This window comes from Sarcophilus harrisii, chromosome 3 (genome assembly GCF_902635505.1).
Source record: "Sarcophilus harrisii chromosome 3, mSarHar1.11, whole genome shotgun sequence".
Classification (NCBI taxonomy): domain Eukaryota; kingdom Metazoa; phylum Chordata; class Mammalia; order Dasyuromorphia; family Dasyuridae; genus Sarcophilus; species Sarcophilus harrisii.
The window spans coordinates 171,618,640-171,906,997 of record NC_045428.1 but is presented as its reverse complement, the minus strand read 5'-3'; the positions used below and the strand labels follow the sequence as shown (position 1 = coordinate 171,906,997).

The window sequence follows — 288,358 nt, the reverse complement described above, 5'->3', positions numbered from 1 at the left end:
ACTATAAACTCCATGAGATCTGGTAATGGTTTTCATTTTGTCTTTGTGTCTTCAGAATCTAGCCCAATACTTTGCACATAGTAAGTGTCAAATGCATTTTTGAGATATTGAATTGAAGTACATATTCAGCTTAATCTCCTATGCTATCTATATCTACAAATGCATTATATAGGATTATATAATTCACTAATCAAAAAATGTTATTAAGCTTTTACTCTATTTTAGGTACCATGACATATACTAAGGTGACTAGAAAGAAGACCTTAACAATCTTACAACCCAATAATGAAATTGTTCAGAAATTCAGAAAAATTCAGAAAAATTACCTTAAAAGGTAAGGTGCTAAGGCAGGAAAATGGGAAATAAATTTTATCTATTTTTTCTTCAAAAATTACAGAAGTAAAATTAAAGGTTTATAGTAAAATTTGAGTTAACTGAAAAATTAAACCAAACTGCATGGTATATATATATATATATATATATATATATATATATATATAATGTTATAGGGAATTGATATCTTTGTGCAGCAATGTTAGATTGGTTAGAATTCAGACAAATCCATTTTTTATATTTTCCCAAATAACAATGAGCTAGCAAGCAAAGGAATCTGAATAGTTCAGCCTTTTACCCAAATAAATTTTCAGCAACCTGTGGGATCAATTACCACACTAATTATAAGTTAAACATGAGCAAATTTCTTTACAATTAATACAGTATGATGGCTCCCAATGACCATTCATTCACTTTCTAGGCTCATGTTTGCAGGCTTCTGTGTATCACTAGAGAAAGTTCTAACATCAAACTGACTTCTTCCACTAGAAATGTATGGTGCTTGACCTCAGTTCAATGCTTACTGTTGCTTGCCAATCCTAATCAACTTTTACTGACTTATCTCATTGATAGCCAATTTTGTAAACCTTTTCCTCTTATCTCAAGCCTCTCAATTCTCTTCCCAATTTCTCCTCCCACACTATTGTGGCCATCCAAAGGAGACTTCTTCAGCTTCCTTTCTACACTCCTCAAAACTCTTTAGCTTCATCACATTTCTGTCTTCCTTTCTGTCTCTAAGGAAGAATTATTTTTACAACATGCAGAAACTAATCTTTCTATCTAATCTCTTCAGCCTATCCCCTCCCACCAAATCTCTCTATTCTCTCCCCATTCTAACCCATTCTTTAAATTTCCACTTCATAGAATAGCATAATTATCCTAGATCCCTTAATTTTGCAAAAGAGGAAATGGGGTCCCGAAGAGGTTATCAAGGATCAGGTAGTAATCTGAGATAGGATTTGAACTATTATCTTTCTAACTTCAAGTCTGGCAGTCAATATGTTGCCATTCTGCCTCATTTCTGCAATCTAGTGCTGCTTTTAAAACAAAGGGGAAAAAAATACTTTATGGGGCTAATTTTCTACCTCAAACCCATTTTTGCTAGTTTTTTTCCTTTGCTAGTTACACTTTTAGATATACCAATCCAAGAAGAAGAGTTAGCATCCTCTTTGTTCCTGTTGCCATTCGTCACCATTGCTTAATAATATTCTTATCTCCTTTGGGGTGCCTCCATTTCTTCATATTATCTCATTTAAATCCTTGTTTCTGGCAACAATCAGCTTCTAAGTAATTCTTTCTCCCTTTTCAAAAATCTCAGTATTTGACTCATAGTCTTTACCTTAACTCCCCTCCTCATACTTAGGGGCTTATTATCTACCTTGATGCTCCCTCAAACACCTTAGCCTTCCAACTTTGAAGACTGACATCTTTATTCCAAATTGTCTATCCACAAGGTAGTCATTCTTTGGAACTCACTATCACCCATAACTATACTATTTCTACAATTTTGAACTCTAAAATTCACCTGTTTTTAATAATAATCTCCTTTCTGTCCACTTCCCTTTCTATATCTCTCATTCTAAGTCTATAATTCATCAGAGCCTTTGTCATTTAAAGTTCTTCCAGTTCAATACCTTTGCTCCAATCTTTTTTAAAAAAATTTTTTTGCGCACGCACACACACACACACACACACACACACACTCTCACACACACAAATACTTGAGGAATAGGAGAGCTGGGAATACATGGGGAAAGTTCATGCAAAAAAATGATCCTTTTAAGAGAATTCTGAGAATTGAAAGAAGACAAATGTTCTAAAATGTATAAACGAGAAAGAAGTATATTGCAGACACGTGGGATGGTTCATATGAATGCCTGAACTAAGAAAAGACAATGTGAGATTTGGAGAATAAATAGCGAGTAATCCAGTTTACTGGAATAAAGAGTACATGAAGGTGAATATAAAATAAGATTGGAAAGGTAGGTTGGAGACAAACTACATATAATTCTAAATGCTATCTTTGATGGTTTTCATCTTACCCTGAAGGCAAGAGAGCCATTGAAGTTTTTTTTTAATGAGCAAGAGAATTATATGATCAGACCCTTGCCTTAGAAAGCTTGTCCTGGGAGCTCTGTAGAGACTAGAGAAAGGTCACCTCTTCCTCAGAGACTACAGCAAAATAAGACAGAGTGAAAAAAATATCTAAAGAAATCTGAGAGAAATGAAAAACTTTACTTTTTTCCTGGTAAAAATAAGATATAAAATCATCTTCTGAGAAAGAATCTAAGAGGAAATGGAAGGGTTGGAATAGAAGAGATTAATAAGAAAAGTCAAATAGAAGAGAAGAAAAAGAATGTCATGTAACAAATGAGACTGGATAATAAGAATTTGTAGCAATCCCTGTCAGTTGCATAACTTCCCACAGAAAAATTTAGTAGTCTAAGAGTAGAAACAAGAAAATAGATGCTAAAAGTGAATGGTTGTAGTACAAGAATTGAGAGAGTGTCAACAGCAACAAATAAGAAACTCAAGTGTGGAATACATTTAACTAAAGTATTTAACCATAAGGTTAAAATTTTGATGAGGAAGAGGATGGAATAAGATTGGAGCAAAGGTATTGAACTGGAAGAACTTTAAATGACAAAGGGTCATGAAGTCATGGAGAGGATGAATTATAGCTTTAGAATGAGAGAGATAGAAAGGGAAGTGGACAGAAAGGAGATTATTATTAAAAACAGGTGAATTTTAGAGTTCAAAATTGTAGAAATAGTATAGTTATGGGTGATAGTGAGTTCCAAAAAAAGTGCTACTTTAACTATTTTAACATTTATGAGGATTTTCATTTTATCAATAGCTTCTTTGGGTTATAAGACAGAATAGTAAAACCTCAAGGTCACTTCATTTGCATAATTTCAAATTATTTTCCCAAATGTCCAACCACTCTTTCTAGCATTACCTTTGATTTGTCCTATTTGTAAATCAAATTGAACAATTCTAAATCTTCCATTCATTCCTTTTTTTCTTCTGTATATTTTTTCATGTGATTCCCTCATCTATTAAAATAATTCAAATTCTCTAAATATAAACAAAAAATATCTTCTCCATGAAGCATTTCCTGATTCTCTTGCGTGGTAATGACTTTTATTCTTTTACACCTTCCTTAACATTTTCTTGGTGGCTCTTTTATTCACATGTATATCATGTTTGCAAGTTCTTGTTTTGCAAATAATTCCTAGATGTATATATCCAGGCCCACTTTCACTTTTAAGTTATGGTCTTACATCTTTTGCTTATTGAACACCTCAAAGTAGATATTCTATAAGTATCTTAAATTCAATATGTTCAAAATAAAACTCATTATAATTCCCTCTCCTTATCCAATCTTTTTCCTTTCCCTCAATTTTTTTTGTTACTATATTCCTATTCCCCTACACTTTCAATTTCATTTTTGTCTTTGACTTCACTCTCCCTCCATATATCTAAACTGTCATCAAATTTTGTCATTTTTACCTTCACAGAATCTTTCTTTTATAAGTCTGATTCTCTCTATTCACCTAGTCACCACTTTAGTTCAGACCCTCTTCATTTTTGTATTGGTCTCTTATAGTAGATATCTGACTTGTTTCAAGTCTCTCCTTATTCCAAGTTTTCCTTTGCTAACTGACAAAGGCTTAGCACCAAAGTTTAAACATTAGCCTTCCCTTTCCCCAATCCAGTAAACACAAGTGGCTTCTTATTACCTCCATGATTAAATATGAAGTCTTTTTTTGGCATTTAATACCCGTCACAACCTGCCACTTTCCTATCTTTTCAGTCTTCTTATACTTTTCTCCATGCCATCATACTCTATGATCAAATTCTCCTGAGTAATTCATCAGATAATTCATCTACTTTCATATTACTTGAAGTAGATTAGTAATAATAGAGAAATACAGACTGTTCAATTTGACAGGAATATTAGAAATCTAACACTAATTCCTTATTTTGTTAGTGAAGAAAATTATTCAAGGAAGTTAAGTAATTTCTGTAAACTCATAAAATTAATTACTGGCAGGTAGAAAAAAGAGAAAAAGTTTGAATGTGAACTTGCTATATTGTAGAGAAAGAGAGAGAGCAGAATACAAAAATAGTATTATTAAAAATACAGCCGGATCAGATTGGGGGCTGGGATTAGATGAAATTGGATCTAAATATGAACAGAATTTTTGTTATCTTGCTCAACATATCTATATTTATGTACTTGTTTCTATGCTTATATTTATCTACATAAGTATATGTATATACTTATACCTATATAATCTATATTTTTGTTATTGTTCAGTTTCACTTATATCTCAATTTTTATGACTCTATTTGGAGTTTTCTTGAGAAAGATATTGGATTACTTTGTTCTGAATTCAGGTTTGGTCTATAGTTAGATTTACACCTATAACTCACAAATTGTTGTGTCTCCTTCATTCTTGAAGAGGACTAATGGCATCATGAGAGTGACTTGCTTGTCAATTGGATTTGAGGTAGAATTGCACAGTTATTAGACTCAGTCTTTCTTCCAGATTTAATTTTCTGTGATTCTTATTCAAATACAGTTGCAAGTTCGATATATATATTTATATGTATGCTTATTGTATATATGCAAAAATTTAAAAATAAAAATCACCCAAAATAACCATACAGATCAAAATATATTTTTTGGAAGAGATAGCTGCTTTGCCAAGAGAAGAGATGTTTCATGGCAAACATGTAAGAATGAATGTTAATTCCATTTGTTTTGTCCTGAGAATTTTTTTCACTTAAGAATTCACACAATCAATTTGAGTCAGGCATTTGAACACAAGTCATTCTGACTTTGAGGCCAATTCTATCTACAATGTCACATTGTCTCTGATTTGGGGAGTAATAGAAAAAAATCTTGACAATTTTCTTCTAATGAGAGATTTCAAGATTTCTTATTCTTTTTCAATCTTTTCACTTTGTTTTGTTTCTTTATGTCTCATGTAGTCTTTAGTTTCCATTTAATTCTAATTTTTGAGAAGTTATTTTCATTAGTATTCTTTTGTGCTTCTTTTACTAAACAATTAATTTTCTTTCCATAATTTTCTTGGATTACTTTATTCCCCCCATTTTCTTCTACTCTTATTTGAGTCTTAATATCAGTTTTGCTCTTAAAAAAAAAAAAAAAAAAAGCTTTTTCTAGAAATTCTTGTTGGACTTGCACCCAATCTACATTTTTCTTTGAAGATTTGCTTGTAGAGATTTTTAAATAATTGTTTTCTTCTGAGTTTGTGTTCTGAACTTCCCAGATATCATAATAGTTTTTATGGGTCATATTCTTTTGTTGTTGTTTGCTAATTTTTCCGGACTTATTTTTGATTGTTGGATATTATATTTGAGTTGGGTTTAGTCCCTTAACTTTCCATAAGTGCTGGCAATTGCTGCTTGTTGCTAGCATCTGCAATGCCTATAGATCATATTACTTTTGCCCCGCCAAAATGCTTTCAGACAAGTTCCACAATAATCTGTGCAACTTCTCTGTCTATCCTCCTATGCTGAACTGCATTGTAAAAAAATTAACCCCTATGACTTTTTGTGGGTTTTATTATTCAAAATTTAGTTTCACATGCTTTTTAAAGTTGTTTAGAGATGTATACTGGGAAAATTTGGCAGAAATGATCACTTTATCACCTTGGCTCTTCCCTCATCCTCAAATTTCTCAATTATTTTGCTACAGCCCCTGAAATTCTTGGCATTGTTGATAATTAATTTCTTTGGTATACAGTTTTGTATCCCATGAATTACATCTTGAAAATATTTCTGCTGGAGTAACAAAATAAAGTGAAATCACTCATTAAATATACTAGCTATAATTAGTTTATTAGCCAATGAAATTCATGTGAAAGCTAAACAGAGAGTCAAGAGGTAAGTGTTAGTTGAAATATTCCTGTGTTAAAACTGGATTGGGAATAAGGTAGAATCACAGCATAAACAAGCTGAAAATAATAACCTACAGTATAGTTCTTGGTTTAAACTGATTTAAACTGCTACAATAGTGGTAGTTGAATTAAAAGCCATTACTAGTATATCACAGATTGAAATTATCAGATTTAGCATTGATATCCAATGAAACTCAAGCCAAGTCAAAACTAGAATCATAATAAAATTCAAGGGATAAAGCAGAAGGTTTTAGGGAACAAGTGTTTGCTATTAGTTATGGGGCATGGATCTAGAGTGCAATAATTTATTGAAGATACATTTCTATAGACTTATACATGTTTTTAAGATTACCCATATTCCTAACTCTGCTCTCTAACAAAATCCCCTAAATTCCTTCCAGCAGGACACCTATCCTTGATCCTGTAATAACCCATTATCTCCCATAGTAACTGTGGACTCTGAAGTGAAGATAGAAAGTAGGCTTATGAGAAAATAGCTATTTTTTCCTACTTCTTTTTCTTCTTCTACTCCTTTGTCTTCTTCTTTTTTTTTTTTTTTAAAGTCTCTTCCTCCTCCTCTTTCTCCTTTTTTCTTTCAAAAATAATTAAATAAAGGCTTTCCTCTGTGGGTTTTTTTTTTTCCTTCCATGAACTTGTTTTTCCTGGCACTTGCTCCTTTTGAGTGAGAAGCTAGATTCCTCAAACAATGCTTGCTCAGGATTAATACATCCTTTCCTTTAATGAGTCTCTTGATATCAATGCATCTCTGTCACTGTAGGAATAATGAGACAATACACCATTTATTACTTTTCTAAAAGAGACCCTTTTAGTTACTTGCAATGAAGATGGGTTCCTCCATGTATATTTTCAAAATGTCATAGTTTATTTATCACCATGGATTTAGCTTTTTGGCCTCAGTGGTGATTCCAGTAGTTTTATTTTTCCTGGCAGTAGGAGTGCTTATTTGAAGTACAGAACATCAGAGGAAGATTTGACCAGTTTTTAGATCAATAGTTGCCTTTCAATGCTTAACTGAAGAAATGTTTGCTGACTGATAAATGGAGTGAGTTTGATCAAGAAGACTCAAGAAGAAAATAAAAAATTCAACAAGTTGAGTACCTATCATAATAAGTAAGGTACTGGTCTAGTGTCACAGCCGATTCAGTTGGATCAAGCTCAAGCTCCTTTTCTCAGGAACAGATTGATGGGATGGAAGGCAGTGATGGTAAGAAAAAGACTTCACTTTATTGAGCATTACAGGCTTTGTTTTATTTGATTCAGCAAGCGTGATCAGTGAGCATTCTTCAATCACTATGCAGAAAACCTGCATGAGCATCTTGTGGACAGTAAAGGAACACCAAGTGGAGGAGAGTCTACCTAGCACATCAGCTGCTGACTGCCAAGCGAGCAGTTCTGTGGGAACATACTTGCACAGTCAGCATCCAGCTGTGACCCTCTGCTATTTTCCTGTTCACATGTATATGTGGCAACTTCTTGTCACATCCTGAGAACAAGGAATGCCTTTCACTCCCATGGATTTGCCTCACAATTCCCCCTTTTTATTTTTTAGGTGCATTAGGTTTATTTCAATAGAGGTCTCCTGCACATTGTTGAACAATGCTCTAAAGAGGCAACCAAAACATATGGATCCATACAATAAAATGAGTAAAATAACGATTATGACAATCCATTGTTTAATACCCCACCACCAATTGGAGGAATTATCAAACCAATGTATAATTTTTTCTGCTGTCTTATTCAGGTTCAAATCAGCAGGAGAAGTCTTTTCAATGTCTGAAGCCAATTTGTATACATGTTCTATATCATCTGCTATGGTATTATTGAGTAACAGACTATTTAAATGTTTTCTGATCTCATCCTAAAAGTAATCTGACCCAGATTATTTATATTAGAGATTTGTTACACATAGATTTGTGTATTTGTAATTGCATTTCAAGGTCCTCTGTAATTTAAACAATTCAACTTCCATTCCTATTTCTAAAGTAGCTTCTTTTAGGTTCTTTATTATCAGATAAAACTGACTGTCAATTCTGGCTTCTTTGGCAAATCCTGCTGACAGATTTCTAGCTAGTTCCTCCACATATTGTGCCTGCACTATGCTATTCTGTAGTTCAGAAATAGATATTGCTAATGAACTAGATGATGTAATCAAGGTCATCAACAGTGTGATACCTAAAATGACACAACAGATATATCGTTTAGTCTGTGAGTTACTGAGTACTCTTTTTTTCTTATAATGGTGTCAAATATGTGATCTGTTTTGCCAGCCATTACTGGCATCATAGCTACATGGGTCCTAGTAATAACAAACTCAGTCTGATTGCCCACTTCTGGGCCTAAATAAATATTCACTAACAGTATAATTTTTACAGGTAACATTAAAATATTCACCTTAATTATTAACATTAATGTCATTTCCCCACATAAATGCATATTTTCCTCCTAAACATGCCCTAGCTCCCATCATGTATCCTATCTTTGTTACCGTTATCCATGAATGAGTTCCAAAGATATTCTTCCATGTCCTATATTGAGTCCCCAATTCTTGTGTGATCCATGGCAAGAGTACCTTCCATATATCATTCCAGGGATTCCCTATTGCTTATATCCATACAAGCACAGGAATTTCCTCATAAGAATGTCCCTCAGTCACATGCCAAGATAGAACAACATTCCTGGTCAAGCTCATACAAATATGAAAATGTCCAACACATGGTTCCAGAAGGGGCCACATGGAGTCATTAGTCAGTTTGCACCTGCCCAAGCCCCCTGGGTGCAAGAGAGTGGTATTTGGGCACAACATCCTTTGCCTTCCTTGCAGGTAGACCTGGTGGAGCCCCATTCCTGGAACAGTCATTTTTAGTAGTTTAGTACATGTTGCACTTGTACAATAAGAGAGATGTTTTTTCCTTGACCAACATAATGGTGGATGCAAGATGAGGTCTATAAAGTTATACTTTACTGACAGTACCATTTTGTTCCCTATTCCTTGAAACATGAATTCTCCATGTATCAAACATTTCCTAAGAGTACCATATTAGGTAATTTATCATCTCATGTAGTTATTGTTGGTCACAGAGGGTCCATCATGATGGCCATCAGTGATTCTCTCCTTTGGCTGCCAATGGCATCATTGTTAACACTGCAAGAGTGATCACTATCTGCTAAATGGGTCTGTTCATCTTTCTCCACCTCCTTTGTCTCTTCAATGGACATTGCCTTCTCCTGTGTCTTCTCGGTGTTAGCAACAACTTGAGATGTCCTGAAGAAAGCCATTGTTCAGATGTCCCTATTAAGATATAAGCATACCCTGGTCCCCAGATTAATACCCTCTGGGGGCCTTGCCATCCATTTGGTCCTTTCCACATGGCTTTTGTGTCTTTGAGGAGGGATTTGTGTATAGTGGCTTGATTAAGCCTGTTGTGCTTTCTGAAGTATAAAATTTCATAGCCAGACTCAGTTCTTGGGAGTCAAATTTTAAACAATTTATAGTATATATGACTTTGTCTATATCTTCTTGTGTCACTTGGGGCACCTTGACTCCCCCTTTTTGTTTTTGAAGAAACCTTTTTATAGTCTGATTTGTATATTCCACAATGGCTTGACCTGTGGGGTTATATGGTATTCCAAATATATGACATATGCCATGATTGAGAAGAAACTGCTGAACAGTCTTGAACGTGTAGGACAGTTTGTTGTCAGTTTTTATGTTTCTTGGCATTGAAAACTACTATCGAAAAGCTATGATACCAGATGATGGATAACATGAGAGGCAGCCTCTCCTCTCTGTAAAGTGGCCATAGTAAATCCTGAATAAGTACCCACTGTAACATATATTTTGGACTTTTTGTAATGTGAAATGTCCATTTGTCAAATATTATTAGGTTTATCCCCTCATGGGTTAACTCTTCTCTGAAGGGGTGAGGGTTGATAAGGGACATAAGCAGTGCATCTTTTTCACTATTTGTCTTGTTTCTTCCTTCTTTATATGATATAACTTTTTAAGAGATTTAATAGAAATATAATCAGCATGGGCCTTTCTTGCTTTTTCTAATGGGGTGATGACTGTATATGCTTCTAGGGATGCATCAACTCCCCTGTTACCATCAAATATGTGTCCTTGTCCATCAGTGAGATCAGAGATCTCACATGTGTAATAAAAAGGGCATTAATACATTGTTGGATTGTGTTTTGAGCCAGTTTAAAAAAGCTAATGATTTCTGACAGTCCTTCTTTTATGCTTGCTGTTTCTATTCTTTGTATAACCCTCATGGCTATCAGATATAGTATTTATAGGGAGTTCTAGCATAAGAGTCTGCATAATAGCATACAACTCGTTCTTTTGAGTGGAAGCATAAGGAGTAAAATATACATTCTTAATATGCATGGCAGAGCATAAAATAGCTGCTTTATGATCCCTCGTAGCATCTGTGAAAATATTGGGGCCAGCTACAGGGATAAATTTGGTAAATTTGGGAATAATCCAAAGCCAGCTTTCATAGAACTTCACATAGGTGAGGATTCTCTCTTTTAATCTCACCTACTTTCAGCAGTTTGGTCCATAACTCATTCTGAGCCAATAAGAACTCCAATCAGCTCTTATCTAGGTTGATCCAAACTCCGCCCTTTCTGCCACTTATTTATAAAATGCAGTCTAGGACTTTCCTAATAATCTCATTTATACTGTTCAAGTAAGGTTCTATCACCTTAATTTTTGACATATATATCCACTCAATAATACTATCTCCTTGATGTATTACTCCTAACGGTTGTTCTAGAGTGAGCCACACAGAAGCTTTAATGGATTTATGAATATCTCGCCTTCCAATTTGGGTGCCATGTAACCTTATAATCCCCTGAATGTTAGCTATGGCCTCTCAGGACCATTCCCTAGATGAGGACAAGCAAGGGTTGCCTTTCAGTATTTCACATAAGGGCTGCATGAGTATTAGGAATAGTGGTTCATGGCCTCAACCATTGCATATCCCCTATCATCTTCTGAAAGGCATTTAATGTATTTATGTGATTTAGTCTTATCTTTGATACCCTTTGCAAGATTGTGTCTTGACTCTCTTCAAATCCTGGATATTGATATGGGGAAGCTTTTTGAACTTTATCTGGGGCTACTCTAAGCCTCAAGGTAATGCCTTTGTCATAACCTTCAATATTTGTTCTAATATATTGGAGCCAGGACAGCTGCAAAGAATTTCATCCATATAATTCAGAAAATAAGCATTAGGGTATCAGTTCCTTTAGGGCCTTATCGACATATCACTTACAAATCGAGCATTCTTCATTCCTTGGGACAGCACCTTCCACTAATATCTATGCATTGGTCCTTGTAAGTTCACAGTTGGGAACAGACAAAGCAAAATATTTCTGATCCCCAGGGGGCAAGTGTATGGAGTAAAAACAGTCTTTGATATCTATGATTCCTAAAGGCTAGTGTCTGGGAATCATTTTAGGGGAAGGTAAGCCCAATTATAAAGGGCTCTTATCTTCCAACACATTGCTAACTTGCCTTAGATCAGTTAACATTTCCCAAATTCTTTTTCATAACAAAGACTGGATTGTTCCATGGGCTCTGGGTCTCTTCTATATAACCCAATTTCAATTGTTCTTCTACTGTTTCTTTTAAGGTGGCTATCTTTTCAATAGAGAGGGGACATTGTTCCACTCATACAGGATTGTTGGATTTCCATGACATTTTTGGGGTGGTGATAGCCATGACTTGTGCAATCTAAAAAATCCATTGTGAGAACAACCCCCCAAATCCTGAATAAATTCACATATAACCCTAAACTATAAATGGCCTAATATGTCCTATATTCCCTCCTTTTTTCCAGTTTAGGGGGTGCAATGATACCTTGGTATCCTGTGTACACTTATCCCTGTTATCTTGACTTCTGTATCTGTGATGGGCCACCATGGAGGCCATTGATCAGCAGATATAATAGTCCGGTCAGCACTTGTATCAATAAGTCCCTACAAGACTATATTTCCTATTTGTATTGTAGTAATGGGTCTATTCACTTGTATGGTTGAGTAAAGTAGGTGCCAACAATGGTCTCTGTGTTAGAGGAAGTCAGTGGGGGTTGTTGTACACCTTTATCCTTCATTTTAACTTGCAGCTCATTGGGAAGGATTATACCCTGAGCAATGCATTGTCCTTTTTCAATATATGTATCATCATTATCAGTATTATATAGGTGGGATATGGGTGTAAAGCCAGATAGCTGGGATGGCTAAGGAACTCGGTTGGGTAAGGGGCAAGATAGTCAAAATTCTTAGGTTATCTCCATTTGGATATCTCTGGATCAGGACTTCACATACTCCATGGAAAGGTAATCTTCAGAATCCATTATTACAAAAGAGAATTATAGTGAAGGTTGAGTGTGATTCTAAAAACAAAGAAATAGTGATTTCTTGAATAATTTATTGAAATAAACAATAATGCTGATTTCATTACTGCTTCTGAGGTTAGTCTAAGGATGATACATTTTTCAATCGCAGAAACTCTTAAAGATTAAGGCATCTACAAATTGTGGTATCCATGTGTGTTAGAATTATGCATGCCAATAAAATCGAGAGCCCTTAAAGTATAGGAGTATCATTTTGAAATATCATTTTGTTTCTAAAGATATCACTCTTTGTTGATTAATCTTTGTTGATTAAAAATTGATTTTGACTTTAAAATCTTTTTAACCTTTCTTCAACCTATTCTTTTATTTTAAAGAATCTTGTATTTTTGTATATAAGACACAGATATAGCTAGAATTGAAGAGAGAGATGAGAGAGATTAAAAGAAATAAAAGAGACAGAAATTAAGAGAAAAGGAGAGAGAGAAAAAGAGATTGAGAAAGAGAGAGATTAAAAGAGAGGCAGAAGAAGGGGGAGACAGTGAGAGAAGGTGCAGATTAAGAAAAGTCATAAAATCTGTGTTACTTTCAAAGTTGTCATGCTTATTTATGTTTAGTTCTGAACTTCCAGTTTTTCTTTCTTTCTTTCCCTGTAGGACTATCATTTTGAACTACAAGAAAACAGTACAAGGATGGCTGATCTAAGTATGATGCTATCCATCACAGTTCAAAAACAGCTCTTTTCTAAATAAGAAACAGAGGCAGCAAAAGTTTATTTATTTATTTATTTTTAGAATTAGTTTATTTAATTTCAAAATTTTTTTTTAAATTAGAGCTTTTTATTTACAAGATATATGCATGGGTAATTTTTCAGCATTGACAATTGCAACACCTTTTGTTCCAACTTTTCCCCTCTTTCCCCCTATCCCTTCCCCCAGATGGCAGGTTGATCAATACAGGTTAAATATGTTAAAATATAAGTTAAATGCAATATATGTATACATGTCCATACAGTTATTAGCAAAAGCTTATTTGGAGGAACCAGGAAGACCGGATTTGAAGGTGTTCAAATCTACTCATCTCTCAGTGTAGTAAATTGTATATGATTTCTCTTTGCTAATGCACAGACCTTAGTAGATCCCTTTCTTTGAATTGTCTTTTGATGTTGAAGTGTGGTTCTATTCTCCCTCTTTGACTTTGTCAACATCTCACTAAATAGTCCTCTTGCCTTGAGTTTTTGTTTTTTAATTTTTTAAATTTGTTTTTTCCAACAACTAATTCTTTTACTCTTGCTTGTTTTTTTTTTTTTTTTTTTTTTAAATACACTAAGACTTTATTTGGATCCACTGGGTACCACACTCCTAAGACTTTGTCAGGGCCTATGGAGGACATTTGATTCTTGTCCTCAGAGAGGGCCAGGTAAAACTGCAGAAGTAAAGAGTCTTGTATTTTAAAATACTGGAAAAACAATTAGTGTCCTGCTTCCCTTGGTTCTGTCCCCAAGCAATAATTTTTCACAATTTGTCATAGTAAGTGAGTTTAATTTCCCTCGGGAGTTTTAATCTAAGTGTGTAGATTTCCCTCATCCCTAACCTTGTTCTTCCTGATAGGCCTCATTTGTGGAGCACACCCATTTTTTCTTTTCTTTCTTATTTGTTTTATTGTTTAAGTTTATTGTTATACAATCTGTTTTGCTTTCATTTTTAAAATTAAAAAAATTTTATTTTTAGTGATACATTTTCTATTTATACCATCTTCATTTACAAATATATCACACTCCTCTCTTCCCTATCAAGCAAACTGTCTCTACACCAAAGATTTAAAAAGAAAGAGAAAAACAGAATTCATTTTAATTGAAGAAAAAGAATTACCACTATTCTTTTCCTCATTTTTTCTTGTTGACTGAATGGGAAATAACTGTGTTAGATTCTTGATGAGTATCTAGAAACACTAGAAACTGGAATAAACATATATTGATCAGATTTTCTTTTTTTTAGTCTGTATACTTTTTCAGTTGCAAAATCATCTTTTAACAAGCATCTCAACATCATTTTATTATAACATTCACTGTGTCTGTGTAATTTCTCTTTTTACCACCTGGTAGTCACACTGCCACATTTCTTTGGAGAGGTGTATTTCAAGGCCATTTTAGTCCCACTAAATAAACCAGCTTCTAATTTAAAGTGGGAGAATGCTCAGGGAGTCTTAAATCCAAACACAAAAAGAGTGTCAGGAGCAAACATCTTTTAAGGCTAAAATGGACTGGAAGAGAGATTAAATATAGTTCAAGTCTACTTCTTATTATTATCTATTGGTCATAAATTGGTGTAGTCTTACTTTTAATTGGGTTAATAACATAACTTAAAAGGTTAAGGAAGGGGCATGTATTTTTTTTAAAGGAAGGGTTATTTAAACTTTCTTCATTTCTTACCTAAGTCAAAGTATTTTCTAATTTCAATGATTTGTCCACAACTAAATATCCTTGATAAAACAAAAAGCAGACTTTTCCTTGCAAAAAAGTAATTTGATTTTCAATGGTACAGGATTGTTCAGAACTATAAATATATCAATCTGAGGATTTTTTTCTAATAGACCGGAAGGCTTTTTTCTCCCCCTTAATAAAACATACAAGTTGGACTTTTTTCTTCAAGCAGACTAAAAATCTGCACTCTCCTCCAGAGACTGAACATAAAGAAATGCTGGTGCATTATATATACCCTCTTTCACTTCAATTTCTCAGTCTGCTTAAAAGATTGCTTTTAAATTTAGCAGCTGATGATTCTGGAGGTGCTCCATTTGCTCTAAAAATACCTGTATCTTTCAATCTTTACAGAATGCCTGAGGTAATGATAAGAAAAGGTTGTTGTCTGTGTTGAAGGGATAGCAGACTAGAGAAGATTTCCAAATTGTCTTGGTAGATAATTTGCGTTGTACATGGAGCACTGGAAATGTATACTATGTTTAATTAATACTGCTGGGATTAGAGTTAATAGACTTAAAAATAAGTAATTGCTGTGTAAAGGCTGCACAAGGGAAAAACAAAGCACATTGACAGAGCAGCATTCACAGCGTCAGCTATAGTGTAATGCCTCAGTTTCCCTGAATTATTATGCCCTGAATAAAATTATTTTAGCCCTACTCCTTTGTTCCTTGCCATTAGAACTGAAGGCCCTGAAATACCATTGAGTCATAAAATTCTCATAAACTCATAAAATGAGTTATGAGATAATTCCCCCTCTGCTTGAGTATTGCCCCTTCCCTCGACTTTCTTATATTGACTTTCATCCTGTCAGGACTAAATTATGAACCATTTCTGGAACTATGGCTTGTCTACTCAAAGTAGACAAAGTCTCCTGCATTAGTTGCTCGCTGCTGAATTCTTTTAGACAAGAGTCCCATGCAACCAGCTGGCCTTGGCTAGTCTAAATTGTCCACGTTAAAATATTAAAAACAAATCTCTGTCTTGCCTCAATTTCTCTGGCATTACAACAGGGCTCTCATTATTTCTGTAAGTTGCTTATCCAGCTTCCAGTACTGTGATTTTGAAAGCACCTGGATAAAGTGATGGAAAAATAAATTAGAAATTTCCATTCTGTACTTTATAAGATTCCTCTTGATTTCTTCACTGAATACCTGATATGGATGATGATAGCCACAGTGAAGAGGGTTAGATTTTTAGTAACTGTAGAAATTAAGAAATCTGAAGTGAAACATTCAATTCAAAAAAAAAAACATCAAAGTTTCTGGCTGGCCTAATCAACATCTCCTGACCTAGTCATGTTCATAGAAAGTAGAGAATGTCTCAGTAGATGTTCTTAAACACTTAGCTATAGCTAACCTGACAGTGTCATATTTCCAAACTCTTTAAGATCTCACACAGTTCACTGCATGACCCAGTACATAAAATTTTCCTAGGATCACATACAATACAAGATAATTAAAAAAAAAAATACTGTAAAAGTCACTTCTATAACCAGCATTCACCTACAAAGAAACATTATCTGGACTATTCTCTCCCTGGGATTCTTGGTGGGTTGGACAGACCTCATGAACACCAATGTGAGCAATTGATTTCAGCTTGCTTTTTTTTTTTCTATTGCCCATGGGCAATTGTAGAGTAGAAGTATGGGTATGGACTTCAGGGCTACTCTCTGAAGCTACTGGTTTCTGTTCCTGTCACTCAGCTATCTTAGCTTTCCTAATGTGGTCACTGCATTGTTTTTTTTTAAGTGTCTTAGATTTCAGGTCCTTTCTAATATTCTAACTATGGGGCTCAATGAAAACTAAAACAAGAAAACCGTGAGAGAAATATAAAGCAGAATATAATGAAAGAGAAATGTGGGGTTGCAGACAATGAGTTCTGTACTTAGTCAAGAAATAATGAAGATCAGTTTGAGTTAGAATTACCTGGAAAGAGTTCATAGAAGATTTGAGACTAGCTGGGTCTTGAAGGATACAACTGCTTACTTCCTTTAATTGCATTTATCATTTTAAAAATTGCTTTCTCATGTCCTTAATATTACTTATACAGTGAGAGATTGCATTTTTGTAAGCAACTGAAGATTCAGATCTAGTTATTTCCTTTTCACTTATTACTCATAAATGTCAGATCTGATGTCAAAACTCTTTATGGTTTCCTTTTGCTTGCCTAATAAAGAATAAACTCCTTAGCTGGGATTCAAGAAACTCCTCAATCTGACACCAACCTACTTTTTTAGTCTTCCCTTCTCCCTTCTTCTCTTGGTCCCCTACTTTACTCACTCTACTACTACTACTCTACTACTACTACTACTACTGCTCCTGTCAAACTGGATTATTCATCAATTCCTGAGCCTCTCCACACCCATGTTTTCCTATTATCACATCTTTATTCTTGCTGTGCCTTACAATTGGAAAGCCTCCTTAGCCTCAGGCAGATAAGGCAATAACAATGAGAAATGTTAGAGGAGCAGGAATTCCTTAGAGGTCTTCTCCCTCCTCCTCATTTTTTCTAATAGCATACTTAAAACAAAATCAATGACCACAACCTTGGGGACACTGCCTATCACTGCTTCTTGTTGGAAATGAAAAGCTTGTCCTTGACTGACATAGAGAGATATGAGCCTTCTTGAAAATGTTCCCCTCTCCACCTCATCAATAAAGTTCTGTCTGAAGTTCTAGGAAACATTTTTGGAATCATCAAGGATATTTCAAAGAAACTATGAGATTTTTTTAAAAAGTTAGCTACTCCCGATAATTCAGCATTTCTCCCCTTTTATATTTTCTACATTATTTTGTATTCCTGATCAGTAATTTACCTAAAGAGAACTTAGTTCTATTTTGTTCTCTATAATGCTTTCATTCTATAGAATCAGTAAAAAGGAAGCAAATTTTGTTTTGTTATTTCATTGTTTACAATGAAAAACCATTTGGTGTAAAGTCATATGCTTAATGAAATGTAAATAAATTTAAACTGAAAGTTATATTCAACAATTTTTTATTTCAATGTCTTTTTAATGAATTAAGAAGTAAATTATTTTAATTGTCTAAAAGACTTAAAAGCAGTCTTTACAATACTGTCAGTTTGAATATCCAAAAATTAGAATTGCTTAGCTATCTGCATGGGCAGCTAATTAATAACTGATTTCAAGCTTCTGCACTCACTAGGTATGCTGGTTCTTTCTTGTCCAGGACAGTATCTCTGCAGGACAGTATCTCTGCAACACAGCTGGGTCAGGAATTTCTCATCACCACAGATTCTCTCAATCTTCCTCGACTCAGACCCCTCATTCCTCAAGTGTCCAGGTGGTGAAAGTTTCTCTGATTTCCAACATAGCTCCAGGCAAACCCATCCAGTCCTAGGGTTCTCTAGTTCTTTGGTGCTAGCCTGGAGGTGTTTGCACTGATTCACACTGATTAATCCCTGGCCTGGGGTTTTTCTTCTGGTCTTTTGGGGTTGTCCCAGGAGGACCCCTATTTTGACCATTTTTATTTTTCATCCATCTATGTTTACCCTGAGGAGCAAATTTGTTCTGTTTGTGGGAGAAGTCTGGAGAGCTTGAAATTTACTGATCTACTCCACAATTTTCCCCAAATCCTCTCCTTTTTCTTTATTTCTTGCAAATATTCTAGAACATGTCATTAGAGAGATGATTAGTGAACATTTAGAAAAGGAAGCAATGACTGCAAAGAGACAAGATAGCTTCATAAAAACAGGATAAACCAAACTAATTTTATTTAAATTTTTTTGGAGAAGCTTACTAAACTTGTAGAATAGAGGAATTCTATTTTTCTAAAAACATAGCATGTATTTCATTATCAATCCAAAAGTTTCACTAAATGTACCATTAAGTATTTCATGTTATATTATTATCAATAAATGAACATGTATAGATAAATAATTTTAATATAAATTTTATTTGCCCAGAATACATAAATGTATATAAATATATAAAAATAAAATAGTATTTTCAAGATGAATAAATTTGTTCCATTAAATACATATATTTATATGTTATGTACTAAATTCACAACATGTCAAACAAAGAACTCAACAGAAATAGCTGTTCTTATTAAAAGGAAATTATATATTCATAGGTCAGCTGACCCTACTGTAATGTTGTCAATTGTGGCATGAGCAAAGAAAACCTAAGAACCACTTAGATGGCATGTATTTTGATTTTAGCAGAATATTTAATAAAACATTTTTAATAAAGCAATATTGTAATTAAATGGACTTGAAATTGACTAGCCAAAGAGAAATTATAAAAGGTTTATGTGATATTGGAAGGAGATCTACCCTTTGCTGTTTAAAATCTTTATTAATGTCTTGAATGAAGGCATAGATATCCTTATCAAGTCTGTAGATAGCACACTGTTGATTAAGATAGTTAATATGTTAGATGACATATTACAATCCAAATTTATCTAGATCACTTCCTAGATTATTGAATCACCTAAGCTTAAATGCAATGGGACAAAAGTAAAATCTTAGACTAAATTTAAATCATTTAAAGTCATTTAAAATCATTAAACATTAAAAAAAAATCTTGTGAAAAATTTATTTCACAAGATGGAACTGACAAGATTAGAGAATAGTTTCTTTGAAAAATATAAGAGGAATTTTGGTGAAATGCAGGCTCCAAGTGTGTCAACTGTGTTATGATATCCCAAAAAGATAAGTTCTAAATCTGCCTTACTTTGCCCTGATCAGATCACATCTAGCGTACTGTGTTCAGTTCTGTGTATGTTGTGATACATGAGCCACTTGCCAGTGGCTGCTGGAGGTCTTACTCAGACCTGTAGAATGGATCTCTTCATGTGAGAGGATGATGGTGATACAAGGAGACTGAGAGGCAGTTGCTATTCTCTGACCTCTCCACTGAGAGGCAATTGCATTGTCTGACCTTTCTCCTTTTCCCTCTTGCCTCCAATTTATTTCATTCCCAGTCCAAAAGCAACACCTGTGTCAGCAAAGGCTGTCCCACAACTCCTTCAAGTGTCACAATCCACAGCTGTGGAGGCTCTCAGAGAATTGATCTGCCTCTTCACCCAGGTATGGTCCTTAACATGTGTACTACATTTTAGGAAGAATACTGTGAGCTTGGAATTAGTTCGAAAAACATAGTCAGGCTGGTGAAGATTCTTGAGTTCATTATACATAAGGATTAGTTGAAGAAATTGAGAATGTTTAGGCTAGAGGAGAAAAGACTTAGGGAAAGAGTTAGGGGGTACAGTTAGCTATCTTCAGTTTTTTTGTTTTTTTTGAAGAGCTTTCCTGGGAAGGAGGGATTATGTTTGTTCTGTTTGATCTTTAAAAAAAATTAAAGTTTGATTTAAGGAAAAAACTTCCTAATAGTTAGAACTATTCAAAAGTGTAATAATCTATTCTTGAAGGATGCAGATTCACCAGAGATTTTAAAATAAAGTCTAAAAGATTACTTGTTAGGTATGTTATATGGGGGAATTATTTGTGAGTTATATATTGGACTAATTAGCCACTGTTCCTTCCAAGTCCCCCTTCCAAGCCCCAAAAAGTAATTTTGCAATTACTATTTTGGAATGCATCATTGACATTTTTCTCTAGGTATAGTAAGAGTGATGACAAGCTTTCTTGAACATCATCACTGAAATGATACTCTTCTTATGTAGTTTGAAAAAAAGAATGCTACTAGATTCCACTGCCACTGTGTGTCAAAGTAAAAAACTGCAGATAAGGCATGAAACAGACCATTAAACATATAAAGTCTAAGAGATACAAAATAGTGTTTCTCATTAAGTTCCCAATGGACCAGCAACAAGTCATAATTGGAACCCTTCTCAGTAAACTCAGCTGAGGTTTTGGGGAGCTAACAACTCTTAAGTTAATAGAAAGACCTATTTCCTATCAAGGTTGAAGAAACAATGAGGAGGAACATGAGGTAGTGGAAAAAGACTGGATTAAGAACCAGACAAATTTAGTTTAAACTTCAGGGCTTAGACTTCCTAATTCTGTATCTTCCTTTACAGAAATCGGTTTCCTCATCTGACAAATGAGGGAAGCAATGTTTATAGTCCCTGCAACTCTAAAATTCTATAATCAGGAAAAGAAATGTAAAAAGCTGCTGTTGAAAATGTTTTTCCACTAAAAGTATTAATTTCTTGAATTAACAGAAAGTTCATTACCAGGATGAATTCAGCATCCAGAGTACCACATTTAAATTTTGAAACAAAAAAATTCAAACTACTTTAATGAGACATTTAAACTCTGAATTAGAGGTTATTGGTACTTTTGGTATGTCATATGTAAAAGTTCTCAATCTTATCAAGTGGAAAAAGCTTCTCAGAAAAATTAAATCCAATGTTATGAAGCATCACATCTTCTGTATCTTTCCTGAGTTATATTTGAATCCCAAAGTCAACATAATAGCTAACCAGTTCACAAAAAAAACAAATAGTAACCCAACAAGGGACACACTACACATGCACAGATGAATATATTGTACACATATGCACAAGGAACTCATACCTACATTAGAAATCTAATTGGAGTGTATTCATGCAAAGACTCCTGGACTTTATAGAGATTCTAGAAGGGGTCCTTTATTGGTATGATGGGCAGAAATCTTTGATTTTTCACATTTTTAATAGATCCAGGAGATTCCATGGTGACTTACACTGGATTTGTGACAGTTGCTCCTTTAATGTCACCATCTTTTTGTTTCTATTGTTCAGTGTTTGATTTCAGCAATTGGACAGCACCCAAATACAAAGAATAACAGTGAAAAGGGAACACTGCAATTCACAAGATAAAAAAAATACAAAAGAGAGAGGACCTCTGTGATAGAAAAGAAATCATGTTTATAACTTTAAACATCTACATTACCATGTTCATAACATGTGTGATTTAAAAAAAAAAGCTAAGTTGAGGGGCAGCTAGTTGGTGCCGTGGATAGAGCACCAGCCCTGAAGTCAGGAGGACCTGTGTTCAAATCTAGCCTCAGAAACTTAGCATTTCTTAGGTATGTGATTCTGGGCAAGTCACTTAACCCTCAATTGCCTCAGGGAAAAAAAAAAAAGCTAAATTGAAAATTTTAACTTAAGGATGCAAAAACAAAGAGGATGGAATTGACAATTGAAATATAATGTTTAAAGGATAAAATTTAAAAAAAATTTAAAGAGACAATTAGTATTATATGCTAAGAAGATATGTTGTTGTGGTTTAGTTGTTCAGCAATATCGTACTCTTTGAGACTCTGTAGACCAACTGTCCAAGAGATTTTCTTGCCAACAGCTTAATGTTAAGTGACTTGGCCAGGGTCACATGGCTAATAAATTTCTGAGGAATTATTTGAACTCTGATCTTTCTGATTTCTTATCGACTGTTACTTTACTGCCTCAGAAGATATACTTATGTGTAAATCCATGAACTCAAAGGAAATTAAAGGGCATTTGGATTAGGACAAAATGAGAAAGAAACAAGAATTATGTTTTTTGGGAGTGCACTGATGAATGATTGATTAAATGAAAAAAATAGTAATGACTTCATGAGTAATAATAAAAATGCTGTTACTTTTATATACCATTTTAAAGTTTACAAAGCATTTTACTCGTAATATTCCTGTAAGTTAGGTAATACAATTATTTTAGCCCCATTTTGCTGAATCAGCAAAATAACTTGTTCAATTTCACAAAGTAGTAACCTAAGAAAATGGGATTGACTCCAGGTCTTTTGATTATAAATCTAGCATTCTTTGCATCATATCACACTTCCCCTCAAAAAACTCCCTCAAAATACACATATAATACTTTCTAAAAACACAAAATAAGGAAGGAAGACTACTTAAAGTAGGAAACTCCAATCACATAAGACTTCCTTATAGTAGAAAACTCCAATCACTCCAATGAAAGTCTCATTCCAATAAAGGACATCTAGCTAATTGTTGACTTGTTTTCCTGATAAATCAATCTCTCAAAAGGTAGACATGGTGACTTAAACTGTAATTATACTTAATTCCTATCAACAATAGGGAGTATATGGAAATAGAGGTGATAAGAAGAAAAAGGGAGGGGGAGAAAAAGATGATGCCATTTTAGAGTTTGTGATAGACAAAATGGAAAGGATAGCTGTAGACATAGTAATGAAGAAATTCAATATAGCTGCCAAAAGGGTGTGAGTCAGGATTCAGATAAGTCATGAATCTACATATATATAATCAAGAAGCATATACATTTACATATGTGCAATTGTGGGTGGGACTGGTTACCAAACAAAAGTGAATTACTCCAGGACTCTTAAATTTGGCTGGAGTTTGCTTGAATTATATGCATTCAAAGTCTTTTATAAGACAATATTTCAAAACAAGTTTTAATGACTTTTTTCCCATTCCATTCATTTATAGACAAACCCTTCTACCACCATCCTCATATTTCCTGGCAAAGATTTGTTAGTTGTAGAACAAGAAAATCAGTTGAGCAAAAAGAGTAAACTTAGTGACCACAACTAACATAATATAAAAATAATTGTATATATAGTCCACCCAGAAATACCATATTAAAAAAGGGAAGTAAATTTCATTATATCTTCTTTATAATCCATCCTAGCCATTACACTTACTCAGAGTTTGGCACTTTTTAAAATTTTAATTTAATTTATATCATGAAAATTATTATGTTTATATTATGCTTTTTACGAAAAAGCATTGCAGCCAAGTAGGAAGAAGTCTAGTATCAAATGACAAGTGTCTGAGACTGATATGGCTTCACATGGAGCTCTCTCATGAACTCAGATTTTAAAAGGTTGCTTAAGTATAGACCCAAGGATAAATCCAAAAAAATGACACAGACCTATAAGAATAATTTATATATCCTAGCTCAGGTGGATTATATACCATTATTCTAAGAAAACTTGCAAATGTAGTGACTGATTCATTTTTAGTGATTTTTAAGGAATCTTAGAGAATAGTTCTAGAATATTGGTTTAGAACTAAGTAAATATCACCATTTTTAAATAAATGGGAGTAAGGTGAGTTCTATAAAATATTGAGTCATGAGCTGAATTTATTTTCAACAAAAGTCTAAAACTGTTTATTAGAAATTTTGTGAATGACAAAGAGAAATCATGACAAATAGGAATCAGTATTTATTTACTAATTAAAAAAAACCACACCAGACTAACGCCTTTAACACTTTTCAAAGAATAACTATGATGTTAGATCAAAGGAATGAAATTATCATGGATTTAAATAATTTATCTGTATTTTCCAGTTTTGTAGGTAAAATGCAATATCAGAATAGCTTTATTTTATAAGTGAGCTATTGATCAAAGCTTTATCATCATCTCTCTCCTTGGCATATTGCTTCCATTAATGAGATAATAAAATAGGATGAACATCTACCCATAATAATCATATAGAGATAAGAGATATCTACCCTTTTGACCTTCTTGACTTTTGAACCACAAAAATTTTAGCAGAATTTTGGAATGGACCTCTCATAAATCTAGGTAGAATATAGCAGGATTTCATTATCTTGTGATATTCTTCTTATTCTATATTCTTATATATAAGAAATGCTTATCTTATATGATAGCACAGTTAAATGGAATCAAAATTAGCTGAATGATCATAATCCAAAATATATTAATCATTAAATAATTATTAATATGAAGAGAGAGAGTTCTGCCTTTGGCCTGACTCAGTACTCAATTTTTAATTATACATTTAACAAATGTTAATTAAGTGCCTACCATATTGAGGCACTGGGACACTTTTATTAGTGATATCAATGAAGACATCTAAAGATTGATAAATATATGAATAGCATGAAACTGGATCGGTTTGATAATATATTATGTTATTAAGTCTTTTAGGTCATCTTCTTCAATAAATCCTATGGTTTTAGTTGACCTCAAACTTAATGAGAGTCATCTCTATGATAGGGAAATTGAACAATGAATATAATTTCAAAAAAGGGAAACAGTTATCCTTAGGAACTTGTGTTGCTTCACTAATAAAATGCAGGCATGTATCTAATAATACAAATATAATATCTAGAATAACAATAAAAGTTGCAATATATTTTGTATTGATCAGATCACATCAAAAATATTATGTATGATCTTGGACACTGAGTAATTTTGATTAACTAGAGGGTATTTGGTGGAAGATGGCCAGTAGATTGAGTCTCTAAACCATGATTGATTAAAAGAAGTAGGAATACTTGGCCTAAAGAAGAGTAGATATAGAGAGCCTATAATAACTGTTTTCAGATATCTGAAGAGTGATCACCTATAGGAAAATTATATTTATTTTGAATGGCTTCACTGTAAGAGTTGTCAGTTTGAGGTCTGTGAACTTGTATTAAATTTTAATAATTGTATTTCAATATCATTGGATTTTTTGTTGATCATATGTATTTCATTTTATACATTTACTCTGAGAAGGGGTCTATAGATTTCTAAAGGGGTAATCAACACAAAAAAGACTAGGGATTTTTGCTCTGGAAGGCAAAATGAGGACAAATGTGTAGTATATGGAATTTCAATATTAAGAAGAAGCTGTCTTAGAATGTAAAAGGCTGCCTTATAAGGTCATGAATTTTTTGTCCCTGTAGGTATTCAAACTGAGGCTGGATATCTACTTGGCAGAAATATTAAATAAGAAATTCATGCATAGGGTAAGGAGTTTATATTTACAATGTTTTAAATTCCAAAGTGTCATGGACTATAGATATATAAAGGGGGAGATAATTAACTGCAAAATGAATTGATACTTCTATTTCAACTACAATTCCATCTGCCCACTTTTCTATTCTATTGTAGACAAAATCCTATGATCTTGATTAGATTTGAAATTCTCCAATAGTAAATATATCAAGTTATACTTTGAATTGTGATTCATAGTAGTGACACATAGTAGTAACCAATAAAAGTTGTAAAAAAAATTAATAGAATTCAGTAAAATTATTCTGGGGCAGAGGTTACAGAAATAAATGTCTTACAAGGAAAAATAGTACAGGATTTTTATCTATTTTTTAAAGTTGAGTTTATAATTTTCATATGCATGTCTTTTTACTGGCTGGAAGTTATTTTCTCTTAAGTATATCAACTCTTAAGTCACGTCACCCACATTACCAGCTGTGCTTCATTAATTTGGACACTATAAATATAGAAGGAGCCATCTAGGAATAGAATGTTGCTAGCAAAAAAGAGAAAACTCTTTACAAGGTAAGGATAGAAGAAGCAAATGAACTTTGGAAATAATTACAGCTTGAAGGAACCCCAAAGGGAAAAGGAAAATGTTCATTGATTAATTATTTAGAGTACCTGACACTAGAATAGGAGAAAAGCTTCAAGCATATTTTTACTTTTAAAATCACATTCTATGACTCCAAATCCAATGTGTTTTCCATCATACTGTGCTGTCTCTGATATTTTAATCCCTGGAAATATGCCCCAGTCCCAGAGGTTTCCTATTTATCTCTTTCTATTAACTTTAGTCACTTTTTGCCTTTCCACTAGCCTAACTATCCTGATCTTTGATTTTCTCATGTACTTCTGTTGTTACCACTCAGCTTTTTTACATGATTTCTTCCTCATAGTCTTCTGTGGAAGAGAATGCAGTTTCAGAGGTTTTGCCCTTACCTTGCTATCTCTCAATCAAGTATGCTTTTCTGGGGATTTTTGAGCTTTAGTTTTAGGAGTATGAACTCACAATATAGTGAACTACTCCCTGAAATTTTACTTGCAGATAGGTTCTCCCAGTGGACAACTCTCATTAGTTTATTTTACTCTTATAAGCTACATTTTGCAAGGTATCTCTAATTAATGTGTTTTCCTTCAATGGTCAGAGAACACAATTAACTTAAAAAAAAAATCATTGACTGACATGGAACAGCATAGACAATAATGACAGAACATTACTCTTTTTTTAAAACTTTTTTTAAAATAACTTTTTATTGACAGAACCCATGCCAGGGTAATTTTTTACAACATTATCCCTTGCACTCACTTCTGTTCCAATTTTCCCCCTCCCTCCCTCCACCCTCTGCCCCAGATGGCAAGCAGTCCTATACATGTTAAATAGATTACAGTAGATCTTGGATACAATATATGTGTGCAGAACCAAACAGTTTTCTTGTTGCTCAGGGAGAATTGGATTTAGAAGGTATAAATAACCCGGGAAGGAGAACAAAAATGCAAGCAGTTTACATTCATTTCCTAGTGTTCTTTCTTTGGGTGTAGCTGCTTCTGTCCATCCTTGATCAATTGAAACTAAGTTAGATCTTGTCTTTGTTGAAGAAATCCACTTCCATCAGAATACATCCTCATACAATATCGTTGTTGAGGTATATAATGATTTCCTGGCAGAACATTACTCTTGGCAGAGCCAAAATGGCAGAGTAAACATAGGGACTCACCTGAGCTCTCTCCAAATCTCTCCAATTACCTTTAAGTAATAAGTCTAAACAAATTTTAGAGCATCAGAACCCATGAAAGGTGTAGTGAAACAATTTTTGAGCTGAAGATAAGTTAGAAGGTTAGCTGGAAAGGTCTGTTGCATTAAGGTGTGAATGGAACGCAATCCCAGTGCAGTTTGAGTCAGCATGGCACTAGCCTTATCAAATCAGGAGAAATCCTTAAAAGATGTTGAATCAGCACCAGTGGCTTCCAGAGATCTCCATATAGCAAGAGGATTGAATAGCTAGTCAGAAGGAAATCTCTTTGCTAGCAATGAGGCAGGATTCTGTTGCTTTGCCCATAATCAAATGCAGTCCTGGTTCATAGTCCCAGAGCTAGAAGGAACACTACCATATTAGAATTTACAGCAACTGTGAGGAGCAGGGACTCTCCTTACAGTTCCAGGACATAAAAGTATGCTTATGGTCTCTCATAAACCAGAGTTACAGGTCAAGAGAATAACATACTTCTCCTTGAATCTCACCCCCTTGAAAGAACTGAATATTTAAGGTCCCTGAAATGATCTCTGAAAATAGTTGCACAAAACTCCCATTCTAGAAATAGAACTCAACTTTAACAAAAATTTAGAAGTCAAGTCATAGGCTGGAAAATGAACAAGTAACAGAAAAAAATTCTGACCATAGAAAATTATTATAGTGACAAGGAAGAACAAAACACACTCAGAAGAAGGAAACAAAAATCCAAGTTCCTATATCCAAAGCCTCCAAGAAAGATATGAATTATTCCTGGACCTTGGAAAGGCTCAAAAGAAATTTTGAAAATAAATTAAGGGGCAGCTAGGTGGCGCAGTAGATAGAGCACCAGTCCTGAAGTCAAGAGGACTTGAGTTCAAATTTAACCTCAGACACTTGACACTTCCTAGCTGTGTGACCCTGGGCAAGTCATTTAACCTCAATTGCCTCAGCAAACAAACAAACAAACAAATAAATACAGAGAGGTTGAGGAAACAATGGGAAGAGAAATGAGAGTGATGCAAAAGGAATTGCAAAAAGCTAGTGAGAAGACTGTCTTAAAAAGCAAAATTGGCCAAATGGAAAAGGACATATAAAAGTTCATTGAAGAAAATAATTCCTTAAAAAATTAGATTTGAAATCAAGAAACAACAAAACCAAACCAAAAGAATGAACAAAAAAAGATCATTTAAAAGTTATCAGAGTACTTGAAAGCCATGATCAAGTAAAGAGCCTATACATCATATTTCAAGAACTTATCAAGAAAAATTGTCCTGATATTCTAGAACCAGAGGGCAGAATAGAAATTGAAAAAATCCACTGATCACCTCTTGAAAGAGATCCTAAGATGAAAACTCCAGGAATATTGTAGCCAAATTCCTGAACTTCCAGGTCAAGGAAAAAATTGCAAGAATCCAAGAAGAAAAAAATTCAGGTATGGTAGAGCCATAATCTGGATAACATGAAAATTGGCAGCTTTTACATTGAAGGATTGGAGGGCTTGGAAAATGATATTCCAGAGAGCAAAGGAGCTCTAATCACAACTAAGAGTCACCTACCAGCAAAGCTTAGTATAATCCTTCAGGAGGAAAATGGACATTCAATGAAATATAAGAGTTTCAAGCATACCTGATGAAAAAAGCAGAGCTGAATAGAAAATCTGATTTTCAAATACAAGATTCAAGGGAATCACAAAAAGCCAATTAGGAAAGGGAAATCATAAAGTACTTGATAAAGTTAATCTATTTATGTTCTTACATTGAAGGATGGTCCTAAGAACACTTAGGAACTTTCTCATTATTATGGCAGCTAATACAGTTAGAAGGAGTATATAAAGGAGTATAAAAAAATAAATTTAAAATACAAATGTATTGGGAGAAAGAAAAAGGAGAAGGTGGAACGGTGTAAATTGTCTGCCATAAAAGAGATAAGATATAGCTTTTACAATGGAAAGGAAGAAAGAGAGAGAAGGGAGGAAGAGTAAGTAAAGCTTATTTCATCACTTTCATTAGTATTGGCTCAAAGAGAGAATAATAAACACACTCAATTGGATATATTAATCTATCTTATTATGTAGGAAAGTAGGAGAGGAAAGAGATATGAAAAAGGAGTGGTGGTGGTGATAGAAGAGAGGTCAGATTGGAGGAGAGATTAGTTAGAAGCAAATATATTTCAGGAGCAACAGGGTGAAAGGAAAGAGAATAGAATAAATGTTGTGAAATACAATTAGCAATTATTGTAAAAATAATTTTGAAGCAAGTTTCATAAATAAAAGTCTCCTTTCTCAAACATATAGATAACTGAGTCAAATTTATAAAAAAAAAAAATGAGTCATTCCCCAGCTGATAAATGATGAAAAGGTAAAACAGTTTTCAGATGAAGTAATCAAGCTATTTATAGTGACATGAAAAAAATACTCTCATTATTTATTGGAAATTAAAACAATTAAAACAATTATGAGGTACTACCTCATACCCTATTAGATTGGCCAACAGGAGAGAAAAGAAAAATGACAAATGTTGGAGGGAATGTGGGAAAGGTGATTGGTGCATGTTGGTGGAGTTGTAAACTACTCTGTGGGACAATTTGGAACTGTGCCCAAAGGACTATAGAACCATACATGTCTTTTGGCCTAACAATACTAAGCATGGATCCCCAAAGAGATTTTTAAAAAGAAGAGGAGGGGGAACCTATGTATATTTATTTATAGCAAAAATATTTATAGCAGATCTTTTCTCAGATCTTTTGCAATTTTCTCAATGATAATATGGAATGATAAGTTGTTAATGACTTTGATTTTTCTCAGTAATCCAGTGATACAGGGCAGCTCTGAGAGACTTAATGCTTTCCATACCTAGAAAAGGAACTGATTGTATCTAAATGTAGATTAAAGCATACTTTAAAACAAACAGCAAACCTTACTGTCATAATATATGGCGTAATCTCCTACCAATATAGATTTGTAGCAACTCACTTGGCATATCATTTTGCAGGTCATCCTCTGGCATGGGTTTTCTTAGTTCTTTCATCTATAAAATATTTTTGAGAGTGACTGTCTTCTTTAATAGTTGTGGAGATCACTGCTCATTGGGCAAAAAACATCTAGACTTAGGAGCTTGCAAATCAATTGAATGTATAAAGTTGCTGCTAAGGTTAGAAGTATATACTTCAAATATCTGCATAAAAATACAATCTCTAGTCTCAGACAAATAAATGCCCAAATTTCCATTTGTGAGCAACCACTGGAACTATGCATGGAGGTTTTGAAGAAGAGATTCGCCTCCTTCTTTCAATGGAAGTCCAAAGGAAAGGCTAACACTAAAAAGAGTTGAAAAAATTGAATAAGCAGGAAGCTATCTTTTCTTCTTCACTGACCTAGCACCATGCTGGCTTGCCACTTTCATAAAGTGAAGGAGAGGACAAGGACCACTTAGGGTTTGCTGCCTCATGCCATGGTGACAATTCCTTCAGAGGTGGCTAGGGTAAGCCAGCAAAGTAGTCATGTGAAATTCCCCATAAGGTCCATTTAACAAAAATTTAAAAGCCAAGTCATGGACTGGGAAAATAAACAAGTAACAGAAAAAAATTCCAACACATGTTCCCTGAGTTTGTATTCCAATTCAACCAAAAAATAAAAACAGCCCCTATCCTTAAAAAGTTTATTTTATAAAGTATTTTATATATATACTTATATATTTATAAATTAAAAAATATATATTTATAAAGTATTCTCTATTCTAATGGAGAAAAAAACAAATGCAAAAGATACATAGAGAGTGATGGAAGAGAACTTCAAAAGGGAAGTCAGTAGAAGCTAATAGGAGTAGGAAAGACCTCCCTCAAAAAGTGTCAGTATTAAAGGAAGCCAGAGATTTTAAGAGGCAGATGTGACAAAAGATTTCATTACAAGCATAAAGGAGAACCCGTGCAGTCAATCAGCTAGCACTAATTAACAAACATAGAGAATATATTTTAAAAAATCAGTATTTGTCCTCAAGTAGTTTACATTCCAGCAGGAAAAAATAAATATACAAACAAAGACATACGAGACAAATACAGAATAGATGGACGATAATCTTAGAGAGCATAATTCCTAGCCACAGGAGGTCCTGCAGAAGATGATACTTGACCTGAATCTTAAAGAATGAGTAGATGAGAATGATGTGTTCCAGTGGTCATGAAGGTGGCTGAAGCAGGTGCTATGGAGAGCTTAGAGATTGATAAGACATCAAAGATGCCTTGGTCATCCACTGAACCCCAGGCCAGTCATCATGATTTTTTTCTTGCCAGGGAAATTTGATGCCTGGAAAAGAGAGGGAGGCTGATGACTTTGCTCAGCTCTGCCTCACTTAAATTGAATTCAGGTACAAGTTAAGGCATTACCTTGTTTTAGGTAATTTAAAGGACTGATAATAATACCAAAGTAAGTAAGAGGTTACAAAATTTGGAAGTTTGGAGGAAGAACATTCCAGACATGAAAAAAAAGAAAAAGTAAATGTGCAGAAATAGAAGAAAGAAAGTTGTATGTGAGGAACAGCAAGGACAATAGAATGGCTAGAATATAGAGTGCATGAAGGCAATTAATGTGTTTATTACATGTATGGAAAGATGGGCTATGGGAAAGTTTTGGAGCGTTTTAAAGTTCAAATAGAGAAGATTTATATTTTATCCTAAGGACAATTGGAAACCACTGTAATTTATGGAGTTGGGGAGTAACTTAGTTAAAACTATGCTTTATGAATATTACTATGGCAACTTTGAGGAGACTGAAATGAAAAAGGAACAGACTTGGGGCAAAGAGATTTAATTAGGATATTTTAATAGTGCAGATGAAAGATGATAAGACAATGAACTTGGATGGTAGTTATGGCATTATATGGAGGCTGAAATGAAAAAAAGAACTCGGGGCAAGAAGATCTAATTAGTTTATTTTAATAGTGCAAATGAAAGGTGATAAGGTAATGAACTTGGGGAGTAGTTATGTGAATAAAAAGAAGAGGGCAGATGCAAAAATATTACTAAGATATAACTGACAAGATTTGGCAACTTAATGAATATAGTGGAATGAAGAAGAATGAAGAATCTAAGACATTTGAGAACCTGAGTGACTAGAAGGATGGTAGTGGTCTTCATAGTGTTGGAAATACACTCTTGACACTGAAAATCAGATATTGAGGAAAAATTTTTAAAGAAGAATTTTAAGGAATTATCTTAAAGTTTTTGGCTAGCAGGGCTCTGTTCCTCTTTGGGAAGAGGGAGCCCTGAGCACAGAAGCAGGAGAAGCTGTTAGTTTGGCACAGTCCCTCCCTTCAGAGACCAAGATTGGTCCATTCCCTTCTCGGTTACAATCTTTCTGATACACCCACTATATATTTCCCCCTAAATCTATATAAGCATGTTCTCACTCCCTCATCATATATTCCATGTTCAAAAAGGGAGGAAAACTTGTTTAATATTCAATTAGCCTATTAAGCAGGTGCAATAGTGACTTGCTCAAGTCAGATCATTGACCCCAACTGGTTTGGGTTGGATCAGCTATTATTTTAAATTTGTGGTTTTCTCAAAACCATCAGACTCATTCTGATTGATAGAATCTACCTGTGTCTTCCTAGCTCCCCAATTCCTTGTTTGCTCAAGTCTATTGATCACCAAATTGTTCTGTGGAATCTTAATCTTCATTAACCTCCCACATTCTGAAAACCTCTTGATTAGTACTATCCACTCTCCTATACTACCTCTAAGCTTATAACACTCTCTGGAAACCCAGCTTTTCGGTATTTCTCAAAATAGGAATAAGGAAGTTAGATGGGATGTGTGGGGAAACATAATGTATTCCGTTCTGGGCGTGTTGAAAATACATTCCTAAAGTTCAAATTTAAAACTTGATTTTAAAAATCAAATAGATTGGAGATTTTATTAATTCCAATGATTCAGATCACAATGCTTCTATGCATGGCCCTCTTGTGAGATTGTTGTCCATGCCCTTCTGTAAGTTCATTACAGAAGATACACCTAACATTCTGCCTTTTTTTTTTTTTAATTTCTTTTGTTATTAGAAAGATATCAGTAAAGCACTTGTGTTGTTGTTTTTATGTGATTTCTTGGCTTGTCCAACTTAGCTTCATTTTCTCTCATACATTTCTTTGACAGCAACTTTTTCTGACCCCCCTTTTTTTTGAAGTTCCTTAATTTCTGTATGTTTAAATCTCCCATGTGCTTCTTAATAATGCTTACATTTATGATTCAATATGGCAAGGGTTCCTAATTGCCCAATGCAGTCATTTGCAATACACTGGCAAGAAAGAAAAAACAAGATAGACTGAAAATTGTTGTCTGTTGCATGAGGCTACAGTGGGTGTGGTGGTTGAGTTGTTCCATCAGAAAATTAAAAAAACAATTCTCTGGTCATCTTTCTAAGACAAAGTCAATAAACTTTTGAGAGAGAGAGAGAGAGAGAGAGAGAGAGAGAGAGAGAGAGAGAGAGAGCACTTCATATAAGTGAATTAAGTAGAATTGGGGGCTTGAGATTGATTACCTTAGATTCATTCACTAGGCAGTGATAGAAGTGAGATGAGAAGCAAGTGATAGACAAACCAAAGTTATTATAAAGAAGAAAAAATCTAAATCAAATCAGAACCAGATTTATGATTGACAGAGATACTAACTGGCAGTAAGCCTATATACCCTTAAGTAAAACATCCTTTTTGTGGAAAAACTGCATCTGTCAACCACAGCCACTTAATAATATTTGACTTTTTATTTTTTGAGATAAATCTTTTTATTCATGTTTCTCCATTTCATTTAAAAAAATTTCTTCAATATATAACAGAGATGTGAGAGGTAGATACTGGAGAAATGTCTCACAATGGGCAAGGTTGAACACAATTGGCTCACCTCTCAAAAGGAAGTGATGGATTCAAAACACCCGCCAAAGGAAGGGGATCACTTGTACTGTGTCATCTGGGCAATTGCTAATGACTTTGTCTCTCTTTCCTGTCCCAACCCAGCTCCCTAGTGAGAGAGAATCTGTGCTAGGTCCTGGCCTGGAACCACGAATTAGTTGCTATCAGATGACAGAATCTGTATTGTAAGATTGCTGTTAATAAGTCAAGGTCAGGATATGTTTAGAAATTGATTTTTTTTTAAATATGGCTTTTTATCTTTTGGCATAATAGCCACTACTTCCACTTAAAAAAATGGACATTTTAAAAAACTGAATTGCTGAAGATAGGGAGAGTAACTATAGCAGAGTTTCAGAGTTCAGGAAACCTAAAGGAATATGTCACTTTCCCACTAAGAGTGGTACTTGCTAAGTGACCTTGGGCAGGTCAATTAACCTCTGATACACTACATTTATAAGGTAAGGGGATTGGATATGAAGATTTTAAAGTCTATTATTAAAAATATTTATATATACATGAGAGGCATCAGGGTATGGTAGATAGTTAGGGAAGACCAGATTTCAAATCCTATTTCTGATACATGCTGAGAATGGAAATAGGAGTGAAGTGCTTAATCCTTCAGTGTTCATCTACAATACAAAGTCCACTAGCTATGTCAGTAGCAACATTCCCCAGTGCAATTAAAACAAATTAAAATGTAATTGGGAAATATTTAATGAAATAAATAAAAATGCAATTATGTTATGTGCCAGAACTCTGTACTTGACACAAGGATTCTTACAAGATGTTAACTCAGTGGAATTGATGAGACAATGGTTATCTAGTTTAGCATGGTGATTAATAGCTCTCTAGTTCAGTACATGTACTTAGAACTTAATATAGTTCCACAAGATTAACACCTATGATAATGTAATAAGAGAGCATATAAGCTGGGACAAACTCAGCTAGACAGATTCATTCCATGGTCCACCTTGGTGGTGGCTGAAGGCTGGAGCACAAGCCCTCAGACTCAGAGATTCATTCCATCTCTTATCACAGTGGTGACTGGCCTGTCCTCCTGCTCCCCTCACTGAGACCAAGGCCTGTCTGAAGGGCCTCAAGAAAGGTAGCTGAGCCCCAGACAAGGAGACAATAAAGAATTTGGACTTTATCCCTGGCTTTTCTCGTGGTAATTAATCTACTGAAACGAAGGCTGGTCCAGAGACTTCCAGAAAACTAACAAAGAACACTAAACAATAAAACAGATAATACTGAATTTTAAAATTATATTGAAATATAGCACCAAGGATCCTTATGTATGGTTTAATAGCCTCTTAAGATTATAAATTGTATAGCAAGTACTAATCTGTTATAATGAGGGAGTTACCTTGACTGAGAGCTCCATATACCAATGAAAATTAAAAGTGAAAATCAATAGCTCCTCCACTAGTATAGCCCTTCCGACTTTTCAAAAGACTTTTACATACATTTTACATACATACTATAGTTATTAGAGGGGTAGAAATCAGAATGACAAATGAAAGAAATTTTAAGGCAAATGGTGTATTTTTAAATTTTTTTTTATTAAAGCTTTTTATTTTCAAAACATATGCATGGATAACTTTTCAACATTAACCTTTGCAAAACCTTGTGTTCCAATTTTCCCTTCACTTATCCCACTCCCTGCCCTAGATGGCAAATAATACAATATAGTGGAAATATATGCTAAATTTAATATATGGATACATATTTTTACGATAGCTGCACAAGAAAAATCAAATCAAACCGGAAAAAAATGAGAAAGTAAAATGCAAGCAAACAACAACATAAAAGTAAAAATGCTATGTTGTAAACTATACTTAGTTCCTACACTTCTCTCTCTGGGTGTAGATGGTTTTCTTCATCACAAGATCACAAGAACTGGTCTGAATCCTCTCATTGTTGAAGAGAGCAAATGGAGTATTCTTACAAGGGTTGTTGAGAGCCTTTGTTTTTAAATTATTTAAATTATTATTCAATAAAAACTACAGTACTCTTGAGAATTAAGAGAGCAGAAAAATGGAGGAAAAAACCCACAAGACTATCTGGCTGTACATTAAATTTCAGGCTTTTAACAAGCTCCACAAAAAGAAAGAGTTTATTCTCTGTACAGACTGTGAGTCATAGATTTAGAGGTGGAAGACTTCTTAGAGAACATCTAATCCAAGATTCTTGGACTCAGGCTTAGAAAGATTAAATGCCTTATCCAAGATTACGTACATAATAATTGTCAGAATTGGATGTGAACCCAGGCTTACTAGTTTCCAGTTCAATGTTCTTTCCATTGTACCACAATGGTATTAGATGAAGGCTATCCTTTGACTTCAGAACTGTATTCCTACCAGACCTAGAATCTCCTTTACAAAGAGGAGTCCAAGAAAAAGCACAACAACCCCTCCTTCCCACAAAGTCATACAGGAAACTGACATAGAGAAAGTCATGTAAAGCTAAAAAGCCAAAGTATTAAAAATAATATAAGTAATTTACATTTATATCATACTTAAAGGCTTCTAAAGGACTTTCCTGAGAAGTTATAGGAATTTATTTCATTAAATAATATAAAACCTTCTGTTTTTCTTGTGCTTTTTCTTTCATTCCTTGTCAACAAAGATGATATGGGTATCCATGATGCAATATGTCCTAAAATGCCTTTCCTATTGCAAATTTCTTTGACTTCAAAGAAATGTTTCATTTCCATTGATGAATATATCACTCTAAAGGCCTTGCCATAGACCCATATCAGTAATAGTTTTTGTTCATATCCTCATAAATAATGCCCACAAATTGGATTGAATTGACAATTAGTTTGCCATTTAGGAAAGACTCTTTGTATTTATTTTTATTTTTTACAAGAGAAGATCAATTACATTAAATAAATTCCCTCTGAAGACACGAACCCATGCATTTTTTGTTGATCTTAGTGACTCTTTCATCTAGTTTCATGTCTATTTTTGATTCTGAGAGTTTAGGAGGATGCTTGGGATAGATTCTGGTCAGGTGCCAGCTCCCTGTAATTTGCCACGGGGATTGTTCAGTTGGAAAGCAGAACTGGAAGAATTCATATACAATAAAATAACTCTGCTAATATTGGACTTTTGCCAAAGAAGATTTCTAAGACCTAATGTGAACTTCCCAAAACTCTCAAGAGAAGTCAGAAGTATTGGAGCCCCAACTTCAAATGGAGATCTTATCACTTTATTAAATGCATATTGATTGACTGATTGATCTCCTTAATTGATTATAGCAAAAAACATAGCATCATAGAAGGTGAGAACTGAAAAAGACCATGGGCATCATCTACTTCACGGGTTCTTGGCTTTCTTTGTGTCTGTGGCTTCTTTGGGCAACTTGGTAAAGAAACCTCATTCCATTAAGAATTAATTATGCTTGATTGTTGGAAATCTATGTTTCATGGATGTCTATAGGCAGAAAGACTGTAAAGAAATCTTATTCCATTAAGAATTGATTGTGCTTGATTGTTGGAAATCTATGTCTCATGGATGTCTGTAGGCAGAAAGACTGAGATTATGCACAATGTAGTGACAGATCTTCTTACTAAAGTAATTTTGAAATAGTGGTGAGTGCAAGTGATATAAAAATATCTGTAATTTCTTTTAGTAGTAAACTACTTATGCCTCTGTAATTTACTGACTACAGTCATTATTAAAGGGAATGCTAAATTTCAGTGGGAGGTGAATGAAAATAAGCATGTAATTTTTCCTATATTCATGGACTCTCTCTCCCCCCCCAAAACCTATCCCTGAATCTTTTAGGGTTTGTGGAATCAGGTAAAGAAACTTCATCTAGTTCAATGCTTCCTTTTTATAGATGAGGAACTGAGGCCAAATGACTTATCCAAAGTCAAACATTTTATTGGCAGACCTCTCCTTCCCGATTCTTCTTTTTGCTGTTCTATGCTATCATAGAAACTTTTAATTTGGTAACACGTTCTTTTTATTTTTTATTTTTATTTAATAGCCTTTTATTTACAGGTTATATGTATGGGTAACTTTACAGCATTAACAATTGCCAAACCTCTTGGGTAACACGTTCTTAAGGATATGTTGCCATGGTTTTATTGGTTAATGCCTTCAATGGGAATTCAGGATGAAGAATGAGAAGTTGCTTCTGCAAACATTATCACTTCACAGAGATCTTCCATCTCCTCTCCTTGAATTCCTGGAATATTTTGAAATATTTTAGAATAAATTTTAAAGAAAAATTAGGCAAAAATGTACCATTCTAAAATATGGTTAAGACCCTTGAAATAATATTCTAGATATATTTGTATGAAGAAAAGGAATACTTATACAAAGCTAAAATCTATCAGAAAATTCCATAAATTCAAGGATCTTTATCTAAAACATTATTTCAGGAAAGACTCAGAGATGCTACCCTTTACTCTTTACTCTTTGACAACATCCTGTGTAGTTTCCTCACCAAGTGATCATTCTTTTCAAGAATCCCCTTCAGTGCAGAACAATGAACTAAAGTTCAAAGATTAAGAAATTAAAAAGCAATCAAAAAGGAAGCTCCTTGAGGTTTTAGAAGTTCCTTGCAAAAATCCTAAAAACTTACTTTATATTCTTCTTGCCCAAAAGGCTCAATGATGCATCCCAGATAAGCTCACTTTTTGACAAATGTACTCAAGTCACCCTAGTTATGTAACTTCCTTGCTTAAAGGTGTTGGCCAGTGTTATGAGAATTTGCCAGGTTAACTCAAGCTTCCCTAGTTCCACCAGTATCCTGGCCCACAACACAAAGAAATCAAGTTTGATGTTAAAGGTTGTTTCTAGGTCTTTTGGCCTCCTCATTATGGCAACTGATTGATATCAATTAAATTTTTGCAGAAAAAGATAATCATTGAACTTAATTATTCTTATTTTGCTTTTTTTTTTTTAAGATCATAAGATCACTTATGACTAGGGAATATTAGGAAATACTTCATGGAAGAGATAGAATTTTGAGCAGACGTCAAAGTGTATTTTATGTGTCAGAAATTATATATATATATATATATATATATATATATATATATATATATACAGAGAGAGAGAGAGAGAGAGAGAGAGAGAGAGAGAGAGAGAGAGAGAAAGAGAGAGAAGAGAGAGTGTACCCCATGATGAAGTCCTGTATCTGGCAATGGGAAATGATGACATAGCTACCCCAAGTCCCTTCATTAAATGGAAGATCTTGGCAGAGCTTTCCAACATCTACCCTCTACTGACTCCAGTCAGAGGTCCTAGAGCCAGGGGGGTTGAAGAAGTATGAGTTTCAGAATTAATATGATTCTGAAGCATAGGAGACCATGATAAAGTTAAGTGAGCAGCCAGGTGTAGGGGAATACAAGTTCAATAGTTGAAAGACTTCAGTTCTGGTTATGGCTCATACCCTTCAAATAATATTACTAAATGATACTGCTACTACTATATGATTATGTGAAACTTGCTTCTGTGTTTCAGTCACCTTATCTGTGAAATGGGTATAGTAATACCTACCTCATATCACAGGTTTATTAGATAACTGCTATTCTCTTTTAACACCCTTATCTTCTATAATTGATAATTATTTCTATTGTCAATTAGGATGATTGGTCTGCATACAATGTGATATCTGTTTTTCTGCCTGACTTTAAAGAAAAGCTCTTAAGGGACAGACTGCTCAATTGAAATCCTCTCTATTCTCTTAGGATTTGGTATACTATATCTTAAATATCCCTCAATGGCAATATGAGCTCTGAAATAAATATATGTTCTCCTTGCTTTATTATCATTTTGGCAACTTGCTCTTTAAATACTTGTAGTTAAGAATGGAAAGTTAAATCTACATTTGATTTATTCCCTTTCCAAAATCATTCCTTTAGATATGAACAGACAATTCTCAGATGAAGAAATTGAAACTATTTCTAGTCATATGAAAAGATGCTCCAAGTCATTATTAATCAGAGAAATGCAAATTAAGACAACTCTAAGATACCACTACACACCTGTCAGATTGGCTAAGATGACAGGAAAAAATAATGATGATTGTTGGAGGGGATGCGGGAAAACTGGGACATTGATGCACTGTTGGTGGAGTTGTGAACGAATCCAACCATTTTGGAGAGTAGTTTGGAACTATGCTCAAAAAGTTATCAAACTGTGCATACCCTTTGATCCAGCAGTGTTACTACTGGGATCATATCCCAAAGAGATTATAAAGAAGGGAAAAGGACCTGTATGTTCATGAATGTTTATGGAAGCCCTTTTTGTAGTGGCTAAAAACTGGAAACTGAATGGATGTCCATCAGTTGGAGAATGGCTGAATAAATTGTGGTATATGAATATTATGGAATATTACTGTTCTGTAAGAAATGACCAACAGGATGATTTCAGAAAGGCCTGGAGAGACTTACACGAACTGATGCTGAGTGAAATGAGCAGGACCAGGAGATCATTATATACTTCAACAACAATACTATATGATGACCAGTTCTGATGGATCAGGCCATCCTCGGCAACGAGATCAACCAAATCATTTCCAATGGAGCAGTAATGACCTGAACCAGCTATGCCCATAAAAAGAACTCTGGGAGATGACTGAAAACCATTACATTGAATTTTCCCAATCCCTATATTTATGCACACCTGCATTTTTGATTTCCTTCACAAGCTAATTGTACAATATTTCAGAGTCTGATTCTTTTTGTACAGCAAAATAACGTTTTGGTCATGTATACTTATTGTGTATCTAATTTATATTTTAATATATTTAACATCTACTGGCCATCCTGCTATCTAGGGAAGGGGGTGGGGGGGTAAGAGGCAAAAAATTGGAACAAGAGGTTTGGCAATTGTTAATGCTGTAAAGTTACCCATGCATATATCCTGTAAATAAAAGGCTATTAAATAATAAAAAAAAAATCATTACTTTATCTCTTTTCAATTCTTAATTCCTGATCAGAAGGCATAGTCCAAACACTCCCATGTGCATTGGACAGCTGTTGCCATGAGTGATTTGATGGGTGTTATAAAGCCCTGAACTGAAATTCTCATTATTAGAATTATCCACTGAGATTAACTGAAATACCAGGAGATTCTTCCCTTAGAAGTGAAAGGGAGCAAGGTACCTATTGATATCTCATTAAGACATAAGCTTTGAGATTTGGGTCAAGTCCTTTCCCTCTTGGGGATTCAGGGTCTAGACTTGTCCTGAGAGGTTTGATCCAGATGATCTCTAAGATTCCTTTTAGCTTTCAAATTTCTGATTTACATCAAGTGTTCTGTTATTTTGTTTCACTGAAAAACAATGAAACCTACTACCAGATAAGTACAGTATCTTTCTTTTACAAAATGGCGAATTATGTCATTTTAGCAACAAGTGAATTTGACAATGGACTTGTTGATTATCTCTCATCCTGATGTTTTGTTGTAATTGTATTTCTATTTTGCCTTGTGTACTTTAAAAGCAACAAAAGTCTTTAATTTAATTTAATTTATTATACTTTCCCCCAGTTATAGTATAATACTATGGAACTCTCTCATCTCGTCAACCATCAGTATAGCTGTCTAAAGAAACCATCTGTCATTGCAACTTAAAGCAGGCAGTCTCAATCCTCCTTAAGATGATTTTAGATTTGTTGAAATCCTCTTGGGATCCTATTAACCTCTTTTTTAGGTCTCTTATTCAGAAAAAAAAATCATTTCTGATATATTCTTATCTTGCTATACATGGCTCCAATTTCATTCGAGTATTATCTTTTATTTGTTTTCTAAAACTTAGAACTCTAACTGATGCCAGAGGGATGATAAAGAAAGGGAGGAATAAGCAAAAGAGAATTAACAATTTAGGTTAATTTTGACTGTGACTTTCAGTTCTAGGTGATGAAGTATTAACAGTTGAATTTCAATGTTAGTTCCCAGACAAAGACTATGAATCTGTACTGAGTTTATTAGCAAAATCTCTGGATCTATTTTCTTGATGCTCTGAGATCTTTTAGGAGGTGAATTAAGCTGGAAACTACATAAAGAATATGAGTTTGTATCTGAGTCAAAACAGAGAGAGAATAATTCTTTTCTAGTATGATCTGATTTCATGCCAACCTCCTCCACCCCCAAGCTTCCAGGTAAACTTTTCTACTTACTGTTTCCCATGCTCTATAGTATATCTCCTAAATCTAAGCTTTTGAGTTCTGAAAAGATACCATTAAAGACATGGATTAGAGTGCTCTCTTTTATTAACTATATGACCTTGTTCAAGCCACTTAGTTTTATTGTTGTTTCAGCTGTAAATTTAGATTCTTTTTAAAAAATGTGACTGATCCCTAAGAGTAAGTTTTGATAAAGGGAGAAAAGAGTGAGAGCAAAGGAGAGCTCTAATTCAAACTATATTACTTTTGTAAATGTTCTGAATTTGGAATTAAATCAAAGTGGTGTCAAATAGAATCATAATTTTATCTTCTCTGTCTTGTCCAAACTTCCTTTTGTCTTGAGAATAAACAAACCAAAGGAAACAAAGCTAGTAGGCTAAAAGTGTTATTTCCCCCAAACCAAAGAAACTTAAAAGTATGAAATGTCAGGGGTACAGAAAAAGGAGAAGAGATTTACATGGTTAAATAAAATCTTCATTTCTTTTTTCTCATTGCTACTAATATAAAACAACAACAATTCAGTGAAGGTTTGTGAAGAAAAATCTATTCCAATTCTTCCTTTTTAGATTTAACTATAAAATATAAACTAATGGTATAATGTAGGAGAAATATTTCGTGGAAGAGGGAGAAATCTCAAGACACAGCAAAGGAGCCAAAGTTGTACTATCTTACTAAACATTGGATGAGTTAGTTGTCCAAATAAAATCTTCACAAAAGATCAATCATTCTTAAGGTTAGAAAAAAGAAATAATTGCAAAATATTAGGTTGGTCTGAAAAACAAAATACACCACCAATTCTCATTTCTGGGTATAATGAATACAGTAAAATTCCATTTTTATGGAATGGGATGGTAGCAAGGTCATTCCATTAAATTAATTTTCTGGAAAGAACAAGAAACTGAGAATTCACTCTTCAGAATTACATAGAAAAAAAGATTGTTATGCTAAAATAATGATTAGAGATAAACCATGCCAGTCTTTTACTTTCTTTACTTTAATAATGAATTAGGATACACCAAGTTAATTTAAAGATACATAAAAGACTCATCAGCCATATTCAAACCTTTATGAGTTAGCTACTTGAATCTTGTAAAAATGAAATTGCCATTTAAATAGCACGTTATAAAAATGGAACCTTTATTGTATTTCAACTTTTTTGAGTTAACTGCCCTCATTCCAAATCCTTTTAGCCACTTGTAGCACATAGTGAACACTAGCTTACAGCTGCCAAGTTTACACAGTTTGTTGCTTATTTAAATAAAAGAATCACAAGGTTATTGTCAAATAGTTCCCAACTTGATGTTCTGCAGCATTGTTCAAATAAGCAGTCAAGCATCCCAAAGAGATTGAAAGAATAGATCATATTTGTGAATGAATGTCTGAACAAATATTGAAAATTACTGTTGTCTGTTTATTAACATATTCATGAAAATTTCTTGGAACATGATTTAAGGTCATGAGTAAAACTAGATATGGTCCAACCAATCGATCAATAGATTAATGAAATAAACAGCTACTATATACACTATGCTAAGCACATTGGGATATAATGAAAGGTAAAAATAGTTCTTGTTCTTAAGGATGTCATCATGTAGATATAATCAAGATAAATACAGAGTAGATGGAAATTATCTCAAAGGGGAACACACTAGCATTTAGAGGACCTAGAAAGGCATTCTACTAAAAGTTAGATTTCAGCTAATAAGGAAGAAATTAAGATATTGATGAAAGATGGGAGAGCAGTCTAGGAAGGAGGAAAATACAATTCAAAGGCATGAAAATTTAATGTTGGATTCAAGGAATAGCAAATACACTGGGTAACTAGATTGCACAGTATGTGAAGGGCAGTACAACACAAATGGACTAGCAGGATGACTCTGGGTTGTAAAGAACTTTAAATGCTTAACAAGATTTTTTATTTTATCAAGGAGGCCATAGGGAATAATTGGAATTTGTTGAATAGAAGATAACATAAGTAGACCTACAGACTAGAAAAATCATGTTGGCAGTTGAAAGATAAATGGATTGGAAGGAGAAGAGACTTTGAAGCTTTGGTTTGAAGATTAACCAGAAAGCTGCTGCATTAGTCCAGAAGACAGGATATGAGGGCCTGAACTACAATGAATGATGAGCTACAATGAATCATAAGTGGAGTAGAGAGGAATATATACATATAAGTCCTTTGTTCTCAGAGAGAAACAAAATGACCTCATTATATTAGAGTCAAGTCACTTTATGTCCTAGGGCTGATCATAATAATATAAGCTTGGAATGTTCTGTCACAGGATGGGCACAAATAGTCCATGTGAACCCTTGGGGTGGACTCTCTAAATGTATGTATCTTGTATTTTTTTTTTTTTTTTGGAGATACTTCAATTCTGTTTTGCTCATAGAGCACAGTTCCTTTTCTGACGAGGGCATGCCATGCTGGGTGGTCCTATATTAGTGTCTCCTTTGTCACACAATCAATTCCAAAATTCTTAAAAGAAACCTTGAGTGTCCTTGTATTGCTTTTTCTGATTACCATGTAAGCACTTGCCCTGTGTGAGTTCTTTATAAAATAGTCTTTTTGGCAAGCATACATTTGACATTTGAACAACATGGCTGGTCCCATTGGAGTTGTGTTCTCTGCAGTAGAGTTTGAATTCCTGAGAAAGGATTTGCGTTTGAGAAAGGATCTTGGTACCTAGGATCTTATCCTGTCAGGTGATCCTCAGAATATTTCTGAGGCAATTCAAAGGTAAGTGATTCAGTTTCCTGGTATGGTGCTGGTACACTGTTCAGGTTTCACAAGCATACAGCAATGAGGTCAGCACAACAACCCTATAGATTTTCAGTTTGGTGGTGAATCTAATAATACTTCTCTCACACATTTTCTTTCTTTCTTTTTTTAATAGCTTTTTATTTACAAGTTATATGCATAGGTAATATTATAGCATTGAAATTGCCAAACCTTTTGTTCCAATTTTCCCCCTCCTTCCCCCCCCCCCTCCCCTAGATGGCAGGATGACCAGTAGATGTTAAATATATTAAAGTATAAATTAAATACAAAATAAGTATACATGTCCAAACTATTATTTTGCTGTATGAAAAGAATCAGACTCTGAAATAGTCTCACACACTTTTCATTCAGAACCTCCCAAAGACTGAACTAGCTCTGGCAATGCATGTGTCAACCTCATTATCAATGTGTACACCACTGGAAAGTATCCACAGTATTCAAAATTTCTGCATTTGCTGGAACCAGTGGTTCCACAGGTGGATGGTGTGGTGCTGGCTGATGGAATATCTAAATTTTCTTGGTGTTAATTGTTAGGCCAAAATGAGCACAAGCAGTAGAGAATCAATCTATTTCTTGATGTATTTAAGTTTCAGTGGCTACATTAAGTATACAATCATCTGCAAACAAAAAAATCATGCACCAACACTTTGCTTGTAGCCTTTTCAAATTGAAGAATTTACTATTGGTCCAGTAATTGAACTTGCTGCCATGAAATTTGTCCTCATGGAAGGCATTTGACAGCATGCCTGAAAACATCATGTTAAAAAGCATAGAAGTAAGCACATAGCCTTGTTTCACTCCATTGATGACTGGGAAAGTACAAGGACATTGTTCATTATTCAGAACATGAGCAAACATGTCATTGTGAAATTGGTATAGAATCTTTTTGAACTTTTTTGCCAAATTTTGGCATAATTTTTCACAAGTTCTTGTGACTGACAGTATTAAAAGCCTTGGTCAGATCTGTTCTACTCCTCGCATTTCTCCTGGACTTGTCAGACAGCAAACATTATAATCAACCATTCCTCTGCTCTTTCTGAAGCCTCACTGATTCTCAGGTACATGACCATCTTCCAGGTGAAGAATTAGTGTATTAAGGAGGACTCTGGCAAGAACTCATCATCAGTGACTAAGAGACCCTCTGCGATTGTCACAAGACAATCAATTCTCTTTATCTTTATAGAGTTAGGCAATGGAGGCATCCTTGAACTCCTGGAGGATAACCCCGTCTTGTTATATAACCCAATAAATATCAGTCATCTTTTTGTATGAACAATGGATCCCTTACCTTGTAAATCTCAGCTGGAATAGAATCAAAATCAGGTGCTTTACTACACCAAAGTAGTCTAATGTCATTCAAAACTTCTTCTTCAGTTGGAACATCAGCTAGGAAGGGATTGACTTCAACTTGAAGTAAATGTCAATGACTTTAGGACTGATTAATGATTTTGATAATGTCCTTATCACTAATCAATGTGGCTCCATTAGCACTGAATAGTTGAGATGCTCCATAGGCCTTGGGCCCTCAGGACCCCAGTCCTCATTGAACTGAAGCACCAGAATTGGTGAACAACAAGGCAGGGACTCAGAGTTAGAAAGGGAGGGTTTGAACACAATGAAACCAGAAAAGAGTGCAATGAGTAGAAGCTGGGCCACAAGGTCTGAGTGCTCTTGTACTGAAATATTCTATTTCATAATGCCACAGTTTATCTCTGAGCTTGAGAAAATCTGAACCTAGAGACTAAGTGGTTTTGATTATAAAGGTTAGAAGGATACAGAGACAAGGAACCAAGTAGGTCATTGCACTGAGGAATACAAAAAAAGTATAATTTACCATCTATAACAGCAAGGGTTTTCTCATGGTGAATCATTCAGTGAGGGGCTTATTGGAATACTTTAAAATGCTGAGGCACATGACAGACATTCTGCCCCTTCTGATGATAAGAGGGAGTAGCAATAACAATCTGAACAGGTTTTGAAGTCTTCTTGTCAACTGAGATTAAATAGTATTTTTTCCCACCCAATATAGTATATAGAGCTGTGATTAGATTATTAAAGAATTTCAGGTTTCAAGATTACTAATTCTGAAGTTTATTATCAAATGGGGGCTGCCAAATTTCCCCTCTTAATGAATAATGTTGACTTCCCTCCAAACTTAGGGAAGTAGGAATTTCTTCTACTCTATTTTGACTTATAGGGCAGCTAGGTGATGTAATAGATTCAGTGTCAGGTCTGGAATCAGGAATATTCATCTTCCTGAGTTGAAATCTGATCTAGCTGTGTGGCCCTGGACAAGTTACTTAAGCCTGTTTACCTTAGTTTTTTCATCTGTAATATGAACAGGAGGAGGAAATGGCAAACCACTACAGTGTCTTTGCTATGAAAACCCCAAATGGGATCATGAAGAGTCAGACACAACTGAAAAACAACAATGAAATTTTTCATCTAGACTATAAAGTTTTATTCTTTCCTTCCTTCTTTCTCTTTCCCTATGCTCGCTCCTTCCTTCCTTCCTTCCTTCCTTCCTTCTTTCCTTCCTTCCTTCCTTTCTCTCTCTCTCTTTCTTTCTCTTCCTTCTTCCTTCCTTCCTTCCTTCCTTCCTTCCTTCCTTCCTTCCTTCCTTCCTTCCTTCCTTCCTTCCTCTCTTTCCTCCTTCCTTCCTTCCTTCCTTTTTTTCTCTCTCTCATTCTTTTTATTTTTTCTTTCCTTCTTTCTCTCATTCTTCCTTCCTTCCTTCCTCCCTCCCTCCTTCCCTCTCTTTCTTTCTTTTTTTTCTTCTTTTCTGTCAGAACCTATGCTCTGCAAGTGTAGTCTTTTGAAATCAAAGCAATATTTCCAGGTTGTGCTTATACATCAAACTAGTACAGTCGCTCCAGGAAAAGTCCTAGTTTGATGCTGCTTCATGTTATAAATATGACTCTGAACTTTCAAGGGTTATGGCAGCAGAACATACATTCTTAAAAGTTCCCCCCAGCTGATATAACAGTGACTATATGGGGAGGTTTAATTTAGTAAGAAGTCTCTTAGGTAGTCCATTTCTTCAGTAGGCAGAATCACTTTCTCCCAATTACTTTCTTTAGTTAAAAAACATGAACATGACTTTTGTCTATCCAGTAGCTATAGGAAAAGAAGGTCCTTGGATCAATGAGAAGTGAAATAGTTATCTGTAGTCAGTTATCTCTGAGGGAAATTGTCTCTAGTTTACCAAACCTTATTTGCAGGCTTCATCCCTAGCATGTATATTTCTTTGGCAGAGAAAGCAAAAAGTACTATATTGGAAAGGTTTCAGGTGCAGACCCAGTGATTCACTGTATATCTCCTTTTTGTGGACCAGTCTAACTAAATCTGAAGATGCTCTTGACTAGATTGGTGAATAGTGAAGTGATTTTTGGCTAAGGCAACTAGAAAACACCATATACCAAGATATAAAAGGATTGTTACTGGAGGGAGTACTCACACTGAAGAAATGACAGATATTTGAAGGGTTGAAGTACATGTATATAAAAGTATACATCTATAACATATATCAGATTGCCTCCCATCTTCAAGAGGATGAAAAGTAAGGAGGAAGGGAAATCAAAATCTTATGAAAGTGAATATTGAAAACTATTTTTACACTAATTGGAAAAATTAAAATACTATTAAGTGCGGAAAAAGACAAATATATCTCTATTCATAGTACAGAAATATAATACAAATAGCCCTTCCTTGTGTTCAAGTCTGATTTGGGCTTCACTGCTGCCATCTGGTGACTTAATACTTCAATTGCACCTACATCTGATCAAGAAAAATCTACTAGATATCCATTGCATAAAGCATTCACTATCGGCATCATACTGTGTAACTGAGGTTGTTCTAATTTGCTATAATTCTTTAACGTGGCTTTGAAGGAGTATGATCTAAAAATATATGATTGAATAAATGTTGGATTTTGAGGGTTACTAATAAATTATACCATATGCAAATATCTTTCCCTACTTGGTCAAATTGTCTAAGATTCCACCATTAGAGAGTCGTTCCTTTAGAAATTAATACTTTTTAATTGTCAAGAATCTTCTTTAAAAATTTAAATGTTTGGGGCAGCTAGATGGAGCAGTGGATAGAGTGCTGATACTGAAGTCAGGAGGACCTGAGTTCAAATCTGACCCCAGACATTTAATACTTTCTAGCTATGTGACCCTGGGCAAGTCACTTAACCCCAATTACCTCAGCAAAAAGATTAAGTGATTTTGAAGACTTGAAGCAGAGCAGATAACACCTTGAGTCGTCATTAACTTACAACTTTATTGCATAGAGTTTCAGACAAAACTATTAATTAGTTGCCCCCAAACTTCCCCAATATTCACTCCTTCTTTTAACTTAGAGACCTAATGACGTGATTTCACCAGCCTTAAGAACATAATAACTGTTTCTTGTAAATAGCTATTTTGAATGAAATTTGGAGTGTTCAAAACAGTATCAAAAGATGCTCTGTAATTAGACAGCAATAATTGATGGACAACTCATAGAATTCATTGGTATCTATCTCCAAATGCCAAGAAATGTAGAATTAGGAGCCTACCATGTCAGAGAAACTTCTGTAGTAGATTTTTTGAAGTCACATAGAAGAGGTAGGTATGGATGAGTTGTAATATTTATCATTGAAAAAAAATACCTATATTAGATTTCACATCCATTAGAGTGATGGTGTCAAACTCAGAAATAGGGACCATTACTTAGTATATAAGATCCTTGCAATCTATATATTGATTTAGTTTTATCATTTGATATTACCTATATTTTATTATATTTTATTTATTTTGTTAAATATTTTCCAATTAGATTTTAATCTGCTTGGGTGTACTTGCAAATGTGGACTTCATGTAGCTAGAACCTGTTTGTTTGACACCTCTGCCTTAGAGTAAGGGGAGTTCAATATTTAAAAGAATTGCTCAGTTTACTTATGTGCCAAATGTTTCAACTTATCTTGTGAAAAACCACTTTTTAATATAAAATTTTCTAAAAGTAAAGTTCATATCTCCAGGTAATACATCTAAGAACACACTGGCAGTATTAAGATTGGTTTGGTTTTTATGCTTTTATAAGGGAAGCTATCTTGAAACATCTTCCTTACTTGAAGATGAGGGCCTTGAAGATGTGATGCTTAAAAAGTTTGAAAGAGATAATTTCTGGGTAATTAATAAATGTATTTTATTAATTATTATATACTATAATACTATATTATAATAGTAATCAATAATTATTCTTATTTTATTAACAAATTATAAAGTTCAGGAATATATACAAACTAAAATGTCACCATGTGTTTTACTTTAAAATGTTCAGACATTCCCTCTTTTGAGGTCTGCTCTACAAGGCTTTGCTTATGATCAAAACTCATTTCTGATTTCTTAGTTACTAATCCCAGTTATTGTTTTACCCTCCAATATAGTAGATTTGTGACAAATTGCTTTTATTCTATTTGGCTACTGGCATGACTGGTTTCTTTCCCTATCCCTCCCTTTAAAAAACCATTTCTCTTCCAGTTTTCAATTTTAAAAAAACACCAAAACTATGGAAAGGCTATCCCTATTTTGGTAAATGGTGGTGTAGATATAATGGAAAAGAAAAAAGTTTGATATTAAGAGAAATTATTCCAATCTTTTAAAAAATAAATTGTTATTGATATCTTTTGTTTTTCTATTATCTAAATATTAAACCTTGTTTTTCTGCTTCCCTCTCCTAGGAAATTGCTCAGATAACAGAAAATTTTTTTAAAATCACTTTTGAATTTACTTTATTTCTAATGCTTTGCAACCATAAATAATTGCTATGGAGAATTAATTTTATTTGGAATCTTTCTGTAAATCTTAGAGACACAACAGACATTTTCTTTACTACTGTCAATTGAATGTAGGGAGTTCAAAGTGAGGCAGATTTGGAAGTAAACAGTTACATGAAAAGGTAATATCTAAGAGTAGGTTAAATTTATGGACCAGAAGACATAAAATGAAAGAACAATGAGCTGTTGGTCAGAGTTATAGACTACCTAAGAAGGGTCTATAAAATATATATTTGCTGGAAATCTTGTGAACCAATTCAACTTAAAAATGGAAAGGGAGCAGTAGAGTTAAAACTAGCCAAGGTAGATGTGATAGAATAGGAAATAAAGTTTTAAAAAAAGAATAACTGAACAGAAGATTAGTAATTGATGGGTTGGAATATCAAAAAAAAAGAGTCAAACTTTTGGGGGGTGGGGGAGTTTTTAAGTATTTTAAGTATTGCTTTTAAGTATTTGTAAGTCAGTCAAGAGGAAAAAAGGAAAATAAAAATACATTTATTTAGTGCCTATTATGTATCAAGCTTTACAAATATTATCTCAGTTGATCATCACAACAGTCCTATAAAACATCCTCAGTTTATAATATAATATATTATATTATATTATATAACTTTTCCAGAGTCACAGAATCAGTGTATGAGGCAGGATTTGAACTTGTCTTCCTGTGCTTTATCTATTGAACCACTTAGCTGACTTCATGACATGAAAGAAAGATTACTATTATTCCATTTGGTGCCAGAGGCTGAATTTGGGGTAAAAGAATGGAAATTGCAGAGAAGCAGAATAAGATTTTATATAAAGAAAAGTTTACTATCAATTATTCCATTTGGTGCCAGAGGCTGAATTTGGGGTAAAAGAATGGAAATTGCAGAGAAGCAGAATAAGATTTTATATAAAGAAAAGTTTACTATCAATTGTACAAAAATGGATTAACACTTATTAGCAATGTTGTAGAGAGGAAGATGGGTTGAACTGGTGGCTTTCTGAAATTCCTTCCAACTTTGAGAATCACAGACAAGAACTGCATGGAATGAAAGGAGGTGGTTAGGTTGCAACCTGCACCAATGGAGGGAATAGCCACATTATCAAGATCAGGACTTTGAAGCATTGAAGCTTTTAGTGAGGATAAACATGCATTAATACATCTAAAACTTTATTTCTAATGATGTAATAAGAAGCTTTTTACATGATAAAATAACTTCACTCTTCAATGAACTGGGGGAGGTGTGAAAATATTTGGGGGATTTGTTTCCTAGCTTCCCTAAAATCATAGGTCTCTATGTCAACTGTGAACAAACTTAGATGTGTTAAAAGATGGAGACTTGCATCAGACAGCTGGGAGAAGGCCCTGGTGGAGCATGAAAGAAACTTTCTTATTGGAATATAAATCCAGTTCTGCCACTTGTGACCTTGATGAAATTAGTCACTTAGGAAATCTGGACCTCTGCTTTCTTATCTGTAAAATGAAGGTCTAAAACTAAATAACCTTTGGAGTCCCTTACACCTCTAAATCTAAGATTCTATGAATAGCCCCACGAATAATTGTTATAATCATATATAAAACCCAATATTGCAACAGAGAGGCTGAAGGACAATGAATATAAACTTCTTTGCCTTCATAATCTCTTCCAACAATTCTTCCTTTTTTCACCTCATATTGATGAACTAGGGCAAGCTTGAACAGTTTATTCTCTAATTTGATTGGTGTCCAATTTCACTGGATACACTAATGGATACTTCTGAGACTGCATGCCATATTTACTCAAGAATTTCTATTTCCTTTGATACAAAACAGGCATTAAGAGTTTTTAATGTGTAATTTTCTTCAGTTATCTTTTGTATCTCTTTTTCCCATTTGGTTTATTCTACTTTTTAAGGAGTTCTTTACTTTAGACAATTTTTTTTCCTTCCTTTTCCAAATTGTTGACTCTCTCATGCATACCTCTCGTTTTTTCTTCTCTCTCTCTCATTTGCCTTTTGAAGTCTTTTATGAGCATGACTTGGGGCTTGAGCCTACATGTCACTCTTTGAGATTTCTTCTGTGGATATTTTGTCATTGCCTGAGTTTGCATTTTGGTCTGCCCTGTCACCATAGTAACTTTCTGTGGTCAATTTTCTTGCTAATTTTTTTTCTTTCCTTTTGGTATTTCCTTTTTTTTTTTTTTTTTTTTTTTTTTTTTTTTTTTTTTTTACTTTTAAGGTGGAGCTGTGCTTGTGATGTAAAAGTGCAATTGTCCTAAACTTCCTGAGCACCTCTGAGCTCTGGCTTTGAGCAATTGTCCTAAACTTCCTGAGCACCTCTGAGCCCTGGCTTTGAGCATAGGAGTCCCACTGTAGAGGGGGGTAGCTTTGCCTGTCCATTTCAGCAAACAGTGTGGTTTCCCAGAATTTGTCTTCTGAGCTGTAACTAGAAGCTTTCCCCCCACCCCCCATCCCACCCCCCATCCCACACCAAGAAATGAGAGGTATGCATGAGAGAGTCAACAGTTTGGAAAAGAAAGGAAAAAAATTGTCTGAAGGAAACAAATCCTTAAAAAGTAAAATAAATCAAATGGGAAAAAGAGATACAAAAGATAACTGAAGAAAATCACATATTAAAAACGCAAACAGGGCAAATGGAAGCAAATGGCTTTGTGAGACAGCAAGAATCAATCAAACTAACTAAATAGAATGAAAAAAATGGAAGAAAATGTGAAATACCTTGTTGGCAAAACAACTGACCTAGAAAATAGACTGGGAAGAGACAATTTAAAAATTATTGGCCTACTTGAAGGCCATAACCAAAAAAAGAGCCTGGATAGCATTCTACTAGAAGTCAAGTAGAATTTTTATACTAGGAATGCAGGGCTGGTTCAATATTAGGAAAACTATTAGCATAATTAACTATATCAATAACCAAATTAACAAAAACCATATGATCATCTCAATAGATGCAGAAAAAGCATTTGATAAAATCCAACATCCATTCCTTTTATTTATTTACTTATTTATTTATTATTTTTTTTATTTAATAGCCTTTTATTTACAGGATATATGCATGGGTAACTTCACAGCATTAACAATTGCCAAATCTCTTGTTCCAATTTTTCACCTCTTACCCCCCTACCCCCTCCCCTAGATGGCAGGATGACCAGTAGATGTTAAATATATTAAAATATAAATTAGGTACACAATAAGTATACACAACATCCATTCCTAATAAAAACACTTGAGAGTATAGGAATAAATGGACTTTTCCTTAAAATAGTCAGAAGCATATATTTAAAACCATCAGTAAGCACCATATGTAATGGGAATAAACTGGAACCATTCCCAGTAAGATCAAGAGTGAAACAAGGTTGCCCACTATCACCAATTCAATATTGTATTAGAAACACTAGCCTCAGCAATAAGAGTTGAGAAAGAGATTAAAGGAATTAGAGTAGGTAATGAGGAAATCAAATTATCACTCTTTGTAGATGATATGATGATATACTTAGAGAACCCCAGAGATTCTACTAAAAAGCTATTAGAAATAATTCACAGCGTTAGCAAAATTGCAGGATACAAAATAAATCCACATAAATCCTCAGCAAACATCACCAACAAAATCCAACAGCAAGAGATACAAAGAGAAATTCCATTCAAAATAACTGTTGATAGCATAAAATATTTGGGAATCTATCTATCAAAGGAAAGTTAGGAATTATATGAGCAGAATTATAAAACACTTTCCACACAAATTGTTAGATTTTAAAAGTTGGAAAAATATTAAGTGCTCTTGGATAGGCTGAGCAAATATAATAAAGATGACAATACTCCCTAAGAACTAATCTTTTTATTTAATACTATACCAATCAGACTCCCAAGAAACTATTTTAATGACCTAGAAAAAAAACAACAAAATTCATATGGAAGAACAAAAGGTCAAGAATTTCAAGGGAATTAAAGGAAAAAAAATCAAATGAAGGCAGCCTAGCTATACCTGATCTAAAACTATATTATAAAGCAGCAGTCACCAAAACCATTTGGTATTGGCTAAGAAATAGATTAGTTGATGAGTGGAATAGGTTATGTTCACAGGATAAAACAGTTAATAACTATAGCAATCTAGTGTTTAACAAACCCAAAGATCCCAATTGAAATAAGAATTCACTATATGACAAAAACTGCTGGGAAAACTGCAAATTAGTATGGAAGAAACTAGGCAGGGACCCACACTTAACACTGTACACCAAAATAAGATCAAAATGGATCCATGACTTAGGCATAAAGAATGAGATTCTAAATAAATTAGAGGAACATAGAATAGTTTACCTCTCAGACTTGTGGAGGAGGAAGAAATTTGTGACCAAAGAGGAACTAGAGATCATTACTGATCACAAAATAGAAAATTTTGATTTTATTAAATTAAAAAGCCTTTGTAGAAACAAAAATAATGCAAACAAGATTAAAAGGGAAGCAATAAACTGGGAAAACATTTTTACAATTAAAAGTTCTGATAAAGACCTGATTTCCAAAATATATAGAGAATTGACTCTAATTTATAAGAAATCAAGCCATTAATTGTTAATGCTGTAAAATTACCCATGCATATATCTTGTAAATAAAAGGCTATTAAATAAAAAAAAAATAAAATCTTCTTTGCTATCAGTTGGTCAGCTTTCACTTTTCTTTACTACCAGGGTTTCAGTTTTTAGCAGGCTCATGTTAATTTGAATTTTCATGGCATATGTTTAGAAATCAAGTAACCAAGATTGAAAAATAAAATTTGTATGAAATTAGATTAAATGGGCCTGAGGTAATTTTTATGAATAAAGTGCATTGCTTTTCAGATAAAAAAAAAAAAAAAGAAATCAAGCCATTCTCCAATTGATAAATGGTCAAAGCATATGAATAGACACTTTTCAGATGATGAAATTGAAACTATTTCTACTCATATGAAAGGGTGTTCCAAATCACTATTGATCAGAGAAATGCAAATTAAGACAACTCTGAGAAACCACTACACACCTGTCAGATTGGCTAAGATGACAGGAAAGGATAATGATGAATGTTGGAGGGGATGTAGGAAAAATGGGACACTGGTGGAGTTGTGAACAAATCCAACCATTCTGGAGAGCAATCTAGAATTATGCCTCAAAAGTTATCAAACTGTGCATAACCTTTGATCCAGCAGTGTTACTACTGGGCTTACATCCCAAAGAGATACTAAAGAAGGGAAAGGGAACTGCATGTGCCAAATGTTTGTGGCAGCCCTGTTTGTAGTGGCTAGAAACTGGAAATGGAAGGGATGCCCATCAATTGGAGAATGGTTGGGTAAATTTTGGTATATGAATGTTATGGAATATTATTGTTCTGTCAGAAGTGAGCAGCAGGATGAATACAGAGAAACTTGGAAAGACTTACATGAACTGATGCTGAGTGAAATGAGCAGAACCAGGAGCTCATTTTACACTTCAACAACAATACTGTATGAGGATGTATTCTGATGGAAATGGATATCTTCGATAAAGAAAAGATCTAATTAAATTCCAATTGATCAATGATATGCAGAATCAGCTACACTCAGAGAAGGAACACTGGGAGATGAATGTGGACTACTTGCATTTTTGTTTTTCTTCCCAGGTTATTTTTACCTTCTGAATCCAATTCTTCTTGTGCAACAAGAGAACCATACAGTTCTGCATGCATATATTGTATCTAAGATATACCATAACATATTAAAATGTATAAGATTGCCTGCCATCTCGGGGGGTGGTGAAGGGAGGGAAGGAAAAAGTCAGAACAGAATAGTTACAGGAAGAAATAGACAGCAAAACTATTCTAGTGGGGGACCTCAACCTTCCCCACTTAGAATCAGACAAATCTAACTACAAAATAAACAAAAAAGAAACTAGATAGGTTAGTAGACTCCTAGAAAACCTAGATCTGATAGACCTCTGGAGAAAATTGAATAGGGATGGAAAGGAATACACCTTTTTCTCAACAGTACAAAGCACCTACAGAAAAATTGACCATGCATTAGGGAATAAAAACCTCATAATTGAATGCAAAAAGGCAGAAATAGTAAATGCTTCCTTTTCAGAGCACAGTGCAATAAAAATTATATTCAATAAAGGGCCAGGGAAAGATAGACTGAAAACCAATTGTAAATTAAATAATCTAAATCTAAAGAATGAATAAGTCAAACAACAAGTCACTGAAACAATTCATAATTTCATCCAAGAAAATGACAATAATGAGACGACATACAAAAACTTATGGGATGCAGCTAAAGAAGTTCTTAGGGGAAATTTTTATATCTCTAAATAGCTACATAATAGCTATTTACAATTAAAAGTTCTGATAAAGACCTCATTTCAATAATAGATACATAATACATACATGTAATAGATACAACAATAGATACATAATAAATAAAATGGAGAAAGATGAGATCAATGAATTAGGCATGCAACTAAAAAAGTTTTAGAAAGAACAACTTAAAAACCCTCAATTAAATACCAAATTAGAAATTTTGAAATTCAAAGGAGATATTTATAAAATAGAAACTAAGAAAGTTATTGAATAAATAATTAAAACTAGGAGTTGGTTTTATGAAAAAAAAACTGACAAAATAGATAAACCCTTGGTTAATTTGGTTAGAAAAAGAAAAGAAAAAAACCAAATCACCAGCGTCAAAAATGAAAGAGGAGAACTTACCACCAATGGAAAAAAATTAAAGAAATAATTAGGAGATATTTTGCCCAACTCTATGTCAGCAAGTCTGACAATCTAACCAAAATGGATGAATATTTATAAAAATATAAATTGCCCAGGTTAACAGAAGAGGAAATAAAATACTTAAATAGTCCTATTTTAGAAAAAGAATTTGAACAACTCATCAATTAACTCCATAAGAAAAAATCTCCAGGACTAGATGGATTCACAAGTGAATTGTACCAAACATTTACAGAATAATTAATTCCGGTACTATGTAAATTATTAGGAAAAATAGTTAAAGAAGGAGTGCTGCCAAATTCCTTCTATGGTACAAATATGATACTGATGCCTAAAACAGGAAGGACCAAAACAGAGAAAGAAAATTATAGACCAATTCCTCTAATGAATACTGATGCAAAAAATTTAAATAAAATATTACTAATCTCTTTACTTACAGAATAATTAATTCCAGTACTATGTAAATTATTAGGAAAAATAGGTAAAGGAGTGCTGCCAAATTCCTTCTATGATACAAATATGATACTGATGCCTAAAATAGGAAGGACCAAAACAGAAAAAGAAAATTATAGACCAATCACTCTAATGAATACTGATGCAAAAATTTTAAATAAAATATTAGTAAAGAGATTACAGCAATTTATTAGCAGGAAAATATACTATGACCACATGCGATTTATACCAGGAATGCAGGGCTGGTTCAATATCAGGAAAAGTATTACAAAGATCGACCATATCAATAACACAATCAACAGAAATCATATGATAATCTCAACAGATAGAGAAAAAGCTTTTGAAAAAATACAGCACCAATTCCTATTAAAAACACTAGCGAGCATAGGGATAAAGAGAGCTTTCCTTAAAATAAGCAGTATCTATCTAAAACCTACAGCAAGCATTTCTTGTAATGGAGAGAAACTGAATGCATTCTCAGTAAAATCAGGAATGAAACAAGGAAGCCCATTATCACCACTATTTTTCAATATAGTGCTAGAAATGCTGGCTTTAGCAAAAAAGAAAAGGAAAAGATATTAAAGGAATTAGAACAGGCAATGAGGAAATAAAACTATCATTGTTTGCAGATGATATGATGATATACTTAGAGAATCCTAGAAAATCATCCAAAAATCTACTGGAAACAATTCACAATTTTAGCAAAGTGCAGTATATAAAATAAATCCACACAAAACATCAGCATTTCTATATATTACTGACAAAGCCCATTAGCAAGAGATAGAAAGAGAAATTCCATTTAAAATGGTAATGTCTGGACTAGTGCTCTGGAGGACCTTGGGATTAGCAGGAATCCTTGGTTTTAGTGGAGGAGTGAAGGAGGCAGGAGAGGTATTACATGGTTGGTCAAAGATGGATTCTGGGGTCTGGAGCCTGAAGTCTTCTCTGTGTTTGTGGCTGAGAGAGAGCTTTCCGTGTTTGAGGTTCCCTTAAAAACCTCAGTATGATTACATCACTATAGCACACTGAGAGTGCCCAATCATTATATCAACATACTAAGTACTAAGTATATACTTAACTATAAGTACCATGTGGAACTTAAGTCATCTTTTCAGAGTTCAGGTCCTCTACATAAAATTATTGCAGTTGAAATAAAATATTTTGGGGTCTATCTGCTAAGACAAACCCAAGAACTATATGAACACAATTACAAAATACTTTTCACACAAATAAAATCAGATCTAAACAATTAGAAAAATATAAATTATTCATGGCTAGTCTGAGCTAATAAAAAGGACAATTCTGCCTAAATTAGTTTAAATTGGTTCAGTGCCATACCAATCAAACTGCCAAAACATCATTTTATAGAAGTAGAAAAAAAATAACAAAATTCATTTGGAAAAACAAAAGGCCAAGAATATCAAGGAAATCAATGCAAAACAAATACAAAGGATGATGGCTTAGCAGTATTAAACCATTTAGTACTGGCTAAAAAATAAGAGTGATGGATCAGTGGAATAGATTAGATGCACATAATACAATAAGCAAATCCTATAGCCACCTAGTATTTGATAAACCTCCCAAACCCTAGCTTCTGGAATAAGAACTCACTATTTGACAAAAATTTCTGGGAAACTGGAAAATAATACGTCAAAAACTCACCATAGATCTACATTTTACACCCCATACCAAATAAGATAAAGATGGATTCATGATTTGGGCATAAAGGATGATACCATAAACAAATTAGGAGAACAGGATTTTGGAGAAGGGAGGAATTTATGATCAAAGAATAACTAGAGAACATTATTTTTATTATTATTACTATTTGCTGAGGCAATTGGGGTTAGGTGACTTGCCTAGAGTCACACAGCTAAGAAGTGCTAAGTGTTTGAGGCCAGATGTGAATTCAAGTCCTCCTGACTTCAGAACTGGTATTCTATCTACTGCACCACCTAACTGCCCCTAGAAAACATTATTAAAGGTAAAATGAACAACTTTGATTACATTAAATTAAAAAGTTTTGGCACAGACATAACCAACAGAAACAAGATTAAAAGAGAAATACAAAGCTAGGGAAAAAATCTTTACAGCCACTATTTCTGATAAAGATCTCATTTCTTAAAATATATAAAGAACTGTGTCAAATTTATAATAATAGATGTCATTCCCAACGGATAAATAGTCACTTTTATCTCTCCTATGTTTTTCCCTTTTGCTGTGATTTTTCTCTCTCAACATAATTCATAAAACAATGTGTATTAAAAATAAATGAACTAAAAAAAAAAAGAATTTCTTTCTTTTGCAGGTTTCCTTTTTCAAAACATTAAGGAAAAGAAAATAAGAAATATATTCTCTACAAAATTCTATTTCTCCCCATTTTTTCCCCACTTTGAAACTATAATTATTATCGCTTTAGGATTGCAGATTTAGAATTGAATGGGACTTTTGAAGCTCATTTGCTCTCATTCTATACATGTTAAAAACGAAGTCCCAGAAAGTAAAATAAATTGTGCACAGTCTCATGGAGTATAGGCATTGAGTCCAGATTTGAATCAATATCCTCTTATTCCAAATCTATTATTCTCTCCAACTTATGGAATTTATTTTTGGCTAAATTGGACAAGTAGTAGGTGAACAGAGATTGTCAAGGAGAAGAGGGAAAAGCCAGTTACACTGCTTTTTTTTTTTTTTGTTCTATTTTATTTCTTTAATATTTTTCAGTTATATTCAAAAGAAAAAATTAAATTTGCTTTTAAAATTTTTAAGTTCTAGGTTCTCTTCCCTTATCCCCACCCACAATTAAGAAATCACTTGCGAAATTATGCAAAACATTTCTAAAAAAGTTAAATTGTGAAAAAAAAAAAACAAAACCAAAACGATGGATCTCCCATTCTAAAGAAAACAAAAACCCTCAAGAAAATTAAGTTAAAAGAGAGAGAGAGCTAGAAAAAGAGAGAATGCATAAATCTGTATTCAGGTATAATTAGTCTTTTTTTTTTCTGGGCATGGATAGGATTTTGCATCATAAATCCTTCAGAGTAGTCATGGATAATTGTACTACTGAGAATAGCAAAGTCATTCACAGATGTGATTCACAATCTTAGAACATTGCTATTACTTTGTATACAGTACATTTCATTTTGATTAAGTTCATAGAGGACTTTCTAGGTTGTTTATTTTCCTGAGAGGATTCTGCTCATCATTTCCCATATAACAATAATATTTCATCATAAACATAGACCACAATTTATTGAGCCATTTCCCAATTGATGGACATCCCTTCAATTTCCATTTTTTTTTCTTTTTTTGCCCTGAGAAGAGAGTTGCTAGAATAATTTTTTGTACATATAGGTCATTTTCCATTAAAAAAAATTTCTTTAGGTATTTATGCCAAGTAGTAGTTTTATTAGAGTCAAATAATATGCATGAATTTATATCCCTTTGGGCACAGATCACATCTTTTGATCATTTATCAATTGGGGCATAGCTTTTATTTTTTATATATTTGACACCTTTCTTTCTATGTTTGAGAAATGAGGGCTTCTCAGAGAAACTTGCTCTGAAATTCCTTTTACAATTACTTTTGCTAACTGTATTTCCCCTCATTTATTCTCTCTGCTTTCACCCTATCCCTTCTCAAAAATGTTTCGGTACTGATCACTCCCTCCCCCAATATATTCTCTCTCTCTCTTTTTTTTTTTTATCACCCCCCCCCCCTTCCCATATCCCATTTCCTACATATTTTCCTCCAGGTTAAGATAGATTTCTATATTCCTATTGAGTATGTACATTATTTCTTCTTTGAGCCAATTTTGATAAGATTAAGATTCACTATCTTTTCCTCTTGCCCCTCCTTCACCTTCAATGTAAAGCTTTTTCTTGCCTCTTCTTTATGGCAGATAATTTGCACCATTCTACTTCTCCCTTTCCTAATCTCCCAGTACATTCCTTTTACCCCTTAATTTAATAATTAAAAAAAATATTATCCCTTCATATTCAATTCATATCTGTGCCTCTGTTGATATATACTCCTAACTGCTATAATAATCAGAAAGTTCTAATGAATTACAAATATTATCTTCCCACGTAGGAATGTAAACAGAAAAATCTTATTAAGTCCTTTATGATATCGTTTTCCTGATTACCTCCTATGCTTCTCCAGAGTTCTGTATTTGAAATTTTTTCCCACTTAGCTCTGGTCCTTTTGTCACAAATGTTTGAAAATCTTCTATTTTATTGAATGACTACCTTTTGCTCTGAAGGATTATACTCAGTTTTGCTGGGTAGCAATTTTTGATTGCAATCCTAGCTCTATTGCTCTCTGGAATATCATATTTCAAGCCCTCCAGTCTTTTAATATAGAAGCTGCTAAATCTTGTGTTATCCTGACTGTGGCTCACTATAGTTGAATTGTTTCCTTTTGGATGCTTACAATATTTTCTCCTTGACCTGGAAGTTCTGGAATTTGGTTATAATATTCCTGGGAGTTTTCATCTTGGGATCTCTTTCAGGAGGTGATTGGTAGATTTTTTTCAATATCTATTTTACTCTCTAGTTCTAGAATAACAGGACATTTTTCTTTGATAATTTCTTAAAAGAAGATGTTCTGTCTACCTCTTTTTTTTTTTTTTTGATGGTTTTTAGGCAGACCAATAATTTTAGAATTATCTCTCCTAGGTTTATTTTCCAGGTCAATTGTTTTTCCAATGAAATATGTGACTTTTTTTTTCTATTTTTAAAATTTTTGGGGGGTTTTGCTTCCATTAGCTTTCAATTATAATTTTTAAGGAATTATTTTCCTCAGTCAGCTTTTATAGCTTCTTTCCCAATTGACTAATTTTACTTTTTAAGGCATTCTTCTCTTCATTAGCTTTTTGCATTTTCTTTTGCACTCAACATTTTTTTCTTAATTTTTCCCACTATTTTGAGCTCTTCTATGGTCTGAGTTCAATTCTTATTTTTCTTGGAAGTTTTGGATATAGGCGCTTTGACTTTGTTATCAACCTTTGAGTATGTGTTTTGATCTTCCTTGTCACCATAATAACTTTCAATGGTCAGAAACTTTTTTTGTTGTCTGCTCATTTTCCTAACCTGATATTTGTTTTTTAATTCTTTCTTAAAGTGAGGCTCTTTTTCTAGGGTGGAGGATGCATTGTCCAGGCTTCAAAGCAACAGAGTTCTGCTTTGCTGACAATAAGGCTCCAAATCTGGGGCCTGAACTGTGCTGGTATGTCCTGCACTGGGAAAGCACACCAGACTCCCACCCTGTTTCCATAGACTCTCTCCACTGACCATCTGAATCCTCCCTGGTGTTTCCAGCTGAGAAGCTAGAAATCTCTAGTACTATTGCTGATTCAGAGGTCTTGTCTCACTGATGCTGGAGCCCATATCAGGGCTGGGGCTGCACTGACACAACCTCCATTAGGATTGTGCTGGGCTTCTACCCAGGTTACACAGACCTTTTCTGCTGGCCTAAGTTGCCTTCATCTGGAAAATGTTCTACTCCATCTTTTTGGGTGTTCTGCTTCTCTAAAATTTATTTAGAGTCATTACTTAAAGAAATGTGGAGCAGTTTGGGGGAGAGGTTGAAGAAGTTCCTGCCTTTTACTCCACCATCTTGACTCCACCTCCCCACATCATTTTTTAAGTCCCTAAGCCATAATTTTATTGCTGATCACTGTTAAGGACTGATGGACATCAAAATTACCTGTTCCCCAGCTAACTATCCACCTCCAAGGTGGATCTGCTTCCTTGTGTGTTTGGGAGATAGATGCAATTCTGTCTGGGATACTATAAAAGTAGCAGCAAAATATTTGTCAATACCTGGAGTTGCAAAGTAAACAAATTAAATAAGAAATGTGAATATAAATATTTAAATTTATGAATAAACAAACATAATATATAAAAATATATTATTTTAACTTATACATTATTTTATAAACATGTATCAAAGTTAAAACAATATTCTTAGGAGAGAGGGATTTATGCCAACAGACAGTGGATAATGTTTTTAGTTGACTAAGTACAAAGTTACAGTCGTTAAAAGAAACATTTGCTGAATATGATCAGAGATCATGAGTTATGGAATCCAAAAAACAGTGGTAAGATGCTTTCCTCTGCTAGGGTGGCTCTGGTTATACTCCCTACATTCTCCCACCTCACTACTTTCATTCTCCGTTTGATGGGTGACTGCTGCTAAGCCAGCAGCAGCAGGCCTATATAAGATTGACTGAATATAGCCATACCCTAGAGATGAGACAGACCAGTGAAGACTTGGCTGACATTTCTAGAAATTTCCCAGGAGTACACACTAGGAAGAAGTATGGAGAAAAGGTTGAATTGTCAAAACAGAACTGAAAGAGAATTCTGAACTCATCTAGTCCAGTCTGTATGCAAACAGAAAATCCTTCTAAATATATTCAAATAGCAAGCTTCAATTTGAACTTGATCCAGTGATGGGGAACTTTTTTAGGAAAATATGATATGGATAATATGTAGAAATATGATATAGATAATATATAGAATATATAAACATAACATGAGTGTGGGGCCCCAGGTAGGTAGATTGTAGCTTAAGGACAATATGGTAGCAGGCAATAAGAAGGAATAGGCAATACCAGCTAGGTGGCTAGTGACATAGAGATCTGGCATTAGATAATAAAAACTTAGCAACATGTTCTGTAATGACTGGGACAGAGTACCAGAGGAGGACTCATAGACAAGGGAAAGTGAGATAGGAACCTACTGTCAGAACTAGGGACAGGGTTAAAATTCAATCGCTAAAACCATGATACAAGCTAAAAGAAAACCAGTAAAAAAATCTATCTTGCTTCCTTGCTTAGGAATCAGATTGGTCCCTGATCCCTGCACCTGCAGGTGGAGGTTGTGTCCTAAACTGGAGGGATTTGGGGACAGAGAGCTAGCTGAGTTATTAATTGCATCACTACTCATTCACACTCCCTATTTATCTTGGTTATGTTCCAACCATCTCTGGACAGGCAATCCGGTACTGTTTGTTCCCTGATGCACCTGTTGGGAGCTAAACTACAGCTGCAACTATAGCTTAGTTCTATTGAGAAAAAAAAAAAATGAGAGAAGAAATTACAGTGGAAAAAATGTCATGCATATACAATATCCATTTGTTGGTTTTCATTTTCCTTTTTAAAAGTTCGTTTTCTACCTTCCATGCTTTTTTAAGCAGTTATTTCTATATCAGGTTTAAAACTCCAACTAAAGAACACCTAGTAGTAAATCCATTTGTTAAGACTATATTTACGCTTCTATTATCAATTGGAATGTAATCCTAGAATCAGAGTTTCTCTCCTGACACATAGAGCTGAGAACATTTTGGTGACTTTTTTTTTTTTTTCCCCCCTCTCTGGGTCATTTTCTCTGACTCAGACAAATTCTGGTAACTTCATTTTCAGTATATATATATATATATATATGTATGTATATATATAATATTTATATATTTTATTATTATATTATACATATTAATACATTAATTAATATATATATTTAAATTGTTATTGTTACTCAAGACATTTCAATTGTGTCCAACTTTTGATGATTCCATTTCAGGTTTTTTTTTGCAGATACTGGAGCAGTTTGCAATTCCCATCTCCAGTTCATTTTTACAGATAAGGAAATAGTAGCAGAGTTAAGTGACTTGCCCACAGTCATATAGCTATTAAATATCTGAGGCCAGATATGAACTTTGATCTCCCTGACTTCAGATATAAGCTCTGTCCACTATAGCACCTAGCTTGAGAATATTTAGTTAGTGCCATTCTTCAAATGGTGACTTTCAAGGCCTCTTACTAGTATTTAATTAGTTGATGATGTGTTTATTCTAACAAAAATTCATGAATTCAACTTACAAATTTTTTGGGTAAGCTATATTTAACTACTTATGTTGTTAATACTTCTGTCATTATTTTGCAATCATTTCTGAAAGAAACTCTCCCTACCCTTTCAACTGTAGGAACTAACTAGTGTAGTGGTTAGAGCACTGGCTCAGGAATCAGAAAGGAGTTCAAATGAAATATGAACTTTTGGTTCATTTTCTGTAAAATGGGGATAAAAGCACCTACCTCATAGGATTATTGTGAGGATCAATTGAAATAGTATTTATAAAGTGCTTAGTACAGAACTTGGCACTTAGTAGGTGCTTAAGAAATGCTTATTCCTTTTGTCCTCCCTACTAGATTAAACCCGATCTTGAAATAAAAAAAAAAGCAAAACATAAATTAGAATAACAATTTGACAATAACTGTATATGCTAAACTCTGGCCTAGAAATTTCCCACCTTTCTTCAATGTGGAATAATACATACTTAGCTATCTGTTTTTCTAGACAATCACTAGATTTTGTTATTGTTGTTTGGAGTTTGGCTTCCTTTTAATTATCTTTTCATTTACATTGGTATTCATATGCCTACACATTCAATAGTCTTGTGACTTGTTTGCTTGTAGCCAAGGCCCTTCTTGATCAGCTGGTTATTCTTCCTCTTGATTTTCTTCTGTTGTCTTCTGGGAGAGAAGCTGGAAGAGCATTTTTTTAAAAAACTTAAATTTTTTTTTAATGTGTACTAAATTTTCCTTTAAAATGTTGCATTCATGGTATAAAGTTATCTCCTGGTTCTGTTCACTTAGCTCTGTATCTGTTCATATTAGTTTTCCCAGATAACCCATACCACACTTTTCAGCAAGTGCCATACTTAATATATAGGTAATATCTGAATTAAATAAATAATAAATAAATTTGCTAATAGTGATTACCTATTTATCAAATTCTATTTCTGACTGCTTATGAATGTCAGTTGTTTTTATATCTGTGTATATCCCTCTCACTAGCCTGTTTATTAATTAAAGTGTGAAATTAAAAAACGGTAGAGAGACATAATCTCTGGGTAATTTAATCATTTTATTAACAAGCTTAGTATATTTATTAGTAAAAGGATGGTCCCCTGGCTATTTCAATCTTAATGGGGTGAGCTTACAGTTTATAAGCCCTTCAAAGAGTAGGTGTTACTGAGGATGGCAATTAATTCTGAGTGGTTAATTACATTGAGAAGGTGGGCTATATTACAATGATCATTCAAGAATTTCAAAGAGACATCATTTTCCATGTCATCTCTCTGACAAAAAGTAGGATCCATGTTTTCCCAGACCTGTCTGAATAAAGGCAATGAGCAAAAATGTATCCATTAACCCAAACTTACAATTTCTTTTACAATCTTTGATTAGATCTTGGCCTGGGTAAATCTTTAAAGAGATTTCCCACACTGCCTGATTTCTGGATGAGTAAGTAGAAAAAGGGAAAAACCTTGATCCTAATATAATAATTAGCTATTAATATCAAAGTCCCATATTATATTGAACATAGAAAAAAAAGTATCTTTTGGTGCACTGTGAGGGGCTTGAATCAGATAGTCTTTTGGAAGCAGGAAAGTACAAAATAAGACTTTGAACAAATTGTTAGAGATTTTGTTTTCTATTTTAAAAACAAAACAAAAAAAAATGAGAGGTCGTTAGAAACACGGAGAGACATTATGCCATTTAAAGCAGGCCCATAATTGCTTTACTTTTTTTTTTTTTGAATTAAATTTTATGAACAACTGGTATAATTGGCTCTAGAATCATAGAATAGATATCACAATAATGCTATAAAGTGGACAGATTTTTAAAGGCAGCAGATATTGTACAAAGACAAATAAGAATTGATATGTTTAATCTTGTACTGATTATGTTGTAAATGCTGTTAAGATATCATCTATTCTTTGGCTTTAGAAACCATACAAGTTGTCAAAATGTGTTTGTTAGGCAGTAAAGAGACAGATTGGTTCAATTGAGACCAAGAAATGAGTATTCACAGAATTATAAAATGTGGTATGTATATGTTATACTCAAGATCAATAAAATAATATGGAGAAATAAAAATCCAGATTAAAAAGCAAATGAGGAAGGATTTGTGTAAATTTTCCATACCTTACAATTTTTTTTAGTTAAAAACAGTGAATGGAATTTTAATTTAATTAATGCTCATTATGCATTTACAGACAGCAGCAAAAAGACACATTCAGAGAACAATCTTCATGCTATACTCTTGAGCCATCAGCTGGAGTGTCTGCTGAAAGGTCAAAGCATTCCAGTTGGCAGGGCAAATTCTTGTTGTCAATAACCTGGAACTGTTGAATGAGGAAAATCTATCTCTCTGTCTGTCTATCTATCTTGTCTGCCTGTCTGTCTTTCTGTGTGTATGTTTGTCTGTTGTTTGTCCTTTTGTCTGTATTTGTTATTTGCTGTTTATTTCTTCTATATACTTATCTATTTATCTATATATCTGTTGGATATTGTCTGTAATGTCCAATTAAATTCCATCTAAAGACTACCTACTTAGGCTATTACTGTATAACTAGAGTACTAACAGATGTTATGGTTAAAAACATCTGGGGATTGAGGAACAAAATCTGAGTTTCATTGATAAATCAAATTGGGAGAAGTGTTCTATTGTCTACAAAAGGGGCTGGCTAATCATGTGAGCTTAGACGATTATTTAGCCATTTGGGAGACCAGGGCTATCTCCAGAACCCACCAAACCAATGGGTAATAAAGAGACCAAACTGATCAGTATAGCTAGTCACTGACAGATCACTAAGATATAACTATCAATAGTGCTAACGACAATCTTCATTAATTCTAAAATCAAAGATTTAGAATTGGAAGGGACATCAGGAAACATTTAATCTAACCCACCCCATTTTACAGATGAGGAAACGAACTCAGAGAGGTCAAAGATTTGTCCTAGTTCATATCTGGGGCTCTATCTGGTTACAACTCCAAGGAAGGAGATGCCCATTCTTAATCTGAGTTAAACTCATCACTTCTAATCTCATCATCATGCTACTAAATCTAGTCTTGACTGACACCATTTCCATCAGCCTCCTCCCCCTCTGATAGGAAGACTAGAGAGTAAGTACCAAATTTCTCCCAATGCCTTCCTTTATAAAAGGCCCAAAGTGGACTTGGGTTCTGCAACTTCTGTTCTCTCGGGTTTTAACTCCACAGTACAAGATATACATTCTGATATCTTTACTCCACCTCTACTACTTTCTTTTCTCTTTTAGGGTGATTTCTCCACTCCCTCACCTTCTCCATCATTAGGTTGTAAGCTCCCTGAGGTATGACATTATCTTTCTTTTCTTAATTTTTATCAATTGTGTCCCACCACTTAGAACACTACACACCTTAATAAATATTTTTTGGATTGGAAATATCAGTGTTAATATTTATGTTTAGGTTCTCTGACTTCAAACCCAATGCCATTTCTACTTCACCATATTGGTTTGAAGCCTGAATTATTTTTCATGCCACTCTAGAGGAGTTATAAAGCTACATGAGAAAACAAATATAATATGTTATAAACCCTTAACAGTTTTACTGCTGATAAATAAAAAACTTAAGGCACTTATGAGACTTTTATTTTGTAAATTTTTAAAATAAAATTTTATTTTATTTTAAAACTTTTTATTTTCAAAACATAAGCACAGATAGTTTTCAATGTTTATCCTTGCAAAACCTTGTAATCCAATTTTTTCTCTTTCCCTTCCCCCATCACTGTCCCCATCACTTCCCCCAGATAGTAAGTAATTCAATATATATTTAAACATGTGCAATTCTTCTATAGATATTTCCACAATTAGCATGATGCACAAGAAAAATCAAATCAAAAAAGAAAAAATGAGAAAGAAAACAAAATGCAAGCAAATAACAACAAAAAAAGTGAAAATACTTTGTGATATACCAAATATGTCACATATACCAAATATGTGTATACCAAAACTTATTCAACCATTCTCCAACTGATGGGCATCTTACTCAGTTTCCAATTCCTTGTTACACAAAAAGGGCTGCTACAAACATTTTTGCGCATATAGATCCTTTGTCTTTTTTAAATGTATAAAAAATTTAACATTTAAAAAATGTTAAAAACAATGTATAGTGTCCCAGTTTTCCCACATCCCCTCCAATATTCATCATTATCTTTTCCTGCTATGTTAGCCAATCTGATAGCCCTTCTGAAATCATCCTGCTGGTCATTTCTTATAGAACAATAATATTCTATAACATTCATATACCATAACTTATTCAATCATTCTCCAACTGATGGCATCCTTATAAATTGTGAAACTATTTAATTTCTTCAACTGAAAACTGTCTCTTCATATCCTTTGACTATTTATAAACTGGAAAATGGCTTATATTCTTATGAATTTGAATCAATCATCTATATATTTTTAAAATGAGGCCTTTATCAGAACCTTCAATGTAAATTTTTTCCCCCAGTTTACTGCTTCCCTTCTAATTTTGTCTGCATTGGTTTTGTTTGCACAAAAACCTTTTAACTTAATATGGTCAAAATTATCCATTTTACATTTCAAAATGTACTGTAGTTCTTCTTTGGACACAAATTCCTTCTTTCTCCACAGATCTGAGAGGTAGACTATACTTTATTCTTCTAATTTGCTTATAGTATCACCTTTTATGTCTAAATCATGAATCCATTTTGACCTTATTTTGGTATCTAGGTAAAAAAATTAATCTATTCCACTGATTGACAACTCTATTTCTTAGCCAGTACCAGATCGTTTTGATGATTCCAGCTTTATAATATAGTTTTAGATCTGATATATCTGGGACACCTTCATTTGCATTTTTATTAATTCCCTTAAAATTCTTGATCTTTTGTTCTTCCAGATGAACTTTGTTATTATTTTTTTCTAGCTCTGTAAAATAATTTCTTGGGAGTTTAATGAGCATAGCACTGAATAAATAGATTAATTTAGGTAAAATTGCCATTTTTATTATATTAGCTTGGCCTACTCATGAGAGCTTGATATTCTTCCAGTTTGTTAGATCTGATTTTATTTGTGTGGAAAGTGTTTTGTAATTGTGTTCATATAGTTCCTGACTTTGTCTTAGTAGGTAGATTCTCGAATATCTTATATTATTTATAGTAATTTTAAATGGAATTTCTCTTTGTATCTCTTGCTGCTGAACTTTGTTGGTAACATATAGAAATGATAATGATTTATGTAGATTTATTTTGTATCCTGCAACTTTGCTAATATTGTGAATTGTTTCTAAAAGTTTTCTAGTTGATTCTCTAGGATTCTTTCAGTATACCATCATATCTGAAAATAGTGATAATTTGGTTTCCTTATTATCTACTCTAATTCCTTTAATTTATTTTTTTCTCTTATTGCTAAAGTTAACATTCCTAATACAATTTTTGAAAAGTAATGATGATAGATAGCATGAAATCTTGTTTCACTCCTGATCTTATTGGGAATGATTCTAGTTTATCCCCGTTGTATATGATGCTTGCTGATAGTTTTAAATAGATGTTACTGAACATTTTTAAGGAAAACTCCATTTATTCCTGTATTCACTAGTATTTTTTAAAATAGGAATGGGTGTTGGATTTTGTCAAATTTTTTTTCTGGAACTATTGAGATAATCATATGATTTCTGTTAGTTTGGTTATTGATATAGTTAATTATGTTAATAGTTTTCCTAATATTGAACTAACCCTGCATTTTTGATATAAATCCTACTTGGTCATGGTGTATTATCCTTGTGATAACTTGCTATAATCTCTTTGATAATGTTTTATTTAAGACTTTTGCATCAATATTCATTAGGAAAATTGGTCTATAGTTTTCTTTTTCTGTTTTGCCCCTACCTGGTTTCAGAATCAGCTCCATATCTGTCTCATAAAAGGAATTTGTTAAGACTTTTTCTTTCCTTATTTTTCCAAATAGTTTGCATAGTATTGAAATTAATTGCTCTTTAAATGTTTGGTAGAATTCACAGGTAAGACATATAACATCTTTTTAACTCCTCCCTGCATTACTTTCTAACATTTTAGAAATGTGTACATTGAATATCTGCTGACCCTTGAATTGTCATGTGTGGGGTGCTGGCATTGAACTTTTTAAACTATTCATACTGTTGTCTCAGAGGTGGAAACAGGCTGAGATTTCACATTCAACATTATATTCATGTACATATTTCAGAATCACAGGGAAAGGAAGAAATACAGATTCAAGAACAGAGCCCTGAGAATGGGGTACAAGCTTTGTTATTTCTTATTTTTAAGTTCTAGTTTCTTATATTTCCTCAGATTCTTGGAAGAGGTAGCCAAGCTGTGGCTAGGTTCCAATTTTCAATGATGAGGAGCTTAAGAGCTCCTGTCATATTCCAAGGCCTTCTTATATTTTGTAAGAAATGAGCACAAAGCACCCTAGGGATAGCTTTTAATCTGGTTTTGCATCTTCTGCCTGTGCTGCCCAATTTGCAGCAGCTAAAAACAAAATCCAGAATCATGTTAAATGTGTCCTGCTCATTTGTAGTTGCTTAGCTTTCACTATCCTCAATAAAAACTGCTTAAAAATAATCTCTTTCCATCTGCTCCATCCTGTCAGTTGTCTGGTGTCTCATTTCCTAGTAGTTTTTCTTCTACCTTAGGCAAAGCAATCCCATGAGTCTGGTGCCAGTTATGTCTGTGATTTTCCACTACAGTCAACACAGAAGCCCAACCTTCTGTTCTTTCTGATTCCCTAATGAGAAAACAAACTATAGCGGCATATTTGCAGGCAAAAATCGGACTACTGTTTTTCTTTTTAGATCATTTTAATCTATCAGTCTGGTCTGTGTTTTGGCATACAGACTATATTTTTTCCTCTTTCAGAGACTAGAGTGTGGTGTATGTTTTCTGATTCATGTTAGCATCCTATTGCTTAGAGTTTTTATGGTTATTACATTTCTAATGATCCATGCAAGATTTTTTTATTCACTTTCACAAATTGTACCCATGATGGCACATAAGTGCCAGTCTTTATTCTTTATTCTTATTATTTTAGGAAGAAATCCCTTCTCTACACCATTATGTAGTTTATAATGGTCAAAAGAGCTTTGAACCTGAGCTCAAATCCTGATTCTGTCAACCATGAACTATATGGATTTATGCATATCATTTAACCTTTCTGGACCTTAGTTTCCTCACCTGAAAAATGAGGAGGTTGGACTATATGGCATCCAATGTAGGTTATTACTGAGAGTTATGATTTTTTTTTTATTCTTTTAGGCTTAGAAAAATATCAGGAATTTTTTTCCTTCCTCACCAATACCCCTTCCCTCTCCACACACTGAAAAAAATAAAGTAAGATTTCTGTAACAAATAAGTATAGTCAAAACAAATTTCCATATTGGTCACATGTAAAAATGTGTGTTTCATTTTTACATTAATCTATCATATCTTTTTTACAGATGGATATGATTTATCATTTATTTTTCTAGAATCATGACTAATCACTGTGATGAGCAGAGTTCTCATTTAAATCCCTTCAGTTTTTTTGTGCACTTTTCTAATGTGTAAAGGCACTGACAGAGTCTATTGACAGATTAAAAAAGAATACTTGTTCTGGTATTGGTATTTCCCCATACCAGGGGGTACATGAATTCTCATTGGCCTTTCCTGTGTGGTGTCACATATTTTCTTCCTTTCTTTCTTTTTTAATAATAGCTTTTTATTTTCAAAATATATGTAAAGATAGTTTTCAACATTCAAAACCTTGTGTTGCAAACTTTTCTCCCTCCCTTCTCCTGCACCTTCTCCTTGATAGCAAGCAGTCTACTGGAATTGATTGTTAAATTTTCTTTGTGAGCATTTACACCTCAAAAATTAGCAAACACCACAAATTAGGGTTTAATTTATTGTTTTGTTCACTGTCTACACCTAACAAATGGATTAAGAAAATGTTAACAATGCAAATTAAATCTAAAACTGGTGTGGCAGTTGGCTGGTACAGTGAATAGAGCTCTGGGCCTGGAGTCAGGAAGACCTTATTTCAAATCTGGCCTCAGACACTTACTAGCTGTATGATCTTGGGCAAGTCACTTACCTACCATTGCTTCATTAAAAAATCTCAAAAAAAAAAAAAAAAAAAAAGAACCAAAGAATATAAATGTAAAAATGTATATACTTCTCTCACCCCCAGACCTGCTGTTAAGTATTGACCAGCATACTTCTAGTCATAGACTTTGTAGGTGGTAGAACTTTGCCTTGAACCCAAGTTCTCTTTTCACCATAGCCCACTGCATCCCATTAGGCTATATAAGGTTGCATTATATCTTTATACCTGTAAAGAAAGTATTGATTTGACATTTTATGCCTTAAAAAGGTATATTGATTGCTAAATTATTCATTTAGGGCTTTTATTGATAATTCTATTGTGAAGGACAACCATTTAGCTTGCATAACATTATTGTTTTTAATGGGAACTGATTAATTAATTAACATTGTTGAAATGAGTCCTGCTGGGAAGTTAGGCACATTTCACTCTAATGTGAAAATCAAATATCTGTTCCTGAGGGTAGTAATAAGCTTGAGAGATTTTGATTCAAGGAAAAGGATAATTATAGTTGACATAAAAGAGAGAAACTACAACCCTGATACATAGAAGGGATTCTTCTTCAGGAAGGCTTGAATTAGATGGTCTCTGACAACTCTTCCAACTCTCTGATTCTGTGCTTCTGTTGATCTAATCGATATAGACAGGCTTAACAGATAATCCAGGGCACATACATGCACAATGTGTTTTTTGACCTTTATTCAACTTGGCAATTTTTATTGATTGAATTAACAGGATGATCATCAAAATTCTTCTTCACATCATGCTGGCAGGTGTCCGCCATAGACTAGTCTATTTCATAGTCTAGTTATGGTATTTACTGTAATGATGTTGATTCTTCCACACACAGGATGTGCTATTAGAATTATTCCGTGTTTATTCAGGTGGAAGAAATCCATGCTCATGCATAAGGACTTTCACAAATGTCTGCTCAGGCACATTGATTTTATGTTTCACAGCAAAATGCCAAAAGCAGACAAGACTTATGATAAGACTTGAATCATTAATAGTTTGGGTTCTTGTGGTTCTTAGCTAGAAGAATCCAGGTGGATGCTGCCATCTAGAGTAAAGGAACTTGATGTGTTTGTTCCTTTCAGTCAGAAAATATTTTTTAGTTTAAGTTAAAACAAACAAATAAAATCTCACAACCACCTTGCTCTTGGTGTAACCTGTAGCAATCTTGTACTTTCTCTCTCAAATAACCTATCTTTTCTTTCATTATTTTTCCTTGAATAGGTTATATCACTTAATATTGAGTTCTAATGAAGAAGAAAATCATGGAGAAAGGAGAATCACTGAACCCAGTTTGGTCATGTTAAAATTTAGTCATATGGGCATTTAAAGTATGATTGGTCCAGTTTGATAAACTGGAAAATAAAGTCTACTCAATTAATGTAAATAAAAATGAGACAAATATTAATAGAAATCAATGCACCTATGACCTACCTTAATTATTCTTGTTGATCATTATCATAATTAAATGCCATATTTTTTTTCAGAATGTTTTATTTCACAAAATGGTCAATATCTTAGAACTAGAACTTCAATGAAAAATGTTTACATGGAAGAAAACAAGTGTGATTGGATTTGGTAGATCATAATTCACATTTACATAGCATTTTAAAACAAAATAAGGTTTCTGAAATTTTTTTAATAACAATCCTGCAAAATAGCTTATATGAGTATTATTATTCCCATATTAGATGAGAAAAAAGAAACTCTGAGAAATTAAGTGATATATTTATAATCACATAGCTAATTTATTATGGTTCATTCAAAAAAAAATTTTTTTTCCTGAGGCAATTGGACTTAAGTGACTTGCTCAGGATCACACAGCTAGGAAGTGTTAAGTGTCTGAGGTCATATTTGAACTCAGGTCCCTCTGACTTCAGGGCTGGTGCTCATCCATTGCACTACCTAGCTGCCTCAGTTCATTTAATTTCAAAGCCACAACTCCTATTCTGCTTTTCTTCTTTTCTTTCTCTTTTACCCTCTCTCTTTTTCCCCCTCTCTATTTTTCTTTCTCTGAGTACTTTTTCCTCTCTCCTTTGCCTTTTCCTTTTTTTTTCTTTCTGTATTTCTCTCTCTCTCTCTCTCTTTCTCTGTTGTTCTAAATATATATACACAACATATCTGAATATACACATATATGTGTATGTCTTTTGTTATTTAGTTGTTTTAGTCATATCTGAATCTCTGTTACCCCATTTGGCATTTTCTTGGCAAAAATACTGGATTTGTTTTCCATTTCCTTCTTCAGGTCATTGTACAAATGAGGAAACTGAGGCAAATAGGGTCAAGTAACTTGTCTAGGTTCACATGGCTAGTAAGTGTCTGAATCCATATTTGAACTTCTGAAGATGAATCTTCCTAATTTCAGGTTTGGCATTCTATGCACTAGCTACCTAGTTACCTCTATGAATACAAACACTCTGTCTGTCTGTTTTTCTTTTGAGACTTTTGTGAAGAGTAGTATGGAAGATCTTGATTTAAAATTCATTGGTGTGGAGAGCTTTCATAATGGAAATTCTCTACAGCAGTACAGATTGATAAATTATTGGTAACAAATTTATCCCATGCAAAAAAAAAATGAGTTACCATACATAAAATTCTTTGAAAACCTTACATCACTATATAAATGCTATCTTTCTTTATTAGCTGTTACATGGACACATTGATACACAGCTAAATGAGATGCACCAAGATAGTCTTGGAGAATTGCTTGGGGCAGAGTTATTAAACACACAGGGTGATACTCCTGAAATGAAATATTCATCAAAATACATAAAAAATCACAGTAGAACATAGCTGATATAAGTGATTTTTCTAAGTCAATATGCAGCCAGTAGAGATTTTTATACAAAGTTTAGTGCCTCCATTTCTCTTTGAGTTTGGCACTACTGACCTGGGACATTGAGAATTTCAGTGTTACCCATGGTAACACAGTCAGTTTATGCTAAAGTCAGGAAATTAACCTGGGTCTTTCTGACTCTTACGCCAATCTTTTACCTCACTTTTCCATCCTTCTTTTCTATCTTAATGATATAAATTGTAAAAAGAAAGGTTGGTAGCATTACATTGATAAATGTGAACAATGAATAATTTTGATTACTGGAAAGAGTTGTAAAATTATTCTTAATCTAATCCAAATGTTTGCTTGGGATATATACACACATATTTATTATAGATGCAATATGTTTGCTGGCTAGGTTGTATAGGTAAAGGAAAAGATTTACAGAGTTATTTGAAAGTAGCAATCAATCAATAAAAGTTCATTAAACATGTACTATTAGTGCTGGGGATAGAAAGGTATTTACTTTCTACCTATTAGGATTAGTTATCTTTGAATGTCCATAGTGCTATAAAGTTCCCCTTTACCACTTACATTTGGCCTAGAAATTTAATAATATAATTATTTTGTTCAATTTTACTTCATTTCTAAAGATTTCATTAATTTAATTGTTTGTATGCTCATATTATTCCTTCTATTTAATTGAAAGATCTATCTGGTGAAAAAGATCAAAGCACAGTAAAATAGGATAAGGCCTGAGCAAGAGGAAGCAGGGGCTGCAGAGAATAGGACCATTACCACTGACTTGCAACAAAGAAGAAAATGCAGAATGGTAGAGAACGGTTGATGGGAACAAATATGAGGAAGAACAATCATTGATCCTTGCTGAGAATGGCAGAAGGAAATATTATTGAAGATAAGCAGAGAGGAAAGCCATGTAGAACTGTATTCTGGGTAGGAAAACAATCTCTGACCATCTTCATTGGAATCTTATTGAGGGCAGAAAGAATATTGTAGATTTCTGGAGGAGACCTTCATTATTATGGATTCAAATGTGTCTTACCTATTTCCATGAACTCATTAAATTTTTAAAATTAAAATTATATTGCAATTTTTTCTCTTTGTTACTTTCCTCCCTTCTTTATTCCTCCAACCCCAGAAAAAAAAAAGAAATATAAAACCCTTATAACAAAAACATAGTGAGGCAAAACAAATCCTCTCATTCTGCATATTAGTTATCAACTATCTGTTATCAAATGGGAAACATTCTTAACCATTGGTCCTCTAGAATTATGGTAGATCATCAAATTGATCAGATTTCTTAAATCTTTCAGAATTGTTTGTTTCCATCAATTTATTAATAATATTGTTAATGTTTTAAATTTTGTGAGCCTAGGTAGATTTTGTGTGTATAGATAGATTCCTCTCTTGGGCAAACTTCTAGGGTTGAATCATATAACCTCTTGGGAGATGATCATTATCACAGTGAAGGTACTGAGTAAAAGTTGGGATGGAATAGTGAAGATCTTAGCACTTGAGCCACAGAGCTTGGACCCCTGTAGTATGAGTGGGATGAGATGGGATCTCAGCTATTGTAGCTGAGATGGCAGAGAAGCTCCTGGGAGAATTATAGCAATAACAATTGTTGCGATAGCAGCATTCATACAGCTTCCCTTCCCTAGTTGGAAGAAGAGAAGACATTTGTGAGTTGTTACAAAGCGACTTCTCAATTGGGGTAGTTTGCCTATGTGACTGAAGTTCCACTTGGTTATCAGATGCATTGTTGTGAACTGATGTCTCCAAAAGTCTCCATTCCCTCTTCCATTTCCTTTTTTATTACTAGACACATTGTACCAAGCTATTTTTCATTACAGTGACTTCTGCACTTTCTCTTAAAAGTTGCTTGGCCAAAATGCATATTTACATGTAAACCTTTTTCCAGAAGAAAGCAGAATTAAGCAGTATAATTTTCAAGCTGCCATATATACTTAATAATCAAAGCAAATTTTACATAAGAGATTCAAAAGAGGTACTAGCTAGAAGTTTCCATTTCTAGTGGGAGAGAGCTGTTACATATCCTATTGGGAGTTTATTAGACTATAAATAAGCTTAAAATAATTGACTAACCAATTTAAAGATGTTTTAAAAATGACTTTGACTGAATAAGTTATTTTATCTCTTAAAAATACCCATGTGAGAAAGAACTGATAACTAGAAGTATGAATATAATAACTTTACATATTTATAATGCATATATATATATATATATATATATATATATATATTTGAGTTTAATGATAGCCATCTCTAAGGTACAGAGGATGGGAAAGGAAAAAAAAGAAATTTACATGAAAATTTTGTTGTATATTTGAAAAAAATAAAGTTGTGCAGAATAGATTTGCAGTTTTATGTACAATCATCTTTTTATTGTACCATTATGGAAATGTTTGTTTTAGTCCATAAATTAAAAATAAAATTATAAAGAACTTCAAAAAAATAATTGATTCAACTACTCTAAACAATAGAGCCTTAAAACCTGAACAAAGCATTCACTTTGATTTTTTCCTCAGGAAAAAAAGTGGTCATGATCTATGTGTGGCTCACTAGGAAAGTCCAATTTGAAGATATGGTGTCACCTCTCCTGTCTTTACTCAAGCAAAAGAAGAGAGAAACTGGGAGGAACTAGAAGGCCCTGCCTTAGTAGGAGTGATCTATGAGGAGTTGGACCCTATCCCTTTTTTGAGAGGTAGAAAGGAATAAAGAGCAAGTTATCAGCTAATCATATTTATACTGATACTTATAGATTATGTTTGTAAGGGAATGCATTCACTATCATGGAAAGTGTCAGATACTTGATAATTTGGATTGGATCCATGAACTGTAGGAATAAGAGGTCTCCATACTCATCTTGGAACTTTCAGGAGAGAAAACCTGATAAAAAGTATTACATATGAAAAAAAAAAATCCTAATCATTAGATCTTTCCAAAAAAGTTACCTTAAAAGCTAATGACTTCCCTGTGACTTGAAGTAATTAAAGAGAAGATGAATGGATGACCACTTGGAGATGTTGTAGTTGGACTCTCTATTTCAAGTATGAATTGGATTAGATGGCCTCTGAGATTTCTTCTAACACTGACATTATTTGATTCTATGAATATTTTCTACATAAAAGTAAGTTACTAATTTCTGAAAACCAATGTTTAGTAATATTTTTTATTCAACTCAGACCGGCTTGTGAGAATTGATCATTAAATTTTCAATGTGAGCATTTAGATCTTAGAAATCAGCAAGCTATAAATCAGGCCCGATTGTTGACATTATTGATTGTTGATTGTTGTCAGCTAACTACAGCCTAGGGCCAAATCTAGTCCTGTTTCTGTACAGATAAATACTTTAAAATATTTTTTTTTTTCGTCAATAGTATTTCGCTTTTCTAAATACATGTAAAGATAATTTTCAACATTCATTTTTTGTAAAACTTTGTGTTTCAAATTTTTCTCCTTTCCTCTCTTCCTCCCTTCCTCCTCAAAACAGGAAGCAATCTGATATAGGTTAAATATGTGCTATTCTTTTAAACATATTTTCATATTTGTCATGTTATGCAAGAAAAATCAGACCAAAAAGAAAAAAAAATAAGAAAAAACCCCAAATAAACAAAAAGGTGAAAATACTATGCTTCAAGCCACATTCAAGTCTCCATATTTCTCTCTCTAGATGTGATTGGTATTTTCCATTCCAAGTCTATTGGAATTGCCTTAAATCACCACATTGTTGAGAAGAGCCAAGTTTATCACAACTGATCATTACATAATCTTGTTTCTATGTATAATGTTCTCCCAGTTCTGCTCACTTCATTCAGCATCAGTTCATGTGGGTCTTTCTAGGCTTTTCTGAAATTATTCTGCTTATCATAAAATACTGTATTTTAAAACATGACAACCATCCTTAACTCCTGGATGATACAAAAACAGTGCAAGGGGGAAGGGTATCGGATGGGGAAAAAAGTCTCCAAAGACAAACTTTGTCTATTTCAAAATTTGGCCTAGACTGAGTCCCCTTAATCATAAAAAAAGAAAATTAACATTATTCCTTCCTGGATGTCTTTGACATAGCTGGATTATAGCTTTAAAAGTCTTGTAAACTTCTCATTTAAGTGATATGTTCTGAGAAAAAGAAGCAAATAGGTTTTTTAGCACAAATGAAGATTTTTATATTTGCAATCAGGAGGGCACTGAAAATGTTGCTTGCTAAGGTTGCACTGAAATTTCAATTTCTACTAGACCCAGCAAAGGTATTATTCTGGGATAGAAGTAAGTAAGTTTGGAGATGAAAAGCTATATGAATGGGGAAAGAAAGAGATTAAATGGTTTCATATACACCAGTATTATCACTTTAAATATAATATTTCTTTTTCTTTCTTTGGTTTCTCTGGTATATAAGGAAGCAAGAATCTAAGGTTACTTAGTCACTGCAAAGGCAAACTAAAGATGAAACAATGTTTCTATCATTACTTGGGAGAAAACACAGAAAATATTTTCTCTCCAATATAGAGTTTTCTGTGACTCACTTCAGGACAACAAAAGAAAGTGGGAATACTGATATAGAGCTGCAGCAACCTTGGGTTCAAACAGATGCTTTTGAACTTCTAAGTTAAGAAAATGAGAGACAAGAGGGATGGGAATGAGTGTAATCACAATCTGTGAATATTATTAGAGATTGAATTCAATTGATAATAGTAAGCTATCTAGAAATGTCACAAATTATTTGTTACTCAATTTTTTCCCATGTGTGGTTGTGTGGTATAGTGGAAAGATTATTTTGCTTAGATTTAGAAGAATTTAAGGTCACCCCATGTGATTGGCATTTACTGGACAAGGACCTTAATTTCTTTGAGACTCTATTTTCATATTAGTAAAAAACAAAGCAAAAAACCCCTACCCTCTCCATGTACAGTTTTATTGGAGTAGATATTCTTTCTATCAATGCTGATTGTGATACTGTCATATAATATCTTCCTCTATAATATTTGTTTCTGGGTTTGTTTGTTTGTTTTTTCCCTGAGGCAATTGGGGTTAAGTGACTTGCCCAGGGTCACACAGCTAGGAAGTTGTTTATGTTTTTACATAATTTTTCCATGGCAAATCCACTCCATTCCTTGAGTCCTACTTCTTTTAATATCTGTGTTGATATTAAAATTAATATTGCATTACTTTCTTTATGCAACTTGAATTGATAAAGCATAATTATAAGCAAGAAAGAAACATGCTGAGATAGGTATAGCTTAGAGGAATAAGTATGAAATCTTTTGTTTCTGAAAATTAATATTTGCTTATGAAAAGTCAAATTTTAATAAATATTCTTGCTATCCTTCACCTCTACCTCCTTCCCACAATGTATCAAAGAGTAATGTGAACCAAGCAATATATTTTGCCATTTGGGGTTTTCTTGATAAAGATATTAACATGGTTTTCTATTTCCTTCTTCAGTTCATTTTATAGATGAGGAAACTGAGGCAAATTGAATCAAATGACTTGCCTGGATTCACACAGCTAGTAAGGGTATGAAATTTAATGAATCTTCTTGATTCTTAGCCCATGACTCATAGTGCCACCTCGTTTCCTTATGCAAAGCTATAGAGATTATTATTTTAGGCTCACTGTACATAGGCTATGGTCTACCTGACAACAAGGATAATCTGAATTATCAAAATTAATTCAGGGCTTTGCATGGCCTGGCCCTTATTTTGATGAACTCCAGAACAGTTTTGTGTAATTTTACTGTGTAGAGCACCAAAGTTACTCAATAAATATTTATTGAAATGAATAGAATTTCAAGGAAAGAGAAATAGTTGGTTGAACAAGAAACCTCTTGCAAATTTGTTTCTGGCTTTGTTTTCCCAGGATCCGCTCCAGCATACAAGAAGGAACATTTTTCCATCCTTTCATAAAACCATGATATAATATGTATTTTTCATATCAAGCTTTTTATACAGCTGTGACATGGAGATTTAATCATAAAGTTCTATAATAAATTTATGACTGCTTTACTATCTTAATCTTCTCATAAATTTAACCTCCTTTTATTCTAATATATTAATCTCCTCCATAAATTTCCAGGTAACTTTGGAAGAAGTTGTAAATTAGTGAAAACCCTGAAATAACTTCTGTAAAATAAACTTGAACTTTCCTACAATCAGACAAAATATCAGAGGCAATTTTGTAATCTATGATGGAAGACTCCCAATGAAATCTAACTTAATTAACTACAAGATGAGGCTGTTACTTTTGGCGGTTATCTATACAATTTTTTTTAATACTTAAAGAAATCTGTAATTTGGTCAGGGTGGATATTCTGTAATATGATGTAGAATATGGCTATGCCAGAGTAGATGGAAAAATAACCATTTTTTGGTTCAGCCTTCTGGTGATGAACTATATTAGGCTGGTCCATTATCAACTAGGTTGACAACCAAAAAACATTTTGTCACTAAGTAAAACAAACAAATAGAAAGCAAATTCTACTAGCCTAATTTAGCATTTAGGATAATCTATGACAATTCATATTAATCAGCAATAAAATTTTACCTGTCCTGCAAATTAGCTTTGGAATATGTAGTCTAAATATTTATGTGACAAAAGTCTCATTTTAAATAATTCTTTTATTTTTTCTCACTCCATCTCCTCTTTACCCCTTCACTTCTAAAATTTTGTTTAAATTATATGACATAACTACAGATACTCTTGATTTCTAATCTAGTGATCTTTTTACTGTACCATACTTAATCCTTGCTTTAACCTGTTCCCTGTGTGTTTGCTTGGAGCTGGGATTACTTTGCTAATCATCACAATTTTTCTTTCCAGAGCTATAGTGAAAAACTATAGACACTATAGTTGCAAAAATTATTGTTCAGTTCTTTTTTTGGTATGAGGCTGCTATAACAAGTAAAAAGGATTGTCAGTAAGGAACAGAAAAGGATATAGTCACTATAATTCTCATAAGTTGCTCTAATTATTTTTTTTCAAATTAATTCTCATATTTGGAGTTCAGATTTTTGTATATCATATGGAAATGAATGGAAATTGTATGTAAATTAGCAAGCAAGCTCCAAATTCAATCCTTTAAAACATGCACACAGATATGCATCCCTCCAGGACTATGACAAGGACTGTTTCCTATTTCATGTTCCATTGCTCACATCATAAAATAGCTCCAATCTTCTGAGACCAATTTTTATGGGGATTTAAATAAGATTTTCTATTACACTTGAGGACTTAGACCCAAATAAATGTTTACATCTATCCTGGTATAACCTGAGATTCTATTTAAGAAAATAAGGGGAAAGTTTCTTGTAGAAACATATCCTTTTTTGAGATGAAAAGGGGCCCACAGAACAAGAACATCTATAAGATTAATTATTACTCCTCAATGAAAACAACCTTCTCATGTAAGCCACACTCCTTCAGTGAGATGACATATTCTTTAGGATTTGAATACAGAGGACATGGCTTAGAATGCCAGTGTTGCCAACCTCATCTTCATGGCACTTTGGTAAATTACTTAATCTCTACTTTACACATTATAGATACTTGCTAAATGCTTGTGGAACTGAGTTCCAGTTTCTTTTTCTGTGAAACAGCCGTGGGAAGCTGGACTAAATGATCTTTAAGGTCCTTTCCAACTCTTAGCTCTGTAAATTAATTACACTCAGAGTGACCTCTTCTTTTCAGAGCAGGCAATTTCTCTGTACACTTAAATTGAACATCTCAGGGTTTAGAAACTGCAAGGGTTCTGCAGCTGGGGTTGGTATACTAGGTTTTAAAAAAATAATATTTTCATAGCTCATTTAATATAATTGACTAGTAATAATTTTATAGGTTTTATTATATTCACTAAAAAACATTATTATCAAAAGGGATCAAAGAGGTCCAACACACACACACACACACACACACACACACACACACACACACCCTATAGTCCCGCCTCCCTCCCTTCCCCACGAATCACCTTCCTTATCACTGGAAAGAAGAAAGCCATTGCTTTTACACTTTTCTGTACTTTGGAGGGCCCTAAGGGGGAAGCTGCTGGATAGCTCTCCAGGGACAAGTAGGGAGAACTGTAGTAGTACCGATAGAGGAGGATTTGGAGATATTGGTGGGAGAGCAGCCAATTCCACTGGGGGTGTGGGTGTGGGTGGGGTGGAGTCCAGGGTTCCAAACACTAGTAAAGGTAGAAACGAAGTACGCAGGGGCTCGTATTTATTAGAGTTGGAAAGGCAGTGGAGAGAAAGGCTCATAAAGCCGATGCTGGGGAAATATAGACAAAGTGCAGCGGGTCAAGCTGCCTTCAACCCTCAAAGCTTGGAGCAGGCTGCAGAGAAGCTCCTGCAGAACAAGGAGCAAGGCAGGAGGGGACAGAACACTACATTATTTGGTCACAGGCCTCTTGTCGGACTCTTATTTCCTAATTTCCACTTTGGTTCTTTTTTCTTACCACCTGATTTCAGAAAGGGGGAATAGGGTGTAGAATAAAACACTGCCTTTATAAAAATAATTGATGCTGAACCTCAACACACTGGGGATAGGAGGACAGTGGAATGAATAACCTGAAGTGAAGAACACGAAAAAGACGCTCATATCGGTCTGAAAAGTGGCCTGGGATCAGAGGGCAGAAAGGTTTGCAAACACTTGGAAAGTAAGTATCTTTGATTAAATGAAGGAAAGATAAAACTCTTTAGTGTTTGTGTGTATGTGTGTGTGTGTATGTGTGTGTGTGTGTGTGTGTGAGAGAGAGAGAGAGAGAGAGAGAGAGAGAGAGAGAGAGAGAGAGAGAGAGGGAAGGGAAGGAGGGAAGGAAGTAAGGAGAGAGAGAGAAAGGGAGAGAGAGAGAGAGAGAGAGAGGAGAGAGAGAAAGAGAGAGAGAGAGAGAGAGAGAGAGAGAGAGAGAGAGAGAAGAGAGAGAAGAGAGAGAAGAGAGAGAAAGAGAGAAAGACAGAGAGAGAGAGAGAGAGAGACATGGAGGGAGAGAGACAGGAGAGGAGAAGGAGAGGGAGAAGGAGAAGGAAAGGGGGAGAGGGAGAGAGAGAGGGAAACAGAGAGGGAGAGGGAGAGGGAAAAGGAGAAGGAGAAGGAGAGGGAAAGGGAGAGACAGAGAGAGACAGAGACAGAAACAAAGACAAACAGACAGCAGAGAAATAGAGAGAGAGAGAGAGAGAGAGAGAGAGAGACAGAGAGACAGAGAGAGACAGAGACTCATAGAGAGATCCAGAGAAAGTCAGAAATAGAAAGAGGAAAGACAAGAGACAGAGAGAAGAGACAGAAGAAGGGTGTACTTGTGAGAGAGGGGGAGATTAAGAGACAGAGAAACAGAGAAATACATAAATAATGTGTGTCAAAGACAAAGAGACAGACTGATAGAAAGACAGAGAGAAAGGAAGTGAGGGAGAAAGAGAGAGAAGGAAACAGAGAGGAAAAGACAGACTGTCAGAGGAGAGACACAGAGAAAAAACGATAAAGGGAGACAGAAAGAAAGATGGGGATACAGAGACAGACAGGTTGTATGTATTGTCTCATACAGGGGTTTGATCCCATGAAATGTTTTGAGTAAGCATAGGTTAATATAGGTAAATAAAGTTCTAGTAGACTGGTAGCAAGACCTTGAATAAATATAAGCTCTGTGCTATAGGTACACCAGATTACTCTCTAAAAATGAACATTTGGACCACTGAAAAACATTTCAAGATGACTCTGGTTTTACTTCTGAATGAATAGTTCTGTGTCTATCATAAATTTCCAGTTCATCAGAGAATGCTGAATAGTAGCAATTATGAAGGAAAAGAAAAAGAAGGTATCAATTAAAAATGCTATCTTATTATGTTAATTTTATAATATAGGTAAATACAAAGATGTAAAGTCTATCATACTGCCAGATCAAGGACCAGTTTTGATTTGTTGAATATGTTCAACTAGCAAAACTGGGACTCAATACATATTGTATTGGTATAAATTGTAGAGAGATTAAAAGAATGCCAGCCAAGGCCCAGATATATACTCAGAAGCAGCAGTACTATCAATTATCTTTCAAAATACACAGAATTCCTATATTCATTAAAATTTGAAATAGTGTTACTAATTTTCTTAATAGTAAAATAATTTAGACTTGAGAATTAAAAATTTAATTAAAATAACTAGATCATGCAAAATATCTATCTTTTAAACATTTTGATATTTTTTATGTAACTTGAATTGGGCAAGATTGTTGTTATTCAATCATTTCAGTTGAGTCTGACTCTTTGTAACTTCATTTGGGATTTTTTTTTTTTTGGCAAAGATACTGAATTGGTTCATCATTACTTTCTCCAGTTCATTTTTATTGATAAAGAATTTGAGACAAACAGGGTTGAGTGACTTGTTCAGAGTCACATTGTGAGTGTTTGAGGCCAAATTTGAACTCAGTAAAATGAGTCTACCAGGCTTGGTACTCTATCCACTGTGCCATTTAACCCAGGTATGGTCAATATCAGCATTTTATCTATAATAATCTATTTCCCAGGAGTATGACATTTAGAAAATAAACATGCACATATAGAAACACACACACACACACATATATATATACATTCAGACTATACACACATAATTTACATTGACAGAAGACTCAAGATATCAGTTGTTAAAAAGGAAGAAAAAATTAGGCAATAGATTCAATTTGCTAGAGAAAACTTTCTTTATTAGACAAAAGAATATAAGACATTCAATAAGCCTTCTATTTTTTGAAGGCAGAAAGAATATAATAGCAAACTTGAAAAGTCATCTTTTTTTTTTTTTTTTCATTTCTATAAAATTAAAGAAAATGTATGGAGTCCATGAGAGTTTGGATTTGAGAGTCAGGTACAAGTAGGTGCTAATTTAAAACAAAGAATGACCAAGATCCCCAAGCACACAGAAGGAAGAGAAAGCACCTGTCAAAACATTGAATCTTTGTGGAAACCCTCAGTGAATAGGAAGAAAGGTATAGCCCAGGTCCTTGAATATAGTCATAATATTATACTTTATATTTATTCAATATTTTATAGGTTCATAAAAGTGCTTTCTTCAGAACAAACATCTAAGTAGTTAGTGCAAGTATTTCCCTATTTTACAAATGAGGGAACTGATGCTTAGAGAGATAAAGTGCTTTGTTCAAAGTTTAACAAACAGGCAGTAATACCTGATTGATACAGGACATGAATATGGATCTTGTGACTAATACATTTGAATCAAAGAAGATGGTTTTAAATCCTGGCTCTGTAACTTGCTATCTGTCTGACTTTAGTCAAGTTAGACTTTCTGGAACTAATATATTTTTTTTAATCTGAAGAAGGGGGTTCCTTTCCAAGTCTAAATTTATAGTCTTAAGACACCAAGTTTATTGCATTGATGAGCTCTGTAGACATTTGAACAAAGTAGAAGGAAACAAAGGGCTAAGAGAACTAATTGGAAATCTAAGTTTAAAAAAAATCTATTAAGTAATGTCTGTGAAACTGATACTAAAAGAAAGAAGAATTCTTAGCCACACTTAGAGCAGCATGGTATTATACTGGAAGTTACTAGTATACTACGTGAAAAAATGTGTTATTTCTTTAGACCTCAGTTTTCTCATCTATAAAATGAGACAGTTGGAGGAAATGATCTCTGTAGTGGTTCAGTGCTCTTTACCTGCTTCATGTAGCTCCCATTTCTCTGCATGATTATGGTTAACTATAGGAATATTAAGTTAATTGAATACTGTTATTGTTCAGTTATTTCAGTCATGTTTGACTCTTCATGATCGCATTTGAGATTTTCTTGGCACATTTGCTAGAATGGCTTTCCATTTTCTTTTCCAACTCATTTTCTAGATGAGAAAACTGAGGCAAACAGAGTTAAGTGAGTTGTCCAGGGTTACACAGCTAATAAGTGTCTGATACCAGATTTGAACTCAGTAGAATGAGTCTTCCTAACTCTAGGAACAGCACTCTATATACTGAGCCACCTACTTAGATTATTGAATACTAACAACTCAAATTTATATAGTGTCATTTAAGATTTGGCTTTTAAGCTTGACAAAAACCTTCCTCAAAACAATCCTGTAAGAAAGAATAAATATTATTATTCTCATCTGACACATAATAGGAACAGGGAGTACATTTGAAGCCTTGGTTACATTCAACTGAGGAAATTGAGACTTTGAGAATTTAAATAACTTCTATAGCATTACATAAGTGTCAAAAACAAGATTTGAACCAAAAGCTGCTGCCTTCATGTACAGTACTCTTTCTATTACATCATATGGCTTCTCAATGTTTGTATTCTTTTCAAGTGTGCATGTATATCTATAAGGCATGTTGTTAACAAATTCAAGAATCCTGAAATCTGTCATATTTTTAGATTGTAACAATACTATGATTGAGATGCCTGGCTCGGCATGAGAATGAACATTTTAACTTTCATCTGCTCTTCCCTTCTTCCTTTGTCTCCATAGGATACTTTGCCATGAGGAGATGATATTGGATGCTACCATTTATAATAGTGCTCCCCTGAGGAACTTGCTTCAACATAAGGAAAGAAACCTCACAAAATTTGAACATTGAGCCTTCTCCAGATTATTTAATTGCTCAAACAATCAAGGTTTCTAACAAGTCAAGATAAAAAGCAGGCCTTTTTCAGGGTACTCCTGAAACCAGGTACTTTTGATTGCAAAGATTTTAAAAAAAGCTTTGATCCTATTCACAGAACTATTTCTGAACTATTGCTCTCAGACAACTTATTGACTAATTCCTAGAGAAAAGTGAAAGAATTAAAAAAAATTTTTTTGTGACACCTGAAAGATTTGGAAAGTATTTTTCTTTTCTAAATTTCTCTTCATCTGGTATCCAGAATGAGTATCAATCTGACCACAAACTTGAGTTTTGGACCTCTGCTGATTGACTCTGAGGAGAAGCCAAGAAGTGGGCTTTCTAGGACAGGCCATACAGTTGTGGCAGTATTCCTTGGTATAATTCTTATCTTGGGTTTCATCAATAACTTCATTGTGCTCATCCTCTTTTGCAAGTTTAAAGTTCTTCGAAATCCTGTGAACATGCTTCTGCTGAACATCAGTATCAGTGATATGCTAGTTTGCCTTTCAGGCACTACACTAAGTTTTGCATCCAGCATCCGAGGCAGGTGGATTGGAGGGTACCATGGATGCAGGTGGTATGGTTTTGCCAACTCTTGCTTTGGTAAGAAGGCAGATGTCTAAAGTGTCTTAGCAGTCATGAGCTGGGTCATAGACATTTTTCTTGAATGTGGTTATAAACTGAAGTTCTTTGTTCCTGAGAATTCAAGAATATGGTAAATCAAAAAGATTCTCTCTTTTGGTGTATTTTTCAGATTCATGATTAAGCCTAAATTATAATATATTTTCCCCTTTATTTGAACCACAGAAGTAAAGGAGGAATTATAAAAATCACATTTTTCACAGATGACATTATGTCTCATTATATTTGCTGTCTTTAGTTATTCATTTGAAAAAGCATGTGTTAACACAGAATGGTTGAATAATGAAATGGTGGAGAGAATGACTGATTATCAATGACATCCCTTGGGAACAAGATTTCTTTAATTAGGTTACTTGGTTAGTTATAGGCTTTCTCTAAGTATGTAAAAAGTGACCTGACACCTCTGATAGAATTTAATTTCTAAAAAGTTATATGCCTTTCAGTTTGGTTTATTTGGTTGCAATACTAATTTATATTTAGTAACAGAATTTATGGGCAGCTAGGGAGCAACGCAGAGACAAGAAAATCTGAGTTCAGACCTAACCTCAGACACCGAGTAGCTGAGTGACACTTGGCAAATTGCAGAACCTTATTTTCCTCCGTTTCCTCATCTGTAAAATGACCTGGAGAAGGAAATGGCAAACTACTCCAGTATTTTTGTTGAAATAATTCCAAAAAGGGGTCACAAAGAGTCAGACAAGACCAAAAACAATTAACAAACAGAAATAAAATTTATAAAACCGATTCATAGGAAAAAAAGTGTGACAGAGTACATAGAGACCTTGTCTTGAGTTAGGAAGTCCAGAGTTTAGAAGTACTACCTCTAATATGAAGTGCCTATGAGACATTGGGCAAATCCCCGGAAAAGCCATAAGCCTGGGAAGTATAGAGCAGGTGACCATTTACTCCTGTTGAGAGAATTTCTTTGCCAGGATTTCTCCATTCCAGTAATATTACAGATTTTGTATAATGATGATGATAATAAATAGTATCCTAGTTCTCTGAAGAAATTTTAGATGTCATTTATTCCAAACCTCTTATTTTTAAAGAGAGGAAAGCTAAAGGAAGAGAGGTGACTTTCTCAGGATCAGATAACAAACCTATAACAAATTCTGGTGTTTCCTTTGTGAGATAACAAAATGCAAAACAGGCTATCAAAATTGTTCTTAATAAGCAAACTGAAGAGGCTTTGGTATGTTGATTTAGCCTCCTGTACAAACTTTTGCTGTTAGTTCTTTAAAAAACTTTTTTTTCAACGTCCAAAAGGTTTGCATAAAGACTCTTGCGTTAGGAAAAAAACGTTAAAGATTTGGCTGGAACAGCTTTTAACAGAACAAAATATCTTACTGTAATTCTGCTTTGGACAGTTATCTAAAAAATATAATTGATACACCCATTCTTGAAAAGCAAAAGTTTCTAATTAAATAATTAAACTCACTGTATTATTATGCATAAATAATTGAAATATGCACATTTGAAGGTTATTTTCCATTACAATACTCTTGTGAATTCTTTCCTAAGTAATTGGAGAAGGGGTAAAAGGAAAGAGACTGGGATCACATGAGTAGGAATTGTCCCATAATCCTGTTCTCTCCCTTTCTCAGACCTAACCTCCAGCTCTTTAAGATATTACAAACCTATAGAGGAAAGTAAGAGAGAGGATAGGAAAAGGAATAGGATGACAGATGAAATACCTCTATTGGGATACCATTAAGTAACTAACAAGTAATGAAATTGATTTAGATCTCAAAAGTTCTGGCCACAGGGATTTTAACCCTTTATATCCCTGATTTCCGGTGAACACTATGAACCTCTTGTCAGAACAGGTTTTTTTAATGTGTAAAATACAGTACAAAAATTATAAAGAAAAATCACAATTAATGACAATAAAGATGCAATTTTCACTTCCAAGTTTAAAGATTCTCTGAAATTTATGAATAGAATCCTTGAGGATCCATATTTAAGAGCTTCTGTTCTAGGTTGATGTGTTGCTTATAGTGGACACTCATTGAATACTTGACTTTTAGCAATGGATGGAAAGGCACTCTGGCATATCTTTAATTTAAATCTTTGAACTTCAGGATAGAAACATTATAATATGGAAGCTCGTCATAGCTTATCATCTGAAGTAGCTGAGTTTTCTTCAAGTCCTTTTCTTAGACCTAAGACTTGAGTAGATAAATCTTAGGGACAGAGATTAAGTGATTTACCACAAATTAAACCTCTGCTATCTATGGTGAGACTTTAACCTAGTTTTCCTAATTCTAGACTCAGGACTCTATTTACTGCTTCATGTTATCTCAAGACTCACCATTGTCTAAACTTATTTTTTAAAAAAGAAAAAAGAGGGGAAAATTTTTATATAACTTTATTATATATTTAAAAGGAATAGAAAGTTGTATATAATAGGTTTACAATTTCAGGTACAATCATCTTTTTATTATACAATGCTATGGAAATGCTTTTGTATTCCATAAATTAAAAGCAAATTAATTTAAAATATTATTGTATTTGGTCATGAATCTACAAGAGATGGAGGCTGACTGACTATTGTGATTGAGGTATTTGTATCTTTGACAGTGATGTCTCTAGTCAAAGTTTATTTTGTTGCGTTGTATATTTAGAAACTTGATTTCATCTATTAAGACCAGTTTGATGATCATTTAAAGGAGATATAATGTAGCTTAATTAAACACAAGAAATCGGCTCATAAATTCAAAGTTTTACTAAGAAGTATACATGTCAATAGTAATAAAACACACCTGCATGTCTGTAAGTTTTTTGACCAGTAGAAATATTCATTTGTAAAAACAAAGTCAAGGCTGAGAATTTTTTTTGATAAGTAGAGTCAGATACAGGTAATTGGATGATTTTTGCTTGTAAGACCCAAGTTCAAATCTAGCCCTAAACATTTACTAACTCTGTAACCCAGGATAAATCACTTAATCATTGTTGCTTCAGTTTTCTCATCTGTAAAAACCAAACCAAACCAAACCAAAACAAAACCTCTTAGGATTGTTATGAAAAAAAATATTTGTTAAATATTTAGCATAGTGTTTGTTACATAGTATGCATTATATATAAAGGTTAGTTACTATCAGTACTGCTATCATATGTTATTGTTGATGTTATTATGATTATTATTAGTTTGCCAATCTAATTTGATATTTCCTATTTTAGGGCTTTTAGTCTATAAAGAATATTGGGATATTGTGTTGCCTGGTCAGGGTACCCTCTCCTCTGCTTTCATTATCACAATACAACTTGTGATGGACATAATATGATTTGTCTGGTAATAATCTCCTTACATTTTAGGTGGGAGTCAGAATATGCTCAATAATCTTCTGGTCATATTTATAAATTATCTCTTTTTTAGGTATATTATTTTCTGGGAATTTTTCCACAGAGAACTGATCTAATACATTTTGTGCTGCTTCTTGCTAGTTTCAATTTTAGAGAGTAACATTGTTTGACATTTCCCCAAATTTTGAGTAGTACATTTTCTTAATTCATTCTCCCTTTTTTCCCTATGGGTCTTTAAAATACCCTCTACTTTTGAATGGTAGATTTTTAAGCTGATTGTTACTTTAAAAACATGGTGGTCTGGAGTTATAGTTTCTCCCCCTGAATTTTCTCTTTTCCTCACCAGCTTTTCTGCTTCTTTAATTGTTTCTTACCCTTATCTTCTATAGCCTTTTTTTTAAATTGTATTACAAATTTATTTTATGTTTAATGAAACAAAACAAGCATTTCCATAACATAGTTCAATAAAAAATAATTGCACATGAAACTAGAAGTCTATCAGATACAATTTGCTCTTTCCTTCAAATATACAACAAAGTTATCATAAATTTCTTTTTTCCTTTTTTTTCTCCCTTCTACCCTAAAGGTGACTACACAAATTGGAATATATATGTGCATATATATATATATGTATGTATAATTCTACACATCATTATCAGTTCTTTCCCTGGATGCAGATAGCATCTTTATTTGTTCTTTGTTTTTAACGTATGCATATATTTGTCACAATTAATTCCTCATTCAAAGTCATTTTAATACAATATTGCTTTTACTGTGTATGATGTTTTCTTTGTTCTGCTCACTTCACTCCATCATTTTGTATACATTTTTCATGCCTTCTAAGGTCACTGAACTCCTCATTTCTCATGGTGCAGTAGTATTCCATCACAACTATGCTCCACAACTTGTTTAACCAGCCATTCCCCAGTTGATAGTCGTAATTCCCAGTTCTTTGCTACCATGAAGACAAGTGCCATAACTATCCAATTCACATTCAAAGTTATAATTACTATTTGTGAGTTTCCCTTCATTTTATTTTTAATCATTATTTTCTTTCTCATCCTCTTTTTTACCCTATACCTTTAATCTTCTTTTCTCACTAGAAGAGAATGACAAAGGGTCTAATTGTTACATTTCTCACAAGGCTGAGTTTTCTCTGCCCAGATGAAGGTTCAGAAGAGACTTTTTTTTTCTTTTTTCATAATCTATGTCAAAAACTTTTAAATGTCTGTGGGGAAACAATAAGTAGTAGGTGCCATCAAAAATAGTTCCCCAGAGACCAGTGATCATTTAGTGCTAGAAAGGATCTCAGAGACCATATTGTCCAGTCCTTTTGTTTTTATAGAAGAAGAAACTGAGTCACAGAAAAGTAATTTGCTCAAGTCAAATAACTAGTAAGTGTCCAAAGTGGAATTTACTTTATTACAATCAAGTAAGAGACTTAGATCTTTTTTGACTTTAGGCCCAGTGCTCTATTCATTATGCCATGTTAGAGGTAACTAGGTGGTACAAGAGATAGAATGCTTAGATTAGGAAAACTAAGCTGCTAAATTAGTACCAAGCCTCAGGCACTTGCTAGCTGTGTAGACGTAGGCAAGTCACTTCACCCTTGTCTGCCTCAGTTTGTTCAACTGTAAAATGGGGATAATTGTGGTATCTACTTCACAGAGTTGTGAAGATCAAAAGAAATAATTCTTGTAAAGTGCTTAGTATAGTATTGTATTTCTTAGCTGATCTAGGATACCTAAATAAAACAGAATACAAAATAAATAGCAGGTAGATAAATGAAATAATAAATGCTTATACTGCCCATTTCCAGCCACCAACTTGCAGTATAGAAGATCATGAACCTGTGAGTTCACTGATTTCTGCCCTCATTGCTGCATGGTCTTGTTGGCTGGTTGGGGATGGTGGTGGGATAAGAGGAGATAGTGGTGGTGATGGTTATGAGTTTATTCAATAAAACCAATGATGAAACATAGTTGCTGTGATTCACCATAACAGTGCTGATGCACTAAAAAGTAAATTTCTTCTCAGAAAGTAGGAGAGGGAAATGCTTCCTACTATATACCAGGGATAATCATACTATCCTAAGTCAGAAACAACTATGGGAAAATGCTTTCTACTGCTAGCACCAGCAAGGCCTATATGGAGTTAAGGAGAATGATTTATATCACTGTCCCTGACAAGAGTGACAATAATCCTCCTTTTTCTCCCCTCTTTCTGGGGCTCTCCTGTCTAGACTCCTTGGCTCACTGAGAGCTAGACTAATGTATTTGATTCTAGCTTTTCTGTTCCAGCAGCTTTCAATTGTATCCTTGGAGATTATGATGCAAAGGTGATTAAGATTCATTTTCTTTTAAAAGTGTTTATTTTAATCTTATACAATGTATCCTAGATGCTTGGGTATCTTAGGATCCATTATCTCCATACAGTGTATACTATGGATCATAACTTGAATGTTGCTTCCCCCTGCTGCCCACTCAATGTGTGTGCAAGCAATGCAAATTATTTTTGCTGGACTATTGGTTCCTTAATTATATTATACTTAAATTGATATTAAAACTAATCATCTTTCCCCAAGAAAATTAGGAATTATTTTTTATTATGTATATTATCACTCTATTAGTATGGCAAAAGAGAATGAACTACAGATAAATTAAAGGTCCCTAAGCTCATCCAAGATGCTCCACTGTTCTGAGGTTTTTCCCTCATTTCTAAAGGCCCCTGAGGCCCCTTAAAGCTGGCAATTTTTTTTTTTTTTTTTTTTTGCTGAGGCAATTGGGGTTAAGTGATTTGCCCAGGTCACACAGCTAGAAAATATTAAGTGTCTGAGACCAGATTTGAATTCAGGTCCTCCTGACTTCAGGGATGGTTTTCTATCTACTGCACCATGTAGCTGCCCTGAAGCCTGCAATTTTTGTGATTTTTGTAATTTTCTAAATGAACCCTTGATAAGTTATTTTTGGACTGTTTGGTGTCAATAAGCCTCATTAATTTGGGGAAAATAATAATGTTTTATATTGTATTCAACTTTATAATTTTTATGGTACTTTCCTATATGTTTTTTCATGTGTTCTTTGCAAATACTTTGGTGAGATTAGCAGGACAAATATATTTCAGGAAACTGAGGTGGATTAGAGTCACTTGCTCAAGGTCACACAGTCAGTTGGTGGTAGAACCATCTTGGTGTTTTTATTCTACTACACTCTTCTATACCATACTGACTCATAATCACCTATTTCAGTGGATCTGTGATTTGGTCTCATTGATCTGAACATTCCCTCCAAAATATAGGTCATAATCCACACACATGCCTTTTTAGCCTGTGTGGTTCAGTACTTCAGCTTGCTAATGCAAGGATTTTTTACCTGCAGTTTATGAACTTTTAAAAACATTTTTTTCATTACATGAAAAGACACTTTTTAGCATTCATTTTATTTTATTTATTTATTTATTTTATTTAATAGCCTTTTATTTACAAGTTCTATGAATGGGTAACTTTACAGCATTAACAATTGCCAAACCTCTTGTTCCAATTTTTCACCTCTTACCCCCCACCCCCTCCCCCCACAGCAGGATGACCAGTAGATAGCATTCATTTTAAATAAAATTTTGGGTTCCATGTTTTTTTCTCTCTTCTTTCTTCCCCACCCCAAGATAGCAAATAATTTGATAAAGGTTATATATGTGCAATCCATATTAATCATATTGTGGAAGAAGAAACAGAACAAAAATAAAAAATAACCATGAAAACAAATAGGGTGAAAATAGTATGCTTCAGTCTGTATTCATACTAGTTTTTGCACTTAAAAATGTTTCAATAAAAAAAAATAAAAATGTTTCAATAGCTATATTGCAAAGAAAGAGCATTTCTTTACAATATTATGCATTTTATTTTATTCACTTAAAATATTCGGACAAGGCCATAAAAAAGTTAATGTGGATCTTCTCTACAATATTTCTTTATTTTGTTGTATTTTTTTACATTTTCTTTTTAAAAGTTTTTTATTTTCAAAATATTTGCATAAATAGTTTTCACAATAGACCTTGCAAAACCTTGTATTCCAAATTTTTTCTCCCTCCCTTCCCCATCCCCCTCCTTTAGACAGCAAGTAATTCAATATATGTTAAACATGTGCAATTCCTTTATACATATATCAACAATTATTATGCTACACAAGAAAAATTAGATTAAAAAGGAAAAAATGAGAAAAAAAAATAAAAAGAGAGCAAACAACAACAAAAAAGTGAAAATATTTATTGGGATTCACACTCAGTCTGCACAGTCTTCTCTCTGGGTGCAAATGGCTCTTTATATCACAAGACTATTGGAATTGGCCTGAATCACTTTGCTATTGAAAAGAGCCACATTCATCACAATTGACCATCATATAATCTTCTTGTTCCTTTGTATAAGCTCTTGGTTCTATTTACTTCACTCAGCATCAGTTCATGCAAGTTTCTCCAGGCCTCTCTGAAATCTTCCTGCTGATCGTTTCTTATAAAACAATAATATTCCATAGCATTCATATACCATAACTTATTCAGCTATTCTCCAACTGATGGGCATCCACTCAGTTTCCAGTTCCTTGCTACTACAAAATGGGCTGCTACAAACATTTTTGCATACGTGAGTCCTTTTTCTTTTGTGTGCGTGTGTGTGTGTGTGTGTGTGTGATCTCTTTGGGATACAGCCCAGTAGAGACACTGTTAGATCAAAGGGTATGTACAGTATAATAGCCCTTTGAGCGCAGTTCCATATTGCTCTCCAGAATGGTTGGATCAGTTCAAAACTCCACCAACAATGTATTAGTGTCCCAGTTTTCCCACATCCCTTCAACATTCATCATTTTCTTTACCTGTCATATTAGCCAATCTGAGAGTTGTGTAGTGGTACCTCAGAGTTGTCTTAACTTGCATTTCTTATCATTAGTGATTTAGAGCATTTTAAAATATGATTAGAAATTTTTTTTAATTTGAAAATTATTCATATCCTTTGACCATTTTTCAATTGGAGAATAATGCCATTGATTTCAACCCATCTAGCCAATATAATTCTGTACAGCTCTTATTTATGGACTGTCATAGTTCTTTCACAGAAGATAAACTCAGTGGATGGGAGCTTCCTCTTTAGAATTCTTGACACTGCCTAAGTGTTACTGGAATGCATAGGCAATTAGTGGAATATATCTACTTCGTATTTAGTCTCCCTTTCTACTCCTTCTCTTTTTGATGATATTGTATATCATAGTTTGTACTAAATTCTTTTTTTTTCATTTTAAAAAGTTTATTTAAAAGAAGAAATAAAATAAGAAAAACAGAAAAGAAATACAAAACAAAATAAAACAAAACAAAAGAGAACATTGTCATGTGTCCAGCAGAACATCAGGGAGGATTCAAAATATGCAATAACAAATTACCAGATCAAGAAAGTGTATGTGTGTGTGTGTGTGTGTGTGTGTGTGTGTGTGTAGAAGAAAAAATTATATTTATGAATGTCCATTTCTTATTTCCTTGTAAACTGCTCTTTTGTTCTCTGCCATATACATTATTTACTTAATTTCCCCCTTGTTATTCTCACCCAATCCCAAACAAGCTACAGTTAAGAAAAAATATATTTATATATACATAAGTATATGTATATAGTACACACACATGCACACACACACACATACACACACATCTTTCCTCTACCTACTGACTTTGCTTTAATTCTGCTCCTTAAATTGCCTGGCTAATACTTAACCTCCCCTCATTCATGGATCCCTTCCTTATCTTTTTCCCCATCCACCCATCCTTCCCCTCTTATTTCTTTACAGATTTTGGAGAGTGATATACCCTTCTTCGTATTTATGTAGTATTGCCTATTAAACCCATTCCTGATGTGAAGAGATTTTCAGAAGTACGAGTCCTCTTTCCCCCCTTTAATACTTCTGTGTCTATTCTTCCTCCGTATTTCATTTGTACAATATAATTACTATTTTTAGCTTAACTCTGTCTATCTTTCTTTTGAGCTACCCTGTTATTGATATGAAATCTTAAACATATAGTGTACATTTCCCCATGTAAAAAACAAAACAGAACAACAAACCATTTGTCCATGTTGAGTTCCTTGAAACTGATTTTTGATATTGACTCTTATATGTTAACTTTTCTATTAAGTTTAGGTTTGGTTGACCTAAAGTCCTGAAAATCTGCACGTTTGTTGAATATTCATTTTTTTCTCATTCAATATTATGGATAATTTTTCTGGATAGGATATTTTTGGCCACAAGTCTAGTTCTTTTGATTGTTGGTAGCTATGATTTCAGGACCTGCCATATTTTATTGTAGCTGTTGATTAAGTCCTGTACAATTATAACTGTATGTAGCTCCAGTGTATTTGAGTTTTTTTTTTTTTTCCTTGTTTAAGTTGCAAAATTTTCTCTTTGATCTGGGGGGTTTTGAAATTTGGCAAAAATAGTCCTATGTATAAGGATTTTATTGAGGTGATGATTGTTGAACTTTTTCTATTTCTACTTTCCCTTCATGTTCTGTCATTTCAGGACAAATTTCTTGGATTATGTCCTGCATTTTTGTATCAGTTTTTTTTTTTTTTTTTGGTCACAACTTTCAGATAATGCAATTATTCTTATATTTTCTCTTGATCTGTTCTCCAGATCTGCCATTTTTCTTTTAAGATGTTTTACATTCTGTTCTACTTTCTCATTCTTTTAAATCTGTTTTAATTTTTTTCATCTCTCATAGTTTCACAGGTTTCTCATTGCTCAGTTCTAGTTTTCAAAGAATTATTTTCATCTTTGAGACTCTGTATCTCCTTTTCTAGTTAATTTTTTCCCCATAAACTTCTTGTTTTTCTTTTAGTTTTTTAAAAAATTTTCCTCAATGTCTCTCATTTGATTTTTAAGTCCTTAAGAAAATTTATATTGAGTTCTATAAATTTTCTCTGGGCAGGGAGACATTTCATGGTACTCTTTTGGGTAGAAGCCTTTTTTTTTTTTTTTAAACTACAGTGTCCTACTCTGAAAATGTACAGTCTTCCCTGTTCCCATAATAAGCTTCTATGGTGGGATTCTTCTTTGCCATTTTTTTAAAAAATAAAAGGTATTAGTCTAAACATTTCTAATTGTGGGGTGGGGGGGATAGTCGCTCTGCCTTCATTTGAGCTCTCCCCTCTGACCTGGAACCCCAAATCCAGAGCTCCATCCTCCAAGCAAGTGCCTGCAGCCAACAGCATCCCTGCCTCATTGCTTCTGCACTCACCTGGCATTGGTTCCCTTTTGCCCAGGGCCAGGTCCCAGTAGCATAGCTGGGACTAGCACTCCTAATCAGTTGAATTTATCTCAGTCTTCCCTCAGGCCAGGACTCCACAAACAATTTTGGAGGTGAAAATCTCGATGGTTCCTGCTGAGGCTCCAGCCACAGCCACTTAGCCCAAGGGGGATCTCACTTGGTGTTTCTGTAGAGCTAGCTAGCCCTGAGGTGTTTGCACTTCACATGGATTAATCCTGGCCTGGGATCGTTCTTTAGATCTAGTTGGACTATAAAAGGAAGACCTCTCTTTGGCTCCAAATCTTCTTGATTTTTCACTACTCTATGTTCACCTTGAAGCAGAAATTTCTTCTATTTGTGGGGGAAATCTGGAGAGCTTGAAATTTACCAACCTACTCTGCCATCTTCTCAGAATCCTCCCTTTGTACTAAATTCTTCATTGGCAATATTCTACAGCCTAATCATGCTCACCAAATCTCTCTCTATTTTCCATGGGTGACAATTTAGATTCTTTGGAGATTGTGAAATTATAGCATTTGAAACCATGCAGTATCATTGAAGGACATTTGCATTTAATTGATAGAGTTTTGGGTCAAGAAACTGCTGTAGATAATTGAAAGTGCTGTACAACTTCCCAAACACAATCAATACCATTCTTTTGTTCATGTTCAACTCTGGGTCCACCTGAATAGTCATATACAATATTTGTATAAGATATATGTACGCATAAACCAATTATTCATCTAGCTGCATATCCCTGTATAGACCAGAGATATGAAACATGTGTCCTAGAGTCTACATTTTGGCTTGAAACTCAAGAATATGGCCTGAACTAGATTAAAATGTAATTGGGAAATATTTAACAAATAAAAATACAATAGAATATAGATGATATTTTCTAAATCAATATATGATCTACAGGGACCCTTATGTATTACCTTAAAGTAAAGACATTTACTAAGATAAACCTAGGGCTTACTCTATCAAAAATAATAGAGTCATTACTTGAGGCATATGCTTAAGGCATTTAAGATACGAATGTAGCAAGCACATCTGGCAAACAAAACTCAAGTCTCTCTATCGAAGGAAAGAACTTTGTTTTCTATTTTTTATTCTCCATGGCACTTAGCATACTACTTGGCACATAATGAGCACTCACTTGAAAAAATGATTGTCTGACTGGGTAACACTGGGTAATGGACTGCCCCTGAGAAAGGTATTACTAGTGAATCTTGCCTAGTCAATCATGGACAGTGGCAGTGTCAAGATGTCATTACTTGTGGCCTATTTAGCAACAAGCATCAAAGTATTGGGGTGTTTTCTTTGGTGCCTTGTGGAGATGATATCTCTTCAAAGTGATAGTTCCTTTCAGTCACAATGATTTTGACATTGAGAGATTCCCCTGACCCCTGTCCCAAATCTGGGAGCACAGAGTTAGCAGTTCAGAACTGGAAGCAGCTGGGGATGAAGCCAAGCACATTCCACCCACTTCAGACCTTGGCTTTAAATCACCAGTCTGCACCTGGTGCTGCTGCATGTCTTATACAGGATTACGTCATGGAATCAAAGAGTGGGAAGTCATGTAGACTAATTCAATTCCTTCTAAAGCATCCTTGACAGATGGCTAACAAGTTTGAAAACATACTATCTCAGAAGTATTTCATTTTTAAAAATAGCTATAATTATCAAAAAGTACTTTCTTATAAGTAAGTCTGTAACTTTTTGCCTACTTCTTCTAGTTCTGCTTTCTGGGACTACACAGAAAATTTATCCCCTTTCCACATGAAAGAAAGTTACATATTTTGAGACAGGAATTAATTTTCCCTTTAAATTTTCTCCAGGCTAAACCTTCCCAGTTCCTTAACTGACCTATATGATATGGCTTCAAAGCCTTTTATTTCTCTGGACATATTTTAGCTTGTCAATTACCTTTTCAAAATGTAATGTTCCAAACTGAATGCAATTCCTAATATAAAGGCAACCAGGTGCACCTGTTTGAACTCAAAGTTAGGAAGAACTGAGTTCAAATCTTGTTCCAAACACTACATGATACCTGGGCAAGACACTCAAGTTCTATGTACCTGTTTCCTTAACTACAAAATAGAAAAAGAGAACATACTCTCCTTTGTAATTTTAAGGATTAATTGTGATAATATTTGTAAAGTACTTTGCAAATTTTAAACTGCTATATTAATATTAGCCAATGATACCAACAACAAATAAAATGATAAAATAATTAATAATAACAATAATAGAGTCTGAAGGGTATAGAAATCATGGAACTTTTCTAACTTTGGATGTTATTTTTTTCTATAAATTGTTTTCCATAAGCATAGGCCAAGATTACATGATTTTGTTTTTGTTTTTCCATCTTTTAATAAAAATCAAATCATACTAATGACTCATGAGCAATTAAAATCACCAAATCCTTTTTATATAAACTTTTGCTAATATTGAGCATTTGTAGTTTAAAAATATAAATCCAGAAATTTACATGTATTTTTATTAAATGTTAGTTTGTAAGACTTGGACCACTGCTATAATTAAAATATCACAGACATGAATTTTTTTTTTTTTGGGGGGGGTGATGAGGCAGTTGGGATTAAGTGATTTACCTAAGGTTACCTAGCCAGGGAGGATTAAGTTATCTGAGACCAGATTTGAATTTAGGTCCTCCTGACTTCAGAGCTGGTGCTCTATCCACTGTAACATCTGTTCCTATAGGCATGAAATAACATGAAATTTAATGGTAATAATTAAAAAAGGGCAATGCACCATTGTGCAGTGAATAGAGAACCAGCCCTGAAGTCAGGAGAACCTGAGTTCAAATACTCCCTCAGACACTTAACACTTCCTAGCTATGTGACCCTAGACAAGTCACTTAACTCCAATTATCTCCAAAAATAAAGTAAAAGGTAGAGATCATCTTAGTTCAGTGGAAAACATTGGATTGGTATTCAGAAGATTTATGTTCTTGTTCTGGTTTTGTCACTAATACTTTAGATAAGTCACTGCACATATTTGTACATCAGTATTCTGTTCTTTAAAATGAGTGGATTGGAGTTGATGACTTCTCAAATTTATTTAAGATTTAATATTCTATGATTCTTGGTTTATGATTTTGAATGAACTTTAATCAAAATGTAAAGTTACTGTTGGCCACCAGATGGCTTCCATCTTATTATGTGAAAGTTGAATAGACTAAAATAGGAAAAGGAAAAAAAAAACATTGTACTCTGTCCCAATTCCTTCTTTCCCAAATACATATAAATAATAATGCATAACTTTTGAATTCCTAAATCTTATTTATTTCAGAGAATGTGAAATAAGATATGGTTAAGAACCATATAGTAATCTAATCTATAGATATAGAAACCCATGAAAATTTTTTGGGAGGTGGTTATCTCTTTTACAGACACATTTGTCATATTTCTATATCATAAGGTTCTACAGTTTGTGAATGAGAAAGTTGAAGTGAAAGTTGAAGTGAAGTAAAAGTCCCAACTTATATTTCTGTTATTTTTTCAGTAAAACATGAGGTGTTTTTTTAATTTGGAAGTTTTAAAAGAATAGTAGTCCAACAACTTTCTTAAAATTTATTATTAAAAACATACCTATCAGGGAAATCTCAATGATCACTCCCTATGTGTTCAATAAGCTACCTGAGTGAATTAGAAAAGTGCACAAAGGAAAAGGATACAAAAGAGATACAACAGTCTCCAACTTGTCAGATGACTTTTATAGGACAGAATAATAATTTTTGTTCAGTTCAAAAAATGTTAATAAGCACCTGTTATGTGCTCAGCACTGAGGAAGCAAAAAAGGAAAATAAGTCTTGCATTCAAAGATTATGCAATCTACTGTGGATGGAAGAGGAAAAAAAAAATACATGAATAGGATGTTAAAATCTACAAAAAGGTTATCATAGATTTAGAGCTGAAAAATTTAGAGGAAATTGAATTTAGTTGAATCTTAATTTTATAGATAAGGAAATTGAGATCCACAGATGTTTAGTGTCTTGCATGAGGTCATGGAAATAGTCAGAAACAGAATTGGGACTTGATTTCAGATCTTTTGATTCCAAATCCAATGTTTCTTTTGTTATGTATCATCCTTGGGACATTAGTTTGAGAAATTAATTTTTACCTTATTTTGAATGAAAGCAGATCTTTATGCCATTTTCTGATCCCATCTATATCATGCTACTTCTATTTGGACTATTGTCCTTCTTCCTTTCCTCATTCCTGTGGAAATTAAGACTCTGTCAGTGGGATACAGGACTCTGACAGGTAAGCTTTGCTCTTATCTTGCCAGGAACCAAGACTTCATGCCACTTCTCATACCTAATCTCCTGTTACCTACCATCCCTTTCCTATCTACCCTTTGTGTTGCTGGGTTTACTCATTAAATTGGGGCAAATAAGTGATGCAGTAAACATTCTTCCCCAAACATGTATAAGCTGTTCATCATTATTTTTTTCTGTCATTTTAGCCAATCTGATAGGTGTGTAGTGGTAACTCAGAGTTGTCTTAATTTGCATTTCTCTGATCAATAGTGATTTGGAACACTCTTTCATATGAGTGGAAATAGTTTCAATTTCATCATCCGAAAATTGTCTGTTCATATTCTTTGACCATTTATCAACTGGAGAATGGCTTGATTTCTTATAAATTAAAGTCACTTCTCTATATATTTTGGAAATGAGGCCTTTATCAGAACCTTTAACTGTGAAAATGTTTTCCCAGTTTGTTGCTTCCCTTCTAATCTTTTTGCATTAGTTTTGTTTGTACAAGGTCTTTTTAATTTGATATAATCAAAATTTTCTATTTTGTGATCCATAATGGTCTCTAGTTCATCTTTGGTCACAAATTCCTTCCTCCTCCACAAGTCTGAGAGGTAAACTATTCTATGTTCCTCTAATTTATTTATAATCTCGTTCTTTATGCCTAAATCATGGACCCATTTTGTTCTTATCTTGGTGTACAGTGTTAAGTGCAGGTCCATGCAAATGAGAGTCTTTTTGATTGATTAGTGCCTTTTGAATGCAACCCAGAATCAGTTACCAAATGTCTGTGTATGCCCCAAATTGGGCTTTCCCATTAGACATGATAATGCTTTTCTGGAAGCAAACTCCACAGCCTTTTGCCCATAGGTATTGTATCAGTAAATCATGCTGTACATTTTCACCAGCCAAACCATCCCTTTCCACTACTTATTTATGTAATAAACTGAGTGTTCATCCTTTTAAATTAGTATGAAATTGAGAGAGGAAATAGTATACCTAAACAGAGTTAATATGCCCTAGCCTCTATTCTGTAAGGACTGAGGTTAGGGATTATTCTTTCATGAAGTTGGGGGTTAGTAACATGGTATAAAACAAATAATTTGCTAAAGTATGGCACAAGTAGTAGAAGGAAGCTTTTTCTACCTTCTTAATCTAGGCATGCCTGCGGGAGATAATGAAGAGAAACAGTGTAATGTAATGAAGAGAGCCAGAAGCTAAGTGGCCAAAATGCGCTAAATGTGCATGCCATAGTTCACAGAGTGCCAGGCCTGGAGTCAGAAAGGCTCATTTTCCTGAATTCAAATCTGGCCTCAGACATTTACTAGATATATAACTCTGAGCATGTCACTTAACCCTGTTTGCCTTCATCTTTAAAATGAGCTGAAGAAAGAAATAGCAAACCACTCCAATATATTTGCCAAGAAAATCCCAAATGGGGCCATGAAGAGTAAAATATAAAAGAAAAAAAAAACCCTATTCAATAAGTGAAGAGAACACTGGACTACAAATAACGAAACTGGGGTCTTAATTGTGCCTAGATTGTAAAATTAGAGAGTTCACTTTAACCATTCTGGATCTTAGCTGTCTCACTTATAAAAGGAGGGAATTGGATTAGAAGTTTGCTATGGGTCCTTCTACTTTTGAAATGCTTTGATTCAATTCAATCTCAATCCAGTAACTATTTTTGATTATTTTTGTAAAATAACCAAATCCTTGACAGTACATTTACATAACACATAACATAAAAATTTTCAGAATCTACAAATTAGCTTTGTATAGTAAATTATACAAAGCAGTATGTTCATGTCTTTGTCACAAAAATGAAAATGCTAAAAATTTTAATTTAACTTAGTATTTGTTGTTCATTCTTTGTTCATAACACAGACTAATGACATCAAAAAAAATTTATTAGGTGCTTACTATGTGATATGTACTATGATAAGCACTGTGGATATAAAGGGGGGAAAAGTTTCTGTCTTCAAAAGGCTTTTATTATAATGATGGAAATCAAATACATAAAGATCATACATTCAAGATAAATACAGAATAGATGGAAGGTAGTTTAAGAGTAAAGTACCCTGGGGTGTGTGTGTATGTATGTATGTATGTGTGTGTGTGTGTGTGTGTGTGTGTGTTTGGGGTTGGAAGGAACCACAAAAGACAACCTGAAGAAAGTGTGCTTAATTCTCAAAGGAAGGCAAAGAAATTAAGAGTTGAAAGTTAGGAAGGGTAATGTTCCAGGTGTAGTTTCTTCAGGAGAGTTAGATATTAGGCAAGAGAGCATTTCACTTGGCACAAACGGTTTCCTGTATTTCTCTTGATGGACTTTGCAGCCTCAACTAGATTGGTTTGCCAGCTGAGCTCTTACCTCTTACCTTGAAAGAAAACTAATGTTTTTCATTGAAATTATTCCTTATTAGTTTGCTGGATTAAAAAAAAATCCTTAAAATTTTGGAGGTAGGGAGTTCTCCCTTACTGGAGGTCTTCAAACAAAGACATTACCTTTAATCATTTGTGTTGTAGTGAGATTTCTTATTCAGATAATCACTTTATAACCAACAAACTGGTTACCTTTTAAGATCCTTCCAGCTCTGAAAGTCTATGATTCTAAGATCTGAAGCTGAATTTTTTCTCCAACACTTTGAGCTATGTGATCATGAAGAAAGAGGCAAGTCAATTCATTTCTCTGAAACTCAGCCTTTTCCTCTTTGAAATGGGGATAATAGTTCCTGTAACATCTACTTCACATATTTATTGTGAGGCTCCAGGAATATAATTTGTCTAAAGCCATTGTAGTCTAAAATATTCTATAAATACTACTATTATTTTCTCTTTTTATTGATGTGTTTTGTTTTTATATCACATTAATTTTTGACTACATTCTTCCTTGCTTCTGCTATCCTTTAAGCCTTCCCTTGTAAAAAAAAGATTTTAAAAAGAAGGGGAAAGTTCATTTAACAAAACTAATCAATTAATCTATCATAATTTGATATTCTACATTCAGAGTCTCCATCTTTACAATAAAGAGACGATGGTACTCAGTCCTCAATCTCAATTCTTCTTCAGGGCCAACCAAGTTTATATGTTATGGTTATATAGCATTCAGGTTTTTATTTATTTATTTATTTTTGTACTCTATGAACTTTATTATATGGAGTCTGGGCTATAGTAGGAATAAAGCCTATGTTTCTCTTGGGTTGGAGGGATCTTGTTTTCTTTTGAAAGGGAAGGTGGAGGAGTAGTTGGCCCTACTTTGTGAACTCAGGCCAGTTATAGGACTAGAGACAGAGACAGTTTCAGAAACTACACAGGATGAGGCCCTGATGGGAAAAAAAAAAATTCTTGGAGAGTGGGGCTTCCCCTATACAGACATATGACCCATATCTGATTTCATGTCAGAGAGGGGAAGGAACATTTTTGCTGTCATCTGGCCAAGTAAATGCCAACAGGCCGGGGGAAGATATGGGATGGGACAAATGACAGAATGGTTGTTTAAAAAAAAGCAGCAGTGAAACCAATATTTATAGGGAATGAAAATTCAATGGCATAAAAAGGGATAAGGAGAGGGAGAAAAAACAAAACAAAACAACTTGATTCTTCATGTGTACCAGACCTTTCCAAACTTGAACTAGCATTTAGTTTTGTGTTGTGATTTACATTGATAATGCTGTCATCATTGTGCATATTATTTTCTCGTTTTGCCTATGTTACCTTCCATCAGTTCACATGTCTTCCCACACTTAAGTTTTTCAAACTTGTCTCAGTAATGTTCCATTGCATTCATGTAATGTAGTTTGTTCAGGAATTCCTCAAGCCAGTAGACACCTCTTTCTTTCCCTCCTTCAAAAGCCCTGAAATGAATACTTAGGGATCCATGAAATCCTTTTTTTTGTATTTAATTTCCTTGAAATAAATGCTTAGCATTGGGATTCATTATCAAAGGATATGGGCACTTTGGTTACTTTTTAAAGCATGATTTCAAATTGCTTTCCAGAAAACTGGACTAATCCATAACTCCACCAAGCATCTACCTGTCTTCTTACAACAATTCTAGTATTGACTATTTTATAAGCTCATGGATCTAGAACTAAAAGAGACTTCAAAGGTCAACATTCTCATTTTATAGAACAGGAAATTGGAGTCCCAAGAAATTAAGGGACTTATCTGAAGTCACAAAACTCAGAGATAGGATTTAATCTGAATTCTTTATTTCTATTATGGCATGCTACTTCTCTCATTTTTGCATTATCTTTATCACTTTGCTGAGTGTGAGCTAAAATCTTAGTGTCATTTTAGTTTGCCAATGCAAACATATTATAAATCACTTATTTGGAGCAATTATTCATGGTATCATTAATAGTTCAAAAATTTTTCTCTTGAAAACTATTTGTTCATATCTATTGATCACTTATCCATTAGGGGAGATTCTTGACTTTGTGAAATAGTGTTAATTCTCCATAAATAAACTAGCAGATACTTGACAGAGATTAGTCACAAAGGCTTTTGCAATTAACAGTTTTTCTTTTTATGTTAGTTGCATTGATTTTGTATAAGCAGATTTTCAACATTATGTAATTAAAAGTATATATTTCATCTTTTGTTATCCATAGCTCTTGTTTAAAAATTTTTCCCCAAGCCAAAGTTTCAAAAGAAAACTATTCTTCTTCCTCCTATTTTTAAAAGATGTGACATTTTATATTTAAGTCAAATATCTATTTGGAACATGTTGTCTTATGTGGTCTAAGATATAGTTATTAATATTAAGGAAACACATATGTGCACCCTTCTGTCAGCAGCTAAAATTCTATTCCCTCAAATATCTGGAGATCAGAATGTTTGGCAGAAGATTATGTAATATATTTGAGCACATTCTATCCAACTGACTTGAATGTCTCCCTATCCCTACCTGGGTTCTCCCCACCTTCCCAAGGATACTAATAAATGCATGCTCTTAAACTGGAGTCTCTGGAAGATTCATTCAGTCTAATCAGATCTCAATCTTTTATTTCTTGATCTTTATCTACTAGTAGTTTTTAGGGTCTTATCCTTCCTTAAGCTTTCCCCCTCAGGTCGCCTCCAGCATTCATGACTTTTTAGATCTCTTTTTCTCTTAAGTTTGTGTGCTTTGTTTATGGTATTTTGTCATTCCTCTCCCCCCCCCCCCCCCCCCCCCCCCCCATGAATGCTCCAATCTGCTCATATTTGATTACCTGCCATCAAGCAAGCAAGAAGGCTTTCTTTTCACATTGACAAATAGTGAACAAATATCTGCCTTCTGGCTGGAGTTGAATCAAGATAGCTTTCTTTCATGCTGTCTTTCTTCCTAATTTATTGCTTTGGTCTGGCCTCTGCAGTTCCTGAAACCTAGTTGGTATCCCCCTGGAGTGGGCAAATCTTTCTGCTCTGCTTTGTTCTTCACTCTGCCAAAAAAAAATTTATATATAAAAATCTACTTCTCAAAACCCATAGTTAAGATTGATAGGGAAGAACTCTCTGTATTTAGCAGAATAGTGTTTTGACATGCCATGTATTCTGTGTGTATTGTGGAATACATGATGATTCAGGATTCATAATCACTTCAATTTTTCTGTGTAAAAATTCTGCTTTTCATCTGTACATTCATCAGTCTTCTCTTTTGTTCTTAGCAACCACTAATGGGAAGAGGACTTGGATTCTTGACAGTACTGTCATTAATCCCTTCTTAAAGATTATATATGTAGGACTCAGTTGCAGGACAAGTTATATCAAATTAAGGGATAATCAATTTTTTAATGAGTCTTTGAAAGTTGAAAAATGTTATTATGAAGTAATAGCAACATAAGGAAAGAATGGCAGATGACAAATTACATATGTGGATTCTACTCTTGCCACTAACTGTGGCTTTGATAAGTCATTTCTACTCCCTGGGCTTAATTTTTTACATCTATAAAATGAGGTGATTGGATAAGAATACTTCTGAGAGATACATGGACATAGTATAGAAAAAAAGTTTGGAAAGTCAGGAATGGAGTTGGCCTGATCACTTCCTTAAAACGGAGGTCCTACAAAGGATTGATTACTAAAAGAGACCAGTAGGGACAGAATGGTTTTCCAGAGTTAGAAGGTTACTAAGACATGACAGAAAAAGAAATCCGGGGATAAAAGTGGAGCCAAGATAGGAAGAAAAAGATGATGTATTATTAAAATTAAATTATAAAGTACTTTGGGTATGATAAAAATAATCTAAAGAAGATAAAGGGTATCAAGTGTTTGGTGATCATAGTGGCCTACGAATGGGTAGCTATCATTAATATTATAAGAGGAGGTAATGGATTTTATATGTCTCCCAATTGTTTGTGTGCTGTAACAGTGAAGATATCACCCATCACTAATGTCCTTTATTTCTATCAGAATGGAGGGAAAAGTTAGGAATTAGTATATTAATTAAAAGGATCCTGTAGTGCTATCTCATTTAAGGTAAGATCTGTAAGAAATTAGGGAACCAAAGCTCCTTGATACAATCTTGCATCATGAGAAAAGGGGGTTTGATTTTGTAGTTGACTTTCCACAGAGGTCTATTCTGTAAAAAAGGCTATTTTGCTCTTTGCATAGAGGATTAATCTTTTATATCCCAGGAACAAAAGAAAGAAGTACTTCCTTTTTGTATGCCTTAGTGGGCGGCACTCGGGGGTGGTTTTCAACTGTGTGGATTAGTCATCTGTTGTACTTTATATTCTGGACCCATTAGTGCTTAAGGAAGTCTGGGTTTTGGGCAAAACAGAAACATTACGTGACTGTTACTTTCAAAACATAATAAAGATTCAGAAAACTTGGCCTCCAAATGCAAACCTAGTCTCACCTCTTATTTAATTTTCCTATCTAAGGAAAGCCCATTAAGGCTACATGGACAGATCAATAATCAATAGCAAAGAGAGAGATTCAGCATCTGTCACTGTCACTCTGTTATTTCACAAAGTGTCCAAAATAAAATCTATAAGTAAATAGTCAATATTGCCCCATGGTTAGTGTTAAAGTTTGAAAAGGAGAGAGTATTGGTAGATAAATAAAATAGAGCAAATAATCAATATTGCCCCATGGTTAGTGTACAAGGTTTGGAAACTAAGGAGAGAGTATTAGTAGATAAATAAAAGTGTTTGATGTGCCCTTTCATGTGACTTTGTTGTGTTAGGAGAAGTGTCCAAACAACAAAGATGTTCATTAGGGGGTTAATATAACTTAATTTTTCTTTTTGTGTATGTTGAAATTTTTCATGTCATTGGTTTTTCAGGTCACATATCTTTTCAAACATAGAAATTCCTTTATGGGAGGGGGGGACTCCAATTATAATCTTTTCCTTCAAACCTGTTTAGAAGAAATACTAATGGACAATAATATATTTCTCATTTTCTTTGCAACAGTCTTGCAAGGTAGGCAATACTTCTGTTGATATTATGCCAGCATTGCTGGAATATTGATATTTGTATCAGGAAATTCAAGTTTAAGTCTTAAGGCTAATGTTTTCCATCTATATGATTTGGGTTGGCTCAACTTCAGCCTCAGTTTCCTCATTTGTAAAATTGAAAAGCAATAATTGCTTTGAGGAAAATGATATATAAACTGTAAAGCATTATTCAATTATCAAGCTTTGGTTGGGGTATCTATCTACTAAGTGCTGGGTATAGTGCAACAAACTGAGGATACATAGATAAAAATTAAATAGCTCCTGTCCTCAAAGAGTTTACATTCTTTGTGTAGGAATGCACTATGTACAAGAATAAGTAAACACAGAATGTGAGAAAAGATAAAAACAAAGCAGTTTGGGAAATGGCATTCAATGGAATTCCACCCAGTAGAAATGATGAGGCAGTGAATTCTAAGGATGAAGCACAGAGGTAGAAGATGGGATATCATGCATAGGAAAGAATAAGTAAGCAAGTTTGGTGGGAATGTAGACTATGTGAAGTACATTAAATGTGCAATTAAATTGCAGAGACAGGATGGAACTAGATGCGAAGGGTTTTAATTGCCAAAGAGAAGAGATTGTATTTTTTTTTTTTTCCCTAAAGGCAAGAAGGAAGAAGGTGAAATAATCTCTGTGCTTTAGGACTATCAATTTGGCAGTTATATATGGAAGATAGGTTGGAGAACCAGAGAGGAAGACTATTGTGATGTTTGTTGTCATTTTTTTTTTCAATTTTATCTGCCTTTTCATGTCCCCATTTAGGATTTTCTTGACACAGATACTAGAATGATGTGCCATTTCCTTCTCCAGTTCATTTGCAGATGAAGAAATAGAGGTACAGGGTTAAGTGACTTTCCCAAGATCATATAGCTAATAAGTATCTGATGCCAGATTTAAACTCAGGAAGATGGATCTTCTTGATTCCAGGCTTGACCCTCTATCCACTGTGCCATCTTGCAGACATAGTCTGGGTGAAAGGTGATAAGGAACTAGAATATTAGTCACATGAGTAGAGAGGAGAGGACATATGAGAGAGATGTCAGTGATATGACTGATAAGCTATGGTTTCAAAGCTGGTTGACTGAAGGGATGATGGTATCCTCAAAAGAAAAAGGGAAATTAAGAAGAAAGAATATTTTTCAAGGAAAAATTGTATTTTCTATTTTGAATATATTAAGATACTTATGGTTCATTTTGCTGTAAACATATGATAGTTGAACTGTTAGATTAATTAAACAGATGAGGAAATTAAGGCTCAGTGAGTCTTAAATGACTTACCCAATATCACACAGCTAGAAAGAGATAAATCTGGGATTTTGAATTCAGATCATCTGACTCTAAATTTAGTGTTCTTTCTACAATACCATAAATTAAACCAGATTTAGTTGCTATTGTGATAATTTGCCCACTGAAACTATTTAACTTATGTCAATATAACAGACATCATCTGTATAATAGTATATATGTCATTTAGGCCTCCTAGGGCTTCAGTGTCCTCTTCTAAAAAATAAAAGAGTTGGGCTAGGTGGTTTCTGAGAGCTTTTCCAGGACTAGAGTTACTATTCTATGATCATGTTCTTATAATTTTTTTCTTATTAGTTTTTAGATCTTACTTTATGGCAATAGGAAACCAAGATACAATTATAAGATCAGGATATGTTATTATAATTATGTATTATAACATCACATACATATGTACATACATATATGTATGTATATGTGTATGTATATGATGAAGCTAATTTGTTGTCACATAGGATATCTGCCCCTAAGTATACTAAGTGACTCAGGAGGATCAGATATCTAGTACTCAGAACAAATATGAAATAACATCATTGTCTAAAACCTCATTGGTGAACTTTGTGTCCTGGCATCAGATACAACAGTGGATCCCCAGAAGGAGCTTCTGATTTCCTATAGAAGAGAATCAGTAGCCAGGATCACACAAAACAGAAGAATGTGGTAAGAAAACCCAGACTACCAAAGTCAGGCCACTTCAATCTTTCTAGAAATTTATTTGGCCGATTATTCCTTTTAAAAATCATATTTATTTATTTTCCCAGTTACATTTAAAACATTTTTTAAAATTTCCTAAACTTTTGGGTTCCATATTCTCTCTCTTATCTTTACCTCCAGCCCCTATTAAGAAACCACATGTGAAATTATGCAAAACATTTCCATAAAAGGCATATTGTAGAAGAAAACATAGATATTCCACTCTAATTTAGGAAAAACCCTCAAGAAAAATAAAGTATAAAAAGAAGAGAGAGAGTATGATTCAATCTATATTCAGACACAATCAGTTTCTTCTCTTGGTATGGATAGGATTATTCATCATAAGTCCTTCAGAGTAGTGATGGATCATTGCCTTACTGACAATAGCAAAGTCATTTACAGTTGGTCATTCCAGAACATTGCTATTACTTTGTATAAAGTACTTGTTACTTTACTTGAGTTCATGAATGACTTTCCAAGTTTTTTTTCCCCCAAGAGCTTTCTGCTCATCACTTCCCATAGAACAACAATATTTTATTACAATCATATACCAAAATTTATGAAGCCATCCCCCAGTTGATGGGAATTCCCTCAATTTCCAATTTTTTGCCCTGAGAAGATTGCTGCTACAAATATTTTTGTAATATAGGACCTTTTCCTTTTAAAAATCTCTTTTTGATATTCATGCCTAATAGTGCACTGTTGGATCAAATTTATAGCCTTTTGGATAAAAATCATATTTTTTGATCATTTATCAATTTGGGCATAGCTTTTATTTTTTATAAATTTGACTCAATTCCTTCTATGTATGTTCTCATACATAGGGCCTTATCAGAGAAACTTGCTTCAAAATTATTTTTACAATTACTATTGATAAATGTACTTCCCCCATTTATTCTATCCTCTTTTTCCTATTACCCTGCCCATCCTCAAAAGTGTTTTGCTATTGATCACTCACTTCCCCAATATGCCCTCTCTTTTAATCCCCTTCCCCCTCTTTTATCCCATTCCCTTCCTATTTTCTGCAGAGCAAGATAAATTTTCATATCTGTATAGAGTATGTATGTTGTTTCTACTTTGAGCCAATTCTGATGAGAGTAAAATTCATTCATTCTTCTCTCCTCTCTCTCTTTTCACCACTGTAAAAGCTTTTTCTTTCCTCTTTTTTAATGGCAGACTATTAAAACTATTCCACTTCTCCCTTTTCCTTTCTCTTAGTACATTCCTTCTTCATCCTTTCATTTCATTATTTTAAAAAAGATATTCTTTTCATATTCAACTATACTGCCATAATAATGAGAAAGTTCTAATAAGTTACAAATATCATCCTTCCATGTAAGAATGTAAACAGATAAACATAATGAAGTCCCTTATGATATCACTTTCTAATTTCCTCCTTATGCTTTTTCTGTATACTTTATTTGAAAATCAAATTTTCTATTTAGCTCTAGTCTTTTCAAAATGAATGTCTGAAAGTCCTCTATTTCGTTGAGGGTCTGCTTTTTCTTCTGAAGGATTATACTCAGTTTTGCTGGGGAGGTGATTCGTGGTTGCAATTCTAACTCTGTTGCTCTTTATAATATCATATTCTAAACCCTCTGGTTCTTTAATGTAGAAGCTGCTAAATCTTGTGTTATCCTGATGTGACTCCACTCTACTTGAATTATTTTTTTCTGGATGCTTGCAACATTTTCTCTTTGACCTGAGAGTTCTGGAATTTTGACCAATTATTCCTCAAGGAAGCTAGTATGAATCAGTGATTAAGTTACTGAACTTAGAAAGGACTGAGCTCAAATCCTATCTGAGATGCTTACTAGCTTTGTGACTCTAGCCACATCACATCTTCTTTCAGTCTCAGTTAATGCATAATAACAATAGGACCTTTCTTTACTTGGTTTTTATGTAGATTAAATAAAATAACACATTTATAATGCATTTAAGTGCAAACCTTAAAAGTAGTATATACTTATTATTATTATTACCCTTTCATAAGCTGCAACATGAAATTTATGAATGATAGGTCAGTTTGACAATTATAGTCTGCCACTGAATACAGGGTGAACTTGGTTTAAATGCCTCCTATTCTGCAGCCCAAGTGTAGGTGGATTCTTCTAGTATATGTCCCCAAATGTAGTCTTCTACTACTGTTTCACTGGTTGCTAATGTCAATGATAAAAGTAATATTAGAATAGATACTTCTTGAGCAGAAGTAAAATAAGTTACTCCTATCCAATTCCCTGATTCCTTTTTTTCTTGCTGTTAAGAAAGAATAGAGAGAAAGATTTGAGGTACTAGCATCTTCCTCTTACTCCTAGTGACCAAGGATGCAGAGCAAAGCTCTCAGGATTCTGCAAGAGTGTATGTATGGTTACTTTCAAGGGATGTAATGGGTCAGAGTTGAGAGGAGTTGTTTCTTACTGAAGTAGACTATCACTGTTTTGATCTTCTTCCTTGATATTCATCATACCTGAAATGGCTTCTTTCTTATTTGTCTAAGTCCATCCTGCCTTCAAGTCCCACATGAGTAAATTGTGAGTCAGGGAAGACTGATTGTTGAGAATCCGGAAGCTTTCAACAGATAACATTCTTGAAGATAATGTAAATGACTGAAGGAAGTCTCAGCTTATATACTGACTTCTTTAACTTGTTGCCATAGCAGTGTTTATTTTCCTCTTTGGAAAGTTACATTTCTTGAGCCTATACTAAAATGTAAGATTTACCCAGTATCATTATCTTTTAAATCAATATAGTTCAGCAGTGAAAGAATGTCCCAGAGCACTTGGGAATCATAAAATCCTACCATTTTTAATAAAAGATTTTCTTGTCTTCTTCCTTCTTTTTTTATAGGTTATCCTGTCATTTTATCCTATAACCTTGCAAATGATATACTAGAGATACTTCTGAGATAAACATAGTATCTAATTTCTTCTCCTGGGGATGGAATATAATACTTTAACCATTTTACTTCATTTTGTGGAAGCACTGATTAGAAAGAGGGAGATGTAGTATCTCAAATCAATTCCCACAGAAGTGAGAGGAAGAGAGAGAGAAAAAGAAGAAAATATGAGGCCATTTTCCAAGAGCTTTCTCTTTTCTCTTTCTTTTCATCTTGCTTCTCTCAAATTTCTCTTCTGTTCTATCTCTTCTTCCCCTCCAACCCCATGAAGAGGTGGTCCTTTTTCTTCCAAGGAAAGTCCTTTCTAAGAACTCTTGATTCCATTTCATCTACTCTTTTCCAATAGATTGTCTTTCGTATCATTCTCATTTTCATTAGTCTTCAATCAATCCCTATCTTCTGGTTGCTTCTTTGATGTGTGTAAACTCTCCTGTATCTTCCTCTCCCTCATCCTTAAAACCAAAACAAAATAAAACCTTACTTAATCCAATCATCTCTTCTTAATATCATAATATATTTTCATTTTTATGACAAAACTCCTTGAGAAAGCTATTTACAATCATTCTTCAACTAAAACTGTTCTTTCCAAATTATCAATAATATTTTAAATTACCAAATCAAAGTTCTTTTTTAGTCCTCATCATCATACATAACTTTTGATACTATTGACCATTGTTTTCTAGGTATTCTTTCTTTTCTATGTTTTTTTGTGATGCTGATCTCTCCTGGATCTTTTTCTATCTGTCACACTTTTTTCTTCTCAGTTCTTTTGCTATCAATCAGCTCATTACCATTAACTATAGATTCCTCAATGGTCTATTCTCCCTTTTCACTCTTTCTCTTTTATTTATCATCTCTATGCAAATCATTCCCATTTCTAACTTCTCTCTTCAGATTTGGTTATCCTTATTTAAACAAGAGGAGAAAAATCAAGGCAATGAAATGTTTTTCTCAGGTTTCAGAGGCAGCATAGTGTAGTGGACAAAGCTTAGTTTTAGAGTCAGGAATACTTGGATTTGAAGCCTATCTTTGACATTTTTAGCTGTGAGACACTGAACAAATCACTTAACCAAGCCTTAGTTTCACAGGGTTGTTCTGAGAATCAAATGAGAAAATGTATGTAAAATTTATTGCAAACCTTAAAGCATTATATAGAGGTGAATTACTATATTTAAGGCTGTAAGAATACCACATATCAGTCAGGTAATATTAAAAAAATGCTTTGACTCTGTATACATCTTAAAAATTAAAAGCCTTTGCCTTTTAAGGAGAAAATGAAAGCTAAGGGAGATTACAACAGATAGTTCTGTGTCTAAGTATTCTCAAGCCTTTATTCCAAGCCACATCAGTTTTTTTTTTCTCCCTTTTTTTTGGTCCCTTTAGCCTTAGCCATAGTACAACTACCCTAATCAAGCCATAAAATGATTTCTTTTTCATAAATATCAACTTTGGCTAAGGCTGGAGGAATTGAATATAATAGACATATAATACAACTCACATGTATATATGTGTATATATATACACATACATACATATTACATTGTTGTCATATTGCCACAAATATTGTTTGAGTAGGAGAATTGTTTTTGAACTTGAAAATCAAAGGATTTGAGTTGAAGTCTTATTTTTCTCATTTATTAGCTAGATGACTGTGGTCAACTTCAACTGTCTAAGTGCATTTCTCCTTTTTTAAAATGAATTTAATAATATTTACTTAACCTATCTCAAAAATGTTATCATAAGGAAAGTGATTTATGGACTCAAAAGTGATATTTAAATGCAATCTATGATTCTTATTATAATCTAATTTTTTTATTTAAAAAATCTCCTTTCCACCAAAACTTCTGCAGTTTTAGTCTTTAGTTTTAGTAAATGATACTTTGAAAAATGAAATAAAAGAGACTATAAGTTGAATAGTCTGTGTGCTGAAACTGTCGGGAGTATTTTAAGGTTTTGTATATGGTTTCTATTCTTTAACTAACTTTTGTGGCTTATAAATCATACATAAGGTGTTCTGCTTAAGTTCAAATAGAATTCAGTGGATTCAGGATACTTTTTAATTTTGAGAGTCAAATTGGATATCCTCTAATCTAATACCTTCATTTTATAGAGAAAGATATTGTTGTTCAGTAGGATCCAACACTTTATGACCTTATTTGGAGATTTCTTGGCAAATATAACTGGAATGGTTTGTTATTTCTTCTCTAGCTCATTTTACAAATGAAAAAAATGAGACAAATGGGATTAAGTGACTTGTCCAGGGTTGCTCAGCTATTAAGTTTTTGAGACAAGACTTGAATTTAGGTCTTTCTAACTCCAGGCCTGGAACTATATATTTTCTCTGTGCCATCTAGTTGGGCCAAAGGAAGATTCCAAGCTTTAGAGAAGTGAAATGACCTACTAAGGAATTCTAAGCTAAGTGTTAGCAGTGCCCCTGGCTACCAACCTAACTTCTATCTTCTCTGCCTTCCCCCCATTATAACATAAATGAGAGCCTATCATTCATTTATATCTATTAAGCAAGTCACTTATCTTCTCTGAGTTTATTTTCCTCATTTGTAAAATCAGGAGTTGGATTAAATAACTTCTCAGGTCCTTTCTTGCTCTAAATCAACAATCCTATGTTAACATTAGAGCTGATTCTTTTGATGAAATAAAATGATTGCTGATATTTCAATAAACATTTGCTAAAAATCCCCTATGTTTAAGGTAGTTTAGTATAGTGCCTGGCGCATAGTAGATAACTAAGAAATTTTTATTCCCTACCAAGAACAATCAACTTCATTGCTGGAACATAATATTTCATCTGAGGAGGCATTGATTAAAGTTTTCTTTCAGAAATCTATGGAAAACAACATAAAATTCTTTTTTATTATTAATTAAAGCTTTTTATTTACCAAATATATGCATGGGTAATTTTTCCAACATTGACTCTTGCATAACCTTTTATTGCAAATTTTCCCCTTCTTCCCCCCACTCCTCCTATCTGGCAGGTAGTCCAATACATGTTAAATATGTTGAAATACATATTATATCCAATATGTGTATACATATTTTTACAATTATCTGGTTGCACAAGAAAAATCAGATCAAGAAGGAAGAAAAAGAAAAACTGAGAAAAAGAAACCAAAATGCAAGCAAATAAAAATAGAGAGAATGAGAATGCTATGAACAACATAAAATTGTAAAGAAGGACAAAATTGCCTTTGAGGATATTATGTGGGAAATGAAAGCATTCGGGAGCATAATGTTCTTCTTGGACTAACATGGTGAATAAAGTTCATGAGCTCAGAAAAGAAACTTGGAAATAAATTTCTTTATATTCCAATGGAATATTTTCTTCCTTCAAAGACCATGACTCTTGTGACATAAGCAGAGGTCAAGATTTGAGAACAATTTTGCATAATTGAAAAATGTGAGCAGGAAAAACTGAGCAATGTAGGCACTTAAACAGTTAACATAAGTATTTGCTTTTGGATGTGAGCAAATGAGTGATGATTAATTAACTCACAAAGTACAACAACTTGGTGAAGACAATTGCAACCAAAGTCAAGTAGGTCTGAATTCATATCTAACTTCAAACACTTACTGTATTATTCTGGGCAAGTCATTTAACCTTTGTCTCAAGTTTCCTCATCTGTAAAATGTGGATAAAAATTACTCCCACTTCTCAGTATTTGGACTTGGATCTTCCCGACTCCAAATTCATCAGTCTATCTACAATGCCATCTAATTGCTAATTATCAAAAAGTTATTGCCATTATCCAGTTAAAGATTAAAAAACTGAATAGAATCAGTGGCTGTTCATGAGGATCATACCTTACTATGGAAAAGAATGTTACCTCCTACATTTGACCATTTTTTCCCTCTGTCTCCCTGTATCTGTTTCTCTTCTTCTCCTTTTCCCTCTTTCTTCTACTTTCTCCCTCTCTTACTCTTCCTCTCAGTCTCCTTTCCTCCCTTCCTTTTTTTCTCTATCTTTCTTTTCCTCCTCTTTGCCTCTGTCTACCTACCATTTCCTTTTCTTCCCCCCAACCTTTAGTAGGGACTAGACATTGCTACTATGGCCATGACTTCTTTTTTTTTTATTTCCCAGAAGAATGCTAGTCAGTATTTTTGCTGAAGTAGAAAATAATGAATTTCCAATTTGGCATGGAAAAGTGTTTTCAGGGGGGAATTTCCTTGCTGTCTGTCCTTAAAATATTTGTTTTCTTCGAAAGCATTTGAGGACTGACAGATAAAATTTTAAGAGGCTTAAACAAGATTTCAACAGGAATAATTCTTGCTTTGTGTATACCTATATATGTATTTTGTTTCCCATTACACACACACACACACACACACACACACACATATGTACATCTTGTCTCTCTTTTAAGGAAATTAATTTCCTTTCTCTTTAAAAACAGAGACTGTTTTCTTTTGTCATTGCATTTCTGGCTTGAAGTATATTACCTGGCACATAGTAGTAGTTACACTTTCTCAAGTTCCTTTGTTGTATTTGAATCTTTTAGGGATCTGTATACACCGGTGTAATACTCATTGGGGTTATGATTTTGTTTTGAGCCTCTGATGTATAAAGACAAAAGGGAAAATACTCCAAAAGACTCATTGTGGCATGGAGGCAGCCCTGAAATCTTAAAGACTATGGCTGTGAAGCTCAAATTCTGTCAGATTTTGCCAGGTTGGTGAGGCTTTCAATATAGGCTTGCAATGGTTGGTTGGTATCTAAAGATTAACCTCATTAAATTCAAGTTTGGATGTAGTTCACTTGGCGAAGTTGTAGAGGGCTTATGATTAGCATCACTGGAAAATAAAACAAAAATTGTGAAACCACAAGTCCTTGAAGTACTGAACAGGGAGGAAATTGTTGAGAAATTATTGAGAAAGTAGTAAACAATATATATATATATACACACACACACACACACACACACACACACATATATATATATATATATATATATATATATATATATGGAGCAGTCAATGATGACAAGTTCTGGCCAATTTAACATAACAAATTGTCATGATTCTGAATCTCTGCCCAATGTTTCATGATCTCTATCTGGGAAAACAAAGAGCAAGAGAAAGGGTGGAAAGTGCAAGTGGACCCAAATCTAAATTGTTTCTCTCTCTCTCTCTCTCTCTCTCTCTGTGTGTGTGTGTGTGTGTGTGTGTAGGTCATGATAAACAACTATATGCATAGAATTATGGAGCACAAATGCTAAAAAATAATTGACATAGTCTTATTGTCTTGTATAAGAGATGCCATATACTCTATTCAGTGGATAAAATAATGAACTTGGATTCAGAAAGACACAAGAAAGTTACAAAATGCTAGGTAAGGTCTGTTTAAGAGATTCAGCCTTGAAAATTCCCAAATCTATATTATAATTCATGAGTGAAATTTAACAGAAACAAATGGAAACATTATTCCTTGTTTGCAATCCGACTAAGTAGAAGGTTGAGCAACTAAGATACAAAGGTAGGGAGTGGATCTGGCTATATCAATATTCTATGTGTGCTTTTGTGTCTTTTCTCTGGGTCCCTGAGGCAATCCAATCAATAAGTACATATCAAACATCTATTATGTACATGGCCCTGTATGGGATATAATAAAAATGTGAAAAGCTTTAAGAAAAGGACAGGCACAGCTTATTGGAAAATGCTCAGTTTTGAGAGAAAAGATGGAAGATGCCCACCCCCCTTCAGGTTGCTGAAAGAAAAGAATCAAGGAAAAAGCTGATATGAAAGGAGAAGGGAGTCTTCATCGTGTCCCCATCTCCAGCTTTTTATTTCAGAAACTTTGGAGAACTTCTTGGATGAAATCTAGGATTCTATCTCTTGGTCAGCTGAGATACCTTGTCCTTAATGGGAGAGCTCCTTCACTGGGTACCTGTGGTATTATTCTCCTATATATACATTTTTTTGGTTTCTGTTTTGCTATAATTCAGATAAATGTGTTTATTAGCTTTAAAAAAAGGAAAAGAAAAAAAAAGAAAATGCATGAGATCAGCAGATCTGAGTTCCAATCCTATTTCTTCTACTTAATTGTTGTAGAGCTTTGAACAAGTCACCTGTCAGTTTCCTCATCTATAAAATGGGAATAATAATACAAACCCCTTCCTTGTAAGTTTGTGTTGATGATCAAAGATAAATACAAACTTTTTAAAAGTGACTATTGTGGTTTTTGCATTTGTTTTCTTGATGATGGTGTATAGTCTACCAGCTCTTTAACTCTCTTTGGAGGCAGCATTTGAATTGGCTTCATGAATTAATTTCTGTTTTATGTATATCTATATATATGTTTTGTCTTTCATTATACTTGGAGAAATTCATTTGGGAAGAATATCTTTAAAATCTCTTTGAAAGAGAAATGTTGAGATATACTGAGTATGAAATTGAGAATAACCTCACTGTCTGACACATAATAGATAGTTAATGAATGATTTGATTGGTATAGTTGATTGGTCTTGATATAGAGGTATTTTTCTGAAGTCACACACATCGGTGCTCTACAATACAATGCAATATAGTTCTACAATGAATGAATGTATCTGCTTAGCTTCCCTTTTCCAGCAATATTTCAGTCATCACTTGTCTAGAGCAACAAAATATCAGCTGTTATATATAGTGCCTTGCTAGCATGCTGTTTCTAGTTTAACTCAGTAAAATCTCAGTTAAGCAATGGAATGAGAATAAAACAGGTGGGGAAGAGGAATAGAGAATTTGGCTCATTATAGTTTAATGGGTAATGTCATTTGTTGGGGAAAACTATATAATGAAAGAGATCAATTACTTAAGGTTACTGTGGTGGTGGTATTTTTGCTCAGTCATTCAGTAATATTGGACTTTTCATGAGCCCACAGACCATAGCATGCTTGGCCATTTTATATTTCACTATCTCTTGATACCTGACCAAGTTAATATTCATTGTTTCCATGTTGTTATCTATCCATTTCATCCTCTACCATTCCCTTTTCCTTTTGCCTTCAATCTTTCCCAATAACAAGGACTTATTTTCTAATGAGTTTCATCTTCTCATTATGTGGCCAAAGTATTTAAGCTTCAGCTTCAGTATTTGACCATCCAGTGAAGAGCCTGAATTAATTTCTTTAAATATTGACTAATTGATCTTTTTGCTGTCCAAGGGATTCTCAAAAGTTTTCTCTAGCACTATAATTTGAAAATGTTGATTCTGTGGTGCTCAGCTTTTTTTACAATCCAACTCTGACAGCCATATATTGCTTCTCAAAAAGGTGCTAACCATCTTCTGATTTGAATTTGATATGATCTCATAGCTATCAAAGAATTAGTCTGTGCTTAAATGTATTGCCTGCTAATTTAAGTCATTTTATGACAGTAAAAGGATTTGGATTTTTCTCAGCATCTATAGTTTGAAATCTTATATATTAAAGGCTGCATCCCATAGAGAGGACCAAACTATGTATCATATTTTGGCAACTCAGTCATAAAAAGTAAAACTGAAATGGCTCTTTATAGAATTTATAATCATGCTTCTTTAACAGAATTTTCTAGCTACAGAAAAGAAAAAATGATTTCCTTTAAGCAAAAAAGGATTTATATCTTATGAGAAATAGCTAATACTATTAATGATTGTCAATAGCATTCCCATCTGATAATTAACTTTCAGCTCTGCCGAATTTATTGTTTTAAAATCCACTTGGGGAAAATATCTTTAAAATCTCCTTGAAGGAGCAATGTTGAAATATACTGATTATGAAATTGTAATAAAAATAAGCCTAAGAAATTTCTGTCAGCAAAACAATAAAATGGCTAGGAATGAATAGAAGACAAAACAAAGTCTAACCAATTGACATAATTATATTTATCAAAATGGATATTTCCAGAGTTTCAATGCTAATAATATCTCAGAGTGACATGATTGTCCTTTCATACTTCTGGGTCTTCACTCATGTTGTTTCTCTGCCATCTTGGGACTACTTTTTCATGTCAAATCTTATACTTGCCTTACTCAACAATGGAAGCATTCTAATAACTCATTAATTGGTTCCTTTAAGATTTACCAAGTGCTTGTGTAGTTGGTTGGACTTAGGAAGATCTGGATGTAAATCTGACATATACTGTCTACCCTTGGGCAAGGAAGCCAAGCTCCAACTAACTTTCTTAAAATGCTAAATTGCAAGCATTTTGCTGCACTGCAGGATGGATGGAATGAATTTCTTCATTATGATTTCCCTTATTAAATGAATGGCCTAGATTGAGGAAGAATCATCTTCTTGAGTTTAAATCTGACCTCAGATATCTACTAGTTGGGTGACCCTGGGCAAGTCCCTTAACCCTATTTGATCCAGTTTCTCATCTGTAAAATGGGTTCAGGAAGGAAATCACAAACTCGTTATTATCTTTGCCAAGAAAACCCCAAATGGGATCGTGAAGAATTGAACATGATTGAATGACTAAACAAAATTAAAAAAGCAAAGATGAAGAGTTGGATGGGGCTGAGTTGAATATGAGAAGCAGATCAGAAAGGTCTCATTTTAAGCATCTAGAACACAACCTAGCACAGAGTAGAAAATTACTGAATGCTTGTTTGGTTGAAAAGTTCAATTAGGATTTAGAAAATTCTTAAAACAAGAATTTATCGGTGTGTTACTAATGCTATCCAAAGAACAATATGGTTTGACTAGTAGATATGAATATTTTTGTCTTCTTGGCTAGCTGGGTCTCCTATGGCAAATTCTGGATTTATTACAGATGGAGGTGTCAAATATGCTGCCCTTGAGCCACATGCAGTCTACAACATTCTGCTGTAGTTAGAACCAAATTAAAATGTAATTGAAAAATATTTAACAAAATAAATAAAAAATATGATAAAACATAGATGATCTTAATGTGTGGTTTTCCAAGTTGATATGTGGTTGCCAGGGATTCTTATGTGTGGCTTACTGGCCCTCAAATTTCTGTTTGAGTTTATCACCACTGATATCTACCATATAGAAAATAGGATCAGGGTTTTTCCATAAGAAATTTTGGATTTTATGTATACTGTGAGATCACAAAAGAAAAAAAAAAAGGAGTAATAGCTAATATGTAATTCCTTCAAGTGTTTTATGATTCACAGCCCTTTAGCCCTTTACAATCTTTCTGGGTTTCGTGCTTAGGCGTGGTCCTCTACACCTGGGTTACTGCATTTTGTGTTATGTAGTGTACTTTCTAGAGCCCCAAGTTGGGATGCCAAAATGTAGTGTCTGGATTAGGTCTCTAGAGGATCTCAGGACCACCCCGAGACCTTGGTCTTAGAGGAAGAGAGATGAGGCAGGGATTCACATGGATGGTCAAATATGAAGTTCATTTATTTCAAGTTCTCTCAGCCTTAAATACCTTAGTATTTAATTACATCCCCACAGTACACTGAGCATGTGTCAACTTCAGTATCGTTACATCACCACAGCACATTGAGCATGTGCTAACTATAGTATGATTACATCACCACAGCACATGGGGCATGTGCCAATTTTAGTACAATTATATCACCACAGCACACTGAACATGTGCCAACTTTAGAACCATTACATCACCACAGCACACTGAGCATGTGCTAACTATAAGCATCCTATTATTAATATGTAAATGCATCTTTTACTGCAAGTATCTCTGCTTTAAGTAGAACACAGGTTATTACATCTTTCTTCCCACCCCCACCCCCCTGCCCCTCCACTTCTCAGGAAGGCTAAAATGCCCCCAAGGGGAGATGAGAGCCAAAGCAGACATTGATAGCAGGTTCCCTCTGGGAGGAAGGGTCTTAACCCCCCCCCCCCCACTGAGAGTTCCCCCACTGTCTGTGGCCCTCTAACTGTGTTACTTTGGGGGGAATTTCACATTGATTTTTCTCTCATTTTTCCTTCTCATCTACTCATCATTCTTGCCTTTGGGGAAAATGCAAAGAAGAGCAAAGACAATGCATATAAAGGTTGTGTGTATGTATGCATGTGTGTGTTTGTAGACTCCATTATATTGTGCTTAATTAAGCCTTGAATGATTGATTGCAGGTATTGTGTCTCTGATTTCCTTGGCCATCCTATCATATGAGCGCTACAGGACCCTCACCCTATGCCCCAGACGAGGGGCAGACTATCAGAAGGCTCTACTGGCTGTTGCTGGCTCATGGCTATATTCTTTGATCTGGACTGTACCACCTCTGATTGGCTGGAGCAGTTATGGAACTGAGGGAGCAGGGACGAGCTGTTCTGTGCACTGGACCTCGAAATCAGTTCAGTCTGTATCCTACATCATGTGTCTCTTCATTTTCTGCCTGGTCATCCCCATCCTGATTATGATCTATTTCTATGGACGACTTCTGTATACAGTCAAGCAGGTAAGTCATCCTCCATTTCAATCTGTTTGAGATGAAGGAAATACTTTCATTCTTGCTTTTGATAAAGTTGTCATAACTCAATATTTTTATTATATGCAACCTTAAATAACAATAAAGTTAATTAACCATACAGCTATTTATGTTTTAAAATTAATTTCTATGTATGGTTTAACCATAAGAACATATGTGTTATTCTGTCTTTATCTCTTCTGTTCTCTTTCTAAACATTCATCTATTTTCCTTTTTTTTATAATTTTTGAATATAGAGACTCAGTTCTATTTTCTTTGTTTCATAATAATTCATATGTCTATTTAAATTCCTTCATATTCCTCATGCTTGGAATTAATGACTTAGTTATAATTCATAACTTTGATATTAAATAATTTAATTAGTGTTTGCCCAATTAGTATATTTAGAGTTTTTTGAGTTCTTTGCAATTACAGATGATGTTACCACGTGCATTCTTTTGAAGAACTGTCTCTATTTTTTTTCTTGAATATTGAAGGCATATTCTAATAATAGGATTAAAGAAATCAAAAAACATAATGATTTTTGTGGCTCCTTGTGTGACAAATTGCCCTTCAAAAATTGCCTATTTGTGGTGTATGAATGTATTTATTTCTCTACAACCATTTCAGCTTTGCATTTTGTCATTTTTGGTTAATTTTTAGTTTGTTTACCAAATACACAGACACCCACCCACACACACCTACACACACTGCCCATGATTAGACATTTTGGAGAGTGACATGCTATTAATTTCTTGATCCTGTGTAAATGAGATTGGTGTACTGACAGGTTTGGCCTTTGTCATCCAGTGACTCTTAAAAGTTGACTAACTCTTTTATATTTCCACTTGGGTAATCAAATAGATGGGAAGATAGATAGGGAATGAAGGAGGAAGACAGAGTCATTCTGAATAATATGAACAAAAAAGAGTTGAGCATACACTAGAAGCAGGCATTTTCAATTTCTTTCACACTATATAGCCTCAAATTTTACATGAGGTCAATGAGACTGGCTGATCTAGAGGTGAAGTTCTGAACCTATGATTTATTTGATATAGAAAACCTCCAGTATGAAAACTGCTTCCATTGAGGTACATTATTAACTCTTTCGTCAAAGGATCTTTCCTATGATTACGTTGCTAACAGATTTCAGATATACAACTTAAATCTAGGTCTGACTGGCTTTGAGTACTACAAATGTTTTGGTATTCTATTCTAATAATTATTGTTTGTTATTATAAAGCTAGATGAAAGAATAGTAATGAAAAAAATTATTTCATGTAACTGAAACAATTAATTCCTAAATTTTAAAAAATAGTTACTGATAATGAAAAATGGACAATGGACATTAGAAATAATAACTTACAATAATTTTATATAGAAGCATAAAAGATTGAAAGTGATGTCATCCTGAGGGCATTTAAATGATGAAAAGGGAAGGATGGTAAATGGAAAAAAACTGGAGAAAATTCACAAAGATTTTTATAATTATGTTCATCATTAATAATAGTAAAAACATATCACTTACACTCTAATATCATGATTTTAAGTAGTACTATAGAAGATGCAGAATGGTCATTGGATAGAATAAAGATAGAAAAAATAGCAAAATTAGACCAACAGTATGTAAAGAAGATCCATGTTGCAAGTGAAATAATTATGCATAAATTGAGTTAAAAATTCACAGGTTATCTGAAGAAGAAGATATGTGAGGAAAATTTCAAATGTCATTATTGCTGAAAAAAATGGTGATTACAGGATTTATAACTACTGACCAGTATGCCGATTTTCCCATGTATACCAAATTTTCATTAGAATTGTCTATACACATATCAAGAATACACCAATCTTAATGGTGCTATTACTCAGACTTTTACAAGTAATATTCTTTAATGGAACATATCTTTATCATTAACAGAGAGAGATCAAAAAAATGTAGATAAAACAAGATCCTATTTTGCTTGTTGTTGATTATGAAAAAAATGATTCACTAGAGTAAAATACATTCAGTTAAGTAAATATGCATTTATTAAAGTTCTTCTGTGTGCTAAGTAGTGTGCTAAGTGTTCTCTTTTCCAACAAGGCACCTCACTCACATACATTAAGCTCATTCAAGATATACCAATGGCTCTCTGGTTATAAACATCAAATGAGTCATATAAGAGCAAGATGTACACTCACTAAAGATGTTTTCTACTGGGACTGAGGAGATTTAGCACATGGTTCAAGTTGATGGAGAATTTTCTTTGGATGATCAAATATTCTTCTCTTTGAGGATTGCATTGGTTGAAAGTACCAACATCTGAAAAATTTCAGAACTTCCTGAAAGAAATATGAAATCTCTTATGAGTTTGAACTGAACATTCATATCTTTTGATAAAGTAGAAGAAACTATTTCCCAGATTATGATATGCCATTGAATAGATCACATAGAGAGATTATTCATCACTATTGTACAGTTTCATCAGGGGTTAATCAGATGAGAGGTCTACTTAATCATTCTTTTTAAAATGTATAATGGGTGCTTCTTCTTCATTATCCATTACAAATTAAAGTCATCAGTAATTACCTATTTCTACAAAAGTCCATTTCATAAAGCCTCTATATTATTTTTCAGATGCTTAATGATCTCTTGAGGGAATAGAACTTTACAGTAATGGAACTTCATCAGCAGATTGCTCCATTGCTTCTTCCGGATACAAAATTTCCCTGAAATAGAAATGTGGCTAAAAAAATTATAGATTATCCATTCATTACTTAGTTGAGAATTAAATGTTCCTGTGCTTCTTACAATACATACTCTCAATAAAAATTAGTCTCACGTGCCACTGTTAGAGGCTATTGTTTCAAAAGTAGTCATGCTGACAACTTGAGAAGTGGTTATTATATAGTATTCTTTTTGTTGCCTTCTGGGAAACCATGGACAGTTCAGTTTATTTAATATTTTCTGGCTTACCAGATTTTAATTAGAGCATAACCAATGCATTTCAACTCTGCACTAGGATATGCCCAATGGGTGATAAATATAGGCTGTGAAAAGTTAAATAATTTTAAACCTTTTTTAACAATGCCAAGTTAAAATAGGGATTCATTTTTCATTGTTCTTCTCTTTGGAGCATCCAGCTGATTATAAATATTACTTCAATTATTTTTTTTTTGTTATTTGTTTTTAACTCAAGCTTTGTCACTATCTTATCAAATCAAAAATATCAACTTTGGCAGAGGAAATGAGCACTGTGTTAGTATCAATGGTGATTTTTCTTGTTGCATCTGAAAAGCAAAATAAGGACATAATCCTTACTTGGAACAGATTAGTAATGAGAAGCAAAAGTTGTCCTCTTGACTTAGAGATAAGATTCCTTGTCACCAGTTGTTCATGATAAGTTGCTTTTCTTCATAAACTTGTCAGCTGCAAACTTCTCTTGGTTCATATCATTTCTACAACATCTGATTTCTTAGTGTTCTGAAACTGTTTGTGATACATGACCCAGATGGTTTAGAATATATATTTATGTCTTCCTCGAATGCCCCTACAAATAGGTGGGCAGCTTTAGGTATGGTCATCAAGAGGAAGGGATTTCTTCCATTGTTGTTGTTTCTTTAGCCTATATTAAAAGACCAAGTTTTCAAGAATAGCATGTGCTCCTATATCAACAATGATAGATGTATATAATTATGTGTATGTGTGTTTTCAAATTGAACTCCCATTAACTGATCATTTCAAGAACAAACAAAACATTCTGTCAGCTATTTTTAGAATCCAGACATCTAATGACTGGTGTTTCATCATAATTGCCTTACCTAATGGAAAAAGATAAAACACAGAGGTGGATTGCTACAGGGGGGAGAGAAAGTAAGGAGCCTGAATTTCCATTTAATATACACCTGACCTTTCATTTTAGCTTTCTGATTGAGGGTGGTTTGCAGTAAACATTAAAAGAAATGTTGAGGAAGGTGAAACCAAGATGGCAAAGAAAAAGCAAAAATTTGCTGGAGTTCTCCCCCAAACTTTTTCAAATACCTTAAAATAATGCTATAAAACAATTCCTGGAAAAGCAGAATCCACAAAAAGACAGGGTGAAATAACTTTCCAGCCACAGACAACTTAGAAGATTGGCAGGAAAAGTGGAGCAAGGTCTGTTGTCACAATTCCAAGGAAGAAAAGAGTACTTGGGTTCACTCATAGACCAGAGAATAGGTCAGGAGAGTAGTAAACACCTCTTTTTAGGTCATACTTCTTTGGAAGAACTGAAAACTTATAGGTCTCTAAAAGTACCTCTGAAAACAGAGGCACCCCTAAAGTTTGGGATTATGTATCTTTTACCCTGAGAGTAAAGCTCCACATTAGAAAAGAGTCAAGAAATAATGTGAGAAAATGATCAAACAACAGAAAAAAATTCTGATCATAGAAGGTTATTTTGGTAACAAGGAAGATCAAAAACCACAGAAGATAACAAAATCAAAGATTCTATATGCAATGTCTCCAAGAAAAACAAGAATTGCTCTCAGGACATGGCAGATCTTGAAAATTAAGTAAGAGATACAGAGGAAAAAATGGGAAGAGAAATAAGAGTGATTCAAGAAAATTATGAAAAAAGTCAATAGCTTAGTAAAGGAGACAAAAAAATATAGAAGAAAATAACACCTTAAAAACAGACTAGATCAAATGGTAAAGGAGATACAAAAAAGTCAGAGGGGAAGAATGCCTTGAAAAGCAGAATTGGTCAAATGGAAAAGGTGGTACAAAATCTCACTGAAGAAAATAATTCTTTAAAAAATAAAATTGAACAAATGAAAGCTAATGATTTTATGAAAAATCAAGAAACAATAAAATAAAACCAAAAGAATGAAAAAAAAAATAGAAGAAAATGTGAACTATCTCATTGGAAAAATAACTGACCTAGAAAATAAATTCAGGGAGATGATTTTAAAGTCATTGGATTACCTGAAAGTTATGGTGGGGGGGGGGAAAGAGTCTAGATGCCATCTTTCAAGAAATGATCAAGGAAAATTGCCCTGGATATTTTAGAAAATATAATAAAAATTGAAAGGCTCCACCTCCTGAAAGAGATCCCCAACTGAAAACCTTAGGAGTATTATAGCCTAATTTTAGAGCTCTTGGGTTAAAGAGAAAGCATCCAGAAAGAAACAATCCAAGTATAGTGAAATAACAGTTAGGGTAACACAAGATTTAGAGCTTCTACATTAAAGGATCCAGGGACTTAGAATAAGATATTCAGGAGCACAAAGGAGTTCGAATTATAACCAAGAATTACTTACCCAGAAAAACTATGTTTAATTCTTCAGGGGGAAAAAATAAACATTCAGTTAAATGGAGGACTTTTAAGCATTCTTGATGAAAAGACCAGAACTGAATAGAAAATTTGAATTTCAAATACACGACTGAAGAGAAGCATTAAAAGGTAAACAGAAAAGGGAAATAATAAGGGATTTAATAAGATTAAACTGTTTATATTCCTACACGGGAAGGTGATACTTGTAACTCAAAAGAACTTTCTCATTATGAGAAAGAGTATATATAGACAGAGGGCATAAATGTGAGTTGATGAAAAAATGATATCTAAAAAATACAAAATTAAGAATTGAGAAAAGAATACACTGGGAGAAAGAGAAAGAGAGAGGTAGAATGGGGTAAATTATCTGAACATAAAAGAGGCAAATAAAAGTTTTTAGAGTGGAAAAGAAGAAGAGAGAGTAGGGGGAAAGTGAGTAAAGTTTACTGTCTTCAGAATTGGTTCAGAGGGAATAACTTACATACTTCCTTGGGTATAGAAATCTATCTTATCCTACAAGAAAGTAGGAGGAAAAAGGTATAAGAGAAAAGGGGATTGATAGAAGGGAAGGAAGTAAATTAGTTGTGCGATCCTCACAAATCACTTAACTTTGAACTATCTCAGTTTCCTTGATTGTAAAATGAGAACAATGATAGCACCTACCTTGAAGGGTTGTTGTGAAAATAAAATGAGTATTTTATACATCTTAAAGTGTTATGTAAATGCTATTATTATGGTTTTCATTATTATTATTTACAGATTAGCATTTCTAAATATATATTTATTTAGAGAAATACATTTAAAGTTAAATAATATATGTACATATGTGTAAAATAAAATTATCACAGGAGTACCAAAAACTACTATGCTTATTTTTACCTTATTATGAACTTCCTTCTCTTATTTTTGCATTTAAAAAAAGTTTGACTCCTATTTCTTATCTTCTTTTTTTGATATTTTTATCTCTGCTTTCTACTCTTTCTCCCACAACTCCTTCTACCTCCCCAAATAAAAACTCTCCCACGTAAAGCTATATATATTAGAATAAAAGAAACCCACATAGTAGCTGATGAGGTCTAGAGGGAACCAAAATGACGAGGTTTATTGGCCCAAGGGTAGGAAGTTAAATGAGGTCTAGTGGCCATACAAGCAGTTCTCTGTAAGGGAATTTACAGACACGAAAACTTAGATTGATAAAAGAGGTTTATTATGGGGATTGGAAGTAAGGTTCAAGTCTAGTTAGTAAAAGGTGTCAGGTAAAGAGAGGAGGGTACTGGAAACATTATTCCAGTGGGCAGAGACCCTTGGCATGCCAGGCGTAAGGCTGGCATTATTAGAACCTCTGCAAAAGAGAGGTTTTAGTTTGGCTCTTTTATAAGAGGAGATTTAGCTAAAGGGTCCCAAGTTGGCTCAGATCCAGTGGGGGCTGGAACAAGCCCGGATCTCCTATTGGAATTCAAAGGGATGCTTTTGATCAGGATTTGTGAATCAAAGGTTCTAGCTTCCTGAATTGATAATGCATCAGCTAGGAGGGGTTGGGAATCAGAAAGGAATAAATCAATCTGAAAGGACTAGTTTCTTAAAGGGACCACAACCCACTTCAGTAGCCATATCTGAAAACATATATCTTATTGTGTATCTGTACTTACTCATAAATCCTTGTTTTTACTAAATTTTTTTAATCCATCTAATTCTCTAATTCTTCTTCTTCTTCTTCTTTTGCCAGAAATACTAATGACTTTAGGGGGAAATGTTTCTGGACCATATATGTGTAACACCTGAATGATATGTGGACAGTCCTATAGAGTATGCATCATGTTCATGTTCCTTAATTATTCCTGCCTACCACATTTTAGGGTGCTAGGCAAATATCTGTTATGAATTCTTCAGTTGATGGACAAGAAATTGCTCTGTTATGTTTATCTGCCTCAAACTTGTCAATGGAAAAGAAAATAAATGCTCTACTAGACAAGTTATAAAATGACATTCTACACTTTAATCTCTTTAAAATATGAAAAATTAGTAAGAGACAAAAACAAAATTAGTTTTATAGGCAGAAAAGATAACTGGATATATGATCAACTGGATTATAGGTCAGATTTTTAAAATTCCAAAAAATGGAAATAATCTTATTCAACAACTTCTCATCATAAACATCAGAAGAATAAAATACCAAAACTGTTCACCATTATGATTAAGGAATTCCAGTATAGAGTTGAACAGAGATGGGAATGGTGAGGTTCTTCATGTGATCGTTTGTAGGTGATATTTTGCTGATTATATTAAATATGTCAAATATATAATAGAGCTTCCTAGAAAATGTCTGTAGTCACTCAAAAGAGATTGGTTTGATAATTTACTCAGGAAGAAAAAAAGGAAATTAAGTATATCTATGTACTAGAATACAATATGCATTTTAATTGGCAAGCACTAGATTTGTCCATCAGACAACACAGATAGATGATGAGTTTGGTTTACAGTTGAATGAGGAGGGTGAAATGGGCTAGATTATCTTCAGGAAAATGAAAATTTCATTTAATTACCCCAGATTTCTCACAAAAGCAAATCCCACTTTTCATTAAAATCAGCATTCTACTTTATGTCATAGAGACGAAAAATATAATAGTATCCAAGGAACTAAAAATCAGTGTAACATAGAGATGCATAATGGACTTTGGGAGGTTATGGGATATATAGTATTCAATGGATAACTCTTAGAAGAATGGGAGAAAAAGATGTCAGCAAGGAATTGTATCATAGCATATTATATATACATATAAATGTGTGTAGATATATGCATACACACATTTGTATACAATGTAGATATATATGTGTTTGTATATACATGTAGGGAGAGAAAGAGGAAGAGGAGAAGGAGGAGGAGAAAGAGAAGAAAGAGGAGAAGGAGAAGAAGGAGAAAGAAAGGGAAAAGGAAAAGGAGGAGGAGGAGGAGAGATGAGAATCCAAAAACATGATCTTTGAATTATTTCACGGAATACTGAAGGAGTTCAAGGTAGACTTTTGGGTTCTGGTCTTAATGACTGCTATTGAATCTATATAATATGTTCTGAAAAACATTTTGGTTCAGCCTTAGAAATCTGGAAGAATCTTATACTTCCTGAGTAACAATTTAGATCTCTAATCCTCTACAGACTTCAAAAGGCAAATCGTAGCTCCTTTAAATTTATTAGTTTATCTTATTCCTTTAATGACTATTGTTCCCTGTTTTTAACTGGCAGCACCAAAGACAAACCAAACAATGATTTTGCATATGGAGGTAAGACCATATTAGATTACCTGCTATAGCCTTTGCAAAGCTTCTAGTCTTACCTCCATATGCAAAATCATTTTCATCAATGAATATTTAATTGCTTAGGTGTGAGTTTGGGATTTGGAGAGAATGGGGATGGGGATTGCAAAGAGGTTTTGATCAACTAACATCTAACTAACCAATAGATTCAGATAGATTACAGTTATGTCTTATACATTGAGGGGATTAGGGGAAATCTGGAAAATTTGCTTAAATTTTTTGGCCCTCCCTTTGTATTTTTCTTTTATGGGGTCATTTACAGGACCTTATTGTAAAATTTGGATTGTCAGGCTCAGTATCATCTGGAGTTTCCACAAAATTTCCTGCAAATTCCAATTTATTTATTTATTTTTTTGCTAAGGCAGTTGGGGTTAAGTGACTTGTCCAGGGTCACACAGCTAGGAAGTGTTAAGTGTCTGAGGCAGTATTTGAACCCAGGTCCTCCTGATTTCAGGGCTTTTGCTTTATCCACTACACCACCTAACTGCCCCCAATTTAATTTCTTATGTATTGAAACGGTGATGGGGGAAAAGTCTGGAGTGGAAGAGATAACTGTATAAAGAAAAGTGTAGTAGGAGTAAAGGAAATCCAAAGTGCTCTAGCAGAGGAAAAGAACGCTTTCAGTTGGGATGGGAAGTATCAGAAAAATCTATATATGTGGAGGAGGCAGAGATGAGTCTTTAAGATAAACACTTTAGTAGGTAATGAGGAAGGAGGACATCAAATACATGGAGATGTGTGTAAACGTATGGAGGCTGAAAGGGGAAAAATGATATCTTAGAAAGTCTAGTTGTCCAGTTTGACTGGAATGTGGAGTGTAAAAAATGATATGGATTTAAAAATCTTTATAAGCTACTTGAAGATTCATATTTTATTAATTATTGAGGTGTATCAATAGCCCCTCACTATAGTTAACATGAGTCTACAAAGTGGTGGTTTGTATGTAGTAGTTTTTCTACCTTTCATGAGTTTTAGCCAGTGTCATACAACATGGATTTCAGAAACTCTAAGAATAGATTTAACATTTGTGAGACTCTCCCTTTCCCCAATAGTTTCTGAAATCCATTTTGTATTACACTGGCTAAAACTCATCAAATTAAAGTGAAGCTTCAGCTTTGACAGTTTTACTTGTTGCCTTGAAAATATTGAACATATTTTGCAGTAATATTTTATCATGTTAAAAATCATATTGATGTCCATTTAACAGGTTTGCTTCTGGACATTTTTTGTCATAAAAAATATTAATCTGCCACAGAGCCTTCTGCCATGCTATATAAATGTTTTTCCCCAAACTCCTTGCTTATACAATAGAGCACTAAATGCAACTGTAGGGGGGAAAACTCTTCATATGCTCCTCATGTTCCCAAAATGTTGGCATTTTCTTTGTGGATTACAAGCAGCCTTACATGAATTTTGTGAAGATAATTAAAGAAGTCAATCAACACAATTATCTAGCATCTGATAAACACAGATATCCTAACTACTGTATTAAGGCTTTGGCATTTGACAAAAACTTTTGGGAAAACTGAAAAGAAATCTGATAGAAACTAAGTAAAGACCAATATCTTACAATGTGCTATGTGATTTTGGGTAATCATTTAATCTCTGTTTGCTTGGGAGGCAGCTAGGAGGCTCAGTGAATAAGGCTCTGGGTCTAGATTCAGGAAGACTTGACATCAAATTTGCCCTCAGGCAATTATTAATTGTGTGACTCTGAACGAGTCACTTAACTCTATTTATCTGTCTTAATCTGTAGGAGAAGGAAATGTCAAAATATTACAGCATCTTTCCCAAGAAAATCTCATGGACGTACGGTCTGTGGGATCTTGAAGTATTGGATACTATGAGCAATAGGCTCCAAATGAATACATGGTAGACTTAAAGGATGACTTAATTACCAAATTAAAGGAGCAAGGAAGAAATTACCCAGGCTCATAATTTTAGCTTTATGTTAAACTTTTCACTCTCTTTTACCCTACCATTTACTCCATTGGTTGCTAAATATTGCTGTTTCTACCTCTACAACATTTCTCTCTCTATTCATACAGGCAACCTTATTAATTCAGGCCTTTATTACTTCTCACCTAGATTACTGCCAGCGTCTCTCAGCCTCATGTCTTTTCTTATTCTGGCTTTTTCTCCACATGACTGCTGAAGTGATTTTCTTTAAGCACAGATATATTCCCTTCACTTCTCTGCTTGATAAACTCCAGAGATTTCCTATTGCTGCTAGAATAAACTAAAAACTCCTTTGCTTAGCTTTTAGATCCCTTTATCACCTGCCCCAACCTATCTTTCTAGCTTCATTGTATATTACCTTGAGTCTCATGCTTTTATATATATATATTTTAGTTGCCCATGATTTTTTGAACAAACAAAAATAAATCCAGATAAAATGAGAAAAAAAATTCACAATGTAACTAAGAAACTTCCTCTTGCAGAAAAAGGATTTCCTCTGGAAAAAAATCTTACTTCTAAAAAAGAGATTAGGAATTAATTCAAATTTATAAAAATCAGTGCCACTTCCCAATTGTTAAGTAATCAAAGAATATAGTCAATTTTCTTTTTTTATCGAAATTTTTTATTTTCAAAACATATGGAAGGATAATTTTTCAACATTGACCCTTGAAAAGCCTTATGTACCAACTCCCCCGCCTTTACCTTAGATGGCAAGTAATCCAATATATATTAAACATGGTAAAAAAAAAATAAAATCCAATATATGCATACATATTTATACAATTATCTTGCTGCACAAGAAAAAATCAGATCAAAAAGGAAAAAAGATGAGAAAAAATAAAATGCAAGCAAACAACAACAAAAAGAGTGAAAATGCTATATTGTAATCCACCCTCAGTTCTCACAGTCCTCTCTCTGGGTGTAGATGGATGTCTTCATCACAAGATCATTGGAACTGGCCTGTTGAAGAGAGCCACGTCCATCAGAATTGAGCATTGTATAATTTTGTTGTTGCCATGTACAATGATCTCCTGGTTCTACCCATTTCACTTAGTATCAGTTCATGTAAGTTTCTCCAGGCCTCTCTGAAATCATCCTGCTGATCATTTCTTATAAAATAGTAATATTTCATAACATTCATATACCATAACTTATTTAGCCATTCTCTAACTGGTGGACATCCATAGAGCCAATTTTCAAATTAAAAAATCCAACAGCCATGAAAAATGCTTCAAATCAGGAATAATTAGAAATATGCAAAGTAAAGTAACTCTGAGGTACTCACAAATATTGTATTGACAAAAATCTAAATGAGAAATATTAGAGGAGCTACAGGAAAATAGGCACATTAATGCATTGTTGGTGGAGTTGTGAATTGGACTAGTCATTCTGGAAAGCAATCTAGAACTATCCTGAAAAAGTCACTAAATTGTCCGTATTCTTTGACACAGAAATATCACTGCTACTGATAACTACTGCTGCTGCTGCTATTGCTGCTACTGCTACTCTTAAAAGACCAAAGGAGAAAAGACTGATATATATATATATATATATATATATATATATATATAATATTTCCAGCAGCTATTTTTTTGTGGACCAGTGTTGGAGTTTGCTTTTTACTTGATTATGAATATTTTTATACTAAGATTTTGTTTTGTGAGAGGGGAAAAATAGATTTTTTCATCAAAAATATTGTATTAATTAATAAAATAAAGTCAATCCATAAAAATCTAAATTAAGAAAAAGAATTATTTTGAATAAAGGACTTATATGTTGAAACAATTACTAAGCATTCTGCACTGTGCATCTTTGTAGGTAGGATGGCAAGATAGATAGACAGATAGATGATGGATAGATAATCTTTTAATCATTACTTAGTGCCAGGCATTTTGCACAGTGCTGATGAAACAAAATCAAAGGGCTTAATATTTTAAGGGTGGGCAATACAAAAGGGGAGCTGACATAGAAGGGGATATGTAAGTGAGAAAAGTGGCATGAAGGCTCAGTTCTGGATGAAGTAAGACTAAAACTCACCTATAAATGTCTGGCATACCAGGGTCACAATTCACATTTATCCTCAGCAAAAACAATAACAACAACAAAATTAGATTAATCTGGTATGTTTTTTCTTAAAGAAACCTCATACCATTGCTTTTATTTCTAGCTATTAAGTTCCATCTAATGCTTAGCACAAAACTTGACACATAGTAGATTCTTAATAAATATTCATTTCATAGGATCTTTCTTTTTTGTCTTTGCATTCCCAGCTACACTATTAAAATGTAGTGCCTGGTACATGCTAGGCACTCAATGTTGCTTTTTGATTGAAATGTAGCAGTATAATACTTTTATGTTCATTCATCCTCTATTGCTTCTATAAGGGGTACATTTCATTTAAAAAAATCTATGTTTCTGGATGAGTTATCTGCATATTCACACTAGACTCTAATAAGTATCGCCTTGGATGTTGCATGCTAGCCAAATTCCTATTTTGCTTGCTTCAGATTCTTACTTGTTTTCTCAGATCATGGAAGTTCAGAAACAACATACAAACATACCCGCATACAGACATTATTTCTCATTCCTATTTCTCCATTCCTCCATTCCTATTTCTCAAGGCTGGTCATTGCAGCAAGAAGAGAAAGCTGAAAGTAGGAGAGCACAGGGAAAATCCATTTAAAAAATGACCAAATTCAAATAGCAGAGCAGAATGAAGCTATCTTAGTGGGAAACAATCTGCTAACATCTATAGACCCCCATCACAAAAAAATGTAATACAACAATCAATTGCCCTACGCATAAAGAAAAAGTTAAATAAGTTCAATGCAAAAAGAAGGAAAGCATATAGCAAAATGTACTTCAGAAATCACTCTATCCTCAAAGTCTTTAAGTTTTCTAAGTTTGGGGTCTTAAGCTTCAATAACAAAAGCCATTTAGAACATTTCACTCCTTGAACAATTACATATAAATGCAGCACTATAATAATACCCTTACTTTCATTTGTATAGCACTTGTCAAGTTATCAGCCTACCTGTTAGGGTAATGGTATATTGTCTTTCTGATTAAAATCAAATGAGACATATACATTTGAAAAGATAACTCACAGTTTTTCTTTTTAGATTGGATCTATGATTTCATTGCTATATAAAGTTCCCAAAGAAGAAATTCTTTCTCCCACTGCAGATTGACTATACTTTGCAACATCATTGTTGTTTTTCATCCTTCCTTTTCAAAGAGGACCAGTTACATCAAGGGGTGATGTCTTGACTCATGAATTTAAATTTAAATGAGACTGAGTTGTACAAAGTCATCAGCCTTATCTCTCTTCCAAGTCATCAAAGTCCAATAGCAAGTAAAAAGTCAAGGTGACATTATGTCCTAGGGTATAATGGTTGATTATAGTATCTTCAATGTCTGACCAAGGTCTAAGTACTCCACAGCACCTGCCTCAATTGCCCTTATGGCCATTGAAACAAATTGTTCTCACCTACCCATTACACTGGGAGGAGTTTTCACATCCTTGTGATAGACATCCCTTAACTTAAAAATTGGTTTGAGGTCTGTTAGTTTCCTCAACATTATTTAGCCTGCCTGCTGAGATGTTTTACCAGTGTGGTTACTGTGCCTTGTACAATATCTTGAACCCATAGGTAAGAATAGGATGAAGGTGGACACAAAAGGTGGATAAGCAGCTGTCAAAAGTCCTCTGCAAGCACTCACACCAGAGGTACTATTCTTCCTTGAATACCCCTTACATCCTACTCTTCGATCTATAAACAGCCTTGGAGCAGAGGTTAGGTCCAGTTCTCACCAGCAGCATGTGACAGAAATGAGATCATGTGTATCCTTCCAGAAGTTGTGAGACTGGTCAGAGAACAGTGTTTCCCAGAAGAGGATGATTTATGAATATGCTGGAACTTTAGCTGTCTAGAGTTGGAGTCTAGTTCGATGGAGAGTTAAATTTCAAGGGTGAACTGCAACTTATTTGTGGGATATTCATTAGGGCAACTGATTATTTCATTGATTGCCAAAATGTAAGGAAATAATGGAGAAAATATTAATAATAGAATTTAAGGTTAAAAGTGTGTTTGTTCATTTTCAGGGACATTTGTTAAATATTTACCAGCATCTTTCCTGTTGTTGTTTTTGTTTGTCCTTTGTTCTTGAAGAGGACCATGAATCAGTGAGGTGATAATGCCATGATATACAAATGAGGGAACAGCATATATAAGGAAGTCAAGGAATTGGAAATAGCTCTATTTCTATCCTAAAATTCACATTATAAGTCCAGGAATCCAGGTGTGGTGTTATGGCCAACCCAAAAGGAATTAGAGTTTTTTTTTTAAGCCCTAAAGAACAAGGTTCTGGGAGACTAGCCTAGTGTGAATTTGAACTTGAACTTGGTGGGACCAATATTATGTAGGAAAAGGTCAGACTCTGAATCTAATCCTCCTTCCATCTCCAGGGAGCAAAATCATACAGGATAGCATTGTGCTACTAAAGTATTGGAAAAAAATGTTTGTTTTTCTTATATCTATGAAGCAAATATGCTTTTGTAAAGATAACTTGACGTTAAGTGGCTAAATGTAACTGAGATGTTGGGTCAAGGGACCCATAAAGTAAAGGAAACTCAATTAATATGTTCCCAGATGATGACAGAGTCCAGATATAATTTCTAATCCCCTCAGGGTACCAGAGAATCTTGAAAAGAGGGTTAAAATATAACAGGTCTGGACCTCAGAGAGCAAGACCAACATAAACCATATTATACAAGATAAGAATCAACAAATGCCAAATGAATGGAAAGAACAGGAAGTTTTTGAGGTGGACAAGAGTTTGATTTTGATCCTGCTCTCTCTGGCCAAGACCTATTCTCTTCTGGTGTTTAATCAGAGGCAAATGATCAGGAAAGGTTTCATGAAAGATGTGGGATTTAAGAGTGATTAAAGTTCTATTTCTATCTATGTTTCCAGATGAGAGAGCAGTAGCATAAACAATTAAGTTATAGAAAAATAATAAGGAAGGAAGTGATAACCAAGAACATGTTAACTCTAAAATGAAGGCAACCAGGTGATAGAATTCGGGATCTTAAACCAAGAAAACACAAGTTCAAATTCTAATTTAGATATTCATTAGCTGTGTTACTCTGTTGTGAGGATGAAATGAGATATTTTAAAATTGCATTAGAAATCTTTATTATTATTTTTACATGCCAAGACTGAAAATAAATAATTAAGGTTTGTAATGAGAAATAACTCAAAAGATTATATTGTCTTCTTTAAAAAGCTTTAAAAAAAACAAAATTCCACCTATAAAATAATTTATACCTTTTATACTATTAATATTCCAGAGGTTGAAAATATTACCATCTCTACTATTTTTTTTTAATATCATGCTAAATGAAATTACTCATTTTTATGCTGTTGGAAATGTGGTTTTTAGAAAAGTCTGTTTGGTGAGTGAAAACTAAGGACTCTTCTCTGATTTCAAGATTGAAGCAAGGCAGGAATTTCAAATCCTTAAAAACAAAATAAAACAAAACAAAACCTGTATTATGTAAGGAGACCAGTAAGATAGATTGGCAAGTGAACCTTGTCAGTTTCCTCCATCTTCATTTGCAAAGTAATGGAGAGTGAGTTTAGGATCCACATTGGTTTCATAATCCACAAAGCTCCTAAGGTTTTGGGGGGAATCAAAGTTCTCAAGATAGATTTTGAGGATGAAAGATTACAAACAAGCATGTAACAAGAATTTTAAAAAAAGTATTTCCTAGCCCTAAGTGTGATAATTCCTTGGCATAATGAATTTAAAGTTAGTACTAGCCAAATTCAGTTAAAATAAAAGCTGTAACCTTAGCCTAGGGCATTATGTTAGTTTTTATTTGGTTGTTAAATAGATAGCTAAGGTGACATCATGGATAGAGAGCCAGGCCTAGAGTCAAGAAGACCTGAATTCAAATATGATCCCAGACACATATCAGCTCTCTGACTTTAGGTAAATTCATCTAACCCTGTTTGCCTTGATTTCCTCATTTGTAAAATGAGCTGGAAAAGGAAATGGCAAACCATTTTGTGAAAAAAGTTCCAAATGGGGTAATGAAGTTTAAGACACAATTGTAAATGACTAAATAACAGAAAAAGAAGGCTTTGGGAGTTCATGCTCTAGATTACATATTTAAAGAGTTAGAGCATGTAATCTTTTCTGCTACAAATGGAGATTAACTAGCAACTTTGGTAGCAGTGGGAATAAAGAATAGCATTTGTACCTGAAAAGTTTAGAGAGCTAAAACCTAAGGGATAGTATTAAAGAGCATCTTTGTGACCATGTGCTTTATAGAAATTCCCAGTGGACAGATTTTATACTCATAGAATATCAATATATCTCTAGCCTTAGACATGTGAATTATTCTAGATAAATGTATGCCCTTGTCAAGTGTCTGTCCTATTCCCTATATGTGACATCTCTTGTCTGTCCCCTGACCACATGTTCCTTATTTGTGGGCCTTCTATATACATTTCCCTGTTCATATGTATGTTCCTCCTGTCTTTCCTCAATATCTGTGTGGTAACCCACAGAAATATTTATCCCATATTGTTGGGGGAAGAGAGCAAGGATCTTTTCTTGTCACTTTATTTGCTATGCTATGTAATTAAATACCTTTTATTTTGAGCTAATGTGTCCTTTGGCTGGCTGGTAAAAGTAAACACATTAGTGCAGTCTCATGAACTTGGATTTTGAGTGGGCAATAATTCATAGAGTGCCTCAACCCTGGGACAGCTTTTCTAGGGGCCCCTATAGGAGAGATGGCTCCGAGGACAGCACTAGAAAGAGAGGCCAGGCTGGAAATATGACATTAGCTAAATGCCTGAAAAGAATTCTCCATTTTGTATTAGTGAAGCATTTTCAATAAACACCTAAATGTCTTTCACTTCAATGGACTTTTTGCCTAGAAAGACAGCATACAGAAAACATAGGCAATCTTAATTATAGTTATTAAAATATATGTTCCATCCTATGCAAAATTGAAGAGAAAATATGCAACTGCCCATCTCTATATGATTTGTCTTCCCAGAGATCTATTTAACTTAGCAGTAGGATACTTGAAAAATTCTTTTAAAAGTAGCTAAGAGAGGTGAATGACCATGTATGCTAAAAGTAATTAGAAGAATGGACTATTTTCACTAAGACTTATCAGCGACTCATTCCAAGAGAAATGACATTCTTGTACTAGTAATCCTTATTTACCTCTGTGGGCAGTGGTAAATATCTGTCCAAAAATGAGCAGGAGATTTTCTCAGCAAATGTGGTGTTTGGTAAATGGAAAATTCTAAAATTCGTGAGGATTGGAAACCCAATATCCATTCATTGTCCAGACAAAGCCCATTATGATCCCAGTTTTGGACATGAAGAAAATTTGAAATTAAACATGATGATAAGAGAAGAAAAGAGCCAAATTTGAAGAAAAGAAAAGAAACCAATTTGAGTGAGTATGTCCAAAGAGTATGTATACACTTTCTGAAATTACGTGCTTTCCATTGTCAGTAACTAGAATCCATGCTAATGGTACTTCCTTCAGAAGCTATGTTAGGAAAGAGGGAACAATTTAATATATATTGCTTATTGAAATGCACAACAAAATAAGCAAAAGGAGTATGACTTTTTAAAAGTGTGAATCCCCATTGTTGGTGGAGTTGTGAACGAATCCAACCATTTTGGAGAGTAGTTTGGAACTATGCTCAAGGAGTTATCAAACTGTGCATACCCTTTGATCCAGCAGTGTTACTACTGGGATTATATCCCAAAGAGATTATAAAGAAGGAAAGGACCTGTATGTGCACGAATGTTTGTGGCAGCCCTTTTGTAGTGGCTAGAAACTGGAAACTGAATGGATGTCCATCAGTTGGAGAATGGCTGAATAAATTGTGTATATGAAAATTATGGAATATTACTGTTCTGTAAGAAATGACCAACAGAATGATTTCAGAAAGGCCTGAGAGACTTACATGAACTGATGCTGAGTGAAATGAGCAGGACCAGGAGATCATTATATACTTCAACAACAATACTAGATGATGACCAGTTCTGATGGATCAGGCCATCCCTCAGCAACGAGATCAACCAAATCATTTCTAATGGAGCAGTAATGAACTGAACTAGCTATACCCAGAAAAGAACTCTGGGAGATGACTAAAACCATTACATTGAATTCTAATCCCTATATTTATGCCCACCTGCATTTTTGATTTCCTTCACAAGCTAATTGTACAATAATTCAGAGTCTGATTCTTTTTGTACAGCAAAATAATGTTTTGGTCATGTATACTTATTGTGTATCTAAGTTATATTTTAATATATTTAACATCTACTGGTCATCCTGCCATTTAGGGGAGGGGGGGGGGGTAAGAGGTGAAAAATTGGAACAAGAGGTTTGGCAATTGTTAATGCTGTAAAGTAAATAAAAGGCTATTAAAAAAAAAAAAAAAAAGTGTGAATCCCAACATGAACCTTTGGAAGTCAATTCACCTTAATCTTAGCTACAGAAAATACTAACATCAGGAGCTTCGTTTCTGAACTGAAGTGATATTTTGTTACTGGGAGTAGGGGGAGAGGGAAGTGTTATTTCCATTTTGTCCCATTGAATGTATTTTTAAAAATTATAAATTGACCTTTTTTCAATCACCATATAATTTGTGTTCAAGTCCCCCTCATCTAAGAGTCCTCTATACCAATTAAATCAATTTACCAATATATCTCTCCTTTTTCCCCTACTCAAGAGCTATCCCTTATAAAATTTAAAAAAAAAAAAAAAACAAAGACCTAAAAATATCAAGTGGTCTTACATTATTCAGTGTTCCACACCCACAATTTCTCTTCCATTCAATTTAAAAGCAGCAAGTATTTATTGAACAATTACAAAATACTGAGCACTCTGCTAGGTATGTGGAAGAGGAAACAAAGGAACCATTTTAAAAAGCCTTTTCCTGCCAACATCTAACATTTCTGTAGTACTTTAGGTTCTGCAAAGTACTCTCTATGCAGATTATCATATTTGATCTTTATAAAAACTCTGGGAGGTAGGTAGAAGAGGTATAATTGTCCCTATTTTTGATGGTTGAGAAAACTGAGGAACAGAGAAATGATGTGATTTATGGCATGGCCGTATAGCTAACAATTATAAGAGGCGGGGTTGAATCCAGATTTCTTCTTCTTCCAAAGAAAGGGCTCATTTTATCTCACCACTCTTGAGGGAGAAGAGATTAACTCATCAAACAAATCACAGATAACAAGGATTGTTTGCTTAAGGGTCCAAATGTACAGACAGTTGGTTGTCTTATTAAAGGATAAATGTGGGCTAAGGCAGGAGGTTTCACAAAAAAGTAGGCCTTGAACTATCCCTTGAAGAAAGGGTAAGATGTTATAAGTAGGATGTTGAGGGACAGGCAAACATTCTAAGCAGGGGAAGCATCATGAGCAGAGATGAGATGCAGAAATAGGTGTAATATATTTAGAGGATAATGATTAGGTTGTATTAATTGGAGGAGAAGGTATGTAACACAGGGAATAATAACATTTAAGGTCAGATATGTAAAAGAGATTATGGAGAGTACTGAATGTCGATTCAAACAATAATTTGAAAAACTTTTTGAGTAAGAGGATCACATGAAAAGGGATATTTCAGGCAGCAAATAGGAAAAAGGAAGGCTGGAAGCAGGGAGATGGGTTAGATCTCTTTAAGATCATCTCCAATTATAGAAGAAGTAGGAAGAAAAAAAGATTTATTCTAGTAGATTATTTGATTATTTTCAAATTTCAAATGTATGAACAATTTTATGGAGTTCAACTCAAAGAAGGTTGGATAGAAAGGCAGCAATCATTTATGTGACCTTGAACCAGTCTCTGTGACTGCTCTCTGTTTAGATTATTCTCTGTGAATTTAAATTATACAGCAGACGTCTATCTGAATGGGTAGAAGTTTTCACACTGAAAACTCCTTCTACAGATGAAATCACTGATAAGAACTTAAGGAAACGAACAACAAATAAAAGCCTGACTGATGAAGTCAACTTAGAGGGATGATTCCAAAAAGTTAATTTGTTATTCTTCAATCAGGCCACTAGATGGTAATATTGCATTTAGGGAAAAAAGCCTATGGTTTTATTTGGTAAATTCGGAACTCGAACTAGAGACCTCTAGAATTTCTCATCTGAGGGAACCAAGGCAGTATCATATAAACTTTATGATAAGCAACAAAATTGGGATTTGAACTGAGGATTTTTGAATGCATTTTTTTAAACCAGTTAAATTTAGTTAACTGGGATATCATTTTAAAAGTTTCTCAGTTTAATCAGTTTTATATACTAGGACCGTATTTTCTGGGACTTGTCATGGTTGAATTGACAAGGGTTCTGTTAAATTTTGGCAGTTTGTTTTTCTTTTTTTAAAAAAAGTCTCACCATCACCAAAAATATTGTTCCCTAAAGGAAAACATGAATATAGGTTTCACTCTGAAGTAGAATGATTTAGAAGTGCTTTTGTTACAATCTTTGAAATAAAAACCCAAGTATCTATAAATCTATGTTGATCTATTAGTTATCTTTGTTGGGAAAATATGCCAGAAATTCATGATACCCATAATGTAACAGGGTTGTTATGAATATACTTTAGAATAATCATTCATTAAAAGCATGATTGTGCCATTCTTATCTTTTAATTAATTGATTGTGTCAAGTTCAGTTCCTTCTACATATTAAGCATTTAATTAAATATTTCATGATTCAAAAAAAAAAGAATAATCATTCATTTATTTGAGAGAGAATTCTTAAAATTAAGGAATAATTAGATAAAGGGAATTAAAAGAAATGAAGATGGGTATTTGAAAAGAAGGAGAAATAGGACAAGAGTTGAAACTGTATGTTTTGGATTATGAAGTAGCTATCCCACTGTACTCCAGAGCCACCAAATTTGAGAATACTTGAACAATTCATAGTTATCAGGTCTAGTGGAAAATAGTTATCAGGTCTAGTATGTTTATGTTAGTTTTCATCATATGTAGTATGCAGTTTGGTTTTGAATTCCAGCTCTGCCACTTATAATTTATATGGCCTTGGGCAAATTATTCTCTTGGCCTCAGTTCCCTCATCTGCAAAATAAAGGTATGTATTAGATGCTTTCTTATTCTAAATTCAGCATAATTGTTAACCCACAATAAACTTAAGACTACTAAATCAATGTTGCTGAATAAGCTAATTAAATTTCTATGAAATAAGTCTTAGGCCTTTTTGATGGTTGTTAAGAACTTAGTTTTTGAAATCTAGTAAATTTAAATGTTATCTTTGAAAATAATTATATCTATTTCTGGTTGGCAAGAGCACTTACATGAGCCTTTAAAATAATAATTAAAAAAAAAACCCACACTGGGTTAAGATCATTGCCCTTCAAATATCCTCATCTTCTGACAAGCATTTTAAAAATTCCTTTGACAGCTGATTGACAGTAAATCTCAAGAAGCCTGGCCATGAGGATAGAAATTTGGTTTTAATTTGATTTAAGATGTATTTGGTTTTTAATCTGAACTCCAGACAAATATAAATACTGTTCATTTTCTTATTTTAATGGAGTAAATGGCCTGAGATTGGCATGAGACTCAAATCTACTATACTAAATTTTATTTTTAATACTGTCCTGAATAGTTAAACTTCATTCATTCTAGAACTTTAGATTCAGAGAGATCCTTGTCAGAAAAGTTCTAGAAACAATGCAAAACAAAATTCATCTTCATTTAAATCTTATTAACCTTTTTCATTTCTTGTCATTTTGTCTGGTAAGCGAGAACCATTAAAATTTTAATAGCATACACTGGGACAGCTGAAGTACACAAAGTTTTCTGATTTTAGAGTAATTTTATTGCCAGTGAGATACTGAAAGAATTATCCATTCCTCTTGGAAAGAAGGATCAAACAGATTCAGGTTTCTAGATTCTTGTGAGAATTGGCCAGTGTGGTTTGACAAAGAAAGAAAAATCAGAAAGGGAAGCAAATAAATAATATAGTTTTGTTACTGATATATTAAAACTAATTTAGAAACAATAAAATGAATTCGACTGAGCAGGAATTTACAACTTCATATGCAATTCTTTTTTTCTTATTTTCTACATTAAAAGTTCATGCATTTGATTTTTATTAGTTCATAATCATAAAGATAATTTTTTTTAAAGGGAAAGAATTGGATTCAGAATCAGAAGACCAGTCTCAGCTCTGTTATTACCTGCGAGTTTTGACAAGTTACTTATTGGTCCTCAAAAATCTCATACTCCTAAGACTAAATGGTGTTAAGAATAAGCCAGTATAACTGCTATTTCTCTAGCCTTTCACAATAACATTTCTACTTTTAAAATGGACTTTATCTAATGTAAATTAATTATATGCGTTCTTTCTACATTGAGCTCCATTGCTTTTCTATTTCTATGTTTATCTTTGAAGCTTTATTTCAGAAATGTGCCCCCTCTCAGATTCACATGCTTGTACTAGGCTTGACCTACCTATTTCAATGAAGTTTGCTGTCTTTTACTCCTTTTTTTTAGTTGCTTTTGGGGTACTCATTCATTGAGAGATGAACCGATTAGATAGTCCATTAGCATAATACTTGATATATTTCTCTTCGAATGGTATCCCTCACTAAGCATGCTAATTCAGTCTAAATGTCAGAGTCAGAATGTATTTATAATCATTGTTATTTATTCAGCAATTATATTTGGTGTTTTGATTGACCCTGACCTTGATTTGGAAAACAGCACAAAATGCTTGGTTAATATTTTCATCTTCATTACTGAATTCTGTAAAGTGAGGAGTTTGCTCTCATTTCTTTTCAAGAAAAACATTCCTTATTGTTTGATGGTGAAACTTACTCCTAAGGGGATTTTTGCTTCCTTTCCACTTAGAACCCTTAGAGGAAAGGAAGACCAAGATTTTAATTTCATCTTATATGTGATTCTAAGCAAATAACTTGTCTTCCAATCATCTATAAATAAGGGAATTAGAATCACTGAGCACTAATGTTCCTTCATACTCTAACTATATAGTCTTATAATTCCATGGGGAGATTCTACCCTGCAATGGGTAGAATGCTACCCTTAGAGTTAGGAAGACATATTCTGGAGTTCAAATATGGCTTCACTTACTAGCTGTGTGGCTCTGGGCAAGTCAATCTGTTTGCTTCAGGTTCCTCATTTGCGAAATGAGCTGGAGAAGGAAATGGCAAACCACTCTAGCTAGTAATCTTTGCCAAGAAAATCTCAAATGAGGTCACAAAGATTTGGTAATGACTGAGATGACCAAACAACAACATGATTCCTTACATCTAACCATCTCATTCCAACTGCTGATATATATGCCCATCTTGGAATTATAAGTTTCTGATACGGAAGTTATTTTCAGAGTTATTACACTGAATATAAAGATGAAGATAGAAATAGGCAATGAATCAATAGTTTCCTTGGTATTGGGTATTATCAGAAAAGAGAACTTCTCAGCCAATGTAATTTGGTACTTTCTTGTAACTTAAAATTTTAGAGAATTGCTTTAGGTCTACATCTGCAGGTAAGAAGCAGAGTGATCTGTTCATAGCCTCTGATTAGGAACCTTCCACTTCCTGTTGAACATATCTCCTGAGGGGAGGTTTCTATAGGTGAAGTGATTTCCATTTGTGCCAGAACAAGAGAGCTTCCAGCTCCTTATGTCAGACTGCTCTCCAAACTGAGATATAAAAATGTCTTCTGTGCAAAGAGGATTAACTTTCTCTTTGACCTTTGATCTTTCATATTTTGCTGTTCTTGATCCTTGAGGGAAGATGAAGAAGAAAGTTGGTGGGAAGTGGGACTAATTTCTCCCGCTGTGCATATTTGAATTCCAGATCCTGATATGCAGTTTTCTGGTTAATCTTCAGCCTATAAGGGGAAGAGGAAAGGTGAAATAAGACTTCCCATTTTATTAATCTTTCATATCATAAGTACTTGTCTCTATTCTAAATTCTAGCCTCATCTGAGAAGAAGTGGAACCTTCCACTCAGTGATGAACATTTTCATGCCTTATACCATATACATCCCAGTCATAATGAAAATGCATAGGTCATTATCCAAACCCTATTCCTAACACCTGATTTTTATTCCCATCCCCTTCAATTCTCCTGCTTCAAAGTTTCGACCAAATCCTACTTTCAACTGTGTCCTCTGGAGTGCCTATTCCATAGATAATAAATTTCCATTCATCTTAAATCTCTTTTTATCTCATTTCTTCAGTGTTCCAGCTATTCCTGAAACTTTTGGTAACACAGTGTCCATAGACACTTATTCCAGTACTGGATATACTTTTTCTTTTTCTTTTTGCTCAGTAGTTGAGGCAGAGAAGTTGGAATACTCTTTATTTTTTATTGCCAGTTATTGCCATTTTCCTCTACTTCTGTCATTTAGTAACCTTTCTTACTTTACCATTCATGTAATTAGCATCTCTTTCTCTCAATCAAAGTCCTGGTTGATTTTTTTCTTTCTTTTTGTTTGTTTCCTTGTGTCTTTGTTTCTTTTCTTTTCTTTTTCTTTCTTTCTTTTTTTTTGGGGGGGGGATTTCTTGCATACTTCCCTTCTTTTCCCAGTGAATTCTGGATCACAACTTTTCTCACTTCCCCAACTGCTTCCCTCACAGCTAAGGATTTTAAAAAATATATTGCTTCTCCCCCAAATAATCAAGATAGGACTTGGGGAGAAGAGAAATACCATAAATTAGGTACTGAACGGAAAAAGAAAGTTGTTCTCGATGTTGGTAGATTAGAACTATGAGGGAATAGTGAGTAGTTTTTCTGGAGTAGAGAAGGTATGAAGTATAATATGTAATATTCTTGAACTGTAATAGGTAATATATAATAATGTTTGAAAGAATTTTTGTAGTAATTTTTATTTTTAAAAGTAATTTTTATTTTTGTAATAATTTAGTAATAAAGTAATATTTATTTTTGCAGTAATTTTTATTTATTAAAGGATTTTAATACCAGAAATTCCCCCCAAATGGAGTCATTGAAAGTTTTTGAGCTAAAGAAGGTGATATAACCAAAATAACATATTAAAATGATTAAATTAAGCAATAGTAAGAAAGATGTATCAGAGTATAGAGATCCTAGAGTCAGGAAAACCATCTAGCATGCTCTTAAAATAGTCCAAAAATGATAGAGGGAATATGAAAGAAGGTGCATGAGACATAATAGAGATAGAAATGATAAAATAGCTAGATGGTATAATGGTTAGAATACTGGACCTAGATTCAGAAATTCAAGACGACCTAAATTAAAAATGGTCTCAGATACTTAATAACTGTATGACCCTAGGCAAGCAGCTTAACCTCTGTTTGCTTCAGTTCCCTCACCTTAAAAAGAAGGTAATAATAGCATCTGCCTCAGGGTTATTGGATCAAATGAAATTATATTTGTTAAGCTCTTTGGAAACTTTCAAGTGTTATACAAATGCTAGATGTTATTTTTATAAAATTTAGTAAGATAAACACAATACCTTCTTCTAGTTTCTCAGGTATATAACATTAAGATTATCCCCAACTAAAAATGGAGGTGGAGAAAGGGAGGGAGAGGGAAAAATCAGATGTAATTTTGTGATATTAACTTTTGTCTAGAATAATAGGATGCTATCAATTCAGTAATTCAATTGAACAAACATTTAAACATGCTGAGATGGAAAAACAGAAATAAAATCTACTTTAAAGAACTTATAATCTACTAGTGGAAAATTAGGAGCACAATTTTGTACTTGTTATTTTCAAGTGTTGCCAGAATATACAAATGGAAGTATCCAGCAGGAAGTTTATAAGATTCAAGAGAAAAGATAGGAGCTGAAGATACAAATCTGTCAGTTATCTACAGAGAAGTGAAAATTAAGTGAGAGGACATTGATGGGGGTGGGGGGAGGAGTAGAGAATCAAGAATAAAGCCTAAAGGGAAGCTCAGTCTTGAGAGGTAGCAAGCGATAGAGAAATGAAAAAAAGTCACTAAACCTATTGTTACAAAAGACTTTCCCACACATAGATTTTTTTTTTATTATTATTATTTATCTTCATAGAAGGTAAGCTTCCTGAGGGCAGTGATGACTTTTTCTTTTGCTGAATATGTCCAGTACTTAGTAGCATAATGTATAATATATATAACAAATATTTTTAAAAATGCTTGCTGGATTTTATTGTATTAAAATTCACAATAATCTTAAGAGTTGTAATATGTTTTTAGTCTATTTTACAAGTAAGTAAAATGAAGCATAAAAGGATAGGTCATCTACCCAATATCATGGAGACAGCAAGTGTTAGAACCAGAATATTCAAACCCACTTCTTCTAACTTTAAGTCTAGTAATGGCATTTTTGAGTTGATAAAACTTAGATGATATTTTTAAAAATTCATAATTCATTAGAAGCTTAAAGTATGGTTTAAAAACAGAATTTGAATATCAAAGTCATACTGAAGTTGTTTTGAAGGAAAGATCAAGAAGTAAATTGTCTCAATGTATTTTAGCACAATACTTTCAGTATTTTTGTATTAGTTGACTTCTTCATAGAATCTATTCATTGAAAAGTATCTAAATGAAGAGATATTCATGAATTCAACAGAGCATAAGGCAGCCAAACCAACAGACTAAAGGCTTCTCTCAATGGGGTTTTTCAATTTGGTTTTGGAGGATCCTTTTGTGGTTTACATGGAAGCAGGAAAGGATGGGTAGAAGCCCGGATAATGAAATTATGGTATCTACTTAGCTTCCAAATATCCAACTAAGGTATTAATAAATCAAATTTTAAGATGACATTTAGGAGAAAAATGGCATAGTAGAAAGCCCTTTGAATTTAGGACTTGAATTCAAATCTTAGTTCTACCACTATCTATGTTACATTGGACAAGTCACTTATCTAACTTGAGGTTCAGTTTCCTCATTTATAAAGTGACAGAATTGGGATAGATTGCTTTTGAGGACCCTTTAAACTATAAATCCATGCTCCTAAATAATTCAGAGAATACTGTTTACCCAATTCAGAATTTTATAGAGAATTATCAAAAAGACTATCAGTCCTCTTTATGGCCTTGAATTTAGGAAAGTACAAATGATGAAAAAGTGGTTAGTTGTTCAATTCTTCAAATTCAAGTCTTTTAAGAGAAGAATGTTTCTATATTTGCAAAGGCTTATCTGTTAAATATTGACCTAATGTTCTGGCAAATCGTTCAGAACTCATTTCCAGAAATTTAAACATAGGCAAAACCTGAAAGAAAATTGTTCTTTTTTTACAGTGCAGATATCTGTATGCTATGATAGAGGAACAAGGTGACATAGTGGGCAGAGTACTGCATTTGAAGTCAGGATGAAATAAGGCTGAAGAATCCCCCCTCAGGCTCTAAGACTGGGCAAATTTAATCTCTTTGTGTTTCAGTTTCCTTATTTGTTATATAAGGGAATTGGACTCATGGTTTCTAAAATTCTTTCTAATTCTCAAACTAGGAGTTTATGATCATAAGACAGATTGTCTTCCAGAATAAAGGGAGAAGGCAGAATGGTTTCAGATTGAGTCTTGTGGTATCTTTTGAAAGCATGATATCCAACATGTACTGTGAGTAAGGACCATCTGCCCTATTCCATAGATTCAACTACCCCAGAAACTGATGGAGAAAATATAGGACTCTTGGGGGGGGGGAAAGGTTAGTGGAAATAAAAAGAACAATAGACTGGGATTTAGGAGGCTTGGGTCCTATTCTTGACTTTGATTCATTTATTTTATCTTTGTCAAATCATGTCACTTCTCTGGGACTCAGTTTCCATATCTGTAAAACAATGCAGTCAAACTAGAGGGTTCCTAGGGAAACCTCTGTCTCCAAAGCAATTTGATTCTAAGGTAAAGTGGAAGAAATTATTATTACCATTAAAATTAGATTTGCACAAAATGGATTAAATGGAAGGATGTGAAAAATGAAAACATTAAAGCTCTAAATGAATAAATGCAATCATCTTTGGGAATCTACTCTTATTCAGTTATTGGTCAGCTCTTTTTGCTAATGTTATATACTTCCTGCTGCATTATACCAAATTTTGTGAAAATTCATTTTATTCCCTGAACAATCTCATTTATTTCTAGGGATAATTTGTATTTTGAGAAATATGGCTATTCAATTCAGTTCAACAAACATATATTAAATACTTATTGTGTGTTACAGCACTGAGAATACAAAATGAAAGTCTCTGCCCTCAATAAGCTTGTGCTATACTGGCAAGATACATGTAAATGAATATATGAACTAATACAAAGTAAATTTAAGAGAAAGAGAACCATAACTCAGAAAGATCAAGAAAGATGAGCTTTCCCTTGAAGGAAACTAAGATCCTACATGGAGAAGTCAAGGAGGAACACATTCTAACAATAAAGGTAAGAGATGAAATGTTCTTTATGAAGACTAGCTAGAAGACCAGTTTGCCTGAAACATAGAGTCTATAAAAGCAAGTAATATGGAGTCAGGAGGAAGGCTGGGCAGGTAGGTGGGAGTCATATTGTTGAGGTCTGAAGACTGAGAATGTTGTATTTTATTCTAGATGCTATAGGAATCATAGGACATTTTTGAGTAAGAGGGTGATATCATCAGCTCTGTATTTTTAGAATATCAATTTGACAGCCATGTGGAGGATTCCTATTCACTCTATAACAATGTGAGACTAGCTGTGACCTCCAGGTCGTTTAATCCATGTTTCTATCTTCAGGCAATTCAGAATCTAAATTAATCTAAATAAATGAGAATTTCTATTGTATATAGATAGCAAAGAGATTTCACCATTTCCCTCCTTAATCTACATCAGTATTTAACTACTCTGTCTGAAAAATTTAACCTCTATTTCCAAATGAACAATCCTCTACACACTTAAAAGCATTATTCCTAGAAATAGAGATTGGCAATTTCAGTAGGTTGATTCTACATATTAACTGTTTCTTCAATAATATTCTTCTTTAAGGGAAAGAATAATTAAAACCATAAGAACATTTCATGTCACACAGTATAAGAAGATGAGATTAATTATATGCCTTAGTATGCTTGCCTTTTTGTGAGTATCTCAAATTATACTATGGAGATTATTTAACCTTAGAAGTATTTCTCAGGCATTATTACCAGATTTTGTAAATGCAATTCCCATTCTACAAATAAGGAAAATTGGACATATTTCCTTGTTTTGTAGTTAAATACCATCTAAAATCTGTAGTTAATATGATCTCTGTGTGAATTCTCTATTGTTACTAGATTGTAAACCCCATGAAGGTAGGTTCTTTATATTTACTAAACTTTTTATGTTTACTGTGTATTTACTAAACTCCAGAGTTTAGCACAGGACCATATATATATTGTAGATGTGTAATAAATATTTGGTTGTTTTTGATAGAGGGAAATAAAATGAATGTCAAAATAAATCATGAGAACTAAAATAAAGCTCAGAGCTCCTTACTATAAATGTAAACTTTCTCATTCAAGATTTTATAGGTCATTAATCATTGACACATCATACATTCTTACAGAGTTTTTTCCTATGTGTTGTTGCCATAGTTGTCTTTATTGCATTTACAGTAGAAAACATATTCAGGGCACACAATGTAAACATGAATCAATAAACACATATTATTCTCCCAAATGGTCTATTGATATTTTGCAGTAATTAATATTAACATGCAATAATTTGGCAAACATCATTTTAATGATTAAGTTACATAATTCTAAAATAGCTGTCTGAAGTGCTATCATTAGTATTGCCAAATTATTTGGTCTGAAATGATCCTCTGGGCCATGAAATCTGCCATTTTATATCCCATTAAATCTCAGGAGAATCTGAGAGAACAGAAGTAAGCTGAATATTTTAATTCTTTAGTCTGGATTTACTTCACAAATATAGTGAAATCTCAATTAAACAAAAACTTCAAAGAAGACCTGATTCAAATCTAGCCTTAGATATTTATGGACTATGTAATTCAGGGCAAGTCACTTAACTTCAGTTTCTTCACTTGTAAAATGGGGACAATAATAGCACTCATGCCCCAGGGTTGTCATGATGGTAAAATGAGGTAATATTTGTGAAGAGTTTTACAAATTGTAAGTTAGTATGTAAATGCTGCCTGCCATTATTATTATTATTTTGCCTTTCCAAACGTTTTGTGGAGTTTTTATGGTTGAACTTGAAGGAATATTTCTTTTGATGCTCTTGAGCCACTTAACAAGTCATATAATGTCAAAGGTCTTCTTTGATTGTGTATGATTCATTTCAATTTTTTTAAAAAAGCAATAATTTGAAAGATATGATGGTTACTTGAAGGAGACATTTCTTTAATTTTGTTTTTAGATCAACCAAATTAGCAAGTTCCATTATTTTATTATTAGAGGGAATTCCCAAGTGAGGAAACTACCTGTACTCCTAAAGATTGGTACCTTTGCTGCAATTTATTGTTATGAAGGGTTTCCCAGAGCCCTGAAAAATCAAGCAACATATTAACTAGGGTTACATAGTCATTACGTGTCAAAAGTGGGATTTGAAATCAGGTCTCTTTTGAGATTGGCACAGAATCCACTATACAACAACCCTTCAAAAAGGTTGAATAGGTCATATTTGAGGGATCTATAGATTTGTTTCCTAAATAAAAAATTTCACTTAAAATATAGTTTTAAAATGTTTTAAAAATACTATTTCTGATATTCTCTCAAAAATTTAAGTTATGAAATATCCCCTTCCCTCCAGCTTCTTCCCCATCCATTGAGAATACAAGTAAGATAATTCATGTGAAATCATACGAAACATATTTTCATATTAGCCATGCTACAAAAACAAAAACATGGGCAAACAAGAAAAATAAAGGGAAATAATTGTATTTGATTTTGTACTCAAAATTCATTGGTTCTTTCTCTGGAGGTAAACAGCATTTTTTTTTTTATCATGAGAGCTTAATTGTCATAGATCATTATATTGATCAAAATGGATAAGTCTTTTGCAGTTGATTGCTGTTAGAATATCACTTTTAATGTGTACAAGGTGATTCTGCTTATTTCATTTTGCATCAATTCATATAGGTCTTACCAGGTTTTTCTAAAACCATTCCCAAGAGGGGAATGTTTTGAAAGGACTTTGCACTCTTCAGTTTAACTGTTGAATATTCCATACCTATCAAATAGAGCCTCAAATAGCTTCTTCTCTCTTAGAGCATAGGATTGCCCAAGATTGAAAGGTAGAAAAGCTGTTCCCTGGAATTTTGTGGTTCTGTATTCGAGGCTTTTGGATAGTCATTGGACATAGGTAATAAGCATTAAGTAAAGTTACTGGGTCTAAGGTATATGGAAAGTGGTTTAATGTGTGGATTGATAATAGGAGAGCTAGTCCTAGGATACTGTGAAGAGAATCAGAGAAGCAATGTGTGTTCATGAAAACTGGTATTTTTATGATAAAATCATAACAGAGGAGCTGAGTATATTTGTGAGAATTGGGAGTTGGTGTGCTTGAGGGAATGGTGTGAATGTGGTTTCTCTGTGGTTCTTGCCAGAGAATCAGGCTGTGATTCATTCAGGCTGGAGTTGATAGCCCAGAAGGTATTTTGAGACTTGATGATGAGAGTGTGAGTATATATGATGAGAAAAATGGAAGTATGGGTTGGAGAGAAGTGGGAGGTAAGGCAAAAGGAAGCTAGATTATGATTTTGGCCTTACTACTGCCTAATACTACAGAGCTGTAATGAAGACCTTGATGTTAAGTTTCTGATTCACCATAGTCTCAGTAAGGGGAAAGTGAGTTTCCAGAGAAGAACAAGGATACCCAGACATGGAATTTGTATGTAATTCAAGCTCCAGTCAGGCCAGCCTACTTGCTAATATTTTCATATTAGCCTAGCCTCACTTAAATCCAATTCACTTGCAAGTCATATTACCTTCCTAATGATATGATCCTCTTTGATAATAAAGGACAAATAATAACATCATACATAATTCTATGCTTTGGCTATTTCTCTTATTCCCTCCATGAATACCCTCCCTGCTCCTTGCTCCCAAGTCTATCATTTCCTTTAGCAATTGTCCTCTGATTAAGTACATTCAACTGTCTGCTAATTTTATTCTAGGAACTTAGACTATTTCACAATTTCTTATCATATTGTCTAACACTTTAACATATGTTGCTTAGCATTCCTATCTAATATTTTCCCTGGAGTGTTTTATTTTCTTAGCTTGGTTATAGCCCCCTTGCACATAAGAACCGTACACTCTCCTTGGTTTATATTCTTTAAGTATTTACTACAGTGCTGATCACACAAAAAGTGCTTGCTGCTTGAATAAAGCAGCAAGATTATTTTGATTAGATTATTTATTTACATTCATTCTGATCTTATAACTGAAGTCAGGGAGGTTTTAATATATGGATCAAAGTTTGTTTCAACTGTAGTGTTTTATTACAGTTTTATACTCTTTTTAAAGTTACAAAATAGTTTTGAGTCTCTTGTTATGCTCACTGGTACAAAATTACCTTTATGTATTCTCAATAAGTCTCAAGAATATTATGAAAGTAAGATAGGAGTGCTTCATACTGAAAGACCATTTGGTCTAGGGACATAATTAATCAATCAAAAAGCATTTATTAATCACCTACAATATGCTGTTTCTATGCTAAGTTCCAGGAACAAAAAGAAAGTCTCCTCCTGTCATGAGCTTTATAGAAGAGATAATATATAAATATATAGGCATATATATACCAAATACAAGACAAACACAATTTTGTTTAGGAAAAAGGTATTAATTATTACATGCATTAGAAATGATCTTATGTAGGATATATTTTTTTTTCAATTTCAACAGTATTTTATTTTTCTAATTACATGTAAAGATAGTTTTCAACATTTGTTTTTGTAAGATTTTGAGTTCCAAATTTTTTTCTTCTTCCCTTCCCTCTTACCCAAGAAAGCAAGCAAAAAGACGTAATTACTGAATCAAGTCTTGAAGATAACTAGGGATTTTAAGAAGTGAAGATGAGAAGCGTATTTTGCAGGTGTGGAAAGGTGCAGGTTTCACCAGCTACTATCATCATATAACTTTTGGTGGTGTAATGGATAGTGGTAGGTCTTGGAGTCAGGAAGTCTTGTATTCAAATCCATCTCAGACTAGCTGTTTGATTCTGTTTACTTCAGTTTCCTTATCTGTAAAATGAATCAGAGAAGGAAATGGAAAACTACTCCATTATTTTTGTCAAAAAAATATTCTAAATGGAGTCACAGTCATACATGACTGAAATAACTGAACAACAACATAATTTTAGACTGTAGACTTGGGTTTTTTCAGGTCTGTAAAATGTATGTAATAATACTTTCTCTCCTTAAGCTTATGTGTTGTTATGATAAGCTATGTGAAAATACTTTGACAAACTGAAGTATCATCTAGTACAGGGGACTGAGTTATTGAAAGTACCAATAGGAAAAGCTTTGTCCTATAACAAAATGGCAGCTTCTGCCCCAAACTATATGCAACATTGCAATTTCTAGGACATAGCATTATGTAGAATGCTGGAACTCTGGAGAAGTATACTTGAAACAAAGATATTTACAACAAGATGTTAACTCAGTGGAATTGATGAGATGATTGATTGTTCTCTAGTATACATCTACTTAATACTTAGCATGGTGATGCAATGGTTCTCTAGTTTGCAGATAATCAGTATGCTGTAGTGATGTAATTGTTCCAAGGTATTTAAGGGTTGAGAAGGACTGGAAATGATACATTCCATTTTTGACCCTGCTCCTAGTGGCTCTTCTGCCTCCTGCACTCCTCCCTCAAGACTGGGTTAGAATAAAGATTCTAGACTCTATTCCTGACCATTCTTGTGGTGTCTATCCTGCTGAGACCAAGGCCCATCTGAAGGACTTCCAGAAAGCTAGCCCAAACATTACAGTATTAGAACCCAAAACTGGTATAGAAATTTAGTTATATCAATTAACCAAACACCATATATAAATAAATATATATGAAAATTTACACATATGTAAATACAGTTTTATCACATCCCATTTTTAACAGTCAGATACTTCTTTCCTTGTTCCACTTGGTTACCAGTACTGAAGTACAAAGGGATCCCCACTATCTTTACACTTCATCTTTTAGATCCAGAGCTAAACTTGGCAACAAATTAGAAAAGAACACTGTATTTGAACTCAGAAGACCTAAGTGCCAGTAGACTGTTATGTTACTTTTTTAGGGTGTGCATTAGGAACTGCTTTTCATTATTGTCTTTGTATGTTTAGTGCCTAGGAGAGAGCAGTGCAAATGGCACTAATAATTAATTAGACCTGGAGACCTTTACTCTGGAAAAACAAAGACTCAGACGAGATATGAACTGTCTCCAAGCATTTGAAAGGCTGTCATGTAGAGGAAATTAGATATGTTCTATTTGACCCTAAAGGAAAGACTCATGCTTAATGGATAGAAGTTATGAAGAGATTAATTTGGGTGTGATGTTAGAAAAAAATTTTTCTGACAATTAGAATCATCCACAAGTGGAATGGGATGCCTTAAGATATGGCATTTTTCCTTTTCTTGTAAGTCTTGGAGAAAATTCTGGATTACTATTTAGCAGATATATTATGATGGTGATTCCTTTTGGGTATAGATTGTACTCAATGGCCTCTGAGTTCTCTTCCAACTCTCAGATTCTGTGATTCTATAATAAATTTTTGTTGAATTAAATTGAAGAAGATCTGAAGCCCACCTGTCTCCATTACTACTTATGTGATAGTTAATTTCAAACTAATCCAGCTGAACCTGTTTAACCCAATTCAATCCAGCCCAATTCAATACAAACATTTCATTTTTGTTTTGTTTTGTTTATTAAAGCTTTTTATTTTTCAAAACATATGCATGAACAATTCTTCAACATTAGCCCTTATAATACCTTGTGTTTCAATTTCCCCCTTTTCTTCCACGCCCTCTCCTAGATGGCAAGTAGTCCAATACATGTTAAACTTGGTAGAAATATATGTTAAATCCAATATATCCATACATATTTATACAATTATTGTGCCACATAAGAAAAATCCAATCAAACCAGTTTTTAAAAAAAGCAATTCAAACATTTTATAAAGATTATGTGCAAAGAACTTAACCATAGGAGAATTCTGGGAAGATGATGGGAGTATGTTGCTAAATTTCAAGCTCTCTGGATTTCCCCCATGAATGGAACAAATTTGTGCCTCAGGGCAAACATAGATTGGTGAAAAACCAAGAAGATTTAGGACAGAATAGGGATTCTCATGATACAATCTAACAAGATCTGAAGAAAGACTCCAAGCAGGGATTAAGCTGCTGAAGTACAAACACCTCCAGGTTAACTCCACAGAAACATCATATGGGGATCCCTTGGACTATTAAGTTGTGGCTGGAGCCTTAGCAGAAACCACAGAGACTTTCACCTCCTGGACTGGTTGTCTAGTAGAATTTGAGTCCAGGAAGTCAGAGCGAACCTCAGCCACTGTGGATGAAAAGGAATCAGCACCTGGTGAATGCAGAAGTAAGGGGGCAGAGGCACTCCTGGTTATGGGCATTTGCAGGAGAGTGGAGCTTTTTGGTTTGGAGTTCCTGGTCAGAGTGGAGAGCTGAAGGGAAACTTGAGGCATCACCACCTCACCCCCACTCCATGATTAAAGATACAATAACACATCTTATTTAAAAAAATGAATTGGCAAAGAAGAAAGAACCCCACCATTGAAATATATGGGATCAGGGAAGATTGGAATTCATCTTCAGAGAAGGATACTTTAGTTAAAGAAAAAAAGCTTCTACCCAAAGAATAATGTGAAATGATTCCCTACTCAGAAGGAATTTATAGAAGAATTCAAAAAATAATTCAAAATCAAATGAGAGACATTGAGGAAAAGCTAAAGAAAAAAATTAAAACGATCCAAGAAAAACAAGATTATGAAAAAAGAAGTTAACCAATTAGAAAAGAAGATTCAAAGATGAAAATAACTCTTTGAAAATTAGAATTGGGCAAGGGGAAGCCAGTCAAGCTATGAGAGACCAAGAAATAACAAAACAGATTATAAGAATGAGAAAATAGAACAGAATGTAAAACATCTGATAAGAAAAATAACAAAACAGATTATAAGAATGAGAAAATAGAACAGAATGTAAAATATTTCATAAGAAAAATAACAGATCTAGAGAAGGGAATCAAGAAGAGAAAATATAAGAATAATTGGTCTGCCAGAAAGTTGTGACCATAAAGAGGACCTTGACACAATAATGCAGGAAATAATCCTAGAAAATTGTCCTGGAGTGATAAAACATGAGGGAAAAGTAGAAATTTTAAAAATCCACCGATCACCACTTCAAATATTTCCTTTGTGGGAAACATATAGGAATATTATTGCCAGATTTCAAAACCCCCAGATCAAAGAGAAAATTTTGCAAGAAACAAGAAAAAAACAATTCAGGAAATGGCAAAAAGAGGTCAACCTATCATCAGCAAGCATATATTGAGCATCTAGTGCTGAGTATTCCTCTTCCTTATAGTATTTATAAATTAGAGTGATTACATATAGGTGCTAGGCAGTGGATAGAGGCTAGGTATCCAGAAGATTCATTTTCTTGAATACAAATCTGGTTTATGATACTTACTAGCCATGTGACCCTGAACAAGTCACTTAATCCTGTGTATCTGTTTCTTCATCTGTAAAATGAGTTAGGAAAAGAAATGAAAAACTAGTATCTTTTCCAAAAGAGGTTACAAAGACTCAGACATGATAGAAAATGACAGAACAACAACAATAATATAGGTGGACGGCACATGTGCACACACACACACACACACACACACACACTACTCAAGTTTCAGAGCACCAAGTTAGTACTTGCTTTAGAAATTAAATTGTGAACTAAAATTTCTACTTGGCAAAGCATAGAAATGATATTTTCATTTCTGTTGCTCTTGAGTTAACATTGCTATTTTTTAATCTTAGATCTAAATCTTAATGTAGTTTTATCTGGATTTGAACATTGCTATAGCACCCTTAGGTATATATAACACCACGCAGAAAATATTTCTCTATTCCTGAAAAGTTTTATGAATGCGATAAAAATAATTGAGGTGAGAGAAAGAAGACAATTTCCTGTTTTATTTTTTACTTTTTTTTTTTTTTTTTAATGTGTTCAATGTACTCTACTAGAACCTGAAATGAAGAGATTTGTCTTTCTGGAGTCACATTCTTTTCATGACATGAACAAATTGGTTGTGACTTGATGATCAGCATCAATAGCAAGATTCTCTATGAAATGGACATTCAAACCAATGTGCATTGTCAAGGGCTAATGGAGCCTGACACTGTACCTGGAGCATCAATTAGGACTTTTGTCTGGCTTTAGATTCCCTCCAGGGAATTGAGAGGAGACAGTTGCTCAGGAATTTTGGAGTAGAGATTTGTTACAGATTTGTATCCCAAAGTTTCACTGGAGTTCAGTTTAATAATTCTTTATTTGTTTTTGTTGAATTGTTTCAGTTTTATCTGACTGTTCATGACCCCATTGGAGGAGTGGTTTGCCATTTCCTTCTCCAGCTCATTTTACAGATGAGCAAACTGAGGCAAACAGGGTTAAGTGCTTTGCCCAGGGCCACACAGCTGGTAAGTGTCTGAAATCAGATTTGAACTCAGGAAAATGAGTCTTCCTGAGTCTAAGCTGGGCACTCTATGGGCACTATGGTGCCATCTTGCTGCCTCAATTAAGCACTTATGTGCCAGGAACTTTGCTAAGCATAAAGATTATTCTCAATAGTATGCACACCAAAGGATGACATTTATGTTTTTTTGGGCCTCCCAACTTTTTCTGATATTAGTTTTTCTTTGAATTTGGGTGGTGATAGCAGAATAATAATAATTATGATGATAGCTGTATAAGTATACTAAAGAAGTACACATTGTATACATACAAGTACATATTTCATAAGTATATACTGCATAAAAATTTATTAAGCAGCTAAGTAATCCTCAAATTGGGATTATGAAGAGTTGGGCAAGACTGAAAATCTATAAAACAACAATATTGTATGGAACTCTGTACCAGGAAGGACCCAAAGCTTATATAATGTCCTCCTTTTCCCTCATAGTCTAGAAGAGAGATGGGAAACATTCAGATTAACTATAATTCATTTCAAACCAACAAGCATTTATTGAGTATGTACTACGTCTCTGATACCCTGCTATAATTTAATACTTAATGCATTAGGTAGCTCCAAAACAAAGTGCTTTAGGAAACCCTAAGTGGTCAATCAGAGGTAGTCAGAGAAATCTCTATGGTGGAGATGGAATTTGAATTGGTCTTTAATATGCTTAGCAGTTCAGCGGCAAATTGGGAGAGGACATGAAGGCACAAGAAACATTAAGGATCAAAGGCATGGGGATGCAAAACAAACAAGCTTGTGGTGTGAGAGGGAGGTTGGGGCAGAGAGCAGTTCAATTTGGCTGGAGTGGAGAGAATGTAGTAGCATATAATATAGGCTGTGGCTGGAATGATATGATCATGGTATTTATAAAGAATATTGAATGCCAGGCAAAGAATTAAAAAAAATTATTCTATAGGCAATAGGAATATACTGATTTTTGAGGGAGAATAGGGAAGAGTAGAGAGAAAAACAAAGCAATAATATGATCATATCTATACATAAAGGAGTTTAGATTAGTCTACAGAACAGTTTGGAAGGGGAACAAGTGGAGATAGGGAAAGCTGTTAGAAGAATACTGTAATAATCTAAGGACATTGTTGATTCCCTTACTTGTGAGTGCTCTATCCAAAAGAATGCATTAACTTTTTTTTTTAATCACTGAAACCTCCTAAGAAATCTTGGGGTTTATAGTTAGATTTCTTTCTTAAGGACCATACCTTAAATCTAAATCACTCTGGTTGTCATTGATTGGCTAGCAATAGGTCCTAGGCCAACCCCTAGTTGGTCATTGTTTGGGCTCTGATTGACTCAGAGTTATGTAAATTGCAATTACTTTTGTTTTGTTTAGAAACACTGAAGTTCTTCCTCTTACAGAATGGATTTTTTTTTTTTTTTGACTAGGTAGAATAGGTCATTCTTTGCTTCACTTCTTACCTAGCCATTTATTTAAAAAATTTTTTTTTTAAATTATGGCTTTTTATTTACAAGTTATATGCATGGGTAATTTTACCTCATTGACAATTGCCAAATCTTTTGTTCCAATTTTTCCCCTTCTTCCCCCCATCCCCTCCCCCAGATGGCAGGTTGACCAATACATGTTAAATATGTTAAATATAAATTAAATAAAATATAAGTATACATGTCAAAACAATTATTTTGCTGTATAAAAAGAATTGGATTTTGAAATCGTGTACTATTAGCCTGCAAAGGAAATCAAAAGTGAAAATAGACATTAGGGACTGGGAATTCTATGTAATGGTTCATAGTCATCTCCCAGAGTTCTTTCCCTGGGTGTAGCTCATTCAGTTCATTACTGTTCTATTGGAACTGATTTGGTTCATCTCATTGTTGAAGAGGGCCACGTCCATCAGATTGATCATCATATAGTATTATTGTTGAAGTATATAATGATCTCCTGGTCCTGCTCATTTCACTCAGCATCAGTTCATCTTACCTAGTCTTAATCACTAAATGGGCTTTGTCTCAGTCAAACTGAATGTAAGGAGGTGAATACAGAGGAATATGTGATGTTTTGGAGACTTGTCCATAACTTTGGTTAGATAGTTGTTGTCCTTTGTTCTTGAAGAAGATCAAAATGACATCATTATGTTACAGTTGAGATATAACTTATTTTATCTGATAAGACCAATACAAGCTCAGAATGTTCTGCCACAGGCCAGACACAAATAGTACCTGTGAATATTTGGGATGGCATCTCCAACTTGATGCATTCTGCCTTTCTTTTGAGCTAATTCAATTCTGCTTTGCTCATAGAGCATAGCATCTTTTCTGAGGAACCCATGTTATCCTGGTTGGTCCCATGCCATACAATCAATTCTACAGTACTCTACAAAGAGACCTTTGGCTTTTTCTGACGACCGTATGAGCACTTGCCCTGTGTGGGTTCTCCATAAAATAGACTTTTTGGCCAGGATATATTTGGCATTTGAACAGTGGGTCAGCCCAGTGTAGTTGTGCCCTCTGTAATAAAGTTTGAATGCTTGGTGGTTTAGTTCAAGAAAGGTCTGGTATCTTATCCTGTCAGGTGATCTTCAGAATTCCTCTATGACATTTCAAATGGAAGTGAATCGGTTTCCTGGCATGGCACTAGTATTCAAGTTTCACAGGTATACAACAATGAGGTCAGCACAATGGCTCTGTAGACCTTCATTTTGGTAGTCAGTCTAATACTACTTCTCTCTCATACTTTCCTTTGGAGCCTCTGAAACATTGAGCTAAGTCTGGCAATATGTGTATTAACCTCATTATTCATGTGTACATACTTTATAAGTACACTGTCAAGATAAGTGAACTTATCCACAGTATTCAAAATTTCACTATTTGTTATAACCAATAGTTACACATGGATAGTGGGGTGCTGGACGATGGAGTACTTGTATTTTCTTGGTGTTGATTGTTTGGCCAAAATGAGCAGAAGTAGCAGAGAACTGATCCATATTTTGATACATCTTGGATTCAGAGGCTACACTGAGTGCACAATCGTCTGCAAACAAAAAAAAATCATACACCAACACTACCTGTACTTTTGGCTTATAGCCTTTTCAAGTTGAAGAATTTGCCATCGAGTGGTAGATGACTTTGATGTCATGTTTGTCCTTATTGAAGGGCAACCAGATTTTGTTATAATTTTCTACAAGCCATCACAATTGTCAGCATCAAGGGCCGTGGTCAAAGCTACAAAGGTTGCATCTCTCTGTTTTGCTCCTGGAGCTGTCAAACAGTAAACATTATATAGAACATTCCTCTGCCCCTTCTGAAGCAGCACTGGTTCTCAGGTACATATCCTTCTAGGTATAGGATCAGCCCATTAAGAAGAACTTTGGCAGGAATCTTGCCAGCACTGACTAAAAGAGAGAACCTTCTCTAATTATCACAGGACATTATTTATTTATTATTAAAATTGTTACATTTTAATTATTATTAAATTATATTATTAATTAAATTAAATTAACATATAAAATTAAATTAAAACATTATTAAAATTGTCTTTTTTGGAATCTGGAAAAATTCAGTCAACTTTTGTTTGAGCAATGGATCCTCACCTTATAAATCTCTGCTGGAATAGAATTAGCACCAAGTGCTTTGACATATCAAAGTAGCCTAATGACATTCAGAACTTCTTCTAAGACATTGTGTGGATACCCAATGAAAAATGTAGGTTCTTTATCAGCTGTCTTTCACTCACAGTGTATGACCGAAGCATGTGCTTTTTTTCCTTTTTCTAGTCTTCCATTCCTCTGATGATATTATTATACTATTTTCTCTAAAAAATTCTCCATCTGTGCATACAGTCCTTCATATAGCTTGTTCATACTATGTGTTTCTTCATTCCCCTGAAGACATCTTCTACTTCTTTTCTTCAAAGACTGGTTTTCCACTGCATACCAGCCACACAACCTTCATGAAAGAACATTGCTTTAAAAATGTGATCTTTGTGTTAGGGAGACTTTTGAGGGTCATGAAAAGTACTATTGTATGGGACATGGAAGACCCCTACCCAAAATGACTACTCAGAGATCACTCAAAGTAGAAAACAAAAAGATTATTTATTAAATCCTAATAAGGATGAGCAGTCCCACCACTAGATAAGGGAAAGAGAAAGCACGTGGTAGGAGGGCCACTCCCTTGAGAGTGTGAACAGTTTTTATATGTTTCAGACAAAGAACCCCAGAAATTCCACCCTCTACATGTTACTATTGGTTACATAAGTCTTTATTCCCTTATTTGGCTAGTAGAATGCAGTAAATGAGGTAATGGTATAGCTGCTCCTCTGGCCACCTATACTTTTAGTTCCTTCTTTGGACAATGGAATGTAGTCCACACCTTGTCTAAAATCATTTGACTCTGGAGAAGCCAAAACTGCCTCCAGGCTTCAGTTAATCTAGCTAATGGTTACTGATTAATATGTGCTTGAGCTGTAAGTTCTTCATCTTTTCCATACAGTATGTACAACCCAGCATGTTTCTTTCTTTCTTCCTTTTTTTCCTGTTTAGTTCCTGGCTTTAGACATTGTTCGTATCTATGTTTTTAAGAAAGGTTCTATGGACTTTTTCCAACTGTATATGAAACTGCAGACTACAGGCATTCTTCATCTACTCCACTTTTCCATTTTGGCTAATTAGATCAAGTAATCTGAAATAAAAAATAAATAATTTGAAATGAACAATAATAGCTAATGTAATTTCAGGGTTTGCAAAGTGTTTTAGATGTATTACTTTGTTTAGGGTTCACAATTCTGTGACTTGGTTATTATTATCCCTATTTTCCATATGAGGAAACTAGTTGAAAGAAGATAAAAAAACTTCTCAGAGACATAGATACCAAGTGTTTCAGGCAGAAATTGAAATCATTTCTTCCTTGACACCAAATTTAACAACAAATCACTATAACATCAAAGTGAGCATGGTTCTCTATCACTTTTAAGAAATTTTGAAATGTATGGGCGCTTGGTGCCATCAGTCTATAAACAATAACATTTTGTATATCTCTTCCCCATGTATAGAATATCCCTTTTCCATTCAGCCCTTCTCTTTCAGACTAGCCATATCCTTTGGTAAGAAATAGGTAGCTTTTTATATGTCACAAAAAATCAGTGGGTCATAGAAAAATGTTATCATGTTAAAATACATTTTAAAACATTGTATGTGATCTTGGCAAAAACAGAGTAGGAGAATTTTGTTTTTTGCTACCAAATCAGATGATTTTTTTAAAAGGTAAGAAACAATAAGCCCAAAGAAAGTGTGTATTTTTTATACCTTTGAGTCAATTATGAGATTTTATATAGATGCAATAGGCTAAAGAATATTATAAACAAAAACCTGCATATTTTTTCTAATACCTTCATCAAGTATGCTTGTGCAGATGATTATATATGGGAAAGCAGAAAGTTAAGTCAGAAGTTAGTTCCTTAGAGAATGAAGATTACATTTATTAAGCCCCTACTATAAGCTAGCCACTTTGCGAAACAATTTACAAATATTATTTCAGTTAATCCTCACAACAACATTGACAAGTAGGTGCTATTATTCTCTCCTTTTTACAATTGAGGAAACAGGTAGATAGCAATGAAATGGCTTTCCTAAGATCACATAGTAAATGTCTGAGGTCTGATTTGAATCCAGATCTTCCTGACTCCATAGTTTTATATATTGAACTACTTAGCATTAGTAGTATTCTCTCTTTCACTTTTTTTTTTTTTTTAATAATGAGAACTAAATTTATTTTTGTCATGCTTTTGGTATTAGAGGATACCAAATACTATTTTTTTAATCAAACGTGAGATTCAATCATATAAGACCTATTTCTCTGAAAATTTATCCAGCTGCTTTCTCCATTAAAAAATTCTACTTCCTTGTATTAGAGATTAGGGATTATAATATTGGAACCCAAATCTAATAGCTTTGCATTTCTTGATGATGAAATGTATTTTGCTTCTTAAATAAAAATTTCCACAAATATTTTCTAAGTTTTATCTATCATCCATCTTTCACTTTTTGTCCTTAAATGCCCTTGGAATAACTTTGCTTAGTTATGTCTCTTGCCACGCTTTTCTAAAATTTGTTTTTTCCCTTAAGTTCCTCTCACTTTTATAAAGTGATACTGTTGACCATCTGCTTCTGTAAAATTTTACAGAAAAGTTTATATTTTAAAATAGTATTGCCCTTGGCTGCCATGTCTTTTTGCTTGGCAAGGAAATCTAATTTTACTGGCTGAGGTCATTTCTTAAGCTTTTTTAATGTCATTGTGAGCATTGATTTATATCAGTCTGTATGAGTGTCTTTTCCTTTATGATTTTCCCATTTTTGATGCCAGTAGCTGAATTGTTTGATATATCTTTGTTATTTTTATTCTTTCTTCTAATTTTGTATTAATTTTGATCTTTGTTCTAACAAGTCACTTCTGAACAGTTAATTCAGAAGTGACTTTCACATCCATAATAAGCCAGTTCCTGTTTGTTGCAACATAATTTCATTTTAAATTATGCTATTTGGTCCTTGCTTTGTCCTGTTCTCCTAATCTTTTCTCAAAGAAAGTAGTCACTGTGAAACTTCTGTGTAATAGCTAAGCTTCTGACTTGTCTTATTTATTTTTTTTACTTCTGAACCATAATTTTCTTTTTTTTAAAAAAAATTTTTTTTTTTTAATTTAATAGCCTTTTATTTACAGGATATATGCATGGGTAACTTTACAGCATTAACAATTGCCAAACCTCTTGTTCCAATTTTTTCACCTCTTGCCCCCCCACCCCCTCCCCCAGATGACAGGATGACCAGTAGATGTTAAATACATTAAAATATAAATTAGATACACAATAAGTATACATGACCAAAACGTTATTTTGCTGTACAAAAAGAATCAGACTCTGAAATATTGTACAATTAGCTTGTGAAGGAAATAAAAAATGCAGATGTGCATAAATATAGGGATTGGGAATTCAATGTAATGGTTTTTAGTCATCTCCCAGAGTTCTTTTTCTGGGCATAGCTGGTTCAGTTCATTACTGCTCCATTGGAAATGATTTGGTTGATCTCGTTCCTGAGGATGGCCTGGTCCATCAGAACTGGTCATCATATAGTATTGTTGTTGAAGTATATAATGATCTCCTGGTCCTGCTCATTTCACTCAGCATCAGTTCGTGTAAGTCTCTCCAGGCCTTTCTGAAATCATCCTGTTGGTCATTTCTTACAGAACAGTAATATTCCATAATATTCATATACCACAATTTATTCAGCCATTCTCAACTGATGGACATCCATTCAGTTTCCAGTTTCTAGACCACTACAAGAGGGCTGCCACAAACATTCGTGCACATACAGGTCCCTTTCCCTTCTTTATAATCTCTTTGGGATATAATCCCAGTAGTAACACTGCTGGATCAAAGGGTATGCACAGTTTGATAACTTTTTGAGCATAGTTCCAAACTACTCTCCAAAATGGTTGGATTCTGAACCATAATTTTCAATGGCTTTTTTGGAAACCTCCCCTTTGCCCTTTTATATAATGACATCATTGCACATCAAAATATATGTTTATTTAGTTTGGAGGACTAAAGTCCTCCAATTTTCATAGAGTTTTATTCCTCATTTTCAGCCAGACTTTGGCTTGTAAACTACAATTATTTTCATGGTGTCATTTTTGCAAATATTTATCATGATTACTATATCATTTTATGGGACATAGCATCATCTCATATAATATTGAGAAAAGTGTCAGTGAGAGAGTACTAATAACTATAGACATCTAGAAAGACATTCTGTAGATGTGGCTTATAAATGAACTTTCAAGGAAGTGAGGAATTCTAAGAGCTAAAGGTGAAGAAGAATCACATTCCATGAATGTGGGAAATCTGTGCAAAGCACCTACATTGGATATCAAATATGTTGTAAGAGGAGTAGTGAGGTGCTCAATAAATACTTGTTGAATAAATGGATGATCACTAGGCAAGGATTGTACATTTTTAATACTTATAACTGTGGCATTTAAAAAAGTTTTGAGAGACAATTTCTGAGTAATTTAATAATTTTATTAATAATGTAACATTATAATAAAAGATGATCATTTGATTGTCTCTTTCTTAGATCAAAGACAATCATGGTGGTGGGGTCACAGTTTATGGCTCTTGGAGAATAGGTGTTACACAAGGTGGCAAATAACTCTGTATAGTTAACAATCAATGAAAGAATAAGTAATACAATGGGGGGGATGGACCTCAACTTTGTTTATGCCGTGTACTTTTTAAATTAATCCTAGCCTTGGGCAATCTATTCAAAGAATTTATCCCCATCCAAAGCAGAGTAGAACACAATGTCTGGGTGGAGTCTGCATAAAAGAGAAGGTTAATTCAACATTCAAAGACTGAGGTCTTGAAATGAAGGTAAAAGAAAAAGGGGGAAATCTGAATCTCCCCAAATCATTAGTTATTAATAGTCATTACTACCATAGTTAAGTTTAATGTGTATAGATGGTCTAAATTCTATGAGTCTCAGCATTCTCTGCTCTTTCACCATCATTCCCAATAAACCTCATTGACTAACTATGATCTCTGGAATAAAATATTAACTATTCAATTTAGCATTTAAAGTACTTAAATTTTGTTTCTAGCCTACCTTTCTTGGATTATTGAGTATGTTATAGCTCAACTATTCATTGTCACTCCCTACATAATATTTCATATTTCATTTTTGTGCTTTTGCATAGACTTTCTGCATACATGTAATTTAATACTTCCTCGCTTCTATCTCTTAGAATTGCTCGATTTCTTTAGAGTTTGTTTACAAGCTATATCTAAAGGATGCATTTCTGGATCCCTGTAATTACAATACTCTCTCACTCATCAAATTATCACATTTTAAAATTGTTGTATTCCTACAATAGAACATAAATTCGATGATGGAAAAGTTAGTTTTTCTTTTCTTTGTGTTTTAAAAGCCTAATACAGTCCTTTGATTGCTTAGTAAATGCTTTTTGTTACCAGAGAGTAGTTAAAGCAGTGATATTGATGGATGTGGGGAATCAAACTAAAAGAAGTTAAGGATATTAGATGGTGAGGAAATTTTACAGTTAAATATGGACCACTTATTAAAGAAGTTTAGTAGTTAAACAAATTATTTCTGGAATAAACTTTCTTCTCATTTCTACTTTTCTACCTTTAGGCTCAGATTAGGTATATATTCTTTCATGAATATTTCCTGTGGTTTCCAGGTGTTAATGTTCTCTCCTCAAATTATCTGGCAACAATTTATCTCTGAATATATTACATCATCTCATTAGAATGTTTTCAAGTTTTTGAGGACAGGGATTCATTTTTATTATTATTATTATTTTTGTATTTTTATTATGGTCCTGCCAACTGACTACATGTTTTGGGGCTTTTTGGTTTGTTTGTTTGTTTTTAATAGCTAATCTAATTAAGTACAGAAAACTTATTAGCAGGTTTGTCACTGGGTAAAAATTTGTTAGCCACAGCAACCTATGAAACAAAGGAAAACAATAAAATAGATATTGGCCCCGTGCAACACCCTTTCTTTCTGCATTAATGGTTAGAGAATAGTGGAAAATGAAGGATCCATTTTTAGACTATCAATATGAACTTAAGTTGATGCTCTAAATATGAAATGCTATAGAAATACTAGTGATCTATATTCATTAGTGAATGGAGATACTACTAGAGGAATTAAATCATAGCAATTTCCGTATAATTTAAACCAGAGGATGAGAATAATAGTTAAAGGAAAATGAAATAATTTCATATAAGTTGCTCTTCAAAAAGCAAAAATTAAAAAAGAAATTGATGCAGTTTTTAAGCATTTAAAAAATGTTTTGGTAGGGTCAGGAGAAAAACTGACTTGTCATATCATTGGCATAGGGAACTCCAGGAAAGAAATTGCCTGTACCAGTATATATTTGTCTTAGAGAACTATATTGGACTCAGTATCATAGTCAGTATCCGTTTCAGTGTCAGAAGTTATACCAATGTCTCCCTGGTTCAGAGGCCACTTGTATTTTCACTGTGTCATATTCATTTTGTTGTTCATTCAAAGGTGAAAAGAAAGGTCTCCTGGGCTAATTTTGGTTATTTGAGTATTCTATTTCTTCTTTTGTTAATTTGGGCAATTATATTTAGAGTGGGTATATATAATGAAATTGCCAAACTGTTACTCCTCAAAGCTCCCATTATCTTTTGACTGAAAGGCTTCCTCTCTGTTTTTGAACTATGATCCAGAATTGTATATAGGCAATGGAGTTAGTAAACCCTGTCTGGTCTGGCTGGCACTCAGTGCTAGCACAGGGATCCCCTATAATCTTTTTAAAAACAAGTTTCTAAGTCTCCTTAGTACTTCTGATTGAAGCATTTCCAAAGTTGCTTCTGCTTCTGTCACCAACAACTAATCTTACCTGTGGCATTTTATCCACATGGGATGTGTGTGAGTCAACTTTCACATTCTCCACTCTCTATGTCACAGATCTTTCTGATATCTTATGTTGTCTTTTACTGGAAGATTGTTTTTCTCTGACCTTTTGTTGGCTCTGCCATTCCGGAATTCAATTTGAAGCATTATTTTAAAGTTGTTTGGAGGGGAATATTAAGAGGGCTCAGCTAAGTGCTTTTCCCACTCTGTCATCTTGGCTCTATTCCCAGAAGTTCAATCTTACTCTGCAGATGAAGAAACTGAATGCACTGAAATGAATTAATTTGCTTACAATCACAAAAGTAAAAAGTAGTAGATTTTCATTCTAACCTTCTAATCTCAAGTCCAATGCTACCATCTGACATGGCTCTCAAAGACCCTTCAGAAAATCAGACAATACTGCTGTTTATTTTCTTGGGAAGCTTCTTAAAAAGGTAGTATCACTGAAAGAGTAGTGGTCTGGAACTCTGGAGACTTTGATTTTTATCCTAAGTTGGCTATTAGCTATCTGTGTGACCTTAGGATCAATCACTTAACCTTTCAGATCATCAGTCTCTCTGTAAAATGAACAGACTATTTGATTTCTATATAGTCTTGTCTTAAATGTATAACTCTCTCCACCTTTATCTGACCATAGCAATATACTATTATTATTATTATGTATGAACTTGGAAATATATTATTGCCAGTGATGGGTTCTAAAAAGAGCCCTAAATGAATTTTATTTATGAATGTGATACTGCTATGTACCACATGGCAATTTGAGCTGCCAGTGATCTATAAATGGCTGTTTGTTGAATTGAGGCTAAGTGGTAAACCAAGGTCCCTTGTGGGACTGAATCCATTTGTTGTTTATGACATGCTGAAACTGCCAGTATAATTTTCATTATAGGAAATTCTTTTCCTAAGAAAGGACACATTTGTGCTATATTGTAATTGATGTTTTGAAAGGAGCCTCAAATATTTTTTATAAGATCGAAGTGTATGATGGAACATAATTTCTTACATATGTCTTGTATGTAGTCCTTAATCTTTAGTCACTAACAAACTTTTAACTTGAATGTTGTTCATATACTATCAACTTAGAAAAAATTTCCCCAAAGACTACATATATTTGTTCAACACTGCCTTCTTACTTCGTGATGCCCTTGAACAGGGCTATATAATGTAGACTGAGTGAGGCTGGATCCATCACTTAGTCTCGGTTCACTTGGTGGTCATGGGGAATGTTGCTTTAGTAGTCAGAATATTTTTTTTAGCTCCCTTAGGCAAGCAGAGATATAATCAATAAGTTTCTCCTTTTTAGACCTTGCTTTCATTTCTAACTATTCAACAGGAGACATTTTTAGGTGATTTCATTATTTAAAAAGGTTGAAGTATAAAATTAAATTGTCCTACAAACAGTGATGACTTGCTTTGCAAGCCAACAGTGCTGTAAATACATAAATTTTAAGCCAGTTAATTACTCAGAACACTTAATAGAGCCATTAATGGGAATAAATTCAGTTCATTAATTATTTTACCAGCAGCTATTAATGCACCAGTGCAGAAATGGGAATTAAAATTCTGACATATATAACTGTTGACCAGACAATTTAAACTGCCATCAGCAGACAAATAATCACAGATATTCTTTTTGCATTTTAGGCCTTCTTATCTACTTCCCGAAGTTCAGTTGAAATGCTTTTATGATATATATTTAATTTTTGGAAATGACAATTTATTATGTTTTGCCAGATCATTCTCTCTCTTTGGAAAATGTTTTAAATATAGAAGATAAATTTTAGTAAAATAGGATATGAAATGGTTCTATGATTTCATTTGTATAGGAAACTGTTGGATGAAGAAATTATTTTTACAAATACAGTCTAGTACATCCCTAGTAATATATTCTTAAAGAGTTTCTTTGAACATTAAGAAATGAAGTGATTTGGTAAAGAACACTTAGCCAGTATAAAACAGGGAGTACTTGAATTTTGTATTTCCTGGTTCTGGAGCTGACTCTCTAGTCACTCTATCATGTTGGTTTTAACTCTTGGTATCCTACCATTTTTAGGACAACAAATTCATAGTTTTGTAGGGGGTTTTGAGAGGGAGGGGGATTGGAGTAGGCAATCAGCGTCATCCAATAGTAGTGTCTGAGGCTGGATTTGAATCAGGTCCTTCTGAGTCTAATTCTGGTGGTCTATATACTGTGGCAACTAGTTGTCCCCTAATTCATAGATTTGGGATTTGAGAAGTTCTGAGAGATGACCTAACTCAACTTTCTAATTCTATACATCAGGAAACTGAGGCACAAAGTGGTCATGCTATCCAATATCATATAGGTAATAAGAGAATTGGGAGTGACACAGTCTCTCTCTGACTCCAAATCTAATGCACCTTCTACTATATGATGAAGCAATTAATATGACTAACGTTGATTTAATTTACATAAGAATTTTTCTTAGAAATGTAGGAGGAGTTATGGGCACTCTAATGCACTATTGCTGATTTTGTGAATTGATCCAGAAATTCCAAAATTTGTATTCTAGTCCCAGAATCAAAACCATTTTAAATTCATTACTATCATAAAAGTGATTTGTAACTATATTCTTCCTAAATCTCTAAACTGTGCATATCTTTTGACACAGCAATCCCTAGGTGTATATCCCAAAAACAGCAATGAAAGAAGAAAAGGGGCTATGTTTTATAGGAGAGGTTTTTAGTAGCAAAACCCCCAGAAACTAAGTAAGTACCCAGTTGTTGGGGGATAACTAAGTAAAATATGGTATATTAATATAATGCAATTTTACTTTGTGATAAGAAATGATGAAATGAATAGTTTCAGAGGAAATTGAGAAAGCCTCCATGAAATGATAAACAACAATATGAACAGAAGTAGAACAATGTATATAAAGACAACATTATATTGACAAAAAACTGTAAAATTTTAGAATACTGATTTATTCATGACAAATCTTATTCTGGAGGAATCCAATAGAATCCAGATGAAATACATTGTCTTCTTTTTGCCAGAGGGGTAGTAGACTTAAAACATGGAAAATGACATACATTTTTGGACTTGACCTATATGGATATTTGTTTGGCTCAATTATGCTTATTTGTTATAGTATTCTTTTTTAAAATTGCTTTTAAAATATGTGGGGAAATGGAAAGGGTAAATTTATGCATATCAATCAGTAACTAACAGTTAAATTAGATTAAAGAAGAATGCCAAATTTTAAAAGCACTATCCACTTTGGTCCCACTACCCTAATTGGGCATTAGTACTGTTAGAGGTCTTTAAAGGGCAGCTCATAAATTTAGGTGGCATTAAAGTGGTAGTTATTGTTTGTAGGTTTAATTCAAGTGGGTAGCCAAATCCAGAATGTCTCCACTTATCTATGTTTGCTTGGTCCTAAGGAAGAAAGGGCACTGACTTTAAAGTATTGTCATTTTTACTGAGACCCTTATCTGTAACAAAATCAGCAAGATGCAGTATGAGATAGTTGTCTTTCAGGTCAAATAGCTTCTTTACTATTTTATATGTTAGATCTGGCTTCTCTTCCTGGAAGGAAATCACCATTTTCATTGACACAGAGGAGGAATATGGGGAAGAATTAATTCTGCAAATTTAAGAAAAGCCATCACCCCCATGTCTCCTTTAGTTGGAGTGCCCTAGTGTTCTCAACTAGTCTGAGCCCTATAATTAATCCCTGTTTTGTTGCATAGCAGTCAGCTCTGTACACAAGGCAACCAGAGGGAGCTTTTGATGCAACTAATACAATTTGGCAGATCTCTATTTGATTGTCCCTTTCCAATAGTGGCATATTACAGTGACACACTAGAGCGGGATGAAAAATAGAGGAAAAGGAATGAAAATTGACAGTGTTGGGGGTGGGATAGGAAGGAACAAAGTAGGAGAAGAATTTTCAATATTTCTATTATATATAAAAAAAATGACACGATTAGCATCTATTGTGTTTGAATCAATAATTTAGACACTTTTATGATAGTAATGAATTTAAAATGGTTTTGATTCTGGGACTAGAAAAAAACCACACATGCCAAGAATGCATTAAGAATGATGTGGATATAATGATTTCAAAGTTGGCTATTATATTCCAATGAGCTTGTATTTTCTGAAGCTTCTTTTCTGTTGGGTTGCTTTTTTGGTCTTGGGTTTTAAAATATTTAGGCTGCTTTCCTTGCCCATTTTCTTCATACATACATGTTTTTCATCCCAAGATCAAAATATTTTTGTTCAATGCCTCATTCTTTTGTTATTACGTGGGATTGCTTGGCAGGGATGTGTCCTGGGAACAAAACTGAGCATCTTTCTATCTATCTCAAGGCCTGGTGCCTGTTATTTTGAAGTCATGCATCAAATTAAGGTTGGATGGCATGTGGATGCTCTGTGAAACTACATACAGCAAGTCGAACCTAATGAAAGTGCATGGTTGCCATTTTATTTTTAAATTGGCCAAGTCAACGACTATATTTAACAACGTCTTTTAGGACAGATTAATGCAACTATTTATTCCAATTAAACATAAGTTTGAACAGTTTGCATCTCCTAGGTCATAATTCTTTGTAATTTTCTATTGCGTTATTAGGATTCTTTTCTATCTTTGTAGCTAGTTTAGTAAGTAACAATTTGGGAGGAATTGTAGTAGAAAGAGCACTAAAGTGTGAGTCAACTGACATGAGATTTGAATTCCAGCTCCATTCCTTGTAACCTGTGTCACTTTGTTTTTTAATAACTTTCACTTTGTTTTTTAAAAACTCCAGGAAGGCTTTGGAACATGAATGTTCCAATAGGAATTAATCCTTAATCCTTAATTCTACCTTGTCTTTTGAAACAAAGACTCACACCAAAAATTGCAGAGATGGCCAGCAGGTTTATTGCAACAGCTACCAAAGCTCTTCTGTCACTAGCTGATGGTATTTCTAGGTTTCATCAAGGATCTACTCTTTCCCCAGGACTTTGACACCATCTTGGTGGGGATGATAGATATCCTGATTAACACAGCTCATTTTCTTCTCAGTTTTAGACTTCCTGTGTCTATGAGGTCACCTGTGCATTCATCTAGGAAAATTTTAACTGTATAGTTTTTTCCTTCTCCATCTTTTCTAATCATGGTCCCAGGCATATATAACATTTCTGGATTGACTTGTTCCCATTTATTTTTTCACTTCATGTTGCCCTCAGTTCTATCACTCAACTGATCAATCAACAAGCCTTTTTAAAGTGGTTTCTGTATACGAGGCAGCTAGGTAGATAAAGCCACCTTTCCTATATTCAGGAAGACCTCACATTTGGTCTCAGATATTTATACTGTATAAGCTTGGGTAAATCATTTAACTCTATTTGCCTCAGTTTCTTAATTTGTAAAATGATTTGCAAAAGTAAATGGCAAACTGTTCCAGTGTAAATTGCAAACAAAACAAAACAAAAACCTCCAAAAAGGGATCATGAAAAGTCAGACACAATTGAAAAACAAATAAACATCAGCAATTTACCAGGCAACTCTGCTAGGGATAAAAATACAAAGAAAGAAATAATTATTATTCTCAAAGAACTTATTATATTCCCTAGAAATATGATGTAATAGTCCAAAGCTAGCAATACCTTTTATGGCTATTATTAATCTATTCATTCCCTACATTATTTCTGAATCTTGTTGCAAATGTTAAGTTTTTTTTTTCCCCTAAGGAAGCAGACACTTTGGATTTTGAATGACTAAATCAAGTTGGGAAAATTTCCTTTGACTTAGTGAGAATTAAATTGAATCAAGGCTTTAAGTTCAGGACCAAAATTCAGCTTCATTGTAAGGTGTGAAGAAGACTAATACTTTTGCCAATCTTTGCATCCATTCATTAAAATTAGAATTAAATTGTGATTTCATTGTTACAGGGAACTTCCATTGTGGGAACTCCCTTTGTTAATGATGATTATTAGTACATACACACACACACACACACACACACACACACACACACATATATATATGTATATATATATATACAAATATATATATATATATATATATATATATATATATATATATATATATATATATATATATATATATGTATACACATAGTCAGATATTCCTTGTCTAGTCTCACACAGCCATTCTTTGTCAGAGGCAAAAGTTGTAACCTAATTTTCTGGCTTTGATGATGGCGCTCCAACCACTAAAATCACCAAATCATACTCCTTTCTACAATCAGCCTGATGTGGGTGGGGTGTTTTTGGTAGTCAAAAAAGCATAAAATCAGAATGACTTTGTACTAGAATAGAGCCTCATATTTGTAGTGATGGTGTGAATTGGTCAAATCATTTTACTCCCTGGCTCAATTTGCTCCTTTGTGAAATAATAGGGTTGGTCTAGATAAGTTCTCTTCTGGTATTCACTTATCATCATCATCTTTCACTAGTAGAATGAGAACAAATTGAAATACATTTTACTCATTACAGTGAGAGTGTATGGAGTCAGTGTCTTGCATATACTGTGTCTTTCTGAATTTCTTTTTAAATTCTTTTTTTAAAGGCCTGCCATATAGCAGGTGCCTAATACTTGTCAATTGAGGGTGGAAAGAGGGTAGGAAAGACATTTTGAAATAAAAATAAAATATTTCTATTTATATTACTTTAAAAAATGAAAACTCTTTGAGGGCCATAGTTATGTTTCATTTGATCAACACCTAGCACCATGCTTCTTACATGGAAGATTCTGATCAAATATTAGTGGGTTTGAATTTTCTCCTACATAAGTATGTGGGACAATATTTCCATTTTATTTCATTTGAAAAAGGATAAATTAGTTTTCTGCATCAGTTATGATATTGCTGGTATAAATGATGTCATGCTATTGATGCAGACCTGAGAAGAATGTCAGCAGTTGTTAACTTCATTTTGTTTCAGAGAGGGCACGTTTAGCCTGAGACTGCTAAAGAAAATGACAGTTTGAAAATGGTTGATGAGGAAAATCTCATCAATAGGAGACAGATATCACACAACCTAAGGGTAAAGCAGGGAGTTGGAAAGGGCTATTCTAGGATGTATTTATTAAATGCTTTCTGTCCACGAGGCAGCGAGGTAAATAGAGCCATCCTTTCTGAGTCAAGAAGACCTGAATTCATATTCGGTCTCAGATATTTATACTGTATAAGCTCGGGTAAATCATTTAACTCTGTTTATGATAGTTTTCATATCCATATCATATATTTTTCCATTTCAGATATAGATAATCTCTGGTTCACAATAGGTACTTAATTAATGGTTGTTGATTGATTGAACTAACAGTCATATATGACCTAACTTTTAAAATTGAACTTAAATTTCATTGAGCAGCCAGCTCATTCTGGACCATTGCCATTGTCTTGACCTTTGTCTTGCCACTGGACTTTGATGGCTCTGGAGGAGGAGGCTAAGGACTTTTTGCAGTTCAGCCTCATTTAAATCAAGTGAAGACATCACCCTGATGATGTCATTGGTCCTTGAAGGAAAAGCAACCACCACCACCACCACAACAACAAAGAGCTTAAAGAACCCTAAAAGAAATTCTCAGTCAATGTATAGTTGGGGTTAATTCTAAGAAATTTTAGACTTTTTTTAATATAAGCATTTGTATGAATATATAAATGAAAAAGTTATTAAAGATTTACTATGTGCTTATGGTGCTAAAGGGCCGGGTGTGTCAATACAAAAAGAAAAACAATCCTTGTTCTCAAAATGTTTACATTCTAATAGGAGGAAACAACATATGCGAGGGTATTTTGGTAGGTATTTAATAACTGACTTTCCCTGTTCCAAAAGCCCACATGACACACTTAAATTTAATCTGCATTATTAGTATTTTGACCATCACTTTCTTAAGCTTAACAACTAAAATACCTAATAAATCAAGACCTGATTTGTAGGATTTGTTTATTTCTAAAGTACAAATGCTCACACCAAAAATTTAACAATCAGTTTTCATGAATTTGTATCAGCTGACTCCAGCATCTTACAGGATCAAACCATAGGCAGTGCTTGAATCCAGGTCTTCTAAGGCTGACTTCTTACTTGATGTAGCATATTTGTCAGTGGCATAGGTGCAGGGCTTCATAAGAATTTTATTGAGCACATTTGAGGGGGAAAGGTCGTACAGACCACATAGCATATTTATTTCTACTTGTCATCATGAATATAAAACAAATTAACTACAAGGAATGGAAAGAGTGCCTTTCCTATCAATGAGAAGCTTATGATGTTTATTTTTCATTAAATAAATGAATTATTAAATTATGCTAGTAAAAAAAAGGGTGGTTTAAAGTAGCTATATTTTTAATCACACCTTACAAGCTTTCAATGGGGAAAGGGATCTGGGAGCAGACAAAATGCTATTTGTTTGTTTTATCTTCATCATAGGCTATAGCCCAATACGTATTGTTGTCCCACAGATCCAAGCTTTTAGGATATCTCCAGGTCAGTTCTAGGGCTTTGAAACTAACCTGACTATCCCAAGGTACCATAACTCTAGAGATAGAAAACATCTTTAGATCAGCTTCTGTTTTAGCTATGCTGTCCAAGAGAAATCCCTCAAATCATTTGGTTAATCTGGAGACAAATTGTGATGTACTTCAAATAGATTTATGGAGTTTTATCATCAATTCTTAGAAAATCTTTGCTTTGATAATCTCTGCAATAGAATCATAGTGTTGGGTCCAATTCTCCTTGATTCCACTTGGAGTTTTCTTGGCAAATGTACTGGAGTGATTACCTATTTCCTTCTTTGGCTCTTTTTTATAGATGAGGAAACTGAGGCAAACAGAATTAAGTGACTTGCCCAGGACCATAGAGCTAGTGAGTATCTGAAGCCAAATTACAACTCAGGAAGTTGAGTCTTCTATACTTCAGGTCTGGCATTCTAGCCACTGTTGTACCTAATTTCAATAGAATCACAGGCACATAATAAAAATAGCAAGCATTTATTTAGCATCTATCATGTGTCTGGCATTATGCTAAGTACTTTACATATGACATTAGATCCTCATGATAACTCTGAGAGGTAGGTACCCTTCTGATGCCCATTTTATAGAAGATGAAACAGGCAAACAAGCTAAGTGACTTGCCTAATGTCACACAGCTAATTTGTATCTGAGGGCAGGTTTGAATTCTGATCAGAAAAACCAGTACACCAGTGAACTAACACAAATATTAGACCTGAATAAGCATTACTAATTATTTGATCAGTTAAGTTACCTGCTTAAGGTCCCAGTCCATAGTAAAACAAACAAACACAATATATCCCAGCAGTAGTCCCGGCACAGTCAGTATCTATCCAGATTCAGTCTGAGCATCTTAGTCATTTTGCAAACAAAAGTGTTCCCTGAAAGATCTCAGTGACACCAGACCAATCTTTGAAAAATGTTACTACAAAAGACAACAAAATTAAATTCTTTTAAAAAGATTGTGTTTCCCCATCATGTCCAGACTGACAGTGCATTCCTCACTGCATTGATCCTAGTATTGATCATCAGGGGAACTTTAACTTGCTCAGTTTCTAACCTGGGCCAGTTTGCCTCACCTTAGGTAAGAGGAAAGGAGGATGAAAGGAAGAGTAAAGGAGAAAGAAGAGAGGAAGGAAAGTGAGGGACGTGAAGAGAATCAAAAATCATGGATCTTCTTTCAAAGCTAGAAGCCAGAAGACTAGTATCTCTTTTCTCTCTCAACCTTTCATTAAATTTGTTCCTCAAACAGGCAAAGAACATTGACTAATCAAAACCTACCAGTGAGAAGATTCCTATGCAAAGAGATTTTCAGGTACATGTTGCATAAGTCCACTTCCCCTCTCTCTTACACTGTTAATGCCAAACATCTTTTCAGTATGATTTAATGGAGCTCAGAACTCCTTATTTCAAAAGCCCCAGCAGCTTTTAGCCTTCCCTTGTCTTGGGAATTAACAGCTTGGCCACTTAACACTTTTGAGTTTACAAGTGACTTTCTTACAATAGCCCTGTCAAGTCACAACTGTTATTATTTCTATTAATAGAGGAGGAACTGATAAGTCAAGTCACTTATTCAGGGCTATAATTCTAATAAACATTAAAACCAAGACTCAAATTCAGGTCTGCTGATTTAGCAAAAGGCAATATGCTGTAAAAGAACAAGCACTAGCTTTGACTTTGGAGAGCCTGAGTTTTATTTTTGCTTCTGAAAGGTACTACTTGTGTCACTATGGGTAAGTTATCTAATATACCGGAGTTCAGTTTCCCCATATTTAAAATAGGGAGGATTGAATCAAATGCCTTTTAGGTTCCTTTGAGTTCTAAATCTGTGAGTTTATAGTACTAGGTCCAGGGTCTTTTTTCAATATTTTATACTGCTCCCCAGCTGCTAAGTAACTAGTTATTCACTAAATTATTTAGTTTGGATTTTGTACCGTGTATGTGCAAATGATGAAATATCCATAAAAGACAATTTTAAGGTAAAATTTGGACATTTGACAGTGGGATTTCTTATACAACATGCACCTGAAAGCCTTGCATAGGAATCTCTTCATTTCTTATGTAACCTACATCCCAAATCCTGTTTTCATGAGACTCTCTTCATTGGCAGAGATTGATTAGTCAATGTTCTTTGCCTGTTTAAAGGATAGACTTGATGAGAACTTGAGGGAGAAAAGGCATGCTGTTTTTTTGACTTCTAGCTTTGAAAGAAAATTCATGATTCTTAATTCTATTCAGGTTCCTCATGCTCCCTTTCTTTTTTCTCCCCCTTACTCTTCTTTCCTTCCTCCCTTCCTCCTATTTCTATCTCCCTTTCTCCCTCCCTCCTCTCTTCTCTTTCTCTCTTTTCCCCCATCTCTTCTCTGCTGATTTGAGATAACTCACTCCCAATAGGGAATTTACATTGTCTAGCATACATTTTGATTTCTTTTTTTTTCTAATTTGTTTCCTATAGGCTAGGATAAATGGATTTATTAACTATGCCACAGTGTGATAATTCTGGAAGTTGGCACTTAATGGGGAAAGAAAAGACATCTTGACATTTCCATTTAAGGAACTGCTACCACAATTTCAACCTTAACCTAAAAATTATTTCCCGAGACTAAATATTTAAAGGAACAGATAGATCTGTTCTAGATAGATCTAGATAGATAGATCTAATTCTAGCTGGAGAAGAGCAGTATGGCCAGTCCTGTAACAAACTTTTAGCTCCTCTTTTGGAGAAGAATAGGTAGAGGAAAGTCTAGGAATATTTATTTATTTCTTCTTGTGAGTCACATAATAGATAAATTCATGTGGACATATACAATCCCACATGGTCAAAATAAAACACAACCCCATTTACATTCATAAAAACATCTTTATGCATTCATTTATTTTTATGACTTCAATTCCCCCCTTTTTATTGAACTTGGAAATATTAACAAACATGAGCATTTCCATCTAATTAGAAGTATAACAAAAGATAATTATAAATGAAATCATGGATATGTTATGTACAGATCTCAATTTTTCAAAGAATATAATAAGCTTAATACATTAGCTTTAAAGTTATCTTCTACCTGCTTATTTGTGTCTTCTGAAACTATATTCTCTTCTCTTATGCATCAGATTTATAACAAGTGAAAATATGACTTTAATTAATATTTAAATAATTAATTAATATTTAATAAATATTGCACAGGCTGAATAAGAGTAGAGTGTGGTGGGCTCAGAACCAGAATGAGCTGGATTCTAATTCTGACTCATATGTCCTATCTGTTTGACCTTAGGCAAATTACACAAACTCTTTAAGTCTTGAAGTGTTCATCTGCAAAAATGGAATTTCCTCAGAGTCAAGAGAAGCTGAAATAAATTTCTGACATATCCTGGTTGTGTGATCCTGGGCAAATCACTTAATTTCTTATTGCCCCTGAACCTAGTCTAGTATTTAACTTTTAGAAAAGTCAATTACCAATTTGCATTGGTAGTAGGAGCTCCCTCTTTACAAATTATCATTATTGATGAAACTATAATAAGAGCAATGGCATTTACCCTGTACAGTTGCTTTAGAGTTCAAAAAACAAACAAAAACCCCTTAAACTTTAAAATGCTCTGTATTAGACATTTTATCATATTTGCCTTATTTTCCAAGCATTATGCTTCATTCCTTCATTTTACATCCATCACTAACCACTCCATTGCCCTTATGTCCTAGCTTTTCCTCTTTATACTTACCTAAAAAATTAATGATACTTCTTGCATTCCCCACTTCTTATTTAGTTATTCTAGAAAAAATCTTTATAGCCAATAGAATAATTATCAAAAAATCTGATGTCCATCTATTGGAAGTGACTTCTTCCATCCTAGAACTGCACATGAGATAAGTGAAAAACCTGAGGGCAAAAGGAAACAAGACCCTGAACAACAAAGCTAGCATCAGTTCTGCATAACCACCAAGTGTAACAAAAGATGGTAAAAGAGATGTACTCTTATAAAACTCTGTCTAAAAGCAGCATGAATAGTTGGATCTCCTAAAAGAATATCAAAATGGGAACCTTGGAAGTACTAAAGGAACAGGACACTACAAGGCTATGACGTTCCTAATTTTAAGTACTGAGATACCAGAAAAAACCCTATGGATTTAGCACTCTGTCCTGCAAAGATCTAAGAGTATGCCTACTTGGGGTGAGAACTTAAAAAAAGAAATCAAAGGGATCTAGGAAAAAATCAAACAGGGATAATCAGCCCACCCCCAAATCACAACAAATTCTGGGAAGAACTCAGGATTGGCAGAAATCTCCAATTCAGGAATGAAACTTGAGTGATGAATAAATGGTCAGTAATAAAGATGACAAAAAATGAAGGTTACTGATTTTTTTAAAGTATATAAAAAAAGAAGTTTGGAGGAAGAAAAGACAAGCAGGACAGTTTTGAAAGTAATATGTAGAATTTATCATAAATATATTTTTAAAAGTAAGCATTCTAAAATAGAGATTTACAGTTTAATAAAGAATGATCTTTGTGCCTTCTGTTGCATATAAAGAGGTGTTCCTTTTTGGTGTTTTAATTCAACATTTAAAAAAGACTAAAAAATATCTAATGAGTCCATCTCAGTATAATCTGGCTATAATGAAAAGACCTCTTTTTCCCTAATGGGCTTGATATACAAGACGTAAAGAGTTTGGTAGCTCACACAAGGTAAGAAAGAATAATTTACATAGGCCTTTTGATTAGCTTTAATTTACCTTTGGTTTTACTTATTTCATCAAAATTCATTTTTTCAATTCTAAGAAAAACTTATCACTGATATACTGAATAGGACATAACTTTTGAGTTAGAAGTACTTTTAGAGGACAGTTAGTCCAATCTTTCATTTTACAGATAAGGAAATTGAGATCCAGAGAGCAGTATAGTTTTGAGGATATAATAAGTCTTTTACTTCACCCAAAGTTACATAGTAAATGGCAAAGTTGGGATTCAAGCATAGATTTTTTTTCTTTTTCAAAATCCAGCTCTTTTCATGATAGAATACTGCTTTTAATTATAAAAAGAAATAATTTTCTATTCTCAATATATCACTAATATACTATTCTGTCTCATTCTCTAATTTTCTCCCCTCAATTTTCCCCATTCAAAGTCTCATTTATTACAGAGTACTACTCCTTTTCCCAAGAATATAATATCAGCTATCATGGGTAATAATAATAGCTAACATATATATATAGTATTTACTTTGTGCCAGGCACTGTTCTAACTGCTTTATATGATTAACTTTGATCCTCACAATTCTGGGGAAAAAAACCAATTTTACAGAGGTTGTGATGTGCCCAGGGTCATAGAGCTACTAAGTGTCTGAGGCTGGATTTGAATTCAAGTCTTCATCTTTTCAGATTTGTTACCCTATCTACTGTGTCCCCTAATTGTTAGAAGCATATTAGTTTTTTCTTCTCGTCTGAGCAATAACCTTGGAATTTGTATTCTGTTCACTTTACCTATACTTTATTGTATGAGAGATTCAGTTACTCTTTTGAAATATATTAGGTTTCATTGCTGAATGACGAAAATGAATTGCTTTCTTTGTATATAGGAACTAGGAATGGCACCAGGAATGAATGTCTTCTCTCTTTACCATGGTAAATTGATGCAATATGTTAAGTTAACCTCAAAGCTTTAGTTTTATGGTTGTTGTTGTTGATATTGATGTAGTGGGAAGTATATGAAAAAAGTAAATAAAAACTTAAAATATAAATGCAAAAACAAAAAAATAAAAACGTAAAAATTCTCCCTACATGAATGAGAAAAACATGTAGAAAACTCTTGCAGACAGTCAGGAAGAGTGTAATATTGACTGCAGTTTCTTCAATAGCTTGATAGCTAGACTCAAAGACTTAGTATGTTTTGTAAATGTATAGTACTGTTCATGGGAAGTCCTAAAAAGCTTTTTAAAAAGGAATAATGGTAGCTTATATTTATGCAGTAAGTTGTTGTTTAAAAAGTGCTTTTTTCACAACAATCTGACAGAGCAGTGAAGAAACAATCAGAAGAATGATTTTTCTAAAGGCTTCACATACAGTAAAGAGTAGACAGGGCTTGGATCATAAGATCAAGGACCCAGAGATTTAGGTGAAGAAATTGAGGCTCAGGAAGACTAACTAACCCAAGGTCACACAGGTAAGTAAGCATTAAAGATAGGATTTGAAGCCCAATTTTCTAAATCTGGACCTAGAGTGTTTTCCAATGTACCCAGTGGAGGGTGGATGGTGAGAGATGGGAACAAATATTTATTAAGTGCTTACTTTGTGTTAGGCACTGTGCTAAAGGAATAATAAATTAAAATCTTGTTTTATACTCCTCGAAACCCTGTGAAGTAGATAATATTATTTTATCCATTTTATAGATGAGGAAATTGAGGAAGACAGTTTTTTCATGGTTACACAAATATTTGAATTTGGATTTGAACTTACATCTCCATGACTTCAAGCCAAACTTTGTTTGCTCCTCCACCTATATATCTCTGTGGGAATTATTCTAAACTACATCACCTTATTACAATTAAACTAGAATTTGCCTAGGGACCTGTGTATGATCTCATGAGAAGTAAGATAAGTCTTTCAGGGGTTAAGAATTTGTGCTATACATTTTTGGCATTTTGGTCAGTTCATTGAAAGAAAGCTCTCTTAGTACATGGCTCTGGTTACAGTAATACATGAAAATTTCCTCCAGATTCTATATTTGATCTTCTTCTTGTGATCCCATTTGGGGTTTTCTTGTCAATGATACTTGAGTGACTTGCCATTTCCTTTTCAAGTTCATTTTACAGATGAGGAAACTGAGAGGCAAACATGGTTAAGCAATTTGTCCAGAGTAATACCGATAGTCTTTTTGGCCAGCCAAGATGAGTCTGCCTAGCTCCTGTGCTACCCTAGTTGCCTGGATAAAACTTTTCTTATTAGTAGGATTTAGTATTCCAGATCTGTTATTTTAGTTCAATCTGTGTTTTACATGGCAAGTTCTGGAAGAGTGACATTCAGAGCAGTCTCTCTCAAACTTTCATGAAATTCTTGATCCATGAATTAATACATTGGCACTCATTGTCACACACATTGCAAGGATTCTTAACCCTTTGACAATCTGACAAAATCTTTGGACCCAAATAATGTTTCAAATGGATTTGAAATACAATGATATTGTATACAATAGAATGCATGGTATTATAAAAGAAACCAATTATATTGAAATATAATTATAAAAATATTTTAAAAAATTGATAGACTCAAGTTAAGAATCCTGTTCTATTTTATCCACAGATCTTCCTTCATTTTGAAAAGAATCAGTGACATCATGACTTGCAAGTAAATTGGATTTAAGTGAGGGAGAATTGCACAAAGTTGTCATCTCTCTCTTCCATAGACATTGAAGTTCAGTGTCAGGACAAAATTCAAGACAAATGGTGATGATCTAGATTGCAATGGATATTCTGGGTGTCTTTTATGTCTGATCAAGTTCTAAGCACTCCACAGCACCTTTAGCTGCCTTTATGATTGTTGGAATGAATTGTTCTTATCTACCCATTCTGCTGGGGGGAATTCTTCACATGCAAGTCTGTTCACATGCATGGTGTAGACATCCCCCTAATTTTTGAGGCTTATCAGTTACCCTCAACTTGATTTAGCCTATCTGCTGAGATGGTTTTATCAGGGTGTGGTCACTGATATTTTTATAGTTAGAAAAATTATTTAAAAATTAGTATAGATATATAGCCTGTGTAAATGAAGTAATAAATAATAACTGCTCTGTTTAAGTAATGACATGGTTTTCACAGTATTTCTTCATTACCTCAAAATTCTTTGAAGGAGGTAGTATATATTATACCCATTTGCAAACTGAGAAGTTTTAGAGAGATTAATTCACTTGTCTATAGTATACAAGTCAGTAGCAAAGTTGAGACTTAATTTAGATTTTCTGACCCTAAGACTATTACCCTTTTCATGACAGCACTGCTTCCAAAGAATCTGCATTATGACATTACTATAGGTAACTTGCATAACTATTAAAAAGAAGAAATAAACTTTTAAACCTTTGGTACATGTTTCTACAACTAACAGATATCTTTTTAGATTTATTCTAAGGAGAGGTAATAGCAATAGAATGTCCATAAACGTTTTATCTAAGAGATATTGAGGAAGTCATAGTAAGGGGCTTTGCAATTGAAAGAGTATTGGGAATACTTGTAAGATCAAAGGAAGGCAAAGATAGCAAAATATCTAACAAAATAATGATGCCATATTCTTGTCATAAGACAGCAAGTATTCCAATTTCCTTGTAATGGCTGTATATATTGCAATTTAAAATGCAGCCTTTTCATCTCTGTTTATCCATAGATTCATTCCTTTTTCATGAATGGGAACACCTGAATCTATAAAGAATATGTGACACTGATGGGATGAATGAACTCTAGCAAAACGATCATGTTCCTGGTAGCAACCCAATTTCTAAATGGGGGCCCACTAAGGAAACTGACCCTGTAGAATTATCCTTTACTGATCTTGTTTTGTATAGACAGAGAGTTACCCTATATTGATGGCCATTATTGACTCATACAATCTGGAGGTTAAGTTATAGATGTCAACTCTCAAAGCTATCTTTTATAAACAGGATGACCATGACCACCAGATGAATTACTGACATTCCCAATTAGCATAGTTAGCATATCTTGTTTAGGGTTCTTTCTCATAAATTATTTCATCTTTTCATTTGTTAATTGTGAGTTCATTAGGAACTTTGCCTGCTTCCTAAGCAGTATAATAAAGCTTTGACCCTTGACCTGAAGATGGTTTGAGTCTGTGAATTAATTGGGGATGACTCCCCATCTTCATGACTTGTAACCCATCATGACTTTTTGTCATGTACTCATCAAAACCAACTGCCAGACCATGGCATACTTGCTATGGGAAAACCTGATGGAAGAATAGTACCATACCAGGAAGACAGGGATGTTGTCAATTGGCCTAGTTTATGAAGATAAAATATGAGAGTTTGATGTTTTTCATCTTAGAGTTTATTCAATTAGAATAGTTTTCTTTTTAATTTTGTAATCAGAATTATGTTTTAAAACTAGAGATGTTCATGGGGTTGGAAACAAGGATGATGTACCCACAACTCTGGAAGTATGGAAAAATACCAAGAAATTTCTAATAAGTTTTTGCAGATGTGTGTTAGCCCTACATTATACAAGTATCAAAGAAATCCAAAAGAAATGAAGAAAATAAAATATGGTGAATGGAGACACAATGAATAAAACAAGAAAATGATTTGTCAATTGGGAAAAGACCCCATACCCCCACAGGCATTCTACTTCTCAAACAATGCATCTTACTTAAATTCATGATATTTTTTTTATCTGTGGAAAGAATAGAAGTGGTTTGCCACAAAACAATGCAAACAGGCCAAATACCCTGCAACCAATATGTGTTTTTTAAAATTCTTTACCTCAATTCCATGACTTACATTTAAATATGAAGCCTTTGCTTTTTCAGCTCAGTTGTTTCAATGTAGTTTGGATAGACACTAATCAACTATATCTTCTATGTCATGTGTTTGTCATCTCATTCTGGTTGTTAAAAGCCTGGTTGTATGATAAATCACACTAATTCTTAACAAGCCTAGCAGAGTGTCCTCTATCTTAATTGTATTGATTATGCATTAGAAAACCTCTTTTTGTTTTCCACTTAGGAATGGAATTTTTTTGATGTCAGAGTCATAACTTTTACAGATATTTATCGTTTGTACCTGATACAACTCCAAGAATGTAGTTTCCTGGTTCATAATGATTAAAGAGCATAGAATTGGAAGGATGTCAGACATCTAACTCTTACACAAAGCCTGGATTTTCCCTTTAAAATTCCTGGCAAATAATCATTTCCTCTGAGGTTGAACACTCCAGTGTTAGAGAATTCAATATTTTCTAAGAGAACTCAGTAATCTTTAAAAAAATTTTAATGTGGAATTAAATTTTACCTCTCTTTAAAAGATTAAGATGCCCCACTAGAATAGTTTTGCTATTTCTTATTGTACCTCTCTTAATTTCTCCTTTAGGAATTTAGATGCTATACACTTGGTATATATATGTTTAGTATTGATATTACTTCATTTTCTATGGTACCCTGTAGCAAAATGTGGTTTCTTTCCTTATATCTTTTAATTAGATCTATTTTTGCTTTTCCTTGATCAGAGATGAGGATCACTTACTCCCCCCACCTCCCCCTTTTTTTAATTTCAGCTGGAGCATAATAGATTCTGCTCCAGACTTTTAACTTAACTCTATATGTATCATTCTGCTTTACATGTGTTTCTTGCAAACAGTATCATAAGATTCTGCCTTTTAATCCAGTCTGCTATCTGTTTCTGTTTTGGTGAAGAATTCATCTCATTTACATTCACAGTTAAAATTACTCTGTATTTCCCACTATCTTATTTTCCCCAAGTTATACTTTTCTTTTTCCTTTTCCTCTTTCCCTTCTCTCCAGTGTTTTGCTTCTGACCACCACCGCCCTCAAACAGTCCTTCCCTTTAAAACTCCTTCCCCCTTTCTTATTTCTGTCCCCTTCTACTTCTGTTCATCCTTCTATTAACCTTCCCCTTTCCTTTCTCTTTTTCCCTCCTATTTCCCTATAGAATGAGACAAGTTTCTCTATCAAACTAAATATATCTAATATTCTCTCTTTGAGCCAAATATAATGAGATTAAAGTTTACACAATGCTCATCCGCCTCCCTTCTTTCTCTCAATTGTAATAGGTCTTTTTTACCTCTTCATGTAATGTGATTTATCCCATTTTACTTCCCCTTTCCTTTTCTTCCAGTTCAATTACTTTTATATCCCTAGTTTCTTTTTTATATCATCACAATAAAGGCCAGTTATACCTATACTCTCTAAGTATACTCCTAATAAAGATACAGTTCTCATCATCTTCCCATATAGAGATGTAAATTTTTTATTTTATTTTATTTTTTTGCTGAGGCAATTGAGGTTAAGTGAATTGCCCAGGGTCGCACAGCTAGGAAGTATTAAGTTCTCAGTCTAGATTTGAACTCAGGTCATCCTGACTTCAGGGCCAGTGCTCTATCCGCTGTGCCATCTAGTTGCCCAAAGATATAAAATTTTTAATCTTTAATAAAAGTATTTTTCTTTCCTTTTTATCTTTTTTATGCTTCTTTAGAGTTTTGTATTTGGAGATCAAATTTTCTGTTCAGTTCTGGTCTTTTTATTAGAAATAAATGAAATTCACCTATTTCATTGAATATCCATCTTTTCCTTTGAAAAATAATGCTTAATTTTACTAGATACTTGATTCTTGGTTGCATTCTAAGCTCCTTTGCCCTTCAGAATATTATATTGCAGTCCTTCGATCCTTTAAAGTAGAAGCTATTAGGTGGTGGGAAATCCTGATTATGGCTCTTCAGTATTTGAATTGTTTCTTTCTGGCTGGTTGACAATTCTGAAATTTAGCTATGATATTTCTTTGAGTTTTCATTTTGGGGTCTCTTTCAGGAAGTGATCAGTGGATTCTTGCCTCTGGTTCTAGCTCATCAGAACAGATTTCTTGAAAGATGTTGTTTAGGCTTCTTTTTTCATCATGGTTTTCAGGTAATCCAAAAATTCTTAGATTGTCTCTCCTAGATCTATTTTCCAGGTCAGTTGTTTTTCCAATGAGATATTTTACATTTTCTTCTATTTTTCTTTTCTTTCTTCTTTTTTTTTTTGTTTTGTTTGACTGATTCTTGATGTCTTTCTGAATCATTCCCTTTCATTTGTTCAATTCTATTTTTTAATTAATTATTTTCTTCAGTTGGCTTTTTTTATTTCCTTTCGCATTTGGCCAATTGAACTTTTAAATGAGTTGTTTTGTTCATTGGATTTTTTCCCATTTCACAAATTCTGTTTTTCAAGGAGTTGTTTTCTTTTTCCATTTCACCAAATATATTTTAAGGAGTTTTCTTCAGAAAATTTCTGTGTTTCCTTTTCCAAACTCTCCTGCAAAGCTCTAATTTTTTAAAACCCATTTTTCTTCTAACTCTCTTTAAAGATCCTTTTTGAATTCTTCTAAGAGAGCTTTGTGAAATGAAGACCAATTCACATCATCCTTTGAGGCTTCATTTGGAGATATTTTACCTTTAGTGTCCTCAAGATTTGAGGACTGTTCTTCTCTGTCTTCATAAAAGCTATCTATGGTTAGAGCTCTTTTTTGTTTTTTTATTTTTGGTTCATTTCTAAAGATTGAGGTTTGCTCTTATGACAAAGGATTGATTGTCTCAAGCTTCTTCTATGGGCAATAATGGCTTCATGCTGCTCTGGGTCTGGTACTTCCTGCTTCCTTTCCATACTGGGTGGGCATGGCCAAACCCTGTTTTATGTTGGGATCCAGGGGCTCACTACTTGCCTTTTGTAGTAGCTATTTTGCTGATCCACTGGTTTCTGAATCAGGAGAGAATAGCAAAGACTTCTTTATTTTGGCTAAGAGCTTCCCAGTAGATTCCCCTGGCATGTGGAGACCACTCTACTCTGTCCCTGCACTGTGCTTGCACTGTGCCATCTACCCCCTTTTACCCTCCCATTAAGACAGACCTGTCCTGAAGTTCTTCTAAAATATCTTTGGTTGGAAATTTGTTGCACTCCAAATATTTGTGGATTCTATCATTCCAAAATCAGTCCAGAGGCTTGATCTAGTGCTGATTTGAGGGAAACTAGGAAAATCAAAGACCTGGCTATTCTCTGCTATCTTGGCTCTGTCTCTTTTGAAAGAAATGATTATTAAATAACTAATTTTTTGAGAGACTCTGGGTTTTCTTTCTCCTATTTCCTCATTCTGTACTAGGTCAAATCAGTATCTCAGGGACATGCTGATAATGAGATTAGGTTGATTTTTCCCCTCAATCCTTAAATCTAGTTTGCCTGAGCCTGGAGGTGGTCTGGAGGTAAAAGTGACATAATTAAAGTCACATCCCATTCCCTAATTAGAATAGGTTCACTTCTTATTATAATATTTATTTTCTCATTAATTGTTAACCATTCAGAGTGGATTGTTGCCTGTTAGCACCATCCATTCTTCCAATGATATAGAAGCTGTCATGATCTGTCTTTGGTTCATGAGATACAGACAAATGATTAGTCATTTTATAAATTATACACTAGAAATGATTAGTGAAATGATTAATTACCCAGAAACTATGTCTCTAAATATTTTTATATATAACACTATGAATTCCACTTATGGATCTTACTGTTTTCTCTTCTCTATGACAGCTCTTCAAATATCATAACATGTATCCCACTCCCAATAAATCTTGTTGCAAACTAAAAAGTCCCATTTTGTTTATTGTTATTGTTATTGTATATATACATATATATATATATGTATATATATATATATATATATAGCAAGATTTCTGGACAATTAATCAATAAGCTTTTATTAAGCTTCTAATATATGTCACAACTTGGTCTAGGTACCACAGGTACAAAGGCAAAAATGAAACAGTTTCTCTCTTCAAGAAGTTGTATTCTCATCATAATGATTTCACTGTCTGCTTGCTCTCCTTTTGATGTATTCCAGCTTGCCCACATCTCTCCAAAAGAGTGGTATCCACAAAAGAACAAAATATTTCAGATGTAGTCCAATCAGGGTAGAGTATATTAGACTTATTGTCCACTTCATTCTTTTAATGTAACCTACCAGGTAACGTAGACTTACCAGATTTTTGCTGCCATATCATACAACTAATGATATTATCTTTGCATTCTCCTAAAGCTCCCAGGGCTTCTTCACATTAATTGCCTTCTCTTCATGTCTTACATATTGTTCTTCTGTGAATATATTTTTTTAATATAAATGCAGAACTTAATATTTATAACCATTGCTTTTAGCTCCAGCTCATCATTCATTTTTCTTCACCCTTTACATCCAATTAGTCAAGTCCCTTCCTGCAAAAAAGGGCCATTTCCAGTAGACTAGTCCAGTAGATCCAGATAGCTCTAGAAGGGAAAGTAAGGTAAGTGACTTTGCACAGCCTTCCCTCCCTTAAATCCAACATGTCATCTTCCTGATGTCATGGTCCTCTTTGAGGACAAACAACAAGTCCTTTCCTGGAAAAGCTCTTGCAGCTGCTTAGTTCTCTATTTTTATTATTCCCACCCTAATACAGATCCTTGTCATCAGCTTATTTAGCTTATAGCAATTCTTAACCAGTCTTCCCATTTTAAGTTCTTCTTCCACCTATATACTATACTGCTTCCAGATTAAATTTATACACAAATCTGAACAGATTTGATAATTGTGAAGCAAGATTTGGGTTCAAATAATACCTAAGATGTTTTCTAGCTATGTAATCTTAGGAAAGTCACTTAACAATTGACAGTCTTAGTGATATCCATCTCCTAGTTAATATTCAACTGTGATAATGTATATAAATTTCTTTGCAACTTTAAAAGATTATATAAATGTCAGGCTATTATCATGTCATTCTGCTATTTTCTACCCCAAAGTGTTAAGTCCAAACTGGCTCCCTGGAGGTCTCAGATCAGCCAGAGTCAGGATAAGTAAAAGTTCTTGGTCTTTAGAGGGAGAAGCAGGCAAACTGCCAGGAATTTTGCCAAAGATCTCTTCTCGATTCTGGAGTCCAGGATCTCCACCTTTCTCCTCCTTCTCCTGCCACCAAGTAAATCTCTGACCTCTGTCACCCCACCTTCTAATCCTTGCCTACGATTATCTTAACCCCAAACATTGAGCCAGCACCAATGGTGAGAAGGGTCATTTTTCCAAACATGTGCTAATAGAGTTATTGTCTTATGTTGAATGGGTAATTAGCCTTAAGTGCTTGTTGTCTGATTCAAGCACACCTTTTAAGAGTTTCAGTCTTAAGAACTCTGGGAGATGACTATGAACCACTACATAGAATTCCCAATCCCTCTATTTTTGTCTGTCTGCATTTTTGATTTCCTTCACAGGTTAATTGTACACTATTTCAAAGTCCGATTCTTTTTGTACAGCAAAATAACTGTTCGAACATGTATGCATATATTGTATTTAATTTATACTTTAACATATTTAACATGTATTGGTCAACCTGCCATCTGGGGGAAGGGGTGTCAGGAAGGAGGGGAAAAGTTGGAACAGAATGTTTTGCAATTGTCAATGCTGAAAAATTACCCATGCATATATCTTGTAAATAAAAAGCTATAATAAAAAAAAAGTTTCAGCCCTTTACACCAAAGGGTTCAGACTCCTTAACCTGACATGCAAGGCCTCTGTAATCTGGAATTGTATGAAATAATGCTAGATAAGGTAAAGTCTGTAATCTAGCATTATTTTATTCAGCATTATTTCATTTAATTCCCTTTTGCATGTGTTTCATTCTAGCCAACTTGGACTGTACAATTTCCTCATGTCCAGTGGGGACTATGTCTTTATTTACACCATTATCCTGGAATATCTTCCTCTTCCATCTCTGCTGGTTGAACTCCTTTACACTTGGCAGAGATGAGTGGTAGGCTAGCAATAGTAAATTATAGAAGAAGGAAGGGAATTGATGGATAAAATCACAAACCTATAGTACAAAGAAATTGCAGTCCAAAGTACAATGAATGAACCAGATTATCAAACCTAGCAGATATTGTTTAAAATAATATTTTCTTTTTCCCCAATTACTCATTCAGATTCTATACTTCCCTCCCTTCTCCACTTCCTTCCAGACTTAGAAGGTATTTCCCATCTATCGGCCTCTCAGCCTGTTAACCTTCATTATGAATTGCTTTCCCATACTGACTTTTTTCCTACTCCAAGAGTCACCTTGAATAACAATCTATGTTTACCTTATTTAGAACATGGATAACAAATTATCTTTTGAACATGAACTGCCTAAAACACAGAGCTTGTTCCTATTTTCAGATTTTTATTTAACTGCAATTATCAACTGAGGTAGGCACAGGTCCTTTCTCTTTCCAATAAAGTTAAAATGGGGCAAATGAACAACTCTCTATGAGAAACCCCCCCAAAAAAAACCTCTTTGTTTTCTTCTCCATAGGAGTGTGTCAATGCTCAGAGCCTTGTTAATAATAGACCTTCACTCTAAAAAGGAGTTTTTTTATCTTCAGTTCAAAGGCCAAGATCTTTGAATGCAAAGAAGTCAGATAAATGTCATCCATGGGCTTTAATTCTTTTTTTAGAACCTCTGCTTCCTGCTCATCAAGGGCCATCTCCTTTCAAAGTATCTGACTTTGGTTTAGAAAGTCTTTAAAGATTCATATTTAAGGTCTGAAGGCCAAAATGTCTCCCTTCATAATTTTTTTAGGGATTTTCCTTACAGTAAAGCAAGAGTTATTTGAATCAGAAATTTCCCTGTTTTTATTTTTTAATTTTTATTTTCATATTTATATTTTTTAAAGCCTGAAATTCTTTTTGGTTCTCCCACATAAAAGAATGTGAGGGGAATGACACAAGAATAAAAATATACTAAGTAGAAGTATTCCAAGAGAATCCACCATAGTCATTTAATATTTTTAATCTATATTCTATTTTTGACTAGGTTTATTTGACTGGCAAGGATACACACATTCACACCCTGCCCCCCTTCGAACCAAATATATTCCAAATGAAATTCCAAATATATTTCAAATATATTTGAATCCAAGTGGAAAGTATTGGTCTTTTCATTTGTAAATATTTTATTTGTTCATCAGTTCATTTACATATGACTTTTCAGGATTTGGAAGAGTATAACAGAAATCATGTTAAAGAACTATTTATATACATTACAGGAAAAAACAATCTCTTGTTTTTGTCATACATGATAGAACTTTGGGACTGGGGTTTTTAAATGTAAGTTAGAGATGTTTCATTACTCATGAGAAGGCCCCCAATTTGAAGCATTAAGAGAGGAGTTCTAAAGAAGAGAAACTGGAGGAGAACTAATTTTTAAAAAATCAAAAGAATACAAGGACACAATAGATTCCTGAGTAGAGAAATTGAATGGAGATAAAAACAATGGCGTCTACCACCTGCTATTTCAAAGAAGTAAAGAAAATAAAAATTTAGAGAGAAATACAGCCACTTCACTCAACCCTCTCAGTTGACTTAGCCTAACATGGTTGTCCTAATGCCTCAAATCATTTTTTTTTCCTAAAGCTCATTTTACAGATGAGGAAACTGAGTCAAACAGAATTAAGTAACTTACCCAGAGTCACACAGTTAGTAAATGTCTAAGGGTGCTTTTGAATTCAGGTCTTCCTGACTCCAGACTCAGGGTTCTATAGCACCTAATATCCCTTATTCCCCATCTATAATGAGTAGCTGACTGAAGACAACCCTGCAGCTGATTTGGGAGCTGTTTTGATTAGTGAATTTCTACCGCTTCTGGGAGCTCATTAGAGAAGGTGAAATCCTTCTATGAGAAATGATTTTGATTAGTCCATAACATAAATGCCAATGGAAATGACTAGTGATTATATGAGATGGTGAAAGATTAGAAACTAATCATTTTTCTTAAGTGGAAATTTGATTTTGGAGCTGCATGTTTGTTACGGCAGAATATCAATTTTGTAAATTTTAAACTTAACCATCCATTAGTTAAGATAAACATTTTTTTTGAACAGTTGGTTAGTTTTCTGCTAATATGCCTATCAATCAATCAATCAATCAATAAGCATTTATTATGTTCTCAGATACATTAGAGAGGAAATCTACTATTAGCTAGAGGGACTAGGGACCAAATCCAACAATATAGGTATAATGCTTTGCATACCCTAACATATTACATAAATGTTAGCCATCCTTGCCACCACTCCATACTATTTTCTTCATTGTGCCGGGACACTTATATGTATCAGATGGCACTTGAACTGTCTTGAAGAAAACTAGGGCTTCTAATAAAAAGAGAGAAGAGAGTGTATTTCAAACAAGAGTGGCAAGCAATACAAAGACACAGAGATAGGAAATGGAGCACTTTGGGGTTGGGACTGTAGAGACCAACATGGTGGATCAAGGATCTAAGTTAGGGCATACAGGATGAGTGAAAATAAGACACTGAGGATAGAGTAATGAACCTAGATAATAAAAAGACTAATGATTGTGCCTGCTATGACTATACATGAGAAAAGATACAAGTTCTATTTTAGATATGTTGAGTTTGAGCTTCTAAGAATTGAACACAGTACTAGGAACTTAATAGGTGATTAATCGATATTTATAGACAAAATAAGACATCCAGTTGAAAATATCTGATCAGTGATATAGGTCTGAAGCTCAAGAGAAAGATTAGGGTTGTATACACAGTTACTGTAATAGAGATTGTAATTAACTCATTGGAGCTCATGAAGTCACCAAATGAGATAAAGTAGAAGGATTAAGACAGAGTCTTGCAGAAAATCCAGATATTGGGTGTGATATGGATGATGAATGAGTTAAATAGATTGAAAAGGAGCCCTCAGACAAGTAGGAGGAAAACAATGAAAATCCAAGAAAGAAAGTTTTTAGGGAGAGAAGGTGGTCAAGTGTGGTGAATGTTTCAGAGTTCAAATAGAAGGAGTGTTGAGAAAATGCCATTAGATGATCTGAGAAGCCACATCTGCCCATCCTAGACTTCTTTCTAAACAGAAAATTGATATAACTTGTCAGTTAGATTTTTTTTCATTCTTACATAGGTTTTTAGCTAAAGTGTGGGATTAATCTGTCAATAATTCATTTCATGTTTTCATTAAATTGCTTTTGCATTATAGTAGTTGGTACACATAGATTTTTAAGGCAGAGCTGTACTCAGTAAACATTCTCATTTGATCTTAGGAGTTGGAGGTCTGTATGGGTGAAAAAAAATTATTCTGTTCTTTCAAGTGCTGCACACTGCTGCAATCATTATTATACAATGTCTCTGCCACTCACTTCTTTGAGACAGTGATCCTATTGGCTTAGAGGTTCTAACCTTTGCATCATTCAGTAAAATGAATTTAATCATAAGGTATCAATTTGCTTAAACTCTCAATCTAATTTGATATTCTTCTTTATGATGTCTGTCTATTGGTTTTTATTATTTTTTCCATTGGCTACTTAACAGATCATTTACCAATCTCTCAGTTTTCTCTTAATTTCTTAATCTCCTAAATTTTTCAGTAATTGTGGTTACCAGGGTTACTGTTTTCTACACACTCTATATTTTTTCAATAATATTTAATTAAAATTTAAATTCCCAAATTAATTGCTATTAAACTTTTCTTTATCTTAAGCCCAAACTTATATCTTCATCATTTTTAGATAAAGTTAATTGTCTTTTCTGTACTATTTCGATAATCTCCTAACTGCTCTTTCTTCCTTCAGGTTCTTCCTTCTCCATACTACCCTCCAGTGACAGAAGTGCTACTCGTAAAACATTGGTCTGACCATGTGATTCACCAGTTCAAAAAGCTACCCTGTTATATACAAGATAAAATACAAACTTCTTTGTTGTGCATTTTAAACTTTTCATAATTTGGGCCTAGCATTTTTCTAAACTGATTTTGCATTATTCCCTCAGTTGCATTTAATTTTCCTATCAAACTGAAGGGACTCATTGTGATTCTCCCTCTTTTTACTGTCAGTCTTTCATGCCTAAAATCTCTCCTTTTTCATCTCTGTCTCTTGCACTCCTAGCACCAAAATTAATATCTTAATTAAGGTCCTAAGGTCCTGTATTCTGCTCCTTGAAAATGCTCTGTATATAGAAGTACATTATATGTACTTCTCTATCTGTATATACACTGATTTTCCAAGTAGAATGCAGTCTTTTTAACAGTGGGAAACTATTTTGTTTTGTCTTCATAATTCCAGCACATATGATAGAAGACGCACATTAATTACTCCATGAATGCTTGTTGAATTGAAATTAATTGGTCAACTGAAAACAAGGTCTTCCTCACATAAACTTTTCAAAATAATCCTATGCTGATATAATTTTAGTTTAATTTTTTCTATTGTTAAACTTGATTTTGCTTTAAAATATTATTCTGGCTGTTCAAGATGGGATGATGTAGCAGAAAAAGTTAGTGACATCTTCATTCCTTATAAAATCTCTGAGTTCATAAAGAAAACATTCTGTGTAGCCATATTAGTTTATTCAGCTTATTTTGCATCTATTATTTAGTTGTCCTTTAATTTTTAAAATTAAAATTATTTCTGAATACATTAACAGATTTTTTTTTGAGACTTCTATTCCCTTTGAATTTTCTCCCTTTTTTTAGAATGGTTTGAAATTCTTCTCTTTGTTTTGGTTGTGTCCAATATGTAAAATTAAATTGTATTGCTTTGTCCTTTTGTTCTCCTTGTTCTAACTCCCATTCTCCCTTCTCATTTTTCACAATCTACTGCCAACTATATTACAGAAAACTTATATTCAACCTCAATACTCCCTAGCCATGAGAAAATCACTTAATCTTTTTAAGAATCAGATTCCTTTTCTGTAACATGAAAATAATGTACTACTAGCTAGCTCATAGAGCTAGTGAGGAAAATAAACTTTAAGGTGGGCAGCTAAGTGACATGGTGGATAGAGTAACAGACTTGTAATCAGGAAGACTTATCTTTGTGAATTCTAATCTGACCTCAAATGCTTACTAGTCCTATGACCCTGGACAATTCACTTTACATTATTTGCTTCAGTTCTTCAGCTATAAAATTATCTGGAAAAGGAAATGGCAAATTACTCCAGTATTTTTCATAAGAAAATCCTAAATGAGGTAAAAATAGTTGGACATAACTGAAATGACTGAACAATAACAATTAATCTTTATATTATTATGTTATTTATAACCTAGATTGTGTAACTCAAAACATTAGTTCTTCTTCCTTAGCAGGAGTGGGGATTAGGATTTAATTTCTGACTTGGGTTTGTGTCTTCATTTGAAACACATCTTCTAAACTTACCTGTTTTCTGTCATTGACTTTTTTCCCCGTAAAAACAAAACAAAGCAAAATCTACTAATACATTTGGCACTCTGTAAATAAGTGATTGTATTTTTTAATTAGTCTTTCAGTCATCTAGATAGCATTTATTAGGTACTTATGATATCCCAGGCAGTTAATTAAATATTACGGATATAAAGACAACACAATCCCTGTTCTCATTGTGCTTAAATTCTAATGGTGATGATAATATACACATATGGGCATATAAAAGTCATACACATACAAAGCAGATATAAAGTAATAATGAAAGGAAAGGAACTGGATGTGATGAAGATTAGAATTAGGGATGGCTTCCCAAGGAAACTGACACTTGAACTGAGATTTGAAGGAAATCAGGGAATCAAAGACCAGTAAAAAGGTATGGGAAAAGAAGGTGAAATTTTATATATGAGAAACAGTACATATGCCAATCAATTTTGTTGTTCCATAAAATATGTGAACAGAAGTAACATGCAAGGAGATCAGGATATGATTAAAATTTTAAAAAGAACACTGGAAAGATGAAAAAGGACCAGGTTGTGAAGAATTTTAAAGATCAAAAAAAGTAGTTTTTATTTGATACTACAGGTAACTGGGAACTACTAGAGGGTTGCTTCTTTCTTTCTTTCTTTCTTTCTTTTTTTCCTTCCTTCCTTCCTTCCTTCCTTCCTTCCTTCCTTCCTTCCTTCCTTCCTTCCTTCCTTCCTTTCCTTCCTTCTTTCTTTCTTTCCTTCTTTCCTTCTTTCCTTCTTTCCTTCTTTCTTTCTTTCTTTCTTTCTTTCTTTCTTTCTTCCTTCCTTCTTTCCTTCCTTCCTCCCTCCCTCCTTCCTCCCTCCCTCCCTCCTTTCCTTCCTTCCTTCCTTCCTTCCTTCCTCCCTTCCTCCCTCCCTCCCTCCTTTCCTTCCTTCCTTCCTTCCTTCCTTCCTTCCTCCTTCCTTCCTTCCTTCCTTCCTTCCTTCCTTCCTTCCTTCCTTCCTTCCTTCCTTCCTTTCCTTCCTTCTTTCTTTCTTTCCTTCTTTCCTTCTTTCCTTCTTTCCTTCTTTCTTTCTTTCTTTCTTTCTTTCTTTCTTTCTTTCTTTCTTACTTTCTTTCTTTTTTTCACAAGAAATTGACATGGTCAGACTTGTGAAACAGGAAAATCACTTTTCCAGTTCTCTGGAAGACAGAATGAAATAGGGAGAGACTTTAGGAAGACATACAATGAAAAAAACTCTTGCAGTAGTCTAGGTATGAGGTGATGATGTATGCACCAAGTTGATGACAGTATTAGAAGAGAGGAGGGGTCAAATGTCAAAAACATTGTAGAAATAGAAATGACAAAATTTGGTAACTTTAACAAAGGCAAGTAAGGAGTAGAAGACGATACCCATGATGTGAACTTTGTGACTAGAACACAACAATAATAAGGATACTTGGAAAGGGGTAGGGTTTGGAGAAAGAAAATGAATTCTGTTTTGCATGTGAGTTTGAGATGCTTACAAAGCACCCATTTTAAAATGTCAAAGTGATAGTCCTTGAAATTCAGGAGAGAGACTCAACATAGGCATATAGGTTTGGTTTTTTTTTCAATGAGATGACAATTTTCCCACCCATTTCATTTGATGACAGTTCTATGGGTCCCACTGATAATTTGATGCTCAGATCTTCATTCTAATCTATTGCTACCCACAGTTATCTCAACTTGTCATGGATCTAGTGTAATAATTTCTACAATGACTTATATTCCACTTTTAAGTCATGAAAATTTGACAAGCATTTTTCCAATTTCTTTGTTCAAGACTTCAATAAAAACCTGGAATGGCACATTGTGATGAGAAAGCCTCATCACCTTGTCTTTAAGATGACATCAATCTCTTAATTTGTTATTTGTTCAAACACCTAATTATATTTGTGTATCTTGTCTATAATGCTATCAGGAGAGATTTTGCCTGACACTTTGCTGAAATTAAGGTATTTTATAACTGTGATGTTCTCTTGATACAATCTCATAGTATTTAAAAATAAACTAAATCCAGTTTGACATAACCTAGTATTTGTTAACTTGTTATTCTTAATCATCTTTTATTTCATGCTTACAAATTATATTTTTGATAAAATGTAAGAATTTGCCAAGTCAAAGTTAGACCTATAAATTAATTGTTTCTTGAACCTACCTTTTTACCCTTCTGAAAAATCTGGGGAGAAAAACCTCCATCTTTAGTGTTTTGGTTATCTATTTCAGTGAAATCAAATTTGTAGGTTTTTAAAGTACCAAGGAATATAATTTGTCGAACATTGTAAATCTGACCTCTTATAGAGTGCTATGTTCTCTTACAATCCTTTCATCTTCCTCTTAATAAGATTTGTTCTATCCTTCTATTTAAAAGATAGTCTTCTTTGATAGGAAATTTGAAAGTATAATACAAATTAAATAATCTTGATTTCTTTCTCTTGTCTATTAAGATCATAGTAACTTTACAACAATGGAATTATCTTTTCCTCATTTGCCTACTTGTTTCTAACAAGACTTAAAAAAGGAAAAATAACTTCTTTACTACTCATAATTTTTTTTTAAAAAAAGTTGCTATTTATTCTGTGCTTTAGTCTTCATGACATTATTCTTACAGGTACATGGCATTTTTATGATAAACTTTGTTCATTTTACTCAGCTTCATCTCTTAAAAATGTCATTTTGAAATCTGGATTTATTGAGAGACCTCCCTATGCAGCCACATTATTTCAATTATATATTTCCAGGTTACAACATAGTCAGTCATTCAACAAGAATTTATTAAATGCCTACTATATGTCTGGCACTGTGCTAATCCTGGAGATACAAAGAAAGGCAAAAAAACCAAACCAAACCAAACCAAAACAAAAAAAAAACAAAAAAAAAAACTAGTTCCTGCCTTTAAGGAGTTAATAGTTTAAGGGGCAATAATACAATATTTAAACAACTATGTACAAGCAAGACAAGGATGAATTGTGGATAATCTCAGAGGGAACACTTTACAATTAAAGAGGATAGGGAAAGGTTCCTTGCAGAAAATTGTAAATGATATTTGAAGAAAGCCAGAAATGAGAAGAGAAAGGGTTCAAAGTATGGGGGATTGCCAATAAAAATGATCAAAATTAGAATATGGGGTATTTTGTGTGAAGAACAAAATAAAAGAAGATAAAAGAAGATTCATTTGAAAGCTGAGAGGTGGATGGATTGAAGTGGAGAAAGAACCCGCAGGTAAAGAAAACATCCAGATGTATAGTGCAATAGTTCAGGCATGAGGTCATGAAAAGCCCTGTGCTAGAAGAGAGAAAAGGGCATGTAGGAGAGATATTACAAAGGTAGAATCATCAGGATTTTACAACTGTTTGGATATGAAGCAAGAAAAAGAGTCAAGTTAGTCTAGAATGACTCGTGAATTTTGACATGAATGACTGAGAAAATATGTTGATTCCCTCAATAATATTTGGTAAAGTGGCAATAGTTTTGGCTATAAAAGTCAGAGGACCTAGTTCATATTTTTTTTTACTACCTTTGCAACCATGGGTAAACTTTCCTGGGATTTAATTTCTTTATTGATAAAATGATAGGGTTGGACAAATAGCTTCTGAGGTTACTTCTAGAGCTAGAATCCCTTTCTTCCTTATTTCAATTATTCATGAATGGATAACAAGAATTTTTAAAGCTTCCATTGCTCTTGAACCATATTCATATTCCTTTTTAGAATTTTAATGATCTTGATTAGCTTGAGACTTTTCTCTGTATTTCAGCAGAAATACAGCAGAAATTCAGTTCACTAATAATTGCCAGATTCTACATAGGACATAAATGTATACATTTTAATTCTTAAGTTCCAAATTCCAAACCCTTTTTCTTTATCCTCCACATTCCAGTGCAACCCATTGCCAAGATGTGTTCTTAATTGCTTCACAAAATACTAATATTTTTTGAAAAACTGATTTTTAAAAGAGCATATGTTTTTAAACAACAGATAGTTCTCTGAAAGGTAAGTAGGAAAGAGATTGCAGTAGTAAATGGTAGTAAAATAAAGCACAAGAATAATACCTGAAGGATTTTAAAAGATGAGAAAGGAATATAGTTTCCACTGCATTGATGCCCTTGAATCACTGAAACTTTCCAAAGATCATCTCAGTTAATGATTAGGGTTTTTTTATTACTTACTTTTTACATTACATATGCTTTTATGCCATTGCAGAAATAGTCCCATATGCTAAAAGTGTAATCACTTACATTTTCTACCTTATGAAGTTTTTAGCAGAGATAATTATTGCTAAAAGAAGCCTGTTGATAAACTGGGTTTTATTCTATTTCATTTGCAATTTGTCATGGGTCTTGAAGTCTGCAATATTAGCTATTGTTTTAAATGCTATATTTCTACATAAAGTTATCTTTTTTAAACAGTGTTTGTGCAGCTGTACCAGAATAGCAATTTGTTTGTTGCTCTTCCAGGCTGTGAAACTGTAGGTCACTCTCCTAGACTTGGATTTCATTTTTAAAGTATTGGTTCTCTGTCTTCAACGTTGCTACATTTTAAAGGTATAGGCAATGAAGAAAGAATAAATAAAAACTTTTTTTTTCACAGAAGTTAGTTTTCTTCACTGTGAATTTCATATGAAAAAAATTCATAAGCCTTTATTTTAATCTCTGGAAATTTTAATGGATTTCAAACAGGGAATCAAGGATTGGCATAGTTCTCTCACTTGCATATCTTATTTCACTTGTTTGATAACATACATATACATATAAATCTTTCTCACTTCAATGAAACATTCATGATGAATACCTAAAATATGCCACAAGACAAAGCTTTTAGTATCAATCTTAGAAGGAGTAAGGTGAAATGGATATTTCCCTCTCAAATGTATAAAGCTATTCCAGATGGTCATGCTGGTACCTAGGTGAGAACTGGTTATCAATAAAGGAGGATGCGGTGAAAGTAGGAGTGGAAATTAAAATTAGAATCAGAATGTCTTCTGGACACGTCTAAGTAAGTGTGTTTGGACAGGGGATTCTCTCAATGAATTCAGATTTCAATAGCTGAAAAAATGGAGAGCAATAAACAAAAGTGATTATTTTCTTTAAAATCATTACCTGCAATAGTGGTGTGGAAATCATAGTTATAGGCTAGTTATATAATGAGATTGGACCCAGAAAGTGCCTAAAAACTGATAGTCATGAATAAGCCAAGGGTCACAAGCCAAATATATAGCAAGGAGTCAGAAAAGATAGAGATGCCAGAGGTCAAGGAAAAGCAACAGCTAATGAATTAAACAGTCAAAAAATGGGGAATATACCGACATTAAGGGAGGTGGAGGGTCAGAAACTAAGCAGGCAAATAATGGAAAAACATGATAAATTAAAAATTAAACATCATAATTGGAAAGAGTAAAAGGATTCTTGTGGATTAGAGGTTAGAAGTGATCACCTTTAAGATCATTTTTCAGAAGGATGGCACTAGAATTAAAGAGGAGTAAAGGTTTCTTGCAGAAGATAGTAATTGATACTGGAAGGAAACCAGGAAATGAGAAGGGAAAGAGTTCAAAGCATGGGATATTGACAGTAAAAATGATCAAAACTGGGAGATAAGATGACCTATGCGATGAACAAGAAGGCCATTGTCACTGGATTAAATGTGCTATGAAAGGAGCACATTCTCCTTAGCTATTGTTTTAAATGCTGTAGTTCTACATAAAGTTGTCTCTTTTTAATCAATGCTTGTGCAGCTGTTCCACAGTAGCAATTTGTTTATCATAGTGAAATTGGCTGTGAAATTGTAGGCCCCTCTCTTAGATCCTGATTTCACTTTTAAAATACTGGTTCTGTATCTACGTCACTACATTTTAAAGGTACAGGAAGGAAGGAAGAATAAATGAAAAATATAAGATGACAGGAGATAGGAAAGGGCCAGGTTATGGAGGGCCATAAAAATTATGTGTAAAACACATATGTGTGTATGTGTGTATATGTGAAAGAGAGAGGGAGAGAGAAGGGGAAAGATAGAGGGAGGGAGGGGAAGGGACAGACAGATAGAGACAAAGAGAGAGGAACAGGCAGAGAGAGAGAGAGAGAGAGAGAGAGAGAGAGAGAGAGAGAGAGAGAGAGGAAGAAGGGAAGAAGGAGGGAGAGGAGATAGAGGGAAAGAGAGACAGAGACATTGTTGGACCTATGATTTAAGAAGACCCATTTGAAACATGAGAGGAGGATGGACTAGAGTGGAGAGAGAAACTTTAGGCAGAGATATCAGTCATACCTCAGATGTTAAGCTGACAAGATGCTTCCTGTTATGGCCAATACAACCAAATGAGAGCATTTCAGAATTTCTTATAGCTTCAAAATTTGCTTTCTTTTCATTAATAAAGAACTGTTATCTCAAGTGTTTCCAACATGCATGGGATGTAATTGTCAACTTTGATAAGTTTTGGTGCCTATCTACTTGAAAAACTTAACGATTTTATTCAACTTTCTGCCATCTTGCGAATGTGTGTGAGATTCTTAAATTGTTGTAGATTTTAGATTGCTAAATTATACAAGATTGTTCCTTTTCTGAACATAATGCATCAAGGTCATGTTTTGCTCTGTATGCATTACTACCCTTTTTATTTAACTTTTATTCCCCTGGGCAAATTGGCTAAATTCAAAGGAAGTTAAAATATTCACTGAGGAACTTTCTATGACTACAGAATCATTTCAGGGTTATGAGAAGAAAGAATATCCCATGTTATTCAACTAAATTATGCCTTTGTCACTTTATACCTTCATGCTTTAAAAAATGTGTAGTGAGCAGACCAACCTATTCTTTTTGTATTTTATTGCCAACATAGTCAAGGTGAAAATATTCAACCCTACTTTATCATTTTTATATTTGCTAGCTTAGAGAGTTCAGGCATAACACTAATCTCTGATCAGACCATTTCTGATGTACTGTGTTGAGCTCAAAGAACCATAATTTAAAAAGAGATATGAGAAGCAAGATGATTTTTATGAGATCACTTCTATTCTAAAACAAATTGGTAGGATTGAGACCAGACCTATAACATTGACAGTCAATAGTTAACAGACCTTTATTAAGTAGCTACTATGTGTCAGATAATTTGCTAAGGGGTGTGGATACAAATAAGAAAAAGAAAGGCAATCCTTGCCCTCAAGAAAATTACAATCTAATGGAGGAAACTAATATACAAAAAGAAAAGTAAGCTGAAAAGGAGAAGAATGATCCAAGCAGGGGCATGATGATCAAGCAGAGCAACTGATGGGAAATGAAGTTAGCTGAAAAATTTTGAGTCCTCTAAAAAGGGAGGTTCTTAGAGAAAGAAATTGTCCCACCCTTTAGCCCTCCAAACAGAGGGAAGAGACAACTGAAGACGCTAAGTATCATTGTTAAGTTATTTCTGATTCTCTGTGACCTCATTTGGAATTTTTTTTGGCAAAGATATATAGGTGAGGAAATTGAGAGCACACAACTATTGTCTGTGATTGGATTTGAATTCACAAAGATGGGTCTTCCTGACTCTAGGTCTGGCATTCTATCCACTGGGCCATGTAGATGCTCCATAGAAGGAGAATTGAATTTAGGATAAGAGGACCCAAATTCTAATCTCTATTCTAATTATTGCCTATGTGACCTTGGGCAACTCATTTAATCTCTCTGGATCTCAGTTTCCTCACCTGTAAAATATGGGAGTTGAATAAGAAAACCATTAAGGTCTGTTCCCATTCAGTTCCTATTTTTCCACTTAGATTTCCCCATAAAACTGGCAAGCACTTTTCACAAGCATGCCCTGGATCATTTAATGTCTTGATTGATACTGATAGAATGTTGTGTAATGAAATTATCTCTGTGTTTGTCTTTATTAAAGAATCTTGCACTAAGCTTGTATAAACTTTCCATCAGAGATACTCTCACAATATTAAGGAATCAGTTACAATTTTGGAAATTTTCTCTCTTAGCTTATAGTACCTATGTAGAAAACCTGGGACAGCATATTTCACACACCAGTCATCCACCTAAGACATCTTGTTGCCTTCCCTGGAATAAGCACTTCACTCAGTATTTTTCATCTCTTACTTTGGGACTATTATGTAACTGGGTATCATAGTGGTTACAGCACTGGACCTAGAGTCGGAAAGAGTTCAGTTCAAATCCAGTGTCAGACTCTTATCAGCTGTGTTACCCTCTATGAATCAATCCTTCCTTCCAGGTTGCCGTAAAGATAAAGTTATATAATTTTTTTAAACACTTTGAAAAACATAAGTTTCCATTTAAAGATAAACCCTTATTATTAATCAATATTATTTTTGTTCCTGGGGAAGAGTGGCAGTTGGCACACATGGCTTTGATAAGCTTGTTTGTGGCTCCCCTGATCAGACTTGAGAGGCAGAATTGGATAGGAAGCTGGATTGACCTCAACTCTAGCCAGTTGTGTGACTAAATAATTTAGACTCTCTTTCTTAATTGCTTCACATGTAAAATGAAAAAGTCAGTAAAATAATGGTCTCTAAGGTCTCTTTCAATTCTAAATGTACCATTTCTATGAATAACCTTCTCTGGCTACCACTTTGCTCTATTCTCTTTTATGTTCTCTTCTATTAAAATGCAAACTTCCTGAAAATACAGATTCACTTCTGTATTTATATGCACAACACTTGGCATTTAATTAGCACTTAATTTTTTTCATTCATTTGGATTCACGTTGAGTATGAAGGTTCCTGTATGAAAGGTACAAATCTGACCTCAGACATATATTAGCTGTGTGACCCTGGGCCAGTAACTTAACACTGCTTCAGTTTCCTCATCTGTAAAATGAATTGGAGAAAGAAATGGCAACTACTCCAGTATCTTTGACAAGAAAACTCCAACTGAAATCAAGAAGAATTGGAAACAACTGAAACAAATTGAACAAGCACAACAAAAACATAAGTACATCTTTTAGTCTATAGACCTCTTAGTCAATTATGTATTTTTAAAGATTTGTTCTGCTTTGAGGATTGTCTGCAAGCGACTGCCCATTTCTTTTTCATATTTTCATCAAAGTTCTCCTTAATGAATCAACAGATTATTTTCAAAAATATTTTCTAGAAATTAAAATGAAACTATTGGCTTATATGGTTATTAGTTACTTTGGAGGGGGGAACAAAAATTATAACAAAAATTATATCTGTGATCTTTTCTATGATTCTGGTAAGTTCTGTATATATTATATAACAATTCCTGAATAATAATAATAATAAACTTTAAGAAATTGTGTCACCCTGAGTATGACTTCTTTCCTGTGTATATTATACTTAATCACTTGCTGATTTCATTTCTTTGTGTGCCATCTCCACTTCTTCATATAGTACAATTTAGTTTGTGTAAGTCTTTCTAGGTGTTTCTGAAATCATTTAGACTGCACAATAATATCCATTATAATTATATACCACAGCTTCTTCAGCCTCAGCGATTCTCTAATTAATGGACATCTCTTCAATCTTCAATAACCTTTGGGGCATAATTCCAAATTGATTGGATCAATTTACAACTCTATTAGCAATGCATTAGAGTCCCAGGTTTCCCATAATCCCTCCAACATTCAATATTTTCTTTTTTTTCCTGTCATATTAGCCACTCTAATAGGTGTGAAGTGGTATCTTATAAGGGCTTTAATTTGTGTTTGTCTGAACAATAGTGATTTCAAGCATTTTTTTTTTTTTGTATGACTATAGATAATCTTGATTTGTTTGTCTGAAATGTTCATATCATTTGACTATTTATCAATTAGGGAATGATTTGTATTTTATAAATCTGACTGAATTCTCCATATATATATATATGAGGAATGAGACCTTTATAAGAAATATTTGTTGCAAAAAAAAGGTGTTTTCCAGGTCTCTAATTTCTTTTTAATTTTAGTTGTTTTGGTTTTGTTTATGAAAAATTTTTTTAAAAAATTTTAGATAATTAAAGCTATTTATTTTACATTTTGTACTGCTCTCAATATCTTCTTTGGTTTTAAATTCTTTTCTTATTCATAAATCTGACAAACTATTCCATTCACTCTTAATTTCCTTATGGTACCCTTTATGTGTAAATCATGTACTAAATTTGACCTTATCTTGATGTGTAGTATGAAATCTTGGTATAAACCTAGCTTCTCCATATTGTTTTCTAGTTTTTCCTGTCATTTTTGTCAGATAATGAGTTTTAGTTCTACAAGCTTGAATATTTTGGTTTATCATATACTAGGTTATTATGGTCATTTACCATAATGTCATTTATACCTAATCCATTTTATTGATACTCCTGTCTATTTCCTAGCCAGTACCGGTTTGCTTTGATGATTACCACTTTATAATACAATTTAAGATCTGGTACTATTAGACTACCTTCATTACTTTATATAGTATTGATAATTGGGTTTCTTCTTTCTTTTTTTAAATCAAATTGACCAATGGTGTAGCTATTTTATTGTTGTTTTTTTCATAAAAGTATATTCCTTTTTATTCCCATTCAATTTTCTCCAGAGATCTATCCTATCTAACTTTTCCAGAATTTTATTTACTTCCTTAACTTCTTCCTTCTTTATTTTTTGGTTAGATTTATCTAATTTTGAGAGAGGAAAGTTGAGGTCCTATATAGTTTTATTAACTATTTCCTCCTACAACTCATTCAACTTCTTCAAAAATTTTAGATGCTGTACAATCTGATGCATATATGGTTAATATTGATATGATGTCATTGTCTATGGTACTTTTTTATCAAGATGAAGTTTCCTTCTTTATGTCTTTTAATAAGACCTATTTTTGCTTTTTTAAAAATCTGAAATCATGATTGTTACCCCTGGTTTTTTTGCTTCAATTGATGCATAATAGATTTGGCTTTACTTCCTTACTTTTATTCCATGTGTCTCTGCTTCAAATGTGTTTTTTGTAAACAATATATTGTAAGATTCTGGTTTTTAACCCATTCTCCTTATCTGCTTCTTCTTTATGGATGAGTTCATCTCATTCACATTTATATTTAATGATAACTTTTTATTTCCATCCATGTTATTTTTCCTTTCTTAATCTCCTCCCTCCTCATACTCCCCACTCATTTCCTTCTCACAAGTGTTTTATATCTGATCACCAGCTTTTTTAATATCCCCTCTCCCTCCTATTATGCCCATCTCTTTTTACTTTCTTATGGGGTAAGATAGATTTAAATCTAATTGAGTGTGCATGCTATTCCCTCTTTGTGGCAATTTTGAAGACACTCAGATTTAAATTCTTTAATGTGGAAGCTGCCAAATCTTGTGAAATCTTGATTGCTGCTCCACAATATATTAATTGTTTCTTTTTGGCTGCTTGTAGTACTTTCTCCTGTGAGCTCTGGAATTTGGCTCTCTTGTTCCTGAGAGTTATCATTTTGGGATCTTTTTTAAGGTAGCGACTGGTCTATGCTTTCAATTTCTATTTTGTCCTTTGGTTCTACTACATTAGTCCAATAATTCTTATAATATCCTTTTGGTTCTCTTTTTTAAGTCAGTTGTTTTTCTAATGAGAAATTTCACACTTTCTTCTATTTTATTTTTTACTTTTTGATTTTGTAATATGTTTCTACTTCTTCAATTCTACTTTTAAAGAATTACTGCTCTCTTCTCCCTATCCCTCATCCTTGTAAGCTTTCTATCCTTTTCTATTTGGCCAATTATCTTTATTAGGGAATTATTTTCCTTGGTAAATTTTTGTTTATATTTTCCCATATTAGTGACTTTTTTTCAGGGTTCTTTAGCATCATATTCATCTTTTCCCCAATTTTCTTCTACTTTTCTAAATTGCTTTAAAATTTTGTTTTAAGCTCTTTCAGGAATTCTTTTTGGGCCCAAGACCAAAATACAATTTCCTTTAAACCTTCACATATAGGAGGGAGGGTGGAGCCAAGATAACAGAGAGGAGACATGTCTCTTTCTGAGTTCTCCCATTGACTCTCTCACTAACAGCAAGTCCAGCCTCTGAACTGATTTTGGAGTTACAGATGCCATGAATATTGGGAGTGTAACAAATTACCAGCAGAAAAAATAATTTCAAAGATCTCCAGAAAAAGTCTGTTTCAATCAGGCATGGAGGGAGGTAGGTCAAGCACAAGCAAGCTGAGACAGTCAGATGCCTAGTGTAGGCAGCACACAGTCCTGCAGTGGTATGAGCTCCATGCAGTGGAGAATCTACCAGGAAGAATCTACATCAGTGTTGGCTACTCTGCCCTGGTTACAGGCTGATCATCAGGCTAGTCATAAGAAATCCAACACAAATCCAAGACAAATAATGAACCCCTAAAGACCCAAATTTCACAGGACCTGGCCATGCTCATCCAGCATCAGAAATCAACCAGTACTGACTCAGCACAACCGCTGTTGCTTGTAGAGGAAGCTTGGACAATCTCTCCCTTATCCTAAAACTAGACCTCAACTTAAAAAAAATGAGCAAAAAAGCTAAAAGAGTTTTGTACATAGAATTTTTATGGTGAAAGAGAAGAGTAGATTTCAAACCCTGAGAACACTAAAAGCATATTGTCTCTGAGATGAAGTCTATCTCACAAGGCTTGGAAGAAATTAAAAAGGATCTTAAAAGGGAGCTAGGAGAAAAATGGGGAAAAGAAATGAGAACTTTGCAAGAAGGTTTAGAAAATGAAAAACAGACATTATCTGAAGAAAACTTACAAAATAGATTTAGTGAAATGGACAAAGCATATAATACCTTACAAAATAGATTTGACAAAATGAAAAAAGAAAACAACCCCATGAAAAATAGAATTGATAAAATGGAAAAAATATATAGAACCAACTCATTTAAAAACTGGCTTGCTTGAATCCAAAAAGAACTAAAAAAGATAACTGAAGAAAATAATTCACTAAAAATCAAAATTGAACAAATGGAAATGAATGACTCAACAAGACATCAAGAATCAGTCAAGCAAAACCAAAAAAATGAAAAAAATAGAGGAAAATGTAAAATGTCTACTTGGAAAAACAACTGACCTGGAAAATAGATCTAGAAGAGACAATCTAAGGCTCAAACCATGATGAAAAAAAGAGTCTATACATTATCTTTCAGGAAATCATCAAAGAAAATTGCCCTGATGTCCTAGAATCAGAAGGTAAAATAGCCATGGAAAGAATTGCCCAATCACCTCCTGAAAGAGACCCTGGTCCCAGGCTTTTTATGTTGGAACTCTTACTGCTGTTTTCACTGGGTTTAGCTGCTTCCCTTTTGGAGGGTAGGCTTCCTTTTTGGCTTGTACTGGGTGGGATGGGGCCTCCTCAGAGTGTGGAGTTTAGCTGCTGGGCTGCTCCAGTGTGGGCCTTTACTGTTATGTTGCTAATAGTAATTTTTTTTCTGGTGGCTAGGCCTGAAGACAGTATCTTGTAATTGGTCTGCCCAAGCTGTGGGGCCCTGTTTCTGGGTTACTATGGAAACTGGGTTTCTCTGCTAATAAGCCATAGGGGTGGGATCTTGCTTTTGATCAGCTCACCTACTCATCAGAAATAGGGTCAAGGCCATCGATGGACTGGGTTGGGAGTGGGATGGCTAGAGCTGCAGAGACTGCTTACTTGCCTAGGGGGCTGCCGGCTTGCAGGAGCGTGGGGCCTCACTGGTAGAAACCCCAGGTTTGAAGCTTTGCTGCAGACCTCAAGCTGTGAGACTAGCTGGCTACTGTTACTGTTGTTGCTGCTCTTGGACATCACTTCCTGCCCATTCCAGTGAGATACACCTTTCCTGCCAGACTAATAAGCTACTTCTTTTCTTCTAGATCAAGTCTGAAGTGATTTTCTAGTTGTTTGAAAGGGAATTTGGGAGCACTTAAGAAGGTTCCTTCCTTACTTCCATCTTGGGCCTGGAACTCTCATTATATTTTAATTTGATCCCACAGTACTCTAGAGTGTTGAATGTATGACATCTTTGGTCTTGGACATGAGGTTTAGTGACTTGTTCAAGATCACACAACCAATATGTGTACGAGTCAGAATGTGAAACTAGATCTCTCTGCTTCTGAGAGCACCTCTCTCTGCACTGCTCCATGCTGCCTGTTTTTAAATAGTCTAGTGAAATCATGGGCATCTCCTTGCCAACATAATCTCTGGCACACAACTTTTTCATCTTTCTGCCTGGACACCCCCAGAGTCTAACAGTCATATTATGCAATCCACATATGTTTTATTCAGTAAGAGCAAGTCCTTGACTAAAGTTTTATTCTGATGCCTCATCAGGCTATGGAGGTGGACCTTCTCAACTGGGACATTTTCCATCACCTGCTCTTCTTTTCTTCCTTTCATTCCAGAGACCGTTCATTGACCTTCTTCAGATCAGAAGAACCTTTTCTCTATCTAAGAACTTTTCTTCAGGTCTCTCAAAAATTACTTATCATGTCACTTTGTACTTTAGTTGGCAAAGAGATAGCTTTGTGTGTTAGACAAAGAAGCTTCTGAGAAAGAATATCCTAGATTCAATTTTCACCTCTGATGAATACTGGCTCTATGGTTCTAAAAAGTCATTTATCCCCTCAAGCACCTTTGCAGTTCTCTGAGACTATAACTTGAAGAGCAGGTACTTTATTAACAGATAGTGTACAGATGATATTATAGGTCAATTGGTCAATAACACTTGCTAATTACTTATTAGGTGCTAGGTGCAGGGCTAATGAAATCCTAAACCCAGGTAGGAAATGGAGAAATGACTTCTCTGGATGCCCTCCTTAAATGAAGGATCTCTCCGATGTCTATCTTCTATTTTCTCTAATAAGAGAGAAAGAAGGAGGGTACTCAGAGACAGGGAGTACTAAGAGATATGAGTTTTTGTGATCTTGCAGTATGATGATTTTTTTGGAGATCATGGAGAAAATCAAGAGAACAGATGTGTAGGAAATGATGAGAAGGGTCTAGGTTCTCTTTTTAAACAAAGGCTCTATGAAGAGCTATCTTGTGTCCATTCTCCAACCTTTTCAATTAGATTGATGGAGAAAACCAGAGCAAAAGGAAAACGAAAATTACTGGTATTTGTATTTCATTCTTCTAGGAAATTATAACCTGCTCAAGTGCTTCCATAGCATAATGAGGCATCAGAATAAAACTTTAGTTGAGGACTTGATGTTATTGAATAAAACATATATATTGCATAATATCTCTGTTAGACTCTGGGGTACCCAGGTGGAAAGATGAAAAAGTTGTGTGCCAGAGAATATGTTGGTATGGAGACACTCATTATTTCACAATTTAATAAAAGAAATAGCATGGAGTAGTGCAGAGAGAGATTCTCTCAATTCTCATATTTTAACAAACTGTATGTTTCTTGGGTCTAGTACAGTATGAATCACACAGTATTTCTTTAGAAATATATATTGTATAATGAGGGGATTTGAAGTAATTCCCATAGATTTGAGTTGGAAAATGCCAATCTACATCCAGAGAAAGAACTATGGAGACTGAATATGGATTGAAGGATAGTGTTTTCAACTTTTTGTTGGAGTTGGTTGGTTATGCTTTTTCTTTCTTTCTCATGGTTTTTTCCCTTTTGATCTGATTCTTCTTGCATAACATGATAAATATGGAAATATGTTTAAAAGAATTGCACATGTTTAACTAATATCAGATTGCTTACTGTCTTGGAAAGGAAGAAAGTAAGGAAGAAAAATTAGAAACACAAAGTTTTACAAAAATGAATGTTGAAAACTATTTTTACATATATTTGGGAAAAAATAAACTACTACTGGAAAAATTAAAAAAATAAAATTAACCAAAAAAGAGAAATATTTGATGTATTTTTATATTACAGCCATTGTTGCAATTGCAATTGTTAGACAACATCACATCTTGCACTGTGATAGAAGATCCATAATCTATTCTTGTTCTGTCATCTGAAAATGATCCAAGTTAACTTCAAAAAGTCTCCTTTAAACAAAAGCTAACCACTAGGTGATAATTTTTTGAGAGGAACAGGGAAGGCAAATCACAAAACTGTCCCCCAGGGCAGGGAGATATTAAAATCAACACGGGGAACAGAACCCCCCCATTAATGAATCCTTTGAGAATGAAAATTAAGGCGGTTGAATTTGAGTACATTGTGAATGAACTGTTCTTTCTGCAACATGACCATTATATAAGGAGCTAGATTGAACTTTATTGAGAATAATAGAATCATCCTCAGTTTTAATTTTCTCCAGATCTAGCAGCTATAAAGTGTATGCAATTAGACCTTTCATGCTTGAGAATTTTTCCAAATTCACAGCATATGGTTCAGAATAGATTTGAATGATATTCTCATTGCTACACTGGACATTCACACTAATGGAACCTGCTATTAGCATGGAATCTGGAATGACACAGATGCCTATAGCAATTTATCTTTTCAGAAGACCTATTCCAACTTGATTCATAGTCTCACTGTAGTACAGTTTTATATTATGGACTCAGTGGACTGCATTACAGAGACTCCTAATGTACCTCAATAGAATTATATAATATTTATAGTAAGAACAGTATGGTGGCAATGTCAGAGCCATACATTCAAAAGCAAAGAGAAGGCCTGATAAGCGTTAACATTTTATGTACTAATACTAAACTTTCTTTTAAAATGAGCTTCCCATTCACCTTCCCAAACTCGAAATAGTTAATCATATAACTCCTCAGGGATAAGTTACTCCTCTTTAAGGATCTTGCCTTATCAGGCTATGGAGGTGGACCTTCTCAACTGGGACATTTTCCATCACCTGCTCTTCTTTTCTTCCTTTCATTCCAGAGACCGTTCATTGACCTTCTTCAGATCAGAAGAACCTTTTCTCTATCTAAGAACTTTTCTTCAGGTCTCTCAAAAATTACTTATCATGTCACTTTGTACTTTAGTTGGCAAAGAGATAGCTTTGTGTGTTAGACAAAGAAGCTTCTGAGAAAGAATATCCTAGATTCAATTTTCACCTCTGATGAATACTGGCTCTATGGTTCTAAAAAGTCATTTATCCCCTCAAGCACCTTTGCAGTTCTCTGAGACTATAACTTGTATTATAGTATAATACCACTTTGGAGACCATTGCCTTAATGTAGCTATGGAGAGATCTGGCAATGAGGTACAAGTCTCAGCTGCTATATTTGGAGGGAAGGGGAATAGTAAAAAAGCTCCCTGATGTAGAAGGAAGGAACAGAAAGGTTAGAGACATTATAATTCACAAAAACAAATTTTGGTATGATTCTTCTTTGGGCCAGTCCTGGATAATCTATCTAAATGAGATATTGATGCTGAATACATCAATTAACTGCAATTTCTGCCCATTATTTGGCATAACATTTTATAAAATACAATAACCTTTCACCTGTATGACTGCCCAATCCTTCAGCCAATTAAAATGTATTCCTAGCACTGATCTTTGGCTCATGATACAAAAACTCAAGAAAAAATTCCCTACCCTCAACGAGCTTGTTCAACCTCATAATTTATTAATTGTGTTACCTTGGTCAGATTTCCTTGGTTTCTTAAATTACAAATTTGATTTAAAAAAATAGCACTTACCTTTCAGAGTTGTTTAAAATTCAACTGAAATAAAATTTGTAAATTGCTTAGCATAGTAGCTGACTTTAGTAGAGACTATATAAATTACTACTACTACTACAACTATTACTATATAAGCCAGCATGAATATGTTTAATTACATGTAAAATAAATGCAAAACAAATAAATGATAAGGAAGGAGAACTTTAGAAATTGGGGATATCAAGAGGGGCTTGATCTAAAGAGTACATCTTGAAGATATTGTTAAACAAAGATGACTTCACAGAGAATTCTCATGAGTATTTGTTTTTCTTTTCTGATATTAATTACTTATGAGCCAAAGAGTCTTTGTGCCTTGAAATCGGTAAATATCAATTACTGAAATAACCAATTGCTTTTTTAAAATAATTAACCAATAAGGAAGAATTATACTTGGGTTATAAGAAAATGGAAAATGAACAATATTGTTTTATATGTTATAGAATTTATATACACACAAATATAAACACATACATATTGAGTGCATTATACATTTTGTAAAGAAGGTTTTTATAGTTTCTGAAAAAAGTTTACTCTTGCATCTTCTCCATCCCCTCTTCCCCTTTACTGTAATAGCTTTTTATTGCCTCTTTTTTGTGACATAATTTGCACCATTCCTTCTCCCTTTCCCTTTTTTACAGTACATTCCTCTCTCATCTTTCAATTTTATCATTTTTGAAAAGATATTATCCCTTCATATTCAAATAACACTTGTGCTCTCTGTTTATATATACAATGATAAAAATTCATAGGACACAAATTTATAATCTTTCCTTATAAGAAAATAAATAATTTTACTTTACTAAATCCCTTATAAATTTTCTAACATGTTTATTTCCTTTGTGGTTCTTTTGAGTCTTGTATTTGTAAGTCAAATTTTCTATTCAGCTCTAGCATTTTTATCACAAAGGCCTGAAAACCCTCTATTTCATCAAATATTCATTTTCCCCCTGAAATACTATACTCAGCTTTGCTGAGTGGATTATTCTTTATTTCAATACTAGTTTCTTTATTTTACAGAATAGCATATTCCAAGTCTTTAATTCCTTTACCATAGAAGATGCTAAATCTTGTGTGATTCTAACTATAGTTTTATGGTTTTTAAATTTTTTTTTCTGGCTTAATTCTTAAAGGATCTCTTCTCAATTGTTTTTCCAGGTCAATTGTTTTGCTAATGAGATATTTCACATTTTCTTCTACTTTATTCATTATTTCGAATTTGTTTTATTATTTCTTGATATCTCATGGAATCATGAGTTTCTAACTTGTTCAATTTTAATTTTTAAGGAATTATTTTTTTCAATGAATATTTATGCCTTAAAACACAAACATTTGACCAATTTTGTTTTTAAGGTGTTACTTTCTTTGTATTTTTGTACCCCTTATAACATTGCATTTTGATAACTTTCTTACAACACTTCCAGTTTTTTGTTTTGCTATATTTTCTTTTCCAACTATTATTTCTTTCTTTAATTCTTTCAGGAATCTTGTTAGGATTATGTTTTAATTTGCCTTTTCCTTTAATATTTTGATTATAGCTGTTTTCACGATTTTGTCTTCTTCTGAATCTCAGTCTTACATTCCCTGCTACCATTTAGCAGGTCCTTTTAAAAAGTCATTTGTGTTGGTTTTTGTCCATTTTTTTTGGCCTCTTTCTTGATTTTGAACTTTATGGGCTCTGCTTAACTAGGGATAAAGAGATAGTGTCATAAGCAATGTGCTCAATTTTTGATGTATAAATTCCAAGGGATAGAAAGTTGAAGTCCCACATATATGCTTATGCATACACATATGTTGATATACATGTAAAATACTTTTAGACTGAATTTATTGGTTTCTTGGTAAAAGGAACATCTTGTAAGGAAACTCTACCAGTGCAGACAACTTATGAGTTGGTTATAAATGACAAGTTATATATTAAGCTGAACTGAAATGAATTGAGTTGAGTTAAAGAAGCTTGCACAGGAACAAAAAGGAGCAGAGAGGGCATGCAAGTAGTTAACATTTAGGATCTTAGAGAGTTTTTTGAGACATTAATGGAGTGAAGTGATATAGTCAATTTTTATTAGAGGCTGAAGTTGAACTCAGGATTATTCTGACTTCTAGGCCAATTTAGATTGGATCCAAGGCTACCTCTCAGTGGTAGTAATTGCTCTATGAATTGAATGAACTGAGGATATTTAGCCCAAAGAAAATATAAAAAGAATGTGATAATTGTCTTCAAGTATTTGAAGGGTTATCATAAGGAAGTAGGATTAGACTTCTGGGTTTTTTTTTTTTGCTACGGATTTTACAACTAGGAATAGTCAGTGGAAATTATAGAGAAATTCATTTGATCTTTCTCTAAAGAAAATCTTTACAAGAAATTAGCACTCTCTTAGGGTAGAATAGTTTGCATATGAATTAGTGAGCTTCACTTCACTGAAATTCTTCAAGAAGAGACTAGATGATCACTTGTTCAAATGTCAAAGAAGATATTTCTGGATAAATAAAATTTTGACTAGAAAGGAACTACAAAGTTCCTTTCACTGTGAGATAAGAATATTCTTGCAGAAGACTTGTAAAATAAATAGAAAACATCATTATCATCCATCTTTTATGACTTGAAAAAATTAAGGCTTCAACCTAATTTTTCTTACTTTTATTCTTATATCCTCTTCTTTACATGATATTGACTCCTTTCAATAAAATGTTTAGGATTTTTTTTTCATTAATAAGGTTTTTAGAAATTGTTAGTTTTTCACCTGGCCACCTACTCTGTACTTCTCATAAGAAGAAGCAGGGACCAATAGTAATGCTTGCTGCAAAATATGAGAGAATATCTGGAATACCCTTAAGCTACATCTTAAAAATAATTTGCCTTTCGTTGATAGTTTATAAAAATGATTCTTTTCAAATTATTTGTGTTCAATTTCCAAAATATTTTCATAGCTCAAATTACCTTTGCAACATGGCAGAATTTTTTCTAGATCATTTCTGTCCAATGTGAACCTACATCAGCCATATCTAAAATGAATGATCAATGAAAGAGACACTAAACTTAGCACTAAAGATGACATACTTCCCTTTTTTGCCACTTTTTGACTGAAAAGTGTATGTATCATTTGGTTCCTCACAAACCTACATGTTTATAGGGTAATAGAGGAAAGTTGCCTGTGTGGTACCATAGGCAAAACACTTGACTGGGAGTAACATGATCTTGGTTCACATCCTGAGGAGAAGCATGCTCAGGGATAGAGAGAGCTGATTTGGAATGAGAAGATTTGACTTTAAACTGTGGCTTAGTCATTAATTACCTGTATAATTTTAAACAAGCCACTTCAAATTCTTTGTGTCTCAGATTCTTCATCTGTAAAATGAGGGGTTTGGAATAACCCAGATACTCTTAACCTTTTTATAATGGACCTTTTTTTGGCAGCTTGGGAAAAATCTTAGAATAATGTTGTCAAATACCTAAAATAAAATACATAGTATCAATTATACTAAATATATTTATCAAAATATTTTAAAAATCAAGTTTATGGATCCCAGATAAAAACTCCCATACTAGATAAATCCTTAAGGTCTCTCACACCATTAAATGTGTAATTATATATGATAGGGCCTTGCCATCTAATTTTATTTTTTGGTGACCTTTGACAAGTCATCCTCTGAACTTTATTTTCCCCAGCACAACAATCTGATGACTATTAGGACGATGAAATGCACTTTTACAGGTTTGTTATTTATTAACCTGTTGCTATTTGTCCTTTGTTTTCAAAGAGGATCATGACATCAAGGAAGTGATGCCATGACATGCAAGTAAATTGTATTTAAGTGAGGAAGAACTGTGCAAAGTCTCCCTTTCACATCTGGAGCCATAAGCATCCAGGGCAAGATATAAAGCAGGACAACTGGAGGTGGTTCTGCATGCAGTGGGAAACTGTGGTTTTTTGAAGATAAGGCCTTTAACAGGTCTCAGTTTGACTAAGGCAATGCCCATTGAGTGAATAAAACTAGGTAAGAAATAAGGCAGAGAATGGTCTCTTTTACCTAATGAAAAATCAAAACAAAATTTATAGCCAGAGAGAGGACTGTGGGAACTGAGTATGGATCATAATAGTATTTTTGCTGTTTTTTGGTTGTTTGCTTACATTTTGATGCATTATAAACCTATTAACTCTATAATGCTATATAAATAAGAACAATTATTTTATTTTTCTGATCAATTTCCCCTTAGACATTCTATTTGTGGTAGAATAGATCATCATTTCATGTAATCTGTGTTATGTCTTTCTAAGAAATGTACTTGAGAAAAACATTTTGATATTCTACCTTTTTCATGTAATGGTCAATTTGATCAAACAACTGCAATTTAAATGGAATTATTGGGGCCTTTTTCAATCTGGCAAAAACATCTTGTGAAGAAATATGTTTTAAAGATGATGACTTTCATATTAGCCTATACAGTGTGGCAAGTGTATCTCACTTTTATCCATTTTTCATCTCAAAGTTTTAGACTACTTAAAATCAAGAAAGTCATTCTCTTCCTCAGCTACCTTGATATGGGCTTGTGAAAAGCTTTTCTTTTTAAATGAAAAAGTTATACAGTTGCTTATCCCCCCTCTCATTTAGATATTTGTGTCTATAAATTGTCATTGTTACATTCCTCAAAGCAGTCTAGGAGTTACTAGACTCCACCCACTCAATATATGCTGAAGGATTTCTGAATTCAGCAATGGCTTTTAATATGATATTTTACTTGGAGATGTGTGGATAGAAGAGCAGTATTAAGACCATTATATTGTAGTGCTTCTTTAATTAGAATGAGAGCCCCATCTCCATTCCTATATGTTCCTGGGAGTGATCCTCATTATAACATTCACTAAGTTGTTTTTCACATTCCAAGAGTGGGATTTAAAAAAATTTTTTAATGCTTTTTATTTTCAAAACATATGCCTGGATAATTTGACAACATTGACCCTTGCATAGCCTTGTGTTTCAGATTTCCCCTCCTTCTCCCACCCTCTTCCCTAGATGGCAAACAATCCAATATATGTTAAACATATTAAATTATACGTTAAATCCAATATGTGTAAACATATTTATACAATTCTCTTGCTGCACAAGAAACATCAGAACAAAAAGGAAAGTAAATGAGTAAGAAAACAAGATGCAAGTGAACAACAACAAAAAGAGTGAGAATGTTATGTTGTGATCCACATTCACTTCCCATAGGCTGCTCTCTGAATGGAACTGGCATCAATCATCTCATTGTTGGAAAGAATCACGTTCATCAGCATTGATTGTCCTATAATATTGATGTTGCTGTGCACAATGATCTCCTGGTTCTGCTCATTTCACTCAGCATCAGTTCATGTTCTTTCCAGGGCTTTCTGAAATCATCCTGCTGATGTTCTATAAGAACAATAATATTCCATAACATTCATATACCATAACTTATTCAGCCATTCCCCAAATGATGGTCATCTACTCAGTTTCCAATTTCTAATCACTACAAACAGGGCTGTCACAAACATTTTTGCACATGTGGGTCCCTTTCCTTCCTTTAAGATCTCTTTGGGATATAAGCACTGTTGGATCAAAAGGTATGCACAGTTTGATAAGTTTTTGAGCATAATTCCAAATTGCTCTCCAGAATGGTTGGATCTGTTCACAACTCCACCAACAATGTATCAGTGTCCCAGTTTTCCCACATCCCCTTCAACATTCACAATTATCTTTTCCTATCATCTTAGCCAATCTGAAAGGTGTGTAGTGGTATCTCAGAATTGTCTTAATTTGCATTTCTCTGATCATTAGTGATTTAGAGCACCTTTTCATATGACTAGAAATGGCTTTAATTTCTTCATCTGAAAATTGTTCATATCCTTTGACCATTTATCAATTGGAAAATGGCTTGAATTCTTATAAATTTGAGTCAATTCTTTGTGTATTTTAGAAATGAAGCCTTTATAAGAACTCTTAAATGTAAAAATAATTTCCCAATTTATTGTTCCCCTTCTGACCTTGTCTGCATTAGTTTTGTTTGTATAAAAACTTTTAAACTTAATATAATCAAAATTATCTATTTGGTTTTCAATTATGAGTTTCAGTTCTTCTTTGGACACAAATTCCTTCCTCTTCCATAGATCTGAGAGGTAAACTATCCTATGTTCTTCTAATTTGATTATAATATCATACTTTATGTCTAAATCATGAAGCCATTTTGACCTTATCTTGGTATATGGTGTTAGGTGTGAGTCACTGCCTAGTTTCTGCCATACTAGTTTCCAATTTCCCCAGCAGTTTTTGTCAAATAGTGAATTTTTATCCCAAAAGCTGGGGTCTTTGAGTTTGTCAAACACTAGATTGCTATAGTTACTGACTATTTTGTCTTATGATCCTAACCTATTCCACTGATTGACTACTCTATTTCTCAGCCAGTACCAAATGGTTTTGATGACCGCTGCTTTATAATATAATTTTAGGTCTGGCACAACTAGGCCACCTTCCTTGGCATTTTTTTTTCATTAATTCCTTTGAAATTTTTGACCTTTTGTTCTTCCAGATGAACTTTGTTATTATTTTTTCTAGGTCTGTAAAACAATTTCTTGGGAGTTTGATTGGTATGGCACTAAATAAGTTGATTAACTTAGGTAGTGTTGTCATTTTTATTATATTCGCTCACAAGCTAACTTAATGAGCACTTAATCTTTTCCCAACTGATTAGATCTGACTTTATTTGTGTGGAAAGTGTTTTGTAGTTGTTTTCATATAGTTCCTGACTTTTCCTTGGCAGATAGATTCCCAAATACTTTATACTATCAATAATTATTTTAAATGGAATTTCTCTTTGTGTCTCTTGCTGCTGGACTTTGTTGGTAAATCCATCTGGTCTTGAAGATTTTTTCTTAGGGAGTTGATTAATAGCTTGTTCTATTTCTTTTTCTAAAATGGGACTATTTAAACAATTTATTTCCTCTTCTCTTAATCTGGGCAGTCTATATTTTTGTAGATATTTCTCCATTTCTTTTAGATTATCAAATGTATTGGCACATAATTATGCAAAATAACTCCTAATTATTGCTCTAATTTCTTCTTCATTGGTGGTAAGTTCTCCCTTTTGACTTTTAAGACTAACAATTTGATTTTCTTCTTTCCTTTTTCTAATCAAATTAACTAAAGGTTTATTTTGTTTTTTTTTCCCCATAAAACTAACTCTTAGTTTTATTTATTAATTCAATAATTTTCATATTTTCACTTTTATTAATCTCCCCTTTTATTTTCAGAATTTCAAATTTAGTATTTATTTGAGGGTTTTTAATTTGTTCTTTTTCTAGCTTTTTTTTTTTTAGTTCTAACCCAATTCATTGATGTTCTCTTTCTTTATTTTATGCAAGTAAGCATCTAGAGATATAAAATTTCCCCTAATAACTGCTTTGGCTACATCCCACAAATTTTGGCATGTTGTCTCATTATTGTCATTTTTTTGGATGAAGTTGTTTATTGTGTTTATAATTTATTGTTTCATCCATTCAATCTTTAGGATGAGATTATTTAGTTTCCAATTGCTTTTTGGTATATTTTCCCCTAGCCTTTTATTGAATGTAATTTTTATTGCATCATGCCTTTCTTCATTTGATGTTGAGGTTTTCATACCCTAATACATGATCAATTTTGTATAGGTTCCATGAACTGCCGAGAAAAAAGTAAACTTCTTTCTGTCTTCATTCAATTTTCCAGGGGTGGAAATTCAGCTCTTGAGTCATTTTTGCATTTTCTTTTTTGTATAGTTGTAAATCTTATAATGTTTTTCTTCATATTGAACAGAATTCTACCCATATCTTTTACTTTTTGCTCCTAGTTGTATCATTTAATTGATGTTCATCAACATCAATTCTAACTTCTCTTCTACATAAACCCTTAAAAACTTGAAAACTTTCATACCTATGCCTCCTGAATCTTTTCTTCTTCAACTTAAACTTTTCCAGTTCCTTCACTTGATTTTTTTGGGCATGATCCAGTTTCACTCTGGGAATTTGTTCATGTATTTCCTAAAATGTAGTATCTAGAACCAAATATAATGCTTTAGATGCTCCAGGGATTTGGTGGTCAGAGTTCAAAGGATAATGTTTAGGTTTTTAAAGGAAGGGGGATAAAGTAATATTTAGCTAGATAGATATAGATAGCTATGCTGAAGGAAGAGTCTCTCTCTCTCTCTCTCTCTCTCTCTCTCTATATATATATATATATATATATATATATATATATATGTGTGTGTGTGTGTGTGTGTGTGTGTGTGTGTATGAAGGGGGGTTGTGAAACTGTGTATCCTTTAATCTGTAAAATTAATCACTCTGAAATTGTGTCCCCTTTTAACCTGCAAAAGAAGAGAGATTGGGGTCTCTCAGACTCCAGAGAGTCTATGAGAGAGAGCATATCCTCCTGGCTGGGCTTTTCTAAGGCAAATCACCTCATTGATCTTTTGAGGATACAGATCCTTTTCAAGAAATTCCAAATTCCAGAAGCCTTCAAAGTAATTTTTTATTCAATTAGAGATCTAGGCCTGGGGACTTTGGCTTTCTTTTCAACCTGAAACCTGATTCTCAGGATTCCCTATTAAAGGGCAATTTTAAACTCATTTCTTTGTAGTATGTCAAAGTATCATGCTTTGTCTCTTTGGCATATCTGCCAGGATTCCTGCCCGCTGTGAAGACATTCTCTTCTCAGTGCCAGTCTCCATTTCCCTAATAGGACTTTGCCACTAGGAAGTTGGCCTTCCTAGCAAAGCCGACTTCTCATCCAACAATAAACTTCCATTTTTGCTACTTAATATTTCAGGTTCATGAATTCTTTCACAAAAGACCTGGTTTCCACAACTATCTGACTGCCATTAGAACCCCATCATGTATGTGTGTGTATGTGTATAAATATACACATATATGTAATATGGATATTCTATATATTCTATGCCCATCCATAAATCAAAATGGAGCTAAAGAACAAAGATCACCTCAGACTGATGGGTAATTACCATTAGTAATGGTAAATAATCAAGAATGGACAGTGTTTCTACATCAGTTTTCTGTACTGGCTATGTAGCCAATGGGTACTGCTGATTAGTAGACTGACTGAGGAATACTTTCCTCCATTTCCTGCTCTTCTAGGAAGAAGAGCTGAATTCTTCCAGACATAACTTATCCCACTGATTACATTTAGAGCATAGTCTTGCTTTTGACCTTTCCTTTTCATAACACTCCTTTCTGTCAAGAAAACATTTCCTCTAACTTTAGAGGGAGAGGAAGAACGAAAGAGAGAGAGAGAGAGTTATGAAGATCATCTAGTCCCAGTTTAAATCAGCCCAATTTGCTTCTTTCCTTTGAAAATTTAGGGTGCTTAAAATAAATATTATTATTATTTTTAAAATTTACAGAAGCTTAGAACCTCCAGACCAGAATGGTTTCTAGGCACCACACTGTAATCATAGATCTCCATACTGCTAAATTCTGGGTATCAAAATAATCATTGGCCTTTTTTCCCTTCCCACTCCCTAATCCTATCCATACTCCGTTTCTGCCAAAATACACACCCAGAACATAATTTTGACTGGATCTTGATTTTAACTAGAGCAAGCATATTTTAAAATACTATCCAAATAGCAAGGAAGCAATTTGAAAGATCATAAAATATTTAGCAACAATAAAGCCTCCCAAGCAGCATCAAGAGGGAGGGAGGGGAAAGTAAAGAAATTGAGCAGATTTTAGCTGTTTCTCACAATAAACACAGTCCATCAGTTCCCAGATAAATTCTTTCTACTAAGTGAGCATGGATCAAGCTAAATCTAAATGCATCTGTTCTATCTGGACATAAGTTTTCCATGCACTTTTTATTTGCCAGCATTATTTCTATTGGTTAATAAGGCATAATATAACAGAGAAGTAAACACAAGAGAATCTGAGGATGGTCACCAACTGGGGAAATCTAAGAAGTCTTTACAAGAAGCTGGAACCTGGAGAAAACAGAATTGATTGTGAGAGGTGAAGATTACCTGAGGAAGGAATGCATTGTAAGAATGAGGTCTAGATTCTATAAATGACCAGAGGAAGTAGTTCTCTATTTCAATTTTGATTGGAAAATATTGTTCATGAAAATACTAAATATCTGGAAAGTTGGTTTGGTGTGACATTTAGGCTATATTTATATAGTTATACATATATAAATTAAATATTATGAAATAACATTAAATTTTTTTAATATTCATTTTTAAAAAAATATGAGTTCTAAATTCTCTCTCATCTACTACTAGCTTACCCCTTAAGAAGGCAAGCAATATGATATTGATTATATATGTGAGGTCATGCAAAGAATATTTCCATGTTAGCCATACTGTAAAAGAACACATTTCCACAGAGACACACACACACACACACACACGTTTACCATGTGATACCACATACCACACACACACGTCATACTATGACAAACCAAGTGAAAAAAAGTAGGCTTTAATCTCCACTCAAGAGTTTACCAGTTCTCTTTCTGGAAGTAAATAGTATTTTTTCATCATAATATAATCATCTTGGATCATTGTCTTGATTAGAATAGTTAAGTCTTTCACAGTTGCTCATCCTTAAAATGCTGTGTTTATTTTTTAAAATTCACAAAAGCTCAGAACCTCCAGACCAGAATGGCTTCTGGGTACCACACTATAATTGTAGATCTCCATACTGCTAAATTCTGGGTATCAAAATAGTCATTGGTCTACAATGTGTACAATGAATTCCTGGTACAGCTCACTTCACTTTGTATTAGTTCATATAAAACTTCCCAGGTTTTTTCTGAAATCATCCTAATCATTATTTCTTATAGATACAATGGTATTCCATAACAATCATACGTCACAACCTGTTAAAGAGTTCTCTAATAGATAAACATCCTTTCAATTTCCAATTTTTTGTCACTACCAAAATAGTTGCTATAAATATGTTTGTACAAACAGATCTTTTCCCCTTTTCTTTGGAATACAGACCTAGGAGTGGTATTGCTGGGTCAAATGATATGCAAAGAGTATCCCTTTGAGTGTAATTCCAAATTGTTCTCCCATAATTGGACCAGTTCATTAAAGAACTTAAGTGTTCCAATTTTTTTCACATTCCCTCAAGCATTTATAATTTTCTCTTTTGTCAATGATACCCATTCTGATTGGTGTAAGGTGATGTGTCAGAGTTGTTTTAATATGTATTTCTCTACTCATTAATGATTTTCAGGGCTTATTGAACTTTTCCCACTTGCAACTCTTTTATACCTAAGAAATTTTTACATGTTTCTGAAGTATATAAATTAGTTATTCTAATCAAACATTTACTGACAATAAATCATAATTTCATGACCTCCACATTCAGTTGTGAAAACCCATATGGGGTTGTGTCTCATAGTTTAAGAAGCTAGGATTTAGAACATTTTTTCATGTGACTATTGATAGTTTTGAATTTTTCTTCTGAAAACAGTCTGTTTATATCCTTTGACTATCCTTTGATCAATTGGTTTTATTTTTTATAAATTTGCCTCAGTTCCTTATATATTTGAGAATTGAGGCTTTTATCAGAGAAAGTTACTATAACTTTTTTTTTTCTTTTTCTTGCTTTCCATTTAATTTTGGCTGTATTTGTTTGTGAAAAACTTAAAAAAAAATTCATGTAATTAAAATTATCCATTTTATTTCTCATGTGCTTTCTTTCTTCTGTTTGATCATAAACTCTTAGATCTGATTGGTAAATTTTTTCATGCTCTCCTAATAATGAAATCCATTATGTCTAAATAATTTATCTATTTTCATCTAATTTTGATATACAATATCAGATGTTGGTTTATACCTAATTTCCACCAAATGGTTTTCCCATTTTCCTAGCAATTTTTGTGAGTTCTTGTTCCCAAAACTTGCATCTTTTGGTTGATCAAACATTAGATTATTATACAGTCATAAAGGACTGTGCATCATGTACCTAATGATCCACCATTCAGTTTCTTAGCCACTATCAGTCTGTTTTGATGATTACTACTTTATAATATAACTTGAAATCTGGCATTGCTTGGTTGCCTTCCTTCATATATTTATTTCATTGATTACCTTGAAATTCTTGAGCTTTTGTTTTTCCAGACTAATTTTGTTATTTTTTTCTAGCTTTACAAAATAATTTTTGGCAATTTGATTGTTATAGCAGTGAATACATAAATTAACTTAGGTAGAATTATTGTATTTTTCATTTTAATAACTTTGCTTACTCATGAGTAATTAAAAATTTTCCAATTGTTTAAATCTGATTTTATTTGTGTGAAAAGTATTTTGTAATTGTGTTCATATATTTCCTACCTTTGTCTTGGCAGATAAACTCCCAAGTATTTTAGTTGTTTGTGGATATTTTAAATAGAATTTTCTTTCTATCTTTGCTGCTTTGTTGGCAATATGTAGAAATGCTGAGGGTTTATATAGTTTTATATTATGTAATTTTGTCAAAGTTATTAATTTTTCAATTAGTTTTTTAAATTGGTTCTCTAGGATTCTCTAACTATGCTGTCCATCATCCACACACAATGATAGTTTTGTTTCTCCATTGCCTGTTCTGATTCTTTTAATTTCTTTGTCCTCCTTTTATTTCTATAGACAGCATTCTAGCATAATATTGAACGATAGTGATGGCTAATAGTCATTATTACTTTACCTCTGATTTTTTTGGGAAGACTTCTCACTCTTCTTCATTACACATAATACTTGTTGATATTTTTAGATAGATAGTACATATAATTTTAAGAAAAGCACTTGTTCTTTCTAGCATTTTTAATAGGAATAGGTCTGGTGTTTTGTTAAAAAAACATTTTCTAAATGTTGAGATAATCTTATGATTTCCATTGGTTTTGTTTTTGATATTGTCAATTATACTTATAATTTTCTTTATATCGAATTAACCCTGCACTCTTAATATAATTCCCACCTGATCATAGCGCATGACTGTGACATATTACTGTAATCTCCTTGTTAGTATTTTATTTAATATTTTTGAATCAATATTTATTAGGGATATTTGTCTATATTTTTCTTTATTATTCCACTTTCTGAGTTAGGTAGCAGGACTATATTGGTCCTGGTAAATTTAATGTGTAAGGATTCATTCTTTGCTTATTCTTCCAAAGAATTTATATATATAGTATTCAATTTAATTGCTCCTTAATTGTTTGGTAGAATTCACTTGTGAATCCATTTGACCCTAGGGATTTTTCTTAGGGAATTCATTAGTGTCTTTTTCAATTTCTTTATTTTAAGAAGGGGTTATTTATTCTTTTTCCTCTCCTGTTAACCTAGAAAATTTATATTTTTGCTAATATTCATCCATTTTCTTTGGTTTGTCAGAGTTATTAGCATATAATTGGGTGAAATGGCTCCTAAAATTGATTTAATTTTCTCTTCATTTGTGGAGAATTCACCCTTTCCATTTTTGTTTTCTTATTTCTTTTTAAAATTAAATTAACCAATAGTTTATCTATTTTATTGTTAGCTTTTAATTTTATTAGCTTAACAGTTTTCTTACTTTTAATTTTATTAATCTCTCTTTTGATTTTCTGTTCCCACTTTTCTGACTCAAGTCTAGTTCTTATTCATCAAATCATAGTGCCTTATTTTCATCCAAAAATGTACGAGAAATTAGTTTCCAATATTAGGTGTACATTATACCTAAAAATGACCTTATGATATCATTTGCCTTTAATATGGGATAATGAGTTGCATTCTCTTTCCTACAACACTCCCCCCAAAAACCCACTACACACACACTTCAGTATTTAGAAAAGGATTCAAGCACAATAATTAATTTTTTAAAAACTGTACTTCACCACATTCAAATTAAGGCCTTTGAATGAGAGAAGACACTTGTAATTCAATTAAGACATTCTTTTTACATTCCATTTATGGAAGCCTTATGGGATTTGGAGCCAGTTGTATACTAGAGTTGAAATCTATGGGGAGGGAATAGCTTGTGGAAGCTTTCACAATTTTATTACCAAAGAATTGTATACATTTATTCTCTTTTCCCTCCAATCTTACCTAAAAGTCCTGACCTCTAATAAACATCACATGGTTTAAATCTTATGGTTTTTTGTCTTTATGGAAACCTGGATAAAGAAGGAAAAGAGAAGAGAAGTGGAAGCAAGAAGTATAATTGCCTGTAGGACAAGAATGCAGACATATAAATTTTGTTTAATGGATGTATACGTAACCTATAACTTACTCATAGAAAGTTACATTGGGGATACTAAAAAGATATGTAAATTGTCTATAATTAAATAGCCAGTACTACACTAGACATCTTTCTCACTTTGAGATCACTAGGCTGCTTTTTAATTCCCTCAGTAATGAAATTAATATCAAGCTAATATTTTGTTTTTCTTACCTCACTGAAGAAACTAATTCACTAGGTCAGCTTTTCTAAAACTAATTCAGCCAGAGAGCACAATGAGCTTGTAACACACTGACAGAAGCCATAAACACTCATGGGAGGAAGGTAAGGAATCTTCAGATATGGGATCTTCTTCCTCACAACTTTCTTCTCTAAAAGGGGAAGTCACAAGAAATTTTGGAACAAAAAATGCTATATACATATATGTATATATGTATATCTATTTAAAAAAATAATTCAGTTTCAAAAATAATATTTTAAAAGAATATATTCCTAGTATCAATATTTTCCCATGGAAAGAACTCTAAGATTCTGTGAAATGCAGTTTGGAAAATACTGCTTTATATAATAAGTGTAGGACTGGGGAGAAGAGAACTGGATTTGGGTCATAGTTCTGTCATTTATAAACAAAATGATCTTGGTCAAGTCACTTAATGGTTATTGAACCTCGGTTTCCTCATTTGCAAAATGAGGAATTTTGGACTAGATTGGGTATTCCTTAACTGCTATCTGTGAACTTTAAAAATATATTTTGCTAGCTACATCTTAATATAATTGCCTATGCATTTTATTTTATTAATTAAAAATATTATTCTGAGCAAAGGGTCCACGGGCTTTTACAGACTGCCATTGGAGTCTATGGCACGAAAAAGGCTAAAAACCTCTGGCTAAGTGATCTCAAAGCTCTCTTCCTGTTCTGACATACTAGGATTCATTTAGTAGCCAAATAGTCCAAGAGACGCTCAGGCTTTTCTTTTTGTATTATACTAACTGACGATATGTATATTTCTTTCTGAGATTTTATTGTGAGTACTAGAAACCTCCTTGGAATAGAACTTTGATTGTTCAGTCTTTTATGTTGTTGCTTTATGAAGGTGTTAAAAATGCCCCTTTAAAAGCCAGACTGGCAAATAGTTTAGTTAAATTGTGCATGGCAGGCTCCTATGAATTCTTCACACCCATTACAATTTCCCTATAATGTGCCATCATCCTTGAGAGATTACACTTTAGATACTTGAAGTGTTTATCCAGAATGATGCAGCCAGATTATATGGTCCACTTGGAAGCAAACATCCCCAACAGGAACACACCCAGTCTGTGATCAAATATATAGGGAGATGTTCTGATTGTAACATTCCCTCCCTTTTCACGTAATAACAGTAAATGTTTATGGGGTTGCTGCACAAAAAAAGGCTCTTTTCAAATGAAGCCCATTTTTTTGAATGGTAGGATTGGATAGTTGGATTGTAGCCATTACATTTTATAAATGGGAAAACCAAATATTGTTGTGGGGCAGTTAAAGCCAATAGTGTATTTTGGGGGCAACACCCTATAACTTGGTGACCGAAAGGAAGAATATTACAAAATGTCTAATGGTATTTTGAGGTAATCTTAAAAGTATATGGAGCCTCTGAGAGCAACAAGGGAACATTTTGAAAGGCTCTTGATTCTGTAGATGAATGTAATAAAAATGTAAAAATTCATTACATTCACAAAGATCATTATCCTGAAGCCATCTTTATCAGGGATTAGTATTGTGCCTCAAGTAAACTTCTACAATTAGTAATTTAATAGCAAGTCCATATAGGAAAATTACATCTTAGGAGGCTTCTTTTCCTAATGAACTATGTTCTGCAATTTATAGTGTAAGAGAGCTACCTGGACCACTGAGAGGTTTAATAATTTATCCAAGGTAACATAACTAGGATGTATCAAAGATAGGATGTAAACACAAGTGTTCCTGATGAGGATGCCTTTCCTCTGGCCACTATGAATGAGGCACTTCCTCTCTGAATGTTTATATCCCTTTAATTAGTATCCATGGGAAGATTTTTATATTCTTGTCTTTTATTAATATGTAAAGACATCAGAAATGAATGCTATTAGTTGACACAAGGAAATTGAGAGCTCTAGTTCTAACCCTTTTTTGACCCTCAGTCTTATGGAAGAGCAGAAAAACATTTGCTTTTATATATGTGTATGCTGTGTGTGATATTTAATATATTTTACAGACAAGAAATCTTGCTAGGTTAAAATGCTGACCTTGACATTCATTGTAGGTGTGAGTTTGGTTGTGTCAAAGATGAGATTCTAGTTAGGTGTATAGATGACAGAAAGTGGGGGTGGTTTGAGGTTAGAAATAGGATCCCAAAAGAAGTTTACAATATTTTGAGCAAATATGAAATATAAAATGAGATATGAACAAAGTCTCAGTATTGAATTTAATATAATTATAATATGGTGAAGTTAATAATTCCTATTTAATAACATATTTAATATGTTAGATCATATTTAATAACATTGCATTAAATTTAAGGCAACTCATTTTAATCAGAATATTGGCTGAGAAAATTCATGTACTAGATAGGTAATTAGAATAGGGAGAACTGTATTCCATGTCAAAGCTCAAAAGAAGAATCAGTAGAAGAAACTGGGTGAGGGGATCATTGCTTGAGAAGAAAGAACTCAAGAAATGAGAATTATCTTCAAGTGTTTCAAGGTTTGTTATGTGAAAGAAAGATTCAACTCATTCTGCTTGGTCTAAGGGCAGAACTAAAAGAGAGTCGAAGACACAAAAGATAGGATTAGCTTAATGTGGGGAAAACTGCTTAAATGAAACAGTCCAAAAATAGAGAGACAACGTCAGAAAGTAGTGAATTCCTAATTGCTGTGGGTAATTATATATTTATAAAAAATTATATAATAACATATACAATATATAGTATAATAATTATAATATAATAAAATATGTATAAATAATATAAAATACTTTAAAATTATATATTTATAAAATAAAATTTATTTAAAAAATCCTTGAGATAATCAAATATAAAGCTACCATTTTATAAATCAGGAAGCAGAGATTGCACATGTAGAGAGCTGAAATTTAAATCCAGTTTACTCAACTTTAAAAAGGTGCATCAGCCCTTCCACTATTCCACATGAATTTCCTCTTGAAACTGATCATGGAGACCACTTTTCAAATATGCTAGATGATGTTATAGAGGGAAGTCTTTAAGTACTGAAAGGACTGGGATTCATTTGTTTAGGATGCAATAAATTGTTAAATAATTGTGTGAAGAGAAATTATACTAAATATATTTTTAAAGCTGGAATGGAACCAAGAAATAATCTATCTGTTCTTTTATTTTTTCAGATAAGTAAGTATAGATTTAAGAGGTTTCATCAAAGTCACGTTAGAGATGACTATGACTTCATATAGTTCCTTACTGCAAATTGATGATGGATGTCATCCCTAATTAATAGAAAATATTTTTAAGGAGGAGAGGATTTTGCTTTTAGATTATGTTAAGTAATAACTTATTTAGTGAAAAATATATCAAAAACTTCATATTTTAGGTGATTTTTATTGGTTTTATTCAAGTATTCTTGACTATAATCATTTTGAAAGAAAAAATAAACAACTATTGTACATCTCTCAAAAAGTTGTTTGATCTAGGTGTGGTAGCAGACATTCCAGCTCCTGGGAAGGTAGATCTCTTGAGCTAGGAAGTTCTGAGCTGCCCGTGGGCAATGCTAATTAGATGTCTGTATGAAATTTGACAACAATATGGTGAGCTTCAGGAAATGGAGAATACCACATTGCCTAAGGAGGGATGAATCAGATCAGGTGGGAAACACAGCAGGTCAAATTCCTGTGCCAATCAGTAATAAGATGAGTGCATGATTAGGCCCTATAGTTGTAGCCTGAAGGAGATGAGAAGATCTGGCATTGAAAGCAGGGGGAAAAATGGAGTTTTGATATAGAACATTGTAAGAGAAAATAAATGATTTGTTTACAATTTTTAATTTCACAGCAAAAATGCAGATTAAAATTGGTGTATATGGAAAGAGAGAGAGAGAGAGAGAGAGAGAGAGAGAGAGAGAGAGAGAGAGAGAGAGAAAGAGAGAGAGGAGCAGGAGGAGGAAGGGGAAGAGGAGGAGAAGGAGGAGAAGAAGAAGAAAAAGAAGAAGAAAGAGGAGGAGGGAGAAAGAGAAAGGTTAAATATTTCTGATACAAATCTGACAACTGAAATAGATTTATAAGAATTAGAGGCATTCATCCTTAGTTAACAATTTAAGAATTTGAATAGTCAGTTTTTGAAAAATATAACTCAATAACCACATGAAAAGATGTTCATAATTTCAGAGAAATGAAGATTTTTAAGTAAAGGTAATAAATAATAGGTATAATCATCAAATTCTCAAACATTATAAAAGATGATAAAAATTAAATGTTGTTGCACTTATAGCAAATAAGCTATGATATCACATTGTTAATAGAGTTTTGGGTTGATTCAATTTTTTTTGGAAAAATGGGATTCTCTAAGAATTGAAATAATGGGCTTTTACCAAAGTCCTAAATACCTATACCTAAATAACCAATAGTCCTAAATTGGTCACTAAAAGTTTTAAATAAAACAATAACTTTAAGTATTTTAAGAAAGATAATGCCCTTTTCAAAGTTTAAATCAGATATTGCAAAACACACAAAGAAGAGTTATTCACTCATCATCATGGTTTTAGAGCATTCCATCTAAATACCACTTTTGTAGAACATTGCTTTTCCACTGTAATTTCACAGAGAAATCACGCTATCATTGGTACTTTCAGAGAAAGTAGAATTAACTTTACCGAATTGATTGCTTCTGCTAATTAAAAACTTCTAAAATCTTTTATTCATAAATATCCAACTTTTTTTAATGTTTCCCTCTACATATCTATTCTAATCAGGTTGTTATGAAATCATTTTCTTTTCGTCACCCAGGTTGGGAAAATCAGGAAGACTGCAGCTCGGAAAAGAGAATATCATGTCCTCTTCATGGTTGTCACAGCTGTCATCTGCTACCTGATTTGCTGGGTACCATATGGATTGATTGCATTAGTTGCTACATTTGGCCCCCCAGGAGTGGTGTCACCAGTGGCCAATATTGTACCATCAATTTTGGCAAAGAGCAGCACTGTATGCAACCCAATCATCTATATACTTATGAACAAGCAGGTAAAGCTCAAAGTAATTCCTTCTTTAAATTCAAATGGGCATCTCAAAATGTATTAACTGTGTGGTCATTAAGTATCTAAGGTTTATTCCTCATATATACCATTTTTGTCAAGCCCATGGAAATATGGTGGCAGTGAAATAGCAGAAATCATCAAGCTTGTAAGTTTGCATGACATAAATTTGGGAGTACACCCCATGGCTACCTTAATCTTAATTAGATATTTTCAGGTGAGTGAGGAGTCAATTCATGCTCATTTCCATGAAACATATAATAAACAACACAATTGATTTCCTAGGGCCAGGGTTTTCCTCCTCAGGTTTAAGAGTCAGCTTCATAGAAATTTTCAAAGAATCATTGAATTTTACAAGCAGAAGAAGCTCTAAAAATTGTTTGATCATCAGAAAATAGTCAGGAATTGGAAGTAACTAAGGTAATTTAATCAAATCCTTTCTTTTTACATATATATGTGTATGTATGTATATTTATATGTATATGCATATATAATTATATGTATATGGTAAGTTTGGCAACCCTATTGCTAAACTCTTCTCTCAAATTGAGAGAAACAAAAATTATATCCCATTGTGTCCTTTTATTGTCATCCCTTTATTGTGGGTACCCTGTTTCTTTGTTGGTCTTTTGAGATAGAGGTTGGTCATTGTACTAATATAAATTCTTAAGTTTTTTTAATTGTTTTCTTTTCCAATGTTGTTAGCATTGCACAAATTATTCTCTGTGTTCTGCTTATTCCACCATCAACCTCCCAGTACTCCAGACTTACAATGTAGGGATCATTTTTTTAATGCACATTTTCTTTTATTTTTTGGGTTGCCCAAGGTCCAAGGTCTCTTCACAACTCATGCCCTATTATGCAAGAGCTGCTAATTTCATTTTTCAATATTTATTAAATGTGCTTCTGTTTTTCTTCTAATATTCCTACCATCCTGATACAGACCCTCATCTCCTTATTCCTGGAGTATTGCTATTCCTTGTTGTGTGGTTTGTCTGCCACAAGTTTCTCTTTATTCTAATTTATACTCCATTCAGCCAGCAGCATGATTTTTTTTCCCCTAACCTAACAGATCCAACCATCTTATTACCTTCATTACATAAACTCTAATGGTTCCTTATCACTTCTAGGATCAAATATAAAAAGTTGTTTAGCATTCAAAGCACTCTATTTTTTAAATATAGGGCCTCATACTTTTCTAAGCATCTTATACCCCACAGCTCACTGCTTTCATGTACTCTTTGATCTGGCGGTCTCTTTGCTGTGACTTAAAAAGACACTCCATTTCCTAATTCTGGGCATGTTCACTAACTTTCCCCCATATCTGAAAAGCTCTCACTTCTCATTTCTGCCTTTTGGATTCACCAACTTCCTTTAAGTCTCAGATAAATCCCATCTCCTATAGAAAATCCTTTTCAATGTCTCTTAATTTTAATGCCTTCCCTCTGTTAATTTATTTTTTTAAATTTTTCTTATATATAGCTTATTTGTACACATAGAAGGAAGCAAGAGAATAAATATTTATATGGCATTTACTGTATGCTGGACATTGTGCTAGATACTTTAAGAACATTATCTCATTTGATTTTCACAATTCTGTGAGAAAGATGCTATTATTATCCCCACTTTACAATTGAGAAAACTGAGTCCAACAGAGGTTAATTTACTTGCACAGGGTCACAGAGCCAGTAATTGTTCAAGGTGGGGTTTGAAATTTGATTCCTATTATTCCAGGTCCAGAACTCTATCCAGATACTTATGTAATCATTAGCATGTTGTCTCCCCATAAGACTGTGAATTTCTTAAAAGTAGAAATTAGTTTTTTCCTTTTTGTTTTCCCTCCCACTTACCCCAATTCCTAGAACATAGTTCTCTGCTTAAAATGTTTGACTGACTTCACTCAACTTATCAGGTTTCTCTGAGACTTATTTTTTTTTAAATTCTTATAGCAGAATAATATTGCTTTATATCCATATATTAAAATTTATTCTATCATTCCCCCAATTGATGAACATCCTTTAATTTCTATTTTTTGCCATTACAAAGGCTATGTGTAGTTTTGTACATTTGTACATTTCGTCTTTCTCTGATCACTTTGAAGTTAAGCTCAGTTGCTGGGTCAAAAGATAAACACAGTGTAGAGTAAATTTGTAGGTATAGTTCCAAATTGATTTTGAGAATGGCTGGGTCAATTCACAGCTTCACTAAAAAATACTAATTATAGATCCTGCAAAGACTGTCATTTTTCTTTTTTGTCATTTTTGTTAGTTTGAAGGTGACCTTTACAAGTGTAGGGCAAATGAAATCATTAGGATCTTCCAAATAGCCGTGTTAGGGAAAAAATCCAAACCAACCACTGACTATGGAGAGAAGAGAATATGGCCATTCTATTGATTCATTGGAGAAGAGTGTTCTATAGAAGCAAGAGTTATTTGACAAGTGTTGAAAGAAGCATTTACTCTTTTATTGGACCACTGTTGATTTAACTCTTAAAATATATAAGCTCTCTCAAAAAAGGGCCAAGCAAAATGTATTTAAGAATCATTGAATCTTAAATGTATTTAAGAATCTCATTCAGTAGATTTTATTGTCTTTTAAAAATGTATTTTTTAACATTTAAATGCAAAATAAGAAAAAAATTTTAAAAAAGAAAGAAAAAGAAAAAAAAACCAGTGTCATATACTAAACTGAACATTAGGGAGGATTCAAAATATGTGATAATAAATTTCCATTTCAAGAAAACATATATAATAACAGAAGACATTGTATTCATAACTATTCATCTTTGCTTTGCTTCCTTATAGGTTTTCTTTTGTCAGCAAATTTTCTTTTCTTGAAATGGATTAACAGGTCAGAGATAACTTGAGGAATGTTTCATAGATATAATAAGCAAATACATATTTTTGAATAAATAGGTAATATATCAGAAATGAAGGAAAGGAATGCTTAACTTCCCCTGAGAACTTCATTGTTTGTATTCCTTGCAAGCTGAAGGATAACAGCTAGTTGGGAATTATCTGTGTTAAAATCCATCATATCCTATGACAAAACCACACATACTTGATATAATGTCTATATAGACTAGGTAAATTCTTTGTAACTAAAAAGCTGTTTGTAGAAGGGAAAATCATAGGAATCCTAACCTAACATTTTCCAACAGGTGTTGTAGCTAAATGAGAAAATCTGATATGTGTAGACAGTTATTCCAAGTAAGGACTTAAAGTCATAATATTTATCTGATACTAATAAATTGTTCGTTCATTTCTCAATAGTGTAAGTTAAAAGCAAATGTACAGATAAGTAAAATATAAAGCAAAAATCCTCACTAAATATTATAAAATCTAGTAACTCTGTTTTATTCAAGTAAGCCTCTAAGGATATAAAATTCCCTCTTATTACCGCTTTGGCTGCATCCCACAAATTGTGGTATGACGTCTCATCATTGTCATTATCTTGAGTGAAATTATTAATTGTATCTATAATTTGCTGCTTCACCCAATCGTTCTTTAAGATGAGATTGTTTAGTTTCCAATTACTTTTTGTCTATTTCCCTAACTTTTGTTGAATGTAGTTTTATTGTAATATGATCTGAAAAGAAAGATTACTATTTCTGCTTTCTTGCATTTAATTTGAGATCTTTATGTCCTAATATATGGTCAATTTTTGAATAGGTTCCATGAACTGCTGAGAAGAAAGTATATTCCTTTCTATCTCCATTCAATTTTCTCCAAAGATCTAACATACCTAATTTTTATAATATTCTATTTACTTCTTTAATTTCTTTCTTATTTGTTTTGTGGTTAGATTTTTCTAATTCTGAGAGTGCAAGGTTGAGATCTCCCACTATTACAGTTTTGTTGCCTATTTCTTCTTGCAACTCTCTTAACTTCTCCTTTAGGAAGTTGGATGCCATACCACTTGGTGCATATATGTTTAATATTGATATTGCTTCGTTGTTTATGCTACCCTTTAGCAGGATGTAGTTTCCTTCCTTATCTCTTTTAATTAGATCAATTTTTGCTTTTGCTTGATCTGAGATAAGGATGGCTACCCTCCTTTTGACTTCACCTGAAGCATAATAGATTTTGCTCCAGCCTTTTACCTTTACTCTATATGTATCTCCCTGCTTTAAATGTGTTTCTTGTAAACAACTATATTGTAGGGTTCTGACTTTTGATCCAGTCTGCTATCTGCCTCCTCTTTATGGGGAGTTCATCCCATTCACATTTACGGTTAGAATTACTAAATCTGTATTTCCTGCCATCCTAATAACCCCAGATTATGCTTTATTTTTTTCTTGCCTCCCCCCTCTTTCCCCTTTTTAAACTTATGTACCCTCTTGTATCACGATGCTTACCCTCTTTATAATCCTCCCTCCCCTCTGAGTCTTTCCCTTCCTTCCCTATTACTCTTTTCTTTTCCTTTCCTCCCCCGTTTTTAATGAGGTGAGAGAGAATTTTCTGTAAAACAAATGTCAATTATTTTTTCTTTGAGCCAACTCTGATGAGAGTAAGATTCACACAATGTTCTTCCCCCTCTCTAAATGCCCTCAGATATGAGAAGTTTCCTTTGCCTCTTTGTGGGATGTGGTTTCCCTCTTTTTATCCCTCCTTCCCACCTTATTCTGCCATCATCCCTTTTCCATATCTACTTCTCTTTTTATGTTATATTAGTAAAATCAAATTATACATGTATTCTTTTTGTATAGCCACAACAGAAATACAATTCTCAAGAGTTATTTTTACCTTTTCTGCATCTCTTGAGTTCTATGGTTGGAGATCAAATTTTGTATTTAGGCTTACTTGAATAAAACAGAGAAAGAAAAGATTAATGAATTGGGCTTGCAACTAAAAAAACTAAAAAAAGACCAAATTAAAAAACCCCCAATCAAATGCTAAATTTGAAATTCTAAAATTAAAAGGAGAAATTAAAAATATTGAAAGTAAAAAAACTATTGAACTAATTAATAAAACTAAGAGTTGGTTCTATAGAAAAAGCCAATAAAATAGATAAGCTTTTGGTAAATCTGATTAGAAAAAGGAGGGAGGAAAATGAAATTAGTAGTCTTAAAATGAAAAGGAGAACTTTCCACCAATGAAGAAGAAATTAGAGAAAATAAGAGTTATTTTGCTCAACTTTATGCCAATAAATTTGATAACCTAAGTGAAATGGATGACTACCTCCAAAAATACAGACTTCCAGACTAACAGAGGAGGAAGTAAATTGTTGAATAGTCCCATTTCAGAGAAAAGAAATAGAACAGGCAATTAAACAACTCCCTAAGAAAATCCCAGGACCAGATGGATTTACATGTGAATTTTACCAAACATTTAAAGAACAATTGGCCCCAATGCTATATAAATTATTTGATAAAATAGGGAATGAAGGAGTCTTACCAAATTCCTTCTATGACACAGACATCGTACTGATACCTAAACTAGGTAGGTTGAAAACAGAGAAAGAAAATTATAGACCAATCTCCCTAATGAATATTGATGCTAAAATCTTAAATAACATATTAGCAAAAGACTACAGAAAATCATCTCCAGGATAATACACTATGATCAAGTAGGATTTATACCAGGAATGCAGGGCTGGTTCAATATTAGGAAAACTATCAATATAATTGGCCATGTTAATAACCAAATTAACAAAAACCAAATGATCATCTCAATAGATGCAGAAAAAGCATTTAATAAAATCCAACATCCATTCCTATTAAAAACACTTGAGAGTATAGGAATAAATGGGCTTTTCCTTAAAATAATCAGCAGCATTTATTTAAAACCATCAGTAAGCATCATATGTAATGGAGACAAACTGCAAGCATTCCCAATAAGATCTGGAGTGAAACAAGGTTGCCCACTATCACTGTTACTATTTAATATTGTATTAGAAACGCTAGCTTTGGCAATAAGAGCCGAGAAAGAGATTAAAGGAATCAGAATAGGCAATGAGGAAACCAAATTATCACTCTTTGCCGATGACATGATGGTATACTTAGAGAACCCAGAGATTCTACTAAAAGTTATTAGAAATAATCCACAACTTTAGCAAAGTTGCTGGTTATAAAATAAACCACATAAGTCATCAGCATTCTTATATATCACTAACAAATCCAACAGTCAGAGTTACAAAGAGAAATTCCATTTAAAGTAACTACTGATAATATAAAATATTTAGGAATCTATCTGCCAAGGAAAATCAGAAACTTTATGAGCAAAATTACAGACCACTTTTCACACAAATTAAGTCTGATCTAACGCAATTGAAAAATATTAAATGCTCTTGGATAGGGCGAGCAAATATAATAAAGATGTCAATATTACCTAAACTAATCTATTTATTTAGCGCTATACCTATCAGACTCCCAAAAAACTATTTTAATGACCTAGAAAAAATAACAACAAAATTCATATGGAAAACAAAAGGTCAAGAATTTCAAGGGAATTAATGAAAAAAAATCAAATAAAGGTGGCTTAGCTGTACCAGATCTAAAATTATATTATAGAGCACCAGGTACCAAAACTATTTGGTATTGGCTAAGGAATAGATTAGTTGATCAGTGGAATAGGTTAGGTTCAAGGGATAAAACAGTCAACAAATATAGCAACCTAGTCTTTGACAAACCAAAGACCCCAGCTTTTGGGATAAGAACTTACTGTTTGATAAAAATTGCTGGGAAAATTGGAAACTAATGTGGCAGAAACTAGGCATTGATCCACACTTAACGCTGTACACCAAGATAAGGTCAAAATGGGTTCATGACCTAGGCATAAAGAATGAAATTATTAATAAATTAGAGGAACACAGGATAGTTTACCTCTCAGACCTGTGGAAGGGAAGGTCTTTATGACAAAGAAGAACTGAGATCATTACTGATCACAAAATAGAAAATTTCGATTATACCAAACTGAAAAGTTTTGTACAAAACAAAACTAATGCAGACAAGATTAGAAGGAAGCAATAAACTGGGAAAATATTTTACAGTCAAAGGTTCTGATAAAGGCCTCATTTCCAAAATATATAGAGAATTAACTCTAATTTATAAAAATCAAGCATTCTCAATTGAAAAATGGTCAAGGATATGAACAGACAATTTCAGATGAAGAAATTGAAACTATTTCTAGTCATATGAAAAGATGCTCCAAGTCATTATTAATCAGAGAAATGCAAATTAAGACAACTCTAAGATACCACTACACACCTGTCAGATTGGCTAAGATGACAGGAAAAATAATGATGATTGTTTGGAGGGATGCGGAAAACTGGGACACTGATGCATCCAACCATTCTGGAGTAGTTTGGGACTATGCTCAAACAGTTATCAAACTGTGCATACCCTTTGATCCAGCAGTGTTACTACTGGGATTATATCCCAAAGAGATTATAAAGAATGGAAAGGGACCTGTATGTGCTAAGATGACAGGAAAAAATAATGATGATTGTTTGGAGGGGATGCGGGAAAACTGGGACACTGATGCATCCAACCATTCTGGAGAGTAGTTTGGGACTATGCTCAAACAGTTATCAAACTGTGCATACCCTTTGATCCAGCAGTGTTACTACTGGGATTATATCCCAAAGAGATTATAAAGAATGGAAAGGGACCTGTATGTGCACAAATGTTTGTGGCAGCCCTTTTGTAGTGGCTAGAAACTGGAAACTGAATGGATGTCCATCAGTTGGAGAATGGCTGAATAAATTGTGGTATATGAATATTATGGAATATTACTGTTTTGTAAGAAATGACCAACAGGATGATTTCAGAAAGGCCTGGAGAAACTTACACGAACTGATGCTGAGTGAAATGAGCAGGACCAGGAGATCATTATATATTTCAACAACAATACTATATGATGACCAGTTCTGATGGACCTGGCCATCCTCAGCAACAAGATCAACCAAATCATTTCCAATGGAGCAGTAATGAACTGAACCAGCTATGCCCAGAGAAAGAACTCTGGAGATGACTAAAACCATTACATTGAATTCCAATCCCTATATTTATGCCCACATGCATTTTTGATTTCCTTCACAAGCTAATTGTACAATATTTCAGAGTCTGATTCTTTTTGTACAGCAAAATAACGTTTTGGTCATGTATACTTATTGTGTATCTAATTTATATTTTAATGTACTTAACATCTACTGGTCATCCTGCCATCTGGGGAGGGGTGGGGGTAAGAGGTGAAAAATTGGAACAAGAGGTTTGGCAATTGTTAATGCTGTAAAGTTACCCATGCATATATCCTGTAAATAAAAGGCTATTAAATAAATAAAAAAAGAAAAGAAAAATGGTCAACTGACTATTCTTTTATTAATAATCTGCTGGCCTTATTAATAAAATGAATTACTCAAAAAAAATCTAGTAACTCACTTTGATAGATCCAAAGGATTTTTTCACATCATGTCTATGTGATTAGTTTTCATGTGTGTTCAAGATGGAAGTAGAGTAGAAAACCATATATATATATATATATATATATATATATATATATGTATACACACAAATGAAAAGCAACAAAGAATACATATGAACATATATATATATATATATGAAGTGAGAAGAGTATATATATATACATACATATATATATATATATATATATTTGTGTGTATACCAAGAAAAGAAATGGAAAAAAACTGGTAAATATTCTGCATAATGACAATGCTTTGCTCAGAAATTGTTTTTTTCTTCCAACATACTGATAGTGGGAAATATTTATGCTATTCTTCATATCTCTGAAATTTAGTATAGGATGACACAAAATAGGTGCTTAATAAATGCTTGTTCATTTGATTTGACTAATGTTGATTTAATTGTTAAAGTAAGATCCACTACTGGCAGGTTTTCAGTGTTCCTAATTGTAGAGGGTACAGTGGTGAAGAAAATCCCATAAATATATTAGAATTCCAGACTAGTATTACAGATGTCCCAAAATAATTTGGAAGTTTAGCTAATCTCTAAGTCAAGATACAGAGCTTCATTATAATTTAATGTTAAATTAGGCTAAATTCCAAATAAGGAAGATAGCAAAAAGCATACATCAGAAAGGTAAATTTAAAGGGATTTAAGGAGTAGAGAACAAAGAATAGAGCAGGATAAATAACATCATGGGATTAGGTTCACATGATTAGTGGGAAGTTTGGTAATGGATTTTAGCAATGAGCCCCTTTCTTTTTTTTAATTATAGCTTTTTATTTACAAGTTATATGCATGGGTAATTTAATAACATTGACAACTGCCAAACCTTTTGTTCCAATTTTTCCCCTCCTTCCCCCCACCGCCTCCCCCAGATAGCAGGTTGACAATACATGTTAAATATGTTAAAGTATAAATTAAATACAAAATAAGTATACATGTCCAAACCGTTATTTTGCTGTAGAAAAAGAATTGGACTCTGAAATAGTGTACTATTATCCTGTGAAGGAAATAAAAAATGCAGGTGGACCAAAAAAAAAATGCAGAGGGATTGGGAATTCTATGTAATGGTTCTTAGTCATCTCCCAGAGTTCTTTTGCTGGGTGTAGGTGGTTCAATTCATTCCTGCTTCATTGGAACTGGTTTGGTTCATCTCATTGCTGAAGATGGCCATGTCCATCAGAATTGATCATCTTATAGCATTGGTGTTGAAGTATATAATGAATTTCTGGTCCTGCTCATTTCACTCAGCATCAATTCATGTAAGTCTCTCCAGGCCTTTCTGAAATCCTCCTGCTGGTCATTTCTTACTGAACAATAATATTCCATAATATTCATATACCACAATTTATTCAGCCATTCTCCAATTGATAGGCATCCATTCATTTTCCAGTTTCTGGCCCCTTTCTTTTTTCAAGAAACTAAAAAAATGCTGGTTGAGTCCAGGTGCAAGATTATCACTCCAGATTTTTGAATGACAAATCAAACATTCTTGAAGGATAGCTTAGTTTAATAAAGATATGAGGTTCAACTCTCTTTTACGCACATTCTCCTAACTTGTGCTACATCACTCCTAGTAGTTACTACATATTGACTAAATAATTCCCAAGGTCAGGTGATCTGGATTTTTTGAAAAGTATTGGGGTGTCTCCTACTATTGGAATTTACCCTACATTAATTTGTTTACCTTTTCATAAGGGAAGGGCCGGATATGAAATGCTTTACAGAAAAGTGATATTGGTATCATCTGACCTCAATAGTTTCTGTCAACATTATCATGATAGGGAGGAATCTTGGTTTCCAGTAACATATCCAGAGGTATTAGCTCCATACCAATTATTTTTTGCTGAAACTGAATTACAGATTCAGGGCCTGAATCCTCTCATTTCATCTTGAGTCTGCCCTTCTGAAAAAGAGGTAAAAACACAAAGTAATAAAGAGTCAGAGAAGTGAAAGGAGCAAATTTCAGTGAAAGTGTATTGAATCACTGGCTTCTGAGACTATGACTTTAGTATCTGACAGGTACTGTTAAAAATGTCCACTTGAAATCTTAGAATGATGGGATCTTGGAATTACACCAGAAGTCTTATTTACTTGGTGTCTTGAAATTATGATTAAAAGTGCCTTATGGTCAAAAAAAAAAAAAAAAAAAAAAAAAAAAAGGGAAGCAAAAAGAACACACCCACATTTCTCAGTCAAGAAATTCCTACTATGAGTCCAGCACTGTACTAGGTACAAGAGAAACAAATAAAAATAATCAGATAATACTTTCTCTGTCACTGCCAATTTTGACATCATAAAGTAGAACTTTTAAAATCTGCGAACTTTAAAAAAATTGAAATTTGCATTTTAATATTATTGATTTTTAATATACTGTTGTATGTTCTATGCATTTAAAAAATTCTAAGAAAACATCCACAAACTTTACTGGAATGTCATTGATCTATAATTCAAAATAAGTTAAGAACTCATAATACAGAGATTACCAGAAAGTACCCTGGAAAAAGAGGAGCAAAAGAGAAAAACAGTCATTTATAGGAGACAATAATAAAAGTAAGAAAATTAGCAACATCTTATGGCTTAATTCAATTCAGTAACATTTATTAAATATTCCAGGTATTATGCTAAGCATATAAATAAGAAATAGGTGATATAAATAAGCTACAAATATTTATATGTCATATAAATATAAGTATATGTAAAATATAAATAAGAAAAAGGAAAAAAAAAACTTTTCTTAAGGACCTAACAATTTACTAGAGACAACATGAAAAAAAGAAGCCAAAAGACCTTTTTTTGGGGGGAGGGATATCAAGACTATTTGATACAAGGACATGATGTACTGTGGAGTTGAAACCAACAAAGCTGCTGATGGAAAACGGAAAATAATTTGGAAAATTCTAGTCTGGAGTTTATTCCTCTATCCTCCAGCTTCTGTAATTTTAGTAGCCATAATGTCATCAATCCTCTCTAGGAAACCTACCCTATCACTGGTGGTTTTCCTCTAGATTTGTTTGTATTTGTATTTTTCACTATTTCATAGTACCAGTGAAGCACTCATACTGCCCATTTAATATTTTTCCTCTTATTTTATTACTGGTCTACCTCCTTCTAATAATACATTAATCATACATGTCTTTTTAAATAATTTGTTCCACATAAATCATCATTAGTAATATGCTATATTCTACTTACACTGACTCTACCTCTCTTCATTGCAAGTTGGTTCATTATAATTTGGATATTTCAAATACTCTGATTCTGGACTTATTTCATTATCCATCTATTTTGCCTACCCAAGTTATATGAACTTATAGTTAATTATGTCTATACATATGATAGATATGTATAGTCCAGATAAAAATTACTCTTTGTTCATTTTGATTTTCCTATGTGGATTATTAGACCAATACCTTTTAAGTGCTTATGGATTTTTTGGAGGAGTACTGGAAAGTAATGCAATTTATATGAAATCATACACAGATAGGAATATGTAATGGGCTGAGGCTTGAGTTGATGCACTAAGGTCCCAAGCTCGTGAGGTTAAATAGTAATTGGACTATACTCTATTAATATATATGCTTGGAGAAAGAATGGCCCCCCGCCCACTCTCTGTGCAAGTCCTGATGTGTTGTATAGGAAATGACGGTTTTGGTGGGTGGAGGCACAGGGGCTAGGAAGAGAGGCTGGAAGAGATTGTTGGCTGGGCTCTGCTCTGGTGGCTGCTGGTCTCGTGGCTTCTGGTCTGGCTAGCTTCTTGACTCAGCTGCACACATTGCTATTGCCAATTCCCCTTTTACCTCTGACCTTTCTTCACCTCTACTGAAAATAAAGATTGAAGATTTTCCCTTAACCTGAATTCCCGACTCCAGCTGATTTTAAAATATGTGTTCATCACAGGAATATCAAGGATCTCACACCCATTAAGTTTATCCCTTCTTTTTGGATTTTTTACAGACATCCACTGTGACAAAGTTGAATACATTTGGTGAATATGCATCTCTCTTTTCTATGCCTCAATCTGATATTGAAAATTGGAATGATGTTATTTTCTTCAAGGAAACTTGTTTGATATTAATATTCATGAGTGATATCTCTTTGAAGGAGAAATTTTAAGACCCTATTTTGTGGGGCAGCTAGATAGCTCAGTGGATAGAGAATGGGTCCTGAAGTTGGGAAGATCTGAGTTCAAATCTAGCCTCAGACACTCAAGAGTTATTAGGTATGTGACCTTGGGCAAGTTACTTAACCCCAAATATCTTACCAAAAAGAGCCCATTTTGTTCTACAGAATTATTATTATTTTCACAATTATCAGACAATAAACCCAGTAGGACTTTATATTTTATTTAATAGAATGAACAAAGATGTTCTGCTTGAGAAACTTGATTGCAAAACCTTATATATTTCAAATAAGACAATATATGTGAAATACTTTACATAGTGCCTGGCACATAATGGTCAATAAGGGCTTTTTCCTTTCCTCCTTTCCCTGTTCCCCCACTTTCTATATTTTATTTAGAACACCCTTGATTTCATTCTCAAAAAATTTTAGAGAGATACGAAATTAGGTTGAGTTCTTGATTTTGTCTTGTTTGCTTTTTTAGGCGGCATTAATTTTATCTGTGAATCTATCTCACCTTGAGGGATAGACTCTGGATCTTTTTGGCATTTTATAGTCAATTGTTTAGTGAGTATTTAAGTAATTTTCATATGGTCACAGAGCCACTAACTTGAACTAAGATATTTTCCTCGTCCAAAGGTTGGATCTCTCATTCTCTTTCCCTTCCTTTTCCTTCCCTTCCCCCTTCTTTTCCCTTCCCCTTCCCTTCCCTTCTCTTTCTTTCCCTTCCCTTCCTCCTCCCTTCTCTTCCTCCTCCCTTCCCTTTCTTCCTTTCTTCTTTCCTTCCTTCCTTCCTCCTCCCTTCCTCTATTCTTCTCTTCCTCCTCCTTCTCTCTCTCTCTCTCTCTCTCTCTCTCTCTCTCTCTCTCTCTCTATCTCATCATTTTCTTATTTTACTGACAACATAGAGACTACTTATAGATCCAATCCTACTAAGAGCAACATGAGAGCTTTGCCCTGCCCCATTTCCAAACTGGAACCATTCATTTCTGTGGTCTCCCCACTCCTAGTTTTACTAAATTGATGCCCAACTTAATGTGCACACTTGATCATTGTAATCCACTGCACTTAAGGGCTTTGGAGATCAAGAGCCATCTTTAGCCACCCCCCCCCCATATAAATATTGCAGGTATGAACCACCATATCTGGCACTGGTGCTATTTTCTTAAGGTTTTTAAATTTTTTTTTTTCTTGGAGCACATCCGGGAGAGATTAAACTCCAAGTAAGATTGGTTTTCCTGTTGTCAGTGATGATGACCTGTTGATCACTATAAAGTTTCTCATTTTATTAAAATTTTTTTTTACTGGTTGTTCTCCCTACATTTCATTTATACACAAACTTGGAATCATCTGGTTTTGGTTGGTTCTTATGAAAGCTTTCTACAGATTCTATATCTACCTTTTATTACTCTTCACTGTCTTTATGTTCTGTGCAATTCACTGTTTTATGAAGCTATACTGCTCATAACCTGCCACCGTTCTTTCGCCTAACACTTTGTTAATGGAAGGCTCTGCTTTATTTAAAAGAATTAGAATAGATGGAAGGAGTATTGAAATAGCTTTGTATATTAAGAAGACATACTCAAGTGATTCTGCAAAGTACTTTTCATTTCAAGTGGTACTGCTGATTTCTTCTGCCAGGAAAGTTCATCATTTGAACTTTTTATAGCACTGATTTAGGATACAAGATAATGTGGAACCATAGTAGTACATTTGTATTAATAATCCAAAAAGCCATTACTTTAGATTATTTCAATAATGATACTCTAAGTTTTGATCTAATGCAGTTAGGCTAAAAGAAAATAGCCATTTAACAAAAGGATTTTGATTTTTAAAGAAAAAAAGAATTCTGTGTTGTTGAGAGCAATCCAGAGGATTCCATCTATAACACAACTAGAAAAATACTAAGTACCCAGGTTATTGAAAAAGCTATAAATTTAGTAGATTCAAAGTTTTCTATAGATTTGTAATTATCACCACCTCATTAAGATGCAAATGTGTCCGAACCATTGACTAACCTTTTAAGTAAGCTAAAAACATAATTAAGAGAGAACCAGGAGGAAAAAAAAAACTCAGTCTGAAGTCTCTCTTATTGGAAGTGTCAGTTAAAGGGAAAAAAATAAGTGTGTATTATACAGAGGAAAGAAATTGGCCAATAAGCATTTATTATGTGGCAAGCACTATTTTGGGCTCTGAAAATAAAAGAGAAAAATTGAACAGCCCTTGCACTCAAGGAGCTTATATTTTATTAATAAATAGTGTGCATACATATATAAAGACAGGTCATATCAATAAACATTTATTAAGCTCTTACAGGTAATAGCTAAGAACCAAAAAGAGAAAAAAAACAGTAAGTCTTGCCTTCAAGATGTTTGCATTCTAACGAGAGAGAAAACATACAAACAAGTTATATATGGGATAAATTGAAGAGATTCTCAGAAGGAAATCATAGAGTTTTGTAGGAGAGGATATCAAAGTCAGGACATTTTAGGAAGTGGCCCTAAGAGGATCTTTGAAGTCAGCTGAGCATTATGAGGGCTATGGTTAAAGAGAAAGTAAATCCCTTAATTAATTGTCAACTTGAACATATATCATCTTCCATGGAGATGGAGGATAGAATATTGCATGTGAGGAACAGGAAGTAGACCAATTTGGCTAAAACACAATGGATGGGAAATGGATTAATATGCAATAAATTTGGAAAGTTAACAAGAAACATTAATTTAAAATTAATTTTTAATTTAATTAATTAAATTTAATTTATTTTATTATTATTAATTATTATTAATTAATATATTAATTTATTTTAATATTATATATAATTAATTATATATTAGTAAATAAATTAAAATTGATTAAATTAATTAATTAATTAAAATTAAAATAGAGGTTATGTTTGATCCTAAAGGCGATATTGAACCACTGGAGTTTCCTGAGCAGAGCAATGACTTTCAAATCTATTTTCTGGGAACAATGGATTCACAGCTCAGTTGAGGATGGATTGGGAAAACAAAACATAGGTACAGATTAGGAGATTATTCTAGGAAACTGGAAGCAGGTGTGATGGCTATATGAACAGAGGGAAGGAAATGAATGTGAGAAATGCTGGGAATGTACGTGGTATATTAATGATTTAAAAGCTATTTGGATACAACAAATGAGGTCAAGTGAAGGAAATAAATGGGAAAAGTAGCAGCTAGGTGATACAGAAGATGGAATCTTGAAATTAGGATCAAAAAGACTGAATTGTGAGTGCTTACTAACTGTATGATGCTAGGCTTAACCCCCATCTGCCTCATTTCCTCCATCTATAAAATTGGAACAATAATAATACCTGCCTTTCTAGGTTCTTGTGAAACTAAAAGGATCACTTAGCATAACAGTGACACATAGTAGGTGCTTAATAAATTCATGTCAAAAATATAAAACAGACAGTTTAGGGTGAGGGACAGTTTAATGAAAATCAATAGGATTCAGTATGAAAGAAGGAAAGGAAGGAAGGAAGGAAGAAAAAGGAAAAAAAAAGAAAAGGAAAGAAAAAAAGAAGCAAAAAGAAAGAAAGGAAGGAGGAAGGAAGCAAGACAGAAGGAAGGAAGGAAAATTTGGAGAATCTTTGTTACCAAAACCATTCATAAGTGAGGATAGGTAATTGGTATCAGTTAGATATAATTTACAATGAGGAGACATTGTAGGAATGTTAGGTTTTGTTAGATGTAAGCATTGTAATTGAGCAATTACAGCAGGGCATCACTTATGTTTCCCTTTCACATATGGCATTCTGCCTAAGAAGATGGAATTGTGAATTGAATAAGGACTTAAAAACAGAAAGACTAGTTCAAATTCTGCTTTATATACTTAGTGACTATCCTATCCTAGTCAAGCCATTTATTCTCTCAGTGTCTCAGTTTCCTGATCTATAAAATGTGAGTAATAATAACAGCTACCTTTCAGGGTAGTTGTGAAGATCAAATGAGTTAACTTGTACAAAACATTTTACAAAATGTAAAATGCTATCTATTGTCTTGAATGAAAATATATCCTCAGACACTTATTTCCTATGTGATCCTAGGCAAGTCACTTAACTTTAGTCTGCCTTAGTTTCCTCATCTGTAAAATCGGGATAATAATAATATCTATCTCCTAGAATTATTGTAAGGATAAAGTGAGATAATGTTTATTAAAAAAAACAACTTTGAAAACTTTAACGTGCTAGATAAATGTGATAATTATTATTATTACTAATCTTTTTCAACCCTTCCCTTATCCCTACTGTGTGATTTTTCTCCATTAGAGGCTGTAACTTTGTTGATCCTAGGTCATTTTCTCCTTAATGATCTGACTTAGCTGTTGCTACAAAATTGAATTCTGTGTTCATAGTTTAGCTAGTTATTTTCCAAGACTATTTCTGCCACTAAGAAATCATCCATAAAGCTGTGGAAAGTTATGCAGCCCTGGAAGGGGGAGGGAATTTAGCCTAGAGGCATTCAGAAGAAGCCATGGCAGAAGGTGGACTGAGACTTGGCCAACATCCAAGACAAAAAGATAACAAAGGCAAGCTTGAGTCTGCAGATTGTATAGGAGTTGCAGTCTAGTCTTTAGAGGTGAGTCCAGTACTCTGCCCATAAAATAGTAAAAGGTCAAATAAACCAAATTACCAGCTACCAGCTGGCAAGGGCCATAAACAGTAGTTTATTTTGTTTGTTTGTTTGTTTTGTTTTTAAAACAAAGAAGCTAAACATATAGGTTCAAAGCTAAAATCTACAGCAGGAATAAACAGATGCAACTGATTCTACTTTTCCATTCCTCCTTTTGCAACTTGTTGGATTCCTACTAGGTTCTTTAGAAAATGACAAATATCAGCAATCTCAAACTTATAGTTTTTCTTTGGAAGGTGCATTGTCTCCCTTTGTTCCTAGATTTCAAGGAAAGAAAAAGTGCCCTCCACTTTGCACAATCCACTTTACTTAAATGCAAGTCAAGATATCACTCTCTTGATGTCATTCACCTTTTTCCAGAATTAAGAACAAAGTATAACAGTGCCCAGCTGATTGGACAAAGGAAAAGTTGGACTGTTCCTTTTATTAGGAAATTCCACACTAAACCAAGGAATCATTGATTAAATGCCTACTATGTTCCAGACAATTTGCTAGGTGCTGGAGATACAAATAAAAAAGCTTAATCCTTTCTCTTGAAGAGTTTATATTTTCCTGGGGCAATGCAAGGATTTCATAGATTAAGTAAATTAAGAACGGATACAAAATAAACAGAAACTATTAGGGAAGCTTTATAACTACTAAGGAAATCAGGAAAGACCTCTTCTAGGAGGTGACACTTGAGCTGGTCTTAAAAGGAACTGGGGTTTCAAGAAGTAGACATAAAGAAGATCAGTTTAGCAGTAGGAGACATGTACAAAGTCCCAGAAATGAAATGAAATCTCATACATAGGAACAGCACGTAAACCATTTTGGGCTGCAGTATAGGGTGAAAAAAGATCAAGCAATGAAAAACTAGACTGAAAAGGTAGGCTGGAGCCAGATTGAGAAGAGCTCTCAACGCAGAGAAATTTGCTATAAATGGAGAGAGATATTCATCAACAGAAGGGTTTGAAGTGGTTTCTAATCCACCTGTTAAGTGGGATGGAAATAATATGTGGAAGATTTCTTCTTCTAGGGTAGTAGTTCAGGAAGACTGTCTCTGATAATGACTGTGTAACGAGGAAGATGTAATTGTAATGCTGGAGAAACTGAGGCAGGAGAGAGATTAGAGAGCTTTTCAATATTTTATTAATTGGAGAGTATAATTGACTGGACAGGACTCTTGTCTCAAATTATCCAGTCAGATAAAGACATACGGGGATCAAGGAATCCATGTTGGTCCCAGGGCTGGGGAGACTGTCATCTCAAAGAATCCAGCCTGCTGCATCTAGCAGCCAGCCTCCAGCAATGAATAGGAGAAAGCCAACCTCTTAAATATTCTCTAAAGACAAAGAACCAAAAAGCCTGCGAAAGTTTCTGTCAGGTTGGGGGAGACCATAAATCCTAAAAGCCCAGAGACAGGATGTCTGAATACCCAGAGATAAAGATGTCATTGAGGTATCTTGGAATATCTTAGAGGGATATTGTAAATTCTTGAGAACAGGGGAGGGTCAGGAGTTCTACTCTCTTGTTTATCTTGCTAACAGTGGTTCCCAATCTTAATGGACCAGAGTGGGTTTTTACTACTAAGGGGATTTGACAAACAGTTAAGGAAACTGAGACAAAGGAAACCAGTTCAGGGAAACCAAGTCAGAACAGTTAAAGAGAACTATGGCATAACATAACAAGTATTTATAAAGTGTGTAATATGTACTGCACTGTGCCAAGTGCTGGTGTTACAAATTTGAGCAAAAGAAAGTTTCTTCGCTCAAGGAATTTATTCTCTATTGAGAAAGAATATAACACACAGAAGTGAACTAAAAATCAGGGGATCAGGAAACACCATCTGCAAGGAATCACGATGTAAAAGTATAGAAAAGCAGAAGCATAGCCAAGAAAAGAATGAAAGTTGGCTATCCTGGGCTCTGTTGCAACACAAAGGCCCCAAGGAATTGACCAATGGAAGGAGTAACATTATAGGCAAGTTAATTCATTTCTCTTCATTAGTAAATTTCCTCATTAGTAAAATGAGGACAATAATATCTATGGTATTTGCCTTGAACAGTTATTTTGAGGTTCAAACAAATTAGTGTATTTCAAATGTTTTACAATTTTTAAGGTGTTCTACTATTTTAAAAAATTGACATAAGATATATAGCAACCTCAAAATTCTAAGGTAAAAATGCTTTAATAGGTATCATTAATTGCAGAACATAGAAAATAGAACTCGCTGGCATCCTTGTTCAGGAAAAGCAGCTATTATTATATAATAGAAAGAGCACTTGTTTTAGAACCAAAATTTTGATGATATCTCACTTTTATATAATAGTAATAGTATGAACTAATATTTATATAGTGTTTTGTGGTTTTCAAATAAGTGTCACTTAATATGTGTCATTTAAGTCATTTAACCTTTCCCAATATTAGTTTGCTCAACTATAAAATGGGAACAATGCCTTCACTAGCTACCTTACAAGATTATAAGGTAGATGATTTGTAAAATAATTGTTGCAAGGTAAAATGATTCAAGTGGCTGCATAAATGTCAATTGCTGGTTTGCTGAGCTACCTTTGAATTGCATTCAAAGCTAAGATTGGGTAACAGAGAATCTACTTAGGTTAGGAGATGGCAAAAAAGGAGAAGTATATTTTATGTATGCATTGGTAGATTTTATGTTGGAAAAAAGAATAAAGAATTTCTACATCTGTAAAAAAGAAAGCAAAGCTGAAACAACTATGTTTAAGAAAAGTGGGGTTAAACTGAATAAATGAGTAGATCAGTTATGGAATATAATGCATATTCTGACTACTGTTCAGAATAGCAATTAATTTAAAAAATAGAGGACAACTTAGGAAAGGGGTATATAGGTTCAGTAAATTGTGTTAAGAACAAAGAAACAAAGGTGATGCTAAGCACATGAATAAAGGATGTCAGAAAGCATCATTAGTGGGAGATAATGTTGGGATAAAGACATAAAAAACAGAAGCAATGTAGGAAAATTCAGGGCACCAAATCAGTATTCAGAGATTCAATAGTAATCCAGAAATTCACTAGGATGAAGAGGGTAGCAGGAAAATTGCACAGGTAGTAGATATTAAAGAACAAATGAAAGAAATCAATATAAATAGGAATCAAAGTAGGAGAAGAAATAGAGAAGGAGCAGCCATGAAATAAACCTGCCTATAGATAGAATAATAGGAAAAACACATGGGTACATACACAAATATACACACAAAAATGGAAATAATGATTAATGATGAATATTTTTTGGAAATTTACTGAGACAAAGTGAAATTGAGCAAAAGCAAAGAACATGTCCAAGATGTTTCCTGAGCAATTTTTTTAAACATGATACTTTATTTCCCCCCAATTACATGTTTTCCACTTAATAGTATTTTATTTTTTCTGATTAATGTAAAGATAGCTCTTAACATTCACTTTTATAAGATTTTAGTTCCAATATTTGTCTTTTTCTTTCCCTCCCCTCCTCCCTTTTCCACAACATTCAACAATCTGATATCTGATATATATGTGTGTGTACATGCATACATACATACATATGTGTGTATCCTATAGGTTATAAATATACAATCACATTAGACATATTTTCACATTAGTATGTTGTGAAAGAAGAGCAGAACAAAAGGGGAAAACCAGCTCGATCTGTATTTAGGCTGCATAGTTCTTTTTTTGGATATGGATAGCATTTTCCATCATGAACCTTTTGGAATTGTCCTAGATCATTGTATTGCTGAGAAGAGCTGAGTCTGTCAAAGTTGCATTGCACAATGTTGCTCTAGCAGTGTACATTGTTCTCCTGGTTCTGCTTATTTCACTCAGCATCAGTTCATGTAAATCTTTCCAGGTTTTTCTGATTATATTAATATATTTATATATCATAATGTTTTTTCCATTATATTCATATAGCACAACTTGTTAAACCATTCCCCAATTAATAGATATTCTCTCAGTTTCCAATTTCTTGCCACCACAAAAAGAGCTGCTATAAATATTTTTTGCATATTTGAGTCCTTTTCCCTTTTTAAAAGAACATCATTCCTGACCTGATATTGATGTCCTACCCACTCTTTAACCAAGGGTGATTTTACTTCCTAATAAGAAAAGGATATTAAGACCACAAACTAGTCACTCTGCTTTTCTCAAAGATGGTTTACCAGATTAGAATTATATCTCTTTTTCTTCTCTAAATATTGCTTATCTAGGGGAAATAAATGTTATGTTTCAATTGCATTCTTGGTCAAGGAATGAGTGCTCCAACTTCTACATCCAAAAGCTTGACTGTCTTCTCATCAAATGTTAGTTATACAAAAATAATTACACATAATGAATAGCAAACAAACCCATTTATTCAAGCCAATAGCAGAAAGAAATCAGAGAAGTTATACAGATTATATTGCATCAGACAATACACAAAAACTGAGTTCTCTCACTTAGAACTGAAAACAGGGACATGCTAAAGGCATCAGTTCCTCTATATATTGGCTTCTTTCCACTTTCTTTTTCTTTAGAGATACTTCTCTCAAGGAAGTCTAGAACCACATATGTCTTCTCTTAATATCCATAAGCCATGGTTAGAATTCTGTGGTTACAAGTGATACATAATGTGAAAAAAGGAATAAAAGCTAACTGATGAGGAAAATTCCCAACAAACTGATGACTTGTAGAAAATAAGATAGATTGTAAAAAGAGCCCATTAATTTATTTTTTAAAAATACTTTCCTCATTTTCTTTCAATTTTGCAATCATCCGTGTTTCTTTGGTATACATGCTCTCATAGTTTATGATCATCTTCACCACTTAGTACATGGAAACCTTTACTGGGAACTCTACAATGCAATCTTAGATGCCCTTAGTAATGGGGCAAATGAGGAGAAATCTCCAGAACCATACCTTGGGAAGGGGAGAAGAGTCTTGTACCTGCTAATGAGGATTTTCTTAGGTGGTATGAGTTTAGAAAAGAAAAAGAAAAAATTGGAACTGGGTAGGGGGAGGAATGGAAATACAGAGATGCTAGTAGCATGAAGAGGAAACTGAGATAAGTAGTTTGAGTCTTAAGGCCTTCCCGAATTACCACAGGTGCTCTCTTAAGGATACTTGTGTTCCTTGAATGACACAAGATTGGTTTGACTCTGGGAATGCCATCCTGGGGTCCTACTGATCTCACTGATGATTAATTTATGGGGCCAACTATAAATAACTAGGACAACTCCAGTTATTTTATTTTCTCTGTATCCCCCTTTCAGTTCTAGAACTATATCTCCCTGTGATCAATACGACTATTGCTACTGGAAAAAGTTTATAAATTCACCATCCCTGTAATTGTCCAAACCCAAGTATTTTTTCCTTGCTTTCACAATTCTATATCCCTCTATTAAATACACATTTTTTGAGAGCAAGAACTACATAATAAGCAGTTTTAAGTAAGTCCTTTTTTCTTATTAGTTAATTCATTCATTCATTTTGCATCGTGGTAGGATTCACCTAAGCTTGTGTACCATTGGCAAAGTCTTGGAGAAACCAGAATCACCTTCTGGTTGGGATGAGACATCAGAGAAGTCTTTAATGGGAATGAACTTGCATATTATTTGGGGTGTGGGAAACTTTTTCAACAAAATAAAATCTGTGAGGATTTATCTGTGAGATCATCAATTTGATGCATTTCAAATATAAATAAAAGGTGCTTTTAAATATAGCAGACAAAAAGTGTTCATATTTTTGGAATGATTCCATTTCCATTATTTGTGTATAACTTGGCTAAGTTCAGTGTATTTAATGACGGTTCTCCTTAAAAAATATAAATCAGATGCTGTAATTATGAACTTTTTAGAAACTTTCCTTTGGATGGTCAGATGGATAAAATCCCTTAAGAGATACTTTTTAGATCATAAAAAGGGAAAAAATCCATATATGAAAAAAAAATATTGTAGCAGCCCTTTTTGTAGTGTCAAAGAACTGGAAACTGAGTGGATGTCCATCAATTGGAGAATGGCTGAATAAGTTATGGTGTATGAATGTTATGAAATATCATTGTTTTATACAAATTTATGAGCAAGCTGATTTCAGAAAATCCTGGAAAGACTTACATGAATTGATGCTAAAAGAGATGACTAGAACCAAGAGAACATTGTATACAGCAACAACAAGATTCTGTGATGATCAACTTTGACGGATTTGCTCTTTTCAATAATAAGGTGATTCAAGGCAATTCTGGTGTGATGGAAAGAATCATTGTTGTCCACAGCAAATACTATGAAGACTGAATGTGGATCACAGCATAGCATTTTTACCTTTTTGTTGTTTGTTTGCTTGTTTTATTTTCCTTTCTTATTTTTCTCCATTCTGATGTGATTTTTCTTATGCAGCATAAATGTGGAAATATATTTAGAAAAATTGCACATGTTTAAGCTATATTGGATTTACTTGCTGTCCAAGGGAGGGGGGAGGAGGAAGAGAGAGATGAAGGGAGAGAAATTTGGAACACAGAGCTTTTCAATGGTGAATGTTGAAAACTATCTTTGCATATATTTTGAAAAATAAAAATCTATTATTAGAAAGAAAGGTACTCGTTAAAGCAAGCTAAACATAGTAAGAATCAGTTTAATATGTAGTTCCCTCTTTTGGTCTTATTTTGTATACAGAAATGCTTTTTTGTTATTGTTAAATTCAAGATTCTAAATATTAAATTAAAAAGAGGTGGGAATAGCTAGCTAATGCAGAGGTAGAGCACTGGCCCTTGAGTCAGGAGGAACTGAATTCTAATGTGGCCTCAGACAGTTACTAGTTGTGTAACCCTAAGCATGTAACTTAACCCTAATTATAAGAAGAATATCTTTTGTTCCAGAACTTGTGTATTCCAGAGCTTGTATCTTATAGCTGAGCTCTAGATTCTTCAAGAGTTTCTTTAAAAGTAGTTGTTGAGTGATATGAAACTGACTGCATATCAGTTCATGTAAATGTATATAAAGAAATTGATTTTATTGCAGAAAACAAAGATCCATTTCTCATTCAAGAGCTGAAATGCTTTAGGCCATCCCCAGAAATATCAGAGCATAAAGAACATCTTTTCATCATTGGGAAAACAATTTCTTTGATGGGGATGAGTTCTGTAAAATCTTTTCAGTTTAAAAAGAATTTTTATCTCAAAAGAATCCATAACCTCATCACTAATAATAATAGCTCTTTAAAGTTTGGAATTTACTTTACATATTTTATCTTATTGTGAACAATGACAATGCCAAGTAGGTACTATTATTATCTCTAGATTACAGACAAGTTAAGTGCACTGAGAGAAAGTGTCCAATGAAAAAGTCAAACTGAACTTTCCTGACTTCAAATCCAGCATTCTAGCCACTATAGAGAATGAGTCAGCCTTCCCCACCAACTATCAACAAACTGCCCCCAAATGGCAGATGAGCAAGCCCACCAGAAACATCAGGGTACCCTGAAGGAGAAAGAGATAATAACGACTGCTGAGCAGGTCAAATCACCACCAGGATCTTGACCACCATCTCCCCTCAGACAATGAAAAAGGTAGATCAAGTCCCTGAACCCCAAATACTTGGGAATAACAGTGCTTTCAATCGAGTTTCTGCAGTTATAAGGCTCAGAATCAATCTCACTAGACATAATAGCCCAGGAACTCCTTTTGTAATTGTGAGAGTCAAAAAAAGAAGCACTCCCCCCCAAAAAAAAAAAAAAAGTTTTTACCACTAAAATCTTTGGCATTGTAAAATGGTTAAATATCAGAAATCAATGTAATTTTATCTGTGGAACTGACATTAAAAAGACATATTACCATCTGCTTTGCTGCTGCACTCTAAGGATCATGAGACTTTTCCATCTGACTTGCAGTCAAAACTTTCCATATGTGTTAGCTCCCTAATTAGAAGGCAAGTTCCTTGAGATAAAGGATTGTCTTACTTTTCTATTTGTATCTTCAGTTTATCACAGTACTTTGCACATAATGAGTACTTAATAAAAGTTTTATTTAATTTCAGCATTATTTTAATTTCTTTGGGTATCTGTTAGGTTTATGTCCTTATCAATGTGAATATTCCTTCCAAACATTTAGATTTCTATCCAACCACCATGTTCAAGACACATTTACTGATGGGTTGTCCAACCAATCATAATATCAGTATGGACAATAATTGTTGAGAGCAATTAGGTAGCACAATAGATAGCACCAGGCCTGGAGTCAGGAAAATCTGAGTTCAAAATCTGACCTTAGACAGTTACTAGCTCTATTAACTTGGGCAAGTCACTTGACCTTGTTTGCCTCAGTTTCTTAGTCTTTAAATGAGTTGAAAAAGGAATTGACAAAGAAATTCCCCCAATAGAGTTGTGAAGTTGGGTACTAATAGTAATTATTGTCCACTCCTTTGCTTTTTTTGGTTGCAAATAGCTTAAATGGTTATGAGTGAATGAGTTAGGAAGTTCTGGTGTTTAATGCAGCTAGCATAATATATGGAATCAGAAGCATCTGAAAGTATTTACCATCTAAGACTACTCCCTCTTCAGTATAGACTTTGTACCAGATATCTATCATGAGAATGGTGAGTAGCTTTGGTAAATATAATCTTTCAATTTCATCCTTTGCTTAATATGCACAGAGAATTCTCAAACAAAAATTTTTCTGTTATTATCCTTGAAAAATCTAATGATATTTTGATAGATGCATTGTAAATACCTCATTAGAAGAATACCTTTTCAGTGGGATTTTACTCTACTAAATAAAATTTAAAAGCATGTTTATAGTAAGCAATAATTATGGGAAATGTTATATTTCAGTTGACTGGGAGATTAATAAAGACTGTGGGTGGCTGTAGAATATTGCTTATAAACCCTTCCTCCTCCCTTCTCATATCTTCATCAGTGAGGTTTTTGGTATGTGTTTAGAATAATTTCATAAAGATTTTTTAGAAGATGAAAACAAAAATGTATGAATCAGTGGCAATATTTTCACTTTCATCAATTTTAAGGAGTTTTTTTTTCTATTTTACCAGTTCCATTTTTCAAGAATTTGTTTTCTTTTTCCATTTTCCCAAATCTACTTTTTAAGAAGTTGTTTTCTTCAGTACATTTTAATGAAGTTTTTAATTTTCAAAACACATACATAGATATTTCCAACATTCACCCTTGCAAAACCTTATGTTCCAAATGTTTTTCTCCCTCCTTTCCCCCGATCCCCTCCCCTAAATGGCAAGAAATTCAATATATGTCAAACATGTGCAATTCTTCTACACATATTTCTACAATTACCATGCTGAACAAGAAAAAGTAGATCAAAAAGGGAAAAAAATGAGAAAGAAAGCAAAATCCAAACAAACAATAAAAGTGAAAATATATTGTGATCCACACCCAGTCCCCATAGTCCTCTCTCTGAGTCCAGATGGATCTCTACGTCACAAAACCTTTGGTACTTCCCTGAATCACCTCACTTTTGAAAAGAGCCATGTCCGTCAGAATTGATCATCATATAATCTTATTGCTGTTTACAAAGTTTTCTTGGTTCCATTCACTTCACTTGGCATCAGTTCATGTAAGTCTCTTTAGGCCTATCTGAAATCATCCTGCTGATTATTTCTTATAGAACAATAATATATTATAACATTTATATACATAACTTATTATGCCATTCTCCACCTGATGGACATCCACTCAGCTTCCAGTTACTTGCCACCACAAAAAGGACTGCTACAAATATTTTTGCATATATGGGTCCACTTCTCTTTAATATCTTTGGGATACAAGCCAATGGAGACACTGCTGAATCAAAAGGTATGCACAGTTTGACAGTCCTTTAGACATAGTTCCAAATTGCTCTCCAGAATGGTTGGATCAGTTCACAACTCCACTAGCAATGTATTAATGTTCCATTTTTCCCACATCCCCTCCTACATTCGTCATTATCTTTTTCTGTCATTTTAATCTAAGAGATGTGTAGTGGTATCTTAGGGTTGTCTTAATTTGTATTTCTCTGATCAATAGTGATTTAGAGAATTTTTAAATGCCTAAAATAGTTTTAATTTCATCTGAAAATTATCTGTTCCTATCTTTTGACTATTTATCATTTGAAGAATGGTTTGTATTTTTATAATTTTGAGTCAATTATCTATATATTTTAGATTATCTATATTTTAGGCCTTTATCAGAACCCTTGGATATAAATTTTTTTTCCAGTTTCTTCAAGATTTTTTTCCATTTCATCAAATGTAATTTTAAGAAATTGTTTTCTTCAATAGATTTCTGTTTCCTTTTCCAAATTCTCCTATAAACCTCTCATTTCCTTTCCTCAATTTTCCTTTGGCTCTCATTTTTCCAAGAGAGCCTTTTGAAATGGAGACAAATTTATATCCCACTTTGGGATTTCATCTAAAGGTGTTTTGCCTTTAATGTCCTGAGGATTTGGGTTCTCTTCTTCCCTGTCTCCATAGTAGCCATCTATGGTCAAAACTCTTTTTGCTTTTTTGGTCATTTTTAAAGATTGAGATCTGCTCCTAGGACATAGGGGAGATTGTCCTGAGCTTTCTTTACAGGGTGACAGGGGCTTTTCACTGTCCTGGGATCAGTAGTGCTGCAAGCTTTCCCACAGGCCTGGCCAAGTTCCACCTATTATGTTGGGGTTCAGGGACTTACTATTTGTTTTCTGTAGTTGTTTGGAAGTCTCATGGCAATACCAGATCCTCTGGTATTCTGAACCAGGACAGACTGCTGTATTTTGTTTAGGAGCCATTTCTTCTTCCTGGGCCTCTCAACATGATTGTGCTGGGCTTCCCCTCTGCCCCTCTCCCCCCCCTCCCCCCCGCCTAATTGAGAAGTCTTTCCAAGATATATCATGATGGAAATTTGCTGCACTCCAAATAGTTATGCATTCTGTTAATCCAAAATCCATTTAGAGTTTTGATCTAATTTTGTTTCCGAGAGAAACTAAGAAGCATTCAAAGTCTTGTCTACTTTCTGCCATCTTGGCTCTGCTCCATTTTCATTAATTTGTGATAATAATATGTTTCTTCATTCTCTTTTGCTAAATATTTATCATTCTTCCCCTCCTTACCAGTACCACCATTCTTTTCTTTTTCTTTTTCTATTTTTTGCTTGATCTGAGATCATGATGCTTTTTTTTTTTTACTTTGCCTGAAGTATAATAAATTCTGCTCCAGCCTTTTGCCTTTACTCTGTATGTATCAATCTGCTTTAAATGTGTTTACAAAAAACACATTTCTTTTGCCGATGCAATTTCCCTTATTTTACCTCTACTTTCCCCTTTTTCCAGTACAATCCCCTTCCCACCTCTATTTTGTAACACCTTTCCCACCTTTATATTGTAACAGTAAAATCAAATTATACGTGCATACCCATGTATGTATACCCATAACAGAAATATAGTTCTCAAGAGTTCTTTTCTTTTTACCTTTTTATGCTTCTCTTGAGTTCTATATTTGGAGGTCCAATTCTTTGTTTAACTCTGTTTTTTTAACTAAAAATAAATGAAATTCACCTGTTTCATTGAATGTCCCTCTTCTTCCTTGAAAGAAAATGCTCAGTTTAGTAGGGTAGTTTATTCTTGGCTGCATTTCAGTTTCTTTGCCTTTTGGAATATCAGATTATAAGCACTTTGGTCCTTTTAAGGTGGAAAGTGCTAGGTCCTGGGCAATCCTTATTGTGGTTCCTCAGTATTTGAATTGTTTCTTTCTGGCTGCTTATAATATTTTTTCCTTGGTCCAATAGTTCTGAAATTTAGTCATGATATTTCTTGGAGTTTTCATTTTAGGTTCTTTTTCTGAAGGTGATTGGTGAATTCTTTCAATGGCTATTTTACCTTCTGATTCTAGGACATTGGAGCAGTTCTCTTTGATGATTTTCTGTAAGAAAATGTCTAAATTCTTTTTTTCATAATGGTTTTCAGGAATTCTGATATTCCTTTGATTATCTGTAGTTTCTCTTGCATGTGGAGTTCACACTGCCCCAGGTCTGCACTGCTTGCACTGACATCTGTGCTTGGCCTGCTTATACTTGGCCTGCCTCCTTCTGTGCCTGATTGAAACAGAGCTTTTCCGGAGAGCTTCAAAATTATATACTGCTGGTAATTTGTTAGCTCCCAATATTTGTGGGTTCTTATCAGTCCAGAACTAATTTAGAGGCTGGATTTACTAGTTAGTCTGAGGGTCCTGAGAATAGCTCAGAAAAAGTTGTGTGTCTTCTCGACTCTCTTGACTGCCCTCCTCCCTTTCCCCTCCCCCATGTTCTAATTTTTTAGAGACTGGTTCTCCTTATTTTATATAGACTGGAGTGGCCACTCATGGGTTTGGTTTCATGGTTAATCAGCATAAAAAAAATCTTTGATCTCTTCTTCTGACCTAAACTAGTTTGCCCTCCCTTAGGCAAACTTACAGATCCACTTTCCCAGGCATTCATTCATTATATTGAGGCCACATAGTACAGAAAACCCTCAACTTTAATCTTTCAGCAGCTCAGAATTTCTGAGCTCAAGCAATTTGCTGCTTTAGCCTCTTTAGTAGCAGGGATTTTAGATGAGATCCACCTTGCTTAGTCAACTCCTTCACTTTTTAGTCTTATGAAAAAAGTTGTCCTCATCCAGACAGAGAACAAATGTGTTCAATGGCAGATTGAAGCATAGTTTTCCTTTATTTTTCTTGCTTTTTTGGGGAAAAGTATTTTGCATGACTTCATACATCTAATAGGTTTCATATTTCTTGCTTTCTTAAAGAATAAAGGCTGAAGTAGAGGGAAGAAGAGAATTTGGAACTGAAAATAATAAAATTTAAAAATTTAAAAATAAAATCTTTCTCTCTTCTCAGATATTGACTTAATTTTTAAATTTTTCAAAATTGTGTGACTTCCAGCACACATATATTCTCTGCATGCTTGATATAGGCCAGCTACTTTTTCCATCTTTTTTTTTTTTCCTTTGCCATACACTAGAGAATCCAAATGAAATGGTTGTACTATCATTGGTGGAGAAAACAGCTTATCATGGGATCTTTTACAACTTTCACATATTCATTGTCCTAATTTTGTTTTCATAATAATAGGGTCCTTAGAAAAACTAGTCTCAGTTTGGTCTCTTGCCAAGTTTTTAGCTAACTTGCTTCTCCTTTGCTGCTTCTATTGTTTAATGATACTACTGATATTAATGATATAGTGATATTATTCATTATTTGCTGCTATTCTCTCTAAGTTAATATTGACAAAGATCTGGAAGAAACTTTAGAGGTGAGTTCAAGCCTCTTGTTTTATAGATGAAAAAAATGATGGTCAGATGAGATGAGAATGAGACAAGAATCTCACAGCGTAGAGGTGAAATGATTTCATTAGGATCATGGATAAAGAGCAAGTAGGGACTTCAAGAAGTCATCTATTCCAGGGTTATCAAACTCAATTAGAAGAAAATCTTTGCAGGCAGCATATTGATTCAAAAAACTAATTGTGTGTAACATTTCTAAATTAGATTTGGGAAGCACTTGGAAATTTTGCCAACCACTTGTGGCCAATGGGCCAAATTTGACACTACTAAACCTTTCATTTTAAAGTTGATGAAATTGAAACCCAAAGAAGTGACTTACACAAAATTATAAAGGTATTAAGTGTCAGAACTTGGAATTAAACTTAAATCAAGATCCTTTGACTCCAAATCAATTAAAAAAAATACTATAACATCTGTCACTGGAGTATCTTATGAATTACTGTATCCTTATTCTACTGTTTTACTAATACATCAAGTATATGGTAAATGATATCATTGCTAGAATCTTTGTAGAAGCAATCAATTCAGATCAATTATATTATTTTGGAAATGTTAATGAGCTGTGTTAATGTCTTATTTTTTTCAGCTCCATTATTTTTACTTTAACTTGTTTCAGGTCAGGTTAGAGCTGCTTCAAATTGTCATTTTCTTTTTTTCCTTATTCTTTTTCTTATTCTTACTTTAGTATTCACCATCTATAAAGGATCACTTTTCTATTTTAATTTTTATAAGATACCTTCTCATTAATTAACATCTTTTGTGAACATATGGAAGTCATGAAACAAATTTTAAAAAATTAATGATTAACCCTTATACAAGCAGATATAGAAGAAATATTGGATAATACCATCTAAGAAATGTGTGATAAGAAAAGAAGACTCCTAAATGGCAATAGTAACTACGGTAACCAATGTTAACCGTGATTATGTAAAACCACTTAGGAAAAAGCCTCGTGTAGATTTTCTCTTTGTTTTTTCTTTTTTGAGTAGAATTTATGGAAGGGCATAAGTAAAATTTATTCAAGAAGAGAAGGAATGTAAAATTCATGATCCACATCAGTAGAGACCATTTTTAAGCATTGATGAGATGTTAGGTCCATTGAACCATCAACGTATTAGTTGCTTTTACTTTAATTTCTTCATATAGACAAAAAAAAATAAATAAAAATAGTTTCCATCATAACCGATTTTCACCTGAAATATTTAGGAATTACTTAAGAAAACTCTACAAATGAATAATGGGACAGAACATTAAGTAGCTGTCATATGCTACTAAATTCATATTTTTAAATAGGCCATCATGCTTAAAATTCCTTTTTCATTATGATATTTAGTGCTTTCCTTCTTTGGACTTAAAAATACTTAATTAGCATTGGTTTGAGACAGGGTTAGAGTATACTAGGTAGTAATTCAGTGTGTTATTTTTTTTTACATCAGTTCCCAGAAAAATAAAGGGGAGAAATTGCATTTTCTAGTTCTTAGATAAAATTGACATCAATGTTAAAAACATTTTTTAAAATGATATTTGAAATTGTTCTTTTTCAACTGTTTGCCACACCCTACCTTGCCTGTAATTTTTGGTTTTGAAAATGCTAGTTACCTTCATCCGATGTAACTGATGGATGATGGTAAACAATACTATAACTGAACCTCAGAACAACTGAGGAAAAACCTTTGTAAAATCAACATCAGTTCCTATCTGAAGTACTAATTAGTTATCCAGAGACTTAGGATCAAATTTGTTTTTGAAAGAATATTACTAGCTTTGGATAGTCTGACTTAATGTGAAGGGCATGATTACAGAAGGATTTAGATACTTTTGCATAAGCTTTCATCTCAAAATAATTCTATATTCTGTGTATACACATATGTGTCAATATACTTATGCAATACATATTTGTGGTATATGTATACATACATGCATATATATATATATATTTTCATGAATGAGCATATATCTAAATATATATATATATTTATATATGGAACATTATTACATAATTATTACCTGAGAGTTCTGTGTGTACATACACATAGACACAAACACACAAATATCTCATGTAATAATTTTGCAAGCGAGTAAATAGAACTTAACTTTAAGGTTAAATTTAATGTATTATTTTATTTCTGTCAGTTACAGCAGAACCTGATTAATTACATCACTTCCCAATTAATTCACAAGTTGTGTGCCTCTGGAGAAATTGAGATAGTTCTTCCCATTTCCCGGAAGAAATTTAATAACCAAGAGCTGGCACGAGCACTCCCCTTTGCTAAGAATTCATTATGTTTATAAAGTATGCTGCCAAATGGGCTCTAATGTGCAAGAAGACATTATCATAAATAATTAATTCTCAGCTACAATTATCGAAATAAATGAAGTTAGTACCTTTATGATATGGACTCTTTGGTGGCTATGCTATTGGTTTATTTGTTTTATAATTTTCCAATTTATTGATTTACAATACTCATTTAGAAGTTGAGTTAAGTTTTTTGGAATTTGAAGACAGACTATTTTAAAATGTAAAGTCTCACTGATTGTTGAAGAAAACATCAGAGGAACAAGTCACAGGGTGTTTTGTTTTGTTTTGTTTTGTTTTTGCTTCAAAATGCTTCAAAAGCATTTGAAAAAAAAATCCAATATATGTCTGGATATCAAGAGGTCATTTAGCTTATTTGCCTCTTGGATGGACTTCCCTCAATCCTTTCTAAATAAATAGATACCAAAATCTCTATCAGGGACAAGAAATTTCATATTTTCAACCTGACAATTTATTCTGGCATATTTCCAAGCATTCATATTTAGGAAGTTCTACCTTTTGTAATCTAAATGCTTCTTTTCATGTAAAAAATACAATTTTTAAGTTTCATGGCTTGGGAGCAAAAAATAAAATTATTTCAACTAGGCCTTGTTCACCAGTGAAATTTGCATCATTAATAGCTATTTATATTGTAATCCCACACTGGCATTTTTTAAAAAGCAATTCTTCACAGCAACCCTGGGAGGTAGATTAGTACTGTCATCTCTAATTAACAAATGAGACAACTGTGGCACAGGGAAATTTAGAGACTTTCTCAAGGTCAGTGAAAAACTTGATAGAAAGGACAACATTCAGCCTCTCACTAATAATATATGGAGAATAGCAAAGTTTGTCCTACTTGTCAATACAAAAGTCAGAGAAACTGTACTTGACTTATCTATATTTATATCTTTGTATCTATCTATCTATATCTCCATCTATCTATCTATCTATCTAACAAAATGTGGAATGATGATGATAAACAATACTATAATTGTATAAGTAAATAATTTGCCCAACATCTCAGGTAATATGTAACACAGAATTTCAACCTAGATCACTAGTAGATTCAGTAAGTGCTGAAAAACATTGATTTACATAGATCTTTCCTTTTTGCCCTAGCTTGATTTTCAGGCCAATCAATCATGAGAGATGAAGTTTCATCATCCCAGCCTACATGTAGCTACTGTAAAGTTCTATTGAGGGAATTTCCCCAAATGGATCTTTATAATGAAGAGTTAAAAGAAATTTATTAACTCCAAGATTGAAACATTACTTGATAATATCACAGCTCTGTAATGTTGGAAAGGTGAGGGGCCCTAGCTACATGAATATTCTGACTACATTTGTGCCTTCACATATATACCTTGATCTCATGGGTTCCTGATATATACCCTTTCACACAGGTTTCTTGAGTATTTTCCTCCATTCAGTGTCCTGACATTGAGCTTATTCTTTCCTTATTCTCCGAGCTTATTCTTTCCTCATATGATGGTATGTTAAGCTATGAAAAAATCGAATATCTCATCACTGTACATATCCATGGGTTGTCTAATAGAAATACACAAAACAATTATTGCTTATGAGCTAAAATTTTGAGTGGGTCCTGATCCTAGTAATTTATATTTATAGCACTTTTTATGTGCAAGGTGTACTCAGTTTAGCATACTAAGTGCTTTACAATTATAATCTAATTTCATTTTCACAACAACTTGAGAGATAGGTGCTATTATTATCCTCACCAAATTGAGGCAAACAGAGGTTGTGAGTTATTTAGGATCCTCTATCTTGCCAAGGCCAAATTTTAAAAGGTCTGGTGCTTTCGACAAAATAGGAAGCCTGCAGTAGCTTCTGGAGTGTTTCCATGTGAGGAAATTCCAGTTGCTACACTGTTTGAAGTATATTTCTTAGTTTTCTAAGTAACAATATAATCAATTTGTTTGCATGTTTCATGCATGATGGGGTGGTGACTTTGAAGTGAGGAAAGGAGGTTTATGTCTATATGTGTGTGGGTGTGTGTGTATGTGTATAAATGTGTGTGTGTCTATATATCCTGACGACATTTATCTCTATATATCTTCTATATCCCAGCTTCTTAAACTATGGTTTGTGACCTCATATGCGATCTTGTGACATTGAAATTATGATTAATTGTCAGTAAATTTTTGATTTGTTTATTTATTTTATGTACCTGGGTTTGTGTAAAAATGTTTTGGGTAAAAAGGAGTTGTGAGTAAAAATGTTTAAGAAGCCCCATTCTATATTATTGCCTTGGCTTCCTAGGTTCCAGAAATAATCTCTTTAACATATGTTTTCTGGCCACACATGTTCCTTATGTGCATGCCCTTCATTCATGCTGGGGAGGAAGTATATTCTGTGAGTACTGGTACCTTAGGTAAAAGCTCTGTTCACTCTATATCAGTTCCAAGTCTGAGAGTGGTCTTGAGGTTATGAGGTATATGTAAACTGTTATAAATTAGTGGTCATATTCTGGTGAATCTACTAGCTAATATCTACCTTGTGATCCCAAAGGCCCCTGTAATTCAAAAACCTCTTACATTGAAATGGCAAAATGAGAGTTCTTCAGTGTTGAATATATCACTTATAAATTGCCCTGATTATTAATCTGATGGCAATTTATGTCAGCTTCATGTTTCAAGGGATATTTCACTTGACTCCTCTGGATCGCTTGTTGTTTACTTTTTTTTTTCAGAGAAGAAAGGGGATTGAGGTCCTCCTGCTTCTAGTCATTAAGGGTATCATCTTTTTCTTCTCCCTCAAGACTATGTAATATGGTTTAGGCAAAAAACTGGCCAAAGTCCAACTCAAGTAATTAATTTTTTTTCCTGCAGCACCTGTTTTATGCAACATTCCTCCTGGGATTGTTGTTAAGTATTACTAGGAGTAAGCATAAAATTGACTGAAGAAATATTTACATTTTAGGTAAAGTCTCCAAATTGGTATGTTTATTGGTTTTATCTTTTGCCCATCTTCCAGAAATATTAAAATTCTTATGTAACTCTTAAGGACTGTCAAATAACTACTTTAGATAAAGCAGAGTTCTACATTCTAGTTTCTCTTCTTTGAGCTAATGAGGATTTGGGAAAGAAGGGGGTAAGTATTATAGACATAAAGCCTCAAAACTTCATTTAAGTTAGGAATTTTAGTCTTGTCTATGATCAAACCATTTCCCAGGACTATTTCCAAGGACCATAATTAACCAATTTGAATTTCATCTCCTACATCTTCCCAATTTCACCAAACCAAAAGGCCAATTCAAGAAAAAAGATTTTGGAAAATTAAACAACAGATAATTGCTGATTGGTCATGTTAGCATGATCCAAATTGTAAATTGGCTTAGTAGGTATAATTCTTAAAAATAATTTGATCAAGTAGGAATGGGGATTGGATTTGTGATTTCATAGGTATTGTGAGCTCTCAGACAAAAGATCTCTTATCAGTTCAGTTTGACACTTTTTCTGAAATGTATTGCCTCAGAGACTTGAAAGGGGCACTGAAGTATTAAGTAACTTGATTAGAATCACACAGTAAGTTTTGTGATAAAGGTGAGCACACTCAAGTCTTATTAATGCCTCCAGTTCACTATTTGGTATGCCATGATACTTCTCTTGGTTAGGTAACATCAAAAAAGAAAATTACTTGGGTATATAAAAATTGTTAGTCTCTTACAGATACATCAGTTACTGATGGAATGAAACACAAGCTGTGGGAGCAGTGTGTTGTAATGACCTTGGATAGAATGAAACTGGGATTTAGTATTGGCTGTGTCACTAAATAGACATGGGACTGTGGCTACCACTTAACTTCTCTAGTCCTCAGCTTCTTTATCTGTTAACTGAGGGGAATGGAATAGGTAGTTTCTGAAGTCCTTCCTATGTCTGAAAATCTAGATTTCTAGGAATCTATTTTCATTGGAAGATAAAGGGAGTTTCTGTTAGTCATAGAGGCAGCTAGTGGAAGAAGACCTAACTTCAGATCTAGCTTCATATACTTACTGTATTCTTACATATATGTATACATATGCTTATTTTATAGCCCTGGACTTACTCAGTCCCTATTTGCCTCAGTTTCCTCAACTGTAAAATGGGGATAATAATAGTATTTATCTTACCTTGTGATTATCAAATGAACTAACAATTATAAAAACTTAAAACAGTGCCTGGCAAGTAATCAATTTTTTTTATTGTGTTTTAGTCATGTATGACTTTTCATGACCCCATTTGGAGTTTTTTTTGGCAAAGATACTGGTATGGTTCACTCATTTTGCAGATGAGAAAGTAAGACAAACAGAGTTAAGTGACTCACAATGTCAGTAAGTATCTGAGGCCAGATATGAACTCAAAAAGATGAGTCTTCTTGACTCCAGGCCTTGTGCTCTATCCACTGCACCACTTTATTGCTCCCTGACAAATAATAGACATTACATAAATGCTTATTCTCTCCCCCTTATTATCCAATCATATGTTCTTTAATGGTATAGAAAGACCAAACGTTTACCCCTAGGCATACATAGAAGCAATATGAAATTGCTAAAGACAGAGGAAGAGTTGAACGCTAGACAAAAATAGTGATGGGAAGGTTTCCCTAAAACTGAGCCCAGGGTATCCTGAGAAGGGTTGGTCCCTAGAAGTGATTAGCCCCTGGAAACTCCATGGGACCCAAACATAAATATGGCCTACACTGAAATCAGGAAGAATCTAAGGCTAAACATCAGAAGCTACTAAATTTGAATATTTTTTCCTAGGTCTGTTTTCCTGTCTGGTCAAAGTTAGCTTGCTCTAAATAAGAAAAATTTTCCGTGGTGGATCAGCTGAAGGAAATTGGAATTAACAGCTTCAAACTTCAAATCTTTCTTACGACTAATAGTTCTTTTATAAGAGGACTGATGTCTGAATTTTCTAGAAACTAGATGAGTTCTTTATATAGCTTATATTTCTCCATATGGGATTCTCTTTCTTTATTTATTGGTTAAGAATTTTGATGGAAGAAAGCACAAAAAGATAGCATTTTGTCAGCTACACATTCAATTTTCCTAAGTAAAGCATTTATTAAACATTTTAAAAAGCATCCTTAAATACTTAAAAATATTTAAAATACTTTTAAAAAGTAGCAGGTGTTAAAAATACAAAGACAAAATAGAAAACAAGTCCTATCCTCATGTAGCTTCCTTTCCTTTGGGGAGAAGATTTAAGATGATAAAATACAAATAGAGACAATGCTTATATTTAAGATTCATTTATTACATATCTTTTGTATGACCAGTACTATTCTAGGTACTAGGGAGAGAAAGACAAAAATTAAGCAGTTCCAACCCTTAAGAAAGGTTATAGGTTTAGAGAAAGAAGTGACTTTTGAGATCTAACCTCCAAATGAGGAAATTTAGATATTCAGAGGTTAAGTGATTTGCCCAAGATCATACAACCCATTTTATTTAGGAATTGAATTGAAGTCAAGTTTGCCTAGCTCTAGGCTCTATATTCTAACCCCTGAGTTATAAAACCGTTATGTAGAATACTGATCAGCTTATGATCATGGGATATCAGCTATAAGACTCAAAATGTTAAGTTCTCTGGGCTACAATAGAACTAGTAGAGGCTTAGGCACTTATTTCAATGAGTTATGAAGGATACAATTGAGGGAGAAAGGATTGTTTGTTTAATCTTCCAACTACATTGCATAGAAACGTTGTTTCTCTCTGCCCACAACCTCTTAAATGGCCAGTTTGTGTCTCAGTGATTTTTCGTGGCTTCTTAAACTCTCTTCTAAATTCTTTTCAACATTCCCTTGCAATATTTATTTATTTTGTATATGCTTGTACTTGTCGCCTTGAAAAGAATGTAAATTTTTTGAAGGGAGAAACAATTTCCTTTTTGCCTCCTCCCTCCTCCTCCCCCCCAATACCTAGTACATTGACTATCATACAGTAGGCTCCCAGATGATTAGCTGTCAGTGCTATGCTACAATTTAACCTGAAGTAGTTCACAATCTATTTTGGGCTATGTTCTTAAACAGCCCACAGGCCTAGATTTCAGCAGGGCAGGGATCGCTTACTACATGAACTTAACCAGAAAGACAGCAGCCTCCTAGGACCACGTTTCCTATGAACAATTATAGGGCACCCATCAGACTAAGTCTCATTTCTTCCACAAGTTTATTTTCTTAATACTTAATATATACACTATCTATCTCCTTTTGAGTCACAGTACATAGGTCCTAGAGCCAAGAAGTTGTTCAGTTGTTTCAGTGTGATCCCATTTGGGGTTTTCTTGGCAAAGATACTGTGATTGTTTGTCATTTCCCTTTCCAGCTCAGTTTACAGTTGAGGAAATCGAGACAAATAAGCTTATTTGACTTGTCCAGGGTCCCACAGCTGTTAAGTATCTGAGGGCAGATTTGAAGTCAGTCCTGACTTAGAATCAGGGCTCTATCCACTGTGTCACCTAGCTCACCTTGAAGTCAGATAGATCTAAATCTAACTCTGGCTTCAGACCTTTACTACCTATGTAACCTTGAGCAATTCACTTAACCTGCGTTTGTTTCAGTTTTTTCATCTGTAAAAAAGAGAATAATAATAGTCCTACCTCTCAGGATTATTGTGACTATCAAATGAAATGATTGTATCTGTACCATTAGATATTATTTTGTTTTATATTGTTATTTAGAGGCATCTAGTTGGCACAATGGATGGAGTGCAGGACCTGAAGTCAGAAAGACTCAATTTCCTGAATTCAAATGCTGCTTCAGATACTTAGTGGATGTGTGACCCTGTTTGCCTCAGTTTCCTTATCTATAAAATGGGCTAGAGAAGAGAATGGCAAAACATTTCAATATCTTTGCCAAGAAATCTCCAAATGGGGTCATAAAGAGTAAACCTGACTAAAAATGACTCAACAACAACAACAATAGTAATTGTTATTTATCTCTTCCCACATATAGCGTGGTCCTTTAATTAGATTTTAAGCTCCTAGAGGCCTGGGACATGTTTTCTATCTGCTTCATCTGGATCCATCTCAGGGCACTTGTTTAATAAAGCAGGTACTTATTAAAGAAGTGGTATCATGAACAAAATGCAGGACTCAGATTTTCAAGAAGACCCTGGTTGAAAATCCTTCCATTATGTTAATTAGCCATGTGATAAAAGTTATCATTTCATCCTTCCATTTTAGTTTCTGCATTTGTAAAATAATTATGGTAATATGTACCTTGAAGAATTCTTGAGAAATGAAAAATATATGTAAAGTTCTTTGAAAACCTTCAAACTTCAAATAAATATATATTGTTACTGTTTGGTAAATACTTTGTGAATTAAATGGAATTTTTTTCACCTTTAATAGAAACCGGTTGTTGCTACTTTAGAAAGGTAAAGATCTGTCTTATCACCTAAAAAACTGAGTTCCAGGAGTTAGTGTCCCTTATTCAATATTTGTCCAAATTCAGCCTGGTTTTTTTTCCCCATACAATGTCTTTATGATGGCCTGCATACTATCTTGGAACCTCAGCATGGATAAATAAAATGGCTAGAAAGTGCTAGTTAATAAGGCTATCTTACATTCATTTTGGGACTGAACAACAGATTCCTCACTTCCAACATTAGATTTAAATATTGATGTGAAAGTGAATTGACTAGCTTGTCACTGGGTCATTGTATTTTAGTCACATTACCAGGTTTTATTTTTTTCCAACTTGTCTGTGCAGTCAAGAAAAGAAGCCGTTAAAGTCTTCATATACAATTGATTAAGTACAGTATTTGTGAGCTAGGCCCCATACAATACTACTAAACTTCTTTTTGTTATGAAGTTTATTTCAAGACAAAGGTTCAGTCTGGGTATTGATTGTGGCTTCAGGAGTTTTATCACATTCAATAGAGGAAAGTTGAAATTTCCAATTACTGGTGACATTTTACACTTTATCCATTAAAGAGCCATGCCCTGATATTTTAGCAACTCAGAATTTACTGAGACCAATGATCAATTAAATGAACAAACTTAGAAAATGAGAACAAAAACACAAAAGCACAACTCTTAGTTGATAAAATTATTTTTATACATCTAATGATATCCAGATAACCACAATCTACGTAGCCATTGGCTTGAAGTTCTATTGGTGTTCAGCTCTATGTATGTCATTTCATCCTTGTGAGGAGAGAGATAGCTCCAGTTCCTTGAGGGCTATGCCCATTAGAGCACAAACCCTAACAAATTCTAATACCTTGGTAACAGATCATATGTTTGTCACTTGAAATCCAACGTATCTAAATTAAAATAATTTCATTACCAGTAGATTGCTCCCCACATGATGGTTTATTTTGTCCTGAGTGATTATAAGACTTGGAGGGTTTGTGATATGTATTACTAATTTCCTTCCCTACAAGCTCTTCTCTTTTTAATCCATTAACAGTTCACATTATAACACTACTCAAAAAACATAGGTGTTTCTCTATTCCTGAGATAAAATGCAAATTTTTTATCCTAGGGTTTTTACAATCTGGCTCCTCAATCTTTCCAGAGTTGTTTCAAATTCCTAAACTCTACATTCCAATCAAATTAGTCTATATTTTTATTCTCTAAATTCCCCATTCTTTTTCTGGCCTCTCTGTGCATAAGCTTTTGCACATTCCTGAAGTATACTTCCTCCTTTTATTCATTTGATTTAATTTCTATTTTTCTTCATGGATCAGCTCAGGAGTTGCTTCCTAAAGGAAAAAACAGTCCCTATCCCTCAAGTTATTGTTTTTTTTTTTCTATCTTTTCAAATAAATTTGTATATACTTAATGCTTAACATATTTTATCCTTCATAGTAGAATATAAGCTCCCTGAGGAAAGACGTGTTTTCAGCTTCTAGCAAAGTATCTTACACATAGTTTTGTTGTAGTCATTCAGTTGTTTCAGTCATGTGTGACTCTTCGTGACCTCATGAGAAGTTTTTTTGATGATTCTAGACTGGTTTGCCATTTCCATCTACAGCTAATTTTTCAGATGAGGAAGCGAACAATGTTAAGTAACATAGCCAGGGACACACAGTTAACAAGTTCCTGAGGTCAATGATTCCAGTCCTAGCACACTATCCACTTTGCCATCTTGCTGTTCTTACATATAGTAGGCACTTAAAAATATTTATTGGATTAGAGCAGACTAGTAGAAGGAGAGATTCTTCATTTTTGGTGATGTTGACTTACTTGACACTCAGCACTTAATAGTGATCTTGAAATTATATTGATTCTAAGTAATCAATATAAGTAAGCTCTCCTGAACTCTCCCCTAAATTCTTTTAAACACTTTAAAATAATAACTAAATTCTAGAGTGGTTGAAAATAGAAAAAGGAGTGAAATATTTTTCTTTTTAAGTATCTTGGGCGGGGAGAACTTGTCTAGGATCACAAAGTTAGTAAGTGTTAAGTATCTGAGGTCACATTTGAATTCAGGTCTTCCTGACTTGAATGCTGGTGCTCTATGCATTTACCATCTAGGTACCCCAAGTGAAACAATTTTCCAGCCTGATTTCAGAAAAGCCTGGAAAGACTCATATGAACTAAAGCTGAGTGAAGTGAGCAGAACCAGAACAACATTGTACATAGTAACAATATTATGTAATGATCAACTGTGAGGGACTTGACTCTTCAAAAATGAGATGATTCAAGGCAATTCTAATAGACTTATAATGGAAAGTGCCATCTACATCCAAAGAGAGAACTATGAAGACTGAATGTAGATCAAGGCATAGTATTTTCAACTTTTTGTTGTTTGTTTGCTTTTTTTTACTTTCTCACTTTTCCCCTTTTGATCTGATATTTATGTATATATATATTGCACAGCATGATGAATATGGAAATGTGTTTTGTATTTAGAAGAATTGCACATGTTTAACTATAACAGATTGCTTGCAGTATTTAGAAGGAGGAAAGGGGAGGAGAGAGAAAAATTTGGAACACAAGGTTTCACAAAGAACCTTTTTTGTGAATTTTGAAAGGTGAATTTTGAAAACTATCTTTGCAAGTATTTGAAAAAATAAAATATTATTAAAATAAAAATAAAAAATTAATAATTTCAGCTCAAGACAACTTAGAAGGGCAGCAGGAAAAATCTGTTTCACTAGGGTGAAAGTGGAATACAGTCCATCACAGGCTACACCAGAAGGGACCATTCTCCACATTAAGTGATTGAATGAGTGGCAGCAGTGGAAGTGTCCAGAAGTCTGAGTCCACAGACAGTAAGGGGATTAAACAATGGAACAGGAGAGTTACAGGGATTCCTTTGCTGGCATCAGGGACAAGAGTCTTTTGCATTGCCTGTATTTCGATCTGGGTCTTAATACTGGATCCTAGTCACATTCTGAGGAAGAATACTAATACAGCAAAGCTTGTGACCACAAGGGAGCAGGGACCCTGGTGACAGTTCCAGTGTTGAAGAGTGCTTGTGGTCACTCACAAATCAGTGCATAGTATAGAGAAGTAGTAAATATATCTCTCTTTAGATTATACCATCTCAGAAGAGCAAAAAAAAAAAAAAAAACAAACTTACAAATTTGAAAACAGCTGAAACCTCCATCCCCTGAAGTTTCAGAGTTTCAGCTCCATTTGGGAAGCAGAGTCCCACTCTAGCATACAATTAAAAGTCAAGAAATAAGTTAGAAAATAAGCAAATAGAAAAATTCTGACCATAGAAGATTATTATGGTGACAAAAAAGCTCAAATAACAGATCAAATCAAATCCTCAAAAGGAAACACCAAAATCAAAATTCCTGCATCTAAAGAAAGCCTCAAAGGAAAAAAAAATTGAATTATTATCACCCTTTGATCCAATAGTGTTTCTACTGGGCCTGCATCCCAAAGGAATTATAAAAAAGGGAAGTCTACCCAAATGTGCAAAACTGTGGTGGCAAGGAACTGGAAACTGAGAAGATGCCCATCAGTTGGAGACTGGCTGAATAAGTTATGATATATGAATAATATTATGGAACAATTATGGAATTGCATATTATGAAATATGAAATATTTTTGTTCCATAAGAAATGATCAGCAGGATGATTTCAGAAAGGCCTGGAGAGACTTACATCAACTGATGCTAAGTGAAGCAATTGGAACCAAGAGAACATTGTACACAGCAACAACAAGCTTATACAATGATCAACTCTGATCGACATGATACATTTCAAAAATAAGGTAATTCAGGCCAATTCTAATGGTTTTGTGATGGAGAGAGCCATCTGCACCTAGAGAGATGTCTGTGGGGACTGAATGTGGATCACAACATAATATTTTCGCTTTTTTGGTGTTGTTTGTATGCATTTTATTTTCTTTCTCATTTTTCTTTTTTAATCTGATTTTTCTTGTGCACCATGATAATTGTAGAAATATGTAAAGAAGAATTGCACATGTTTAACATATATCAAGTTACTTGCCATATGGAGAGGGGATAGTGGGAAGGAAGAGAGAAAAAATTCCAACACAAAGTTTTTCAAGGTGAATGCTGAAAACTATCATTATATATACCTTGAAAATAAAAAGCTTAAAAAAAAGAAATTATCAAGGAAAACTGTCCTGATATTCTAAAACCAGTGGGTAAAATAGAAATTGAAAGAATTCAATCATCTTCTGAAAGAGATCCTAAAATGAAAACTCTCAGAAATATCTTAGCCAAATGGTAGATCTCCCAGGTCAAGATAAATAGTGTAAGCAGACAAAAAAAACCCTATCATAGAGTACAGTCAGGATAATACAAGATTTAGCAGCTTCTGCATTAAAGGATCAGGGGGCTTAAAATGTGACATTCTGGAGTGAAAAAGAGCTAGGATTACATCTACCCTTCAAAACAGTATAATTCTTCAGGGGGTAAATGGACATTAATTGCATAGAAGACTTTCAAGCATTCCTGAGAATAAAGACCAGAGCTAAATAGAAAACTTGATTTTCAAATATAAGATGCCAAAAAAACCCCACAGAAAAAGATAAACAGAAAAGAGAAATCATAAGTAATTCTTTAAGATAAACTCTTTATATCCCTACATGGGAAAATTATAATTCCAAAAACTTTCTTTTTATTAGGGCAGTTAGAAGGAGCATACATAGACAGAAAACAGAGGTGTAGGTTAAATGTCAAAGTATGGCTATCTAAAAAAATAAAAAAGGGATGAGAAAGCAGAATGTATTGGGAGAAGAGAAAAGGGAGAGGTGGAACAGATAAATTATCTGACATAAAAGAGGTCTGAAAGAAATTTTACAATGAAGGGGAAGGGAAGCACATGAACCTTACTCTAATGGGAATTGGCTCCAAGAGGGAATAATATACACACTCAATTCTGTATAGAAGTCTATCTTACCATACAGGAAAATAGGAAGTGTAAAAGGAGAAAGAGAGAATAGAATAAACAGGCGGGAAATAGGATGGTAATCATTACTGTGAAAAAAAATTATAGTGATTTTTTCTGATAAAGACAATTTCTAAAACATAAAGAAAAAATGAGCCAAATTCATAGAAATTAGGGTCATTC

The 288,358-nt window shown here is 33.7% G+C and overlaps 1 protein-coding gene across 1 annotated transcript; it reads left to right on the top strand.

Moving 5' to 3' along the window:
- The first annotated feature begins 90,012 nt into the window (after positions 1-90,012).
- On the top strand, positions 90,013-245,479 carry LOC100932953 (vertebrate ancient opsin-like). Its single transcript, XM_031961231.1, has 4 exons — positions 90,013-90,355; positions 127,627-127,952; positions 242,841-243,074; positions 245,354-245,479. The coding sequence occupies exons 1-4, from the start codon at positions 90,013-90,015 to the stop codon at positions 245,477-245,479; spliced, it is 1,029 nt and encodes a 342-aa protein (XP_031817091.1).
- The last annotated feature ends 42,879 nt before the right edge of the window (positions 245,480-288,358 follow it).

Coding starts and splice junctions, on each gene's coding strand:
- LOC100932953 (XM_031961231.1), top strand. CDS start 90,013: ATGAGTATCAATCTGACCACAAACTTGAGTTTTGGACCTCTGCTGATT. Junction 90,356..127,626: donor TTTTGCCAACTCTTGCTTTG/GTAAGAAGGCAG, acceptor GATTGATTGCAG/GTATTGTGTCTCTGATTTCC. Junction 243,075..245,353: donor ATATACTTATGAACAAGCAG/GTAAAGCTCAAA, acceptor CATTTTTGTTAG/TTTGAAGGTGACCTTTACAA.